The sequence below is a fragment of the Podarcis gaigeae genome (assembly GCF_964106915.1).
Source record: "Podarcis gaigeae genome assembly, chromosome: 14".
NCBI classification, from domain to species: domain Eukaryota; kingdom Metazoa; phylum Chordata; class Lepidosauria; order Squamata; family Lacertidae; genus Podarcis; species Podarcis gaigeae.
The window spans coordinates 3409665-3698022 of NC_139690.1; the positions used below are offsets into that span (position 1 = coordinate 3409665).

The 288358-nt window shown below is 43.4% G+C and overlaps 4 protein-coding genes and 1 long non-coding RNA gene across 10 annotated transcripts; 2 read left to right on the top strand and 3 right to left on the bottom strand.

Annotated features, from left to right (window-relative positions):
- Nucleotides 1-17647: 17647 nt before the first annotated feature.
- On the bottom strand, nucleotides 17648-25765 carry LOC310831575. Its single transcript, XR_014557910.1, has 2 exons — nucleotides 20390-25765; nucleotides 17648-19805 (listed from the first exon to the last, which is right to left on the bottom strand). It is a non-coding gene; the product is annotated as an uncharacterized lncRNA (long non-coding RNA).
- A 355-nt stretch (nucleotides 25766-26120) lies between these two features.
- OTUD7A (OTU deubiquitinase 7A) lies at nucleotides 26121-146548 on the bottom strand. 4 transcript variants are annotated; one of them, XM_083712175.1, is made up of 16 exons: nucleotides 146452-146548; nucleotides 127525-127643; nucleotides 109028-109159; nucleotides 95293-95366; nucleotides 93440-93608; nucleotides 85263-85417; nucleotides 76391-76576; nucleotides 73840-74058; nucleotides 70041-70142; nucleotides 67034-67161; nucleotides 66072-66184; nucleotides 55408-55535; nucleotides 53113-53262; nucleotides 33411-33525; nucleotides 32897-32981; nucleotides 26121-30573 (listed from the first exon to the last, which is right to left on the bottom strand). In XM_083712175.1, the coding sequence occupies exons 6-16, from the start codon at nucleotides 85411-85413 to the stop codon at nucleotides 29149-29151; spliced, it is 2802 nt and encodes a 933-aa protein (XP_083568301.1). In that variant the 5' UTR covers nucleotides 85414-85417; nucleotides 93440-93608; nucleotides 95293-95366; nucleotides 109028-109159; nucleotides 127525-127643; nucleotides 146452-146548; the 3' UTR covers nucleotides 26121-29148. The 4 variants fall into 4 exon arrangements, with proteins under 4 accessions (XP_083568301.1, XP_083568302.1, XP_083568304.1 ...); XM_083712176.1 differs by lacking the exon at nucleotides 109028-109159; XM_083712178.1 differs by lacking the exons at nucleotides 109028-109159; nucleotides 127525-127643; nucleotides 146452-146548 and adding an exon at nucleotides 96015-96073.
- Nucleotides 146549-182187: 35639 nt separating this feature from the next.
- GCNT3 (glucosaminyl (N-acetyl) transferase 3, mucin type) lies at nucleotides 182188-184179 on the top strand. Its single transcript, XM_083710782.1, has one exon. The coding sequence runs from the start codon at nucleotides 182368-182370 to the stop codon at nucleotides 183682-183684; it is 1317 nt and encodes a 438-aa protein (XP_083566908.1). The 5' UTR covers nucleotides 182188-182367; the 3' UTR covers nucleotides 183685-184179.
- Nucleotides 184180-192731: 8552 nt separating this feature from the next.
- Nucleotides 192732-201769, bottom strand: GTF2A2 (general transcription factor IIA subunit 2). Its single transcript, XM_083712266.1, has 5 exons — nucleotides 201655-201769; nucleotides 199048-199221; nucleotides 197611-197715; nucleotides 196732-196858; nucleotides 192732-193063 (listed from the first exon to the last, which is right to left on the bottom strand). Exons 2-5 carry the CDS (start codon nucleotides 199117-199119, stop codon nucleotides 193038-193040), a joined length of 330 nt encoding a protein of 109 aa, XP_083568392.1. The 5' UTR covers nucleotides 199120-199221; nucleotides 201655-201769; the 3' UTR covers nucleotides 192732-193037.
- Nucleotides 201770-205370: 3601 nt separating this feature from the next.
- BNIP2 (BCL2 interacting protein 2) lies at nucleotides 205371-218881 on the top strand. Of its 3 annotated transcripts, XM_083712248.1 has the most exons (10): nucleotides 205371-205498; nucleotides 207337-207401; nucleotides 208395-208559; nucleotides 210144-210320; nucleotides 210415-210517; nucleotides 211047-211178; nucleotides 212154-212240; nucleotides 212332-212430; nucleotides 214653-214688; nucleotides 217296-218881. In XM_083712248.1, the coding sequence occupies exons 1-10, from the start codon at nucleotides 205449-205451 to the stop codon at nucleotides 217342-217344; spliced, it is 963 nt and encodes a 320-aa protein (XP_083568374.1). In that variant the 5' UTR covers nucleotides 205371-205448; the 3' UTR covers nucleotides 217345-218881. The 3 variants fall into 3 exon arrangements, 2 of the variants coding, with proteins under 2 accessions (XP_083568374.1, XP_083568375.1); XM_083712249.1 differs by lacking the exon at nucleotides 214653-214688; XR_014557904.1 differs by lacking the exons at nucleotides 214653-214688; nucleotides 217296-218881 and having other exon boundaries at nucleotides 211813-212240; nucleotides 212332-212428.
- Nucleotides 218882-288358: the final 69477 nt, after the last annotated feature.

Sequence of the window (288358 nt, forward strand, 5' to 3'; positions counted from 1 at the left end):
TTATTTGGTTTCCCCCGTGAATGAGTAACCAAGCAAGGCAAAAGAGATTCAATTTTTACTATCTGTCCATTATTCTCCAACACGATTCCACACACCTTTTTAAAAAACTAGATTTGTAGTTACTCATTTTTATGGGCAACGGGAATCAAAGCTGGAGCTTGCTCATCTTTCTATAAGATCAGATGTTGGAGGCAGAGTAGGGGGGGAAGGCATGAATGTGGAAGGGAGAGCAGGCTGGGGCGCAGTGACTCCATGGCTGGGTTGGAGGTTTGGTGGGCAGTGGCAGGGGGAGGGAGGGAGGGAAGGATCTTTGCAGCAGGGTACATTGCCCTCTCTTCCCTCTAAACTCTGCTAATTTTCTCACTCTGCCTTCAATTGGAACCTCTTTGCAGGCAGAAGCCTTTTTGTGGTGGCCGTTTCTCCTGGGGTTCACAGCCTGTCACCAAACGTGTGACTAAGTTTGGTTTCGCAATGTTTTTTTTTTTTTTTTGCTTCTGTTGCAGCTGCTCTGAAAATAATTATTTTATCATCATTGTCACCTGCTTGGAGAAAAGAAAAACTGTGAGTGGAAGCCACAGCCTTTCATGGAAGGGCTCACAGGGCTCAAGGGGGACAGGAGGCATGGTGGAGAAGCTGAAGGGGCAGTTCCGGCACCTTTTCTAGAAGAAATTGCTGCTCATGCACACATGCACCAAATAATTTTTTGGAAGGCTAGGCCACTGGTTTTTGCTCATCCTTTGAGACAGGACAGAATTCCTCTGTAGCCACCCCAGATCAAACAGCTTAGAGATCTTGAGTTTGTGTGTGAGCATGGAAATGGGACATGGTTGGCTTTCTCTGCATGCACCATCCATTCTTTCTGCATGGAAAGTATTGTTCTTGGGAACCTCTTGCCCCCTGCCGCATGGAATCAGGGTACCAAAAGCGCCAACCTAAGCTGAGTCACATAAGTGGCCCTACTTCACTGTAGAGGCAAGCGAATTAACAAACCATGCTGCAGGCTGTGCTAAGAGTCCTGCTAGGGATCGGTGACCAGCATCCACACAAAACTCTTGTGTATCACAAAAATACACAACCACCACTTATTTTTCTTTGTTTAGGGTTATTTTTTAAAATAGCAAGAAAAAGAAGAAATAAAGAAAGATGCCAGAGAGAGAGAGAAAGCAGAGACTGACACAGCATAACATTAAATGTGGATCCTGTGTTTCAGGTTGGGCTAAAGGTTAAAGATTCTTGCTCTCTGGAGTCTGATCTAACATGCCCCAAGAGAAAGCCACGTTTGCTCTTTGAAGAGGTGGAGCGCTGCCTTGGGTTTCTCTCTCCTTGCATAACACAGAAAACACAAAAGGGAAGCTAGCAGGACAGGAGGGAAAATCCTCTGCTGAACATACCCGTTTGAGCCTCTGCATTTAGCCAACCTCCTGCTAGAGGAAAAACTAGATTTGTGTTTGTTTTAAATGAAACACTTTGAGTTCAATCACAGTGAAGTTGGTAAACTATAGAATTTTCTTTCCTTCCTGAAGAAAACACATAATTACATGCCTCCCCCCCCCCCCAAGTGATTTATGTGCTTCTCAAACACAACTTTTCCATTTTGGCCCAGCAATCATAGTGATTTCGAAGAGGATGGAAGATATTTCTTCTGGAGGACAGAACATCCCCCATTCAAATTACATAAATGAAGTATCATAAAAGGGAAGACGCTGTGCACTGTAGGACTAAAGTTCCCTTCCATTTGAGGTCAGACCATCTTCCTCCTTGGGCCAAAATGCAGGACATAAATATCATTAAATAAAAATGTGAAGTTTAAAAAGAAATGTATAATCACCATCAGCAAAGATCTGTACCGTTTAGCAAAGGTATATTTGCTGGGGTTATACTTGGGACAAATAAATAATAATGGAGATAGAAACTGTAATATAAGCTGAAGAGGTTCGTGAAAAAATGGCAAAGATTGACAAACAAACAAAAAAGGACAAGGGAACAAGTCCTATCAAAGAAGAGAGTGCATGTAGTGCTATATGGAATCTGCCTGGATCCACAATTAGTCTGAGAAGTTACACAAGATTACTTATAGTCAAAATATAAAAGAAGTTTATGTATAGAGGCAGCAGCGCCACCTGCTGGGTCTGAACAAGAAGTCTATTTGCTCTACTTTGATGGTTAAAGATAGGGGTCAGCAAACTTTTTCAGCAGGGGGCTGGTCCACCGTACCTCAGACTTTGTGGGGGGCCGGACTATATTTTGGGGAAAAAATAATGAATGAATTCCTATGCCCCACAAATAACCCAGAGATGCATTTTAAATAAAGGGCACATTCTACTCATGTAAAAACACGCTGATTCCCAGACAGTCCGTGGGCCGGATTTAGAAGGTGATTGGGCCAGATCCGGCTCCCGGGCCTTTGTTTGCCTACCCATGGTTAAAGATGTCATCTGGGTGACATCCTAACCTATCTAAGCTATCCTTTAAATCTCTCTCAGCTTAAAGAATGGAACTCATTTGAAACTTACTGGTAGATGATACCTAACACCATGGAAGCTGATAATGATACTTCCATTAACTTCACCAAGGTACTGGAGAGGGCACATACCTACACATGTGGTGGGAATGCTCCCAAATCCAATCCTTTTGAATATTAGTCTTACAAGAAATCTGCAACTCCAGAACTGACCCTACTAAATATCTTCTAAGACAACAATGCACACACACAACACAAAGAACTCATAAGCCTCTTACTCTCAGCTGCTAGGAGTGTCATAACTAGACACTGGAAGGATCTGTTTGGAGTGAACATGGACCATGGGTACCAAGCTATATAGGAAACTGCCCTGCTAGAAAAGCTAACTAACAAATTGAAGTTAACATGAGGAAAAACACAAGAGGATGTCTTCACCCTGATGTGGCTCCCTTTTATTACATATGCAAACCAGCAAGACAATAAACACCTATCTCCCCTGAAAACATACAAATCTGTATGGTTAACCTGACCCAATAACACCCACCCCCCTTTCATACATAGACACACTGCAACCAACCACACCCTAGGCCCTATGGTCTCTCACACCACCTATAGGAATAAAATACCTTTCTACGTGATGCTGACACAAAAAGCTTTGCTCATATACTATATTAAGGAATAAAATTTTACAGTTTCTCCATTTCCTCCCCTCTTTCCCCTCTACCCCTATATTGCATATAACAGTACTGTCTCACTCTAAATATGACTTGAAAAGAGAGACTCTGTGTCTGTTAATGCTACTAAAGAAAACATTCTAATAAAAACATAGAAAAGGCAGTTTCACTTTTCAGGTGGCACAAGTAAGGATAGCTTATCATTTCCTCTAGGCACAAAAGGCCTTCAGAAAACAAGGAAATCATGAAATATTTCAAAGAAGAAGAAGAGGAGGAGGAGTTTGAACTTGATATCCCACCTTTCACTCCCCTCTCAAAGCGGCTAACAATCTCCTTTCCCTTCCTCCCCCACAACAAGCACTCTGTGAGGTGAGTGGGGCTGAGAGACTTCAAGGAAGTGTGACTGGCCCAAGGTCACCCAGCAGCTGCATGTGGAGGAGCGGGGAAGCAAACCTGGTTCAGCAGATTACGAGTCTACCGCTCTGAACCACTACACCACACTGGCTTGTGTAATGCTGCTCCCTGGATGCCAAGCAAAAGCCCAGAGACAAACTTCTGAACATGTCATCCTGCTCATCTGACACCAGACATTCAGCATCTGGAAACGCAAGAGCCAGAAGGGCAGCTGAAGCAGTTTCTAACTCACATACAGTTGCCAGCTATCAAGAGAAGGATGAGGATGTGCTCAGATCTGCAGGCAATCTAAAGGGCCCATCTTCTCCAACCTGCTACCTGGAATCTTGCCTCCAAAGCCAACAATCATGAGGGCAAGAAGGCAAGAGTCTTGCATTAGCGTCCCCCACTTCCTTAAACTGGTATTTGGTCTTTTGAAGGTGAGGGTTCCACTTAGCCTTCAGGGCTAATGTCTAGTAACTGGCCTAGCCATGGATTTGGCTATCTAAGGGCCCCTCCATGCCTCTTTCCTGGTGCATTCATGATTATCTGTGCTCACGATGGTCTCAGGGTGGTTATATACAATTCCTAGTTGCATTTACAAAAACTTTGGGGTGGACATACTACTTCATCTCCAATTGGTGAATATCCTATAACGTCCTGCAGAAATCCTGTAACTTTTCATTCCACAAACATCTCAGGGTTGGTTTGTCCTGCTTTTGTCCTGCTATAACACAAGTACCCCTCTGGATTGCAATAAGGCAGCAACTTTGGGAAAGCATCACAGAACAACTAATAAAAATGCAATGATATGTGGGCAACCAAGCATATTTCACTAATGCCCCTATTAGTACACTAGTAACATGTTGCAGAAAATACTCACAGAAAAGCACTAAGCTAGTGACAGCAGCTCTCCAAGATTTCAGGTCTTGCATATCACTTGGAACATGATGTTTTTTTTACTGGAAATACCATTGACACACCAAGTGCAGTCATGGTTTACCCACTCCAGAAGGGCAGGCTCATCTTGGACTTCCTCGAGTGGGAATGGACCTCCTCATTATTGAGAGTGATGTGGGCAAGTTCCTCCTGAACAGTGCTTGGGCAGGCTACCCAGAGTCAACATCCACCTTATCACTGATGGTTGGCCTGAAAGCCCCACCATCTCGCCCATGGCCCAAGGAGCCTTCGCTGGCCCAGCATCTGCCTGAGCTGACTTAGTTCAGTGAAACGAATAGAGTGAAAGATTATGAGTTATGTAGCTGTGTATGAACTTAAGAGTGCTTAGCTTATTTTTTAAATTGATATTTTGTTAATGTTGTTAATACTGTTTTATAGATTCAATGGTAACATGAAGGAGAAATGATTTTGAGGAGATATGGAATATATTTGTAGAATTTGTACTGTTAAAATGGAAAGGGGTCAAACCATCTCAAGAAGTGCTGAAATTTTGGGAGATTGGATAATTATGATGGGGGTGGGTGCACATTTTTATATTTATTTTTACTTGTATTACAGTGATACCTCGGGTTACATACGCTTCAGGTTACAGACTCTGCTAACCCAGAAATAGTACCTTGGGTTAAGATCTTTGCCCCAGGATGAGAACAGTAATCGTGCTCTGGTGGCACGGCAGCAGCAGGAGGCCCCATTAGCTGAAGTGGTGCTTCAGGTTAAGAACAGTTTCAGGTTAAGAACGGACCTCCGGAACGAATTAAGTACTTAACCCGAGGTACCACTGCATTATTACTTTAAAATAAAATTTAAATCTAAAAAGTCATAAAAAACACTAGCATTCATCATATGACTAACAATTAGCTGAACTGAAGTCAACTAGACATTTCTCATTTTTATAATAAAGAATCATGGAAAAATAAAAAAATGTTTTATAGATTTTAGAATTGATTTTAGTCATATAATTTTAGCCATATTGATTTTAGTCATATAATATTACTTTTGCAGTCATTGTGATGTTTAGCTCATTTTTAGTTGCTATTTTGTTAAAAGTGTTTTATAGATTGTCATTGTTTATTGATTATCTGTTAATTATTTTATATGATTTATGTTGTATCTGTGATGTCATTTTATGTATTATGTTGTTGTTATTCATTGTTTGAAAGCCACTTTGAGATTCATTTTAATGAAAAGCAGAATAGAAATACAATCACTCAAACTTGGGACTTTCTACAATGCAATACATTTGGGGGGGTGTTATTGGGTTGTTGTTTTTATTTTGATTATATATTTTGTGGTTTTATATTTTTATTTTGTTCTGTGAACCGCCCTGAGACTTCTGGTTATAGGGAGGTATATAAATTCAATAAATAAATAATAATAAATAATAATGTGCTCGGCCACTCAACTATGGTCTTTCTCCTGGGAAATAGCCTGCTTAATGGTTAGCATGCTAGTTTGAAGTTTAATGTTTCCAACCTGTAAAGTTTCCTTCTAGAAGACTTCCGGTCGGCGCCAGCGCTTAATGACGGTCCTCCCTTCGAGCTCCGGAGGAGGACTGCTTCACGAGTTCGGGTCTGACCGCTACGGCGAAGAGGGGACCCTCAAAAATCACAGGCGCAGAAGCCTGTGAGCAAGGAGACTCGGTGGGCACCATTTGCGCCCCCTTTACCGCAAAAGAGCCTTTTTAAAGGCTCCGGAGCGGCATCGGGTGTGCGCGCGGTGCTGAGAGTCGCTACCCAGCCCGTGGAGTGAAGCCGCGTCGCCATGAGCGGAGAGCGCCGATTCCTTCCTGAAATTGGGAACTGAATTTGAACACCCGTAAGTAGGATTGAGAGGCTTACTGGGACTTTTAAAACTTCGTTTAAAAATTTGGCCGAAAACGGGAAAGGTAATAATTAAGGAAGTCTGCCTTTCCCGGACTGCATGACAGCTAAAGCAACGAAACTACAAAGCTGCAATTGGATGAAAAATTGATTTGAAAATTGTTTAACCTGGACATTGAACTTGAACCTCCCACTAGCAAGCAGGAGCAAGGGGGAAGATAAGTGGATTTTGTTTAACCTGCATGGAAGAAGTAAAGGGGAAAAAAGTTTTCTGCTGTTTTAGATTCTTGGAATGGACTGCCTGAGTAGGGCACCGAGACGGTGAACTGTCATTTGAGATTTGCTACAAAGTTGGGACTTTATCTGTTACAAGTTTGAGACTTTTACTGAAACTATTAATTGACAGCTTTGATACATTGGAGGATTGTTGCTAAAAACTTTTTTTGGGGACTTTCTGTTTCTTTGTTCTCTTGTCTATTGGATACTTTGAATTACCCCCTCTAGAGGGCTGAGGGGTAACAGTTGCAAAACAGACTGTAAAAAACAAGTCAGTGGATTTTTCTATTTAAAAGCTGCTCCTGTGGGAATGACCTTGGGACATGAGTGGCCCAGCAGAAGAGATAACAACAAGAGCTAAATGTAAAATTGCACAAAAGAAAAGGGGCTCAATATCAAGCCTACTGCCAGCAGGTGCAGCCGGGAAGGAAAAAGTGACAAATATACCCATGGATCCAGTGACACAAGCATTACTTAAAATAAATGAATCTTTAGAAGTCTTGACAAAGCAGAGTACAGAAAATACAAAATAGCTGACAGAACTTTCAACAAAACTAGATCTGAACACTAAAAGTATTACATCTAATACAGAAACTATAAATAAATTGATTGAAGAAAACTCCATAACTCGGAAAATTGCTGAAGAAGCTAAAACTTCTGCTGAAACTACACAGGAGAAATTGGTACCAGTCTGTAAAAAGTTGGATGAACATGATGCGACCTTGTCTTTGTGGGACCTACAGAGGAAGGAGAGAAATCTGAGATTAAGATTAGTCCCTGAAAGTGAAAAAGATAACTTTGTGGACTTTCTCACAAAAGAGTTTTCGGAATTTTGGCAGGTAAACTTGGAGGAAGAAGAATTTAAGATAACAGCTGCCTTCAGACTGGGTAAGAGACAAAACAGAAAGAGTCCAAGGGACTGTCTGATAACTTTAAGATCCAAAGAGGAAAAAGATAAAATATTAAATCTACACTATCAAAAAACTTTAGAGATCGAAGACGCTTATGTGCAAATCTACAAGGACATCCCTAAATACATCTTGGAGGCGAGAACTCACTACAAAGACCTGGTTTACCTGCTGAAAAGGAACAATCTACCTTTCAGGTGGGAATTTCCACAAGGTTTGTCTTTCAACTACAAAGGAAAGAAAGTAAAAATAAGAACAGTGCAAGACAAAGAACAATTCCTGCAAAGAAACGAGGAGGACCTTCAGAAGGGAGTGGTGGAACTGACTTCAGAAGCAGATATTCTAAATTTAACATTTGGACTTAAACCACCGACAGAGGAAGAACAGAAGCAGGGAGCTGCTGGAGGAGGGACTAACTAAATAACAAGATGTCTCTGCAATTTCTAAGTTGGAATTGTAATGGATTGAACCTTCCCAGAAAAAGGCGTGAGGTTTTTCACATTTTGAAAAGAGAACAATTGGACTTGTTTTGCTTACAAGAAACCCACGTGACCAGGGCACACAGAAAATTGCTTATAAATAAAAGATTAGGACAGGAATTTATTTCATCAGACAAAGTTAAGAAAAGAGGAGTGGTGATCTATGCAAAGGAAAAGTTGGCCCCAAAGCTGATTTTTAAAGATGAACAAGGAAGATTTTTGGCAATTGAAATACAAGTCCAAGGAGAAATTTTTTTGACAGTCGGAATTTAGGCACCAAATGAAGGGAAGGCAGAATTTTTTAAGAAGGTGCACGAGACTTTAATGGATTATTTGGATTATAATGTAATCATGATGGGAGACATGAATGGTGTGGTCTCCACAAACATGGACAAAGCACAAAGACAGGCGGTCTCCAAGGACGGGAGATTACCAAAGACTTTCTTTGAAATGACTGAAAATATGGACTTGATTGATATTTGGAGAACAAGGAACCCTCTGGAGAGAGAGGGAACCTTTTTCTCTGAAGTCAAAATGACATGGACAAGAATCGACCAAATATGGGTTACTAGTGGGATGGCTCCAAAGATAAAAAAGTAGAAATCTGCCCAAAGACTTGCTCCGACCATAATGCCGTAAAGATGGAGATGAAATTAACAACAGCTGGCTCCTTCAGATGGAGAATGAATGACACCCTATTTAGAGATGAAGAGATTTACAAGAAGGCCCAAAAAACTTTGAAAGACTATTTTGAGATAAATCTGAGAACAGATGTCGAGAAAAGAGTAATTTGGGACGCAAGTAAAGCCGTGATGCGAGGTTTCCTAATACAACAGAATTCTTTAAAGAGGAAGAAACAAAATGAAAAGAAAGATAAGATCTTGGAAAAGATGAAAGAAGGAGAAAAGAAACTGAGGTCAAAACCAAAGTCTCATGAGATTTTGAGAGAAATTAAGTTCTACCAGATGCAGTATATGGAACTGATGAATCAAGAGATAGAATGGAAAATTAAGCAAATGAGACAAAGGACATTTGAATCAGCAGACAAATGTGGGAAACTTCTAGCATGGCAATTGAAGAAGAGACAAAAATTGAACACAGTTACAAGTTTGGAGGTGGAAGGAAAGAATATTTATAAACCAAATGAGATCAGTAACTGTTTTCAGAGTTACTTTAGAAGATTATATGCAAGAGGGCCGGAGAATGAAGGAGAAATAGATGATTTTCTTAAGAAATATGGTTTACAAAAGATTTCACAACAAAGTACAATGGTTTTGAATGAGAAAATAACAGAACAAGAAATAGAGGGTGCCATTCAAAATTTGCAATTGGGGAAATCTCCAGGACCAGATGGGTTGACCTCCAGATACTACAAAGCTTTGAAGGAATGGTTAGTACAACCGTTGAAGGAGGTCTGCAATGAAATTTTAGAGGGGAAAAAGGCACCTGAATCGTGGAAAGAAGCATTTATTACACTTATACCAAAAACTGAGACTGAAAAGAACCAGATAAAGAACTAGCGCCCTATATCATTACTTAATGTGGATTACAAAACATTTGCTGACATTTTGGCAAAAAGATTAAAGAAGGTGTTGGTGGAAGAGATTCATAAGGACCAGGCTGGCTTTCTCCCAGGGAGACATTTGTCAGATAATGTGAGAAATATAATTGACATTATGGAATTGCTAGAAGTTAACATTAATACGGCTGTAATAATATTTGTGGATGCAGAGAAAGCTTTTGATAATATTTCTTGGAGTTTTATGAAGAAGAATCTCCATGGGATGGGGGTAGGCCAAAGGTTTGAAAATGGTATAGGTGCAATATATTCTGAACAAAAAGCAAAATTAATTGTAAACAATGTGGTTACTGAAGAACTTCCTATAGAAAAAGGGGCACGACAGGGGTGCCCAATATCCCCACTACTTTTTATATCTGTCTTGGAGGTTTTGTTAAATATGATCAGGGGGGACCAGCTGGTTAAAGGAATTCAGGTCGGAGCTAAACAATACAAACTGAGGGCCTTTGCAGATGACTTAGTATTAACTTTACAACAGCCAGACACTAGTACGAAAAGAGTTTTAGAACTGATTCAAGTTTTTGGTCACGTAGCAGAATTTAAGTTGAACAAGCAAAAAACTAAAGTTCTGGAGAAAAACTTAACAAATGCTGAAAAAGAGGGATTTCAAAGTGAAACTGGATTAATGGTGGCAAAGAAAGTGAAATATTTGGGGATTAACATGACATCTAAGAATGTGAACCTATTTAAAGATAATTATGATAAATGCTGGACAGAGATAAAGAAAGATCTAGAAATATGGTCAAATTTGAGACTTTCCTTGTTAGGCCGAATTGCTGTAATTAAGATGAATGTATTGCCTAGAATGTTATTTTTGTTTCAAACATTACAGATTGTGGATAGAATGGACTGTTTCAAGAAGTGGCAGAAAGATATATCTAAATTTGTCTGGCAGGGCAAAAAGCCCAGAATAAAATTCAAGATATTAACTGATGCAAAAGACAGAGGGGGTTTGCCCTGCCGGACTTAAAACTGTACTATGAATCGGCAGCTTTCTGCTGGTTGAAAGACTGGCTACTTCTTGAGAACACAGACATTTTGGATTTGGAAGGGTTTGATAACAGATTCGGGTGGCATGCATATATATGGTATGACAAGGTAAAAACTCATAAAGGATTTAAAAACCATATTGTCACGAAAGCATTATATAATGTCTGGATTCGATATAAAGATTTGTTGGAAAATAAAACCCCTAGGTGGTTGTCACCAATGGAAGCTAAGGAGGTGAAAAAACTTAATATGGAATCCAAATGGCCAAAATATTGTGAAAAATCAAATTACAGAACTATGAGAAAATGAAGTCTAAAGTACGAGATTGGCTTCATTACCATCAAATAATGGAAGTGTTCAAACAAGACAGGAAAATTGGCTTCCAGGTGGAGAGATCAAAACTAGAAACAGAACTGTTAGAACCCAATACTAAGAATTTGTCAAGAATGTATAACCTGCTGTTGAAATGGAATACATTAGATGAGACAGTTAAATCAGCTATGATTAAGTGGCACAAGACATTGGTCATGATATTATGTTTGCTGACTGGGAACAGTTATGGACCACCGGTATAAAATTTACGGCATGTAATGCCTTAAGAGAAAATATTATGAAAATGATTTATAGGTGGTACATGACCCCAGTCAAGCTTGCAAAAATTTATCATTTGCCCAATAATAAATGTTGGAAATGTAATGAGACTGAAGGTACCTTCTACCACCTTTGGTGGACTTGCCCGAGGATTAAGGCCTTCTGGGAAATGATTTATAACGAAATTAAGAAGGTACTTAAATGTACATTTCATAAGAAACCAGAGGCATTTCTCCTGGGCATAGTCGGCCAAGTGGTGTCTAAGAAGGATAGGACGTTTTTTATGTATGCTACCACAGCAGCAAGGATTCTTTTAGCAAAGTATTGGAAGACGCAAGAACTACCCACGCTGGAAGAATGGCAGACGAAGGTGATTGACTATATGGGACTTGCGGAGATGACCGGCAGAATCCGTGACCAAGAAAAAGAGACAGTGGAAGAAGATTGGAATAAATTTAAAGCATATCTTAAGAACTGTTGTAAAATTAAAGAGTGCTAAAATGTCAAGGGAAAGGAAAATATAGAATTATAGCTGTAATTGATTAAGTATGAGAAGAAGCTAAAAAAGAAAATAAGTAATTAGACAATTGGTGTGAGGAGTTGTTGAAAAAATTTCAAAATAGGGATGCAGAAAAGGGGAGGTAAGGGGAAGTCTGGGAAGTAAGGTTTATGAAAAAGAGGTTTGAAATTATACATGTTTATATGTTTTGTTTGTCTAAGTATTGTGTGTGGTTTTGTTTTCAATCTGTGTTGGAAAACCAATAAAAATTTTATATATATATATATATATATATATATATATATATATATATATATGCAGGTTTTGGTGTCCTCGGGTGTCTTCCCGTGTAAAAGTTGGGGTGTCTAGGCGACGTTTCGACGAGGTCTCACTCGTCATCTTCAGGCTGGTGCTTTCGGCTTCTTGTTACTGGAACAGAGCGGGATCTCAATGTTTGAGTTCCTATAAATACTGTAGAGGGGGTGTGGTGTCTAGCCTCCAATGTTCTGGGCAGAGAGGAAGTTCCCAGGCTAGTGTGCCTTTTCTTCTTTTGTTCCTTAATTACTTGAGAGATACCTTGAGTGATTTCTTGAGTGATATCCTGAGTACCACTTAGGTGGGTCATTAGGTGTGGATTAGTTGCTAAAGTCTTTGTGTCTTGACCTCTTGAACTTTGTGAAGAGTTTTCCTGAGAAGATGGCTGTATTGCACTTAGTTGTGCTTTGGCTTGGCTTCGTGTATAGGGGCGAGCTGTGGTTTTGTGGCTTGTGTCAGCCAGATCTGTGTAGGGATTGCAGGGGGGTGCAGCATCCGGAGGTGCCACCATGGATTGGCTACTGGATGGTGTCAGTAATTCATCTGTGGAGAGGGTCTGGGTTTGGGTCTGGTGTGGTTGATTGGTGTTGGCGTTCTGTGTGCCTCTGGATCTGGTGTCAGTTTTTGTGGGGAGGGCTAATTTCCAGATGTCTGGCAAGCGGGATGTGTCGTCACGCTTGTTCATGTTGTGAGGGTGTTTCTCTATCTCGATGGCTTCCATGATTATTCTCTTGTGGTGATGTTCCGTGTTAAAGAGCAATTTGGAATCTGCAAAATTAATTTCGTGTCCTGTTTCTTTCATGTGTTGGAAAAGAGAGGAAGTTTTTTCTTCTTTTTTGACGGCATTCTTGTGTTCTGCGATACGTGCATTTATTCGTCTGTTTGTTTGTCCAATGTACGTGGCTGGGCAGACTTTGCAGGGTATTACTGACACCATCCAGTAGCCAATTACTGACACCATCCAGTAGCCAATCCATGGTGGCACCTCCGGATGCTGCACCCCCCTGCAATCCCTACACAGATCTGGCTGACACAAGCCACAAAACCACAGCTCGCCCCTATACACGAAGCCAAGCCAAAGCACAACTAAGTGCAATACAGCCATCTTCTCAGGAAAACTCTTCACAAAGTTCAAGAGGTCAAGACACAAAGACTTTAGCAACTAATCCACACCTAATGACCCACCTAAGTGGTACTCAGGATATCACTCAAGAAATCACTCAAGGTATCTCTCAAGTAATTAAGGAACAAAAGAAGAAAAGGCACACTAGCCTGGGAACTTCCTCTCTGCCCAGAACATTGGAGGCTAGACACCACACCCCCTCTACAGTATTTATAGGAACTCAAACATTGAGATCCCGCTCTGTTCCAGTAACAAGAAGCCGAAAGCACCAGCCTGAAGATGACGAGTGAGACCTCGTCGAAACGTCGCCTAGACACCCCAACTTTTACACGGGAAGACACCCGAGGACACCAAAACCTGCATTCCTGTACCCGTGAAAATCTACGAAAGCAAATATATATATATATATATATATATATATATATATATATATATATAAAGTTTCCTTCTACTTCCAGACAGCTTTATGTAAGACCAGGCTTCAGCATATGTTGTTGACAAGTCAAAAAAACGGCTGTCTGGAAGAACTTTCTCAACTGCACAGGAAGATTAAGAAACTTCACTGACTCATCTGTTTTGAGACAAACGGAAAACACCCACTTTCTGCATCATAAACAAGATCTGCAAATGGAATTGAAAAAGAGTGGGCAGAAAACCTTCTTGTTTCATTAGACGAGCAATAAGGGAAATCAAGCAGGGCAACTGATGGGTTGGGTGAGGCAAGGGCAGGAAGGAATGAAATGGGGCACTTCTGATCCCATTGTGCTGGAGGATTCCTCTGCCGGGAGGCATGTGGGGAGAAGAATTCCATCACAGAAGAGGAACTTGCTGCACTTTAAAAGCTGGCTTACAAGTGGGACAGAGTGCCATAGCAAACATGGACTGTACCACTTCAGACAGCAGGTGGAAAAGACACACACACAAGCCAACCAGCACATCAGGCTCTGGGCTAGGTTTTTTAAGGGGCATATTCAAAACCCCTCGCTCGAAGTCTGAAATGGTCCCATCTACTTTACTGCTCACCAACACAACCCCTGTGGGCACCGCCCCACTGCCCTTCCCTGGAACCCATGAAGCCCCCTCCTCCATTTGCCTTGAAAGGAATCTTCCATTGCAGCCAACAGAAAGGATTTCCCAAGCCTAGTTGCAGCATGGGGGGTGGGGGGTGGGGTTTGAGAGATTTCAGGAGAGTGACGCCAGTCCGCTGCCCACCTCAATGTAAGCTTCAAGAAAGGCTTCTCCTTGGTTACAATAGCAAGCTTCTTTGGAGACTAATTACAACGGAGGAGGGGTTTCTTGCAGGGAGGCACATAAAGCGAACAATTCTTCCTTTCTTCCCTCCCCAGCTATGACCCCCTTTGCTACAGTTAGGCTTCAAATAAACCTCCTGTGTAGACAATAATTACAATGGAGGGCGGAGTTAGTGGGGGAGATAGAGATTGCCCCTTCCAGCCAGAGTCCTTCTTCATTGCTGGAAACGCCCCCTTACCACAATTTGGCTTGAAGAAACCTTCTTCCAGTTCTAATAAAAGGTTTTCATCCAAGCCTAATTGACGTGTATCAGAGATGCTTTTTCAGTGGAGATTATTGCTGGGGAGAGAAGATTAATACCTGTACTCTCCAGGAAGATCCCCCACCCACTTCGGTTTGAGCAAAAGCAGGCACATGTTCCCCAGGACTAACCGCTGGAGTCAGGGTGGTATGGGGTTTTTAGTGTCTGTGTGACTGCCATACATGTATGGGGTTGTGATGTGTGTATTGTGGGGTATGTGCAATTCCCACTTTTTAGTCTGCAAATGTGCTTGCAGACCCCCAAAAGTTGGTGACCGCTATCGCCTTAGGGCTCTTACCTTCTTACTCTTAATTCATTCTGCTGCGTGTGTAGACCAGGTCTAAGATTCTCTTTCAGTCCTCTGGTTCTGGAACAAAGCATTGCTGTTACATTCATAAAGCTTACAATATATAATGCATAACTGGAGCACCGCCAAACACTATGCTGGAACTATCTGAGTTCAGCCACTGAAATCCAAGATCAAAATATTCACACAATTCAAGTGTAACCAAAAGTTGGATTCACAACCCTGTTAAATAAACCCATCACTTCCCAGGATCTAGGAGCCACCTATTTGAAGCAGCTGCTCCCATCTTTTGCCTCACTGCATGTGGCAAATGAGGCAATGACATGCTCACCCTGAATAGAGATGTTTTTACATGCAGGTTCAGACTGCATGGGGACGCAGGTGGCGCTGTGGGTTAAAGCCTCAGCGCCTAGGACTTGCCGATCGAAAGGTCGGCGGTTCGAATCCCTGCGGCGGGGTGCGCTCCCGCTGCTCGGTCCCAGCGCCTGCCAACCTAGCAGTTCGAAAGCACCTCCGGGTGCAAGTAGATAAATAGGGACCACTTACCGTCGGGAAGGTAAACGGCGTTTCCGTGTGCGGCTCTGGCTCGCCAGAGCAGCGATGTCACGCTGGCCACGTGACCCGGAAGTGTCTCCGGACAGCGCTGGCCCCTGGCCTCTTAAGTGAGATGGGCGCACAACCCCAGAGTCTGTCAAGACTGGCCCGTACGGGCAGGGGTACCTTTACCTTTATCAGACTGCATACATGTTCAGACAGTTTATGGTGGCAAGCCCCTGGCCAGGTGACTCAGTCAGAGGGGAACTTAGAAAACGGTCACCAACAGGAACAAATGCAGCCATCCCATATGCTGCCTCTTATGTCTTAGTTGCACATTACCTGTAGGAGATTTGTGATTTCAAGATGTAGCTTTCTTTTTAAAAAACCAACTTGGCGCTGCATGGAATTTGGGTCAGGGCAGGGGGATAGAACCCTCCACTCCCCTACTTGGCAGCCTTGATCCAAATGGTTCCCCTCCTGGAGTTGCCATTAGCTACAGAGGAAAAAACGCACAAGCACACCACAGCTGTTCCCAGTCTAGTTAGGCTATTAGGACAAATTTTTGCTGCTGCCTAATGATTAATGTTCTTAACTGCTCCACTGCCCCTGCCCTGTGAGAAATACAGCATAAAGAGAGGAGGCCATTTAAGACCCATGAGGGCGGGTGAGCTTTCAATACCTCTGCTTTTAAAAGGGGCTTTTAACATGGAACATATTATCAGTTCTTTGCCTTCATCGTGTTCTTTCATCTTTTCATCAGAGTTCTGAGCAAATATTTCCAGTTCAAAACATCAATTTCATCTGCCACAGGCTTAACTCTGATCTGGCGGGGAGTAACCCAGCCTCACAAATTTATTTGGAGTGTCACCAGTTTATAGCACCTGGGGGGGGGGGGAGGCAGATCAGTGTGTGCTTGTCCCACATTAGACAAACCCAGAACAGTTCAAAAGAGAAATATTTGCCTCGCCTCTCTTCAGCTTCCCACTTACAAATATATAATCTTTAAACCCACCCCACTCCAAGAGAACTCTTTGTGGAGAAAGGCAGGTTTTCCTTGCAGTCAGCAGTCTGAGCAGGTCAGCTGATCCTAGGCTTGATGCTAATTCCTAGTGCCTATGCCTATCCTCAGTGAATTAGAAAGTCTCCTGGCACCGCTTTAATAACAGCCTTGCACAGACCTCAAGGGGATATTCCATGCATCAAACAGATCCCTCCCCATAAAGCCTTACAGCCAGTTAACTCATTCAAGGGCTGACCACTCTTTCACACAGGCATCCTTCTCTCCTCGATTCATGGGCAATGCAGTTCTTCCTCCCAGGACTGCTCAGAGCAAGCTGTTGCCTAGACACCAAATCACAGTGTGACTGTACAGGGGTAGAGAGTTTTTCAGTACAGTCCCTTTTTCAGCAGCTGCTTTATGATTATGATTATGATTATGATTATTATTATTAACAACAACATTTTTACATCTCCTGCTTCATCATTTCAGGGCAGAAATTAGCTGGGAGTTTCTAAAGATTGAGACAAACATCCAACCAGAGATGGATTGACTATTCTTTTCAGTAGTGAGCACAAATATAAGGAAACACAAGATTTTAACCCAGAGAGAGAGCATTTCAAGCACCCTACATATTAACTATTTAACTATTGATATAATACGCAGTGCAAATGTTCTATTGCTGCATCTGCGTCCTTCTCTGAGCTGGTCTCCGAGGTGGAAGGCCTGAGTAGTGGGCGAACCAATACATTAAAGGCATGTTGTTTCCCTTCCTAAACCTGAGATGCAGTTTTGTGAATGGGAGTGATGCAGTTCCGTTGCATCGCTCACTTTACTGCAAGTCCTGCTTTAGAATAAACTTCACAGAGCCAGACCCTTAGTGCATCTAGTCCACTACTGTCTAGGGTCAGCTCCCTCAGCAGAAGTCTCTCCTAGTCCAGCTGAGATCCTTTTAGCTAGTGATATTGAATAATAAATTTGGATCTTATGCCTGCAAAGCATGGGTTCCGTCACTGTCAATTATCTCACATATCCTTCAAAATCTCAAAAAGCTATGGTGATGCTTCTGAAAAATGAAATTTCAGTTTAATGAATGGATTAATTATTTACAAGGCATTTGATTATCAAAAAACAGTGGAGCAAGAAGAAATATGGCAAAGTTTTACACAAAAATTCAGACAAACTGTTATTTTACAAATAAGTTTATTTTATTGAATAGCTATCAGAGCTACCCTCTGTTCCAAACAATGGAGGAGCCAATCACATAGATTACAGAGCTATCAGTAACTTGTAGAATTCTTTCATAAAAGAAATTGATTACAGTTCTAGAAAAAGAGTGACAGTCATAACTGGAAGTCATAACAGAAGCCATATTTAATAGCAACTATTGCAAAAAATTGGTTTAATGCTTTCATACTTTACAAAATAACAACCCAACTGCTAAAAATGGCCCTTACACATCTTCTTAGTCAAAGAATGGAGCATATAAAAATAACATTTAATTTTAACTGGAAGGAAGATTGCACGTAGAAAAAATTTCAAGGACGTACATATCCAATAAGAAGAGAAACATTTGTTACCTGTTCAAGTTACTTACTGGTCCTGTTTCTTGTAACAATCACTTTAAATATTATATGGCGGGTAAATTAAAAAACTAAAACTCTGGACAGGATACAAAGAGCTGCACAGGAGCAGATCCACAAATCCAAGGAAGTCTTGGACTTTTGTTACGTAAACATCAGCTCCCCATGCTGCATGATATTCCACTTTAGAAACTGAGGAAAGTTTCAAAAGCAGCTTGTGATATTGTGTGAAGGCGTCTGTCATTCAAAGGGGGAAAGTCAAAAATTCCATGAGCCATGCCTAAGTCCATGGTTTGCCTAAAGTAGTTCTTTGGATTCCACCTTTTGCTATAAACATGAACTGCAACCATTTGACGGGTTTAATCCAATGACATGTAGCAGAAAATAAATGCCTAATTAGGGGCCTCCTTAGAGTATAGCTTAGGCATTCACAGGGATTCATTGATGCTGTACTGACATTTTTTAAAGCAGTAAACAAATTAATAAAAAAACAACAATAATGATAAATGTTTAGGATAAGGGCTCAAGAGTAAAAGGAAAACCAACCAAACTCCTTTGCATGGATTAATATCTATGCACAAGTTGTTTTTCTAGTCATTTTAATGTATTTTGTTGCAATACAATGCTGAAAGTATAAAATTTTACAGAATAGCAAAATAGGCTAATATTCTGAAGATATGGTCAAATATTGCTCTAAAAGAACCAAGGGACATTTATTTATTTTTTTGCATTCTGCATTTCGTTTATACATTTGCAAAGACCATTGGTCACTGTAAAAAAACACTCCTCTTGCATAAAGTGACAAAAAAACTTTGGTGATAAGTGTACATGGACTCTCAGACCAATATGACTAGGAATCTGCCATGAAGAACAGTTGGGGGGGGGGTGGGAAGTACAAAGAGAATAGGGTTGATGCCCCCTCAACATTTGTAGGTGGATGCCTCCTCTGCCCACTCAATGGGGGGGCTCAGCCCCCTGCCTACAAATATTGAGGGGGCATCGGCCCTATAGCACCTATGAAAGGTGGGATATATTATTTGTTAACAAGGTAGCAAATAAACAGAAAAAACTAATCTTTCAACAGTTTAAATTGAACTGAAGGCATATTTTCAAGGGAGCTTTTCACAGCATCACATTGCTGCCATGGCAAACGTGGTATATGAAAAAGGAATTCTATTGATCAAGTTTACATTTTTTCCTATGAATTCTGATACCCACAGTGGATATTGTAGTCAGACAGGTTACTTCTCAGTCTGACTCCACCATCCAGATAACCCCAGGATTAGCAAAGGTGGGCCTAAGTCTGGTTAGCATGTATTTCTCAAGGGCCTGAGACTGAATCTGACCCTCCTTCACAGTTCACTGAATAATGTTACGTTTCTACTCAAGACATAAGTGAAACTCCTATGGAGCACTTTTCACATTACCTTTTCAAAGTTCAATAACAAAGTTATTGAAAGAGTTGTGGAAGTGTGATAAGCCAACTACAATGCACACATCTGTCTTGGTGGTGGCAAGATGTAAGGCAAATATCCACTTGTAGCACTAGAAGTTAGACACCTGTCTCCCAGCAAATAGAGGCACATGAATGATAAATTTAGACATGAATTTTGGATGCAAATGCGTTCTCCTATGGAAGCAGTGTCCTGTCTTGAGGGAAAAGTCTCTAAATCTCTCTTGCTACGCTGTCCCAACATCCCCAACGACAGTGGCCAACCTTAAGCCTCTATTTTGAATCAAAATAGCTTTTAAAAGGAAAGCCTTTGCTCAAAATTAATTCCACTTCAAAAATAATGAATAAGAGTAAGATATACGAATGGCAGGTTGTCATCCTTCCCTCTCGATGGCTTTCCATGTCCCAAACTCCATACACTTCAGATTTTCTTTAGGTCTTACCTCCTTTCTTTTGACACCTTTGAGCTAGGGAATGTGCAAAATATTCCAGAGAAAGTTTTGTTAGTCATCTTTTCTTCCTTTTTTAACTCCTGTTTCCCCCTGAAATTCCGCAGATATTTTGCTTGAAGAAGCACCACATTTGTTTCAGATCTTTCACTGAGTGGGAAAGACCAAAGACTGGCTGGTTCTTTCTCTCTCTCTTTCACTGACATACTAATCTGCTTGCATTCGCAGGGCACCTCTGCCTGCCTTTGCTTGAGGTGCTCTGGTGCCAGAGGGGGCTGCCAGCCCACAGCCAAGGAGTTAAAGAGGGCTCAGGGAAGCCGAGAATCTGAACAACATGGTCCATGATCAGGCTATGTCAGGGACCACATCTTTACGAGAAGAAATTGCAGTCACCTAGATGGTGGACTTTCAAAGAGCTAAAATAATAATACATAAATTATGACAAATTGACACACTTTTCATGCTGGAAAAGTGCAAACACTCTCAAGTCTTTCTTCAATGACTTCTGGAGAAGCAGCTTCATTAAAGTGAATGGCATCCGGAAATCAGGCTCTCTTTGTTGTAGATGGCAATTAATTTTTTTTAAAAAATGAAACTACTGGGCTGCTGTTCTTGACCTTTTACTGTATGTTTCTCTCACGTCTTTCAGACTAATACTCCACACGAAGCCAATTTTTTCTCCAAAATGTTTGAATAAAACTGCAAAATACAATCCACCTCCACACTTTAAAATAGGTTTTTGCAAAGAAGAAATTTCCCCACAGCTAAACAGAATAACAGCTAAAATCATCATGAATCTGGTCAAGAGCACAAGAGATGATGGCCTTTCATATTGAGAAGTCTGCCTCCACTAATACTCCTTGTTGCTATAGATACAGAACGATCTACCTAATTATTAGGAATCTCTTCCATTTATTCATTTTCACTGAGGGTTCCAGCCATTCTGGCAGACATCAAAGAGTCATAGGTTTCAAAACAAATTATCTTCAAACAACACACAATTAAGGAAACTGAATAGCAATATATAATTAACCAGACTATGAGCAGTCTGCAGAAATTTATATGAAAGCAATGCAGCAAGTCCACACTGAAGGTGGGTGGGAACACACAACTATGCAGAGGAAGAAGCTGCAGCAGCTCCCATTGAGAGCCCCACACCTTCTGGCTACCAGAGGCACTTCTCTGCACCTTGCCTAGACAGCGCTCCATCTGAAAGTCTCTATGATAAATATGACGATTGTCTTGTATTTGCATGAAACTTATTGTAAGCTGCCTTGGGAGGTTTTTGCTCTGAAAGGCAACATATAAGTACTTGGAATAAATAATACACTCAAGAAGATTGATCCAGACCTAAATGACCCCCACCCCATTTTGGAATCCATCTGCTGTGTTGCACGTTTCCAGGTTGAAAGCTGTGGGAGATTAAGTGTTCAAGCAGATTATTGGTCCAAGTTAAACAAAATACCAACACTGTCGCTTATGATTAGCAATTTGTAAAAGAAAAGGTGGCAACAGTGCTGTTCATTGGATCCTAAAAGCAGAAAAACCAGAACTGAAATGAAACTGGACCACAACATTCAAATGTGGAAACAAAACTGTTGTTTCATGGAATCTTTATATAATCTTTTTGGTTTTTCCCTAGTCTATGGTTTCAGTCATATATTAAATTGATTGCAATGTCTGTTAATTCAAATTTGTGGCCATTTTTGTTTATTTCTGTTTTATGCTGTATTATGATTTTATTGGCAACATTTGGATTTCTGCATAAGAAGATAATGCAGCATTACTACTGAGGAATCTAATTCTTTCATATGTCACATATATGGACCTAGATTGCCTTATATTTGTGATAAAGAGTGAAAGATGGAGATTATTCTATTAACTGGAGGGAGTTGGGAGATGCTTTTGTGGTGAGATCTGCTTGTTTTGATAGGTTCATCAAGTCCTCCGGTGACCCATGTGAGATCCCATTCAGGAGATCATCTTCCACACAGAGCGCTATCATAAGAATGAAGATGAAGTGAGCTTTTGAATCTTTGCTAAAACTGAAGAGATCTTCTATTTGAAAATTTTATAATAAACTTCTTAATTGTGGTGAGCACTTTTTTAAAAATCCTAGTCTAAACAAGATGAGAAGAATATCAGGTTTTAGTAGTGCTTCAAAAATCTACAGAAATTGCTCCCAAGAGATGACAACGGGCCAGAATAACTGCATATTCTATAAGTGATTATAGTTCTATTCAGAAAAAAATATTCACATTCAATCTTAGTTTGCTTCAAAAACATCAGGTCACTTTTGTCACGAAATTTGCAGGGGGAGAATCTCAAGTTTGATTTTCTTGATGATGTTTTGTTTATTATTATTTTGCTGAGTCTTGTTAAAAATCTCCTCAATGTTTTATGTCCTATAAAAGAGGATTCCATAAAGAAATAAAACAGGGAACATGTATTTTTACCAAAATATATAAACCACAATATAAAGCTTTTCAGTAAAAATCATTCTGTATTCCAGCCTTCAACAGACACTGGCAGACACTGGCGATGAGCATTCAAAATGTATCATTAACATTTACAAAGCTTTCTTCACAAGGTTAGTACTACATTTCCCAGATGAACCTACTAAAACGACAACAACTCTCTATAATAAAGGTGCAAAATATTGCTTTGTAGCATATTTTGAAAGTAATATAAAAATAATCTCTATATTATAATTTAAACTTGGCTTGGAAAATTGCAACATAATACAGTCATTTATGTATACAAACAGAATGCACTTACAAACATCTTTCTTTATGGGTGTGGGTGTATATCAGGCATCCCCAACCTTTGGCCCTCCAGATGTTTTAGACTACAATTCCCATCATCCCTGACTACTGGTTCTGTTATCTAGGGATCATGGGAGTTGTAGGCCAAAACATCTGGAGGGCCAAAGGTTGGGGATGCCTGGTGTGTGTGTGTACTATTGTTTTCTTTGTTTAAAAAGCAAGCATGTCCATAAAAAGCAAATGTGCCAACAAGTTACTAAAGTCAGTTAAACTCTACACCATGTTTTATTGGGCAGTAATTCTACAAAGTTTGCCATACTCTCAAATATAAAGTCCTTATTTTGCAGAGTACACTACAAAAAAACTGAATGTGTTCTGAGCTGAAAAGCCACTTGCAATCAAGGTCAGCTAATATTTTTCCATTGTAGTTTTGCCATCACAATAATGTCTGCTTTTCCATACAAGGGAAAGGAAGTAATCCCTGGCTCCCCACTATAATCAATTATTTCATGATACAATTTACAACATTTCAATACATCACATTCTCAGTTTCTAGAACTAGAAATGTATTAATTCGTTTGGATTGGGAAGGGAATGTAATCAACACCTATTGACAAAATGCAAGGCTCCCATCTTGTTCCCATGAGTGAATAACTTTGTTCCTGGGACAAATTGTACCATTAAAGGGTCTTCCATTCTTAACATGAGCTCTTCCCCATTTACTACATGTGCAACAGCTTGTCATTATTCCAGTCCAATGGTCAACATAATGGGGCAATGCCATTACAAGTGTGATAAAGAAGTTAAAAACACTGGTCTGCTTACCATAAAAGGAGAGGGAAAGCAGCCAAGGCAATCATTAAAAACAAAAGATACAGCCTTCTAGTGCCACTGTTATGATGATTCTTACCTGTCAATATAAATTTGCTTAACTTTATATGTATGTTCACTCTAAAGAGGACTGTATGTACTCTGTGCTGAAATTCTGCCTTCATGCAATTTCAGTTCTGCATCCAGAAAATCCGAATTCTCCTTCTATAAATTATGAAAATTTAACAAATTTGTGTAATTTCTTTCGATTTTGATTTTTTAAAATTATTTTGCATAAATATTTCTGGTTTTGCTAGTCACAGAAAGGAGTTTACAGTTACAGAGTTCCTTCTTTGGCTTCTGAGATTTCAGCAGGACTAGCCAACAGTTTCAAGCATATTGTTTCAGCAGCCATAAAAAGGAGGTGGGGAGAGAGATAGGAAGGTGCTGAGATTCTCAGGAAGCTGAACGCTGTGTTCTGCACAGCACTTGCTGCTTTTTCTGCACAAAATTGCAGGAACAGCATTGCCAGCAAAATCACTATGATGCCCTTCACCTGCTTGGTGATAAAACTCCTATTGATCATTCATGCCTGTTTTTTTCCATAAGGAGAGAGGCTGATTTAAATGGTCACCCACATTAAGTTAAGTGCACGAAATACACAGGGTGGTGAGGAAAAGAAAGGGGAAACTAAACACAGCTACTGATCAATTTTTCTACCTCTGACTTTTATGAAACATATGGCTGTGCTTACCAAATATATTGCAATGTAGGAATGACAAAATGTGTCGTTTTTTCAAGAGAAGCTGAGTGCAGAACAGGAACTGTTGTTTCCTGCAATCCTAAACACATCTAATCCGAAGTCTCACAGAGCTCAGTGGAGCTTATTCCCAGGTAAGTGTGTATAGGATTGCAGCCTAAGACACACATTATCTGTAATATATTACACCAGTCCTTCCCCCAAGAACTCCATTTCAGCTGACAAGGGGTGCTTTATTACACATTTTAACTCATGCTGAATTCGATTTGTCTGTTATCTGGATTCCAGGAGCGCAATAATACAACTTTGTTTTGCTTTGAAAGAACAGCAATGAGTAACTGATTGGACTTGGGGCAGTGCAGTGGCAGAGAGAGGCTTCTGCTACCAAGTCCAAATGTTTGCTTGCTGTGGCTTATGACCACCCACAAAACTTTCCACAGACCTGCTTAGAACCACCTACAACACACAACACAACTTATATGTAAACACAAAGTGTATCATGTTTTATTCATTCATTAGCCCTTTTCTATACTACTTTTTCATGTATTATTACAAAGTATGAGAATGCTTAAATACCATTTTGAAATAACCCTTAGACCCTTTGTTCCATAGACAAAAGAAAATTCAAACATTTTGCATATTTTCTTTGACAAGTTTTGGATTAGTGGCTTGAACAATTTATACAGCCTTTTACTTTTTCCCCAACACACATTTTTTTCTGATGCCTATTAGCAGAGTAATTATAATTTATTTGAAACCATAAAGCATTTTTTCTTTCATTTATAAAAACATCACTTTACCCCAGAACAGTTAGCAACACTTATTACATTCAACCACTGTTCCATGTTTTGTACTTCTCAAATACCAAACAAAGGGCACAGCCCATTGGCAGTCCCCTTATGCGCAAGCCCAAGGAAATGAAAAGTTCCAGTGAAAGAGAACTGTTCAATTCAACAATGCTTGTGCAGGAGAACTTCCCAGAGAACTGTGTCATATTTCACAAAAGAAGCTCTGACACAAGCCTCAAATTCCCATCTCAACAATCAAATTTTGTCTTTGCACAGCCCAGCCTTCCTGACTTGGAATTAACTGCCCACAAACCCTTAGCCCTTTATATACTGAATTGTCTACAATATCCACTTGTTACCCACCAAGTGACCAACCCACAACCCAAGAAAATGCTGAGCTGGATGAAACAGCAGTCATGTTTATATATAGATATATTGAGAGAGAGAAAGAGAGAGAACAAGAGACAGGGAGTTCACGCAAAAGATGTTTTGGCCTTAAAAAAAAAAAATCTCTGGAACAAGAAGTTTCATAAACATTTAATTTCCAGATTCAGGTAGGTAGCTATGTTGGTCTGACGCAGTCGAAATATATAAGAAAATTTTAAAAATTGTCTAGTAGCACCTTAGAGATGAAAGCACACAAAAGCTTATACCAAGAACCAACTTAGTTGGTCTCTAAGGTGCTACTGGACAATTTTTTTAGCCAAACTGATTTCCAGAACTCTAGAGGCTCCTCATTCCAGGTCTAATTGGCACTGGTCTCACCCCTAACTTCTGCAGATAAAATTTTAGGGGTGGAAACTGGCACTCAGAGCTAAGATTTTTCTGAGATGCTCTGCTATATAATTAGATTCTTACACAGAGTAAGGTGCTACCCTAAGTAAATAATGTTTAGTGAATTATTTCTAAGAGTAGGGTGTAAACAAGGATCAGATTAGAGCATGGGTGCCAGAAAACAGTTCTTGGAGGTGGGATATGGATTTGAGCAACTCATGAGAGCATTTCTATCATCTGGGCAAAACTTATTTTCATTCAGTTCTGTGTATTTAAAAAATATATATAGTACCATGTGAATATATTAAATTATTGTGTCCACTAAAATGTATTCTCCTGATGATGACTATTTAAAAAAAAATATTATAATACTTTGTGAAGTTTTTTTTTAAAGTTTTTTTGTTCAGATAGTATACTTGAATCAAAATGGAAAAGCATAAACTGCTAGCAGCAAGTGGCTCATGCCTACCTCCACCTAGAGAAGCATTGATAGGCATTCCAAAGGCTAGTTATACAGTAATGCATTAGTAATTACTAATATTTTCTTTCTTAAACCTTTAAAATATCATCCCTGCTCTTCTCTCCCTCTCTCTCTCTCTCTCTCTCTCTCAAATACAATCAAAGATAAGTCCATCTGGTACCACAGATTTCTTTGGCCAAAGAAACAGGAGGATTTTTCACAATTAACTAAAAACATAAAAAGGCATAGAGTATTGGACAAAATTGGAACATCTGAGATTCTTATGAGTGAACCACACCAAAGGTTACTTGTGTTCTAATCCACACAGCAGCCATCAAACCACATCTGTTTTGCACCTTAATTCTAAGTTGGAAGCACAGAACAGGCAAGGGAAGAAGCGGCCCTTAGGAAGGCGCCATTTCCCCCTGCTTTGAAATAAATGGCAAAGCTGGACAAGAACACTGCAGAGTCAGCTGGCACTAATGACACAGCTGATCCTCTTTCTTGAGTAGACTTCCCATAAAAGAATGGGGACCAGCTTGGCAGCACCATCACTGTAACATCTTGCAGTGTGAGTGCACCCTTAAGTGTGGTGACACATCTTCCTCTGGGGGAAAAAGGAGATACCAATTCAGATACACTATACATTCTTAGAGATACATGAACTGCAAGGCTGGATTCATTAAGAGCTGTTCTTAAGTAATATTGGTGTGCCTCCCCACCCCACCAAACTTAAAATTTATTATTAATTAATACTAAGTATCACTTCTTACTTCATTTTGTACTGAATTATAGGATCAATTACTGATTGCTACAACAAAGTACTTCACAAACAGGCGTTTTAATGTGTGTGCAAGTGGTGAACAGACAGGAGTCTCAAGTACTTTCTATTCGAGGATGCAGAAACCAAGTTCACTATGTAAACTGAGATGTGGCTATGAGTGAATATTGTCTTAGCTTACCTAAAAATATTAGCGCTAAAGAGAAGAACCAAAAATATAGGCCATTCCTAGTGATGAGCTTTCCTAATAAAAGAGGGTCACTTCGAGGGCTTAGAGCGGTGCCATTAGGTTAATGACACTGATGTATTTCTTCTTCCCTTTTCATTAGATGTGATAGGAGCCTCAGTAATGGGATGGATGAGCAAACTGAAATTTAATTCAGATCATACAAAGGCAACAATACTGACTGGGGGAGCCAGCCAACATTGGGATTGCTCTATAGTCGGGGTATATTGGTTCTTAATGGCACCATATTCTACTCTCACAGCTTAAATGTGCTCTTGAATCTTGCAGACTTGAGAGCAGACTTTCATGCAGAGTATACACTGGAGGGCTGAGGGCTGTAATAAATTATGAAGTATGCTATTTGGTGGTTTGCTAGAAACAAAATAGATAGAAGGCAAACATGTTTATATCAATGTCAACTGAAGCCCTACTGTAGACAACAGTGTTACATTCAGCTCTTATCTAAAAAGTCTGAAGGGCACCAGGCATAGAGGTTATCTAAATTATTCTGTCTAGTTTTGAACTCTATTACAATCTTTGCTTCATTTTTGTCTTTGCAATGGTGTTTAGATTTCATCTTCTGCACTGTCTGGTACTCATCTCAGAGGGCCAAATTTGAGAGCAGACTTTAAACACAAATCCATGAGCTGTCCTTTTAAGTGTTTAAGACCATTTTGCCCATTTCCAATTGAGGCACGACTGCCAATGTTTCGTTTTTCAGCTGATGTGCGCAATGACCCGAAATACAACTCCTGCGCAAACAGGGAGTTGCTTGCAACACATGTGCAAATTAAGAGTAACAATTTTTGTCTTCTCTGCAAAGAGGTAGGAAATCTACATTGTGCTATATGAAATAATAAAAATATGAAGTCTTGCATATGCCAATATTTTAATTCTTTAATTCTTGGGAATTAATAGCTAAATAATGTGGTTCCAATAAGCAGCGTTGATAAACTGGTCAAAACAACCAAGGAAAGGATATGATCAGTGAGATACGGGGCACTTGGTATGTGGTTGCACTGAATGAGGTGTAAGACAGGACTGCAAAGCTATTGAGGCAGTTGTTTGGTCATCCAGTTGCCCAACTGTTGAATTGTAAAATACTTATTTTCAAACATGAGGGCTTGAGCCCTGTCTAAAAATAAAATAGATATGTCATCTGGAGGATAAGCATTTCATTCTTGGACATTTTGTGCAGTACAAAACTGGAGTTTGCTTACATCAATAAAACCAAGAATTTGCGTTTTGTAAGAGAAGCTTGCTAATGAATCCAGGCTTTCATTTGTGTATCTGTGGAGAAAACAGGACTACTAAAATAATACAAGCAAGGATGTTAGCATGTTAGTATGAACTATATGCAAATTACTATTCTTCCCCCAATTTTTAAAGGAAGAGGAAAGAGCTATGAAAAAGTTATATTTCTTCAGATGAGATGGCTCTAAAGAATGAAACAGACACATCTTATTACAATATCACATTTCCAGTTATTATGACTTTTTCCCTATCTTCCTACTACCTGAGTGATGTCAGTGTAAATTCAGGCACCATTAGTAAATTTTGACCAAACGTATACACAGCACTGACAAAGGAGTAAAGAACCTTTCAGCTTACCAGTGTATGTAAAAAAGACACTGACAAAATGGAAAATAATAAACTCTTTATGATAAATTAATTCTTAGTTTTTCATTGCTGCAGGGGAAAAACAAATAAGCTGGACCTTTCTCCCCACAGATCCCTCTGCAGGATTCTCTTTTCCTTCCTCCTGTAATCCATTGCCACATACCTTACAAGTAAGAAAATGGAGGAAATAAATATTCATGGGAAGAGCTCCATCACCTTCAATGTCGGTGCCCCTTACTTTCTTGCTCCCTGCGTTTCAGCTCCTCCTTATAGCAGTAGGAACAATAGTTTTCAGTCTCGGGGCGACCATAAAAAGAGCAGTTCTCCTTCTTGCAGCGGTTCTGCTGGATTGAATATATCGGGCTAACTGTGCTCCTGCCTCGATTTTTGTCATTGTTCAACCAGGTCTGCGGTGCATCCTCATCGGCATATTCCAAGCAGTCTCTGATGTCACTGGTATTAAACCCATTGGTATATGTTTGTGACTTGTGGTCCGTAGGCATAACATAGGTCAGTGACTCCACTGTGTTGACAGTACGGATGCCTGCTATTCGGGCTGGGCTATAGCTCTGTGAAGACAATGACCGGTTCTGTTGGGGATATGTGGCACATGTTTTTAAGGTGCCAACCACCGGTTTGTAGGTATCATCCTGGAAGCTTGATGGCTTGGAGTTGACATCGTGCAAGTGGATGACACTTTGCCTCTGAACAGGGGGTGTATGGCTATAGTGGGCAGACAATGGAATGGGTCCACTTTTCTTGGCACCATTGCTAGGTGACGAAAATGACCCTGGCGTGGGACTAGTACGGTCTTTAAACTTTAAAACCAGTTGAGTCGTATGGCTTTGAGGCAAGACTGGTGATGCCCTTCCCTGAGGAGATGCTTCCAACTTCTCTTTTGAGTACATTTCTTGCTCCAGTTTCCTGCATGACGATCCATTGAGAGTAGCCTTCTTCTCTGCCTCTTTCCTCTTCTGTTCCTGTTCGGCACTAAAGCGCTCCTGGGCACTGGTCAAGTAATAGCCAATCATCTCCTCATGGAACTGATGTCTATGGCTGGTCAAGAGGAGGCCGGCAAAGATGAACTTCCGTTCCCCTTGCATGGCGGCTCTCAAGATGTTGAGGCTCAGCTTCACATCAGTACTGTACTTCCATGGGTCTGACTGTTTATCTGAAGGGGATTTAGAATTCATTTTTTCAACAGGCGAAATGCTTGTCTTTTCAGTGGGAGAGGGGGTTGTCTTTTCAGATGGAGAAGTGCTTGCAGACTGGCCAGATTCTTCTTTGCTTCCTTTGCGTGACTTGGACTTCTTCTCTTTGACTTTCTCAATGATCTCCCCATTTTTCCCATTTCCTGAATTTGCTCTGCTCATTTTGCCATGCACTAGACCCCCAAGCCCACCCATATTCTTCTTTAGCTTGATGCCTAGAGTTTTACTGAGACTCCCAAGTTTGTTTGCAACTGAATCAGCCCTGTTTTTTTCTTTATCCTTCCTTTGCTTTTCTTTCTCTTTCCCATTTTTCCCATTATTGCCATTAGAATTGCTGCAGATGGAATCTCTGTCGGAGTCCATGGAATCAGCGAGAGACTGAACATCCTCTCCTGCTGACGCTGTGGGAGATTCTGGCTGAGCCAGAGGAGCCTATTAAGAGAAGTAAGTTAACAATTAGAAATTACACAATGATTTCCTGCAGTAAGATCCTCTCTACATTTGAATGCAGTTTTTCAGGATATTTAGCATTTGAAAAATGCAAATCTTCAAAAGAATGGTTCTGCATATAAGGTCATTACATTTAGGGGTCACAATTACATTAACAGATGGTTAATCTTTGGAAGAAACTTCCTAGATCCAGGTTTATAACAGCCTGTCAGATCTCTCTGACTGTCCTTTTGGGAAGTCATTCTCTTGAAACTTCAGATGTTTGCTGTGAATTCCACAGCATATTCAAGATGGTAAAAGCCAAATCTGAAAACAGTGCATCGTTTTGTATGCTTTTCTATATCTGAAACATCAGGAACCATTGCAATATGATGTTAGATAGAACTACAAGTTTTCTGATTATTAAGTTAATGGATGATGGGTTAGGAGAGAATTTCTCTCTTCAAATAGATCAGCTAGTATTCCTGGAATTTTTTATGCAGCATGCTTGGTTCTCTTGCTCAACATATCTGAAATAATCTGTTGTTTCTTGCTTACTCCTGCTCAGTGTTCATGGGACACTGTTTTGGATTATATGGAGGATAGCAATAGTAAAGTTCAGTCCTGATGACCATTCTGTGTGGAAAGGCTATGTTGTGGGATAGATTCCAGTACAAATGGCACCAGAGATGCAAAATGAAAGATAACACAAATACAGAAGCCAATCTCTGGGTATTTAGTAAGGAATTTTTTAAAAAAATGATTAGGATGGCAATAATTGATCTGGGATTAAAAAGCAAATTGTGCAATAATTCAATTATCAATGCCGTTCACATTATACCTGAAAATATAAGATGTAGTGCAAGTAATTTTCAGTGTAACTATAGAAGTACATTTCAAAACATTCATTTCCAAGACTCCTAAACAGATATCCTCCTATCTCAAAGAAATTGAGATTGTTTTTACTTGCCTAATTCTGCTCACCTACTCTTCTGGGGCAAGAAAATTAGTTAATGCTAGGCAAAAAAAGTATCAACATTTTTTCAGATTACCATCCCTATATAAGAAAAAGGGCAGTTGAGTAAAAGATTGTGCTTGCCATGATGTATTTTAAGAAAATACGAAGTGGAAGCAACTTGCAGATCATCTTGACCTAATGAACAACTAGGCAACCCTATGAAATTAATCTTGCAAATTATTCACAACGGGCAATGATTGAAAACCAGTTCACCTGACCATATTTCTCATTGGATGATGTGTGCGATTTCTTGACAATTTCATTAGTCTGAAAAGGCTAATATAGAAATGGCAAGAGAGCCTTCCTATCATGTAAAATAAAAAGTACTACTAATCACCAGGAGCTAAACTGAGACATGATAACCTTTATGGAAATTGGTCCTGGACATTGAATTAACACATAAATTTTCAAGCACATACCATCTGATGATTGGCTGGAGCATGACTGAACAATAATAACTTCCTTCTTTATGAAAAAACTAGTGTTGGAGCAGTTTCTGAGAGGCATGATTAACAAGTATGATAAGGTAAGTGGGATATTTCAGAGAACATATTCAGTTCCCCAAAGCTCCCTATTGTGCACATGGAAATTTGGCTGAACTCTTAATTTGCTTACCCCTGACTGACAACCTTGGGTATCAACTTTGCAGTCTCACACTTGATAGTCCCTATACTTTTGTCAAACCACTAGAATATTCTGATATTTGGACCTGAGAATCCACACACTCAAATGTGGAACTGCACAAATGCAAGGAGCAGAACAAAGTCTGCTTTTCAGCCTTTTCCCCAGACAATGGATAGACAGGCTGGTCAATTACTCTTTGGTTTTGACCATCTCATATGCCGTGACAGAAGGCAGAATTTCCAACCAAAAGCAGCAGGAAGGACAGCTGCTTGCATCTTTTTTTCCTTTCTAATCTATGCACAGTACAGTCTATTACTACTACTACTACTACTACTACTACTACTACTACTACTACTGCAATTTATATACCACCCTTTATCAAAAGATCTTAGGGTGGTGTACAACATTAGAAATACATTACAAAACATCAGTGATAAATCCATTGCTGCTACAGTTACAGTAGTGAATGCTGCATTAATTCTAGGGAGGCAGGGACCTGGACCTTGCCTCTCCCTGCCCCTGCCTCCCAAAGGAGCTTCCCTGAACCGCTAGCCCAACACAGCAAGGATGCAATGGATTCTGCTGCGCTAGTGATGGGAGCCTAACCCAGGACCATCTGTTTCATGAGATCACACAGTTGGGGCCTGTTTCTCTCAAGCTACTTATGGAGAATAAAAGGGTTACCCGTGTTTCCGATGGTATGCGTATCCAGGTTACATTCATGTAACTGTGCAGAAGATTAAGCTTTGCCTCCAGAGACAGAATCAAACTAAGAAAGGAAAAAGAGGAAAGACCACATACCATATAATCACTGAAAATTTACAGCCATATACTCACACTTAATCAACAGAAACAGAAAAAACCATCAGGTTTAACAAAGTACTTTCAGTTACAGATCCCCATGCTCTCTTAAGGAAATAAGCTAGGGGGAAAAGAAAAGTCCGACACTGGGCTTGCTATGGGAAATTTGCAGCCTCACATTGTTCTTGCCAGACTGGGGCAACCAACTGGCATTTTGTAGATGGCAAAATTCCACACCCAGCTAGTGAGCTATGCAAGAGATGTATGTGGCTCAAAAACAGTTACTTGTTCTAAAAACCAATTTTAAAAGGGCAGGCTAATCAAAGGTTACCAAGCATTTTAGGCACACAGATGTCCACAAGGTGTTGAAGTGTTAATTATTTAAAAGAGATCTTACTTGGCCAGCTTGGAGTTATCATTGTCATCCTTTCCCCACTCCCAATCTTTCCCAGGATCAACCGCAAAGTGCAAAGGTAGTAACTTGTGTTCAGAATCAGTCAGAGGGATCACCGCTGAAGGAAAGAGGAAAAGACCAGAAGTGAAGAAATTAGGTGGGAAAAGGATGAGAAAGAACAGTTGGCTAAAGAAAAGGGGGAAAGAATTTTAGAAGCATTTGTTCAAGACACTGTGTTAAATATATAGCATCTTGGCATTTTTCATAAGAAATTGCTTATTTTGCAAACAGTGACACCTTTGTATATCATGTGATCTTTTTCATGGTGAAGAAAAATAGTCATCAGCTCTCCGAGATGGCAATTAGGATATTTCTCTGGGTGTGTGTTCTTCAGTTTAATAATAGGAGATAACCATAGCCTCTTTCATAGATCTCAGACTGACCACATCTCTAGCCAAAGCATTTGACAAAATGAACACAAACCTTTTCTTTTCGTTTGGTTTGGTGGACAGGGTTAAAGCAAATGTTTTGAAAGAATTGTACGCTTCTGCTTTCACTGTCATTTACAATATACTGTCATTCACCTGCAACCTCCAAGGAAAGTGGAATATAACCCCAAATTATTAGTAGGCTATTGACTCCAGATTTTACTGAGTTATAAAACCAGTCTCTGAACACTAAATCTTAGTTGCTGTGACCATCCTGATCATTTCAACGAAAAAGGAAATAAAAGTGTTCTATGCAACCTGTGCAGAATATGCATGGGTACACTGTCAAAATAAAGCGATAATCAAGTTATACATCTATACCTTGAAGTGCAGACCTCCACAAATCAATTTCTAATATTACATTGCCGATCAGACTTTACAGTCCACCACATTGTCTTCAATGAATGTTCTTCTCAGTTTTCAGGCTGCAACCACAAATCTAGCAAAATTATCCCACGTTGATGGCCTCTCAGCTGATTCCCTTGTGGCCCACTGGAATGCGGAGTTAACCAGGGCTATTGACTGTCTGGCTCCGAAGCGCCCTCTCCAATTGCACGGAGCCTGGACAGCCCCATGGTTTTCCCTAGAGCTAAGGGCAATGAAACAATCGCTGAGACGACTAGAGCACTGGTGGTGGAAAACTCATTCTGAATCTGACGGGACAAGGGTTAGAGCTCAACGTCAAGCCTACCAAGTGGCGAAAGCGATGGCGAAGAGGGCCTTCTTCACCACCTCTATTGCATCAGCAGAAAACAGCAGCAGGTGGTTCACAATTTAACGGAACCACTTGTGTCATCAGGGCTCGGTAAGCGCCCCAAGATCTCCTGCAATGATTTTGTAAAGTTTTTTACAGATAAAGTCGCTCAGATTCGGAAAGAGGTAGATACCACCATGGGAGTAGGACCAGGGCAGGAGAGTGCCAGAGTCCTATCTAGTCAAGTTGCAGGGGAGCAATTCAAATCTGTTACCTCTGAGGATGTGGACAGGCTGCTTGGACAAGTGAAACTGTCCACCTGTCTCCTCGATCCTTGCCCATCCTGGCTAATAAAAGTGAGTTGGGAAGGGCTGGGCAATGGGCTCTGCAGGGTGGTGAATGTTTCTCTCTGTGAGGGAGCCTTCCCAGACCCACTGAAAGAGGTGGTTATTAAACTGCTTCTTAAAAAAAACATCTTTAGACCCGGCCAGTATGGCCAACTATCGCAGTCTCAAATCTTCCATTCTTGGGCAAGGTGACTGAGCGAGTGGTTGCTGAACAACTCCAGGCATGCTTGGAGGATGTGAACCATTTGGATCCATTCCAATAAGGATTCAGGCCTCATCATGGGACTGAAACTGCCTTGGTCACACTGGTCGATGATCTCCGGCGGGCTAGGAACAAAGGTGAAAGCTGTTTCCTAGTTCTGCTGGATCCCTCTGTGGCCTCCAATACCACCGACCATGACATTCTTCTGGACCATCTAGACTGGCTGGGAGCTGGGGGCGCTGTTATACAGTGGTTCTGCTCCTTCCTCCTGGGCCATGTCCAGAAAGTGGTGTTGGGAGATGAGTGTTCAGATCCCTGGGCTCTCTTGTGGGGTGGCTTAGGGTTCTGTCCTCTTCCCCATGCTTTTCAACATCTACTTGAAGCCACTGGGAGAGATCATCAGGAGGTTTGGGCTGGGTGTTCATCAGTATGCGGATGATACCCAGCTCTACCTCTCTTTTAAATCAGAACCAGTGAAGGCGGTGAAGGTCCTTTGTGCATGTCTGGAGGCAGTCAGAGGATGGATGGCGGGCTAACAGATTGAGCTTGAATCCTGACAAGACAGAAGTACTGTTTTGGGGGGACAGGGGGCGGGCAGGTGTAGAGGACTCCCTGGTCCTGAATGGGGTAACTGTGCCCCTGAAGGACCAGGTGCACAGCCTGTGAGTCATTTTGGACTCACAGCTGTCCATGGAGGCGCAGGTCAATTCTGTGTCCAGGGCGGCTGTCTACCAGCTCCACCTGGTACACAGGCTGAGACCCTCCCTGCCTGTGGACTGTCTTGCCAGAGTAGTGCATGCTTTGATTATCTCCCGCTTGGACCACTGCAATGCGCTCTTTGTGGGGCTACCTTTGAAGGTGACCCGGAAACTACAACTAATTCAGAATCTGGCAGCTAGACTGATGACTGGGAGTGGCCGCCAAGACCACGTAACACCGGTCTTGAAAGACCTACGTTGGCTCCCAGTACGTTTCCAAGCACAACTCAAAGTGTTGGTGCTGAGCTTTAAAGTCCTAAACAGCCTCAGCCCAGTATACCTCAAGGAGAGTCTCCACCCCCATCATTCTGCCCGGACACTGAGGTCCAGCTCCAAGGGCCTTCTGGCAGTTCCCTCACTGCAAGAAGCGAAGTTACACTGAACCACGCAGAAGGCCTTCTCAGTAGTGGTGCCTGCCCTGTGGAACACCCTTCCAACAGATGTCAAAGAAATAAACAACTATCAGACTTTTAGAAGACATCTGAAGGCAGCCCTGTTTAGGGAAGCTTTCAATATTTGATGAATTGTATTTTAATATTCTGCTGGAAGCCGCCCAGAGTGCACAAAAAACATTTAGTTTTTCCTTTATATAGTATGGATCTGCTCTAAAGAACAGTTCTTAAATAGTATGGCTCCACCCAAATAAATGATATCACCAGCAATGTCGCAGTGTACTGGTCTGACGTTAGAGGAAGAATCTCAAAATGTTTCTAAATCTGGATCTGAGAGAAGACAATGCCGACCTTACACCTGAAAGAACGGTCAAACTCCTGCTTGAGAGAAAGGCAATTAGGCCAGATTCTGGATGGCAGAGCATTCTCAAAACATCCTTATGTATCATCCATGCAAACGCCGCCACTTAGCAAGAGGGCAGTGCAGGTTCATCTTTGGTCCTTGCTCACCCCAGAGTGTTGGTAGCAGGGCTGACAGATCATACAGAAATTGATTACAAACTTCCCTGTTTATTGCAACTGTGGGCTGAAGAAGGAGAATGTTAAACTATAAACTGGCACCGCCACATACTTACTGGCAAAACAGAATGATTGCCAAAACATTATTGCAAAAAAGCAGATGTAATTGTAATAGCAATTTGTTCAGTGGAGAAGAAAAACACTGAAAGTGTATTCTTCCTTGTGCAAATTAACATTCAATAAAAACAAGCATTTTGAGACCAGAAATACCACAATTCTTCAAGCCTCAAGTGTTGAAAAATAATATAATGCCCTCTAGCAATTTGTACCACAATGAAAATGTTATATAAATGTGCAAAGAATGTGTTTAATTCAAATTATTTATCCTCATTTTACCTCCCATTTATTTCTGGGAACTGGTATCCCCCTCCCCATTTTTTTAGAATGCATTTTGGGGAAGGAGGCAAACTGACATTTCCATAACACTGGTGACAGCTATCAACAATATTGAGGCACTTTGCAGAAACTACCACATACATTTTAGAGGTTTTTTGTACAACTGCTTTTAAAAAAAGAATGAAAGACTCAGCTTTCTTATGTATTCTGTTGCTGCTGTGCTACATTAAAAGTCACTATAGGTGCTCTTGCTGTGCAAACACTCGGCCATGCATATTTCCAGAATCTTTGGATTTGCAAAATCACAGGCAATGCAGGTCAAAGTAATTCATCAAGGCTATATTTGGGGGGACCCCACCCCTATGAACAGTTTTGGTGACAAACTTGGAGGCAAAGACTAAAGTATCTGAATAGCTGTAAATTAGGTATCCTGCTTACTGTAAGACAGCTACAATGAGAGAACACACTAAAGGTCAGGGGAAATAATAATGTTTAACACGCGCATACTGCTTTCAAATGTTCAAAGCATGTCACATTCATTTTCTGGCTGCAATTCTTACAAGGGAAGTATCCCACATTACAGATGGGGAAACAGGCTGAAAAACAGTGGCTTGCCTAGGACCCCTCAAGAAGTTCACAGGAGAGTTGAGATTTGACCTAGGAACTTCCTGATTTGCAGCTCAGTCTGTTAGTCACTGTGCAAAATAAACTATTTCAAAAGGTTACACAATTTTTGGATGTACATATTTGAATGTCAGGGCTACATTTATATAGAAATTGGTTACAAGAATCTTAAAAAATAGCAAACTATAAGAGTTTACTGAAAGGCCTCTTGCAACAGAAAGTATTTTTCCAGGATTGGTGAAGATAGCAGTCACAGGTAAAAATGTAGCAGATTGTAACATTAGTAAAGTTTCACCAGGTGGCACCAGATCACAGCAACCCACTCTGATTCAGAGAGCATGTAGCACAAATCCTTTAACAGCCGTCGTTGCCATCTGCGTTCAGAACCAGTTCACATGCACAAAAGCAATGTTGTCATAGAATCTTAGGAGTTGGAAGGGACCCCACGGGTTGTCTAGTCCAACCCCCTGCCATGCAGGAATCTCAGCTAAAGCATCCATGACAGACTGCCGTCCAACCTCTGTTTAAAAACCTCCAAGGAAGAAGAGTCCACCACTTTCCCAAGGAGTCTGTTCCACTGTCAAACAGCTCTTGCTGTCAGAAAGCTTTTCCTGAGGTTTAGTCGGAAACTTTCTTGCAACTTGAAGCCATTGGTTCAAGTCCTACCCATCAGAGCAAGGGAAAACAAGGTGACAGATATTTGAAGATGGCTTTCATATCTCTTCTCAGTCTCCTCTTTTCCAGGCTAAACATACCCAGCTCCTTCAAGTACTCCTCGTAAGGCTTGGTTTCCAGATCCTTGATCATCTTGGTTGCCTTCTTCTGCACACATTCCAGCTTGCCAACATCCTTCTTAAACTGAGATACTCAGAACTGGATACAATATTCCAGGTGTGGTCTGACCAAGGCGGAATAGAGTGGTACTATGACTTCCCCTGATGTGGACACTATACTTTTGTTGATGCAGCCTAGAATAGCATTCACTTTTTTTTGCTGCTGCATCACACTGTTGACTCATGTTAAGTTTGTGGTCCACCAAGGTCCCTAGATCCTTTTCACATGTACTGCTAGTAAGCCAGGTGTCCCCCATCTTATATTTGTGCATCTGGTTCTTCCTCCCCAAGTGCAGAGCGTTACATTTGTCCCTACTGAAATTCATTTGTTAGCTTGTGCCTAGTTCTCCAATCTGTCAAGGTCATTTTGAATTCTGATTCTGTCTGATTCTACCCCTCCCAGTTTGCTGTCATCTACAAATTTGATGAGCATCCCCTCAATTCCTTCATTCAAGTTGTTTATAAAGACATTCAAAAACAATGGACCCAGGTCAGAATCCTGCGGCACCCCACTGGTTACCTTTTCCCAGGATGAAGAGGAACCATTAATGAGTACTCTTTAGGTTCATTCCACCAACCTGCTACCAATCCACGTAACAGTTACCTCATTCAACCCATATTTTACCAGCTTCCTCAAAGAATATCATGGGGAACTCTTGTCAAAAGCCTCACTCAAATAAAGATGCACTATGTCCACAGCATTTCCCTGATCCACCAAGCTTGCTACTCTGTCAGAAAAAGAAATGAGAGTGGTCTGGCATGACTTACTTTTGAGAAACCCATGCTGGGTCTTAGTTATCATAGTGCTCACAAACCGACTGTTGAATTATCTGTTCTAGGACCTTTCCTAGTTCCTAGAACAGATAATAAAGGTTTATAAACAAAAACAGATTTCTCCATCTCAAGACAACCAAAACAAAAGAAACTGAAGCAACCTATTTTCTTTTAGTGGCTACAGCTAATATATTTTCAGGTTATTTCTCTCTCCCAAGGAAAACATAAGTGATTGCATTCTTCATTAGAGGCTGTATTCTGCATGATTGTACCAACAAAGTCAATAGCTAGAAGTTAAAGTTGCAAAGAACTCTGCCTGTTTTTATTTGCAAAAAAAGCTCAGAAGCATAGTAGGGAATATGCTTTGGAAAGGCAAACCCTGTCAAAAATGGCATTCACTATTTATTGAGCTTGGACAGTTAGATCCAGTTACAAAGTTAACTGCGTCAAAAGCCAGAAGTTTGCAGAAGCTCACCTGTGTTTGCACACAGCAGCTCTTGAAGGGGTGATGTATGGATTATTCTACAAACCTCTCATGTGTCTCATGCTAAAAGAAGTACAAGCTGGGCTATGAGAACATGCAAGGGGACAGCTGCTTTCAAGCTGTTCAGGAATAAAACACAGAAACGTATTCAGCCTCTCTTCTCATTAAAGGGATGGTTTGCTGTGTAACTTTCTCTCAAGATATTCACATCACTGTTTGCTTCATCCTAATATAAGAAGAGTTATGAAAATATTATCAGCCACTGGTGCAGAGAGCTAGCATTTTTCAATGGCTTATTTTAAATAGAACCTTTGTTTCATATTCATTTGCAAGCACTTGAAAATAAACATGTGGGCTGTGTGTCTTCACATTTATTTTTTAATTACTCCACTGGAAAGATGCCTAAAAATAAAATCCTAAATATCTAAAATGTGATATGGCAGACACTGCTCCAACAGCCTGCTGTTAACAATTCATAAGTGGGTGCACGGGTTGCCAGATATAATGTGTGGTTTTTATGCTGGCTTTCCCAAACAGCAGCTCTCTATTAACCCTACCCCAGCCTGCAAGTTGTTGTTTTTTAAACCTAGAGGTGTTTTGGGAGTCTTATACAATGCTGAGAAAGGGCACTGTGGATGCCCCGATGTCCTGGGGAGCAGTGGGGAGATTGGGCTCCCTTGTGACGCTCAGCTAGAGGTCAGGAATGCTCCTACCCGGTAAATCTCAGTACCTTTTTTAGTTCATTATGAATCATTTCCCAGAAGGCCTTCACTTTCGGGCAGGTCCACCAGAGGTGAAAGAATGTCCCTTCCGCCTCTTTACATTTCCAGCATTTATTATCAGACAGGTGATATATCTTAGCAAGCTTGACTGGGGTCATGTACCACCGGTATATCATTTTCATAATGTTTTCCTTCAAGGCACTACATGCCGTAAATTTCATTCCGGTGTTCCATAACCTTTCCCAGTCTTCAAACATAATGTTATGCCCCAAATCCTGCGCCCACTTTATCATGGCGGATTTGACTGTCTCATCCTGAGTGTTCCATTTAAGCAGCAGGTTATACATTCTCGAAAGTAGTTTACTTTTTGGTTCTAACAATTCTGTCTCTAGTTTCGATTTTTCCACCTGGAATCCAACCTTCTTATCTACTTTGAAGACCTCTTGAATTTGTGCATAATGCAACCAATCTCGCACCTTGTTTTTTAATTTTTCCAAGCTCTGCAACCTCCAATTGTCTCCAATCTTTTCAATAATTTCCCCATATTTAGGCCAATTGGCTTCCATATTAGGTCTCTTACGTGCCTTGGCCTCCACCGGTGAGAGCCACCTCGGAGTCTTACTCTCCAATAAGTCTTTATATTTTGTCCAGACCATTAAAATTGCTCTCCTGACAATGTGGTTTTTAAACAATTTGTGCACTTTAACCTTGTCATACCACAAATATGCATGCCACCCAAAAGCACTGTCAAACCCTTCCAGATCTAGGACATCAGTGTTTTCCAATAAAATCCAATCTTTCAACCAGCAGAAGGCTGCAGCTTCGTAATATAACCTCAAGTCTGGCAGGGCAAATCCCCCTCTTTCTTTCGCATCAGTTAGTATCTTAAACTTTATTCGGGGCTTTTTGCCCTGCCAAACAAACTTAGAAATATCCCTCTGCCACTTTCCAAAGCATTCCACCTTGTCCACGACCTGTAGGGTCTGAAACAAAAATAGCATTTTTGGCAATACATTCATCTTTATAGCTGCTATTCGGCCCAACAAGGAAAGTTTCAATCTTGACCATGTTTCCAAGTCTCTTTTGATTTCTAACCAACATTTCTCGTAGTTGTCCTTAAACAAATTCAAATTTTTGGAGGTCAGATACACCCCTAGGTATTTTACTTTTTTAACCACATTTAATTCTGTTTCTTTCACAAACTCATCTGTTTCTGTACTTGTCAAATTTTTTGCTATAACCTTAGTTTTTTGCTTGTTCAGCTTAAATCCCGCCACCCGACCAAAGTCCGAAATTAATTCTAACACTCTTTTAGTACTAGAGACAGGCTCCTGCAATGTTAATACCAGGTCATCTGCAAATGCTTTCAATTTATATTGTTTCACTCCGACCTCAATTCCCTGTACCAACCGGTCCTTTCTAATCATGTTCAATAGCACCTCCAGAACTGAAATAAACAATAGGGGGGATAGGGGGCACCCCTGCCGTGTCCCTTTTTCAATTTTAAACTCCTCTGTCACCACATTGTTTACTATCAATTTCGCTTTTTGTTCTGAATATATTGCTTCTATTCCATTTTCAAACCCCCGCCCCACTCCCATCCCTTCCAAGTTTTTCTTCATAAACATCCAGGAAATATTGTCAAAGGCTTTCTCCGCATCAATAAAAATTAACACCGCTCTAGTGTTTAGTTTTGTTTGTAGAAGTTCCAAAATGTCAATGATGTTTCTTGTGTTGCCAAACAAATGCCTACCAGGGAGAAAGCCAGCCTGGTCTTTATGGATCACTTCATTAAGCACTTTTTTAAACCTACTTGCCAAAATGTCTGCAAAAATTTTGTAATCCACATTTAGGAGTGAGATGGGGCGGTAGTTCTTCAGCTGGGTCTTTTCAGTTTCTAGTTTGGGTATCAATGTGATGAAGGCTTCTTTCCACGTTTCCGGTGCCTTCCTCCCCTCCATAATCTGGTTACAAACCTCCAACAAAGGCTGTATCAAATAGTCTTTCAAAACCTTATAGTATTTGGAGGTAAGTCCGTCGGGGCCTGGAGATTTGCCTAATTGTAGGTTCTGAATGGCACTTTCAATTTCTTGCTGTGTAATATTACTATTCAGGGTTGTTCTCATTTCCTGAGGTATTTTCTGTAATCCATTGGTTTTAAGAAATTGGTCCACCTCCGAATCTTTCTGTGGCCCTTGTGAATAAAGTTCTTTGAAATATCTCTGGAAACACTTTCTAATTTCCTTGGGTTTCTGAACCATTCTCCCATCAATTTCTAGATTTGTAACAATATTAAGTTTTTGTCTCTTTTTCAACTGCCATGCTAGCAGTTTCCCACACTTATTTGCTGATTCAAAAGATCTTTGTTTCATTTGTTTAATTTTCCATTCCACCTCTTGATTTATCAATTTCAAATATTGTGCTTGGAAGAATTTCACTTCTCTCAGCACCTCCTTCGACTTTGGCCTAGATCTTAATTTTTTCTCTCCATCTCTTATCTTTTCCAATATCTTCTCCTTCTTTTCATTCCAGAATTTTTTCTTGATCGTATTTTGTTGTATTAGAAACCCTCTCATGACTGCTTTACTTGCGTCCCAGATTATTTTTTTTTCCACAGTAGTGTTTAAATTTATTTCAAAATAGTCCTTCAAAGTTTTTTGGGCCTTCTTAACAATTTTCTCATCCCTTAATAAGGTGTCATTCATTTTCCATCTGAAGGATCCGGTTGTATTTAGTCTCAATTCCATTTTCAAAGCATTATGGTCGGAGCAGGTTTTTGGACAGATTTCCACCTTTCTAGTCTTGGGTGCCAGTCCTCTAGTTATCCATATTTGGTCGATTCGTGTCCATGTCAGATGAGCTTCAGAAAAGAAAGTCCCTTCTTTTCCTAGGGGGTTCTTAACCCTCCATATGTCAATCAAATCCACATTGTCAGTCATTTCAAAAAAAAGTTTTAGGTAGTCTGCCATCTTTCGTTATGTTAGCGCTTTGCGACTTATCCATATTTACAGACACAACCCCATTCATGTCACCCATCATGATGATGTTGTTATAGTCTAAATAGTCCAGCATAATCTCATGCAGCTTCCTGAAAAATTCCGATTTTCCTTCATTTGGGGCGTATATTCCTAATATCAGAAATTTTTCTCCTTGTGTCTGAATTTCAATCGCCAAAATTCTGCCGTGTTCATCTTTAAATAAGAATTTCGGTGACAGGCTCTCCTTTGCATATATCACCACACCTCTTTTCTTCACTTTATCCGAAGATATAAATTCTTGGCCTAGTCTTTTATTAATTAACACTTTTCTGTGGAGCCTTGTCACATGCGTTTCTTGCAGGCAAATAATGTCCAAATGTTCTTTTTTCAATATATGAAATACTTTTCTTCTTTTTTCCGGAGAATTTCCGCCATTTATATTCCAACTAAGAAGCTGCAGCGACATCCTGGTCTAATTGGTGGGTCTACAATGGGGTGTCTAGGCTTCCCCCCGATCCCGGAGGTGGTAGTGTTGGTCCAGATCCAGACGGTGTAGGCTTTGGAGATGGTCCCGGTGGTGGTGGAGGCCAAGAAGCTGCGGTTCCTTTCTGGAGGTCCTCCTCGTGGTCGTGTAGGAACTTCTGTTGATCCTCCGGTGTTTTAATTCTTACTTTCCTTCCTTTGTAAGTAAATGATAGTCCTTGCGGAAACTCCCACCTATAAGGGATTGTGTTATATCTCAACAGTTTGGTCAAATCTATATAAGTAGTCCTAAGGTCCAAAAGGTGTTTAGGTATATCTCTGTAAATTTCAGCCTTTTTTCCTTCTATCTCCAAGGATTTTTTAAAATGTAGGCCTAGTATCTTATCTCTTTCCTCTCTCGATCTCAAAATAACCAAACAGTCTCTGGACTTGTCCTTCTTTATCAATTTTCCCAGTCTAAAGGCAGTCACAATTTTAAAATCCTTTTCTTCCTCTATCCCCCAGAATTTGGAGAACAAAAGTGTCAAAAATCCCTGTAGGTTTCCCTCCTCCAATTCTGGGATAGCCCTTAATCTGAGATTATTTTCCTTACTTTTCAATTCAACCAATGACAGGTAGGCTTGTTGTTCCCCTACCTGTCTTTTCAGAGGCCTTACTTCCCCCCTAATCTCATCTACCTTTTTGTTCGCCTGTTCTGCTTTTTGACAAGCTTCCACCGCAAGCTTATAATTTTCAGTAGTTGCCCCTTGTAATTTTTCAATTGCCTGGGTATGATGGGAAACTTGCTCAGATAATTTGGTGATAGAGGATGTAGCTTGGTCAATTTTTGATGATTGATTGTCCACTTTTTGATTTAAAATTCCAAGTTGTTCCAAGATTTGCTTCAGGACTATTTCAGATCCTCCAGTTGCCATATCTTCTGCAGCAGGCTCTGCAGCAGGCTCTTCAAATTCCACCTCCTGTGCTGTTAGCACAGTTGGAACGGATGATCTTCGTTGATGAGATAGGGTTGTTTGAACAAGTTGCCCTGGTTTCTTTTCTTTCTCTTTAGCTTTAGCTGCTCTTGTTCTCCCTGTACCACTCATTCCACACCTGCCTCTGTTCAAGGTCAAATTTTCTTTTGTTTCATAAGTTAGACAAAGTCCAGAGTGTAAACAATTTAACCACAGAGAGTCACAATAAAGTACAGTTCCCAGGCCTCTATATCTCCACAATCCTCTAGGTGGGGGTATTTCAAAGTTTCAAGGAAGGAGAGAACTCTTATCCGCCATTGAAGTTCTTATATTCCCTATGTTAAGTCTTTGATAGTTCCAGAGCACAAAAGGAAGTTTCCACAGGCTTTCTTTGTCTTAAAGAGAAGCCACAAGGTGTCAAGAAAGGTCCCAGCAACAATGTTTAAACGTTAATGTCTCAGTCTATGTATCAGTTAAGCTCCAATAACAGTATCAGCAGTTTGACAGCTCTCCTTTGCACACTGACAGCCCGATCGCTGGGTTGTCTCTTTTAACTCCACTTAGCTCAAAATTAGGAAGAAGGTCCCAAAGATAAAATCCACAACTTTTACAGAAATTTCCTGCTTGTCTTTTCACTACAAAGTCTGTCAAATACACCCTCAAAACGAAGAGGAAATTCTAAAACAGATAATGGTTAACGAACAAAAACTATCACAAAAACCAAATTGTCAAAAAGCGAAGGAAAGAATTAAAATTCTACAAGCCCAGTTTGCTATAATAATAAATAGAGAGGTGGAGTGGAACATTAAAAAACTAAGGCAAAAAAATTTTGAATTTGCGAATAAATCAGGCAAATGGCTTGCCTGGCAAATCAAAAAAAGGAAGGAGCAAGGTGTAATTAATAAAATAACAGTGGAGGGAGTAGAAAGAACCGACCCCAAAGGAATTAAGAGCGAATTCCTCAGCTATTACAGGAATTTGTATAAAGATCAAGAGAAAGTTGGTTTAAGGAGGATAGAGAGATTCTTGAAGGATAAAAGGGTGCAAAAAATCTCAATAGAGGAAAAGCAACGTTTGAATACACCAATTGGAAATGAGGAAATAGAGGAGGCAATTAAAGATTTAAAGAGGGGTAAGGCACCAGGCCCTGACGGATTCACAGCCGGCTACTACAAGGAAATGAAATCTATTTTGGTGGGACCTCTAAAAACGATTATGAACAATATCTTAAAGAAAGGAGAAACCCCAGAGACCTGGAAAGAGGCATATATTACGTTTATCCCCAAACAGGATGCAGATCCAACCCAGGTTAAAAATTACAGACCAATTTCACTCCTAAACACAGATTATAAGATATTTGCAGGAATTCTGGCAAGAAGGCTGAAGATTTTGCTATCAGAAATTATTCACAGGGACCAGGCGGGATTCCTGCCAGGTCGGCAGATGAGAGACAACACAAGAAATATAATTAATATGCTAGAATACCTGTCTGTTAGGATGGACAAACAAGCTATAATGGTGTTTGTAGATGCCGAGAAGGCATTCGATAACGTGATATGGAACTTTATGTTGAAGAACTTAGAACACATGGATGTGGGTAACGATTTCTTTAATGGGGTAAAAGCAATATACACAGAACAGAGGGCCAAATTGATCATAAACAATATGGTGACGGAGGAGATAAGGATACAGAAGGGAACAAGACAAGGATGTCCGCTTTCTCCGTTACTATTTATAACTGTGTTAGAAGTCCTTATGAACTCAATAAGACAAAACGAGAATATAAAAGGAGTATCAGTAGGACAGAATGTTTATAAGACCAAAGCCTTCACCGACGACTTAGTAATAATGACAGAAGAACCAGCAACGGCAATAGGGGAAATATTAAAGGAAATAGAACAATTTGGAGAAGTGGCAGGCTTTAAATTAAACAAGACAAAAACGAAAATGATAGGAAAAAACGTGGACCCAAAGATAATTGAAACAATCCAACAACAATCGCAGATAGAGATGGTCAAAAAAGTCAAATATCTCGGCATCTGGTTAACACCTAAAAACATAGACTTATTCAAAAATAATTATGAGCCGATGTGGAAGGAAATAAAGAAAGATTTAGAGAAATGGGGAGGGCTAAAATTGTCACTCTGGGGAAGGATTAATGTAATCAAGATGAATGTCTTATCAAGGTTGATGTTTCTATTCCAGACCATCCCTATAATCAAAGGGAGTCGAATCTTTAAGGAATGGCAAAGGATAGTCTCAAGATTCATATGGCAGGGCAAAAAACCCAGAATTCAGTTTAAATTACTGACAGATGTAAAGGAAAGAGGGGGCTTTGCCCTGCCGGATCTGAAACTGTACTATGAGGCATCATGCCTATGTTGGATAAAAGAATGGGTAAAATTGGTGAATACGGAGCTGCTCGACTTAGAGGGCTTCGATAATAGATTCGGCTGGCACGCGTACCTATGGAAGAACAAAAGGAAAGTACACAAGGGGTTTGCAAATCACATTTTTAGAGGGCCGCTAATCTAAGTTTGGGAAAGATATCAAAATCTGTTAGAGCCGAAAACACCACATTGGCTTTCACCTCTCGAAGTAATGAGTTCAAAAACCATTAATATGAGAAGCAATTGGGCAACTTATGATCAGCTACTAAGGTTGAAGGGAAATGGAAGCTAAAACCGTATGAGCAAACAAAGGAACATGTTTACGATTGGCTACATCACCATCAGGTGAATCAGATGTTTAGTAAAGATATCAAAGAAAGAGGTTATGCAGATAAAGACTCAAAATTCCAGACAGAAATAATAAATAATAAAGTGAAAATTATATCTAAGATATATAGGATGTTGTTGGACTGGAATTTAGGCGATGAGGAAGTCAAATCGGTGATGATCCATTGGTCAAGGGATATAGGTCATAGTATACAGTTTGAGGATTGGGAGAAACTTTGGAAGGAGGGGGTAAACTTTACGGCGTGTACTTTGATAAGGGAAAACGTCATGAAGATGTTTTATAGGTGGTACTTGACACCCATGAAATTATCAAAAATGTATAAGGTGGATAATAAGTGCTGGAGATGTAAAGACATAGAGGGCTCCTTCTACCATATGTGGTGGGAGTGCAGAAGGGTGAAACAATTTTGGGAGAAAGTACACACTGAATTGAAGAAGATATTAAAGTACACGTTCGTAAAGAAACCAGAAATCTTTCTTCTAGGGATATTAGGACAAGAGATAAAAAAAGGAAGATCGCAGATTGGTATACTATGCGGTTACGGCAGCAAGGGTAGTATTAGCCCAGAAGTGGAAACTACGGGAAACCCCAACGGTGGAGGAGTGGAGATCTAAGTTGTCGGATTACGCAGAGTTGGATAGATTAACAGGAAAAGTCAGATACATAAGAGACCAAGTGTTCACCAAAGATTGGGAAAAGTATGTAGATTATCTGGAATGTATTAGTGAAGGGCAAATAACGCTAAAGGGATTTAGAGACGCACTGTGAAAGACTAAGAGTTATTGTGCAAAGCAAACAGGAATTAGGAATCGGTATAATGACAATATAAGTAATGAAACGTGTAATTTTATTTATTGCTTCGAATGATTTACGGACAGGCTGAAGGAAGCCCCGTAAGAGACAACTATGTTATATGGATGATATGGAAATGATAATTGCTGTTTATTATTTTTAATTTTTCTTTTCTGTGTATTTTCTTCGTATTTGTGTGTTACCTTGTGTTCTTTTTGGAAATAACTAATAAAAAAGAATGAGAAAAAAAAGAAAGCCTTCTGTTTCTCCCCATACCCCAATCATAACCGTACCCCAGACATTACTAGAACACTGTGGGAGGTGATCTTCACATTCATAACATTTAAAAGACCAGGTGACATGGGTGTTTGCAGACCGTTAAAGGACAACACTAGCAGCATGGAATGAAACCATGGGAAAGTGCTTGGCATGGCATAATTGTAAAATTTATGCCTGTCTCCATCTCTGTTACCTTAAAAAGCCTCCAAAATCACATTGCCTTACTTGCTCTTGACACCAGCAAGTAAATGGCATCCCATGAGGCAGTTCTGAAATGGGAAAGGCATTAAGATTCATTTAGTTCAATCTGCTCTGTAACAAGATTTAGTGGCAAAATATGAATTTTAAAAAATAGTCTTTAGTGCAGAGTTTGAAGCTCATTGTCTCTAGATATTCATAGGATTTGATCCCTCCCACTCTTTCAGAAGCACTTCATGAAATATATAATTTTCTACTCCTCCCCTAATTAATTGAGATGTTTTAATTTGCTTTTTCTTTCATCCTCTATTGTTCTTACTTGTCTCTTTGTGCTTTTCCTTTCCCCTGTGTATCTAGTTTTATTGCTGTTCTGAAGACTCTTCAGTAGTTAACTCAGTTCACCTAGTTATGAAGGCAGTGTCAATGTAGCTAAGGTGGAGCTGCTGAGGAACAAAAGGGAAGTATCAGAATGCTTGAAGAAATCACAAGATATGCAGAACTAGAGGGGAACCCATAAAGCGATAATCCTCACCCAAAAAAGCAGTGTAATGAGGACCAAGCATGTGCAATGAGAAAAGAATACTGAGTTTCTGTTGGGAGATTAAAAACCAGAGAGAATGAAAGGGCAGGAATGAAAATCTGACCTCTTATTGAGTTGTTCTCAATGAACCACACTGTACATTCAGTGTGCTGTGACATGAAGTAGTAAAAAAATAAAGAAAAAGAAAAAAAGCTTCACCAGTAAATTTCTGTGCATGAGGCAGCTGCTAAAATGTGCATGAGAACAGCCAGTAAAAGAAGTGGCAACTTCACATCTGTGAGTCTGATTGAAAATTGGTAAGAACCGTTGAGAAGCAGTGGAAATTCAATGGCAGCAACCCTTGTATCTTATACATATTCAGTAGAGCCTTCACAGAGGTAATTACACTAATCAGTAAGATGCAGCTGGCTAGAGGGTTTTTCATCTCTGAGAATTAGCCAAAAGTCAGAATAGCTTCAAAGCTATAGAGAGCAATGCTGCATAACTAAACGATATTAGGTAGGAGATAAATTTTGGAAGGGCTACACATCTTCTAGCAAAAAAGCAGCAGCAAAAATATTGTCAGCTTAATCTACAGCACTTGAAGGAAGATTATAGCTTGAAATTTTTACTTGAAAGCTGTATTCAAACATGGAAAGGACTGGCATCCTTTTAATAATAAGAGATGCACCTTTGCAATCACCAGCGGACTCGGCCCACATTCCTATGTGGAAAGGGGGTTGCAAATGGTCCCAGATCAAATAAAAATATCGAATGAATTTTTCTTCTGTCTTTGTTCTTTTGCTGCAATTTCCCACAACCTGCCAGGGAATATCATCTAATCTTTTAAAATGTATTTGGAAATGTCTACTGAGTAGGCACCCACAGCATTTCTTTCCTTCATAGTGTCTCCTTGTACTGTTGAAATCAAAGCATGCTTTGAGCAACACTGGAATAAAGCCATCACACTTATCCATTTATGGGAAACCAGTCCTTTGACAGAAAGAGTTACTTGTGCCTTTGAACCGACAAATTCATGAATAAAGGCAGCTAAAAACTCATGATTTAAAAAATATCAGCACAACAGCTGCTTACTTTATACCGCAAGATCTAGAAATCAAGAGGCCTGCTTCTAGCTGTTCTGCTCTGCACAGAAAAAGGATCTTGAAATAAAAAAGATCTGTTAGAAGGTATAAAATGTCTTCATGTGGGAATTCAGCATCTTCAGATATATAAAAGCAGAAGCCTGGAGTATACAAAACAAACAAATTGTTGCATTCTGGACATTACTTTGCAATATCCCTGTGTTCCATCATATGCCTGCATGAAGCCCGAGGGAGGATACAGTATCCTCTCTTAGTTAGCAATGCCAAACTCCTCCCACTTTCTTCTCTTTACTTGCTTAACAATTTTGCCTGACACTATTGGGAGGCACTTATCCAAAGTCTGTGCTTGGCTTTTTCCGTGACCTCCAGTACATCTGTGGCTAAAAGAACAAAGGCCAAACTAGACCTGCTGCAGGGTATCCTGACTGCATGCATTTTTTAAAAGTGAAATAGCAGCCATGGTGGTGATGATGGGGATTCAGACCAGAAAACAACACCAGAGGGAACCATTTATTCATGTGCTGGCTAAAGGTATTGTGCTTCTGTTATTCATACTTCTTAAAACCCTGGAAGATAATGTTTGTCTCATATCTTTGCCCACTACATTTCTATCACATTAGTGTTTGGGGGAAATAATTTTAATCTTTAATCAACTTTGCTCATAGTTTTTTTGTCATGCTTCTGGATTCCTTTAAAGGCCCAGAATAAATTGGGGAATGACAGTCCCCATATGAACTTGAATTGTTAAGTTATGGGAAGGAGTCCCTGCTACAGGTGCTCCTCCCCCGTGAGGCTTTACTGGTGGAGTTATGAGGCGTGTCTCTTAGCCTGTACAGTGGTACCTCAGGTTACAGATGCTTCAGGTTACAGACTCCGCTAGCCCAGAAATAGTACCTCGGGTTAAGAACTTTGCTTCAGGATGAGAACAGAAATCATGCTCTGGCAGCGCAGCGGCAGCAGGAGGCCCCATTAGCTAAAGTGGTGCTTCAGGTTAAGAACAGTTTCAAATTAAGAAGGGACCTCTGGAATGAATTAAGTCCTTAACCCGAGGTACCACTGTATTGACTAATCTGTGGAAAATACTTTTGCCAAGGTTTTTTGTTTATTTTACATATCCTAAGATGCTGCGATTCTTTGAGGATCTTCCATAGTTTGAATCTTTTACTAGTGTGTTTAAATTTTTTTTTATAGAGTTAGTACACTGTTTTTAGTATTTTTAATAGCAAAGAGATATAGACATTTTTATATAGAAATGAATGTTGGGAAGAAGCTACTTCTCTTCTTGCACCAAGAGAAGCTGGTCCAATTAAAAATGTCATCTTAACTATTTTACATTCCTTCATTTGCGCAGTGAGTTGCAGTTATTGGAACGGCACGCTGCCTTGACATACAGTTGTGAGAGCCGTTCCACTGAACATCAAAACACTAAGGAAAAAACAATGTGCTCAAGACAAATGAAATTTCCCACATTTCCATCATCTCAGTGATACATTTTCCAGTGCCACATGATGAATACAGATGATGTGCCATAGATTACACAAAAGCTTCAACTCTACATTAACAGCAAGCCTAAGCCCAGTCTGTTGACAAGGCGTGTGCAAAATAACCGAGTTGCCTTTACCAAAGGTGCTAGTATTTTAACACAGTGCTCTGCATAATATGGTCCTGTGCCTCGGAACACCAATGACTTACCTGGTATACCTTTCACTTTTTAGAAAGGCAGAACACAGAAAACAGATCAGAGAAAAAAGCAAGGGAGATGGAGGAACCAAACGCTGCCCAATCACACCCCCAACAATGGATGAGTACAATGTTAACTTGGAATTGCCACTTCTACAAGCTATGTTGGCAATGATTCAAGATACTACAGTGTGACCCATAAAATACACCTTCCAGAGATTCATATGAACAGATTTACATTTCAAAATATTCATTTAAATAACCTTAAATCAATGACTTCCCTTCTTCTCTTTCCGTGGTTCATTTCGCACACCAAACTTCCCTGCATATTTTGCATGAACTAAACCATTCAGAAAACCATTGTTGCGTCCATCGAAACTTATTTACACTGTTAAATTTATTTTAATGCTACCAGCATTTGTAAATGAACACAATTTTCATACGTATATTCAGTAAACAGTTTCCAGTCTTCTTTAAACGTATATAGTATTCTTTTTGTTCTCTTATTCTATATGTTAAATCTGCAAGTTGCGCGTATTCCATCAGTTTAAGAAGCCATTCTTCTTTGGTTGGGACCTTGCTTGCATCCCATTTTTGGGCTAACAAAACACAGGCCGCTGGCTGCTATCCTTTCTATCTCAGCACAGTGTTTATGATAGGCACATACAGATAGAATGCACATAGACAGTAGCTCTGCATTCCTTTCCACTAAAAGAAAACCATTTTATTTCCTACTTGACATACCTTGTTCCCTTTGTTGATCTTTTTGCTCCATAGACACAAGAGCGGAGAAATGCGCTTGATCATAGGCAAGGACCAGAGGTGAGCAATGACATCGGTTGGGCAGGACTTCCAAAGGCAAGTAAATTCCACCAAATGGAATTGGTGCAAATGCTGTGAAGAGAAACCAAGATTTTACAAACATGTTGTGAAACTAGGAATAGGCAGCCTCAGCAGCCTCAATGTATTTTAATATTGATGTACTACTTCATTCAGGACATGGGTGGCACTGTGGGTTAAACCACAGAGCCTAGGACTTGCCAATCAGAAGGTCAGTGGTTCGAATCCCCACAATGGGGTGAGCTCCCATTGCTCGGCCCCTGCTCCTGCCAACCTAGCAGTTCGAAAGCACATCAAAGTGCAAGCAGCGGGAAGGTAAACGGCGTTTCCGTGCGCTGCTCTGGTTCGCCAGAAGCGGCTTAGTCATGCTGGCCACACGACCCAGAAGCTGTCTGCGGACAAACGCTGGCTCCCTCGGCCAATAAAGCGAGATGAGCACTGCAACCCCAGAGTCGGCCACGACTGGGCCTAATGGTCAGGGGTCCCTTTACCTTTACCTTACTACTTCATTCATTTCCCATCACATCACAATCATGCAACGTGGCCTATTGGGCATGCTGCTGTTTGATTATAACCGCAAGAGAGCTTGCTTAGCAGCTGACAGGCCAAAATGAATTGCTGCTGGACTATGCTCATCTTGGAGGGTTGCAAATTGTGCAGGCCTTCCCTAAACCAGGATGATCTGTGTATAATTGCTCTCTTTACTGTATTCATAAGACACACAAAGTATAGTGAACAATGTCTGATATCAAAATATTTTCTTTTCTTTTTTAAATTTCTTTTTATTGAGTTTCACTTAAATAACCAAAAGAAAAAACAAATCAACAATTTCAAAAGAAATATCCATACATAGCACAAAAATAACATCAGTTTCCGTTACAGTTCTTTGTCTTCTTCATTGAATCTTTATGATATCAAAATATTTTCAGCAATTTTAAAAATTATTATTGGCTTCAAATGTGCACTGCTGAATCTTACATTATTTTGGCTTATTCAGTTTATCACACAGAGTTTCCATGATTACTCCAAAGAAGATGCACTTAGAACTTATTTAGCATCTCTCATTCAGCCCAAGGCACAAACACACTTTGTGGTGAAATGTGTAAATTTCTACACATCATAAATGACTGATTCTTAGATAAGAATTTTCTAATATCCAGAAGAGCAGGAGAAATTCATTGTTCAGGCTTTTGCAAAGCAAGTGACATAAGCAGCTTGCACCTTTCCTGCTTATGACTGCTAACCAGTCATAATCTCAATGAGACAAAATTTCTTAATGAGACAAAAGGTGGAATAAAGTACTACAGTTGCCACCTCTCACTCTCACTCGCCCTCCCCTTTCCCTAACTGTTGATGAAGGAGAGGGCTGAAAGTGGAGTACTGAGGCACGGCTGCCTGTAGCTCCTTTGAGGACTGGCAGCCATTACAGGCGTTGAAATGGTTCTTTTCATTAGGAGATAAAAGTAATAACCACTAGGGGGGAAAATGCATTGTCAGACACACTCTGGACAGGAAAAACACCAGCAGTGGAATTCTACCACCATTACTAAAACTCCTGTTCACTTATATGAAGCCTTTAAGTTGTGCTTTTTGCCATTCTAGACAAATATTTCATTTCTAAAAGAGTAGATATCACACCTACCAGGTACCATGGTTTAACACAGTTTCCACTGTAATGAGTTTGTTTACTTAATATCCCTTAATATCCAGTAGCTGCTAATATGCTACTGAGCCTGATTTAAGGCTTTTGTAGATATATAAAACAACTTAGGACCAGGATACTTGAAGGCACTCCTCTCCCTTACCAACTGGCTTGGCCACTGAGGTCAGCTAAGGAAGCTATCTTGGTTGTGGCCCATTATGACATGGCTCTCTGTCTCTCTCTGTCTCTCTCTCTCTCTCTCTCTCTCTCTCTCTCTCTCTCTCTGTCTCTCTCTGTGTGTGTGTGTGTGTGTAATATGAACTGAGTCAGGCACCCGCCATTTAGATGATTGCTGAAGACAAGCGTCTTTTCTCCAGGACTTCTCTGGCTTTAAGCGCCAAATGGTTTTAATTAACCCCAGGATGGATATTTTACTGTTTCTACATATGTATGTTTATTGTTGTATTTTTAATACTAACTCTATATAGCAACCTAAGATTTTATAAAAGGTGGTATAAAAACATTTTAAATAAATAATGGCCAGCAAAACGACTCACCTTCTCCTCCCGAGTCTCGTAACATTGTGTCTGCAACAACCACAATCGGTCGCCTTAATATATGTGCCAGGACAAAAACATGGAACTCCTCTAGGCTCTCATACACAGGATCTTCAGAGTTGTCAACTCTAGAAAACCAAGTGCAATGGCACACAATTCAGAACTAAAGACGTTTTCACTCCTTTCCTTACAGTTACGTGTTCTCATGCAAAACTGCATATATGCATTTCCAACTCAACTCAAATATAATGAAAAACACAGAAGCCATTTTTATTCCTAACAGCTAATGTAAATAAAAACAAGTGCTTACATAGTTTTCAGAAGACACTCAGGATAGCTAAATTTTGAACTTGAGGTATATATAACAGAGTACAAAATGCACCTAGTTCATCAGTTAAGGAAGGCATCAACAAACAAAGAATGGAATCCCTACCCCAAAGCAGGTACTAGGAAGGGGTGAAGCTCCAACTGCATTTTAAAGAGAGATTTGGCTGCTCACTGCTGGAGATAACCTGGACGGCATCATTAACTGCCAGCAGACTGACCCCACTTATCAGACAAGATTATTTCCTAAAGCAGTTTACAAATACCTTACAAAAATCTCAATAACGAATAACAAATCTTGGCTGACAAGTGGGGTATGAATATACTAAAGAACGAGAACACTGCTTGTGTGCAGGGCTTTTTTTTTCAGCTGGAGCTCACTGGGCTGCAGCTCCGGCACCTTTCAGATTGCTGCCATTGCGGGCCAGTGCCCCCCCCCCCATCCAACGGGAAAGCCAACAGGAGAGCATCCTGCCCTGAAAAACTGATCTGCCTGCTTGGCCAATTGTGAGTGGGCAAGGGGGTGGGGTTGTAGATTTTTTGTTTGTGGATTTCCCTCCTTTCCTCCCCTCAAAGCCTCCGGAGCCACTTTCCTAAAATTGCTCCTGCATTCCTCTCAGGAAAAAGATCAGTGAGGGCAGAAAGGCTTTGGGGAGTGTCCACACGGGGGTTTCCTTAATTTTTCACTTTTAACACCGGCAGCTGAGTGAAACTGCCCCTGTGCCGCCACTGTGCAAGTCAAGATGGCGCTGCAGGAGGCACGAGATTCAAAGTGCCGCCTTGCCTGATTCACAAGTAAAATGGCTGCCGCTGAGTGGGAAGGCGTGTGCAAGCACACTTGGGGCTGGGAGGGGGCTCTTAAATCTGGCCACTATTCTTTGCCAAGGAGACACAGAAGTAGAGGAAGGGTGAGGAAGTGGATCAGGATGTGGGGATGGTGGGGTTTGGAGACACGTGAAGGGATTGTGTCAAGCCTTGCCTTGCTGTGTGCGTGCGCAAGGGGGGGGGTGTGTGTTTGAGATACATGTGGAATAACTCCCTGGAAGGGAGATGGTGGCATTCTAGACACAGGCACCTGCTCTATGGGGCTGAGGACACCTCAGATGTGGGGACAAAGTATGTGGGGACAGGGCCAAGCCCCCCCATCTCTTTTTAAAATTAATTTTATTAAGGTTTATAGAGAAATATACAAAATTTGATATAGTTTCCCTTTTGTAACCAAACGAAGACTTTTATATAGACACCATAAAAACACAAAAAGGCGGCAGGAAAGGGGAGAGAAATAGAGATGGATAAATAAATAAATAAATAAAAAGAATAGAGAAGAGGTTAAAAATAAGATTCAGAAAGTTAAGAACTTCTGATTCTTTATCTGTCCACTATATAACAATATTCACTTTGTCCAATCCAATATAACACCCCACAAAGCCACTTTCTATAAACAAACATTATGTTCGATCATAAAATTCGATGTCATTATTTCTTTTTCTTTTTCACACAAAAAGTCTACGAGAGGTTTCCAATCTTTAACCAAGACCACACACACCCCACCGCCCCAATGTTGGGCCTCGCTGGGCCTCTCTGCAGTGGCAATGGATCTTGGCGCCTCCTCCCAACATGCATGATGTTGCAGATGTGACATCACATGCATGCAATGAGCTCCCTCAATGGTGGGCAGAACTTAGCACCTCTGGTTCCAGGAGTCGGCTTGGGGAGGAGAAAGGAAACGTGTAAATGGACAGGCATGATGGATGTTGGGAGTCATATTGAGGTGGGAAGCCAGTAAGAGTTCATCTAAATGTCTTCTGGGAGAAGCAAAAGTTAGGAGTGGACTTCAGGATGATGTGGCATGTGAAAGCTGTGTGTCCCTGGAGGGAGAAGGCGGCGTGGGCTGTGTTTGGCAGTAACATCCCAGTGTTAGGATGGTTGGTAAGTCCAAGAAGTTGGAGAAATATCAGATAGCGTACAGAGAAGGGGATGAAACTTCCTTGAGCTTGTGCTCTCCAGAACTTTTTCTTTTTTTCATTCAAACCCAACATGTTTTGGTTAGATTTTATTTGCCTTGTTTAATGTACTTATAATGTATGATATGCTTTTAATTTGAAATATACTAGCCGGTTAGTTTATGATGGTTCAAGTAGTGCATTTCAAAGCGTTATCTACCTCAGACTCTCAGTGATAGTTAAAATCTAAACAATTTTTGTAGTGGTGCCTGTAATATGTGTTAGTTGTTTGCCATAATCTAATAGGAAGGAAAGGGGGTTTACGGAGAATCCAGAAATCTTCTGGAGAGATCTTCAGCCACTTTCTGAAGATGGGAGAAGGGACCACATAAGAATATTAGGGGGGCAGGCAGGGGAAGCATGGCTTTGTTTTTTGCAGTCTCGGATGAGGACTAGACCATATGAAAATAAACATTTTAGCTGCAGTTCAGTCATTTCAGCTTTGCAATTTTGTGTCCATAGCCTACTTTTCAGGTGCCATGTGGTGCCCAGATTGTCATGGTGAGTTCTGGCACCTCTATTTAAAAACAAAACAAAACAGAAAAGCAGCACCGCATGTGTGCCCCCCTGCATTGCTGCACTCTGTATATATTGCAATCCAGTTATCTACATCCAAATATATAACCTAGTCTGAAAAGTTGCTCTCAGGTTAAACTGAGTGGTTAGGATTGTGGCACACCTGCTGCCAAAGCAACAGTTCCACGTGGAGCAGACTTCATGCCACAGCCATAACATTTCATGTGGTTCCTGCTTTGCATCAGTCTTTGTTTTTGCAACAAACATTTTTTCAAAGTCAAGTTACATGTCAAATTCCCTTTGGAACAAGAATAGCACCTTAAGAATTTCAGCTTTCATATCTCTTAAAGGTAAAGGTAAAGGGACCCCTGACCATTAGGTCCAGTCGTGGCCGACTCTGGGGTTGCGGCGCTCATCTTGCTTTATTGGCCGAGGGAGCTGGCGTAAAGCTTCTGGGTCATGTGGCCAGCATGACTAAGCCACTTCTGGCGAACCAGAGCAGCGCATGGAAACACCATTTACCTTCCCGCCAGAGCGGTGCTTATTTATCTACTTGCACTTTGACGTGCTTTCGAACTGCTAGGTTGGCAGGAGCAGGGACCGAGCAACGGGAGCTCACCCCGTCGCGGGGATTCAAACCGCCAATCTTCTGATCGGCAAGCCCTAAGCTCTGTGGTTTAACGCACAGCGCCATCCGCATCCCTCATATCTTTTAGGATGTGCTTAGTCATGAAACCTTAGCGCACACTTACTGCTGACACTCTCAAGTCACACCAAGAATGGCATTTCTGTGTTAAGAGGCAGGGCTGGTTCACACTGGGCTGTACATCTCTTGGTTATTCATCACTTGCTAGCTGACAACTGAATGTGTGAACTCACTCTGCTGAGAAACATTATGTTTGAGGTGATGTGAAAGTTCTAGCTGTAGTGTTTGATCAGCGATGGCTCATTCAGACACCACCACCCAACAAGTGAACATAGAGGCAGGATTTATGCAGGATTTCTGACTGTCAGATACTGTGAGAAACAACAGGGGGTCATCACCACACCTTCTCTGGCATCTAACTGGTTAGCAATGAAATGACTGGATGAGATGCCTTATGCTACCTGTAAATAAACCTTGCTAGTGGCACTTTGGGAACTTCCCACCAGGAAACTTTGCTGACAGTTTTGTGTCATTGTATATTTCCTGATTTAATTCTTCAGAACTCTGAAAGTTGACAATGTTTGTATTTTTCTTTTCAAAAGAGAACATGTTTGCTTGCAAAATAATAAATAAATAAATAAACAACCTAAGATGCAACCAGCAGCAGCCCAGTCTAGCTCACAACCCATTATTTCCTCTTTTTAAAACAGTTTGCTTTGAAGCTGACACAACTTTGAATGCTTCAAGTTTGTTCTGGCAACAAAGAAAACAGGCTCATCTATAATTCAAAGGGCATCATGCAAATTGGCCTTGGCAACAGCACAGTGAAATAACTGGGAGGTTCTGGGCTCAGAAGGGTTCTTGGAATGTTCTTTTCCCAAAAAGAGACAGAGGGCTCCCATTTCTATCCCCACGCCACAGATTTCCACCTTGGATCCCGGCAAGGAAGGGGCTGCAGAATCAATTCCAGATGTAGGCCCCCCCAAGCAACACAAACATGGACAGCTTTAGGGGTAGCTAATAGAGAAAAGCACAACCCAGTGTAGACCAGTGTTTTTCAACCACTGTTCCACGGCACACTAGTGTGCCGCGAGATGTTGCCTGGTGTGCCATGGGAAAAATTGAAAAATTCGAAAGATTTTTAAAAAAGAGTCAAATTTTCGCCCACTAGGCGGGCGCCGGACTGTGTCCACCCTATTTCCCATCCGTCCTGGGTGGGGATCAGATCGGATGGGATCGGATGAGAGCGGACAGGCGGTCCGCTCTCATCCGATTCCCCGTAGAGAGCAGCGGGGCTCTGACATCTCCCTCTCTGCACACAGTGCGGAGACGGAGCTGTCATCCGCCAGCTCAGTGGGGATCAGCGGATCGATCCCTGCTGAGCAGAGAACGGTCTGCAATGTTTTTGTTTGCCATTAAAGAAAAAAATATTAAACATTTTCTAATGGTGGTGTGCCTTGTGATTTTTTTCGTGAAACAAGTGTGCCTTTGCCCAAAAAAGGTTGAAAAACACTGGTGTAGACTAATTTAGTTTCCATTGTTGAGCAAGTATATAAAAAAATGTATGAGGAGCCCTGCAATTCAGATCAAAACTTTGATCTGCGAATAGAATTAGTGCACTTACACTGTTGGAAAGCAAGTACCCTTATGCCCCCCCCCCCCGGGGCAAACAGCAGCTTTGGGTGGCAATTTTGAGAGATATGCTGCAGAGGACAATGGAAGAGGAACCCTTGGCCCATGCCACAGCACCAATGCTGTCCCACAGTAGCCCTGATCTTACAGAAAAGGTAAGAGATCCTGTTCATTGATTTCTCAAATCATACCTACGTTTGCCCTTTTATTAGCCAAGCAAGGCAGAGGTAGAGGTGAAAGGGAGAGGTCAAGCACTGACACATGAGCAGCAAGTAAGATTTTAGAGGAGAATCATAGGCGGTGGGTGTGCACGTTAGTTGTGGCTGGTATGATACCGAAAAGGCTTTTCTGAAGGAACAGTCAGATTTAAAAGAGAAAACCTGTTATACTTACCATGAAATGTATTTCTGGATCCTATAAAAGCTACTGCCAGATTGGGATTTAGGTTTGGTGAAGCCCAACAGGCAACAGGCAACAAAGCAAGATTGCAAAAAATAAAATAAAGAATTCAAACAGGAAGCTGTTGTCTTAGCTTCTTCCCTTTTCAGTTCTTAAGCAACAAGCCAGAAAGCAAGGTGATTCCGTACTAGTATGGCATGGAGATGGCTTTCAACAGAAAGGATGCTTTAAAAATTCACTGAGACTCTCTGGTAGGAAAGGTAGAGAAGTATAATGGAGGAACTATTAGAAAAAGTAGACAAGTGATGAGGCGCATCAGAATAAACAGCTGCTGACAGCCCAGGTGGACTCTGGTGGCAGCTGTTCAAGCATCCAGAAGTACATTCCTTTTGTGGGGATCTGATGAGACTGGAGACATTAGGAATTTGTGTGGAGTTCAGGTTAATTCCACGTGGAGACCACTGTGGAAAATGTCCAGCAACCATAGGGCTGCCATGGTCTGCTGCCAAATGTGGGAGGATCATGCCCATATTGCTGAGAGGGGGTTTGTTCTGTTGGGCATTGCAGGAGCAAGACTGTTGCTTTCCTTTGAATCCTCCACACTGCCTGTTCCAGTGGGATGGGAGGACCAAAAATCCCCAACTCTGGTGGACCTTGACAGGAGTACTTTGGCTTGTAGGGATGGAAATGATGTTGTGAGAAAGACTTGTCACCAGGGCTGAGGGATGTTAGCTTTACAACATCACGATGGATCACCAGCCCAACATCACAGTGTTGAAAGTGAGGAACAAGCTGCCTCGGCTTTGGCCCTGCGAGGCATTGGGGTGAAACCGCCTCAGCTCACACCTGATCTGGTTCTGAGATGCTCTGCATAGAACTCCCTTGGTGAGTGGGCAGGAGAGGTAGCAAACTGGGAAGATCTGCCATAGCTGTAAGTGGTGGGTGCTGCCCTTTAACGGAGCTGGGGAGGGCTGTAGCCAAATCTTGAGTGGAAGCAGAGCTAGCTGTAAAAATGTCTATTGCCTTTACACACTGTAATTTTGCTGCTGCTATCTGCTCCTGGTGGGAGAGCGTGGATTTCATTTGCGCCTTTCCATTTAAATGCAGGCAAAGTAGCTGTTTTGTTTACTGATTGTTAGCAGAAAAAACTTGGGTAACTGACTGATGAGTAGTGGTTTGAAAAACCTTAGCTGTACTGAGCAAAAGGCTGGGGCTGGGCGGGGAGGAGGGGATACTATGACTAAGTCAGCAAAGCAAAGGACAAGACAGAGTCTCAAGAGGTTGCAGATAAAGAAACCAACAACGGAACAGGCCTCAAAAAATGTCCAGGAAAACATCCGAGCGGGAGGAGTTCTGATGGGGCTAAACACACAGAGAAGTTCAGCAAAAGGCAGAAGAAGCAAGGAAATAACCAGCCTGAAAGGAGAACACCAGGAGTCTCAGGAAGAAATGACTGCTTTCTGTGATGCAAATTTTAAAAACTGAAGAAGCAGAGAGGAGCTTAGATGACAGCTTCCTGTTTTAATTCATCATCATCATCATTATTATTCAAGCCTGCAATGTTGCCTATTGACCATTGGGTGGTGCCAAACCAAAATGCCAATCTGGCCACAGACTTTACCTGGTTTCTAGAAAGAAGGAAGCTGGCTTGACAGAGGGAAAGGGACATTGTTCTAGGAAGCTTCCCCATCTTGCCTCACCATAAGTAAACAGAGAGATAGCACACGGTTTCCAATGTGGTCACTGAGTTTAAAAAGTTTATTTGTCCCTGCTTTAAGCAAAACCAGAGTGTTGCCACGGGGAGAGAAGAGGTTTAAAGTAAATTATGCATGTGGTTACCATCTTCCAGGGACAGCATATTTGTAACTTAAAGTTCAATTTTGTCACAGAAAAAGCTCCAGTGAAAAAAATTACATCCAAATGCAAATTTGTGAATTTTGCACAAAGTAGGAAATCTTCTAATTTGCTGATCAATGATATTTCAAACAAAATCCTTACTTGAAGTGCTGCTCAGCTCTCTCTAGGTTTTCAGTAGAAATATGTGAAATGGCAGAGCTCATCATTTGTTGACACTCCGTCAATGTTAAGCCTTGGAAATTTGAGGACTTCCCCTGGAATCACATGAACTGGGCAGTTCCTTAGGCCTTGAGTTTCAATTCTACCAGAAGGTCTCCTCTGAATAAAGCTTCTTTTATAAAGCTACTCCTTATTATTGGTGCCTTTTGTTGGACCCAGAAATGGTTTCCAGTTGGGTTGCCACTGTCAAGTCCTCATCAGCTGTTAACTCTGGGGAGAAATCTCAACCCTATTATAATCTCAGGCTCCCTTGCACCTTCCTCCAGCCCAGAGCCCACCACATGAATTGGCCGCACCAAATTTTATTTGACCTTGGGCTCTCCTTGGGTGCCCTGCAATCCTTTCAATCTAGGGATGCACCCCAGGGTCAGAACGTTCCTAAACTCAAATGAACAAGGTACAGAATGGTTCACTATTTCCATTCTCCACACCATATGGAAGAAGCATAAGTGCAGGGGTCCCCAAACTAAGGCCTGCGGGCCGGATAAGGCCTGAGGGACTCATTTATCTGGCTCATTTATCCGACCTCTGCCGCCCACTGCCACTGCCCGCTCTTACTGGTCGGAGGAGCACCAGAAATAGCTTGTGTGCATGTGTTATTTGCGCATGTGCAAGACTTATTTCTGGTGCACATCCAGGTCAGAGGAGGCCCGTGCACATGCTATTTCCGGTGCTCCTCTGACCCAGAAGTGCACTGGAAATAGCATGTATGTGCACGTATGGGCACACACTCCCCCGCCCTCCGGCCCGCTGTGCGATTGGCGCTGGAGACACCGGCCTGAGGCGCAGTAAGTTTGCTGACCCCTGCATAAGGGGGTGGAGATGTAAGTCCATGAGACTCTCACCAGTTGAGGTTTATTCCCAGAGAATAATGTGTGGTCAGGACTCCCCCCTCCCCCCCAATTGCTCTAAGCCACTGGGCTGCTTTTAGAATGGTCTTTTAATTCCATGCTATATTTACTAAAGTCATTGTCTTTCACATTTGTGTAAGAGATACTCCCTGCAGATCATGATTTAGAAAGGTCTGGCAGTGGGTGGGCGGTGGGGGGAGCCAACATCCCACCCTGCTGACTGGCAGCTCCACGTAAGGAGGATTGATTTGCACACTGAAAACTGTGGTATTGGACATCTAAAATATTTATTAGTTGGATGGGTACTTTTGTTTTGATTTCCAGAGAAGCAAAGCTGTCAAAAGTGACTTCTTCAAGGACTGAGCTCTTTTATTTTGGCAAATACATCTCAGCACATCTCTAATTGGAGTACACTGAGCTGTGCAAAAACATGAGGCATAAACCGCCTGAGAAGGACAGAATGAGGTTGCAAGAACTACTAATAAGGACCTGAATACAAAAGTAGTGCAGATTAAGACACTTTAAAAAAAGCAATTTTGAAGAAATTTAAGTAACTGCAAAAACAGCACAGTATTATTATTTTTTAACACACACAACCCCACAGAGAGAGAACTAAAATTATTTACATCTGTGGTCACCAGCTCTGTGGTCATGGGCACCATGCCCTTCACTCTGACACCCCTGCAGGGCCTTCAGACTCTGAGTTTTCATGATGTTTAGAAAATATGTCTCTAGGCCTCAAAGAAAGAAAGTTATGAAGCATAATTTAGAGGTACCCTTCTTAGAATTTTATGTGAAATGAGCCAGCTGAGCTGTTTCTTTCTGTCAGTATTGGTTAAAATGAGTGATGCCACAGCTGCCACTGATGAGTGACTTTTTTGGACACCAGGAAATAGGAATCCCTGGTGTCTTAACCAGCTGCTCTTTCCACCTTCTCTTTGGGGTGCTTTTCCTGCTTCCATTGTATTTCCCAGTCTTCAAAATCTCTGTAGTTTCCCCTTCCTTTTCTCCTAGCAAATAGAATCCATCTTTCCTGTGGTGAGTTCATCTGAGATCAGGTTGTCCCTAAAATTTATTTTCTGCAAATACTGCTACAAAGTAAGTACAGGTGGGTGTTAAAGAATCCCTCTTCCCCAAAATGGACAAATGAAAAAATCTTTGGGACAAGGTTTGGGCATGTCTCTGGCTCTGCAGGGGCTAAAGACCAGGTGCCCATTAGTAATTCACTGTCTCATGCCACAAAGAATATTCCAGAGTGCTTCAGCAGCCAGTGCCTCTTCCCAAGGAACTGTGGCAACTGGAGCTCTGCGAGGAGAACAGAAGCCTCCTACCAACTCTCAGCACTCTTAATAAACAACAGTTCCCACAATTATTTGGGGGTGCAGTGCAGGTGGGGACCTATAGTACAGTGGTATGCATGTCTTCTCCTAAGTATATTAAATGGGACTAAATCCCTGGTAAGTGGTTATAGCATGGCAACCTATGCTTTGGTTTAGGGTTGGCATTAGGGGGAAACAGGATTCTTTGACAGCTGTATGGCAGGCAGAAATTCAACAGGTGAAGCATTCTCTCATGTGGAAATACAATAATGTGAATATTCACAGAATTCACCTGTTAGTTGCCTGTCAGCCATGTGGAGCATCTCACAGGCAGTTTCTTGAGAGGCTTTTTAAAAACAGGCGTGTTGGAATAGTGGAAGAAGCACAGGAACTGCCTGCTGCCCATTTTTCTGCCTGTCAGCAGGCTTGTGGAACTTTTTAAAAAGGTGGGGACAGGCAAAGAAATATGGAAATCCTCCAGTTAGTGCTGTGTTTGTTTTGCTGCCTGTTGGGATGTGGAGCAAGCAGCTGATTGAAGGGGCCTCTGTTGTACATTATGCAAGTTTTATTATGATATTTTTCTACCTATTTTCTTCATGCTATTCATAATTTTATGAATCCCTAAGTCATCTTGTTTTCTTAACACTGCCCTCATCTTAGGCAAGGTGCTTCAACTCTTACAAGAAACGGCTACAATATTTAGGTGTTTTCAGTTTACTGGACATTTATCAACTTCAACATATCACTTCCAGCAATAGAAACACATCCTGTAACTCCTGATACGTTTCTGGAAGCAGGATTTGATGATACAAAACTTTCCTTTCCTACCTATTATATCACAAATTATGTCATGGTAGGTTAGTAAATCAGAAAAGGAACAGGGCAACCCCCCACTTACCCGCCTCCAGTGCCTCCATTTTTGCTGAAGTGAGTTCGTGGTTCACTTGAAGCCAGTTTGAGCAGCTCATTCCATTCCCGCTCCCATTCTTCTTCTGTGTAAACTAACCCTGACTAGGAGAGAGAGGAGAAGGCAGTTCAAGAAACAAGGAGACAACTGTAACTTATACGTTGTGCCTTGATTTGTATCTTTATTCCTTGAGTTAAGAGATCTCTGAACTCACGGGTGCACAATTCTCTGGAACCTGAGAGTACAATTGCTAAGGCTCATTTGCAGTACCCCCCCCCAAATATACATTAATTCAGCTGCTTTTAATGACCAAAGTAAGCCACCCCACTTTGAATTATCATAGAAACAATCTTATTTGGTTTCTCTTATAAATATTCTTCTGGAAGGAGGGCAGAATAAAAAAGGTTAAATTGTGTGTGCATGTGTGGAAGCTGCTATCCTATGCTCCACTACTGGGAGTAAGTCCTGCTACATATAGTGATACTGATATCCTAGGCAACATGCATAGAATTGTGTTGTCAGTGTCTCAGACTTCCAATGGTTGTCAAACCAGACTTTGCTGTGCAAAAATGCCTATTTGCACCCAGTGTTTAACAAAATGTTCCTCCCAAAATGTTTGTTTAAACAGCACAATGACATCATACAAAATAATTTAGAACAGAGCAGAGAGGGAACATTTCTGATACTGAAAGCTGAGTGGTATAAATTAAGTGTCTCAATATTAAGTGAAAGATGCAAGGTAATGGGCTGTCCTGCAAATAATTCCCCCCCCCCATGGATTATGAGGACTAACTGAAGTTATCCAGTGGATGGGGAAAGCCCTCTGTCCATGCTCAGAGTCATTCTTCAGCATTCTGTCACAAGCATCAGGCACTAATAAGGGACTCTATGAGGAAGCCATTGTGAGTATGGCTTCAAAATTAAGATTGATAAATTCTTGATATTGTACAAACCTCTTTATTCTGCTGTGTCTGCTGCCACCTCCATCTTCTCTTCAAGGCTTCCCTTTCAGCACCACTTCGCATCATTGTGTAAAGTGCTTTCCGTAATACAAGGTCCCGGTCATGAAACCCCCACATTCCTAAATGCAAAAAAGTAGTGTGACAGGAGCAAGTATGAAAACAGGAATAGCACAAAACACACATGAAGAGGAATTAAGGCTTAGGTGTAGTCATTTGCATGGTTCTCCTAACTGGAGTTTAATTCCCTTTGATTATGTTTAAGCATTTCAATAATAGGTGCAAACATTAAATAAGTTAATATAGGGCAATACTGAATTCAAAGCGAGTTTTAAGAAATGTTCTTTAGAAACAATGAAAGAATTGAGTTGCCTGATGCACAACTTTGCCGGAAGGAAACAAATGTTCTTGATTTTAGCCTCAGAAATTTGGAGTACTATTGGTGGGCCTTGAATGACTAATGATCACTGGGGGCTCTTTTGACTGTTTCAGAAATAACGACCCAAAAACCTAAGGGCTGGCTGTCTTGCACAAGAGAGGGATGAATAGCCCCTGGAATCCAAGTTCATTATAAAAGAACTTGAATTTGCTATATTTGAATCCTAAAAACACTACCAGCCACAGGCTTGCAAGCTTAAAAATCAGCAAATTATTTGTGTTTAATGCACTGAAATTATCTTAATTCAAATATAAATAATATTCTGATTGCTGCTTTACCAAAGAATGTATTTCTTTAAGCTCGGGTCAATTTGTGTCTGGCATTGTTGTGTGTCCTGGCCCTTCACCATGGCTGCTTGGGTTAAAGTCTTGAACGCTTGTCTCAGGGGGGGCTGTGGGTACTGTCTTGTTATGTACTGACTTGAATAGGTTCCAAACTGAGGCAGTCTGATTGGTCCTAGAACAATAGGATCCAAAAGGCAGCAGTCTGATTGGTCCTAGAACAATAGGATTCAAAAGGCAGCAGTCTGATTGGTCCTAGAACAATAGGATTCAGAATGCAGCAGTCTGATTGGTCCTAGAACAATGCAGCAGTATGATTGGTTGGCAGGAACCACCCAATCATGCTCCAGATAGAAGTGAATCCACAACCTGATTGGCTTACAGTAGAATTCCAGAATTAGCCAATCATGTGCAGCCCATTGTGTAAATAATGTATATAAAGCAGATACTTTGAGGGGACTTGCATTCATTCCTCCTCACCACTATGAGCTGAATAAAGAGCATGAAATCACTTTGCGACTCTGAGTATATTTCATCTCTTGCTCAGGGCTTCATGCCATGTGCCTTCCCCTTCCTCCCCTGTGCATGTTGTGTGCTCCAAAACAATGGATGGAAGGAGCATAAGGGGGACCGAACTGCCTGTGCCTCAGGCCTGCACCATGCCTCAGGCCTGGCGGTGGGGCAGTCTTTGAGGTACTGTGGTGTCATCCTACATGTTGTGATGCAGGGGGGGGGGTATGTGCTGGGAGCTCCCTCCATGTCACCAGCATTTCTGGCAGTAGAAGTTTCCAGAGGCACTGGGGGCAGGGGGAGAGGACATGACAAACAGCATCTTCATTAAGACAAACGTGTTTCTTCTGCAACTTGAAATCTACTTTTTAAATATATATATATTGATGCTTTTCCTTTTTTCTGTTGTTAATAATCATAGGGCTACATTTTACACTAATAGAAAACAAGCAATGAGAGAAAACAGACATGAAGTCCATTTGAATTATAAGTTGAATATAAGGTGGATACTGAGAAGCAGAAACAGGTGCAGAAGAGGGTGACCAAGATGATAAAGGGTCTGGGAACCATGCCTTAGGAGCAGCCTGGAGAAGAAAAGACTGAGAGGTGATGTGACAGCCATCTTCAAATATCTGAAGGGCTGACACATGGAAGACAGAGCAAGCTTGTTTTCTTCTGCTCCAGAGGATAGGACCCAAAGTAATGGATTCAAAATACAGTGGCACCTCGGTTTAATAACAGCCCTGTTTATGAACAATTTGGTTTATGAACTCCGCAAAACTGGAAATAGTGTCCTGGTGTCCACCTCGGTCTAAGAATGGAATCCGAACGGTGGAAGGTCACCGGCGGTGGGAGGCCTCATTAGGGAAAGCACACCTCGGTTTTGGTTTAAGAACGGACAAGAAATGTGATTCCTACTAAACATTTGGAAGAACTTTCTGACTGTAGCACCTGTTTAAGAGTGGAACAGACTCCACTCTCCTTTGTTGGGTGTTTCAATGAGGGTTGGATGGTCATCTGTCGGGGATTCTTTAGCTTTGATTCTTGTAATGCAAGAGGATGGACTAGATGACCACTGGTGTCCCTTCAAACTTTGAAATTCTATGATAAACATTTTAGAAGATTCAGGCCTCTGCCTGCAATTCTGTTCTTGACACAATCTTATTAAAATAAATGGAATATTTGTCTGCATCAGGTAACTACTTTATGAATATCAAATGCTGGTCCCACAGGTTAAAAAATTAATTTGCTACTGTACCTTCATCAGTGCCAGCAAAGTGGTGTAGCATCTGTCTTCCATAAAATTGTACTGACCAGTGACATATCCAATGTAACTCGTGTGTGTGTGTGTGTGTGTGTGTGTGTGTAGAACACCTTTTTATTTCAACGTAGCCCAGTTCTATCTTGAAATTTAAAGAAAACGAATGTGTCCTTATCTCACTGATCCTTACAACTGCTCTGTGAAACAGAAAACTGAAGCTGAGAGGTCCCGTGTTGCTTTCAGCAAGTCTATGGACGACCAGAGATGAGTACTCAGACCTCACAGAACCTAGTCCAAATAGTCACTTACTATATATCACAGTATCATTTGCTAACATGGATAAGAGGAGACCCCCCCCCCAACATTGTGTTTGTACACCATGGGGTCCACATCTTGCTCAAGTGAGGTTCTTTCAATCCTTCTGAAGGAGAAAGATTGAATCTAAGCATTGTAAGCAAGACAGAGAGTTGTCCTATTCTTTCAGAATGCATTATTTACCAGAAGACCTACCCAGGGAAGCTGCATGCAAGAGGCAGTTGCCATCCCCTGTGGTTGCCAGGGGGAGAAGGCGTTTACAGCTTGTACACACTGTGGACCACCAGTTAAGACGACCTGAAAAATGAAAATTAATTTAAAATGTAAGGACACTGCCAACATTAAGCACTTTGGAATCCTGTTGATATTAAAAACAAATAGCTTAATCTTTTCAACTGAAATCAATGGCTGTGGTTGTAATAAACTGAAATTAGGCTAAAACAACCTATAACATGAAAATGTGTGGCTATACTTAAACCCAGGAGAATTTCAGATCCTACTGGAAGTCTATTTTCCCTATATCCAAAAAACATATAAATTGTAGCTATATTAATAGGCTGGGTTATTGAAAACACTTGGTAATCGCCACATGTATTCAAGAAGCAGCAGCTGGCACACACTTCACATGCCTAAACATTCTTATGAAATCTAAATCAAGAGTGCACAAGGGAAGCATAATTCAAAGTGGGTTGGGCTGCCTTTGGGAGTGATAAAATTGGAAGTAACATATCCTCATTTTTAGCAACTCCTTTTTTGCAGGCATGGTGAAATAACAGACTATCACCTGCACCATGCAGAAGATTTTGACAATAATGTAGGCGTGGTAAGAAAAATCAAGGGTGCTGCATAAAGGAGACATATATAATCCATACAAAATCTGTACATTTCTTGATATGAGTTTTATAGCGAAGAAAGTAATAGCTAAGAAAACAAATCTAAGGTGGGCTGCCTGTTACATTTCAGAGTCGATATAAAGCACAATTCTCTTGTGTTAAGAAATAGTTTTCCAAAGAGGTCATACCAGCAATGTCCATTCCTTCTATGACTTAGCAAAAATGGTTTCAAAGTTGTAAATGGTGGCACTTACATTATAGCAAATCTTCCCAATTTTAAAAGCATGACAACATGACATAAACATGACAACAGCTGGACATATAAAGTAACGGGGTCCTTTATATGTCCAGCTGTTCTTTGTCAACAACAAATTGTCACTGTTTTTTGTGTTTAATATATGCTACAGTATATGGTCATTTATGGACCTAATAGGTATCTAAAGCGATTTGCACATAACAAAATGTGTATTTTATCAAAATAATTGTTGAACTGAAATACAATTGGAAATGTACTTGGGGTTCCCAAGAGAGTGGGGCCCTAAGCTATAGCTTGTTTAGCTTATACGTAAATCCGGCACTGATGACGACAAATACTCAACGAAGCTCTTGCTCTTTGGAATCTTGGGGATGTCCAGTGTACAACCTGATTATCTCTTGGCTCAGGCTGACTGGACAGAAAAAGGAGTGGAGGCGGCTTACTACCCTTGAGGGTGAGTTTGGCCCTAGGGTTCAGAATAACACCTGAATTCAACAGGAAAAATGCTGACCTGGGTTTGGATTCAGGTTGAATCCTTTACAACCCCCACTTGCCCCAGATGATTCTTCAGGATAGTAGAGAGTGGCCTTGATGGACCTACATATGCACAATAACATTCAGAGTTGTGTTGTTCATGCAAACTACATATCCCATTATGCCATGCAAAATACATAGGCAGAAACATCAAGAATCTCTGTGCAGGCTGTGGTTTACATGACGCATTGTTTCACATTCACAATGGGAGTTAAAATGCCATCAATTCTGAGAACTGGCAGAAGCAGATCTTCAATAAGTTAGCACTTTTCATATAAACCCTAAATTATGAAGGAGACCTCACAGTTGTAGGTCATCTTCTAAGCAAAGACCAACATATACCATTGACATTATTCAAAGGTGACTGGGATCTATCCAGATAATAATGATGGAAATTGAGGAACCCATCAGCTGTGCAGGAATCCATCCTGTCTCCATCTTCTTCATCTGTGGAAAGTTGCCCTAGGCTGGACTTTCAATAAACAGTCCCTATGTATTCAAGAATTGTTCCGGGGATGGAGAGTGCAGAGGTGTTGCCAATGCCTGCTGCTATGGCATGCTGAGACTTTGCTGAGACAGCAGAACAACATAGATATATATAGATCATATAAAAGCCTTTTAATCTATTATTCTGTCTAATTAAATTATTTAGATATTCTTCTACAATGAAGTTGCAGGAGCATAAGAATTTTCTTACTCCAATAGCGGCCACAGAACCTCTAAAGCAGGCATTCCCAAAAGGTGGTATGTGGGCCACCAAATGTTCACAATCTTCATTCAGGTCGTCCACTGCATGTCCACATTATATATTCACATCGATTTTTACATTGTATTTCTATTGTTTTTAATTCCTTAAATTGCATTGTATTGCAGCTTGAATTCTATAGACTGCAAATTGCATTACACTAAAATGCAATGTAAGAAACAAAAGAAGCAATAGAAATACAATTAAAAACCATAAAGCATCAAGCACAGCCCACTGCAGTGGCTACAACAGGCAGAAAAATCATTAAGCAGTCTGTCGAGACCACTGGCAATGTTTAATTGGTTGGGGGGGTGCTTTGGGGACAAATAGGGTGTGAAGGCAATGGCCACCCACTGGAGTGGCCCATCCAGTACTCCAAGGTACGCTGTTCCACTGAAAATGAAGTTTCTATTCACAGTTATCATGACTAACAACAACTGAACAATATATGTATCATTAGTCATTCTGAATTGAGGCAATTTGTGATGGCCCTGACTGAACTAGCCAACCTGCATGCTATTGCAGTTATTTCAGAGATTTCTTATTTCTGCTGTCATATAAAACACATTTGTTTAATCTTTTTTAAGCCATCTGAATTGTTGGGTTACACCACATACAATATTAAGAAATTCTATATGTAGCCACACAGCACTCAAAATCAGCTTACAAAGAATTCCCAAGATGCCATGCAACCTAAATGCAGCACCCATCAACTGCTATTACACAGACTGTGGTTTGCAAGGCAGACTTTGTGCTGTGTTCCTGAGTGACATCTTAATATTATGACAGGGGAGGGAAGGGGGAAATCAAGCAACACTGATCCTTTTCTGCCAATCCACAGAATGTTAAAGGCAAAGGTACCCCTGACCGTTAGGTCCAGTCGCAGACGACTCTGGGGTTGCAACACTCATCTCGCTCTATAGGCTGAGGGTGCCAGCATTTGTCTGCAGGCAGCTTCTGGGTCATGTGGCCAGAATGACAAAGCCGCTTTTGGCGAACCAGAGAAGTGCACACAAAAACGCCATTTACCTTCCCGCCGGAGGGGTACCTATTTATCTACTTGCACTTTGACGTGCTTTTGAACTGCAAGGTGGGCAGGAGCTGGGACCGAACAGCAGGAGCTCACCCCATTGCCGGGATTCGAACCGCCGACCTTCTGATTGGCAAGCCCTAGGCTCAGTGGTTTAGACCACAGCGCCACCCGCCACAGAACATTAGGAATGTGCTAATTATTGTGTGAAGAAACACCTCCCCTTGTCTGTCCTAACTGTCAATCTGATTCACTGTGCAACTTTTAAATTATGAGAGAGGGGGCAAGGAAGAGAAAGAAACTCTATCTCCCCACTGTCTTCATACATTCACATTCCTTTCTCACACTCCTTGTCTGTATTACTCTCTTGTCAAAATAAAAAAACCCAATCTCTATACCCTTTACATGTAGCAAAGGTGATCTAGCCCCTTCACCATTTTAGTTGTCTTTGTTTTCTACTTTCACCAACTCTACAGTATTGCGTATGTATCTAAGATGTAAGCAATCAGCTCCAACAATAATATGGGCTTAAAAGAGTGGTACACAAACAAGAAGGCCAAACAAGCCAGAATCTCTTGTCTTAAGTATCTACTCACCAGCTTGTTCCAGAGCGGCCATGGTTGCTTGCTCAATCAAGTCCCGCTCAATGAAGCTTCTAAAGTCTTCACTGTAAACACTAAGGTCGGGGAGCTGGAATGTGTAGATGGGCATCTCCAAAGGGAAATGTTCATTGTTGCATTCACTGGCCACATGGGACCGCGCAAGGGAGACTATGGCTGAGCTGGCATGAGAAATTCCTCTAGACAGCCTCTTTTCTGTGCAGGAACAAAAGAAGGGGGGGGGGAATGAGACAACCAAAGCAATTCTAAATGTTTTTACTCAGAAGTAAATGAGCGTGATGGGGCTTACTCCCTAGCAAGTGCCTTTAAGATTGTACTCCCAAAGTACTTTTACCCTGATGGAGACAATGATCTCTTCTCTCATCTGTGCTATATTCTTGCTCTCAAGGCAAGATGAAATAGAACCCCATGACCTTTGATTGTAGTTTATTAAAAGGACTGTTTTATTAAAAGGACTATACAATGTTAGAGTATACAATGCATACCCTAACATGTAGGCATGTATACAATACCTACAACCAAAATAAAACAGCATAAAATACACTAAAACTTCACAGTGACCAGTAGGATATCACAAAATACATCATCAACAGCTATAGGTTTGTGTGAAATGGAAAGAAACTGGAATATCAGTGAATGCCTTATTTCAAGGGGTAGAGCATTCTACATTGCAGACCATGCTCTGGGTGGCCACAATACAAATTTCAAAGGCTTGCAGCAGCACTAAGAAGACCTCCTCAGATTACACCAGCAACCAAGCAGGTCTGAACAGGAGAATGCAGTCTCTCCTGTAACCTAGTCCCAAGTTTATGATGAATCATCACTTTCTTTGTGTTCCCTGAGAGTATATTGCATATGTCACAGCTCCAGTCTGGAATAAATTGCAGTGGAAAATCAGTACACAAGTACAGAAGTCCCCCACCTCCCAGTAAGCCAAACTGGAAATCCCGAGAAGCTGCTCCCTTAATCCCTATCTTGAAATGTCACTAGTTAGTTAGGATCCTGTTTTTATATAAGATAGTGAAAGAAGTCTGCTTCTGCAAAATCTGGCTTCAGAGTTATGATTTTCTGGAAGAAATAGGTACTAGCTGATCATGAAATGTATTAAATAATTATTCAGTAATTCACTTTCAATTTTCCTAACAGATCAAATAAAATTCATCACAAAGTCACTCTCTGGCACGCCAGCACAACATCAAATAGACCAAAGCTGGCTTTAATCTGCAAATAGTTGAGTAGAAGTAACAATTGTGCTCAAATTTGAAGGCAGCTTCTGTTTTTTTGCCTGGTGCTGTGGACTCGGATGACATCTGCACATACATGACTATCAGAAAATACTGTACATCGCATCTTATCCACAGCAAGTGTTGTCTGACCTTTTCTAGTGAAAAGCTCTGAGCCTGCTCAACTGATTTTTATTCACAAGGATCTGAAAGCCCATGGCATAAACACCGTCTAGTGCCATTTTATTTAGTGCAAAGTTGCCTGTGGGTCTAGGAATTCTCAGTTGCCTCTGACTTCATAGCTGCATGGTCTAAGGCAAGGATGGGAAACCTACACCCCCTCCAGCTGTTGTCGGGCTCCATCTCCCAATATGAGCAGAGCCAGTAATAGAGGATGATGGGAGCCAGAGTCCAACATCTGGAGAGTCAAAGGTCCCCCATCCCTGCTCTAAAGCTCCTCTCTAACATCCCAGCAGCTGAACTAATGGCATCCAGAGCATTGGTTATGTTCACTCAGACCTTGCCTGCTGTTTGGGAATCCTAGCAGTGTATATCAAGGTAGTGAATTAACTCTTTGCTATGGTGGGCTTCTTACTGTGACACTCGGTTTCCACTTCTCAATTTTTTATCTTTACAAAAGCATGTGAATTCTTCACTTCAGCTTTTAAAGAATCCCTCTTTCTTTTCTTCCCCAATTAAAAAAAAGTGGCTTTGAGCAGATTTTACACATACCTGCCGAGTTGAATTTCACTATTTTTTATAAAATACCTTGAACACCAACAGGTATTTAATAATATAACTATATAAATAATTATTACGAGTACTATTGGTAAAGACCACTGATGCTGCTTTTTTGTTGATAGAAAAAACCCCTCAGGATTCTACTTATATAAACCAATTAGGCTCATATAAATAAAAATTGTTCCTATTAATACCCAAGTAAATGGCATCAGAAGCTAGTAAATGTCTTTTGTAATCGCTAGCTTACATAATAGTTTGTTCTGAGTTTTTATGCCCACCCTCTCTTTGGCAGAAATCTGAAACTCTTTGGTAATGGAGAAAAAGAGAGTCCTATCTTACAACATGTGTCCAACAATATGAAAACCTAACATCCATAGTTTTGACAAACTTGTATGTTGCCAACGCTGAATCTATGAAGGTATATCAAGGGCAGGATAGTTTTGGAGTGGGCCTACCAATTTTATTTTTTGGCATCTCAGTAGTAAACCTTTTACCTGTGTTAGGTTAACAGGAAACCTACAACAGCATCTTGCCAATCAAAGTCTGAGCTAGAAGCACTTTACCTTGAGCAATGTCATCCTGTCTTTGAAGTGATGGTCGTTCACTCTTGTTCACCTGTTGGGAAGGATCCGTTTCCTGCTGCGGCTTAGGATACTTCCCTTCGTTGAACGCTTGTGGCAGATTAGCTGTATGAACCTGCCTAAGCTGCTCATAGTCACTCAGGGCGGCAGTCAAATCCCAATTTTTGCCTAAGAATGAGACATCACAAGAGCATTGTTAACAACTTCAACATGCATGGAAGAGTGATTGGTGTTTGAAAGTATCGAAGCAGTGGCAACTGTTTTGTATTAATTAATCTGGAGTAAAAAGGTGCCATGTTCTGCCTGCACACCAAAAACAGTGTCTGCTTGTGGAGTTTCATCTTTTATCATCCTACTGAAAACCTCTCTTTTGAATTGGAGTATCAAGTGAATATGAAAGCCCTGCCTTTAAAGATGTCATCTCCAGAAAATCTAAATTTAGTGAGACCAGAATTAACATAGCTGTTACCAATGCTGTTTTTCTTGAAAAAAAGGGGTTGGAACTCACAATGAACGCCTCCCTTATTGTCTTATAATGGCAATGGAGACCACCTAAGAGGTGCAGGAACTGAGCTTTGGTGACACCAGTAACAAGTTATTTAAAGAAAGAAGAGTATGAGAGAAATCAAAGCACTTTATCTCTCCTAAATGTTTTAAAATGATACATTTGGGAAGGAGGGGTAGGGGAGCGAGAGAAGGAAAGCTGACAAACTATAGCATCTCTACCATTACCAGCTTTGTGGTTCTGGATCTGGCTGTATCTTCTCAGGCTTTGGAGAATTCTTGTCAGAAGTCTAAGCTTTTTATAAGACTTCTCTAAAAAATACTTAGAAGACTCAGCACATTCCAAATTATGATGAGCATGTTTTGCACACCATTAAGCATATTTCAGCTTTTCAAGTAGCTATGATTTTTCAAGTTATTTCTGGTTACTTCTGTAGTCATGAAAATAATGTTATGTTTTAATAATAATAGTGTTTCAATATGGCAAAGAGCAAAGTGCCATGCTTATGGTGTACACCCATGGTTTTCAAACATTTTACCTTCCGAGAACCCCTTCCCCATCATCTTGTCAAGGTCACTCCCGGGTGTCTTATAAGAGGATTCTAGGGCAATTTCTAAGGTGAACACATAATTTGCAACAGCCCCAGATGAGTATGATGGGCCTTGCTATTGTTCTGGTTAAGCTGATAATGTGACCCAGAAAAGACTCAACACTTTTCTATAGTTGCACACCACAGGGGGGAAATGGTAGCAATGGGTAATATGCTTTTTTCTGAGAAGGTTGCCCATCATTCACCTAGAAGTCCTAGAACACATTTTGATAAGAATCACTGCTACATAGTGAATGCCCTAAGGAGAAAACATTTACAAGAGGTACAGTAAGTAGTATTTACAATAAATACTTAGTGCAGTACTAGCAAATTATCTGTCACTTAAATTAATCGTTGGACATAAAAGGCAAAGGTAAAGGGACCCCTGACTGTTAGCTCCAGTTGCGAACGACTCTGGGGTTGCGACGCTCATCTTGCTTTACTGGCCAAGGGAGCCTGCATACAGCTTCCGGGTCATGTGGCCAGCATGACTAGCAAACCAGCAAACCACAGCAGCACATGGAAACGACGTCTACCTTCTCACCAGAGCGGAACCTATTTATCTACTTGCACTGCGTGCATTCAAACTGCTAGGTTGGCAGGAGCAGGGACCGAGCAACAGGAGCTCACCCCCATCACGAAGTGAGCTCCCAGCACCATCCACGAATCCCCATCACGGGGATTCGCGGATGGCGCTGTGGTCTAATTGCTGGCCATACTTAGTTGCAAATAAGCACAAAGAAGTTAACTGAAACTGAAGCAGGGGGTGTGTTTAAAAAAGATGGTGGTTATTAATACATGCAATAAGGAAAGAGCAACCAAAACTTCATTAAATTCCCTTTATTGTTGCAGATCATTTCTTTAAAAACAAATAAATGCTATCTTAATATCTACCTTGACAAACTGGTTCGAAGAACAACAATGGACTTTCATGGAAACTAATTTGGAGGGCACTTCAAACAACATTCCTTTTATTAAGGTGGAGTTTGCTATTTTGCAGAGGCTGTGCAGTTCTCAGTATTGTACAAGACTGCCTCACTTCAATGGGATCTGTACTAAATATCGTTTCACTGGATGTATATTTTGTACATATAATTTTTAACAGCACGTGGCAGGGTTGTTAGCTTGAACAATCACCCATGAGAATTGTGGCAGTTTCTGATGAGCCATGATCATTAACGCCTTGCACATCCATGTTCTTTTGTGCTGCAAAATAATCTAATTTTGGATTTCTGTGACATAGCTAAAAACAAGCACAGCAGCCTGTGACATAAATTCCCTGAAGGAAACTGTTTATATCTGATCGCAAAGGCGGGGGAAACCCTCTTTGTCTCCATGGCAGCATTTTAGAAGGTGAAAAACTCACCATCACACTTTTTCTCCTGGAATAAGGAAGAATTCTCAGACTAACTATAATGAAGGAGGGGGACCTTCTAAACCTTTTTATTCCTAGCAATCAGAACTCTCTGTGTGGCAGTGGGGGGTTATGGCTTAACCACTCCCATATTTGTGATTCTCTTATCATGGAGGTAGGAGACAGAAAACATTTGACGTTTTTCATGCTCATTTTAATACATCTGTTAGTGTGTTACCCCACTTCCTACCACATTTCCTGTTGAAACATTCAAGAGTTTGCTTTTGCTGTGTATCAGCAGTCACATACAAATATCAGAAGCCAACCACAGGTAGGAGTGCCTTTAAGGCTGCACACCGTTAAAGCAAGTTTATATCTCTGAAAGCATTTCTAGAGTACAGATTGTTAGGGAATGGCACTACAAAACTGCTTAACAGAAAATGTGTGACTTTTCGAAAGGTTATTTAAAAATCATCAATTCCTTTAATAATGAGAATGGAACTTTGCAAAAATGCAAGGGGGAATGCAAGGAAAAAAATATTCTTTAAAGGGAGCGCTGAGCAGAGCCTGTATGCATCCCAGGCTCTGCTCAGCGCTCCCTTTCATGAGCCGTATGGAGCATGTGTGTGGCGCTTGCAGGCTTTTCCCTGAGGAGGGAGAATGGCAGCCCCAAGGGAAAAGCCCCCAAGAGCCACACACACACTCTGTGTGGCTCTTTAAAGGGAGCGCAGCTCTTGGGGGCTTTTCCGGGAGGTGGGGGAAGGGACTGAGGGGCTAAGCCAGAAGCTACAGTACTCCCTCTCGCTGTTCTAGCTTCTGGGATAGCCGCGCAGCCTGCATTCGCTCCATAATTTCCCCACACATTTTCCTATACTTTTTTGGAGGGAAAAAGTGCGTCTTATAGAGCAAAAAATATGGTAGGTTTAAAAATACACTGGAGCCTAAGCCAACTACCTTGAGAGGCTTTTTTTGGTGTAGGGAAAAATGGCATTTATATAATTATTTAACATGTAACGATAACAACACTTTATTTTTTATCACAGCAAAAGCTTTGTTATTTCTAAGGAAAGAACTCAAGTAGCATTGTTATTTAGTTGAACAGGACGCTGATGCAAAGAGTTGCATGGGATAAGCTACCTCTGCCAAAAAAGCAGTCAGAGTAAAGGACATATGAGTAATCCTTGGCTCTCAAACCATACAATGATTATTCGTTTTCATCAAAGCATAATGCTTCTCATTTTCCTCTATTGAATTAGGGCATCATTTACACCAGAAGGATGAAAGCACTTAACCATCTTCCAAAGCACAGTCAGAAATCACCAGACTCCCTCAAGGCAGCCTCTTGAGAAGACCATCTTCAAAAACAGGCTGACAATGAGACAATCCTTAACACTAGTTTAGATGCTGACATTAATTTTAAATGGCAATTTTAAAAAGCTGGCTGATGTCAGGTTTCGCCCCCCCCCCAAGTCACTATTATTTAAATGTTACTTTCATTTCATTCTAGAATTATCTTAACGCTATATATTAATAGCCACTCCAGATTTTTATTTTTGAAGAAAAACCTCAGGGAAAGCACATACACTACAGACTGCATAGGACTTCTCTTGGCACCAGCAAGAGAATATTCTATGTGTAAGACTTTTAAGAGTGAAATGCGACACTGACGGGCCTTGTAATAATAAGTCACCTCTGCATTTTATGATGAAAAGAGGAACCATCTTTCTTTTATTATTTCAATCTGGCTCTGTTGGGTTAGAATTTAACATTATTTGATATTGTAAAACCTGTTCAGTTATGGCAGAAGTCAGTCCTACTATTCAGTATGTATTAGCTGAGGGTTTAATTTTTTTTAATGGCACATTTATTCCCAAATTACTTTGCAGGGTGTTTAAATGGAATGAACATGCAGTTTCAAATACAACATATGTTATTGTTGACAGTCAAAAGGAATAAGAGGGGGAAAATAGAAGTATAACGTTCTGTACCACCTATTCTAGCTCACTTTTTTAAAAAATGACTCAGAAACGTTTGCCTAAAATGTTAACTGGCTTAATTTAAAAAAATAAATAAAGAGATGAGAACAGTAAATGCAGAACATATTTGTGTATAACACGGCCTGAGCTCTGGGTTTTATAATGAACATTTTCATCTTAAAAAGCAAAAAATAAAATTAGAAATGTTTTGCACATATCTGATAATTTTGAAGCACACTTTTACATACATGTTTTGATTAATCACTTAATATATTTAGATTCATTTCAATAATTTAAATTTATTTTGATCCCAAATTAGACAAATACAACAGAAATTCTATTCCCAAATTCTTCAGATGGCGGGTTACGAAAATAACCAGGAGGGCTGCATTTTCAATTTATCTTGACCAGAAAAAGAACATGAAATATTACTCTGTTGGAAAGGTGACACACTTTTTAGTTCTCATTGATATTGACTGGCAGATAGCCAGTGTTGTGTTGACAATACGGGATAAGAAAAGAGCATTAGTTAATGGCTTGTAAATGAGGTAGAAATTTTGACATATATGTCAAACCAGTGGCGTAGCGTGGGGGGTGCAGGGGGGCCCGGCCGCACCGGCCACAACATGTGGGGGGGCGCACGCGCACTCACAGCTCTCTGCCCCTACCTGGCTCACTCACTCTCTCTCAGTTAGGGGGCGCAAATTACTTGCCTTGCCCCGGGTGCTGACAACCCACGCTACACCACTGTGTCAAACTACAGGTTTCCTGACAATTCAAAAAGGAACATTTCACATTAAGATGTTAGAAATGTGTACATTCTGATTAGCAAATATTTCATTCTTCAAATTTCTTTAAAATGTTCAAATTCTAGCCAAGTTTTAACATTCATTTCTTAAGAAGAAGATTTCCCTATCACCTGAATAGCTAGCAGAATAATGTTGGGCATGATTTACCATATTTTTCCGTGTATAAGACACCCCCTATTTTTTGGGATTCAGCATTGAGAAAATGGGGGAGATTGCCACCGTGTATAAGACTACCCCCCCCCCTTTTAACATTTTTTTTAGTAAAAAAAAACTCCTAGTTTTATACACAAAAAAGTATGGTAATATGCACCATTACCTGTAGGTGGAAAACTGTGCCTGGGCCTATCAAGTGTGTGCTCATTGGGGGTATACAAAGATGGATTACCTAGGTATTAACTAATGCTGTGTCAGTTCACCAGACTGTGGTCATTCAGGCTCCCTTGTGGCAAATTGTACCTACCTCAATTAAGCAATATATTAAGCTGGAGGTGGGTGATAATTATTCCAAGTAGCAGGTGGTGATATAATTCTGATACAGATGGCTTAGCGCAAAAAAGAACAAATGTATCATTCGCTGATTTAGACAAATGTGCTCTTTTTGCCATTTAAAATGAATGTGTGTTTTTTTTTAAAAAAATGCTGCAATATCACAGTGATTTCTTCACTAAGTTTGTTAGAACGTGACTTTCCTCACAAAACCCAAGAAATTATAACCAGACTCAAAGTGCCAATACCACAATTACTCTGCCAAGGATATATGAGTTACAGGTCAATATACAAATGCAGGGAAGAGAATTTGTAAACTCTTAAATCAGTGGCAAATACCAAGAGTGCTGATTGCAGGCAATTCTCCATTTGTGCATAATCTACTTCCTTGCAAACCACGCACACTTGCAGTGCCAGGAACTTGGAAGTGGAACCCAGAAGTGGGGAGCACCCAGAAGAGCCCTCCTGGCTTGTGAGACCTTCCCCAGAGCCGGAAGAGGACGTCCTCTTTGGGATCTGGGAAGGGTTTCCATGCCAGCTGGAGCCGCAGCGGGGCATTGTTTGGCTACTCAGCTGACGCACGGGGCAGTGACTGCTGCCGCTGTGCTATGTGGGGAGGCTGAGCAGCCTCCACAAAGCCCTCTGTGTCAGGGACTGGCTGGATGATGAGGAGTGGTGGGAGGAACCAGCTGGAGAACCGCCAAGGGAAAACCCAGAGGAGAAAGGCTCAGAGCTCAAGGATTGGTGGTGGGACACCGAGGAAAGGTCAGAGGGAGAAGAGTGGGAGGAGTTGTTAGATACTGAGGGAGCAACAGGATTTAGTGAGCAGGGGGAGCCTGTGACAAGGAGCAGTTCTGACTCGGAGGCCGAAGCAAAGGAGATGGGGTAAGAGGCTGCAGAAGAATACAGGGAGCCTGCCTCTCCTACTGTGACAAGCTCCTCTCCTCCCTTGTCTCCAAGGTCCCACAGAGTGATGTGTAGAGTGGAGCAGAGATTAGAGATGCGCAGGCACAGTTTAAGACTGCTTCGGAAATATCCAGCAGAAGAAGAGCCTTAGAGGGGGTTGAAAGCAGGGACCATCAGTCCTAGCAATTGCTCTACAGGGGCAAGAGTTACTGGGAAGTGTTGCAGAGTTGTATGCCATTTATTTGAATAAAGAGTTAACTTCTCTGACAAAGTCTGCTCCTTGCTTGCTGACCTGCATCTGACTCCAGCCCTGACACGCTGCATCCTCTATTGCCTCTAGGGAGGGTCTCCTCACAAGTCACTAAGATACTCCAGGGTGCTCCCCACTCACGTGCATTTCACTGATGTACATGGAGGCCCAGAACGTAACTCCCGCGTAAGTGGGGAGTCGCCTATACATAACTAACAGTAGTAATATAGAAAACAAATAAGTCAGACACACTGGTATGCCAAGGATAGTTACTTCTAGGTTAAGTCTGTCCTGGGAGGTTGAAATGTTCCCCCCACTGGGAATTTGAATTTAGGACAGAAATCTGACACCAGAAATGGCAATATTCAGTTTGCATTTCCTTTCATTTTTATTTCAACCTCCCATCACATTCTGTAAAGGTAAAGATAAAGGTACCCCTGCCCGTACGGGCCAGTCGTGTCCGACTCTAGGGTTGTGCGCTCATCTCGCTTTAGAGGCCGGGAGCCAGCGCTGTCCGGAGACACTTCCGGGTCACGTGGCCAGCGTGACGAAGCTGCTCTGGCGAGCCAGCACCAGCGCAGCACACGGAAACACCGTTTACCTTCCCGCTAGAAAGCGGTACCTATTTATCTACTTGCACTTAGGGGTGCTTTCGAACTGCTAGGTGGGCAGGAGCTGGGACCAAAAGACGGGAGCTCACCCCGCCGCGGGGATTCGAACCGCCGACCTTTCAATCGGCAGGTCCTAGGCACTGAGGTTTTACCCAGTGGCGTAGCGTGGGTTGTCAGCACCCGGGGCAAGGCAAGTAATTTGAACCCCCTAACCCGTGGATTTGCGCCCCCTAACCCTAACCCCCAGATGTTGCGCCCGGTGTGGCCGCCCCCCCCGCACCCCCACGCTACGCCACTGGTTTTACCCACAGCGCCACCCGCGTCCCTAATCACATTCTGTAGGTGACCATAAAGTGGCCTCCCACTGAGTTCAATGGGGCTTACTCTCAGGCAAGAAGGCACTAGACTGAAGCCTGAATAATTAAACTTGAAGTCATTAAAGGGCCACATTCAATTCCTAAAACACAGCAAAGTTCAGATGAAGTTTTCAAAATTAGCAATTTTATTCACATTTGATAACATAATCTGGTTTTATACTGAAATAATTATCTACCAGAGTCTGTGATAAAATCAATAGTTACATTAAACATGTGCACCACAAATATCCCAGAAGGGCAGCCAAAATAGTCCACTGTACTAACACAGCAGAGAGTATTGGGCCTCTTTGATGGTTGAGAGCCCACTTTGCCATAAACATCAACTGGTTGCCTCAATTGCTATGGACAGTTTCTGTAGTAGTCTATACTTATTCAGAAGTGGACTGCCAATATTGAGTCCAATCTAAGATGTTCTCTGTGGGGATCCAGTGTTGTCTACACACTACCGCCACTTCTCACCAAACGAGGACAGAGCTTACTTAAAGTTCTTCTATACAAGTCCCAACACAGTGAATGGGAACAGCCATTCAGCCCTTGCAGAGCAGCAAAACCCATCAATGCTAAAACTTGCACATAATTTTTTAAAATCAGGGAACATATTCACATTCCGTAGCACTCCACATTGTTCTCAAAGAAAGTGAAAAAAGAAACCAAGAAACTTCCTGAGATCTCTGAAATAACAGAATCAAAACCAAAAAGCTATCCTTCATAAAAGTCCAACTTCCATCTTGGCCTGATGAAGGAAAGTCCTACATCATGGGATCAGGAGTGTATAAAATAAGAATCTTTCCACAGAATGGAGAGAAGGAAACCTATTGATTTGTTTGTGTCTGCTACAATCAATTTTAGTCTCTATACTGTGCTTGTAAGTTGCAATGGGTCACTTTTGTAAGGAAAGCTAATATTTATGAATTATTATTTATTAAAGTCACTAATAAATGATGGCGATGATGAAGAATCATTTCCTGAGATCCATTAGTCTTGAGCTTACCTTCTAGCAAGTCTCTTGCCAAACCCGGTTCTGCCCCTGTGGACCGAACAAAGTCTGACAGGACCGCATCCATATCAAGAGTCATGGGATCATGTAGAAGTACTGCTGGATGTGCAGCAGTGGCAGGATTTGGCAACAGGCTACAAGACATCCATCTAGAAAGAGAAAAATAAAGTCATTATATAGAAAAGGTTATTAAAAGGTGCCAAGTTTGGAATGCTGACAATCATTATACATTTTTAAGCAATCTTGCTGCAGTCGCTGTCATTGTTCCATTTCTAGCCAATGTTATCATACCCAAACCCATCATGCACACATTCTCACATCTTCCACCCCACAAGATTGTTATTGGTTGATTAAAATAAACTGCAAAAATAAATTCTGCTCTGAAATACACACTCTTTTTACAGGTCTCAGTTAAAGGCAGCAGTGCAGAGAAAGATTGCTCTAGACATGTACTTAAGCAGCATAAGCATAAATCAATTCAGAAAGAGTTATAGTTCCATATACAATCTTAGATAATTCTTGTAGGGATTACTGAAATATTAAAACAGGCAAAACTACTACTACTACAGGCCTTGCCCATAGGCTCACAATCTTATCATTTCATTTATCAGTCCATGCCTGGATGTTTTCCTTGCATTGGATTCCAAGTTTCCTTCCATCTCTGCTGAAGTGTGATGACCACTATCATTTTTCTCTTCCAATGCAGAGCTACTAATTCTTTCATCGCAAGGCCTTTCGGTCTCGCTAGAGTTTTCCTCAGAAGCAACTGGTGACGTCTGTTTTGTCAGAGAGGGAAGATTCACCAGACTTTTGTACAACCATGTTAGGGAATCTCTTCTGAGTATAACAATGATAGCAATCATCAGGAGAATGGTGAATACTATTCCCAGGGCAATTCCCAGATTGCTGCTTCTCATATTAAAAGTGTGAGGTGGCTTTGTAATTGAGATGGCAAGCTTGAGAGCCCAATGCTGTATACAGTGATATTTATCTCATGGTAGCACTCCTTGTTTCATTGTTGCACTCCCCTTGTTGCATCACAATCAAGTTTAGGAGCAATATGATGATATGTCGTGTCAGTACATGAAAGATACTATGCTTTGCTTCTCCACCAAGCCATGGCCCAACCACCCAGTGATGACCATGGGAAGTGAAACCAACTACGTACAAGATTAAACTAGCCATTGTCACACTCTAGTATTTAGAGTGAAACTGTAGACTCATTTAGGGGAAAGGTTTTGTTTTTATTAAAAAAACCAAACCAAAACAAAACAGCAACAGCCAAGCATTGTAGGGCTCTTTACTGTCAAATTATGTAGTCCAGTTCATATTAACAGTAATGTATTTTATTGCTTTGTTATTAAGCACAAAGAATGAAGTTCTGGCCCTTTAAATGTGTAGTTATATAAAATATCACCAACCAACTTTAAAAATATGCAGAGCCTTGAGTTACACAGACACCACAGATGGTGTAGCTCAGTGGCTTTGAGAATGAACTGTGAACCAAGAACCTTCTGATCTGAAGTCTTGGATCTAACTCTCACGCTCAAAGATAAACTTGGTAGATGGCTTTAGGCATATTTACAACTGAAGAGCACACCCTTCATTTGAAGATCACAGGGAGGTTTACAAAATAAAAACACAAAAATACATATCATAGTAACAAACAAAAAAGTAATTTCACACATACAGTTTAGAAGGCCATCAATTGTTTAATAAGCCAAAGGCCTAGAAGAGGAATGTTTTTGCCTGGCGCCTAGACATGAAATGAAGGTGCCTGGCGAGCCTCCCCAGGGAGAACATTCCATAAGCAGGGAGCCACCACAGAAAAAGCCGACAAAGAAGAGCCTCAGGTGATGATTGCAGGGTCCGGACTGGTTCATATGGGGAGAGGTGGTCCTTGAGGAGCCATCTCAGGCTTTATAGGACAAAACCAGCACTTCGAATTGGGCCCAGAAACTAATCGGCGGGCAGTGCAGTCAGGCCAGGATTGGCATTATATGCTCAAACTGTCTTGTCCAGTGAGCAACCTGGGTTCTGAATTCTGTACCAGCTGAAGTTTCTGACCGTATTCAGAAACATTACATATAATGTGTTGCAGTAATCTAACCTAGAGGTTACCAGAGCACAGACAACAGAAGTTAGGCTATCCCTGTCCAGATAAGGTCACAGCTGGGCCACCAGCCAAAGCAGATGGAAGGCATTCCGTGCCACTGAGGCCACCTGAGCCTCAAGCAACAACAGATCCAGAAATGCCCCCAAGCTACATAGCCACTCCTTCAGAGGGAGTGTGACCCCATCAAGAGCAGGCAAGCTTCCTTTTTTTTATAATATTTTTTATTAGTTTTATGAATACAGAAAAAAGAATAAAGAACATATTATAAAAGTAGAAAAAGAAAGTTACAAATTTTCTTGTTCTTTTTTCCAAATCTACTGGACTTCCCCGCGTCCTCCCAACCCTGCATTCTCTGTGATACATAACATCTGCAATTTGTTAACTTGTTTCAATACTTATTGTATCTTCCTTTTTATCATGTTACCCAATTTCAAATATATTATGACCCAAATCATGTACGTTTTCATTTTAACACAATAAAGTTGTTTCATTATTCTATCTCTGACTTCTTGTACCTTGATTTCCATTTCTTTAATTTAACCTTACTGAAGCTAGAATTTCCTAAAAGGTGCGTTTTTTAACATTCATACAACTTATAATATTTTTCCAAATAGTCTTTAAATTTTTTCCAGTCCTCCTCAATTGTTTCTTCTCCCAAGTCTCGGATTCTGCCAGTCATTTCGGCCAGTTCCATATAGCCCATCAACTGCGTGTGCCATTCCTCCAGTGTGGGTAAATCTTGTGTCTTCCAGTGTTTTGCAATCAGGATCCTTGCTGCTGTAGTAGCGTACATAAAAAAAGTTCTGTCCTTCTTAAGCACTCTCTGGTCCACCATGCCCAGGAGGAAGGCCTCTGGTTTCTTAGGTAAGGTAAATCTAAGTACCTTTTTTAGTTCATTATGAATCATTTCCCAAAAGGCCTTCACTTTCGGGCAGGTCCACCAGAGGTGAAAGAATGTCCCTTCCGCCTCTTTACAAGGAGCAGGCAAGCTTCCATCCATCTGGTCTAGGGACTACTAACAGTGCCTCAGTTTTATTTGGAATAAGCTTCACTTTGTTGGCTCTCATCCTGTCCATTACCAAGGCAAGACACTGGTTCAGCACTTCAACGGCCTCACTTGCAGATGTAAAGGAGAAATAGAGCTGAGTGTCATCAGCATACTGCTGACAACGTACTCCGAACCTCCAGATAACCCCACCAAGCGGTTTCATGTAGATGTTAAACAACATGGGGGATAGGAATGAGCTCTGAGGAACTCCACATTGAAGGCTCCATGGGGCTGAAAAGCATTCCCTAAGTAACACCCTCTGGGAACGTCCATCCAAGTAGGACTGGAACCACCACAAAGCCGTGCCAGCCACCCCTAAATTGGACAGTCACTCCAGAAGGATACTGTGGTCAATGGTACTGAAAGCTGCTCAGGAGTTGAGGAGTATTAGCAAAGACCCATTTCCCTGTTTCTCTCCTGACAGAGGTCACTATGCAGGGCAACCAAAGCAGCTTCTGTGCTACAATCGGGCCTAAACTCTGATTGAAACAGATCTAGAAAATCAGTTTCCTCCAAGAGCACCTGGATCTGGGATATTAGGCAATAATTATTCAAATCAGATGGATAAAAATGTTTTTTTGCAATAAAGGCCATATCATTGCCTTCTCAGTGAAATCCCCATGGCAACACACAAGTGTTTATTTTAATGCTTATTTTGTTACATATGGAGTAATTTATTGTTTATATATTTTGCTTTTCTTCACCACAACCAAGGGTGATCCCTTAATATTCCCTTAATATAAAATATGTAAGCTATAAATATCTTCATAATTTAGAAACATTATAAAAATACAAATAAAACACAATGAAGGCTAAACCAAATAATTAATTCTTTCTCTTTCTCAAACACACATAAACACACAACTGTTCAAAATCTGATAACAGATAGCATGTGTTTTTCAATTAAGAGAATTTATAGGCAAATAAAACTGGTGGTCATATTGCCACTATGCACAGAAATAATATCTATAGCAATTTCTACTTCTAGAGCAAATTGGTAGGAACCTAAGAGCGGCTCTTCTGGATCAGACCGATGGTTTACGTAGTCCAGCATCCTGGGGTGGTGCTACACTCTCCTCCTCCCCAAAGGATCCCAGAGAGGTATACAAAACTCCAGTAAAACATACCATGTAACAGCATAAATTTTAAAACTATAAAACTGAAATTATCACAAAATTACCACTGCAGTAGACCAGACAGCTTTTTAGCTCACCTACCCCGAAAAGCCCCAAAGAGAAACCAAGATGTCTTCACTTGATCTTAAACTGTCAACAAGGGAAACGACTGCACTTCCAGCAGCAGGGAGTTCCACAACTGGACACCCCAACAGAAAAGGCTGTATCCACAACGGGCCATAATTGCCAACAGGAACACAGTGGCCAACTATACTTCTTCCAAAATCCCACATGTATAACTCTGAACTTACATGAATTATATCAAATAGAACAGAAAACTTTAAGTAAGCATAAAACCTCAGTAATAACCTAAAATAAATGGAACACCTTATAAGAAGAGTGCAGACTGTGCACATATCAAGTTAATGACATAATAAATTCTGTGCACAGAGTTCTTTCTGAAGAGGTAGGAAGTCCTGTTTCCTGTGCACAATGATCTAGTTGTTCTCAACTTAAGTGATGCAATGTGTGTTCAACAACTACCGCCAGCTGTCTGTACCATCCAGTTGCTGAGAAAAGCAGCAATCGCACCAGTATGTGAGGGTGACTCATTGGAATAGGGGCTAGTGTGTAGGTAGCTAATGGAACTAATAGTCACAGCTGAGGAAATGCAAGCACAATCTTTTTCCATTAAGATATTGCTGTAAAGCAAGAGCTACCTGCTTCTCTACCCCACCCCCACCCCATCTGTACAACACACACACACAACTTATTATTATTATTATTATTATTATTATTATTATTATTATTATTAACATTACCGTATTTTTCACTCTATAAGACGCACCTTTTCCCTCCTAAAAAGTAAGGGGAAATGCGTCTTATGGAGCGAATGCAGGCTGCGCAGCTATCCCAGAAGCCAGAATAGCAAGAGGGATCGCTGCTTTCGCTGCGCAGCGATCCCTCTTGCCGTCCTGACTTTCCTTCGCTGGAGAGGCGCTTCGCAGCTTTCCCTCTCTGCACAGCGCCTTTTCAGCGAAGTGGGAGGAGAAACGGAGCCCCTTGCATTTCTCCTCCCACTTAGCTGGAGAGGCGCTGCACAGAGAGGGAGAGAGTATTATTTTTCTTGTTCTCCTCCTCTAAAACTAGGTGCGTCTTATGGCCGGGTGTGTCTTATAGAGTGAAAAATATGGTGGTTTTTATTAAATATTTTCTTGGGTTACAAAAGTACGTACATCGTCTCTATTTTCAGATCATAAAGTCTTTTCTACAGATCCATGTGAGACTTTAATGCTGTATACAGTATAAGGTGGGGGAGAGAAGAACGGGGGGCGGGGAGAAGAGGGGTCGTAAACTTTCATTCTTAGTGTACTGTCAGTGTCACATGAGTGCGGTGCTCTTTCTATTCATTTATCGGGGGGGGGGGCAGGGCCTGGTTGCTTGCCTTCAGTTGACTGCAGGGAGTTTTGTTTGCGTGTGTGAGGGGGAGGGGTGGTTGGGTCAAGTTAGCCATATCAATTCATATGCTGTGGGTGGGTTCTTGTTGTTGTTTTGTTCGGTTGTGTAATAAAAAGGAGTCACACTGGAGTGGAGGCATCCCCTTTTGTTTGTCCCATGCTAGATTCAATTTGATGGTTAGCTTTTCTAGTAAGGCTATTTCCCATACAGTTTCGTACCACCGGTCTGCCTCCACTCCTGACAGGTCCCTCCATTGTCTAGATATGATGCTCCTGGCTGCTGAGAGTAGGTGGCTTATGAGTTCTTTGCAGTATGAGTGTGTTACTGTATTGGAAAATATTCAGTAGGGTTAGTTCTGGGGTGGCTTCTAATACCTGTCTACTTATTTTGCATTTTTCCTATAGGACTGCTATCCAAAAGGTTTGGATTTTGGGGCAATCTCACCACATGTGAAGATATGTGCCTGTAGAGGTGCAACCTCTCCAACATTTTGGTGATGTTCCTGGATGTATCAGTGCCCAATTCTGTGGTGTTAGGTAACGTCTATAGATAAGTTTCAAGGTGAGTTCCCTTCTTTTGGCTGACATGGATTTCAAGGGAGGTTTAGACCAGTTTAGTCCACTGGTAGGGTTTATTTCGTAGCCTATGTCATGCTTCCATTGTTTTTTGATTGAGATGAGAGGGGTTATGGGATTCTGGAGTAGTATTTTGTATATTGTGGATAGAATCCACTTCCCATGTCCTTTTGGTGTCAGGAAAAGGTTTTCAAAGGTGGTCAAGGGCCTAGTGGCTGCAGTTCCTACTGCTGGGTTGTTTAAGAAGGCGTACAGTTGGTAGCGTGTTATCCAGGGTATTTGGGTGTCCCCTAATTTGTCTTGTATTTCTTGTAAAGACTGTTCTCCAACTGGAGTGCTCGCAGGCCAGTGTTTCCCAGTTGTCAGTATTTATACTACATTTTTTAAAAGATTTGCCTTGAGACAGTCTTTAAACCTCTTTTGTTGACCACCAGCATTATGCTTTCCATTTTTAAGTTCAGAATAGAGTAGTTGCTTTGGAAGACGATCATCAGGCATCCGCACAACATGACCAGTCCAACAAAGTTGATGTTGAAGAATCATTGCTTCAGCACTGGTGATCTTTGCTTCTTCCAGTACACTGATATTCGCCTGTCTTCCCAAGTGATTTGTAAAATATTTCGGAGACACTGTTGATGGAATCTTCTGAGAAGTTGGAGATGGCGTTTATAAGTGGTCCATGTTTCACAAGCATACAGGAAGGATGGTAGTACAATAGCTTTGTAAACAAGCATTTAGGTTTCCCTGCGAATGTCCGGTCCTCAAACACTCTGCACTTCAGTCGGGAGAAAGCCGCACTCACAGAGCTCAGGCGATGCTGGATTTTGGCATCAGTTTTGGCCCCTATGGAAAGATAGCTGCCCAGGTAGGAGAAGTGATCAACATTTTCCAACGTTACACCATTGAGTTGGATTTGTGGTGCTGCAGAGGGGTTATTTTGTACTTGTTGGTGCAACACTTTGGTTTTTTGCATGTTGAGTCATAGGCCAAGTATTTTGTAAGCTTCTGCAAAGATATTTAGGATGCTTTGGAGGTCATCCTCTGAGTGTGCACACACTACGTTGTCATCAACATACTGAAGCTCTATGATGGAAGTTACGGTAACCTTACTCTTTGCTTTCAGCCTGCTCAGATTGAAGAGCTTTCCATCTGTTTGATATATGATTTCTACTCCGGTGGGGAGTTTCCCCTCGACAAAGTGTAGAATCATAGCAATGAAAATAATGAATAGAGTTGGGGCAATAACACAACCCTGTTTAACTTCTGATTCCACTGTGAATGGTTCATTTTGAGAGCCATTGTTAGCTGCGATTGTTGCTGTCATATTCTCATGGAGGAGCTATAATGAAGCTATAAATGTAGCTTAATCCTAGTGGTGAACTCAGTAAGACAAAGCCTGTAGAAACCTAGTTTTCAGCTCCAGCAAAACAGAGAGATCCTGAGCAGCAACATTATACACCAGGAACTTAGATTAAATCCCAATTTTGGAAAAGGGATAAACACAAAAGAATAGTCAGCCTATGCTAATGTAGTTCCACAATATATAGGCCTGGTTAGTGGGAGAGTCAGTTTGGAATAAAAAAGAAGCTTAGTGTTTAGATTTAAGTCACTGTAAAATCGGACTGGTGTATGTTTCAGCTTTTAGTTCAGCATAAAATCAGCTAAAAGCCAGTTTGGTCTGCCCGCCCCCCGCCCTCCCCAAAACTAGAGTATAAGTTACAAAAAAAAAAAAAAAAATACAGGTTGGCTTGCACTTTTAAAAGCATCAGTTCAAGCTCAATGAAAGCCTGGTTTAACATTATCAAATGCAGCATATAAGCTAAAGTGAAAGAAAGTATGTGCTCCACCAGTTAGATCACCTTTCTACTGTCCTTCCATCTGCAGGTGAATACTTTTTACAGGAAAAAAATGCTCAAAGACTTCTTCTGGTTTTCAATATGGTGGTGGCATCGTCAGACAGCAGTGGCAGCTTAGTCTCAGAGCTCCTCATTCTGCTACATAAAACGCAGCCATAGTACCATCTTAAACCTGAAAGAGAGAAATAAAAATCTAAATGTCTTAGTTAGGACACAGAGCAATCTTATTTTGAAGTTTAGAGAGCTGTGGCAAGTCTTGAGCCCTGAGACCTCCAGGTAAAGGGTGGCATATAAATTCAATTAATAATAATAATAATAATAATAATAATAATAATAATAATAATAGAATACAGGTGAGCAACACGACTTCTTTTTGTGTGGCCAATGCTTCCAGAAGTTGCCTTGTTCACCCATCCCAACATAGTTCCTTCCTTCACATTTATTTGCTCCACCTTGTTCCAGATTTTCTTATATAGTTTCAGATCAAATGGAGGTGGCGTAATTTTTTTTAAAAAAAATAAAATAGCTCAATTATTTTACTTTCCCCCAATTATATGGCTTGACTGCGAACTGTTTATAGAAGTCTGACAGCAGATTAGGAGGCTCCTGCCAGATGTGTGCAGCAGTCGTGGTCAATGTGGTTCTGCCCTCTTGACAGCTGCACTGCTGCTGCTGCTGACCTGGATGTGGAGGCCATGACACTGAGACACTAGAGACGCCATTTCAGTTGGAGGGTCTGGAAAATCACATGTGCCACTTAAATCTTGGGGCACATGCAGTAACAGTTTTGGAGAAAGGGCAAAACATGATTAAATTCTTGACCCAATAGTTCTCCAATCTCTTACCCAATCTCAAATTTATGACACATGATTTTGAAAGAACTCAGGGCAATCTATCTCCTAAACTACAGGATGCATCTAAATCAGGCTTCTTCAACCACGGCCCTCCAGATGTTTTTGGCCTACAACTCCCATGATCCCTAGCTAGCAGGACCAGTTGTCAGGGATGACGGAATTGTAGTCTCAAAACCTCTGGAGGGCCGCGGTTGAGGAAGCCTGATCTAAAACCTAGGACGGGGTAGGCAACCTAAGGCCCATGGGCCAGATGCAGCCCAATCACCTTCTCAATCCGGCCCGCGGATGGTCCAGGAATCAGCTTGTTTTTAGATGAATAGAATGTGTGCTTTTATTTAAAATGCATCTCTGGGTTTTTTCCAAAATATAGTCCGGCCCACCACATAATCTGAGGGATGGTGGACCGGCCCATGGCTGAAAAATGTTGCTGACCCCTGTCCTAGGATATCATCATGTATTTAGCATGATTTCCTGTCAGTGAAACCCTCAATTCAATCACTGAGGATGGGAAGCCCAGTGCAGAAAAGCTTTGTATGGTGAATGGCCCGTACAAATGACCATTTGACCTTAGTCATGTTTATAATTTCAATGGGTCTATTAAGAGTAAAACTTGAATGCCATTCAATATTTAATTACACCAGGGGTGGCATAACTTTTCCATATTCCCTCTCATTCATTATCTCTCCCTCCCCCATGCAACAATTAGGATTAGAGCAAAAAGGGGGGAAAGGGAGAAATCTGTTTGTGGGGAAATGAGAAGGAAAGGCACCGTGGGCTTCATACATGGTGGCTCCCCCTCCCCAATCAGAATGTTAAATTCTTACAACCAAGTTTGCAACTCTTTGTCATACTGTATGTTTGGCAAGTTTTCATTCTCTCCCATTCCCATATTGGTTCTTTCTTACAGAGTCCATTATAGTGGACAAGCAACCATGCTGGTTTGTTAGGTGAACACCACTGAGTGATTCCAGGCATGTGGGTATAGGATTGCAGCTTTAATACCTGCTTACTGGACAATTGTCTTCTTTTTTTTCTTTCAAGTGTCCCTCCTTTCTGCTTTCCTCCAGCCACAAAATCTAAGAATCACACAAAATAAAATGCCCATGACTGACAGGTTAAAGCAAGGCAAGACAATTGCTAGATGAACTAGAGCATTTTATTTTCAAGGTAAATATGAAATACCTGCATTTGGAAAGTACAAGTTAAATATTCATATTTAAGAAATGATCAAATTGGTTTTAACATGCTTAAGTCAAGATTACCTAATTATCTCGCTATTATTTAAAAATGGGGGGGGGGACATTTTAAAAACAATTAAAAACAATTTTATCCAGCCTGTAAGAAAGTGCATGATGAAAGAGAGAGAAGGCATTGCATATTAGTTAAAATAAAACCCTACACACCCATGTCATTTCATTCCGATTACATCTTTTCTTCTAACTCCAGTTCACCCTCACTGCACTCTTATTTAGTGGCCACTCTCACACACCACAAGCAACAATGTGGAAGCAGCTTCCCAAAGTATGAACCACCCTGAGACCTGCAGGCAGAGGGCGGCATACAAATTGAATCAATAATAAACACTAATCATGTCTGTGAGCGAAGCATCTTTGTGGGCAGAGCCAGTCACCAGGAACCTTCCCACTCATCCTTTCCTCCCCTGGGCGGCTGGGAATGATACATGCAACTATCCTTGCCCATATGGTTACTTAATTCATACAGACAGTGATGGGACTGCAGCACTTTGTCGAAGCTGATTCCACTTCAGAGAGAGAAGCAATAGGCATGTGTGAGGAAGGGGCACCTTCAGTAGACTGTCACTTGTCAAATCCTTGACTGGTGCAAATTGAGTTTGCTCAAGCTAAAGATAATGTTTCTAAAGTGTGGGACCATATTTAGCAGAAAAGGCTATATTTGTAGGAACTGACCAAAGGGTCACTTCACCAGTGGGGCATTTCAATAATGGGTGAAGTGGCAGAAGGCATCTGTTTTGGAACTGAGTGGGTATACCAAAGGAGGTTTCTAGGGTGCTATGCAGGAGTGGGAATGCGGAGGAAGTTTTCAAGTACAGGGTCAGGTTTAAGGTAACCTTTAAAGCCCTTCATGGCCTAGGACCCTCGTACCTACGGGACCGCCTCTCCCAGTCTGCCCCACGGAGAGCCTCAAGGTCCATAAATAGCAACACCCTAGTGGTCCTGGGCCCTAAGGAAGTTAGAACGCTCTCCTCATGAGACCAGGGCCCTGCAGGATCTGATTTCTTTCCGCAGAGCCTTTGGCTTGGAATCAACTTGATCCTCTCCCCCTCTTTCCTTCTGGGATGGAACCCCTATTTGGGGACTTTTTTCTGCCCCACGTAGGACCAGTCTGGATAGTTGGCCTTGGTGAAGATTTGACATTTTCTCCCCCCAAACAGTTTTTGATCTGGGCTTCCACTGAAATGAAGCTGCATTTTACCGTAAGTTGTATTTTAACCCTGTTTTTAAGTTTTAATCAATTGTTTTTATACCTGATGTTAGCCACCCTGAGCCCGGTCTTGGCTGGGGAGGACAGGGTATAAATAAAATTTATTATTATTATTAAGAAGGCACTATGCATTACAAATGCTATTGTGGTAGCACACTAAGGGGTTGTGTCACTTTGCTAGTAAAGGTGATAAGAGGAAGAATTTAAGCTAAGAAAGAAACACAGAAAAATAAGTTAAATGAGAAACTCTGCATTCAGTCTGTTCAAAATGGATGAACAGATCACCTCCTACACTATCCAGTGACTATACCACTTTACCACCAATTCCTAATTATTATTTCTCTTGGTGCACAATGTCATCAAAGGCTCTTACTTTACTGTATCTAACATGTCTCTTAAAACTAAAGTAGTAGATAAGAGCATAAATAACAACTGGATGGTTGGAAATAACCAGTGTTTTTTTTTCTGGGGGGACGCATACCCCTAAACATTTTGTGAATCTAAGTTTGGCCTCATTGAGGGGCAGTTTTCCAATACGAGTAGGAAAATGAGAGTACCCCTAAACCTATTTTTTTAAGAAAAAAAGCACTGGAAATAACCAAGTGGCTGATTCTAATAGGACATAATCTGGTTCTATATATCAGAAATCCCTGCTTATTCCTAAACTGGGTCAATTTGGTGATGCTGTGATGTACCCATAGAAAGAACGTAAATAAATATATTGCCAGGCAAAACAAAAAGATGAAAACTTCAATCATTATATCAGCTAGAGATGAATAATGATTCTGAGAGATTCTTCTTTTTCTTTTGGATTCCTTTTTTGAAAAGTACTACTTGGGGAGCTCTAACATGGCACTCTGTGGACTCACTAAAAACATGAAAAATGATATATGCCTAAACCAGAAAAGAATGTTTGTGCCTATGGCACATGTTCACATACATGGCTTCTAGATACCTGTCTTGGAATTTTGAATGAAGTGTGGAATATCAATATTTTCAATTGTATTGAAACAAATAAATGCCCCCCCCCCCCCGCTATTCTCACTCTGTTTTTCAGGGCCTGTTTAGAAGGCAGGAAACAGAACTACAAAAATGTTATAATTCAACATTTTTGCAACTCTGCCCCCTGCTTTCTGGACTGACCCTCCTCATAGTATAATGAGGCATTAAAGACAGGAAGTCCATTTGCGTGTCGAGGTCTCCAGGTCCACCCCAATAACTCACACATCACACAGAAATTTTTGTTTAAGATTTTTGGCATAATTTTGGCCACAACTTTATAAAAATATAAATTTGTGAGTGGTTGCGTAGGCATTGGTTGCGACTATCTGCCCCCACCATGGGGGACAGACTGACATTCCGCACGATGCGAAAGTCAGAATGGGGGAATACACTTGGGGCTAGCGACGGAGCAGGGAACCTGCCCTCACCCCAAATGCAACCAGGAGCTCATTGCTATGGCCCGAGCCCCCTTGACAGAGTGGACAAGCAATAGTTAGCCCCCAATTCCTTTAACGGAATCCCTTGCAGCAGCAGCATTAGAGGGGCAGGCACAGCCAATCCATGCCCCTCAACCAACCAAACCATAAACCAATGCCTAACCGCAAACCTTACAAGTTGTGACGATTTGCTACGCAGTAGGCAAAAACCAAATGGCCCCAGCCAATCAGCCAGATGGACAAAATTCCTACCAGGCCCCCGCTCCAAAGCAGACGACCCCATGACAAGCATAGCAAGGTCAAAGCGAACAACCCTATTCTAGGGAGGGAGGGACGGGCAATCCACTGCACGGGCGAAAAGAGGAAGCCCTAGCCTCGTGCAAGGAGTTTTACTATTTCTGGCTGTCAATCAATAAATGGCAACATTAACTTCTTCCCAACAACAAGGGAAGCCCCAATCGCATCAGTGGCCAACAATCAATTAGCCCGCCCTCCAACTTTGGAGTGTCCTGGCAGCCCCCACCGCAACACGTGCTCTCCATGAAGGAGAACATGCTTTACTAACACAGCTGAAGAATTACCGTACTGTCCCAAGCTCATTCACAGCAATGTCATAAAAAAATAACAAATATAAACCTAATATTGTATGAAGTTATTTCTTGGCTATTAGACACAACACAGAAGGGAATTGGATGCTACATCTCAGAAATAGGTTTTCCTGCTTTTTATTTGAAAAGGACAATGGAACCTGCAGCCAGTGGGAACATTGGTGTGCTTAACGCTTTGGACATATCAATTCTTCATTAAAAAAATGTTGAAGTCCTTGAGGCCTGATTAATGCTCATGGGGTCTAAACAGAAAGTATTCTGTTTCTCACAGGAGAGCAATCTCTCTTTGTCTAAATGTATGTGCTTCTGTGATTTGTAGCCAAATATAGTAGAAAGATGTCCAGCTGCTCACAGCACCACATGCAGAGAATTTTTTACAGAGACATATCACAACTGACAGAAACATAATTTTATGCCACTCAGAACCAAGACGATAAAATTAAAAACTTCTCTGTAAAAAAGCAATTTATGATGTCCCATGCAGTATCCATTTTTATATTAAAAATAAAAATTATGCAAGTCTTCTCAAGAGACAGATCCAATAGTGTTTAGTTACATAAACATTGCAACTGAATGTTTTAATTCTCATATTGTAGTATTGCTTGAATCTAACCATTTCTAACCTCAGTATCTTTTGCTACAATTAGGCCTGTTTTATAGTTTGCTGCATTACAGAGCAGCACATCCAGGCTTGCAACTACAGTGTAAACACAGCAATGAAATGCATATACAGCAGAGCACCACAGCTAATTCTAGTTCCAGGAAAATAGGGATGTTTGTCAAATTTCTGGTCTGTCACATTCACTTTACATTTTCAGGTGCACACTTAATTTCAAGTGTATAACTATAGTATATAATATGTGAAGAGGGCCTTAGATGGGGGGGGGGAGTGAGCATTCATTTTATATCAGAAACATTCACCTGTAAACAAAACATTAAGAATTGCCAAGGTACCTCAGCAGTAATTGATTCATTGTGGCAAACACTTTAATAGGCAACAGTTCCCCTCATCATATACAGTAAGTGACTAGAGTTATCAAAGGGAGAACCCACAATATTGGAAATGCAAGATGGCGTAGGACCAGTTTGCAGGCATCCCAAAGTCAAATCATGGCTTAGTGTGAATGAGGAAAGGTGTGGGCTCCCAGAAAGGAGAATGGTGGTTTTGCTCCTCTCTTTGGAAGTTATGATGCAGCACTAAACTAAGCCAAGCCATGGTTTGATATTGTCTGAACCCAAGCTAGTAGTTTAGCTCTTCTAAACAAATCACAAGCTGTAGACCGTAAGCCAAACCTTGGTTACAACTTGTAGTTTATTGGGACAGAGCTATACCCAAAACCTGTGTTTGAATGACATGGAAATTCAAGCCATGGCTTAGCTCAATGCAGCAGAGCAACAAAACAACCAAAAATAAGCGAAGTAGCCATATTATTCTCTCCAGGAGTCTGCTTAGTTGCACTGCATTTGCCTTAGCAGCACATGTGAAAAAGGACACTGATAGCTGAAAAGCTCTGAACATATAAACCAAATGTATGCCAGCTAGAACACCAAATCCAGAAATACTAAATGGCTGCTTCAGTACTATACAAGAATATATGTTGTGGGCCCCAGCCAACCGAATGGCTGGAATAGGTTCCACGGGCGGGATGCACTGGGACACCCAATCTCAGTGATCACAGGTAGGAGGAGGAGTTATGCTAAGACTAGACCATGTCATTACTGAGGAAGCAGGTTTAGTCGCTGGTTGAAGACTATTCCTGCCTCCGGATCTGGCCTTGACCGAAAGGATACTGGAATCAACAAGGGAAACCCAAATGACCTTAAGGTGCTGCTGTGCAATGCCGGGTCAATGATTCACAATACGGCTGTCATCCACGACTTGATCATGGATGGAGGACTTGACCTGGCATGTGTAACAGACACTTGGTTGGATGAAGCAGATGGGCCTGTTCAGGGGTGCCAACTTATAAAAAATATTGGGAGGGCGGGGGCCCATACCGACTTATAAAAAATATTGGGGGGGCCCAAGACCTCCAAACCGCTGCTGCTGGGGGAACGAAAGGGGCGAGCCCCGGGCTGCCCCGACCTTAAGTGAAACTGTGAGGGCTCGCCCTTTGCGGCAGCCGATTGGCTGCTGCCGTGGGCGGTGAATATTAATGAGCTAGGGGGAATCCCCGCTTCTCGCGGGGCTGACGCCAGCCCGGCGAGATTGTTGATGGGTCGAGAGCCCGCAACCCCACCCCCTCTCTAGATCGGGAGTGGCTTTGTTTTAACTCATTACTGAATGTATTTTAAAAGGTGACTATCGTCAAACAAGGAAAATAAAAAATACCAACATAATTTTGTGATTTTACAAAGCACAATATAACTAATAATTTTCTTAAATTATTGGGTGGGCGGAGCCCCCCCAAACGAATTTTTGAGGGGGCTCGGGCCCCCTCAGGCCCCATGGAGTCGACGCCTATGGGCCTGTTCTTGCTGCTGCTTGTCCACCAGGTTTCTCTTATGCACAACAACCAAGGTCATGTGGGTGGGAAGGGGAGGTTGCAGTGGTTATTAGGAAGTAATTAGCTTCCACCAGGCATTCCATTGGGTAGACCCAGTTTTCTGAGTGCGTGTTTTGGAAGTTGGGTAAGAGGGGCAGTACAGTGGTACCTCGGGTTACATATGCTTCAGGTTACATATGCTTCAGGTTACAGACTCCGCTAACCCCAGAAATATCGGGTTAAGAACTTTGCTTCAGGATGAGAACAGAAATCATGCTCTGGCGGTGCGGCGGCAGCAGGAGGCCCCATTAGCTAAAGTGGTGCTTCAGGTTAATAACAGTTTCAGGTTAAGAACGGACCTCCGGAATGAATTAAGTACTTAACCCGAGGTACCACTGAATGAATATAGAAAAAGTCAGAATTTGAAGATTGGAGCCCTGCTTGGACTGGAGAAGGAAGGTTGGATAGACTTTTTCATGCAGGGATTTACTGACCTTTGGGTCCTGAATCTGGGTCAGGAGGTGATTGGTGTTGTGGGGGCCTTTGGATCTGGGGGAGCCTTGAAACATGATTTGAGATATTGTATGGACCTTGGTTCTAGCTGTGGAGAGTTGGCTGGCTTGTCGAGAGGGAATGGGGGCGTGGTTGGGTCGGGGCCCCCCGAGACTTGCTCTTCAGCATCTTCAGCATCATAGAATATGAAGAAGAATTGCAGAAGGGACTTAGATTTAAGATTTAAGAGCCTTGGACAGAAGATCTCCAGGTTGATGAACTATATGGAATGGACGGAAATGACTGGCAGAATCCAAGACCAGGGAGAAGAGATGGTGGTAGAAGATTGGGAAAGTTTAAAGTTTGTATATAGAAATATTGTAAAATTAATGAGTGTTTGAAAATTGTTGGAATGAAACTTTATGGCTTTAGCAGAAATGTTATAAGGAGTTAAGTATAAATAAGTACTTTAGTATTAATGGAAAATAAGGTTAAAAATATGTTAAGATATTCATAATGATAAAAATAGAGAAAGATGGAAAGGAATTGCTGAAACAAGTAACAGAAGTGGAATACAAAAAGGGAGGTGAGAGGAGGTCGATGAAATAAGGGAATGAAAGATAGAGTAATGAAATGGCATGCTATATGTTTTTAAATTGTTGTTGTTTTGTTTTGTTCAGTTTGGCGTTAAGGTTGTGTTTTGTATTGTTTATTGTATTGTTTTTTCTTTTGTTCTTTTTTTTGCTATCTGCTCTATTTTGTCTTTTTCTCCTGCTTTTTCTTTACTTTTTTCTTTTCTTGTAAGTTTGAAAAGTAATAAAGATTTTTTTTAAAAAAAAAAAGGTTAATAACAGTTTCAGGTTAAGAACAGGCCTCCAGAACGTACCACTGTACAGGATTCCTTTTGGTGTACCGACCTCCCCGCTGCACCAAAGATTCCCTGCCTGAGCTGCTTCAGGACATGGCGGATGTTCTCCTGGAGACACCTAGTTTGGTTGTCCTAGGGGATTTTAACATCCATGCCAACACGACCTTACAAGGGGCCACCTGGGACCATTTGACTCCCTTCCAGTCAGGATTCAGGCCCCATCATGGGACTGAAACCACCTTGGTCGCACTGGTCAATGATCTCTGGCGGGCTAGGGACAAAGGTGAAAGCTGTTTCCTAGTTCTGCTGGATCTCTCAGCAGCCTTTGATGCCATCGACCATGCCATCCTTCTGGACAGTCTAGAGGGGCTGGGAGCTGGGGGCACTGTTATACTGTTCCGCTCCTTCCTCTTGGTCCATGTCCAGAAAGTGGTGATGGGGGATGAGTGTTCAGACCCCATGGCTCTCACTTGCGAGGTGCCTCAAGGTTCCGTCCTCCCCCCCCCCCTGCTTTTAACATCTATATGAAGCTGCTGGGAGAGATCACCATATAACACTGATCCTTTGGCTCCCAGTACATTTCCCAGACATTGGCTCCCAGTACGTTTCCAAGCATAATTCAAAGTGTTGGTGCTGACCTTTAAAGCCCTAAATGGCCTCGGCCCAGTATACCTGAAGGAGCGTCTCCACCCCCATCGTTCAGTCCGGACACTGAGGTGCCTTCTGGCGGTTCCCTCACTGCGAGAAGTGAGGTTACAGTGAACCAGGCAGAGAGCCTTCTCGGTAGTGATGCCCGCCCTGTGGAACGCCCTCCCATCAGATGTCACGGAATAAACTATCTGAAGGCAGTCCTGTTTAGTGAAGTTGTTAATGTTTAATGTTTTATCATGTTCTAATATTCTGTTGGAAGCAGCCTAGAGTGGCTGGGGTATTATTATTATTATTATTATTATTATTATTATTATTATTAATTGTTATTATTAATAAAATCTGAATATGAGACAACTACTTTTTGCACTGTGAGAGTGCTACTAAGGTAATATGGCAGGTTGTATCCATTTCACTTGAAGTGTCATGGTAAAACCTGCTAGAGATAAAATACTGCGGCGCTGGAAGTTTTGCACTAAAATTACATGCTTTTCTGTGGCCCTGCAGAGAGAGGCTTGGCAGGAATAGGGATCCAGCTTCAGTAAAGCGTGAGAAACTCAGGGCAAACTAAATGTGGCATTAATTGTACTGATGTAATTTGGGGATTCTTAACCATGAATGGGATTCAGTGGGTCTGTGAAGGAAATCAATTTCTAATGCAATTTTGTATGTGTTTATGTCCATTTTTCTGGAGAGGGGGTCCATGGCTTTATTTCCCCAAAAACAAGAACCATTAAGGTACTTACAGTGGTGCCCCGCAAGACGAACGCCTCGCAAGACGGAAAACCCGCTAGACGAAAGGGTTTTCCGTTTTGGAGGCACTTCGCAAAACGAATTTCCCTATGGGGTTGCTTCGCAAGACGAAAAAATCTTGCGTCCCCCCTGCGGGGTTTTTTCGTTTTTTTCACCCTTTTCTTAAACCGCTAAGCCACTTATCAGCTGTTCCGCTAATAAGCCGCTTAACAGCTGATCGCTGGAAGCCGCTTGACAGCTGTAGCGCTAATCCGCTAAGCTGTCAATAGGCTTGCTTCGCAAAAAACCGCTAGACGAAGAGAATCGCGGAACGAATTCTTTTCGTCTAGCGAGGCACCACTGTAATGTGCATTTTTTATGTAAACAATGTCCACAAAGAAGCCTGAGCCGTCTTGGGACCATAGGTGAGGTAGGGGAATTTGATACTTTTTCCCTGCCATGGACTTGGGTAAAAAAACACCTCTTGACAACAACTGAGGTTTCCTATAAAGTGATGCAGTTTCTGAGTTGTCCATCCTCTTTCCTCTTCTTTCTCTTTTTTAATATCATTTTTATTATCCAACGATATTTCAAAGCATTTATCATCATATACATTTTTTTTAACATACAAAGTTTCTTCTTGACTTCCCACCCCCTCCCTTCCTGATGTTTGCTTTTTAGTCCTTCTTATTAGCTGTTTTGTAAGAATTCCTTTCTCTTTTCTCCATTCCAATCTCACATCTATTAGATTGTGGACCTGTGGGCAGGGACTAACTCTGCTTAGAATATAAGTACAGCACTTTGTATGTTTACTGCTTAGCGTTTTTTAGAAGCCTCCCCTGCTGCCCTTTTGAAGCACGAGACGCTAATGTAATAAATAATACTAACAAGTGATGTTAGTATTATTTAGTACATCAATTACTTCTTATTACTGCTACTACTAATAGCAATATTATAGCCCCATTCAAATATGTTGCAGGTAGAGACCCACATTTTCCAACTCACCCTCGCAGAAATGCAAAGATAGTTTGCGTATTAATTTTCACATTACACACAGAACTGCAGAAGTCAAACGGACTAGCAATTGCTGAAGCCAGTTTGCTGACAATGCAAATCTTTTCAATCTTCTATGGAATTTCTATGGAAATGTGAATAATGTGACATGAGTGACAAGTCTCATCACTGTCTTTAAGTCCAGGGTTGAAAAAATGTCAGGTATGGTTTCTGGTTCTTCCTACGCCAAAACACTACTCTGTCTGTTACCCATCACCCTAGACCTACCATATGAAAATAGTTAAGCATGTAGTTAACTACGTGAACTTTGAATAAAACCACCAAAACCATTATTTCTGAGTGTAAAGAAATTATATCCATAACTCAAGATAAACTGCACAGCCTTAAAAACCTGAGCTCACCCTAAGTACTCTCATTGATCAATAAATACCCTATTTTATAGTGTCTCCTCTCCCACAAATATTATGTCCCAACCTTCTATTTCAAATAATTATACCCTGCCATTCCTCAATGAACCTAAGACAGTTGACATCAAATAATAATGAATTTATGAACTTACTCTGACTTCTGAGCCATCCCTAACCCAGTGCTACTAACCTTATGTGTAGTGAGTGAACATGCTCCTCACACAAGCAGTCCAGTGCTGCACAGAAAGATTTACAGATAAGAAAGGTATTCCGATTTTGAGCAGGAATGCTCCCCGTTGCCAAGCAACAGTTCATTCACTCATTTGCTGACGTGCTGAGGACCATTTAGTGACTCCACTAATGGGTCTCCTACCTCGCATTCCAACCTCTTTAACATGTCCTTCACTTACAAGGCCATGCCATGGGAGAAATGTGAATGAAGGCATACGAATCACTCCCCAGGACAGGAGCAGGAACCACTTTTGGCAAAAGGGGCTACAGAAAGATCACTCCTAGCACTCAAGCCTCCCCACAGGTATCTCATGCCCTTCATGGCAAGATTGAAGTAGGAGGTGAATTGTGTGCACTCACAAACCACAGCAAGTATTAGCAGACATAGGAGGAGCAGCAGCCAGGTGTTCCTGTTTTTCAGGAGGAGGGAAAAGGACACAATTTGTCGTTTCTTACTCTCCCCAAACCTCTACTTCCCCACTCAATGTTTATTCGTTTTATTATTTATTCATTATTTTAGGCCACCTTTGCATCCCAAAATGTCTAAGCAGCAAAGAGCTTAGGCTCAAGGCTGGTAGCCAGGCCCAACTTTCCTATGAAAAAAGGGAGCAAGGTTTAATGTCTCAAACCAACACTGCTAAAGGAAAGTCCAAGGTAACAAGACCCAAACCTGAGCACTTTAGAATTCACCCAACATTTGGCAGGAGGGGAGGAGTAGATTTTGTTATGGGGTATTAATCCTTGCACTCTAAGACACAAAAATCATTTGGGTTTCAGATTAGAAATCAGCCCATAAGCCTTCAAAAATTACATGGTTTGCAGGATATGCTAAACTAGCAAGTCCCAAACTGGAGAGCTACATTGCTATCTCTAGCATTGCCATTAACACTACAGTGTAGTGTTTCCCAAAGTGAGTGATTCTCTCCTCTAGGGGCTGCTGGAATAATCCAGGGGACGGTAGCAGCCTTGGTTGCAATTTGGGGGCATTGAATAAAAATAAGGGGGCGTTGGAAGCATAAAGAAGAGAAGAGAATTAAAAAAACCTGTTTGTACATGCTTCACCTGTTCTGTAATGATGCCTACTGCCAGGTCAGGCACCGTTGTGGGACGGCGACAATGCCTCCTGTGGATCCAGCGGTCATGCTGGAGGCAAGGAGTTTTCCCGTGAACCCTTTTTGGCTTACCCCAGGCCCACGAAGTGGATCACAGCTTCTCTACCTATTTAGCCAGTGGTAGGCGGGCTGCAGCACTAGCCCTGGCCTTGGGGCAGATTGGACTGAGCAGGCAGGCTTCCCTCCAGTCCACCCCATGGGTTTTAGATACATAAAAGAACACACATTTGTCACTGCATCTTTCTGTTTGTTCGCTTAAAGAAGGTAGATTTCCAGGGGGGGGGCGGGCAATGAGTAATCCCCCCCCCCGAGAATAGGGCAGTAGGGCAAATAAGTTTGAGAAATCTGCTAGAGTGCTTAGTTAAGAGCTGGTGGAGTAACAAGCCCTGAATAGGAGCAATGTAGAGCTACAACCTTCATGCTGTTTCATCCTAACATACATTAAACTCAGTATCAATGAACAGCATTTTTCCCTTTTAAATGTCTAGGAGCTAAAAAAAATTCCTCCTAGCTCTCAAGTAAATTATTTTCTCTTCAAATTATTCATCTGAAGAGGTATTTAATCCATTTTCAAAAACAGGCACACTATAAATTGCTGGAGAGTCGCTTTAAAAAGCCATATTCCAAAATTAGTTACTTTCCCTGATGAGAGCAAATTGCTCTTCAGATTACGTGCTGATCACTTCTTTGTTTTTAAAGAGAGGACTTTTTTTATTTATTTTAACCTTTTGCTTATTTTATTGTGCTTCATTATCAGTAGAGTTCATTTGTTTCAGAGGGATAATTAATATGAGATTCAAAGCATCAGCTAAAGGCAATAACCTGCTATTTTGCTTTACAATGCATCAAACTACTATTCTGAAACATAAAATATACACATTTGACTACTGATTTATATGACACACCATGTGAGCTTAATTTTCTTCACTTTCTTGATCTCTCTGTCCAAATAAAGAAGTACCAACATCCCACCCATTCTGAACACAATCCTATCTCCTTCCCTGAGAAACTGCAGTGCAAAAAGCCCCGATGTTTATGTAGCCCACTGATAGTCTGAGCTTGCACAGATAAACCGTTCAAATTCATACTCCTAGGAGATGGCTACATCCATTTAAAGCGCAAGCCCTCCCCCAAAGAATCCTGACAACTGTAATTTATTACTGGTGCTGGGAATTATAGTTCTGTGGTGGATAAACTGCAGTTCTCAGGATTCTTTGGGGAAGTTTTGACTGTTAAAGTGCTATAGATGTGCTTTAAATGTATGTTGTGGGTGTAACTCTTGTGTCTGGAAAGAATATAACATGAATTGGTTGTAAATGAACATCAAATAAAGTTTGCCACCAAAATTTTCCCTCCAAGGAAGCATTTCTTAATGCACCTCTTTTTCTCTGCTATATTTTACTCTGTGGGATACAATGCAATATATTCTTCTTATTAAGAGTAAAGGTAAAGGGACCTCTGACCGTTAGGTCCAGTCACGGACGACTCTGGGGTTGCGGCGCTCATCTCGCTTTAATGGCAGAGGGAACCTGCATACAGCTTCTGGGTCATGTGGCCAGCATGACTAAGCTGCTTCTGGCGAACCAGAGCAGTGCACGGAAACGCCGTTTTCCTTCCCGCCGGAGCGGTACCTATTTATCTGCTTGCACTTTGTGCTTTCGAACTGCTAGGTTGGCAGGAGCAGGGACCGAGCAACGGGAGCTCACCCCGTCGTGGAGATTTGAAGACCACAGCGCCACCCACATCCCCTTATTAAGAGTGTCATATGCACACATGTGAACATTTTCATTCTGTAAGAAAGGACATAACTTTGAGAGATAAAAACAAAAAACCGTATACATCATTTTTGTTTAGTTTTTGAGGATTCTCAAACTGTTGCAAGTTGTGTTAAATCATTGAGATGAGATTGGATGATACAGAAATAAATAATCAGTCTAATGCACTGAGCATATTAGAATCCCAGAAAGAAAAGCAGCGGATAAAAACTAAAATAAAACAGTTAACACAGAGACACCACCACTGGTTTACAGTCACATGGTTTGGGACAATGCTTGTCACAAGGGGCAAATGTTCATTTCTTTCTCTGGGATCTATTTCTTCAATATGTTTTATTTAAGAATAAACAGCAGCTGTCTTAACCTGCTAAAATTAGTCCACTTGTTTAGGCTGTCTCCTCTTCATCCCAAAATAGCTAGAGAGATTATTAAAGCTATTGGTAAGTGGTCCATTTGACTTACTTTCAGTCGACTTTAAGTAACAGTTTTGGGCAGCATGTGTTAGATGGACCTTATACCACTTCTTTTCAATGAAGACAACAGTTCATTTTTATCACAGTAGAGTGTGTGAATAAGTTGTGTCCCCTGAGAAATCTGTAACGAAACAGAGTACCTGTTAGTATGAAATTCATCACTCTACCATATTCAGCTTAATGAATGTACTGTATTAATGACAAGCAGCATCTGGGATTCAGCTGCATATATGAATAATCAATTCTCTGCCATGCCTTTGCTTCTCTGGCTGTCCAGTTCAGTAAGTCAGAGATGCTTGATTCCTGCTTTGCAGCTGCAGCATACAAACAATAAATGAGACAACTGTCTAGAACAGTAAATAGATAGACAAGAAAGCATAAAAAACCAAGAGGTGAATGACTCAAATGCTTGCTGTGGGATCTTGCATCAAGTACAGGTGATTTCATGTGCATTCATGAGGGATTTGCCTGGAACCAAATGGCTAGGAAACATTTTCCTAGCTGTTCCAGTATTTCTGGCTCAAAACTGTAGTCTAGCTGGCTACTAAAATCTATTAGTAGGTGACAGGTGGTGTACATGAAGTTGTATGGATTGGGCTCAGGAAGAGATCTGTATTTATTTTCCTGTATCATCTCCATAACCAGAAATAAGGGAGCTAACAAATCCGCTTGTGTTGTGTGATGACGGTGCAGCAGGTGCTAAAAGTAATGATAAGATAATGTCAGGGCAAAAATGAAGAGAGCTTTGAATGCTCTCTGGATTCAGATCACACTCAATAGCTAGATAACTAAAAGCATTTATTCCCTATTAAATACGGCAGAAAAATATACGCACAATAATATGTACATCAAAATAATGTCTGAAAATCCTTCACTGGTATTGCTCCCATGTGACAGCTTTCTCTGTCCAATGCTAATTTGATTATTATGTTCACTTTGCAAAGCTAATTAAAAACAGCAATAGGATTAGACCTTCAGTTTTAAAACACTCAGTACTTGATTTCTCTAACAAAGAATGGAGGAGAGAAAATGAATACAAAAGCCCTAAGTGGTAGACTCCTACCTGAGCATGGGCAAATTCACAAATTCTAGACCTGATCTTGGTATGAAAAAAATATATTGTGGATAAATGTTGCACCAATTTGAATCCAGTGTAATTTCAAAGTATTTTTTTAGAGCAAGTATGGATACAACAGCTAAGAATGTACAAATACTAGATTCCAGAAGAGTTTCTATCAAACCTGTGGCAATTTGAGACTAAAACTCAAGTTGATTAATTGCATTGATTTAATCCACTAGAGGTGGTATAGGGTAATGGCTAAAAGTGAGTCGGGAAGCTCCTGGTTCCAATGTCACATCAGCCACAAATTTAAGTAATTCTCATCGCAATCTAAACACTTCACTTCTTATTTACTGATAGCCTTAACCTATCGTGGTTATCAATTAAAGATATGCCAATGAAGTCACATTACTCATTGACCACATTGAAAACAACTTTGTCAAGGCAGACCAAGCTGAGTATCTATATTAAATATTGCATCCTTGCTTTAAACACCACAATTGTCAGGAAGTAGCTCACAATTTTAAATTGCTTTCCAGTAAACAGATGTATCCCAACTAAAATGATCTTATTATGAAACTTATTTCACAAACTAGCTGAAGAAAAAGAGCTTTGTCTTTCACAGACTATCTGTCATGATAAAAAATGAGACAATAGCATGGATGGGGGCACTGCAGTCACATTTTACCCTAGTGGAAAACACTGATGCAATTTCTGCTAATGCTTGTTTACACATAGGCCTAAAGTTCAACAGAACCAGTGGCGTAGCGTGGTTGTCAGCACCCGGGACAAGGCAAATAATTTGCGCCCCCTAACCCGTGGATTTGCGCCCCCTAACCCTAACCCCCAGATGTTGCGCCCGGTGCGGCCGCCCCCCCTGCACCCCCCACACTACGCCACTGAACAGAACTACATGAACAACATGCAAGTACAGATAGCACGGCTTGGACGGTTAATCCAGATCTGAGGTAAAGCTCAAGGACTGCCTCTCCCCATACGAACTGACCTAGATCCTGCAATCATCATCTGAGCCTCTTTTTCATGTGTCTCCACAAGAGGTCCAGAGGGTGGCAAGATGAGACAGGGCCTTTTCTGTGGTGGCCCCCATTTGCCGAATGCTCCCGCCAAGGAGGCTTGCCTGGCCCCTCATTACATATCTGTAGGTGCCAGGTGAAAATGTTTCTCTATAACCAGGTGTTTGGCTGATTAAACATTCTATGGCCTTTTAAATGTGTTTATGGGAGAGAGGGCTACTGGATTGGTTGGTTGGTTGGTTGGTTGGTTTGGTATTTTGTGCTCTCATTTTGTATTTTTATGCTGTGAACCACACTGTAATCTTCCAATTAAGGTCAGTATAAAAAATTAATAAATAATAATAGTAATAAATAACTGTCTTATCCTAATGCCCGACTCTGTATATGCCGCAGTTCTACAGGAGAAAGCAGGGAGAAGGCAAAATGTGTTATTAGGTCAAGGAGAATTAAAGATCTGCATGTGACACAGTCGGAAGAGGCAAGATGTTAAGCAGAAGGTCTTGCAGCAAGGATGGACGAGGCAGCCTTTTGAGTCGCTTTCAGCTCCCTGATGACATGGCCTTCATTCTGGGACCTCATTCATTCATTCAGTACCAAGAAGCTGACCAATAGATAGTGTAAAATGGGAATGTCTGATAGCCAGAAATAGAATAAAATTGCTATTGATTTGAAAAATAAGCCTTGGGGAAGAGAATATATGTTCACATGCATGTACACACACACACAAACACACACACAAGCAATTGCGACAGGAGAGCTTTGGCTAAAGAAAAAAAAATCATTTACACGTTACAGGTTATGTCAAATGTTGGAGTGCGGTGTCTCTAAATTGGAAGGAAAACAAATGTGATTCTAAAGCACACACACAATCCTCAGGAGACCTAAAGGAACATGCCAGGAGATATAGAGAGTATTTTAGTCCTTATTCAGTAGTGCCAATGGAAGCCTAATCTGCAGTTTTAAAAAAGCCTCCCCCCCCCAAAAAAAAGTCCATACACAACGTATAGGAATACAAATAGGAGTATTCCTACTATTCTCATCTAGGCTTTCTTTGTGCGATTAAGTATTTTTTAAAATAATAATAGGCCAGGTAAGAATTGCTGACAGAGTAGATGAAATATTATAAATAGATTTGGGAACACATTTTAGTCAGTCTTAAAAATGGCAAGGATCTGATGATATCAGATATCATCAGTAACATGTTATGTTGAAATTAGATAGAAAAAATGTTTTTTCAGACCAAAGTTCACAATTCAAAAAAGAACTCTTGCAAAACAAAGATAAACTTTTGTCTAAAATGTATAACCTGTTATTAGAATGGGAAACAAAACACAAGCTAGTTAAAGCCTCAATGACACACTGGGCAATAGATAGAGGACACAAAATAGATTTTAACCTCTGGGAGAAACTTTGGAAAAGCGACTTGAATTTTACAGCATGTTATTCTTTGAAAGAGAACTATGTGAAAATGATTCATAAATGGTATCTAACTCTGAGTAGGCTTGCTAAGATTTACAAGACAGAATCAGGTAAGTGCTGGAAGTGTAAAGAGGTGGAGCGAACGTTCTTTCACATGTGGTGGACATGTAAGAGAGTATTGGGAAATGATTTATAATAAACTGATTTAAAAAAAATAAAATACTTTACCCCTAAAACAGAGTCCTTTCTGCTGGGGATAACTCAGACTGAAATCCCCAAGTGTCAGAAAAGGTTATTTATGTATGCAACAACTGTGGCCCGTGTTTTGTTAGCCCAAAAATGGAAAGTGAGCGAGGTCCCAACTAAAAAAGATTGGCAACTTAATTTGACAGAATATGCACAACTTGCAGATTTAACATATAGAATAAGAGAGCAAGAAGAACATACATTTAAAGAAGATTGGAAAACGTTTATTGAGTATATGGGAAATAACTGTGTACAGCTGAAAACACTTGTAACAATAATATAAATTCAACGGAGTAAATATTTTTTTACGGATGTAATAGTGGAAAACCGATTGGAATAATGTAAAATATGCAGGGATGTAAGATATGCAAAATGAATCATGGAAAGAGAAGAAGGGAAGTCATCAGATATGATAAAGTTTAACCTCTCCTGCACCTCTACTTCCTCTGCAGAAAACAGTACCAGGAGACTCTTTCAGGTAGTCTGGAATCTAACAGAACCACCTTCGCCATCAGCATCTGGTGCAGACTCCAAGATCTCCTATAATGACTTTGCAAAGTTTTTCACAGATAAAATTGCTGAGATTCTGAAGGAGGCAGACACCACAGAGGGGCGGGGGGAGGCAAGGGTGGGAGAGTGCCAGAGCTCTGTCTAGTTATGTTGTATGGAATCAATTCCAACCCGTTGTCTCTGAGGATATGGATGGGCTTCTTAGTGAAACCAGCCACCTGTCTCCTTGATCCTTGCCTATGCTGGCTCATAAAAGTGATCCAGGCAGGACTGGGCAATGGGTTTTGTGGGGTGGTGAACGCTTCCCTCTGTGAGAGAGTCTTCCTGGATCCCCTTAAAGAAGCAATTACTAAACCGCTTCTTAAAAAATATCTTTGGACCCAGCCAATATGGTCAATTATCACCCAGTCTCAAATCTTCCATTCTTGGGCAAGGTGATTGAGCAGCACACCTGGAGGATGTGGACCATTTGGATCCCTTCCAGTTGGCATTCAGGCCCCATCATGTGACTGAAACTGCCTTGGTCTCTGGCAGGCTAGGGACAGAGGTGAAAGCTGTTTCTTAGATCTGTTGGACCTTTCTGGGGGTGGGAGCTGGGGGCACTGTTATGCAGTAGTTCCATTCCTTTTTTCTGGGCCGTGACAAGAAAGTGGAGTTGGGGGTGAGTGTTCGGACCCCTGGGTGCTCACTTGTGGGGTGTCTCAGGGCTCTGTCCTCTTCCCCATGTTTTTTAACATCTATATGAAGCCGCTGGGAGAAATAATAAGGGGGTTGGGCTGGGTGTTCACCAGTTTGCAGATGATACCCAGCTCCACCTCTCCTTTAAATTGGAACAAGTGAAGGTGGTGAATGTCCTGTGTGAGTGTCTGGAGACTGTTGGATTAATGAACGAATTGAGGTTGCATGCTGACAAGACATAAGTACTGTTTCTGGGAGACAGGGGGTGGGCAGGTGTGGGGGACTCCCTGGTCCTGAATGGGGTACCTGTGTCCCTGAAGGACCAGGTGCACAGACTGGGAGTCATTTTGGACTCACAGATGTCCATTAAGGTGCATGTTAATTCTGTGTCCTGGGTGGCTGTCTACCAGCTTCATTTTGTATGCTGGCTGAGACCCTTCCTGCCCGCAGACTGTCTCGCCAGAGTGGTGCATGCTCTGGTTCTCTCCCACTTGGACTACTGCAATGTGCTCTACACGGGGCTACCTTTGAAGATGACTCAGAAACTACAACTAATCCAGAATGTGGCAGTTAGACTGGTGACTGGGAACGGCAGCCAGGATCATAGAACACTGGTCCTGAAAGACCTATATTGGCTCCCAATACATTTCCAAGCACAATTCAAAGTGTTGGTGCTGACCTTTAAAGCCCCAAACAGCCTTGGCCCTGTATATCTGAAGGAGCATCTCCACCCCATCATTCAGAGCGGACACTCCGGCAGTTCCCTCACTGCAGGAAGTGAGGTTACAGGAAACCAGGAAGAGTGTCTTCTTGGTAGTGGCGCCCAGCCTGTGGAACACCCTCCCATTGGATGTCAAGGAGATAAGTAACTATGCAACCTTTAGAAAACATCTGAAGGCAGCCTTGTATAGGGAAGTTTTTAATGTTTTATATTCTGGAAGCTGCCCAGAGTGGCTGGGGCAACCCAGTGAGATGGGGTGTGTGTGTAAGGTAAAGGTAAAGGTAAAGGTACCCCTGCCCGTACGGGCCAGTCTTGACAGACTCTGGGGTTGTGCGCCCATCTCACTCAAGAGGCCAGGGGCCAGCGCTGTCCGGAGACACTTCCGGGTCACGTGGCCAGCGTGACAAAGCTGCATCTGGCGAGCCAGAGCTGCACACGGAAACGCCATTTACCTTCCCGCTGGTAAGCGGTCCCTATTTATCTACTTGCACCCGGAGGTGCTTTCGAACTGCTAGGTTGGCAGGCGCTGGGACCGAGCAGCGGGAGCGCACCCCGCCGCAGGGATTCGAACCGCCGACCTTTCGATCGGCAACCCTAGGCACTGAGGCTTTAACCCACAGCGCCACCTGCGTCCCCTGGGGGGGGGTGTACAAATAAAATAATAATTATTATTAATTATTATTAATCATATGAAAGCACAAGTAGGGAAAATTGTTTATGTGCATGTTCTCTTTCCCAAAATTACAGACCAGTCAGAATGTTGGATATCTCTTCTAAAATTTATGACTACAACAGCAGATATCCTCCAATTATATTTTGTGTGAACAGCAAGCTGGATTTAGTAATTTCTATTCCACTACTGATCACTGCTATACTTTGCCCCATCTTGTTGAGAAAACTGTTGAAAACAATGAAATTCTCTTTACAGTGTTTGTTGGCCTATCATAAGCTTTTGATTCAATAGACAGAAATTATCTGTGGGCCAAATTGCATGCCATTGATATAGACCCTAGACTGCTGATGCTTCTTCAAATTACTATTGTTAAAATCAGGAATAGACAGGAATGGTCTTTTAGCTAATCCAATCCCAACTATGAAGAGAGTTTAACAGGAATGTGTTTGAGCATCCCTCCTTTTCAGTCTTTATTTTAATAATCAGGATAAATTGCTTGGTAAGTGAAGGCATGCCCACCTGCCATAGGAAATAGAAAGGTCAGTATACTCCTATATGCAGATGATATGGTTACATTATCTCTGAGCAGGTGTGGTTTGAAAAAGCAGATGGACTTGCTGACTAACTTCTGGGAGAAGAACAAATTAGCATTAATTTTACCAAAACAAAAGAGGTTGTATTTAGTAAGAAACCTCCCACATTTAAATAGTTAATTCTAATTATTCAATTGACTAAATCGTTTTGTTTTTAGGGGTCCTTTTCACAAGTTATTTCCTCCTGGAAGGCTGATCAGGATGCTTATCTCAGGAATGCAAGATATCTTGTAGGAGCTGTTCTGAAGTTCTTCTTATACAAAGGGAAGGCAAGTAGTTATGCCAGACCTTAAAAAATCATTAAGGTTATTCTTTCCATGTTATATGGTGTAAAGCTTTGGGGTCTCAGTCAATCATTAGTCCAGGAATTGAAGGATGTTCAACATTTATGTCTAAAGATAGTATTGGTCCTCTTTGTTGGCATTCCTTCTGTGGGTTGGCTTTCTGTCCAGACTAGAATGCAAGTTTGACTCTTAAAACTTTTGTAGCAGAATGCTAACTCTGTCGTCTTCATGTCTAGTTTCCCTAGGTTATGGCATACCCATAAATTCTCAAAAGCAAGTTACTACTTTACATACAGTTGTCAGTGAACTTAATAGTGAGCTGATTATGATCTAATCAATGTTTAAATTTCAGGTATAAATGTTTGGATATGAGAGAGCTTCTATGACTGATATGTTAACTATTCATTCCTTGAGTTTTTCCAGGCTGTATCCATGTATTAAGACAATCAAAAAGCTAATTATCTGTAGTTAATTACTTTGGCTCCACATAAAATTGCTTCTACAGAATTAAGAAAAGTTATGGCCTCTGCCCTTCTAGATGGCTGTTTTAAGAAATTTCCTTTGAAGCAGGGTTTCTGTATGTTTTGTAAAGCATTCTGAGTTTAGCTGCAGGGGAAAAAAGTTACATGAAGTAAGCTTGTGTGCTTATTGCTGTCAGATAGGAAAAATTATATTACATTGCATGCTTCTCTAACTGCATTGGCTACCAGCTGTTAGGATTCTTGCTCTGTGCTTGCAGTCATGCGATTGTTTTGTCACATAGTGGGAAGTGACAGATACAGGATGTTTGGATTACTGTGTTTCCGTGATGTAGGACTATTGCCCTTTGTTCTTTCTCTTTGCTGTCTGATGAGAAACAGGAAGGGCTAAGTCAGAATGCTCCGAGTGTATTATACTGTATGTAAATAAAGTCGATTAGCCAAAATGCTGTGCTGCTGCATTTGTTATGCGAACCGCTAATACTCTGCAGGTTCCGTAAGTGTGCTGATGCCTCTTGGTATCAGTCACTGTGATGTTTGGGATAGAGAAAGCTTTTGAAGCTCCCGAACGATCGACCAGGAGGGAGATAATATGCCAGTAGGGCATGTGTCTCTGCCAGGGTCCTACACATGAGTAGGACGATCCTAACACCAGCTAATTAAGAGCCAAATATGGGGCTCAACTCTGAATGTCTTTTCTCTTTGTTATAGCTTATAGCTAAGCAAAAAAAAAAAATTGTTACTACTACTATTAAATATTTGCATGTTTCCCTATGAAAGCAATCCTTTGAACTTTCAAAAGCAATATGTCATACATATGTCATACACCTCGGGTTAAGTACTTAATTCGTTTTGGAGGTCTGTTCTTAACCTGAAACTGTTCTTAACCTGAAGCACCACTTTAGCTAATGGGGCCTCCTGCTGCCGTCGCGCTGCCAGAGCATGATTTCTGTTCTCATCCTGTACTTCTGTTCTCATTCTGTAACCTGAAGCGTATGTAACCTGAGGTACCACTGCATAGTTATACAGTTTTGGTATTCATCCACAATCTGCCATTAAGCTTAGACAAGCTGCTGCCTTACATGGCAATGGGGTTGTAATTAAGAATCAGAAGGTATTTTATACTGTATACTTAAAGCACTATAGAAATTATAATAACAGCAACAACAACTTTAAATGGTTCTATCACATTGCAGAATGGCTATCATTGTAGTAATTGTCACACATAGAGGAGGTAAAAACAACAAATAGAATGCTTTTAACCTCTTATTAAACAAACTGTAAATGATTTCCTCAGACTCCTGAGAAAAAAACATTTCTCCAACTACAAGATTATAATGAGCTAAAGGAAGAGGCAATAGAGGACGGACACTGACAGTATCATATGAAATTGGTAAGAGGTGTTTTTTCCTATACAGTGGTACCTTGAGTTACAAATGCCTCAGGTTACAAACGCTTCAGGTTATAAACTTTGCTAACCTGGAAGAGTTACGTCGAGTTGAGAACTTTGCCCCAGGATGAGAACAGAAATGGTGTGCTGGTGGTGCAGCGGCAGGAAGAGGCCCCATTAGCAGAAGCACGCTTCTAGTTAAGAACAGTTTCAGGTTAAGAACAGACCTCTGGAATGAATTAAGTTCATAACTAGAGGTACCACTGTACAGTGGAACCTCAGGTTGCGGACGTAATCCATGATGGAGGCACGTCCTCAACCCACAGTGTTCGCATCCTGAAGCGCTGCGTCTGTGCAGGCGCGAATTGGCGCTCATGTGCAAAGCGCGATGTAGCGCTTCTGCGCATGCCCGAGCAGCAAAACCCGGAAGTAACCCGTTCCAGTACTTCTGGGTTTCCTGTGGTCCACAACCTGAAAACACGTAACCTGAAGCATCCGTAACATGAGGTATGACTGTATATCCTTAGTATACTGTACAATATAATTGGCAAAGCAGGACTATTGAAGGTAGACACCAAGACAGACTGCAGTTCAGCATCAGAACTAGTGCAGCAAAGCATGTTCTCCTTCATGGAGAGCACGTGTTGCGGTGGGGGCTGCCAGGACACTCCAAAGTTGGGGGCGGGCTAACTGATCGTTGGCCACTGATGCGATTGGGGCTTCCCTTGTTGTTGGGAAGAAGTTAATGTTGCCATTTATTGATTGACAGCCAGAAATACTAAAACTCCTTGCACGAGGCTAGGGCTTGTGGTGCACAAGGCTGGGGTAGGCTGGGCACTCTATCCCCTGTGGTAAGGAAGCCTATAACTTTTGATTTGCTGACCAGCATGCACTCAAAGTTGAGGAGCATTTCCTGGTTCAAATATGTAGCACGGCTTTTTTCAGCCGCCTTTTCTTTAGCCTTTTTGGCGCCCTGAGGGTAGGTGAGGTGGTATTGGAGTTCACCCGCGGCAGAGAGTCAAGGGGACTGCTTTTGCAGGACGTAACTTTATCCCCTTCGGAGGTGGTCCTGTTTATCCGGAATTTGAAGACAGACCAGTTAGGCAGGGGTGCCACTCTTAGGCTGCCTGCCACTGGGAATAAGGGTCCTTGCCCGGTTGAGGATACCTCCAGGTATTTGGATCTCAGGCCACGGGGGAGGGTCCATTCCTTATTCATGAGGATGGCGCCCCATTGGCTAGGCATCAATTTGCTAAGATGATGCGGAAAGCGATTGCAGCTTGTGGTTTGAAAGCAGCAGGTTATGCCCCTCATTCTTTCCGCAATGGTGCTGCCACTACAGCAGCTCATTGGGGACTGTCTGTAGAAAGAATTAAGAACATGGGCCTTTGGAAGTCCAATGCATTTTGTGGATATGTGCATAGACATCGTTGATCACCCATACTTAATTTTGCTTGTCTTCTCTTAGGTGTGGCTGCTGTTCGCATTGTGGGCCACAGCATTGACTACTGGGCCGGTATCAGAGCAAGGGAGTCTAGACTTGGACTCAGTCTTGGCCTTCCTCAACACGCGCAAGTGTCTTGGCTGTCCAGGCGTGGAATGCTGTGGGCCGAATTGCTTCCCCTTGTTCGGAAGCATGTGAGGTTGGAGGGGCCCCCTACAGCTATCGTGCTGCAGTTAGGGGGAAACGATCTGCCTGCCACGGACTGTTGTTCTTTACGTTTTACAGTTCAAAAGGACCTGGCTGAATTGGCAGAGTTTTTACTGGGTGTGAAAGTTTTTTGGTCCCAGTTGCTGCAGAGGCGCACCTGGCGTGGCAGTCGCTGTCCAGCTGCCACTGAAGGAGCCAGAAAGCGCGTTAATAAGGTGGCAATGAAAACAGTCATTGCTCATGGTGGTTCCGTGATTGCGCACCCCAATATCACCTTCAAGGAGGCCGTCCTTTTCAGGGACGATGGTGTGCATCTTTCCCCGTTGGGAAATGACACAAGGTTAAATTCTGTTGTGTTGGGTTTGAAGGTGGGATTGCAGCTGTGAGTGGTTGGCGGCGAGCTTGAGTGCTCTGTGGTGGTTAGGCATTGGTTTATGGTTTGGTTGGTTGAGGGGCATGGATTGGCTGTGCCTGCCCCTCTAATGCTGTTGCTGCAAGGGATTCCGTTAAAGGAATTGGGGGCTAACTATTGCTTGTCCACTCCCACTCTGTCAAGGGGGCTCGGGCCATAGCAATGTGAGCTCCTGGTTGCATTTGGGGTGAGGGCAGGTTCCCTGGTCTGCGTAACCCCCAAGTGTATTCCCCCATTCTGACTTTCGCATTGTGCGGAATGTCAGTCTGTCCCCCATGGTGGGGGCAGATAGTCACAACCAATGCCTAAGCAACCACTCACAAAATTTGTATTTTAATAAAGTTGTGGCCAAAATTATGCCAAAAATCTTAAAACAAAAAATTCTGTGTGATGTGTGAGTTATTGGCGTGGCCCTGGGGACCTCGACACACAACTAAATGTAGTAGTGATATGGAAATGGTTAAGCTTATTTCACTTCTAGATTTCAAGAACCAATTCAACTGACAATTTTTTATTCATCATTCATAAGCTTTGTTACCGTGGGCAATAGATGTGCCATTATCTTGGTAATATTTTTTGCTGGCTTTGGTACACTTAATTTCCAACCAAAAGATAAACAGATTTTTTTCTCTCTGTGAGCACAAGTCCAACACTTATAACCCAGGGGGCAGGGGATGGTGAGGACACCTGAAATAAAAGATAGTATTGGGGAAGAAAATGCTGCGTTACTAATACACATGAGGTCAGTATTTCAGTTTCCTAATGTAGTTATTTTATTTATCTTGGCATACATAAAAAACAGGATATTGAGTTCAGGCCTGAAATTGCTTGTGGTTTTGAATCTGTTGAATACTAGGAGCTGGGAATGGTGGATGGTGGAGAGTACTCATCTGAAAAAAATGTTTAGCTGTCACTGAATGCTGGACACTGGCTACAAGCTTGTATCCTTAGTTCATTTGTTCTCCACTGTGCCCACTATTATTGTAGGTCACTTCTTGGCACTATTCCAGAAGAAGAAACCAAACCCATTTCATCAGCAATGAAGCTTTTACTTACAGTACGCTCGACTCACTGAGATACTGCTGAGGTCGTAAAACCTTTTCCTAAGGAAATGTATTTATCACATATCAGAGTCATAGTTCAACTCAGCTTCACTCCCTTTTTAAAAGAAAAAATCTTACCAGAAATGAACACATCTTTTCTAAAAGTAAGTTTTTGTTAGATGAACATCAAGCTAGATACTGAAGGAAGAAGTTAGCACAGAGTTATAAGAGTTAATGTGACATTTTCTACAATCACTACCAAGATTTGTATGGCATATGACAGCTTTTCAAAGACACAGCCATGCCTCTGGTAATCTCTTCTTGAGAAACTTAAGCCTACAAAGCTTAAAATCTAATTCTGATGTATGCTGGTTGTCCTTCAGTTTGAAGGTTATATATATATATATATATATGTGTGTGTGTGTGTGTGTGTGTGTGTATTCCCCTCTGTTCACCATGTAACTTAACAATAATTTTAAGTGGGATAAGCATTTTTTGACTTTATACAGAAAAACAAGGTCTTACACAATTAGTCCCATGAGATTTGCGTGAATTGACATGATAGCATATATGGCATTAAAGAAACAAACCATTATTGCCAACCTTTTCAATACAAAACATTTTTGCTAATAACTCTTGACATTCCATATCTTTCTGCTCCTTCCTTTTGCTTCGCAAGCCACTGCCTCTCTCAATTCCTCTTCTAAAAAAACTATAGCACAATGAAGATTTTTTTAAAAAAATATCAGATATACATTTGGACACAAATGACCAGTATAATGGTTACTTGATGTTGAAAACAAAATGCTGTAAATGCATTTTTTACAAGTAAGGGATAAAAAAAAAGCAAGCTAATCACCCAAATACCATAGTAATGCAATTTATTTTTCAGTCTTATGCATATCTAAAATATGTCACTGATTCCTACAATTTGATGTTGCTGCCCTGTAAATATTTTTCCAGACTTGCAACCTTGGGCGATCAAGTAAACAGTCATGAGATTTAAGTATAAGACCAAACTGGAAGGCAATGGGTAGCCTCAGATGTGGTTTCATTAGTGAATGAAAAAAAAATCCCAGTTAATATGCCAAGAAAACGAAGAAAAGTGGCATTATATAAACAGACAAAGGAAAGGATGCAGCTGCAATGTGTGTTATCAAGAAAAAGCCTCCTGGGTGCGGAAGATAAAAACTGGGTTAGGGAGCTTGATTTGCTGGGACCGTCCACTCTATAAGCAATTGTCTCAGTTGTCTGGAGCAGGAGTCTGCAACCTTTTCAGAACTGGGAACCACTTTTCATTCCACCAGGCAACATGGGACCTATTTTCACCCTTTTCTGGCCTTGAATTACTCTCTCTTTCAGAAACAAGAAGACCCTTGATGGATTAACAGCAGAGATTTATCTAGACCAGCATCCTGCTTCCCACAGGGACCAATGTCTGAGTAGCCAAAAAAACACACACCAGAGATTGGAGGCAAAGATCCTTTCCTTCTCCCCAGCAAGTAGCACTGTGTGGCTTACAGTTTCTGAAGGTGGAGGTTCTACATAGTCATCATGCCTATGCTGATTATTTTGCTGTTTGCTTCTACTGCAAGTGTGGGGAGGGTAATTCCAGTTCCTTCACAGCTATCCACTGTGGAAGCCGGTACTGGAACCACCTGATAGATCTGGAAAGCTTCAAAATAAAAGTGTGTGTAGGGACAACTCTGATTTGTGCAGGGGTTGCTCTCTGGGTCATCAAGCATGTTAGTGGAGCACACAGAAGCCCGTCCCAGGAGGCCCCCATTATGCCCTCTTCCAGATCCAAAAACAGCCTGCACATGCACAGCTCACATGTTCTCTGAACACACACAAAATGGGGGTTGTCTGTATGAGGAAGGCCCCAACCTCCAAGCAGGACTTCATGTACAGAATAAATGATGAAGCCCTGGCCTTTTGAGCTTGTAAAACAAACTTGTTGAGGACTGAATGCCACCCACTGATCTTTTTGTGGGGTGGGGCTGGAATATTAAATTGAAAAAGGTAAGGCAGATTCCTCCAGATTTCTCAGAGTTGGAGTCCTGAGCTTTATCCCCAAGGTCATGCTGAAAAACAATTGGGCCTGGGGTCTGATGTTCCAAAAGAGTAATTTAGATTTATCGTACTGTAATTAATTTGAAGGCCAGATATTTCTGCATGACCTTGAGGAGACTCACTACAGCAGCAATAATGAAGACAGCAATGTTGTCTGCGAAGATACTTAAGGGGTGGGGGTTACAATAAAAATAATAATTTATTATTTATACCCCGCCCATCTGGCTGGGTTTCCCTGGCCACTCCGGGCGGCTCCCAACAGAGTATTAAAAACACAATAAAACACAATAAAACATCAAGCATTAAAAACTTCCATAAACAGGGCTGCCTTCAGATGTCTTATAAAAGTCAGATAGTTGTTTATTTCCTTGACATCTGGTGGGAGGGCGTTCCACAGGGCGGGTGCCACCACCGAGAAGGCCCTCTGCCTGGTTCCCTGTAACGTTGCTTCTCGCAGTGAGGGAACCACCAGAAGGCCCGTGGAGCTGGACCTCCACGTCCGTGTCAGTGGTACCTCGGGTTAAGTACTTAATTCGTTCCGGAGGTCCGTTCTTAACCTGAAACTGTTCTTAACCTGAAGCAATACTTCAGCTAATCGGGCCTCCTGCTGCACTGCCAGAGCACGATTACTGTTCTCATCCTGAAGCAAAGTTCTTAACCTGAGGTACTATTTCTGGGTTAGTGGAGTCTGTAACCTGAAGCGTCTGTAACCCAAGGTACCACTGTACTGGGCTGAAGCCATTTAGGGCTTTAAAGGTCAGCACCAACACCTGAAACCGGTTTAAATTTAAAATGGTGAGAGTGAATTTAGAATTTCCGATCAGGCAATGTTTTGAGAATTCCTGGCATGCCACAATGCCGGCCCAGCAGCCTGCAATGGCGGCTTGCACCTCCCAAGCCTAAATGTTCAGGTGAGTAGTGAAGGGAGGCACAAACACCGCATTTCCATGTGGCTGCCCAAGACAAATGGAAACAGCAGCAGCCTGAGGAATCTCCAGAGCGGAGGGCAGCTAGTGGCACGTCCACAGGCTGAACAGTGACTCCTGGTAGCTGCTTCCGTGGCAGCCAAGAGATCATTAAGGCAAGCCACAGCTGGCAGTTCTGGAGAGGCCAGCAGCTCTCCAGTGCCCAGCCATGTGGCACCTTGGCTGATGCACTCCGCCCGGAGCAGCGCCGCCCATCCGGCATCAACAGGAAGAGGCAGAACCTGCACATGGTGACACTAATCATCTCCATAGCCAGTAACTGCCTTCTTCCTCCCCGCCTCCTTTCCGACATTGTCATATACCACCCTATCATGAACCTAGACAGCATCTTAAAAAGCAGGGACATCACCTTGCCAACAAAGGTCCGTATAGTTAAAGCTATGGTCTTCCCAGTAATGATGTATAGAAGTGAGAGCTGGACCATAAAGAAGGCTAAATAATTGATGCTTTTGAATTCTGGTGCTGGAGGAGACTCTTGAGAGTCCCATGGACTGCAAGAAGAGCAAACCTCTCCATTCTTCAGGAATGGAAGGACAGGAATGGAAGGACAGATCCTGAGGCTGAGGCTCCAATACTTTGGCCACCTCATGAGAAGAGAAGACTCCCTGGAAAGGACCCTGATGTTGGGAAAGATTGAGGGCACAAGGAGAACGGGACGACAGAGGACGAGATGGTGGGACAGTGTTATCAAAGCGACCAACATGAGTCTGACCAAACTGCAGGAGGCAGTGGAAGACAGGAGTGCCTGGCATGCTCTGGTCCATGGGGTCACGAAGAGTCGGACACAACTAAACGACTAAACAACAAAACAAAAGAAATTCCTTCCAGTAGCACCTTAAAGACCAACTAAGTTAGTTCTTGGTATGAGCTTTCGTGTGCATGCACACTTCTTCAGATACACAGATACACTAAACAACAACAACATCATGAAATTTAGCTGGTAGTACAGTGGTACCTCGGGTTAATAACTTAATTTGTTCTGGAGGTCCGTTCTTAACCTGAAACTGTTCTTAACCTGAAGACCACTCTAGCTAATCGGGCCTCCCGCTGCCGCCGCGCCGCCACTGCACAATTTCTGTTCTCATCCTGAAGCAAAGTTCTTAACCTGAAGCACTATTTCTGGGTTAGCGGAGTCTGTAACCCAAAGTGTATGTAACCTGAGGTACCACTGTATAAGATGATGCTTATATGTGGGTCCATTATGTAGTTGCACACAAGTGTTTGGAAAGCTAGTATACTGTGTGGAGTGGTCCAAGATCACTTTGCATTGTGGCTAAAATTCTTGCAGTCCTGTTGTTCAAGTGTCTCCTCTTCATGAGTTCAGAGGATAAAGCTGTTTTCATATTTCAGATACAGGAGAGGCTTTTGAGGACAGGAGACAAGAAAGCATTGTTCTAAGTCAACCATGAAGGCATTGGCATAGTGTGGAGTCAGGCCTGTGCCTGTAGGAGTGTCACTGACTTGAAGATACAAGTTCTCCCAGAACTGAAGTAATTGTGGATAAGTATGAAGTGACAGAGTTTGATGGCAAGATGTACTATAGCCCCATCAGGGATTATATTTCTGATGGCTTGCAGCCAATTTTAAAGAGATATACATTGACAGGGCAGATCAGCATCACGCCAGCCAATCTCTTCAGTTCATTTAATTTCATTCTGGCCAATAATAGCAAGACTATTTCAGATTAATCTTATGGAGTTTTAAAAACGAAAATGATATGCAAGGGAAATTATATTCATCATAAGGAGATAAACTGCGGCCTTATACCAAGTTGGACAATTGAACTAACTCAGGATTGTCTATTCTGACCAGCAGCTCTCTGGAGGTGTTGAGGCTTGAACTTGAGACATTGGGCATGCATAGATGAGCCAAGGCCTTCTCTTCCCTTTAGCCAAGCATATGCAGAAAGGATCGGAATTACAAGTACAGATCTAGGAGCAGGAAGGTGGAGGTAGTTTTAAAAAGTAAAATACAACAGTCCCTGAGCAAATTGAACCTAAAGACAAACTGTGGAGCCATTTGTAGAATTACATTGTCTCCTGGAGCACAGCAGTTTCTGGAATACTGCATCAATAGTAATTTGCTTTAGTACATGAGGGGAAAAGCAGTCTTGGACAATCAATCAAACAGCACACACTTACAGGAATGGCAAAAAAACAACAACCAGAAGCGAACACCACATGCTTAGTCATCAAAAGAAAATCAATGTATACAAAGGAACATTTAAGGGCCATTCTCTAGAATCTGTCCTACCCCAGAAAATTATGGCGTTCAACTGCACAGTGTAAATTCTAGGAGCTCAATACAACTACAAGCCAGAGAGAAAGAAAGGCGGGGGAAATATTAACAAAATCTCATCTTCTAAATTGCCACATTTTCAAGTTCAGTGAAGAGTCTACAATTCACAGGAACCCAACAGAGAACATAATCCTGCAATACTCTGAACAGTACAATTCATTCCTGCTTTTATTATACGCTGCTCATAGCTTTAAGTCAAAGGGGAATCTCTGGTGAACAACTGCTGAACCAGCATCAAGCCTTTCCTGGATATTAGTGTTCAGTTTCTCCATCTTGGCCTTGATAGAGCTGGCCTTTGTAGAGTGAGGTGGTTGTGAAAGTGCAAGGTGGGGCACTGTAGGGAAGCCTGAAGAGTTGTTAGTGGTAGTAGATTCCTGCTAAACTATCACTTTCAAAACCTGTTTATAAATACAATTATAGAGAGCAGGCAGTAAACAGAGGCACACTTATTTGATACATATGTCAATGGAAGTTTTGCAAACCACAGGTGAAAGTGATCTTCATTACATATATCCCCTACTGATACAGGTTGTTAGGAATGAAGTATCAGAAGCCTATCTCTAAAGGCACGAATTGCTGTTATCACTACTGCTAGTTTCTTTCAGTGGTTGGCTAATGGCCAACCAGTTAGTGCTCCCAAATAGCTCTGTGCATACTACTGGCAATCTGCAAATATTAAATTTTGGACTCAGCTACATTAGTAAAGAAAAAACGTTTTATTTGCATTACCACCCTGTGACACCAGGTAGCGCTGTGGAGTTCCATCTTTCACCTACACTTGAAGCTTTACAGTGCGTTTTCCTGAAACAATTTTTTGATGTGTCTAGATCCAGCTTTTGTTTGATTTTATTATTTGCATTTAAAATGTCAGTTACACTAATATACTAGCAATGGTACACAATGAGTAAAGTTATAATAATTGAGTTCATCACTTACGGAAATGGATTGTGGAGGAAAAGTCACTGAATAACTACAGCTATCCATCTGAGATCTGCACAAGAACAAGCCTGCTTTCACACGCTGCTCACAGAATCTGAAGATGTCAAAGCCCTTTCCTGTAAGAGAAGCATTTAAGAGAAGTACTTACTTTTTATGCAGTCTTCAGTAATATAGAAGAATAGTTATCTTTCCCAGCACAGTAAGAACGCTCAGACAATTCTGTTTTTAAGTCCTACTAAGGCTATGTTGTTGGTATGAAAAACAATGTTTAACACAAATCCTAATACCCTATTTCAACCAGTGTGTTCTCTCTACATACTGAGCTGAACTCAACCCCACAACATTCTCTTATAGCTTAATACAGGCATTCCCAACCTTCGGTCCTCCAGATGCTTTGGACTACAATTCCCATAATCCCTGACCACTGGTCCTGTTAGCTAGGGATCATGGGAGTTGTAGGCCAAAACATCTGGAGGGCCGCAGGTTGGGATGCCTGGCTTAATAAGACAAAAAGCAGTCCTAACAACAGAATTTAAAAATCAGTTTTCTGCTAGTTATACACAAAAAAAGGGGAACACCATGCATAAGAAACACAATCAACCCCTCTTCCTTTCCATCTGGCAATTTGCATCACATTCCCACTTAGTCTCTATTAATGTATTAATGTATTTATTTCTAAAAAGTATATCCTATCTCTCCAGCACACTGGTCATCTATGCAACTGTTAATCAATGAAAATGCACAACAATAGTGTTGTTCAATAGCTTATAGTATTAAAATTCCAGTATTAAGAATAGGGCTGGCTGATACCTGTTTTCCAACATCATAATAGACCACCAGCTAAACTTCGCGATATGGCTGTATATTAAGATGTCGGAAAGGAAGCGGGGAGGAAGAAGGCAGTTGCCGGCCAAAGAAACCATTAGCATCACCGTGCGCAGCTTCTGCCTATTCCTGTCAAGGCCAGGCAGGCAAATCCGCAGCCTGCTCCAGCGCCCAGCGCACAGAAGGAGCCCGGCCCCGCAAGGCACAGGGCAAAGACTCCGACTCCTCCTCCAGCGTCTGCCTGTCCGGGCTAAGGGACTGAAGCAGGTGACACAGGTGGCCGGTTTCTTTAAACTGCTCTGCTGAAGGGTGTGGGCAGCCGCACGCCCCTCAGCGGAGCAGTTTAACAAAGCCCCCACTTTACCTCACATGAGCCAGTGGCGGGGGGGGGGGGGCTTGATTGACTGAGAAGCAGGTGGTTCAAGGAAGCCCACTTCTCAGCTGATCAAGCCCCCTGCCTCCAGCTCATCGGAAAAGTCGGAGTGGGGCCTTCGCTAAAGTCGCATGCCCCTCAGTGGAAAAGTTTAAAGAAGGGAGGAACAAGCTGCATGGGCTCCAGTGCCTCCCCATGTCAGTGTGCTCCTCCCTCTGCGGTATGAGGGCCAGAGCGCTGTGGCGACTTCACCCTCCGGTGGCAGAGGGACTCAGGAGAGGGGGCTGCTTCAGCCACAATATAGCGCTGGGTGAAGCAGCGCCCAGGCTCCGGCCCTCATACCGGTCCAGGGCGATGTATCGATACATCACCCAAGAATAAAACAAGTACTGTAGCAGAAATTCATAAAACTGCTGCAATTCCTTCAAAACCCCCAAAGGCCTTTTAAATAAGGTTGTTTTGAAATCAAGAATGAGCAAGTGATCTCCAAGTAACACACTACAGAAAAGACCTCAGACATAAATAATATCCAACGTCTGAAAACAGGCATAAAGAGCAAAATTTCATCTGAAGAGCTAATGGCATGAGAGGGGCATGTGAGAGGTTTTGGGTATCGCGCCCACTTCCAAGAGTCACACTAACAAGGTACAGTAGCCTAGAGCAGAAGGCTCTATCACAAAGGGAGGGAAAAGTTGAAAAGCAGCCTAGAAAGTTCAGTGGACATGACTCCCATGTATCCTAAACTCCAGTTCTCTCCAAGTGATTCTGTCGCTCTTGCTCTTGTTTGTTGTAGCTTTTTTTAGTAATAAATCTCCAAAATCTGTTTTATTGCCAAATTCTCAACTTACTTTTTTTTTTGGCCAAAATTCATGCTCTTTCATATTTTGCTCATATGACTTCCTAATTTTAAAGGAAGCCCTCTTATCTTTTACAGCTTCCTTCATTCTGTTCGTTAACCAAACTGGCATCCTCTTATAATTGTTCAAACTTTTCCCAGCAATTCATTTAAGCTTTTATTACAGTGTTTTTAAAATGCTTTCAAGGATCCTAAAAGAATTGATGCTCATCACTCTCAGTTTTCATGTTCCCTCACTTTTAAAATCATTTCCTCTGGCATAAAGGGCAACAATCCCACAAAAAGGACCTCATACTTTTAACATATTTTATATCAAATAATAACTTTAACCACCCCACCCCAGTTAAATTATGGAATTTCCTACCACAAAATGTGATGGCAATAAGTAGCTTATATTAAAAGGGAACTACATTAACCCATGGGGGAAAAGGCTATCAATGGCTGCTATGCAGGTTGGCTAGATGTTATTTTCAGGATCAGAAGCAGCATACTCGTCGTTGGGGAGCAGGGACAGAGGGAACAGAATGATGGGCTAGACTGGTCTTATCCAGCAAAACTCCTTTTCTGTTCTTAAGGTATCTGAAGAAGTGTGCATGCACACAAAAGCTCATACCAAGAACTGACTTAGTTGGTCTTTAAGGTGCTACTGGAAGGAATTTTTTTTGTTCTTAAGGTGACATTATGTCAACATACATGCAGTGTTAATATATCATTTGTTTTGAAAATAGTTTTATTTTTGAAGTTTTCCATAAAAAGTGGCACAGATTGGGATATAAGACAATTGCTAGCTGGGCTAATCAATTTCACCAATCCACTGACATTAATGAGACTGAATGGCTGTGGCAAGAACAGAAATGGCTGCAGATCTACATCTGTGATTGTCCAGTTCATATATAACATTTCACTTCCCATGCATCTGTGTGCATGCCCAAGGTCAGCTGGCACTGTACACAAGCACAAAATTATGTGAACCAGCCATTCATCACTGTGAGAAATGCTCAGAAGAAACCTGCCCTCTTTGATCAAGGGAAAGGGAAGGAAGGAAGGAGGGGAAGGGGGGGGAGGGCAAAGTCCTGAATACAGATCAGGGTGAAGTCTAATGTTTTTATAAGATATTTTAACTACATTTGAAGGCTCTCTGGTGCTTCTATTTGTATTTAGAAAGCAATATATTCAATGACCTAATTTAACAAAGCAAAGATTGAGAGGAGACCAAAGCTGTTAAATCTGGATGCGCCATATCATTGCATCCCTAATTCACAGCACTAATAGAAAGAGATCACAGTTGTATTTTATCACCACACTCTCAAAATCAAAAATTATGATGGATGTGAAAGTGTGAATCTCAAGAACTTCCAGACTCACCACCAGTGTGAAAACCTACCCACTACTATTAAAGGGCATTTGTAGTGAAAACGGTTTTTCTCCCAGACATACTACATTCACCCAGAAGAAGCAACTTTTTGACTAACTCCCATAGCCCTCATTTACAAAAGATATTCAATGTCCAACATGCACATGGTTCACAACTTCCTTTGCACTCACAACAATATAGACTCAATAAGACTCTGGACAACATAGCCATGAACTGTAAGGGAGACACAGAGATCTAAATAGAGACCATTATTTGTGGCACGATACCCCTTTCGCTTGTATTTATTATTGTTCAGATTTGTATGGCTAGTATTTTAAAGTATTTAAAACTAAAGTTATTTTAACTGGTTTGGATTTCCACACCAGAAAGGCAAACTGAATACATTTGATTTAGTAAAAGTACTTCATGGTGTTTGTACACTCCCTTGACCTTCTTAACCATAACTATTTGCTATATAGGGAATTAATACCTGCCCTAGCCTCAAAGGGCCAACACACATCATTAGTTGAGATTGCCAATTGATTTGTTTACCATTTATGTGCAGAAGCAGCTCTCATGTGATTGTTGCAGTTCTCACAACTACAACAGTTTAGGTGTCCGATCAAAAAATCAACAGCTGCACGAAACTGTGACAAATACTAATTATTCTTAAAAACTTGTATCTGAAAGTCTTCAATGCCTGTTTTTCTTTATCCTCCTTACACGATTCATTAAAATTTTGGTTAAAAAATTATTGTAATTATATTTATTTGCGGAAATTAAGACTAAAGTAATAGCTTCCTTGATCTTCAAAAATACTGTTTGATATTCAAAGCGTTACTTAGTTTTACTTGAATTTTTAAAAAACCTAGGAAAGACTTTTGTGTTCAATTATTTAAAAATGAACAAATCTGAGTAAATCATGAACACTTGTATTTTTTTAAATCAGTGGTATAACAACTTTATGTTCAACAACAACAAAGTTGCTAGAGCTGTTGTTGCTCAACAAGGGGTATATGGGGTGTTGGGGGAGGGGTAGCACCTCTGGTGGGCTCCTTCTGGGGTCGTTTGCCCAGCTTTGATCCCCACCCTGCACTGCCAGCCTGCAACAGTGGCCACAATCCCAGGAATGGCTTTGATTGGCCAGTTAAACCAGGTGTGGGCAGCTGATGGGACTCAAACCCTCTGTGAGTTAGGAACTTCCCTTGCATGTGAAGACAGGCTCCACTGGAAGGACTGGATGAGCCCAAGAGTAGGTCAAGAAGGCAGTTTCTGCACATTAGGGCTGGGCGTTGTATCAATACATCGTCCAAATCTGTTTGAAATCCAAACCGTGGTAACAGTTTCATAATATTCAACATGGCGATACATCCTGAGTCACTATGTACGTGTGTGCTACACAAAAAATCATGATCTGGTGGAAAATGCGGATCCGGTCATCACTTCTCCCATGATTCCTGCCACCCCTGTTGCTCTGTACTATAAAATACAGTGGTATCTCTAGTTATGAACTTAATTCATTCCGGAGGTCCGTTCTTAACCTGAAACTAGAGGCGTGCTTTCACTAATGGGGCCTCTTCCTGCCGCTGCACCGCCAGCACACCATTTCTGTTCTCATCCTGGGGCAAAGTTCTCAACTCGAGGTAACTCTTCCAGGTTAGCAGAGTTTGTAACCTGAAGCGTTTGTAACCTGCGGCGTTTGTAACTCGAGGTACCACTGTAATAGTTGCAGCAGCATGTTAAAGGTAAGAAAAAATGTTTTGGTTTTAGACCCCTAAATAGCCAGGATATTACCCTGTTTACCTCTACATATTTCTATCATGATACACTGGTATATTGCAATGCTTAATTCGGGCATAGGCAAACTCAGCCCTCCAGGTGGTCCTGTTAGCTAGGGATGATGGGCATTGTAGTCCCTAAACATCTGGGGGGCCGAGTTTGCCTATGCCTGGTTTAACTGGTGATATATCACAATGTTGAAAGCCAGACATTGCTCAGCCCTGCTGCATGTGCTATAGAGCAAAGTGAGGGCAGATGCGGCTCGTCGCCCTGGGAAAGTAGCCCATCTAGGAAAAGAAAAACTATTATCCAAAACACCCACTGCTTTGTGGGATATCTTTGGGAGAAAAAATAGCTCAACACAAATCCAATCCCTAAGGGGGTTGGGTGGCGCCCTGCATGCCGCCTTCCGGGCACTCCTGCACAGCTAGTGCCAAACATCTAGCTCTGCTTTCCTACGGACCACAGCAGGGAGGACCCTTGTCCTCTGGGCAGCCCAGCACCGCCATACACACCACCCAGGCCTGGATGCTGGGGAGGTCACTTGGGGGTTGCTAACGCAGCAATTTGACTTCACCCCCAGAGGTGGACTCCGCTGTTTCTCGACCTAAGCCTGCGTGTATAACAAAAAGACTGCTTTTAAAAAATAAACAAGTAAAGCCTCACCACAAAAATTATTATTATTAATTTAATTTATATACTACCCTTCATCAAAAGAATAAAATAGTACAGTGTATCCCCAATACTGCAGTGCATCCTTATCAGGATAGGCTTCTATACCCTAGATTCCTCTCTTGTTTTCTATGTGCAGCTCTCACTTCTACCACATGGAAGGAAAAAATTGGGTCTAAATAAACTAGAAGTTGGTAAGGGAGTGTGTGCCTAAGAAAGACTAAGGGCAGCTAAGCCATGGGATTTCTAAAGCATCAACTGTATGATGAAAAGGAGGAAGAAAGGATGAACCAACCTCCTTGACCCCCTAGCACCTTGAAGGTAGCCTGGTGATTAGCATTAAGGTCTGGGGTTCATAACATGAGATTTAAAAACTCCACCCTGGATTGGCTGTTATAGGCTGGGGATACACTTGCAACATTTTATTGTAGGTCTGCATCTTTGTGTCTTGCAGTCAGCATTCAAAATTAACCAGTCGCCAAAATGAACCAGTTAGAATCATAGAATCATAGAGTTGGAAGAGACCACAAGGGCCATCGAGTCCAACCCCCTGCCAAGCAGGAAACCCCATCAGAGCACTCCTGACATATGGTTGTCAAGCCTCTGCTTAAAGACCTCCAAAGAAGGAGACTCCACCACACTCCTTGGCAGTAAATTCCACTGTCAAACAGCTCTTACTGTCAGGAAGTTCTTCCTAATGTTTAGGTGGAATCTTCTTTCTTGTAGTTTGGATCCATTGCTCCGTGTCCGCTTCTCTGGAGCAGCAGAAAACAACCTTTCTCCCTCCTCTATGTGACATCCTTTTATATATTTGAACATGGCTATCATATAACCCCTTAACCTCCTCTTCTCCAGGCTAAACATGCCCAGCTCCCTTCGCCGTTCCTCATAAGGCATCGTTTCCAGGCCTTTGACCATTTTGGTTGCCCTCCTCTGGACACGTTCCAGTTTGTCAGTGTCCTTCTTGAACTATGGTGCCCAGAACTGGACACAGTACTCCAGGTGAGGTCTGACCAGAGCAGAGTACAGTGGCACTATTACTTCCCTTGATCTAGATGCTATACTCCTATTGATGCAGCCCAGAATTGCATTGGCTTTTTTAGCTGCCGCGTCACACTGTTGGCTCATGTCAAGTTTGTGGTCAACCAAGACTCCTAGATCCTTTTCACATGTACTGCTCTCAAGCCAGGTGTCCCCCATCTTGTATTTGTGCCTCTCATTTTTTTTCTCTGCCAGTCATGACTCAGTTGCCAGTCATGACTCAGAACCGCCCTCTTGAGACCAAATTGAGATTTCCAGTCACATGGTTTGCAATAGAGATCTCCTCTGGCTGGGCAGGAGAGCCAAAGGCTCCCTTTCCACAGGCTCTCTCCTGTTGATTTGCTGAAGAGGGAACTTTTCCGCTGTTGTACAATTTGCAAACAAATGGTTTGCAAACTGGGAAGAGCTAAATGGATTGCTTCTCTCTTGCAGGAGGGGAGGGGGCAGGGAGCACCCTGCTTTTCAGCTCTCCACTTAAAGAGCAATCTGTGCAGGTAGTTTGCAAGGGAATGGATTGCTTCTGTCTTGTGGGGTGGGGGGAGCAGGAGGGGAGATCAGGCTGTTCAAAGAGAAAATTATAGTTTTGCAGTGTGGGAAACAAGATCTAAACTGGCGCACATGCTATAAAATTGAATCTTTGAGAAACAGAAGAAAGGGGGATATAATTGTATGATCTTTTAAGTGCATGGGATGCCAGGATGATCTATCAACGTTTTATAATTCATATTACAAGTGGTCAGTATTACTTGCATTTCTTTACTGGAAGTGAAAAATGAAATAAAGAAGTGCCTCTTCTTAAGGAAACTCCATTTTTTTTATGTCAGAAGAAATCATATGTTAGGGTTTGTATCAACCACCTATGAGGGTTTTCATGCTAAATCCTAGTTATCAATATAAAAGGGTCGCTTTAAAAAAACAACAACAACGTGCAAATATTTCCCAAAGATTTCCTCCCATCCACACTTATGGAGTTAACACACTACAGCTGCAATGGTAATTTGGGGTGGGGGCAAACCTTCAAAGAAACCAAGGATTTTGAAATGGTGGAGCATTACCCTTCTTTTAAAAAGATTTGCAGGAGTGCTCCTGTACCATTTACAGCAGTGGTGGCCTAACTCGGCCCTCCAGATGTTTTGAGACTACAACTCCCATCATCCCTAGCTAACAGAACCAGTGGTCAGGGATGATGGGAATTGTAGTCCCAAAACATCTGGAGGGCTGAGTTTGGCCACCACTGATTTACAGGGAAGGGCCTTGCTTTACAGAAACAAAAACATTCGCATTTTGCAAATAATCATGTGGACATGAGTGGACACAGTGAGACAGTGTCCCTCACTGACAGCTCCACCTATCAGAGAAGCTGCAACTCTACAAAATGTAGAAGAAAAAAGGTTCACCTCAGTGAGAGCCAGTGTGGTGTAGTGGTTAGAGTGTTTGTAGGTCTATGACCTGGGAGACCTGGGTTCAAATCCTCACTCAGCCATGGAGTTCACTGGGTGTTACTGCCCTATACATGCCTAAATTTAAGTTCCACTGTATAACCTGTTTTGGTATGGCTGGTTTCAACCCTCCAAATACCACAAATTGCAAAAAAAAAACCCCAACCCAACCCAAACAAATTCTCTATGCAAAGTTGTTCACAAATTTATAAAAATACAGGTTTTTGAAAACATCCTGCTCTAATTAAGTAAAAGAGGCTTGGTTTTTACTTTTGCTAGAATGAAACTGCAGTCACATCTCTTCTGGACTGCTTTTCCACTTGATTGCTTCTTTGTTCTAAAATAACTTGTCTTTTGTGCACAGCGTTTATTCCATCTTCAGCTAAATCCCACACCTTTTCTTCATTTGCTTTTCTAATTGAGTAAAAAATATATATGCCTAGCCATATCATTGTGGCAACTGAAACCTAGGTTTAAGATGCCATTTGGCACCTAGCTTTTATATCTCAGTTTCTAACATTACTTGCAGTGCAATCCTATTCCAGGTAAAAGTGTATAGGATTGCAGCCTTCAACTAGTTAGTTTGGCCCTTAACATTTAAGTGGAAGGTTCAGAGAAGTCTCCCTTAAGAATTAAAACTGAAACACATAAAACAGAAGATGTGATTTTTAAATCTGCTTAAATTCTCAGGGTTTTGCAATATTATTCACCTTCTGAAATAAATCAAAGTTCCTAAGGAACACTTATAACCTATCCCAGGTAAACTAACATTAACAGGTACAGATAGGTAGCCGTGTTGGTCTGCCATAGTCAAAACAAAAAAAAAATCCTTCCAGTAGCACCTTAAAGACCAACTAAGTCAGTTCTTGGTATGAGCTTTCGTGTGCATGCACACTTCTTCAGATACACTGAAACAGAAGTTTCCAGACCCTTCTATATAGTGAGAAGGTGGGGAGGGGTATTACTCAGAAGGGTGGTGGGAATGGGTGATTGGCAGATAGCTGTGATGAGCCTGTTGACGACTCTTAACGACTGCAATAGGTCTTACAGGAACATTAACATTAACAGGGCCTTTTCATTTTTCAGGGAAGTTGAATTACTAAGCTATAATTTTGAAAAACATGGCCATCTGACCCATGTGTTCTTGATCAGGATGGGGATTATCTAGAGCTGAAGATAAACAATAACAAAAAATAGGTTTTTTAAAAAAAACACTCTTATTTTTCAATCATATTTTTATTCTGCATTTCCATTCAGAGAAGAATGTTGAAATGCATTGCATTCTAAAAGCACGCACATATACACTAAAAACCAAATACAGTACCATTGTGTCTTGTGCAGGGGTTACAACTCGGGGATGGTCCGTATACGCAAAAACATGTATACTGAAACCTTGGAATCATCCTTACCTTTCTGGAGCCGTGTGCTGAGCGGACCTTGCTCCCTAAGGAAGGCAGATCTCACAGTGCCATCCATGTCCCTAAGAGATCTCGCCAAACCCGCCAAGATCCTCAGAAGCAAACCTGAGAACTTAAAAGCTCTTTCTGTGTTAAAAGAACCCTGAGCAAAAGGAGCTTTTAAGCTTTCTGTGCATTTAATTTGTGTGATTTCAACCGGACAGATTTCATCCATATAAAGTTGAAATCACATGTGCGTAAATTGCAATTGTACTGTAAATCCAATACGCAAATTCATCTCATCGGGGACAGATAAAGTCTCAATGTAAATCATCACAATTATTTTCATCACATGGGTGGGGCATATTCATTAAAACAAACAACTATGAGATAATTAGAAAATTCTCAACTTGTGACATGCTTTCTCCACTGGCAATGATCATATAGACTCACCCTAGGATTGGGTGAAAAGGAGCAGGTGTTGGACAAGCTGTTTCTGCTACTACTTCTCCTCTGTACCTGGAGTTTTCCTTTTGTCTGCTTTGACCAGTTATGTTACAATCACTCTTTATTTCCTTCCAGTTGTAATATCAACTATTTAATTAACAACACACACACACATCCCGCGGTGACTGCATTTTCTAACTCCAATATTCTGATGGCCCCTGGAGACAGATACTGCAGGAAAGGAAATGAGTAGAGTTCCCCAAACACTAACAAATGGGAACGTATTTTTCAAAATTCCATCCTATAGACAATTTTCATCACAGAACAGAGCAATGAAAGGCATTCACTACAACTGAAAGTTAAAATGAACACAAAACACTTTAAGCAGGAAGAATTGCGGACCTCAGTAAGTACAGTCATTTCCCAAAGGCCTCCCTTATGAAGGAAGGAACTATGAGGTACTACAGTTAAATGAGATGCACATTAGTTAGGCAGACTCCCTGTAGCAAAATGTGCCCTCTCTCTTTCCCTTGAATGAAGCAACAGAATAGCTTTCCCAAGGTGTCTAGAGAGAGCTCCATGAGGCAATGCTGCTTTCTTTAAGAACTTTGGTACAATCCATTCCAAATCACTTTCAACTAACACCATTTCCTTTCAGCAACTTGCCCTACACTATTTTGTACGCTACATTTTAAAAAAAGATTAAATGACACTTTTACTGTTTAAACAGCATAACCAGGTAAATGGTGCTTTATAAAGTTGCATAAACAAAAAAAGAAAAAGACAAGATCCCTGCCCCAAAAGGTTTGCTAATACAGCACAAGAGGCTTCTAAATAAAAAGACATTTCTTGAGATCTTAGCAATCTAAGGGTTCTAGGGTTTGCCAACTAACATCTGCACGACCACAGGTTCCTCATCCCTGCTCTGCTAAAATTTATTTACTTAAATCTATTTTTAAACTAAGGGACATGGGGGGTGCTGTGGTCTAAACCACTGTGCGGCTTGGACTTGCCGATCGGAAGGTCGGCGGTTCGAATCCCCGCAATGACGGGGTAAGGTCCCGTTGCTCAGTCTCTGCTCCTGCCAACCTAGCAGTTCGAAAGCACTTCAAAGTGCAAGTAGATAAATAGGTATCTCTCTGGAGGGAAGGTAAACGGCGTTTCCGTGCGCTGCTCTGATTCGCCAGAAGCGACTTAGGCATGCTGGCCACATGACCCGGGAAAAATGTCTGTGGACAAACGCTGGCTCCGTTTGCAACAGGACTTAACTGTCAGGGATCCTTTACCTTTACCCTTTTATTTTTAAGCTACTGATTTAAACATTTCCAAGCAGTGTTCAAACAATACAAATCAACATAAACACAGTAAAATATCATAAAAACAGAATTCTAGTGATAATCCTAGGAATCAGGGAAACTGCACAAAAAGATACAGTATTACAAGACCTCTGAAGCAAACAACTGATAATATTTCACATATGGCAGAGGGAAAGGCATTCTAAAGTGCAAAGATAAAAGCAGAAAATGCTGATAATTGGTAAGATGCTCTGTTTGAGTGGAGCAGCACTCCCCCTGGAGTTTGTGGGCACTGATCAAGAGTCGTCATCGGAGGTCTAGGTGGCAGGTAGAGCCTTTCACTAGGTAGGCCCATTCCTGGACTGGGAGATCCTGCTAGCTGAAATCCATACTTCAGTGACCTCATGTTTGGATTATTGCAATGTGCTCCACATGGAGCTACACTTGAAAATGGTCCAGAACCAGCAACTATGACAGAATGTGGCTGCCAAGTTATGAACTGGTTCAATGAGGTAGGCTCACCTTACAAAGTTCTGCAATGGCTGCCTGTATGCTACTAGGCTTGATATAAGTGTCAACGGTGGTTTGCAAAATGATATACAGCTTGGTGCCCCAATATCTGCAGGAGCACCTCCTCCACTACCAACCAATTCAAAACCTAAGGGGGTGGGGGCACTGCTTGCATTCCCCACCAAGTCTGGGGTTGAAGGGATGTATAGAAAAGCTTTATCTGTTTTAGGGTCCCAACTCTGGAAGGATCCACATTTAGAAGTGTATCTGTCCCACACATAGTTAAGTTTCATACACCAACTGAAAACATTGTTATTTGCTCAGGCTGCCACAATCTGATAAATAAGTGGATGGCTCTTCATCAGCAACTTACAAATATTTGTTTTAAATGATCAATTAAAATTCTTAAAGGTGCTGTTTTGTTTTGTTTTATATAATTTTAGTTTACTGTATTGTATAAAACATTTTGTATATTTTTGTATATGATTGATGTTCATTGTCCTTGACTCATTTTAAGGACAGCAAACAAATAAAATAAAGTAAAAGTGCACTTTGCTCCTCGCCCACTCTTTTCATCAGTGTGCCAGGAGCTACAGCAGCATGCAAACCAACATTCCTTACTTGCTTGTCTTCCAACAATCCTTGAATTAACACTGTGGTTTGTTAGCAGACAAACCATGAATGCTGCTTCACACTCAGCAAGCCAGTCTCTGATTTCCTTCTCGGTGGGCTGAAATGGAAGCAAAGCATGGTCTTGTTCAAATTGAAACAGAGTTTAATTAAGCTGTGGTTCAATATGACATGACCAATATCTCAATCTAAAAAGTCTTTTAAAAATTGAAAAGAAGAAGGGAAGCCGCAGCCTTAAATTATGAAAGATTCACTGACCAAGTTCCAATCTTCCTCCTTAATAAAATACAGATTGCTGCTTTCGCTGCTTTCTACCAGCTCTTTTGAAGAATGAATTTTAAAACCACTGATTTTTCGTTTTAAAGCATTAATTCATTTTACTTAAGGCAACACAGTAAAGCAAATTCTTATTAAAGTGGGGAATTCAGTAAGATTGAAAAATTAAAAATTCCCCCATCCAGCACCATTCAGATGCAGATTGAACCGCAGGCCTAAAAGTACAATAAGGTTATTACACACAATATAACGTATTTTTAAAAATTCTTATACTATATACTTGCAACTCCATCACTAAACATTTGCACTGGATAAACCATCTACAACTACACATATTTTGTGATGTGCTACCATAACTGTGAGTGAGAACCTAGGAAGAGCCCTGACCAACCAGATACCTATTGGAAGCTTATGAGTAGGATGCCGTGGCATTCTGCCCGCTTGTGAGTCCTACTTGAGTATACAACTGGTATACAGAGGCATACGACCTCCAATAGTGGAGAGAGAACATATTCAGCATAGCTAGTAGAATCATAGAACGGTAGAGTTGCAAGGGACCCCAGTGCAGGAATCTCAGCTAAAGCCTCCATGACACAGGGCCATCCAAACTTTACTTTAAAACCTCCAAGGAGAGCGCACAAACTCCCAAGGGGGTCCATTCCACTGTCGAACAGCTCTTACTGTCAGAAAGTTCTTTCTGATGTTTGGTCAGAATCTCCTGTCTTATAACTTGAAGCAGAAGACAAGCTTGTTCCCTCTTCCATGTGGCAGCCCTTCAGATAAGGATGGCTATTGTATCTCCTCTCAGTCTCCTTTTTTCCAGGCTAAACATACCCCGTTCCTTCAAGTGCTCCTCAGAAGGCTTGGTTTCCAGACCCTTGATCCTCTTGGTCACCCTCCTCTGCACACGTTCCAACTTGTCTATATTCTTCTTGTCCATATTCTTCTTAAACTGTGGTCTGACCAAGGAGGAATGGAGCAGTACTAATACTTCCCTTGATTGTAGTTCTTGATAGCCGTATTTATTATTTGATTATTTATTCTATGTATTAAATTTATATCCCACTCTTCCCCCCAAAAGGATTCCAAAGTAGCAAACACACAAGCAGCAAAACAAAACATCTTAAATAAACTAAAAACAATTCCAATACAGATGCATACTGGAAAAGATCTCCCATTACAGTGGTACCTCGGGTTACATATACTTCAGGTTACATACGCTTCAGATTACAGACTCCACTAACCCAGAAATATTACCTCGGGTTAAGAACTTTGCTTCAGGATGAGAACAGAAATCACACGGCGGCGGCAGCAGGAGGCCCCATTAGCTAAAGTGGTGCTTCAGGTTAAGAACGGACCTCCGGAAGGAATTAAGTACGTAACCAGAGGTACCACTGTATAAGGCTTGTTGAAAGAGGAAGGCCTTCAGCAGGTGCTGAAGAGACAACGAAGGCAGCACCTATCTAATATTTAACAGGAGGGAACTCCAAAGGGGAGGTTATAGAGCACCAAAGACTTGATTCCTATATTGTGCACAAGGGACCTCCTGAGAAGATGGCATTTGCAAGAGACCTTGATCATTAATTTGCCTAAAGCCATCCAAGTTGGTGACCATCACTAAATCACATGGCAGCAAATTACACAAACTATGTACTGTGTGAAGAAGTACTTTATTTTCTTCTTCTTTGGATGGCCCTGTGTTCTAGTGTGATGAGAGAAAGAGAAAAACTTCTCTATATCCATTTCTCCACACCAGAAATAATCTTATGCCCCTCCTTTATGTCTCCTTTTACTTCCCTGTTCTCTAAACCAAATGTTATCGCATATCCCCATAGGAGAGTTGCTCCCAGCCCATGATAATTCTTGTTACCCTCTTCAGAAACTTTTCCAGCTCTACAATATCCTTTATGAGGTGAGGTAACCAGAACTATGTTCTGTATTTGAAATGTGGCTGTATAACAGGATTGTGATAAGAAAAGGAATATACTGCTTTCCTAATTATGCCTAAGAGGGAATTCAGAGCTGGGTCAACTTCATGATTGAGCTATCCATTATGACCTCAAGCTCCTGTTCCTCTTCATTCGCCATGGGCATCCCAATGTGCATCACTTTACATTTGCTTACACTGAATTTCATTTGCCATTTTACTGCTGGGCCTCTACACAATCCCTTTTTGCATTAAACACTCTGAACAATCTTGTAGCAGTAGCAAGCTTGGTTATCTTGCTGCTTACCCTAACTCTAGGTCATTTATGCACAGGTTAAAAACCATAGGGCCCAATATCAATCTTTGAAGGATTCCATTTTCAACATTTCTCCATTGGGAGAACTTTCCATTGAGTTCTACACTCTGCTTCTCCGTTTATCCCATGACTGCTAAGCTTACACAGGAGTCTGGTGAGGTACTTCAGTCTTAGGATCAGCCTCCAAATAGAAAAAAGCCTGTGAGGTCATTATTGCTCCAATTTCACCATTCAGAAAAGCACTAGGGATGGAATATTTATGGCTGGAGTGGAAAGTAAGCCCAGCTTTCTTATACTATAATTTATCCACTCAGGTCTGGCTGAAGAGGGACTGGAAGAGCGATCTTTCCATTACTACATAATGAAAGGGCATACCGTATTTTTCGCTCTATAAGACGCACCAGTCCACAAGACGCACCTAGTTTTTGGAGGAGGAAAACAAGAAAAAAAAAATTCTGAATCTCAGAAGCCAGAACAGCAAGCGGGATCACTGTGCAATGAAAGCAGCAATCCCTCTTGTTGTTCTGGCTTCTGGGATAGCTGCACAGCCTGCATTCGCTCCATAAGACGCACACACATTTCCCCTTACTTTTTAGAAGGGAAAAAGTGAGTCTTATAGAGCAAAAAATACGGTATGTAAAGGAATGCTCTCACCTATTCAAACCTCCCAAGGATGTGTTGGAGAGTGCCAGCCAGTGTTCACAATTAGCTGGGCACGTTTTGCAACTGCTGTGGGTCCAACTGCAACCTGGAGATACCTGGATGCCAGGTTGGCAATGGACATCTCCACCTGGCTGGCCCCTCTTCTTTCTTAAGCAGGTAAGCAGAAGAGCTTATTTATATCCCACCTTTTCCTCCAAGGAATACATGGTTCTCTTCCCTCCTCAGTTAATCTCTACAACGACCCTGTGAGGTAGGTTAAGAAGTTGTGACTGGCCCAGTGAGCTTCATGACTGAGTGGAGATTTGAACCCTCATCTCCCAGGTCCTAGTCCAACACTCTAACCACACTGGCTTCTGCTATGGGACAGCTCTATAAATTAAGTAGATAAATAAATATGGGGAAAGCTAAATGTCACTTAGAGAAGCATCTGAAATATTTTCCTTGAAGCTTGAATTTGTTTTATTTGGGATTGTTTTATTTGATTTTTAATGTGTTGATATAGAAATGAAATGAAAAATAATAATTATAACAATAAGGCTCATTGTGGGGGGAAATGGCACCTTCTTCTGTGGCAACTGTAACCTAGGTTTATGGTGCCATTTGGCAGTTACCTTATATATTTGAGTTTCTAACACTGGCCACAGCTCCAGACTCCTTCCTTCCATATGAAAGCTTAAATGTTATAAACAGAGACACAAAGAGCTAAGAGGGGGTGTTATGAGACTATACTTTCTATGAAATACAACTGTAATTTCTAATGGACTCTGCTTGCTTCATAACAATCATCACTGCAGACCATTAAAGCCATATCAATAACTGAAAATGTGTCATTTAAAACAAAAACAAAATTATTAATGTAATATCTGAGAAAATGTTTATCTCTACCACAGTTTGAAAGTTTATTTCATACCACCAGACTGAAAAATGAAGATACAACTTCCTTCTGTCTGACACCCAAACATGCTGGTGAGAATCAGTCCTATTGATCTAACGAAAACAAATACAAATGATAAAATACAGATTTCCCCTCAACTTATTTTCTTAGGCTGCAATCTGACAATCTACCTCAGAGTAAGCACCACCGAATTCAATGGGATGTACATGCTCCTTAAAACAAATACCTGTAACATATAAAAGCCTTCTGACAGACTGAATTAAATGCCTCCATTGCAACTCAGTGTATCTCCTTCTTGGCCCAAATATCCTAGCTATAGGACAGATACATGAATATTGTCCGACATAAACAGACAGCAGAAGTACAATCATAAAGCACTCCTACACCTTTACTCAGAAGCAAGTCTCAATGAGTTTAATGGAGCTTACTCTGAAGTAAGCAGGTACAGGATTATAGGCATGATGTGCATGACATGAATAGACAGCACTGCAAATGAAGAACAAGACAAAACAGAAAGACACATATTACACTTAGAGATACATACAGTGGTACCTCAGGTTACATACGCTTCAGGTTACATACGCTTCAGGTTACAGCCTCCGCTAACCCAGAAATAGTACCTCGGGTTAAGAACTTTGCTTCAGAAATCGTGCTCCGGCAGCATGGCGGCAGCAGGAGGCCCCATGAGCTAAAGTGGTGCTTCAGGTTAAGAACAGTTTCAGGTTAAGAACGGACCTTCGGAACGAATCAAGTACTTAACCCAAGGTACCACTGTACTTCCATTACAGTGCAAAATACTTATGCACGTGGAGGTCAAATTCTGATCTCATTACTAAAAAAATATTAAGGAACAATATGATCAATTTGCACTGAAAATAATTTTAAAAATCAAAAGAGCAAGTAACATTTTTTCTCGTCTGCTATATTTTTAGACTCAAGAATAATAAGATTTCTTGTTCCTCTTCCTAATACCCCTGTTTTAACAGAGTGGGGAATGAGCCTGAGAGGCACCTTGACACCCAGTAATGAGCCAGGACCCAATTCATATCCTCCAGGAAAAAAGCCAAACAACTATATTCACTGGCCTACCAGAAGCATCTCACAAGGGTCAAGAGGGAGAAAAAGAATTGAGTTCTCATATAGAACGGACCTACTTTTTTCATATTGCTTGGGTGAAAGAATGCTAGCCTCCGTCAACAGCTAGCTGGTTAAAACCAATCATGTCTTCAGTTGTTTCATGCAGGACTACCCAGACCATTCCAAATATCCATTCCATAATTTAAGCATTCTGAAATACCTTTTTAAAGAGATATATTAATTTTGTTCTAATTTATTGGCTATTTGCATTTAATTGTATGCCACAGGCCCAGGTTAAGTGTTGCTAATTACTGCACTGTTGTGGGGGAGGGGGAGAAAGAAGAGGCTGATGAAGACACAAGAGTTTGTTACCAGATGACATCATCGGCCCTGGCCAAATCTGAAGGGTCAAGTGACAACATCTTTTCCCACACTCTGTTGCCAGAGTACCACTGAAGACCAAAGAGCCCAGTACCATTTCTGCAGCAAATAGAACCATATTCCTTTTCCGTGAAGGCACATATCCTCTTGTGGCGTTACTATGGCATGTGGTGGGAAGCTACGGCACAGGCTGCCCCCCCAACCTTCGGCTTCAGGAGGGTCTCCATAGAAACATCTACAGGTGTGACATTTCTGCAGTGATCCAGTGGCACTTTCAAAGAAATCCTAATCATGCCAAAGCACACATGCACACAAAACCAAAAACCCAGTTTCCCTCTTAGCTGCTGTTGCAGATGCATCACGTTCGACAGGCACACGATAGCTCATTGCACTCTGCTCCCCTGTTCATAACTGTCAGATGCTTATTCACTCTGATCCTTGCCAGGTCGTCTTTTGCAGGCAGCAGAGGGAGGCAGAGGAAGAGAACAGTATACAACCCAGGTGCATATGTGGATGGGGACCCACAAACAAGTGCAACGGTTGTGCGGGCAACTAGCAGCAGGACGGCCTAGCAGCCTTTCTTTGCCAGTCCCCCCCCCCCCCGTCACCTCCACTATACGGAGGGTGTTCTCAAATGCTGGGGAGCCATGATCAGTCCAGCAACCTACGAGATAACCCCCCCCCCCAAACACACACCTTGCTACATCAGCCATTTATTTGCTTGCTGAAAAACCAAGCAGGGTCCAGCAGAGTCTGGCTCTTTTCCCTTACCTGCTCCTCCTCGAGCCAAGCTCCAGCATCCCGGCTCAGGAAGGCATTTCCGAGCAGCTGCGAGAGGCGGGCGGCGGGGGGGGGGGGGAGAAGAGAGAGAGAGAGAGAGAGAGAGAGAGAGAGAGAGAGAGAGAGAGAGACGGAGCTTCTGCAATGCAGACACTGCCTTCTTCCCCTCGCAAACCCGCCCGGCTTCTCTCTCCGCTGCCCTGACTCTCTCTCTCTCTCCAATAAAGGCGAGGCGAGCGAGGAGGAGGAGGAGAGGAAGGGAGCGGCGGCCGCGAAGGAGACCCCCCCCCCCGCCCTCCGCCCTCCGCTCGGGGCCCCGCGCTCGCCTCCCCCGCCGGGCGGCTGCAGCTGCCGCCTCCTCCTGCTGCTGCTGCTGCTGCTGCTGCTGGGCTCGGCCGCGAAGGCAGGCAGGCAGGCAGGCCGGCGGGGGCGACCCGGGAGGCTGCGCCCGAGGGGAGGAGACGCGCCGCCGCCGCCCAGTCACCTGCCTCCAGCCCCAGGGAGGGCAGAAGCCGAGCAGGCGCCCCTCCTCACCTGCCGCCGCTGGCCGGCCGGCCGGGCTCGACCCGTCACGACCAGGCTGCCGCCGCCGCCGCCGCCTCCGCCCAGCTCGCGACGCCGCCGCCTCCGCCAGCCGCCTCCGCCGTCCCCATGAAGTCGCCGCCGCCCGCCCGCCGCCGCGGCGCACCAGCCAGGCCCGGCCCACCCGCCGCCGCCGCCGCCGCCGAGGTGATGGGGCGGCGGGCTCCTCCTTCGCCGGCGCAAGGACGGGCGAGGCGCCCGAGGCGGCGGACACAAACTGCAAGGCTGAGGCGGCCTCCACACACAAAATAGGGAAAAGTCCATGAAAAGGGCAGCCACGTGATGTCATGTAAAGTGTCCACAGATAAAAAAGGGGGAAAGCTTTAAAAAAAGAAAATGGAAAAGGCAACCATTAAAATGTAATTATAGTAAGGTTACCAGATTTTTTTCAATGAATCCAGGGTCACTTTAATTATCAAATAAATAAATACTACACGTTTGGGACGTTGATGCTGCAGCTGTGGCGGTGGCAGAGGGGCGCCCCCCCCCTTGACCTCAACCACCACATTTCCCCTTCCTCCGAGGCTCCTTTCTCCCTGAGCCTGGGCAGCCCCTGAGTTGTTGGTTCTTCAGTGGTGGTGGGAGAAGCGGTGAGTGGTGGGTCAGGCATGGAAGGCGCAGGAGGAGGGCCGAGAGCGGCGGCAGTGGTGAGGTTTGGGCAGTGCGATGCCTCCCTTCCCAATCAGAGCAGCCCCAATCCCATTCCTCCTTGCGTGCAAGCAGGAGGGGGCAGGGATCCCTCAGCTGGGAAGGGAGGCTTCCCGTTGCCTAACTGAGAGATCCCTGCCCCCTTCTGCTTGCACGCAAGCTCTGATAGGCAGCCTGAAGGGATACCTGCCATGATGGCTCTGCTCTGCCTACACAGTCAGAGGCAGCAATGTTTCTGAATATCAGTTGCTGGAAACCACAGGAGGGGAGAAGGTTCTTGTGCATGAATCCTGCTTGATGGTTTCCCACAGGTTATCTGGTTGGCCATTGGGAGAACTGGATGCATGCTTCCTGGCGGTGTCAGAAACCCAGGGTTTATGGCACAAAACAAGGGGGGGGGGGACCATTTGGCAGAGGTTTGGAGGAGATACAACAATGCTGACTACAAACTCTGAGTATGGGTGGCAGTTTGCACCATACTGCATTGGTGGCATTGGCAGTTGTGCACTGTCTGAGCAGGAATTTGAACTTTGATCTTTCAGATTCCATTGTGGAGTGTCACTCCTGAAAGGTAGGAATGTTGGAGAGTGAACATTTGAAAGAAGAGAAAGGGGTTTGATGGTTCACTGTACTCTTAAGCTGCCTCCCATTCACTTTAGCAAGGTTTGGACAGGAGAACATCCAGGGGATTGTGCCCCATGAGTGTAAATTGTTTGTTTCCAAGTTGGTCCCCATAAATGGTGCCACAAATCCACCCCCTGAGTCCAACTCACACTATCTCATGATAGGGCTATTGCTGGCAGCACACAAATTTTCTGCACACTGCCCCAGTTCTAACAGTTTTCAATGCCATGGTAAAAATTGTCCACGTGCATTTACTCATCTGGCAGACAGAGCATCTTCCAGTGCTCTTCAAATTGTATGTGCATTTGTGTAATCTGAATAGATGCAGAGGAAGTCCTAAAAGTGGCTGTGTGAATAAGCAAAATGGGAAAGAAAGAAACAGAACAAGGGGTGCCATTTAGGAAGAGTAGGGGGAACCCCCCTCAAAAATGTTTTAGACCAGCTGTGATTGTTTCTCAGGAGCATCTATATCTCTGCTCACGTCAATCATACTCCCTAACTGTTATAAACATTGGAGGGGCTTGTGAACTACCTACAGTACGTATGAATGCCAAAGGCATGAATCCTTTTATTTAAAAACAAACAAGCAGAGAGGAGGGGGAGGCTGCTGTGTGACCTGTGTTGATAATGAGATATTAAAATGCAAATGCAACAAATGCTCTTAAAAATACACGTGCTTATGTTGCAGTTGCATCTTGAATGGATCCCTGAGTAGGTTTCTGTTAATCTTTTCTTCATACCCTTTTACTTAAACCTGGAATGGTGCTCCTGGGGATCATTCTCATGAGCTGAGAAGCAAGTCCTGACAGTAAAACCAATCTGGAAATGGCTTAAATCTGTAGTGCTGTTGTGCCAGTAGTTATGAAAGCCAGCAGTTTCTGGCTGCATTTTAGGGGAAATTTCACAGGGAAGTCAGATTGTTTTCAATATTATCATCATTATTTAAAGTCTAAGGAAGACTGTGGCCTGCTTTTCCTATACTATATGTTCATATCTGAACACCCTGGCCTACTTCAGATGCCGTGCTGGGTTTTAGCCTGTTCTTAAAGTGTTGTGTCAGGTTTGTATTATTTTAAACTTGTTTTTAATATTTGCATTAAGGTTATATTTAGGTAAAGGCTGATTTTACTGAATATTATTATTTATGGATGGGATTTAAGCTATACTAAGCTACTTTATGAAGTCTTTTGCCTTGAAAAGTGGGAAAATGACTTTATTCTCCTAGCTATTGGCTAGGATTTGAATCAAAAATAAATACAAGCAAAAGGAGTGTCGCACCAGAAATAATGGTCTCTATTTAGATCTCTGTCTCTCCCTTACAGTTCACTGCTATATTAAGTGGGATATAAGCACTTGAATGAATAAATAACTGATAGCCAGAGAAAAGAAACCATGGTGTCATAGAGCAAGATGGACCTAGTAAACTGGCAATAAAAGCTGAAGGCATCTTATTCCAGCACCATGAACAGCTCCCTAGCATTACAGGAGCCTTTTCTGTCACCAGTTGATCTTACCTGGCTTGAGGCTGGGAAGGCACTTCTTCTTAAGATATACATAGTTACTTCAACTATGAAATAACATATGGGTTGCCAGGATTTATAGTGGGTGGGCTGATGAAGTAGTAAACAACAGAAGAAATAAAAAATGTAGGTGGCAGAGTTGTGGAAGTGTGGTTGAGCAGGTCCTCACCAACAAGGAGGAACTGATTGACAAAGTAGAAGCACTCAGAAACTTGGATTTCATGATACACAGGCAAGGAAAAGCTGAATGTAGTCAGACATGCACTCTTGGACTTTAAGAAGGTTTCAAAATTTCAAAAAATAACAAAAACAAAACCTGAAGGAGCTACTGGTCAGGAATACTCAAAGGGAAGGGAGTCCATGGAGAAATATTGAAGGCCCAAATGCAAACAATATCAACAAGAAAGAAAAGTGGGAGGCATCTAAGGAAACCAATGTGGCTGCATAAGGAGCTTACAAATGAGCTAAGAAGGGTATGTATAAGAAATGGAAGAAAGGGGAAATCACAAAGGAGGAGTATACACAAGTAGTCAACAGTTGCAGGGGGAAAGCCAGGCTGGCTAAAGCTCAGAATGAGCTCAGACTTGCAAGAGAGAGTTAGGGATAAAACAATAATACTGTAAAGGTTTTTTTGGCTATGTCTGAAGTGAGAGGAAGAACAAGCATGTGGTAGGTCCTTTGCATGGGGAACACAGAGAAATGCTATTGGGTGACAGAGAGAAGGCAGAACTACTCAACACCTACTTTGCCTCTGTCTTCACCTGAAAGAAAAGTGATGCCCAACCTGGTGATAACAGAATAAATGATATTAGGAAGGAGCTGCAGCCCAAGGGTACTAAAGGAGCTTGCGATTGTAATCTCAGAGCCTTTCTCTATAATCTTTGAGAATTGTTAGAGAACAGGTAAGGTTCTGCAGACTGGAGGTGGGAAAATGTCCCCATCTTTAAAAGGGGGGAGGGGAGAAGACCCAGGTAACTACTGACCAGTGAGCTTGATATTGATTCTAAGAAAGGTACTAGAACAGATAATTCAACAGACGGCCTGTGATCACTTAGAAAAAAAGGATGCTGTGATTATCAAGAAACAGCATGGGTTTCTCAAAAACAAGTCATGCCAGACTAATTTCATTTCTTTTTTTCTTTTTTGATGAAGTTACAAGCTTGGTGGATCAGTGGAATGTTGTGGATGTAGTGTATCTTCAGTAGGGCTTTGACAAAGTCCCCCATGATATTCTTGTGAGGAAGCTGGTAAAATGTGGGTTGAATAAGGTAACTGTTAGGTGGTTTGGTAGCAGGTTGACTGACCAAACACAATAAGTACTCATTAAGGGTCCTTCATCATCCTGGGGGAAAAGGGTTCTGTCCTGGGCCCGTTGTTGTTTAATGTCTTTATAAACAACTTGGATGAAGTTGTTGATAACTGCATATTGGATGAGCATCATGATGCTCATCCAATATGCAGATGACACCAAACTGGGAGGGGGAGCTAATGCTGCAGAGGACAGAATCATAATTCAAAATGACCTTAACATATTGGAGAGCTGGGCCCCAACAAACAAAATGAATTTCAATAGGGACAAATGTAAGATTCTGCACTTGGAGAGGAAGAACCAGCTGCACAAATATAGGATGGGGAACACCTGTCTTACTAGCAGTACATGTGAAAAGCATCTAGTGGTCTTGGTGGACCACAAGCTGAACATGAGTCCACAGTGTGTTGCAGCCCTGAAAGATAGGAGTTGGGGGTGGGAATCTCCTTGCCTGCACAGATGTCAAATTGCTGCCACTCTAAGGGATCCAAAAAAATGGATCAAATATCAAGGAAAGAATAGTGCTGCTGTAAAAGTGTATTTTTTGTACTCTCGCCCCAAGTGAGGCAAGATTCAAGTCCACAGGCAGCATTTTGAGATTACTATTCATTCCATGAGGTAAGCAGCGGAAAGGGGTGTCCACAGAAAGATAGTGGAAGGGATCCTCAAATGGACCCCCAGGAAAAAGCTGCAGAGCTGTTGAATAAATACATCCTTGCATAGCAAATTGAGCTCTCTCATCCCAGAAGCTTTGATGTAGAGAGAGAGAAATAGTAAGTAGTTGTGCAAAATAAAAAAATAAAAATGTATGCTTTTTGGTGCAAAGAGGGCAGGTAGAGTGTGGATTCTCCATGCTGTTCTGAGGAGATAAGGATGAACAAAGCCAAAAGAATCCAGTTCAATCAAGTGGACGGTGCATCCTCTCAGTAGGCTGACTAATGCTTTCCCTTAAAAAGCAGTTGGGGTCTCTAAACACTAATTTTGCAGTTTCATCATTACAACTACAATCATTCCACCAGCCTGGAATGTTAGCAGGGCACAATCCACCAGAAAGTTCTTCTGCGGAAACCCTATTCATGGTTAACAGCTAGGGACGATGAGAACTGTAGCCCAGCAACAGTGCTAACCAATGGAGCCTACTAGACTATTAGGGCAAGTGGGGCACTGCCCACCAAGCTCATTGTGCTTTCAACCAGCCCCACCTGCCTGCCTTCTTTCTTATAGCCAAGCCAGTGGGCAGGACTGATGATCCATTTCCTCCTCCTTAGTGTCAGGTGTTGTCACTTGCAGAACTCAGCAAGGGTGGGAGGAGGATGGGTGCAAAACTAGAATTGGTTGGCTCTGCTTATCATTGTCTCTGGCTCCACCTAATGTTGGCCTCTATCCTTGCCTTCTGCCTTCTGCCCTCCGCCCCCTACCCCTGCACCAATGGGCACCAGTCACCCATGGTGTCAGCCCTGCCCTACCATGGAAAAGAATGGCCTCTAAACTAAGTAGAAAGAAGAGGTTTTCTGGCAATTAGTACTGCCTGTACAGTTAAACGGCAAATGACACACAGTGTTAAATTTCTAGCATAAATTTCGGGAAAGCCATTACTCTTAATTCCAAACAACTTACTGGTTGCAGCAGTCCCCTTCTTTTTATTGCTTTATCCTTTTTTTTGCTGGGCTTCTTTGGGAGAAGAGCTGGCTATATATTTAATAAATGAAGAAGGAAAAGTGGTCTGTAAATGTCGAGGCCAGAGGGAAGGTGAATAAAATAAAACTCCAGAGAGTTTTCATTCTGCCCCTTGTGCCCACCTGCCAGACCTCATCAGACAGGCGAGCCCAGTGCAGAACCTCAGGTGCCGAGTGGAGTGCAGAGAGGCCACACAGAGATAGAATGCAATTATATGAATGAACAGGCCATTTTCCCATCATTGCACTGGAACCATGTAAACATACTCTGTGACAATTCTCTGCATATAAAGTAGCAGAACTAGTCCATGCAAGGGAGGGAGGAAGTGTTTTTTGTCTTTTCTTTTTAAGCCTCGCTGTTTTAGAATTCATACCTGGCAGAGATGAAGGCCAAACTAATCCCTAAATACTGAAGTATCTTTCATTCAAAGCAGAGCCTCAAGGACTCTCTCTCTCTCTCTCTCTCTCTCTCTCTCTCTCCCTCTCTCTCTCTCTCTCACACACACATACCACACATCCCACGGTTTGCATCTCCAGTGCAATTAAAAAAAAAAAAAGCAGGCTGCTATCACATATTTTAAGGGAACATAGAAAGTGCATAGAGATCCATTTGAATTAGTCACATAATACAAAAGCAGCATTTGCCAGTATTATTCTCAATTCTCATTAGGGCTGTGCACATACATTCCCCCCTCCCTCAAGCCACCCTGTGGCATACCCTCCCACATTCCTCAGATGAAAATAGGGACATTTCTCGCTCCCCCACAACTCACCCTCCTTGGCCACATTTTTCTCCTCATCTCAACCCCCAGAGCATTTCTCCCACCCCTACACCCACGGGGCAGAACACAGCACACAGACCCACCCTTGTCCTGAGAAAACCCCTTAATCCAGATCAGAATTTGTTTTACTCTTTGTAGATTTACAAAAAGAGAACCACACATCAATCAATACATTTTAGAAAGGGACAGGATGCTCCCTTGCACCTTTCACCTTTGGTGGACATGCCCAAGGATTAAGACATTCTGGGAGATGATTTATAATGAAATGAAAAAGGTATTTAAATATACCTTCCTGAAGAAACCAGAGGCCTTTCTCCTGGGCATGGTCGGCCAATTGGTGCCAAAGAAGGACAGAACTTTTTTATGTATGCAACAACAGCAGCAAGAATACTCATCGCAAAGTATTGGAAGACACAAGATTTACCCACCCGGGAAGAATGGCAGATGAAGTTGATGGACTATATGGAACTGGCGGAAATGACTGGCAGAATCCGAGACCAGGGAGAAGAGTCGGTGGAAGAAGACTGGAAAAAATTTAAAGATTATTTACAGAAATACTGTAAAATTAATGAATGTTAGAAAAATGTTGGAATGAAGTTATATGGCTTTAGCAGAAATGTTATAAGGAATTAAGTACAAATAGATTTTTAATGTATTAAAGGGAAAAAATAAGGTTAGAATAAGTTAAGATAAATTACAGGACAGAAAACAGAGGAAGATGGAAAGGAATTGCTGAAACAGTTAATTGAAGTGGAATACAAAAAGGGAGGTGTGAGGAGGTCGTGGAAACAAGTGAATGAAAGATAAGATACTGAAATTATTGGATGTGTTTTAAATTATGTTTGTTTTGTTTTGTTAATTAAATGTTTTAGTGTTAGTGTTACCTAGTGTTTTTTTTGTATTGTATTGTATTGTTTTGTTGAATTCTTTTTCTTTCTTTTATAGTATTTAAACTGTTAATAAATATTATTTTTTTAAAAAAGGATGCTCCCTTGCAGACTCAAGACACGGATGCACAAAACAAATCAAGACTCCTTGGGCTCCACTCTGCTCCCCCTTTCTTCCTGCCCAGGGCAGCCCTTCCCTTTGCCTGTCCCTCAGAGCTGGGCCTTTCTGGTGGCAGCCTCCCCATTTCCTCGCCTGCTCTCCAGCAGCCACTATGAGCTGCCCAAGGGAGGAGGCCTGGCAACCTAAAGCAACACAACAGGCTCCAAGTGTCCCTATTTCCCAGGCACAGTCCTGGAATTACATATATATGCAAGGTAACACCAACTAATGCGACTTCAGAGAATTCCCCAAAGTAGGGGACATTTTCAATGGTGTATCAAACAGAGAATGGTTCAAGCTCGAGGCAACATGCCTTCCAAAGTAAATATAAAGTCCCAACCACAGCACAGATGCGGCTGGTTATATTCACGACTTATTCATATATTTAGCAGTGAACACGCTGAAAGAAGTGGGAGCTCCAGAGTCAGCAGCAGGACAGCACTTCCTGGATAACCGACTGTTTCAAACTTTCTTCCTCAGCAAAGAAGAGGTCCTACTTTGGGAAATTCTCTGAAGTCACATGAGTTGGTGTTGCCTTGTGTATATTGTATGCCACTTGACTCTGAATGAAGAGACAATTTTGTAGCTATATAAAGTGTTGTAATCAAATGATTATCCTGTTGTGTTGCTTTTAGGTTGCTAGATTTTTCTGTTCACAACACAGGGGATCTTTGCTGCCAAGGGAGGAGGCCGGCAGCAGCGGCAGCCATGAAGAAGCCATGGAGAGGCAACAGGATGCTCCCTTGCAGACTCAGGACAAACGCTGGCTCATCCTGCTCCCCAAGCTCAGCAGCACTGGCGAGGAAAAGAGGGACATTCCGGGATCAAATCATAAGCTGAGATGGCTTTTGTAATTCCAGCACTGTGCCTAGAAAATAGGGACACTTGGAGGGTATGCACTGACCTGTGGCCCTGTTTCCTTAATCTTTTGGGGGGAGGAATAATTGAGCTCATCTATCCCCCTTCCTCAGTCACTATATCCCCTCCTCTGGCTCCTTCTCAGAGCACTACCTGCCGCAGTAAGAAGACAGCGGGAAAGGTGTCTGGGCCCAGAGGCCCTGGACAAGTTCAGCTCTTGCCAGGCCAGTATGACAAAGAGCTTGTGCTGGGGCAAAGCAGCTGATGGAGAGCAGAGGGAGGAGAGCCTTGGTGATCCTGTCCTTCAGAATGTCTGGCTACTGCTATGTAGGCAGGGTTCTGTGTCTGGAGTAGGATCCTGAGCCCTGTGTTTGATTCAGTAAAGCAGTGGTGTCCAAACTTTTCTCAAAGAGGGCCAGATTTGATGAAGTGAAGGGCCGTGAGGGCCGACCAAAGTTGTTAACCCTTTTTTAGGATTGAAGTTTTTGAGCTTTTTAAAGGATTGAATTAAACTGCCACAGGGGCCGGTTTAAACCAACCAGTGGGCCAGATTAGGCCCCCAAAATGGACTTTGGACATGCCTGCAATAAAGGATAAAGGATATCCGATCACGTAGTATTGTCAGGGTTTAGGCTACTGGCATAGGCTTTTAAGCTCTGGGTTATGATTCGCTCCTTGGGGTGTTTGACAGCCAGTCACGTTGAGGGTGGGAGTGGCCCAGGCCTTCAGAAATACATAAAAGCAGCTGCATTGCCCCTGTTTGGCAGTGCAGTTCAGTTCTGTTAGCCATCAACACAATACAGTCTCTTGCTGTAATCGCTACATCTGATCTCGTAGAAACCCACATACATTTCAGCTACCATAGTCATAATTCAGCAGACTTGTGCAGAAATGTCTATTAATAAAAACTTCCCAACTCCATATTTTTATTCCCCTTCTTGAAGGAGTTGTTTTCTAAAATGTTGGCAGCTCCACAAAGTGGTTGTGAATTTCATTGTCAGGCCCATGATGTATGCATAGGGCCTGCATCTCGAGTCAAGAGCGCTCCTTGCATGCCTAATTGCTCCCTAAAACACACTATGATCATACCGAGATCCAGGCAGGGGCCCTGCAAGAGCCCCGTGAGCTGCAGGTAGTTCTCCGTGGGGAGGAGACACCATTCTTTCACCGTTTCTGTGGAGCAAACTTTCTTGTTTTGAGCAAAGTTCTTGTTGAGCTTTTTTGGCTGGGGCAAGCCTCCCCAGATGTGTAGGATGTTGATACATGTTTTAATCTGCTTTCAGTTTATTGTTGAATAACTTCTTTTTACTGATATGATTTTATTGTTTTCTTCTTTTTGTAAATGGCTCTGAGGTTGTTGTTTTGCAATCAAGCAGTACAATATATAAATCTTATTAAATAAAATAAATAAATAATCTGTTAGCATAGAGCTTGGGGGAGGCTGGATGACAGCAGCTACATATTCATTCTTATTGGTTTGGGAGGTTACATGATATTGCCTCAAAAAATTGTTATCCCATGCTTTGTTGTGCATTTTCTTCACATTTTCCTTATGACAGAAAGTTTAAGCTGGGGGAGCAGGTTTGCTACACAAGAGCACCAAATCAACTTTAATTATGCAGTTTAAAATTGCCAGTATGTGTTTGAATCTGCCCACCACCCATCAAATGACAACAGTCTGGAAGCACCCTTGGACTTAGTACCAGAATTGAACTCATAGTTCTTTCATCGAGTTCCACTTACTTCAAGGAAAGTGTTATAGGGTTTCCACCATACTGTGCAGCCCTGTTCATGAATACTGAGAAGTAAGTCCCATCAACTTTGGTAGAAGTTGTTTATTTATTTTTTTAAATGATATTTTTTTAAATTTCACAAAAATTAACAACAATAAAAACAACCCAAATCACAAAAAACCAACAAACGCATACAACAAAAAATACCAACAAAAGACAAAAAAAAACAACAATAAAAAACATAACAAAGAAAATTCAAGATTAAAAACAAACTCTATTTCGAATTAATAACCTTCCAGATCTTATTTTCCTTGCTTCCACCCGCTTTCCTTTCATGTATTCCAATTTAAAATTAGTTCAGCAATTATCATATTATTCAAATTCATTTTTTATCTTTACCTTTATACTCTTATTTATCTTAATCACTGGAACCCCTTCATTTCATTTACAATGCCCTTAACATTCATAAAAACTTTGGTAGAAGTTGTTTAGTATAAGACTGCATCCTTAGCCACTTAATTGATTATCAATGAAATTTTTGTATGGTTAAAAACAATAGTTCCAAAGCAAGAAACATACTTTATTTTTAGATGCTAAACATGCATGTCTTAGAATGAGGTTGTGCCTCTTTTAAGTATTTGCAGTTTTTATAAGCACTTGCATTCCATCATTTTTTTAAAAAAAAATCTGCCTGGAAACAGGTCACCATTTCAGCCAATTAAGCTTTTTAAAGACCATTAATCTAACTAATGACCAAATCAATTAAATGTATGTTCCCAGCCTATTTATCATTCATTTGAACTGTCTGATGGTAAGAAGAGCTGTTTGAGAGTGGAACAGACTTCCTCAGAAGACAGTGGACTCCCCTTTATTGGATGATTTTACACAGAGGTTGCATGGCCATCTGTCAGGGATTATTTAGCTGTGATTCCTACATTGCAAGGACTTGGACTAGATGACCCTTGGGGTCTCCCAACTCTACATTTCTATGAGTCTATGGTATTATCATTTTTTTAAAAACAAGGGCATTGCCAAGCCTGGCAGCCAACTAAGTCATGGGACAGGCCTCCCCAGGACTCTGGCTGCCTGGGGCTGCGCACGCTGCTGGTGCTTGTGCATCTGATGTCAGCACACCTGCCAGAGTGTGTGCCTGATGGGCATGCGGGTGTCAGGTGCACATGCCCCCACAGTGTGCACAGCCCCAGCAAAAAACTGTGGGTGCCTAGCCCCTTCATGGGGAAGCTGGTGGGGGCTGGAGCACCCAGGGCCCCCGAAATCAGCACCGGGGAAATCTTGAAAATTGAACCATCTCTGGAGATGAGAGTAAGCTAAAATCAGCCCCCTGATAGCACACATACCTGACTTTAGAGATGCTGGTGGATTTTGTCTACAATGAAACTGAAGATGCCCTATACAACTCTTATACCATCGACCATAACATCCTTCTGGACCGTCTTGAGGGGCTGGGGGCACTGTCATACAGTGGTTCCGCTCCTTCCTCCTGGGCCGTGTTCAGAAAGTGGTGGTGGGGGATGAGTGTTCAGACCCCTGGGCTCTCACTTGTGGGGTGCCTCAGGGTTCTGTCCTCTCCCCCATGCATTTCAACATTTACATGCAGCCGCTGGGAGAGATCATCAGGATGTTTGGGCTGGGTGTTCATCAGTATGCGGATGATACCCAGCTCTACCTCTCTTTTAAATCAGAACCAGTGAAGGCGGTGAAGGTCCTGTGTGAGTGTCTGGAGGCGGTTGGAGGATGGATGGCGGCTAACAGATTGAGGTTGAATCCTGACAAGACAGAAGTACTGTTTTGGGGGGACAGGAGGCGGGCAGGTGTGGAGGATTCCCTGGTCCTGAATGGGGTAACTGTGCCCCTGAAGGACCAGGTGCGCAGCCTGGGAGTCATTTTGGACTCACAGCTGTCCTTGGAGGCACAGGTCAAATCTGTGTCCAGGGCTGAGACCCTATCTGCCTGCGGACTGTCTCGCCAGAGTGGTGCATGCTCTGGTTATCCCCGCTTGGACTACTGCAATGCGCTCTACGTGGGGCTACCTTTGAAGGTGACTCAGAAACTACAACTAATCCAGAATGCGGCAGCTAGACTGGTGACTGGGGGCGACCTACATTGGCTCCCAGTACGTTTCCGAGCACAATTTAAAGTGTTGGTGCTGACCTTGAAAGCCCTAAACAGCCTCGGTCCAGTATACCTGAAGGAGTGTCTCCACCCCCATCGTTCTGCCCGGACGCTGAGGTCCAGCGCCGAGGGCCTTCTGGTGGTTCCCTCATTGCGAGAAGCAAAGCTACAGGGAACCAGGCAGAGGGCCTTCTCAGTAGTGGCGCCCGCCCTGTGGAACGCCCTTCCAGCAGATGTCAAAGCGATAAACAACTACCTGACATTCAGAAGACATCTTAAGGCAGCCCTGTTCAGGGAAGTTTTTAACGTGTGATATTTTAGTGTATTTTTGGTTTCTATGGAAGCCGCCCAGAGTGGCTGGGGAGGCCCAGCCAGATGGGCGGGATATAAATAAATTATTATTATTATTATTATTATTATTATTATTATTATTATTATTATACCACTTAATGACCTTTTTAATGGCGGTGAGCATTCTGTACCTCCCTACCTAAAACCCACAGAAAACCTTTGATAGGTGCACTGTGGGATGTCATAGATGCTGTAGCTGAGATTTCTTTATTGCAGGGGGTTGGACTTGGTGACCTTTCAGGTCCCTTCCAATTCTATAATTCTATTACTCTAAGTTTGGTTATCTGGCCTTGATGTGCTTCCTGCAAAACTATTGCCAGACTTTGGCACAGGTTTGGAGAGAACCAGACAATGCTGAATTTTTGAGTGTTAACTACGAACCCCAGGTTTGATGTATCAATGACTGCAAAACACAAGACTTTTCACTGCAAATTTCTGCAAAACAACTGCAAAACCTTGGCACAGGTTTGGAAGGGAACCACAGTTTTGGGGTTTGTAATTAATTATCCTTGCTTATGCCTTTGAGGCAACAGTGTTCATAATGTCTTCATCTAAATTTGGGAGTGTGTAGGTGGGGTGGGAAGCTTTAATATGCAAACCTCACTGATAAGTTTTAAGCAGGAAAACAAAATCCACAAACCATAAATATCCTTCTCCCACATCCCATGAGAATAGTCTTAGGTTCTGTATTTCCAAATTTATCTTGCACGGCAGTTATCAGAAAATCAATTACCGCAACACAATATTTAATTACCAAAATGTTTGTCTTCCTAACAGCTTGCACAGACTGAGAGTTTCTGCACATTATCGGTCCCACTTAGCTAAAATAAAGTATTCTAATCAATTCATTTAATGGGCTCAGTGCTTACTTTTCCCAACAGAATCTTGCTGTGACTCTATCATGCTACATTTCATTTGTGCCATAAAAACAGGGAAACATTCGCATCACAGCCCCTGAACAGCATCAACCCCATCTACAACAGAAACCATATCCTCCAAGCTATGTTATGAGTTGGGAGGAGGGAATGTCAGTCTGGATGATACCTGCAGGAGCCTCCCAAACCTGTGATCTTGTGTATGTGAGGTTAGACTCTATTAGAGGAAACCAACCAAATCAGTTCCTTCATGAAGGTAATGGCTTGGTCGGCCAGCTAGGTACTGCCATTTACCATTCACTATAGAGACAAATGGGGAGGCGGGTGGTGCTGTGGTCTAAACCACTGAGCCTCTTGGGCTTGCCAATCAGGAGGTCGGCGGTTCGAATCCCCGTGACGGGGTGAGCTCCCATTGCTCGGTACCTGCTCCTGCCAACCTAGCAGTTCGAAAGCACATCAAAGTGCAAGTAGATAAATAGGTACCGCTCCGGCGGAAAGGTAAACAGCATTTCCGTGTGCTGCTCTGGTTTCACCAGAAGCGGCTTAATCATGCTGGCCACATGACCTGGAAGCTGTACGCTGGCTCCCTCGGCCAATAAAGCGAGATGAGCGCCGCAACCCCAGAGTCATTCACGGCTGGACTTAACTCTCAGGGGTCCTTTACCTTTACCTTTATAGAGACAAATGGGGGGGGGGGCTTTTTCACCTCACCTGGCTGGGTGTTGTGTCATCCTAGGTTGAAGAACAATAGGCCAAGAATGGGGCTGGGGGGGAGTTTTGCTGATGTTAGAAGTTTGGGAGACAGAGACATATCTTGCTGTGCACTGGACTCCAACACTGTGGCTTGGGGGCTTCCCTGAAACTGAATATGAAAGCAATATCTATTGGGGTGTTTATGATGTGAGCCCCTCCATCCAATGCTCAGGTTGTATACATGTGCAAATAAAACCATGTATCCTATGCACCTCAGTCTCCACTGACTATTCCGAATATAGAACTGTACTACATCACCAGCCATACATTCTAGAAGACAAGATGGAACTTGGAGATAGACACAACTGAAAACACCCCTGTCACAGCGCACCCATTCCTCTAAAACAAACTAAGGAAAATCCTCACAGTGCTAAACAGGTTCACACAGTCCATGCTTAAAGCATGGAAAGAAAAGGTAGGTAAACTGTCCCCAGCCCCACTAACCCCCCTGGCCCACCATCCACTATTCCAAAACTTCCAAATAAAACCTTGGCAAGCCAAAGGCTTATACTGTACTGGCTATCAGACTTCTACAAAAATAATAAACTCATACCAACACAAGAAATACAAGACAAACTAGGGGACACCCAAATACCCTGGCTAACACACTACCAACTGTACGCCTTCTTAAACAACCCAGCAGTAGGAACAGCAGCCACTAGGCCCTTGACCATCTTTGAAAACCTTCTCCTAACACCAAAAGGACATGGCAAGTTGATGGTATCCACAATATACAAAATACTGCTCCAGAATCCCATAACCCCTCTCATCTCAATCAAAAAACAATGGAAGCATGACATAGGCTACGAAATAAACCCTACCCAGTGGACTAAACTGGTCTAAACCTCCCTTGAAATCCATGTCAGCCAAAAGAAGGGAACTCACCTTGAAACTTATCTATAGACGTTACCTAACACCACAGAATTGGGCACTGATACACCCAGGAACATCATCAAAATGTTGGAGAGGTTGCACCTCTACAGGCACATACCTCCACATGTGGTGAGATTGCCCCCAAATCCAAACCTTTTGGATAGCAGCAAACAGGCCCTGGGGGCCCCACCTTCTAATAAATGAATAGAAAGAGCACCGCACTCATGTGAAACTGACAGTACACTAAGAATGAAAATAATGAATGTTCACGACCCCTCTCCTCTCTCTTCCCTTCACTCTGCCCACCTCTCTTCTTCCCCAACCTTATCTTGCCTAAAACATTAGTGTCTCACATTGACTATAACTGACTTGTAGAAAGGACTCTAGGAACTGAAAGCAGAGATGCTATATGTACTTATGTAACCCAAGAAATTCTTTAATAAAAACCATTTTAAAAAAATATATGAAGGCCTTGTATACGTCCCTTAACATATTCCACAGGTGGGCTTTGAGTAGCAAAAAAAAGTTAAAAGAAATTTATTTAATATTCATGTTTCACATTTCCTCTAAGGCAGGGGTCAGCAAACTTTTTTCAGCAGGGAGCTGGTCCACTGTCCCTCAAACTTTGTGGGGGGGCGGACTATTTTTGCAGGGGGGGAAATGAACGAATTCCTATGCCCTACAAATAACCCAGAGATGCATTTTAAATAAAAGCACACATTCTACTCATGTAAAAACACGCTGATTCCTGGACTGTCTGTGGGCCGGATTGAGAAGGTGATTGGGCCAGATCCGGCCCCCGGCCCTTAGTTTGCCAACCCATGCTCTAAGGAGTTCAAAGTGGTGTACACAGTCCTTCTCCTTCCTACTTTACCCTCATAACAACCCTGCAAGGTAGGTTCAAGCTGAGAGGGGGTGACTGGCTCAAGGTCACCCAGTGAGCTTTATTTTGCTTTTGCTTTTGCTTTAGCCAATTTTACATTGAATGTCAATTTTCTGCAAGCATTTTGTGCAGAACATGCCTTTTCTGCAGTGGCTCCCCAACTGTAGAATGCTCTCCCCAGAGAAGCTCACGTGGCGCCATCATTACATATGTTTAGGCACCGGGTGAAAACATATTTTTATCCTGGCCTTCCTCTGCGATGGTCATCTTATTGTACACCATCGTCTCCCCACCTTTTCCCAGGCTAATCTCCACAACAGAGGGTGTGTTGTCATGCAAACTTGAATAAAATAAATAATCAATGGCCCATTAAATGTGGGAGGGATACTGTTATTGTGATTATTTTATTATTATGCTGTGTATTACGCTGCATAAATTATATGCTTAACTGCCCTAGGATCTTTGGATAAAGGGTGGCATATAAATTAAATAAATTATAATATACAAAAGTCTGTGGAAAGTTGACTGTCAGCTTTGAGGTTTTTTCAGTGATTAGTCGAGCAGTCAGTAACATGAAGGATATTCATGTTTTATGTACCAATTCCTCATTGGTACATAATGAGTTTGATGCTCATGCTGAGCATTTCTAAGAGCTGATCCTTTGCCTTTAACATATGCCAGGGATAAGGAGCCTGGTTCCCTCCAGATGTTGCCGCACCACAACTCCCATAATCTCTTGATACCATCAACCAGGCTGGCTGAATCTGATGGGAGGGCACCAGCTTCCCCTGCCTGATCTAGCCCAACTTTCTGTATCAAGCGATGGCTAGACCGATGCTTCTAGGATGCTCACACGCAGTGGATGAAAGTGGCAGCAGTCACTGCTTGTTGCCGGTTCCTGAGAGATGCTGCCTCCATACATGGCTAATCACTAAGCAGGCCGACCCTTCCACAACCTGCATCTCTCTAGCTATTGCAGGACTTCAGTTTCCATCCTCCTTTGCCACTGGCTCTGCTTCCTGGAGCTGATGGGAGTTGTAGTCCAACATCTGGAGGGCCACAGGTTTCCCCTCCTCTTTTTTGTTTTTGTTTTTACTGTTTTGTTGTTTATGTTGTAAGCCACTGGCATAAATGCTGACGGAAAAGTTGGGCAGGTTGTTTCCAAAATAAATATTAAATGTAAATATTAAATATTGTTATTACACTCAGATTTTAATAACTTAGCTGATCTTGGGTGCCATTTGCCACCCTGCTTCAGGCAGAAAAATATGTTGAGCCAGCCTTATATTTTTTGGTTAGTGTTGTAGAAATGAATGAATATAGACGTCAACACAAATGAGTTTCTAAGCAGGTGTGTTGTCTTCTGCAAAAAGTTTCCTTTTCATCTAGTCTTCTGCAAGCCAACTTTTCTGACATCCCCATCAGTGATAGCTAAAAATAACAGTTTCCCAATAACTCAAAAACAAAAAGTGTTAAGCCTGACTGTTAAATTCCACAGTGCTTCATGCTTCACTGATGAGTCACCTCTCAATGTTATTTCATTTCCATCTCTTTCTTAGAACTGAAAACCAGAAGTTTTGTAGTTTTGTCAGCAGGAGTTCCTTTCTTTCCTTTTTCTTAGACGCTCAGGGCTAAAAAGGGAGAGAGGGACCACACAGCGTTTCACCTGCAGCCTTTGTGAGTTCCTGATGATCATAGGCTTTAACATTGCAGTGTTTCTCTGGAGATTAAGTAGAGAAAAAGAAAAAAAAACAACACTCACACACAGCCAATGCCAAGTGATTTCTTGTCCCTGCCGTGGAAAATAAAGTTTTTTGAAGTGGTGTTGAGGCTTCACTTTTTCCTGAGTTTCTTTGTGACTGACTTGAAATTCTCTCTTATCACCTAGACATTACTTTCATCCCAGTATAAATCACGCCATAGGCATCCATGTTCTTGGTCTTGCCTATGTGCTTCATGTGTCGAAATATTCCTGGATCAGTGTGGGAAGAGACCTATGGAAGCAGCTCCCAGGCTATTTCTGGTATCATAAGGGTTCCTGGTTCACCTTTAGGAGGCTGATAAGGCAGTGACTGTGCAGGCACTTAAACTGCAAGTGGAGGAAGAGTGCCCCTTCAGGCAGGTGATCCTGTGCTAATGAGGTGCTGCCAGATCATCACATTCTGTATGGTGCAGAACCTGCATATCCAGTGGCACAAGGGATGCAGTCTTATGGTGCTTTCACATTGGCAAGCCATTTATCTGGAGTCCCAACAGTGTATCAACTGCTTTCAATGGCAGTACAGATTCCACAATAAGCACCTGCCTAGGAGCACCCCAACTCTTCTGAAAGTTTAGTTTTGATCACAGTCTGAGGAAGAAAGGGCTGGAGCGGTAGGATTTCCTGGGAGCCCCAAAGGCCAGCCTTTGCCAGCCTTCTGTCCTCCAGAGTTTGGGGCTAAAACTCCCATCAACTCCAGCATTGTATGGCTATTGTAGTCCAAAAGTTGTGGAGGACAGAAGTTGGGGAAGGCTGTGATGGATCACAACTCCTTTCCTAACAAAACATAGGAAATATGAGGCTATGCAGAAGACCAGGCATAGGCAAACTCGGCCCTGGTCCTGTAAGCTAGGGATAATGGGAATTGTAGTCCCAAAACATCTGGAGGGCTGAGTCTGCCTATGCCTGCAGAAGAGGCACCCCGGAGCCAGGCCAGGCCCTCTGCCATTGGTTGCCTCTTTCTATTTTCCACTCCCTCTTTTGGGTTGTCAAAAATTGTTGCAGACAGAACACGGGAGGTCGGAAGCCCTCCTGTTAATTTTCACTCACAGGCATTGCCTCCATGAAAGCAACAATCATCTCACCTGCTTAGTGTCTGTCCTTTCTGACACTCAGGAGAAGTGGGAACAGTCTCAGCTGGGAGCAAAAGAACCTGATATTTACCACAGTCATGGAGGTGCAGGGAAATAAGGAATGAGAAGTCAAGTCCTTTCCAGCACAGAAGGCAATCAAAGGAGGTGCCAGCAAAGGGGAGTCATTAAATATATTCCAGACCTTTTAAAATTCATATATATTTATCTCCCTGGCAATGAACAACTTCGGAACATAAAAATGTCAGGTGACTATCAAGCTATATTTAAACCACTACATTCTGCTTAAAGGAAAACATCACAGGAGAACATGGGCAGGGTTGCCATGGGATTCCCGTCGCTAATACAAGCTGCAGTGCAAAGGTTTTATCTCTGAAAATGAGATTGTAGGTATGCACACAAACTATCTTACACACACACACACACACACACACACTCATTCAAGCCTCATGAATGGCAACCATTTACTTATAAGGGTGGAATAGACTCCTTATAGTTATCAAATGCTCAGTAAGAGAGCAATCCAACCCTTCAGGAAACAGACACCACTATATGCAGAGCTCTGCCAGCTCATAGCGGCCGTCACAAGGTTGAGGGAGCAATGTTTTCCTCTGCCCCTTCCTGTGCCCAAAAGTGATTCCAGCTGGCATAGTTTTGTGCATGTGTGACTGTGTCCTTTTGTGCATGTGTGACTGTGTCCAGGGAACAAGGGGGCTTGGGATCCTGTGACCGCACTGCAGGGGGCTGGACTAGATGACCCTTGGGGGTCCCTTCCAACTCTATGATTCTGTGACTTTGCTCAAGGGAGCATACATGTTTTTCCCTTTCCCCATTTTATCCTCACAGCAACCCTGCAAGGTAGGTTAGACTGAGAGGCAACGACTGGCTCACAGTCATGGCTGAGCAGGGAATAGACCCCTGGACTTTATTTTGTTCAAGTATAACTTTTAGAACTATTAGAAATCTTTTTTTGGGGGGGGCTCACTAGTTCTGGCATAAAGGGTTTATAATGTATGTCAGAGGTCAAATCTCTGACAGATGCCCTCTGCACAGGCCTCAGCAGTGGCAGTGATCAGCTGCAACCCCCTTTTGGCTCAGCCAGTGGGACTTTGCCAGTGGGATGCCAGGACAAGCTGAACCCATCATTTTGCTAATGTCAAAGGAAAGTGCTCACATCTTCCTATCTTCCTGCTCTGATTATTATTGCATGGGGGAAAGTGGAGAAGAAAGACTACTGGCTCCCTTTGAACATTCCCTCTCAACCTCGAGCATCGCCACATCAGTCATAGATGTGGAAAGAGCAAAACCTAGTAAGAAGCTCTCAGCGCAGCAGCTGGAACAGCAAAAACCCATTAGCAAGGCCTCATCGTGCTTTAATGATGAACTAATGACTAGGCAGACCTTAGGCAAGCTGGAGCAGATCTTGGGAAATGCACCAATAAAGATATGCTGGATGGATGCCAAGAGTGCATCTGCAAATTTCTGCAAATTAAGATGCTCAAGGGGGCATGCCCCGACCAGGAGGGCGTTTGCACATCCCCTTGGCAGGTTGTGTTTTAAGCCTGTGTCAGGGGCATGTTAAGTTAGTGCAGGATATGCTGCTGTGTTTCGTTCCATTCATCCTGGAATGCATGTCAGCAACTTTTGGGTTTCAAAATGCTAGGAGCTGGGATGGGAAGGAGATCAGACAAGGCTGAATTAACATGGCTGGGATCCCTGGTGGAGTTCCCAAAGTAGCATCCCCCCATGCAAAAGGAACACTTGAAATAAGCTACCAGTTTAAAGATAAGGAACAACAAGAATGGAATGCAGTGTGGAGGCCATGAACAGGCCCATCAATGGGTAGCAGCACCTGGACAGCAGACTGAGCAGGCGCACAGCAGGTCACCTGGTCCCAGGCTCTCTCTCTCCACTCCAAGGTGAGATAACACTCTTTAAAGTGTTAATGCTGTCTATGATTGGATGGTTTAGTGAGGTCCTCAGATCGGCCCCACAGGGGTCGGCCTTGGTCCTAGTGAAGTGCTGCTAAGATGGTCAAACTTAACTATCTAGAGGAAGTAAAAGCCGTAACAAGCTTTCTGTAGGTGGAAGAATCATGTTCTGGTCTCTTTTTACAGCTTTTTAGCCCAGAGGCTCTCAAAGTGGTGGACAGCAAAATTTTATTAATGACTTCTAAATTGGCATCTGGACATGTCCATTTCCACACATAAATTTTATGTAAACCTGTATCCTGTTTTTGTCTCTTGTCCTGTCATTTGTCTCTTTTGTCTCTTGTCCTGTCATTATTTATTAAATTTATATCTTGCTCTTTCTTCCCAAAACAAGCTTCTGAAAACAGTTGCAAACCTCTTTCTTAAAAACAACAACCAACCCTTCCTATGTGATCTCATGGTAGCATCCAACATTTCACCAGTGAAAATAAGATGTTTTTGTAACTTCTTTTTATTTGCAGGTGTATAGTCTGAGTAAAGGGGAGTGGGCAAGGATGTGGTGGGTCAGGGGTGGTCTGCCAAGTGGTGTCAGCCCTTCGAAAAGACAGCATCCCCTCCCCACTCCTTTCTACCAGGCTGCTGTACCCATTCAGATTTCTGCCTCCTTCACTGGCTCCCCTTTTCAAGTGCTAAAACATTTCTTTGCAGCTGGGCAAGCCCCATATCCAAGCAGGTCACTGTGATCTTTCCTTGAGAATGTCTTCTGCATGGGGTTGCCATTTGAAAAATGCTTGGAAATTGCAGCTCCCTCAGAGCCAAACTCCATGCGGCATTCATGATGTGGTCTGGCATAAGTTGGGGCTGCTGAGTTCCATAAATGCGAAGTCTGGTAACATTTCAGCCACACCTTTAATTTTAAACGGGGATGGATAACTTGGTGGATCGCTAGGATGCTGTTGGACTACAAATCCACCCTCCCTGACCATTTGCCATGCTGACTGGGGCTGATGGGTATTGAAGTCCAACAACTTCTGGAGGGGTCCTGTTTCTCCAGGGCTGATTTAAAGGGTGGGATATAAACGTGACATAGCTTAGAGTACCTGCTTTGAGAGCAGGAGGCCTTAGGTTCAATCTCTGGCACTTTTTTGGGAGGGAAAACTCATCTTAATTTTATTTCAGCAGATTTATTATACCACTTGATTGTGAAACCTCAAAGTGGTTTACAATGATAAAAAACAACAAATTCATCAGTAGAAGCAGCCTTCTATAGATCTGTATCGGCTTGTCTAGTGCCAAAAAGAGTCCAGTGAAGGCATCTGCTTACTGTCAATAGGCAGGAAGTTCCAAAGTGCTGGTGCTGCCACACTAAAAGATTGATTCTGTAGAAGCACCAATCCTGCTGTTATGTTGTTGCCTTTCTAAGATTTTATTGTATTATATAAGGACTGTTGTAGTTTTATTGAGATATGTTTATGGTTTGTTATTTGTTTTATACGGGACGCGGGTGGTGTCACTATAGAGACAAATGGGCATGCGGGTGGTGCTGTGGTCTAAACCACTGAGCCTCTTGGGCTTGCCAATCAGAAGGTTAGCGGTTTGAATCCCTGTGACGGGGTGAGCTCCCGTTGCTCGGTCGCGGCTCCTGCCAACATAGCAGTTAGAAAGCACGCCCCCAAAGTGCAAGTAGATAAATAGGTACCACTCCAGCGGAAAGGTAAACGCCGTTTCCATGCGCTGCTCTGGTTTTGGTGTTATGTTGCACCAGAAGCAGCTTAGTCATGCTGGCCACATGACCTGGGAAAACTGTTTGTGGACAAACGCCGGCTCCCTCGGACTGTAAAGCAAGATGAGTGCCGCAACCCCAGAGTCGTCTGCGACTGGACTTAACTGTCAGGGATCCTTTGCCTTTTTTTTCTTTTTATTTGATTTATATTTTCTTTATCATTTTTGTAAACTATTTAGAGGCTGTTTTGTATTAAGCAGTATATAAACATAGGGGTCTCAGTTGACCACAAGCTTAATGCAACTCAAAGGTGTGATGATAATGCCACTCTATTCTGCCTTGGCCAGACCACACCTGCAGTCCTGTGTCCACTTCTGGGCACCAGAATAAGGACATTAACCAGCTCAAACATGTGCAGAGGAGGGTCACCAAGATGATCAAGGGTCTGGAAACCAAGCCTGATGAGGAATGGTTGAGGGAGCTGGGCATGTTCAGCCTGGAAAAGAGGAGACTGAGAGGAGATATGATAGCCATCTGCAAATATCTCAAGGGCTGTCACATGGAAGATGGAAAGGAGAGTCTGACTACACATTAGGAATAACTTTCTGCTGGTAGGGCTGTTTGACAGAGGATGGTAGACTCTCCTTCACTGGAGGTTTTTAAGCAGAGATCAGAAATTCCTTAGCAGTGATTCTTGCATTTCAGGGATTGGACTAGATGACTCTTGGGGTCCCTTCCAACTGTGTATGCCTATGATCTATGATTCTATGAAATAGTTTTAACTGGATTTTGAATAAATGTGCAATTAATTAATCGTTACTGTTTTGGATTTTATTATGTTATTATCTTCTGTAGCGGGCCTTGCAAAGTGCTATTCTGATACTCTCCACAGGACCAGCCCAAGCCCTTTTAGGGCCTGGGGCACAAATAGGGCCTGTCTCAAAGTCAAGTTGAGCAGTACAAAGCTTGCCAAATCAACACACAATAATAAATAGATTAATTAATCTTTCGCTTGCTTCTCATGACACACAAAATTAGCTGCCTGAGAAGGCAAAGATAGGTTGCCCATCCTAGGTTGCCATGGTCAAGGGATCATGGAACATATGAAGCTTCCCTATTCCAAGTCAGGCCAAGACAATTTTAACTTTGCATCTATGATTACTTCGGAAAGAAACAAAGAAATCCAGGCAACGTAGTTTGCTTTTGAATACACCAACTTCTTATTCATTCCATGCTGCCTCAACTGGAAAGTAACCCTTGCCACATCCATATCTTTTAAAAAACATTCTCCTAGACCAAAAAAAGGTGACCTTGTGCCAAATATATCAGTCCTAAAATACCTCAGTCAATAGGCTCTTAATCTCAAGGTTGTGGGCTTGAGCCCCATGTTAGGCAAAAGACCCTTGCGCTGCAGAGGTTTGGACCCTTGTGGCCCCTTGCAACTCTGCAGTTCTAAAATTCTATGATTTTATCAATTTTTGCATCTCTGACTGCAACATGAAAATGTTTCTTCCACCACCAGATGGTGCAATTCCACAGAAAATGTTTTACGCAGAAAACTAAAAAGGGGAGCAGGGAAGGACGTCATAATACTGCTACAACTACAAGTACCTATCATTGATGTGAGGAATGGCTGTAGGCCAGTGGTAGAATATCTGCTTTGCATGCAGCAATCCAAGGTGTAAATCCTGACATCTCCAGGGAAGGCTGGAAAAGACCCTCAAGTTGGCAATGCTGAGCTAGATGGACCAAAGATCCAACTCATTAGAAAGCAGTTTCCTCTGTTCTTATGTCCCTATGCAGAGCACTCAATGAACAGAGGAGCGGGCAGGGAGTCTGCTTAACCATCCTCCAATCCCAACTGTTCCTCTGACGCGTTCCTAGGAGGTGGGCCCTCAAAACACATCCTAAGCAGGCATAGGCAACCTAAGGCCCATGGGCCGGAAGCAGCCCATGGGGGTTGTTTAACCAGCCCATGGACCCCTGCCGCCCGCTCAGTCGGCTCCCAGCGTGGAGCAGAGTGAGGACTGCCTTCCGGGATGCTGGGTGGCTTCCCATTGGCTGCAAGAAGCTCCTCCAGCCAATGGGAAGCTGTGCATGCCTCCTCCATGCTGGAAGGAGTGCTGGAAATGGTGTTTGTGCGTGCGTGCGTGCGTGTGTGCGTGTGTGCATGCATGCGCGCACACACTCTGGCCCACTGTGGCATCTGCAGAATCGCAAACCGGCCCATGCCCCAAAATGTTGCTGACCCCTGATCTTAACACCCCTGATACACCAGGCAGGATGGTGTATGGGTGCAGGTGGTAGCATAAACAACCTGCATTTTAAAAATTTATTAATTATATTCATAGCATTTTTATCCTACCTTTTTCTCCAAGGAGCTCAAGGTGGTGTACATGGTTGTCCTCTTCCTCATTTAATCCCCACAACAACCCTGTGAGGTAGGTCAGGCTAAGAGGCAGTGACTGGCCCAAGATGGCACCCAGGGAGCTGCAAGGCTGAGCAGGGATTCAAACGCGGGTCTCCCATGTGGCACTCACCTCCTTCTGGGATGGGGCTGCCTGAAAGTTGCTCATGGAGGTGCCCCACTCTAGGGCTAAGCCCTTCTCTTGAGGTTTGTGTGCCACGTGGATGTCACTATGACCCCTTAAATCTACGCATCTGTACAAACTCCTCCTCCTTTAAAAACAGAAAGAAAGCATACCTTTTTCAGACATGTTCTGACCAGATGCTAGGTTTTCCATTAACACTTCCTTTTGGAGTGGACACAATTCAAAAGAGTGGCATTTGTTTCTTTATTTAATATAATTTATGCACTGCTTGATTGTCAACAAACCTCAAAGCAGATTACAAAAAAGATAAAACAATAAAATGATCGGTAATAAAATTAAAATTAAAATAAAATTAACAATAATTTAAGCCATACCAAAAGTTAAAATAACAATAGCCTAAAACCTGATGAAGGGACGCGGGTGGCACTGTGGGTTAAAGCCTCAGCGCCTAGGACTTGCCAATCGAAAGGTCGGCGGTTCGAACCCCCGCAGTGGGGTGCGCTCCCGTCGTTCGGTCCCAGCGCCTGCCAACCTAGCAGTTCGAAAGCACCTCCGGGTGCAAGTAGATAAATAGGGACCGCTTACCAGCGGGAAGGTAAACGGCGTTCCGTGTGCTGCGCTGGCTCGCCAGATGCAGCTTGTCACGCTGGCCACGTGACCCGGAAGTGTCTGCGGACAGCGCTGGCTCCCGGCCTCTAGAGTGAGATGAGCGCACAACCCTAGAGTCTGTCAAGACTGGCCCGTACGGGCAGGGGTACCTTTACCTTTACCTTAAAACCTGATGAGAACTTGCATCAAGAACTTGCATCAAGTTTCCATGCATCTGGATAGACTTGCCTAAACAAAAATGTTTTCAGCCGGAGCGGAAAAGAGCACAGTGAAGGCACCTGCTTAGTACCATTAGGCAGGGAGTACCAAAGTGTTGGTGCTGCCACACTAAAAGGTCAAATTCTTACATGTGCAGAATGTGGCGTCTGTAATACTGCCAATTTCACCAGTCTAGAGGCTTGAGTAGGCCCATACAGGGTAAAATGAACTGTCAGATAATCTGGTCCCAAATTGTTCAGGGCTTCATATGCTAATAGTAACACCTTCAACTTGGCCCAGCAGCAAATCAGCAACCATTGCAGATCTCTAAGCACAGGTGTCATATGCTGACAAGGTCTTCCTCCTGCCAGCAATTGTGCTGCAGCATTCTGAACTATGGTAACTGCAGCTAATGGATGCCCAATTCACCACCTCCCTTCCCATCCCCTTGTTATTAATCCCATAGTTGCACCAGGCTAGCTTCTGAGAAAGAATGGTGGGGCGGGGGGGTAGCGAGCCATTACCTGCTGAGGTTCCAGGAACTGCCTAGCAGACACAGATCTCTGTGGGAAGCTGGCACACCTTTTTGCACCACCAAACATGCACATACAGCCAGGATTAATAGGAGTATTTGTTATTTAGGACCATGATGACAATGAACAATGAGGATCCATGTTTGGAAAGCCACCCAAGGGTGCCAGGGAGCCAGAGACGTGTGGCTGGCTGGTAGGAGTGAAAGCTGTGGACTGTGAGAAGTTGCAATCCACAGCTAAAGCCAAGCCAAGGTGGGGCTGCTTTTCAGTCCACTTTGAAGCTGCTTCCTCCAAATGAACTTTATTGGACCACTTGATCAGCTTTATTGATGGTCACAGCAGCCTCCTTTGAACTTTGACAGGTGTCGATCACTTTTCAAGGGATTGAGAAGTGAGTAGCCACACTCACCAGTAAAAGCTGATCTGGCTCACTGGCCCAAGGAGCCATGGATAAAAATGGACTGCGAATGCACTGGTCTTCAGCTGGTGGGCAGGAGCACAGCCGCCATGCAAATATCTGGCAAGATATGAATAAATTGTTCCCCAAACGCATGTTTGTGCTGAAAAGTGGGTCCTGGGCTTGGAAAGGTTGAAGACACCTGCGTTAATGGAACTCTTCAATGATCTAGAGAACAAGTTAAAAAGCTGGATAAATTGATCTTTTTACCATGAGTGTGGCTGTTTCTTAGAATTGTTTTAGTCTTGTTTTAAATTCATCTGTTTGTTTGTTTTATTTATAACAGTTTTTAATATTATGTGTCAGTCTCATTGAGGAGCTTGTTTGGAAGGTGATGAATAAATCAATGATGATTAAAAAAAAAAAGAAACAAAAAGCTGTGAACCTTTGAAGTGTGAATATTCACCATGTATTTGGGATCACAGCACTCTTATACCAAAGGGCTTTTGTGTTTCGTTAAATGGGGATTCTTATTTCTAAAGCAAGAACATGCAGGAAGTAGAAAATAGCAGTGAGGAGGTTACAGGGAGGCTTATCAGGTTGGATCATAATGTACTCGTTAAGATAGGGTATCTAAGAAGTCCAGTAAGTGAAGAAATACTCTCCTCCGCACCCCATGTGCCAATAATGAATCACTTATTCCTTGCTTATATAGCATGAGTCACACAGCTGCGTATCCAAATTCTTCTAGTAAACGGCACATTGGTGGAAACAGGATGCCCTTCCTTCGTATGAAGACTGTGTGCACACCTGCAGCACGCAAAGGGAATCCTGATGTGGTAACAGAATGAAAGTTAGAAGAACCTTACCAAGCCCAGCCTAGCATCCAAGCTGCACATATTTAGTACAGTGGCATCTTATGCAAGAGTTCAGTTCCACGAAGACACCATATATATTCAAACCCTTGGAACCACCCACACAGGAACATCCTTCGGATTCTGGAGCCAGTGCACTGAGCAGGCTTTGCCCAGTAAGCAAGGTGGAGAGCTTTGAAGGCCCACTCAGCACACAGACTCTGGGATGTTCTCATAAGATCTTGTGAGAGCTTGCAGGGCCATCTGGGTTCCATGAGATCTTGCATAACCATCTCCCAGGATTCCTGCTGGAATGTATGCAGTGGTGGACGACCAAGATGCCAAAAGGTTTGGAAAGCAAGCCTCATGAGGAGCAGTTGAGGGAGTCGGGTAGAAGAGAAGACTGAGAGGTGATAGGATAGCCATCCTCAAATATCTTAAGGGCTGCCACATGCTCCATCTGGTAGAACCCCAATCAATGGATTCAAATGTCAAGAAAGGAGATTCAGACTAAACATGAGGAAGAACATTAGGAGCTGTTCAACAGTGGCATGGACTACATGAAAAGGTGGTGGACTCTTTCATTTGATGTTTTTAAACAGAGGCTGGATGGCCATCTGTCAATGATTCTTTAGCTGTGATTCCTGCATTGCAAGGGGTTGAACTAGATGATCACTGGAGTCCTTTCCTATTCTAGGAAAAGGTAAAGGTACCCCTGCCCATACGGGCCAGTCTTGACAGACTCTGGGGTTGTGCGCCCATCTCACTTAAGAGGCCAGGGGCCAGCGCTGTCCGGAGACACTTCCGGGTCATGTGGCCAGCGTGGCATCGCTGCTCTGGCGAGCCAGAGCTGCACACGGAAATGCCGTTTACCTTCCCGCTAGTAAGCGGTCCCTATTTATCTACTTGCACCCGGGGGTGCTTTCGAACTGCTAGGTTGGCAGGCGCTGGGACCGAGCAACGGGAGCGCACCCCGCTGCGGGGATTCGAACCACCGACCTTTCGATCGGCAAGCCCTAGGCGCTGAGGCTTTTACCCACAGCGCCACCCGCGTCCCACCCGCGTTCCTATTCTACAGTTGTATAATTCTTTGAGTAGCAGGGTCTTCTGGCAACCTTTGGTTGTTCTTTGGTCTTGACTCCTGGCTTGCCCCATGGTTCTGATTTACTCTTAAGTTCTGTGTCTCCCAGCTCACCCCAGAGTGCTGCTCACCGCCCTGCCTCCAGTCATTTACTGGTATGGGTGGATATTTCTTTGTCAGTTTCTGCTGTATAATCCTCAAGGTTACTGTACCACAACCATAAAAGCACAGTAACATCATGAAGCATAAACACATATATAAAAACATCAGAGCAAATAACCCACAGTTATAGTTTGCAATAAATACCAGTCGAAGTCCAGTTGGACAGAGACAAAAACCTGCCACGTCTTTACTTGCTGTTGGAAATGAATAGAGGGAGGTAGGAACATGGTTTTTATATATTTATTTGGTGGTTTATAAGCCATACTTCAGTACACTACACCTAGAGTGTGATGCAGTTTGTAACAAATGCAATAAAACTCTACAATGAAAATAAAAGAAGTTAACAACAGATGGGACCAGCAACAAACTGTTGCAGTTTGGAGTGTTTCTGTTCAGGCTGTTTGCCAGCCAGTCATGCTGTCATCCAGGACACTCCATTCCATCCAATCAGGATTCCTTGCCCATTGATCCATACTCAACCCTCATTAGGCTGCTTTTGAGTCCACACAACCCCAATTTCTAAAGACATTTCCCCCCTGAAGCATAGTAGTGACCAGGACACCAAGCCAGAAACTACAGTCTCAACCAGCAAAAAAAAGGGGGGCAGACTTGGTTCCTGGCTCAATGGCAGTGATTGGGGACCACTAGCTAGCTGGAGCTGGCTGAATTAGATCGAAGAGTGCCAAGGCCCATGGAACCAGAGCCAGGATAATCATGGGTGCCTGCCCCTGGGTTGAGGTATGGAGTGTCTCACCAGTGCAATGGTGCAGGGAGCGCTCCAGGTGGAAGTCCATGGAAAAAAGAAATTTACATTCCCCTCAGTCTAGAGGATCAAGTCTTTTAAGACACTCTAGTTTGCAAAGGAGGGCAGAGCCTAGGAGGAAGGCAAACTGGATGCAGAGGTTCAGAAGGCCTGGTTCATTTCTGACCTGCATCAGAGCAAGTGGCTCATTAGGAGCTCTCCTTGGTGCTAAGACAACTGGCCTGGCTTGCCCTGTGGGTTCCTTCATGGCACCAGAGCAAGGCATTGTAGTAATTTTGCTAACTGAGCTTTGTGCACATGGAAACTACCATTTTGGTTACATAATCAATGGCACTCCCAACCTGAGCACCAAAAGGAAAAAATGAACCATAACGCTGACACAAAAATCACAGAAGCAGCATCCATAAAATAGGTTGGCAAAATCCAGCAGAAGGCAACCCTAAAAATAGAACTAAGGCTGAGCTAAAGAAAAAAGGCCTTTGCCTGATGCTGAAAAGACATCAAGACCTGCTGGATAAGGGGCTCTGAGAACATAAGAAGAACCTGCAGGATCAGGCCGATGGCCTATCTCATCCAGCAACCTGTTCTCGCAGTGGCCAGCTAGAAAAAGCACGTGGAGCTGAAAGCGGGAAAGAGCTCCTTCCCACTTCCTCTTTCAGCTCTATGTCCTTTTCAAGGAAGAAAATGGTAACCTCCTTTACTACCTTGCAACCAGGGGAAGGGAGGGACTCGGACGATTTGTGGATGCCAGGGGAAGGCACAGAGGGTGCCATTGTGCTTGTGGTTTCCATGCTAGCAACCCCAGATTTAACTCCTCCTGAAAGGAGTGGATATCAACAAAAGCCTCCCCGAGCTGAATAGGCAGGAATGTGCTGAAGAAGACACTCCTTGAAGTACGCGGAAGCAGTTAAAAAAAGAGCAATGCCTTTAGATTTGCTAAACCAACTTCTTTTCTATGTTCTTGGAGCGCCCTTGTTGTCAAGTATCATAAACCTTTTATTTATTACCTTTGTTAGTCATTTCATCTTGCCCAAGGCAACCCAAAGTGACAGGCAGACAGACAGGCAGACAGACAATAAAACCCACATAGATACAGTCAAACCAAGAGGAAAGAAAAATACATTTAAAAAAATTCCCAGCCACTTCTAAAAGGCCACAGATGGTTAAAGGCCAAAGGCTTGGATATAAAGGAAAGTTTTTGCCTGATGCCTAAAGATATGTAGTGAAGGTGCCAGGCGAAGCTCCCTGGGGAGAGCATTCCACAAATGAGGAGCCACCGCAGAAAAGGCTGGGTTCTCCTTTGCCACCTCCAGACCTCTCATGGAGGAGGCGCATGAAGAAGGGCCTCAGATGATGATCGCAAGATCTGAGTCAGTTCATATGGGGAGAGGAGGTCCTTCTTAGTACTAATCTAGAAGTACTTAATTGTACTTTGGTGCTGTTAACTTATTCTGTTAATGCTCAATAGGGCTTTTATAAATCTACCCCAAATCAATTTTTTGTGTTTAATCAATGCTAGATGTTCCCTGCTGGAACTTAATGTTGTAAAGGATGCATTTTAAAAGAAACAATGTACATGAGGAAAGAAACTGATTTTGATCACTTGTACATATTTGGTAATTCATTAACAGAAGAAGCAAGCCGCCTCATTAAACACGGCTTCTCATGTTCCCCTGTGTGGAATTTTACTTGGAGTTCAGCTGTTGGCCCAGAGTAGGTGAGCAACTACAGCAGCAGAGCAGAGCTGGTGGGGTGGGGCAAAGCTACAGAGCCAGTGCCTGGCGCTGGGACAGGGCAGGGCTGCGTGGATGCCTAGGGGGAAAGGCCAGGTCTGCTGGTGCACCACAGGTATAGCTTTAAATCTGCAAGAGGATGGCTCTGAGGTGCTACCCTTCTTTGGAGGTTTTTAAACAGAACTTAGATGGTCGTCTGTCATGGACTCTTTAGCTGTGATCCCTGCCCTGCAGGGGGGGGGGGGGCTGGACTAGATGACCCTTAGGTTCCCTTCCAACTCTACGATTCTATGATTCTACCCTCACCACACTGGCCCCATCTGTGGCTGCATACTTGTATGCATCTTCCAAAAGCAACTTGCGTGGCTTTAAAACTGGATTAGGCAATTTCATGGAAGAAAGGGTTATCGCAACTGGACTTAACTGTCAGGGGTCCTTTAGCCTTTGTGGCTCTGCTCTGCCTGCACAGCCAGAGGCTTTAATGCTTCTGAATGCCATTTCTGGAAACTACGGAAGCAGAGAGAGCTCTTGTACTGAGTCCTGCTTCCCACAGGTATCTGGTCGGCCACTGTGAGAATAGGATGCAGGGCTAGATGGGCATTGGCTTGATCCTGCAGGTTCTTCCGCTGTTCTTAAGGTTGGCCATATGGACAATCGTAACCCAACAGGAAGGTGAGAGCAGGCAAAGCCTGTTGCCAGCAATATTTCCTGAAGAGCAAATCTGAAAAGACTGCTGAAAGAAGGAGCAGGATGACTTTCAACAGTGATGAAAGTGATGCAAAACTACTCTCTCCTTTTGACTCTATTTTAATTATGGTGACTTTTCACACTGCTCCTTAATTTTCTATGGAATCATCATCATCTAACAGACGGAAGTAATGTGGTCCTTTGTTCTCAAGATCAACATAGATCACCCAATCAAGGTCTTCATTTTCTCAAACTCTACTTCATTAATCTCAAACTCACTTAAATTACTGCTTCCATTCAAGCTCTGTTTCTTTCTTTTCCAGTTAAAATTCTTTTCTGGTGTTTCCTTTCTTCTCACAGCAAATTTGGGGTTTTATTAAAGTTAATAATGTTTTTTAGATTGTAGAATCAGTTTCTGTTCAGTTAAAGCAGCATATGTTCCACTGTGATTCCTACTGGCCTTTTGCCTCAAAAGTGTATCATTATTATCTTCTAATACAGTGGTATCCAAAGTGGGTGATTCTGCCCCCTGGGGGTGCTGAAATGATCCAGGGGGGCAGTAGTAGCCTCTGGTGCAATTGGGGGGGTGTTGAATAAAAATAAGGGGGTGGTGGAAGCATAAAGAAGAGAAGAGAAGAGAAGAGAAGAGAAGAGAATTTTGAAAAATTGGTCATGTTTCATCTGTTATGTAATGACATTTTAAAGGTAAAGGACCCCTGGACAATGAAGTCCAGTCAAAGGCAACTATGTGGTTGTGGCGCTCATCTCGCTTTCAGGCCAAGGGAGCCAGTGTTTGTCCACAGACAAACACTGTGATGGAACCTAGAGCACATGGAAACGCCCTTTACCTTCCTGCCGTAGCAGTCCCTATTTATCTACTTGCACAGGTGTGCTTTTGAACCGCTAGGTTGGCAGGAACTGGGACAAAGCAATGGGAGCTCACCCCGTTGCACAGATTTGAACCACTGACCTTCCGATCGGCAAGCCCAGGAGGCTCAGTGGTTTAGACCACAGCACCACCCACGTCCCTAAATGACACTTACCACCAGGTTAGGTGCCAATGCGGGACAGTGACAACACCTCTCCTGGATCCAGCAGTCTTGCTGGAGGCAAGGGGTTTTCCTGGGCTTGGGTGAACTCTTTTCAGCTTCACCCAGGCCCGGAAAGTGGATCGCAGCTTGTCTGCCTATTTGGCCAATGGCAGGCAGGCTACGGTGCCAATCCCACCCCTTCACTTATTTATTTTTATTGATTGATTGATGATATACTGCTGTATACCTGGAGGCTTAAAGGAGGTAGGTTTCCAGGGGACAGCAAGTAATTTTTTTCCTGAAAAGGGGGCAGTCGGCCAAATAAGTTTGGGAGACTCTGCTCAAATATATAGTTTGGGTAGGGATCAAACCCTTATGATAGCTAAGATCTGTCAACAATGTTTAGTCAGATAATTTACTATCCTTTTGACTGCACTACCATGGACTAAAGAGGAAGCAAATACGCTGGAAAAAAAGTCACAGTAAGGGAGAGTTGAATTGCATTGGGGGGGGGGGTGAATGGATCACAGGGTTGTCAAGAAAATGAAAGACTTCCTAGTTAATCAGTAAACCACCTCCCCTCCTCTCTCCAGGTTTTGCCAAAATAAAGCAAAAGAACAAAATGCTGTCTCTTTTGTTACACATTGACACTTGGCAGCTGTGGACATGGCCTGGCTTTTAATTCATCCATCCATCCATCCATCCATTCAAAGCATTTGTAACCCACTAGTATCATAGAACTATAGAGCTGGAAGGGACTTCAACGGTCATCTAGTCCAACCCCCTGCAATGCAGGAATCTCAACGAGATCATGCATAACAAAACAGAACAAGTTGGTAGTGTCTGGCATTTCTTGGGAATACTAAGTAACAAACAACAAAAAAGCAGTGCAGTTTTGAAATCAGGTTAAACTCAACCCAGTTTTGAAAGGTTCAGTCCACTATTTTAATTCAAAATGGCACCCAGTTGTATCCAAACTTAGATGAAACCTTGCTCTTAGGAAACCACCGTGCAAAATTTGGTTATGATATCTTAAGAGGGGTCCAAATGCATTGAGAAAAGGCAAGGAAAAATATACTAACTATACAAATACACTATATTATACAAATATTTTTATAATCAAAGTATGCTGTAGACTTTTCAGTCAGAAAGACTTTTGGAGCAGTTTACCCTCAAGGGAAAAGGGCAGCTGTGGGAGAGGAAGAGGAAAACAAGCAAAAGTCAGGCCTTTGAATCCTCCTTTTGGAACTCTCCTCCGGCCAAGCCCACTCCCCAAATGGCAGTTATCTCCCCAATCCACACCCATCACCAGCCCTCCTCAAGTGTGTTTGCCTGGCTGGAACATGTCCTTGAACCACAACCACACCTGTCCTTTGCCTGGATGGAGAATGGAGTTGTGTCTTTGTGTGCATTCCCTTTGGTAGGAATGTAGCCTATGTTACACAGGTAAGACAATGTCTCAGTTGCCCCACCCACTTTTGCCTCTGCCCCCCCCCCCCAGCAAGTGGCCCCTGGAAGACTGTCCATGAGGCAATGCGGCCCTTGGGCTGGGAAATGTTTCCCACCCCATCTTGGAAATAACTGAAACTAAAAAGTCTGGGGAGATTTTTGAAAATGTAATGATTCACCTGATATGGAAAAGACACAGTGCAGATGCCAGATGAGTCTTTCGGCGAAGGCAGTTCCACAATTGGAACCACACCTTTCCCCCACTAGATCCCGATAATCACAAATGCCACCTTTCGCATTATATTCTTCTTGGTACAGACAATATTTAGAATCCCAGATCTACCAGAAAATCAAGTAACTTATTAAAGTTCACTGATGCTCTAATGGAAAGTTAAGCCTCTTTTAAACCTCCCATACATCCTGTTTTTCATTTTGCACTGGATTGCAACATCTCCAGGGTGAAAAGACGTTGCTGTGAAACAAGCCTCTTCCCTCCCTCCCTGGGTGACGCCTGACAGCTCATCTGAGCTCTCAGGTTACGTTTGGCAGCAGCACAGATATGAGGCAGGCTGGACTGAGGAAGCACTGCTTAGAGCACCTGTGGCTGCCAAGGTGATGGCAAGAAACCTTTGAGTAGGCTCAGGAGTTTACTGGCCTGGAAGAAGGATTTTGGGCTTCACTATCAGGGTCCTTCTCAGCCCCCCAAAATGTATTGGTTGGAAAGAAAGTTCCTGGGTCGATTCTCACGCCTGCTGGTGTTTGGTAGCCTGATGCTGTTTGCCACTGGCCTTCTGAAATACTCCACTTGGCAGTGTGACTTCAGCCACTTGGGGAAAGACATCGCAGACCCTGGTATTCAGTTCTGCAAAGACAGGCTCTACCAGTCTGTGAGACTCCCTCCCAAGGGAAATATCAGCTGCTCACGGATCAGCAGAGGGGACGCCAAAGAGATCGAGAAGGCTATTCTGAGCAGGCTGCAACTCAAAAACAGAAGGGCTCTCCTGGGAGAGAAAGAGTACCTCAACATGACTGAGGACTGTGGACTCTTCAAAGAAAGCCGGAGGTTTATCGAGTTCCCATTGAGCAAAGAGGAGGAGGATTTCCCCATCGCTTACTCCATGGTGGTCCATGATCAGATTGAAATGTTTGAGAGACTGTTGAGGTCCATCTATGCCCCCCAGAATGTGTACTGCGTCCACGTTGACAAGAAGGCCCCAGAACCTTTCCAAGAGGCAGTGCGAGCCATCGCCTCCTGCTTTGGGAATGTCTTTGTGGCATCTAAGCTGGAGCGTGTTGTGTATGCTTCGTGGTCCAGGGTCCAAGCTGATTTGAACTGCATGGAAGACCTCCTTCAGAGCAAAGTACATTGGAAATACCTCCTGAACACCTGTGGGACAGACTTCCCCATCAAAACCAACGCAGAGATTGTCCATGCTCTAAAGCTTTTGAATGGGAAAAACAACATGGAGTCAGAGAAACCGTCAGAGAGCAAAAAGGGCCGGTGGAAGTACCGGCACGAAGTGACGAATTCTGTGGTGAGAACCTCCACTGCAAAGAACCCCCCTCCACAAAGCTCCCCCATGTTCACTGGGAACGCATACATCGTGGTCACCAGAGAGTTTGTTCAACATCTTTTTGAAGATCCAATGGCAAAAGCACTGATAGAGTGGTCCAAAGATACTTATAGCCCAGACGAACATTTGTGGGCCACTCTGCACCGGATGCCAGGAGTCCCAGGGTCAGTCCCCTTTAGTGCTAAATTTGACCTGACGGACATGAACGCCATTCCAAGGTTGGTGAAATGGTCCTACAGTGAAGGAGACATCAGTAAGGGGGCCCCTTATCCTCCTTGCTCAGGCTCTTACCGGCGAGCAGTGTGTGTCTATGGGGCAGGCGACCTACACTGGATGATCACCCAGCACCACCTGTTTGCCAACAAGTTTGACCCCAGAGTTGATGACTATGCCTTACAGTGCTTAGAAGAGTACCTGCGCTACAAATTAATCTATGGAAAGCAGCTCTGAGTGAATGCCTATAAGGTTCCTCACCAAGAAGACAATTTAGAAACTTACGTTTTGAGGTCCTGGCACATGGATCTATCTAGTATGATGGTCAACCCATTCCTAAAGTACTTAGCTAGCAGCCAGTAATCTCTTCACTGAGATCTCAGAGACATACATTTGAGTGTTGCATAGGTCAAGGAAAGAAGGTGCCGGGAGGAGGAAGGTGACTTATGGGGAAGCAGCACTGGGGGCGGGGGGGGGGGAGATTTGTTAGTCACTCTCCTGCCTTGTGCTGCTCCATTGCCTGAAGGAAAATCTGATGCACAGCTTGGTTACATTTACTTTTTTTCTTTAATGAGTGTATGTGAAGGAAGAAGTGAACAAATTGTTATTTAATCAAGTCTCTATTTACTGTGTTCCTTTTCCTGTATGTAAAATGTGTGGGGATTATAGTGACTGCACTGATGATGGGAAGGCTCTGATAGGCATAATATAGCAGGACTGGGTTAAAAATCATCTCATGGCTCAATCTGCTTTGAATGTTTTTGCAAGTTGCACCTGAACTTTCTCCCTCAGCAAACCAGGAGATTATTTTTTCTCAACTTGAGTGGTAGAGTTTCAACAGCAGGTTTTTTCCCCCACACTACCTGTTTCCTGGTGAGATGAGAGCCCTTGAGATTTAGAATGGTTTTCTAATATGTTTCCGTAGAAATATACAAAATTTCACAGGCATTTCTAGATTGTGATGTAGCACCCGTTTCTTGGAGCTGCAACAACTCAGATGTCTGTCTCCTGCACTACTTGCAGCTCAGCTTTTAAACTTTCTTTGTTTGTTTTTCAGTTCATGTGCAAGTAAAGTATGTTTGGTAGTTAGTAGCCACTAGCCATCAAAAGCCATCAACACATTTAAGGAAGCAGCAGTGTGGTTGGATATTTAGCTATTAACTAAGAAAAGACCTAAGAAAAAAACAAGTCTCCCGTATCTAAAAAGGATGATGACAATGATAGATAGATAGAAGATAGATAGATAGATAGATAGATAGATAGATAGATAGATAGATAGATGATAAATGATACCTCTTTAAACAGCTGTGGTTTCCCCCAAAGAATCCTGGGAACTGTAGTTTGCTGAGAGTTGCTAGGAGGCCCCATTTTCTTCTCACAAAGCTACTATACCCAGAGCTCCCCATGAAGAGGAGTTTATTATTAAACCACTCTGGGAACTGTAGTTCTGGGAGGGGAACAGGGGTCTCATAGCAACTGAACACCCTTAAAAAATTACAGCTCCCTGAATTCTTTGAGGGAAGCTATGACTGTTTAAGATGACATCATATTGCTTTAAGTGCATAGTCTGCATGTGGCCTTATTAAAATTCATCTATAAATTGAGACTTCCCATGCTGGAAGGTTGGGTAACAATATTTTCTGATGTAGACAGAGGTTGGATCAGTGAAGGGACTGGAGGTCTGCAGAAAGATGTAGCAGCAGAAAGTACTCAAAACCAGCTCAGTTGGTAGAGCATGAGACTCTCAATCTCAGGGTTGTGGGTTCAAAATCCATGTTGCGTGAAAGATATTATTATTATTATTATTATTATTATTATTATTATTATTATTATTATTATTAATTTGCTGAATAATAACTCCCATCTTCCATGACCATTGGCCATGCTGGCTGGAGGTTGATAGGAGGTGGAATCCAATGACATTTGGAGGGCCACAAATCGCATACCATTGATCAGAAGGTTGGCAGTTCAAATCCCCATGACGGGGTGAGCTCCCATTGCTCTGTCCCAGCCTCTGCCAACCTAGCAGTTCAAAAGCATGCCAGTGCAAGTAGATAAATAGGTACCACTGCAGCAGGAAGGTAAATGGTGTTTCCATGCACTCTGGCACTTGTCACGGTCCTCCGTGCACCAGTAGCCGTTTAGTCATGTTGGCCACATGACCCGGAAAGGTGTCTGTGGACAAATGCCGGCTCTCTCAGTCTGAAAGTGAGATGAGCGCCACACCCCATAGTCGCCTTTGACTGGACTTAACCATCCAGGGGTCATTTACCCTTTACCTTTTTTACCATTGATCTAGTAAGATCAGTTGACCTTTGTTGACTGCTTCTATATTATCATGCCTTGTACATTCCATGATGATTTTACACAATGAAAGATCAGGAAATTTTGTGTTTTCTACCTTCCTTGTACATATTTGCACCTATGTAAATAGACAGTTCTTTCGAGTTATGTGATATTGGCTTGTGCTTTATGTATCAACCTTGTGTGTACATGTGTAAATCACAAGGTGGCCCAACTCACAAATGATTCAGAGTAAAGTGAAGCAGCCGCTGTTTACCCACTTACGTTTGCCTTCTGCTCTTTGCTTTGTAGGCCTGCTTTCTACTGCCATAAAGATAAGGTAGATTACCTGCAGTCAGTTAGCTATTGTGAGAACCCTGATAGGGAATATAAAATCTAAACAAGTGGGGCAAAGGGGACACCTGACAGAGCTGTAAGTGCAGAAAGCTGGATAGGGAGGTTTACCAGGGCGGAAGTGTTCACATTTTCTGTGTTCGGGGAAGCTTTTCTGTCAAGGAACTGGTGTCCTTTTTGTGGAAGTGGGATGGGAGCGAAATGGGTTTCAAAGTGTGGCCTGGATGTGGTTAAACATCCTGCAATTCTGCAGCCACATAGGAAAGTTTTGTTCTGAAAAGAAGACGACCCTTTGGTGGCTCACGGTTCTAAGCCATGGTGTCAAATCTGCATTCCAAGCAAATGCGTCAGTGCAAATATTTAGGATTTGGTTTGAGGCCAGAAATTCTGTCGGCTTTTTACGTCATAAGGCCAAATGCACACAAGACATTGCTTGTTTTGTGTTCCTTCCCTTTTCATCACTCTCATTCACTTGCTTTCCCCCTTTGCCTTAAAAGCTTACAGAAAGCTAAACTAACTGCTCTCTAACTGCTCTCTGGAACCAGGCAGGAAAGGCAGAGGTTACTTAATGTGTTTGATTTTTCTCTGTTGGTTAAAGATTGTAAATATTTGCAATCTACAAATGTGTTGGTAGACTGCAGATCTCAAGAGGTGCAATTGAGATAAGTAGCAAAAGAATCTGGTTTGTTTCCCAATTTCTCTCCCCCTCCCCCCCAACTGTTTATCTTGTTTCTGCCACTTGGAAGGTTAGCACTATGGAGTTCTCTACCAGATATGCATTTATGTTGATTTTGTAAAATAAATTAAGATTGGACAAAATCCATCTGGATAACATTTGCTGGATGTGCTCTTGCTATGGAGGAAAATACAGAGGTGTTCCTGAGATGCTGGAGTCAAAATCAGGCCACATGTGTGAAGACTGATTAGAATATAGGGGAGTTGCTTTATACCAAGTCAGGCCACTGGTCCACTTACCTTCTTGCTGTTGACACTAACTGGCAGCACCTCTCCAGGACTGCAACCTGGGAGTTTCCCCCAGCCATACCTGGAGTTGTTGGGAACTGAACTCGGGGCCTCCTGTATGCAAAACATGTCATGGGAAACCTGAATCCTCGTAATAAGATGTATGTATGGCAGAGAACTTCATCATCAGGCATGGCTAGCTAGGAGTGGGTCACATCCATGGACAACTATCTATTGTATGACATTGAATTGATGTTGCAAGATCAATGAACCACATCAAGAGAGACATCTAGCTATGCCCAGAAGTGGCTGAGACCATGTTCCACAGATTCCAGTTTGCTTCTTTGAAACCTTTCTGACTGAGGTAGGTGAAGAATAGGAACAGAAAGCCCTCACTCTGTGTTTCTTTCATTTCAGTCATATTTAGAGGAATGTTTCCCCTATGGTTTCGAACTGATGTTCACCCCCTTTCTTGCAGGGTGATTTAATGTTTCCTGGTGCGGGAAGAGACAACTCCCTTTGCAGAAACTAATAATAACAACTCACACCGGGTTCTTGCAAACCCCTCCCTTCCCATCAACAGATGGCTCCAGGCACCAAAACAGTTGTTAATAATGCTAAATACAAGTAAAGGAGTGTGATGATGTGAACACTGATTATACAGGCTTAGTATTTGGCATTGGTTCACTTGGATTCCCTGTCTAGAAGTAAGCACAGCAGTCACATCTCTGTGTCGATGATGAAGTGAAATTGCATAGCCTAAGTGCATCAGCATAAGCTCATGCAGTGTAAAACTGCCATTCATCGCAGCAGCTCTTAAGATTTCCCTGTCAGGCATATTGCAATGCAAGCACAGTCAGCCAAGCAGGAAGAACGCATTGGTGAATGGGATGTCAGAACAACCAGTTAATCTCAAAAGTCAATGTTTATTTTGCAAGATAAAAAGACAGGAAGTTCAGTACAAACTCCCACTGATGGGAATTCCCAGGATAGCCATCAAAGAAAGTAATCTTATGGAACAATAGTATCAAAAAGTATGCTCTTAAAAACACAGAGCTAGAGAAAACACAGCGAAATAGACTGCAATCTAACTCGGGGTTAGGCACGCTTAACACTTGTACTTTTGTGTTCCTTTTTGTCCTCTTCAGTTAGACAAGACGTCAATGTATTGAAAGAAGCGTTCTTGTCTCCAAGAGCTTCTCTACTCTGCTCATTAACCATGTTGACCATGTTGGATTTTCTTGGTAGCTGGCCATTTACATGCATTTAGTTTAATAGCATTATGGTCAGTGCTTCCAATTGGCTCAACAACACTTACTGTATTTTTCTGTGTATAAGACGCCTCCATGTATAAGATGCCCCGTATTTTTTTGAACCCAAAATTATGAAATCAGTATTTTAAACAACAAACAGAACAACTTTGAGCTTGGGGGGGGGGGGAGGTCACCCAAAGTTGTTGAGCTTTTTGACTAAATTTCAACTAAAAATGTGACCAAAAAACATTGTCTTAGACACAGAAAAATACGGTATATCTTACACCAGATCCATGATGCCACTTAACATTAGGTCCTGAGTTGCTGCCCCTCTGGTCAGTTTCATGACATCAGGCTACCAGGGTCTTTGTCCGGGTGACCCCGCATTCTATCACACCATGAGTAATTTTGTACAGCTTTATCACATACTACCTTACTCACCACCTAAAATAAAAAGCCCCCAAGGTTGTAATGGTACCTCATAGGGGATTTGCTCCAACCTTTTGACCATTTTGGCTGCCCCTTTCCACCATAGATTTGTACAAAGTCATTATGATACTGACAATTTAATTTCAGTCCCTTTCATAATGATCCCTGAAATTGACTTTGCCTTTTCCACAGCTGTTGCACATTGGGCCAACTACAGTTGTTACCTTGATGTTGGCACTGTGATGGAGGCACTGTCTTAGTTGTGGCTCCTATCTTGCTAATGGACTGGGCTCCCTCATGAGGTTACTCCCAATTTATATCCCCAGCTAGTTTCTCCCCTCCCCACCCAGATGCTAATGCTTGGAATTCAATCAAGAAGTCCTTGTTAGATTCACACAAGGAAGTGTTGCCCAACTAATGAGCTCACGTCAATTCCAGCGAGTAGGAGTTTAAAAATAGGGTGGATTTAGTTCAGCATTGGAAATGGGGATTTTTGTCAGGGGAGAGGACAAGGTAGCTGATTAAACTCTGTTGAAGTTTTCTTTTAAAACTGAAACTAGCTTTTAACTGGTTTTCTACCAAGCTGAATTAGCCAAGTCACAGACCACTGTATTCACAGCAGCTTTGATTGTAGCACAAGCATACATCACACAGCTTAATAGTAAGATGGGGCAGAATAAAAGTCATTTTGAAACAAAAGTGTTAAAAATGCAATCCACATGTACACACACACATGGAATGCAGTTTGCTCACTTTGCTACATTCTACAGAACAAGAGCCAAATGACAACAATAGAACTGGCACTCAGTGGTGTCAGGTTAATGTAGGCTACGGCACCAGCAGTATGTTTGATGCTATTGTGGCATTAAACTATGGTGACAGAAGACTTAAAAGATATCAGTTCTCAGGAAGCTTCCCATTTCATGAAGCTAAACTATCTACCAGCAAACAGTTCTACAGCTACTGCTCTTGTGCTGCTTGCTGGTTTGCCAAGGGAATCCGGTTGGCCACTATGAGAACAGGAATGCTGGACAAGAGAGAGAATTGGGAATGTCTCTTTTAGGATGTTGCTTGCCATTCACAATTTTTATAAATGCTTGAATAAGCATTTTTTTAAAAATGTGCTCCCCGGTAAATCAGGGCTAAGGTAAAGGTACCCCTGCCTGTACGGGCCAGTTGTGTCCGACTCTAGGGTTGTGCGCCCATCTCACTTAAGAGGCCGGGAGCCAGCGCTGTCCGGAGACACTTCCGGGTCACGTGGCCAGCATGACAAAGCTGCTCTGGCGAGCCAGCACCAGCGCAGCACACAGAAGCGCCGTTTACCTTCCCGCTATAAATCGGTACCTATTTATCTACTTGCACTTAAGGGTGCTTTTGAACTGCTAGGTGGGCAGGAGCTGGGACCGAAAGATGGGAGCTCACCCCGCCGCGGGGATTCGAACCGCCGACCATGCGATTGGCAAGTCCTAGGCACTGAGGTTTTACCCACAGCGCCACCCGCGTCCCTGGGCTACTTTCAACCTAAACTTTTAAAAACCAGTACAGTGGTACCTCAGGTTACATACACTTCAGGTTACATACGCTTCAGGTTAGATTCCGCTAACCCAGAAATAGTACCTCTGGTTAAAAACTTTGCTTCAGGATAAGAACAGAAATCATGCTCTGGCTGCGCAGCGGCCCCATTAGCTAAAGTGGTGCTTCAGGTTAAGAACAGTTTCAGGTTAAGAACGGACCTTCGGAATGAATTAAGTACTTAACCCAAGGTATCACTGTAATCTACATAAAAGGAGTAAGAATTTGCTCCATGGCAGCGCGTTGTGGCAGATCTCCATGCTCTAGAAGTAAAATGAAGCCCTGGTTTTAAGCCTCTATCCTGTGAAGTGTGTGCTCACATTTCTCCAACAGCACAATTAGGAGGAAGGCTGCTCATAAAGGCAGGAGACCAGAAAAAGGTCAGTGAATCTGAAATATTTGTTGGCTTCAGGGCATTAGGTTCACTCCCACTAAAAAGAGCATACCAAACCATTTCTGCAAACTTTTGTACAAGTTATGCCACCACAATTATAGCTTTGGGTGTGTGAATGATGTAGTGTACATGGAATGCAGTACAGGTAGATCATCACTTATCACCGCCATAGGGAGAAGCAAACCTGAAAAATATGGTACCTTAGGGAATACACCTTGACCTGTTAGGGAAAAGTTAGCAACTTTCTTAGTAACAGAGCAGGACCACAGACTTGTTCTGTACATCTGGGATGAGGAACAAGAGGCTCCAGCCAGCTTGGCCAACAGTAAGACATGATGGCAGCAGCAGTCCAGCAACACCTGAAGCACCACAACCCAAAAAAACTTTGGTAAGCGGAGAGTTCTGTAGCACATGCATACCTATGAGACTGCTTTGCACAACCTGACGCCCTGCAGAGGTTGTGGGATTCCAACTCCCATCAGCTCCAGCCAGCATAGCCAATGGTCAGGAGATTATGAGAGTTGTAGTCCAGCAACATCTGGAAGGCCACAGGAAAGTGAGTTATGGAAGGGTAGGCCTGCTAAGTGATTAGCCATGATGGCTAAGAGGATCCTCCATGTATGGAGGCAGTGTATCTCTGGGAACAAGCAACAGGTAATGATTGTCATCTTCATCTGCTGTGAGCTTCCTAGAGGCATCAGGCTGCCCACTGCTGGATCCTGAAGGTTGGGCTAGATCAGGCAAAAGAACTTGGTGCCCTCCCATCATCTCCAGCCAGCATGGCCAACAGTGTCAGAGATTGTTGTAGTGGTCCAACAACATCTAAAGGACCACAGGTTCCTCATCCTGGTGTTAACTGGAGACGCCATTGAAGACTGAACCCGGGTCCCTTTGCATGCAAAGCGGATGCACGGAGCTCCTTGACTTTTGTGGAATGTCATTTGGCAGTACAATTGTCTGCTGTTACTGTTTGAGTAGATTTGCTACAAATTTGTTTTTAGCTTATACATGCTTTTTGCACTGTCTAGGTTTAAAGTACATCACAATTGGCTCTTTCTAAAGGGTTGTAAGGGACGTGGGTGGCGCTCTGGGTTATACCACAGAGCCTAGGAATTGCCGATCAGAAGGTCGGCGGTTCGAATCCCCATGATGGGGTGAGCTCCCGTTGCTTGGTCCCTGCTCCTGCCAACCTAGCAGTTCAAAAGCATGTCAAAGTGCAAGTAGATAAATAGGTACCACTCTGGCGGGAAGGTAAACGACATTTCCATGCACTGCTCTGGTTCGCCATAAGCAGCTTGGTCATGCTGGCCACATGACCCGGAAGCTGTCTGCGGACAAACGCTGGCTCCCTCAGCCAATAAAGCGAGATGAGTGCCGCAACCCCAGAGTTGATCACGACTGGACCTAATGGTCAGGGGTCCCTTTACCTTTAAAGGGTTGTAAATACTGGTAAATTCTAGGGTGCCTTCCATATACTGTGCATAGTTCCCAGGGTTTCCAAGGCTTGAAAACAATGGGCATTATTATTCCATACTTTCCTTATATTAGTGCTGCCTTTTCACACTTTTCTTCTGTGAGGGGAGGGGGTGGTTACCCTTTTATACTAGCAAAGCCTGTTTGCACCATATGTTCTGGTAAAATACAGAACTAGAAAACCGTAGATTCCGGCGTATTAGGCGACTGGGCATATTAGATGACCCCCCCCCAATTGGCAGCTGCAGTTTGGGGTTCGTCTTATAAGCCCAGTCGCCTAATACGCTGGGCAGCTCCACACTGGGAGAAAGCCACCCAGCATGGAGCAGAGCCCGCCGCCAGCTGCTGCTGCTTTGGAGCCGGCGTATAAGATGACCCCCGACTTTTTAATCTCTTTTTCGGGGTTCTCAATTTGTGTAGATTCCCAGGTAATTACAATTTGGGGCATCCTTAGACATTATGTACATTGTTGATTGTATATACACAAGATAGAAGATTCCTTTAACCCATCCAGGGATTCCTATTCACAGAAGAAAAGGACACAGGCCTACTTACCACTCATCTAAAAGTTTTAAATAAAATGTTTATTGGAGAAGTTACCTTGATGAACCAAAAAGCAACAACATTTAATCCTTAGTTTTTTGTTTTTCTCTCTTTTAAAAAAAGCAATATTCTTTGCCTTCATGTCTTAGGTGAACTCAAAAGATGCTCTACAGAGCTTCTGCCAAGACAGTTCCACAAGGCATTCCAGCATGGATTACTCATATCTGCATCATTAAAATAGTCATCCACACACTCTCTGGCCACCCTCCTCTCTCAGAATTGCAGCCTCTTAAAGACATTGCTGGCACAGGGACCCATCTTCCTCTTCACTCTGCAGCATTGGATCCAGTATCTGGAAGTGAGAATAAGACAATTTAAAACAGGACACTGCTGTTAAAGACAACTCCAAGTCCAAAATGAGTTCTCACAAATTTTATGAGCAGCTCTCCAACTTTTGTTAGCTCCACACGGCTTCCGTGAACCCTGAATGAAACTAAGAGATTTGTGCCTATTTTTTACATTACTGAATTCTTTTCACTGATTTCATTCTAAACCCTACCCTAAGAGTTGGGCCATTGATCCATATATCTAAGAATTGTTGCATGTGCTTGGCACCTTTCCAGGTGTCTTGCCAGTTGCAAAAAATTTCAGGGAGTCAGGCTGAGATGCCAAGAACTGAACCTGGGACATTCCTTATGCAAAGCATACACTTTACCACTGACCTAGAAACCCTTCCTGCTGAAGTTCTGGTGTAAGTTGTATGGGGAGCTGTATACAAACTTCATAGACCAGGTTTTTCATATGGATTGAGCCAGTTTTGAACAGAAGGCAGTTAGGGAGGAAACACTGCAATCAGTAACAGTGGCTCACTCTCATTATCTCTAGGGCTGTTGACTGCACCCTTCTGAAACTCTTCAGTATCTAACACTGCACCAGCAAGTTACAAAAATTGCATTTATGTGCCGAAGGAAGACTGATTTTATATATATATATATATATATATATATATATTTGCTTTCGTAGATTTTCACGAAAGAAAAGGCACACTAGCCTGGGAACTTCCTCTCTGCCCAGAACATTGGAGGCTAGACACCACACCCCCTCTACAGTATTTATAGGAACTCAAACATTGAGATCCCGCTCTGTTCCAGTAACAAGAAGCCGAAAGCACCAGCCTGAAGATGACGAGTGAGACCTCGTCGAAACGTCGCCTAGACACCCCAACTTTTACACGGGAAGACACCCGAGAACACCAAAACCTGCATATATATATATATATATATATATATATTTGCTTTCGTAGATTTTCACGGGTACAGGAATGCAGGTTTTGGTGTCCTCGGGTGTCTTCCCGTGTAAAAGTTGGGGTGTCTAGGCGACGTTTCGACGAGGTCTCACTCGTCATCTTCAGGCTGGTGCTTTCGGCTTCTTGTTACTGGAACAGAGCGGGATCTCAATGTTTGAGTTCCTATAAATACTGTAGAGGGGGTGTGGTGTCTAGCCTCCAATGTTCTGGGCAGAGAGGAAGTTCCCAGGCTAGTGTGCCTTTTCTTCTTTTGTTCCTTAATTACTTGAGAGATACCTTGAGTGATTTCTTGAGTGATATCCTGAGTACCACTTAGGTGGGTCATTAGGTGTGGATTAGTTGCTAAAGTCTTTGTGTCTTGACCTCTTGAACTTTGTGAAGAGTTTTCCTGAGAAGATGGCTGTATTGCACTGAAGATGACGAGTGAGACCTCGTCGAAACGTCGCCTAGACACCCCAACTTTTACACGGGAAGACACCCGAGGACACCAAAACCTGCATATATATATATATATATATATATATATATATATATATATATATATATATAAAGGCACATAAGTTTGTAAGTAAGAAGATCCTTCAAGAGGCAATGCTGTTAAGATACAAGGGTGCCAACTTTTTTGTCAGCTCCTGCTTCACTGTCTTTAACGCAGGGGAAGGGAAGCTTTCTGGGGTGGGGTGGGCAGCACATACCAGTAATGGGTGGGGCCTGAAACACATGTAGGTGGAACAATGCATGGAAGCTTCTCCTCTGTACAATATGTCACATTCCATCCATGCAGAAGTGGAGATATTTCTGCACCCATACACCCATTTCTCCATCCAGGCAAGTAAGAGGCATTGTCACACTTCAATGACATGTTCCAGGCAGGCAAAAGTACCCAAGAAGGGCTTGGAGAATGGCTGCTGAGAGGTGTGGCTTGGGGAGAGTCCCAAGAGCTATATAGGGCCTGAGGTTTCCCACTCCTGCTTTAAAAAGAACATGGCAGACAGGGGTTTTCTCTCTCCCACATCTGGAGATACTGGGACTGAACCTGGGACCTTCTGCATACAAAGCATATGCCCTAGTCCAGGCACAGGCAATGTGCTGCCCTCCAGATATTTGGGCCTATGGGTCCCATAATCCCTGACTATGGCCATGCTGGCTGGGGCTGGTGAGGGTTGGAGTCCAACAACACTTAGCAGGAACCATGTCGTCTACCCCTATTCTACTCTAGGGTCCTTCCTCTAAAAAATAAAGAGATTCTAACTCTTGAGGTACTGAATAAAGGGTTGATTTAAACAGAAAGCTACCTTATACCAATTCAGACCATTGGTCCACCAAGCTGAGCATTGTCTATAGCAGGGATGGGGAGCCTATGGTTGTTGGACTCCACCTTCCATCAGCCCCAAACAGCATGGCCACGAGGAGGGCCACAGGTTCCTGGTCTACCCTGTATAGCAGCAGAATAGTTCTAAAGTTTCAGATGGAATATCCCCAGGCCTAACTGGAGGTGCTGTGGATTAGGATGCTGTGTGCTTAGGATCTTTTGCATTCAAAGCAGATGTTCTACTGCTAAGCTATGGCCTTTCCCCATAGAGACTCTAGAAATCCATTGCCCCAAGCCAGTTGGCTTTTAGGCCTTCATAGGCAGGCAACACATCCTTTATTTGCTGCAGTGCAGTGTAAACACTTAAAATTCTGCTTCCAAACAGCGTTAGACACACACAGCAATTACACAACAAATACCCATTGTGGCTAAAGGGCATTTCCCTAATGAAATGTTGAGGTGTTGTCTGTAGCCTGGCATTTTGACCATCAGCCAACCCCCTGCCCCACCTGCAGATACTTTTGCCACCTTCCTCTGGAGGGAAAAATCTAGAGCTGGATGGACTATTACACCAGCTGCCAGAGACCAAAAGAAAGAGCTACACACACATCTCTAATGTTTAGTACCCCTTGTGATGGCTTTTAATTGTATGCCAATTTGGCTGAGAAGTTATAGCTAGTACACTGCTTTGAGGTTTCCTACAGTCAAGCGGTACATAACTTGTACGAAATAAAAACTAGTGGGATATAAACACAATAGCAACCAAGATGCATTTGCCACTTTTTATCAGGTTAAAACCCAAACACATCCTTTCTTCATAAAATCCTGCCCTGGTAGAAAATCCCATTTTAATTGAGACTTGCAGGGCAGGTGACAGAGGAACTCTCTCATTTGAAAAGCTCAATTCAAGAACCAGAATAGCCAGGTCTTATTTTATCTTGCATTCTAATGTAACACTTATACTCAAAAATGACCCCAAAAGCGGCTTACATCAAAATAAAACTATCAAAGAGAGTCAAAATACAATAAAAAACCAACAGTAAAACAAAAACATGTGTGAAATAAGAAGTTTAGAGGTTGAAATAACTGAAATTAAACCAAACATAGTCTCTGAATGGTTAGGAGAGTCAGTAAATTTTCACCATGTACTGTGCTACCAAGGAAAGGAAGTTTCATGACTGGGGTGGCACCACCACCAAACAATGGGTCAAATGTATTTTAGGATACTTTAAGGGGAGGGAGAAGAAGCCTTTCATATGCTTTGTGCAAAATTTTCTCATCAAAGACTCATGGGTTTACCGACAGCTGTAATTCTTGTGCAATATATATATATATAAATAATCTATTGCTACTCTGCCACTTGATCTCAGCATCTTCACAAACATCACATTCCAGAACTTACTTTTTCCATCACAGGCTACTATTTTCACTTTATCCACTTTCACAAGCTCAGTGACCTCTCTGAATTCAACATCATTCAGTACAAATGTCCAAACGTTGTCACAAAATCTGTATGTGTTCAGGGAGCCCTTCAGGAGCGAACAGGGGAGGGAAGAAAGAGAGAAAAGAACATCTAAGTAACTTCAAGAAAAACTTCTTTGGAATTATTTCACTCATTTTTGTGCCACAGAGTAATTCTGAAGGGTGTGCTTCTTGTGCCACCTTGTGGTAGGATTAAAGGGGAAAAAAAAGCACCCACACAGAATAAAGGAGAGAATTAGAACAGCCAAATGCCGGACTGAGAAGTACAATTAGACCTCCCCCCACCCAATGCACAGTCCAGCCCTTGGGCATATAGCAAAGCTCACCCAATTATTTGAAATTTTGTATTACTATTGCATGTCCTGCCACCAACATTTTATAACTAATTTGTTATAATGATTTATATCCACCTTTCAGGACACGAAGTCCATATGCTGGTTTCTTTCCATATCATATATTTCACCTTTTATAAATCCTTCCAAGATGGCTCACATAAAACACTAAACCACATTTTTAAAAAATCAGGAAAAAATAATGTCAACATATAGAAAAAATAACCAAGGTGCCTCCTCCAGTTTTGCACTGCATTGGAACATCAAAGTATATATTCTTCTGAGTCCACATTTTTGCTGATTCCTAACATTTATTTTTTAAAAAAGTTGGAAGATTTTCCATACCAACTTGCTTCAGAGGAAGACGCTGCAAGTTGGAGTCAAAAGAAGTCTGCACCCATTTTAAGTCAGTTACTGTAAATGGTAGAAGCCATTAGCTACTCTTCATTAGCATTTAGCTTTCTTACCCTGAAATTGACTCTGTTTCTGACCCGTTGTGCCAATGCAGAATTGATAGCTTTGTCAAATTGAAGTAGCACTTGAAGGGCAAGCTGGGGGGTGATCTGCTGAGACTAAAATGGAGAAGAAAAATAAAAACATTCAGCTTTGAGGATAAATTACATTTAATATTGAATACAAGCTCATCTCTCCAAAATTTTATGTTACAACAGTTCTGATTACATGGAAACATTGTAATCACCACTATAAAATTCCTTTATTAATTTATTATTTCCCTCCACCAAATCAATGATCCTAGGGTAGGACACAATGGACAACATAGCAACAATAAAATCATACACACTTTAAACAAAAATGTTAAACCACTATCTAAACAACACATCAGCAGGCTGACAATTAAATTAAATTTGTGGCTGTTCTCAGTTACACCAATCCAATTAAAAAGGCCTGAACAAAAAAATATGCTTTCACAATTCTAACAAAAGATAGAAAATTCCCTTGTTAAATTCTAACCAGTACAGTCCCAATGATTTTCCATATTTACCTGAACACCAATACAAAAATTAGCTACCCTCTTAACATATTTCAGTCAGGTCTGTGTGTGTCTTAGCATGGGTATTCTGCCCTTTTTCAGTTTTTCCAGTCTAGCAAATAAGCATTTGATTTCTGGCACGGAGTTTGCTAGACTGCAAGTCTTATGCTTTCAGTTTAAAAAGTTTAAACTTTAAATGTTGGGGTTGCACTGAAAAGTTAGAAGGACCATCTTCCTTTATGGATTTCCTCTTACCATTACACTAATGTGTTTCATCTTTACTTATAAATCCACACAAGATGCAAGGCTTGGGAGGGAGGGGGGAAAGAGCAAATAAACACTATGTTACATTTTATTCAGTCATATTTTGAATATCTGTTGTGGCTTGTACAAGCATCCCACCATTTACGTGTGTTCAAGTCATGTACAGTGGTACCTCGGGTTACATACATTTCCGGTTACAGACTCCGCTAACCCAGAAATATTACCTCAGGTTAAGAACTTTGCTTCAGGATGAGAACTGAAATTGTGTTCCAGCGGCGCAGCAGCAGCAAGAGCCCCATTAGCTAAAGCGGTGCTTCAGGTTAAGAACAGGTTCAGGTTAAGAATGGACCTCCGGAACGAATTAAGTACTTAACCCGAGATATCACTGTACAGTGCCAGAAACCTGGAAGTATGGGAGAGACCTGAAGAGCCTCAACAAAGCACTGCTACACCTCTGGCTCATGAGGAGAGCATTCCAGGATCCTGAAGAGGATGCTCCCTTTGGGCTCTGAGGAAAGTCTCCTTGTGAGCTGGAGGTGCAGCAGGGTGCTCCCCACTTATGTTCATTCAGGGGGCCAGAACATAACCCTGGTGTAAATTCAGCACTGGGCTCTTCAGGCTTACAAGGGCATCAAAGTCTACAGTCTACCTGTATGAGCTCATCTAGGCTCTCCTGAAGACTATTCCCCAGCGTGGTATTTCTATAGAGCTGGTAGGCCATGGCTCATGAGAAGGGCAGAAAACCGTTGTTGACCATCCACAGATCTGAAACTGCTGCAACTTTCACCAAAAGCCTAGGAAATCCAGCATAACAATTAATGACCTAGACAGGGAGCAAAAATAGTGTTAGGGATGTTAAAGACAGTGGAGTTGAATTGGAAATTCCACAAGGTAGTACTGTGGCTTTTCTAATTTAAAAGCACACGAAGTAAGCAATTATATTTCTTTTGCATACCTTTAGCACTTCAGTCACAGAGTTTCTTCTGCACTAATTTAAGGCCTCAAAGAACCCACTTGCTGCTGTTTGCTTTTAGCTGCATTCAGCTGCTTTGTTATTATGCAGTGTAAAAACTGTATTACATAACTCTTTTTATGCTCTGTGCCCTACCCCAAGAGGCAGATAAAGGAGAAGGAATAAATATTTTAATGTATAATTTTATTTTATTTATAATTTTATTTGTGGAACACCTTCTTGGGCATAGCTTTCTCAAGGAAACTCACACACTGTAAAAACCCAGTGGAGTTTCAAATGACAAAGGTGGGAGTTTTATCATTTTTAACCTAAAATTCTTTGGATTTGGAAAATTAGGTGGAGGCTGCACAAACCTTTAGCCAACCCTCTACGGTACTGGTCTTCAACTGATCCAAGGTGGGTTGCAACAGGAGCAATTTCTGCTCGCCCCCTCCCAAGAGGTGGGCAGGGTTTGTGACACTGCACGGGCTTACCTGGCCAGGTGCCACCCACCTTCCTATAGGGTGGCCATCATCTCGGCAGGACAATGGGCTACCAGCTGGGGGTGCGGTGAGGGGCAGGAAAAAAGGCCGATGCCCTTTGGCCTAGAGTGGACTCACTTGGTTTCCTTCCAGATTCACCCACCCAACCCTCCCTAAAAAGATAACATGGTCTTCTTTTGCAGGCTAACCTCTTGCTTTCTAGGTCAGCGGGTGCTGCTATGGTCGGAAGATTGCTGCGGTATTCAGAACTGGGAAGGAATTTCCCTGCATTGGCAGGTTTCGCCTTCCCAGTAGCAATTCGTCACAACTTTGGTGGTTTTTAGGCCTTGGTCGGTATCCTAGTCTATCTTTGAGATGGGGGGTGACATCCTCATGCACCCCCACTGGCAGCGTTGCAGTGCTCCTTAAAGTGTGGATTACTGGAGTCACTGGCCCTAGAGCAGCGGCAAGTAGGTCAAACTCCCGGCTTTGGTGAGGGCACGCTCTGTAGGTTTATGCTTTACAGTCCCCTCCCACTGCACCTGACTGCCCTGCGCATCCTCAGCCCGTTGGGTTGAGAGGGATACCTTCCAAGGCCTAAGCCAAGGTTCCTACACCTAAAATTCAATAAAGTTGTGGCCTAATTTAAACCCATACATTATTGTCATGTCTCATTTCGGGGGGGGGGGGGTAGGCTTCGGGGACAGGGTTTAGGACGTGGGCTTGCAAATGGATGATTTAGCTGAGATTCTTGAATGGCAGGTGGGGGACTAGATGACCGTCAGGGTCCCTTCTATGATTAAAAAATGGATCCCCAGATGCATACTTGGGTTAAAAGGTTGAAGGTACCTGTCCCAGGGGTTGCATGAGTGGAAGGATTCCTGCACACACAAACATGTGTACAGAACACCCACACCCCAAACCAGCCACCACCCACTTCAACTGATGCCTGCAGATTGCATGGTATGTGTGGGTGTGTGCCATTGCCCACACCAGACACAATTGATCAGATCACCAGAGTTGGATGAGCAGGCAATATCCATCTCCCCACAGAGCCCAGCAACATCTGTCCTTTACCATGTTTTTCTTTTCATAGTGGTGCTTTAAGAAAACTGCTAGCATGTAGGGTCCATCCGGTATTGCTTTCAAGTTGGATTGGGAACTGTGTGTTGAGATTCCTGCATTGAAGGGTCTGGGCTAGATGACCCTCTATGATTGTATGAGAGATTTCCACCTCTGCCAAAGCAAGTGGAGACTGGGGCAGGACGAGGAAGATTAGGGTGGGGAACCATGCCCCAATATTTGGGGGTTAACCACCCCTGTTTTAAAACCACAGAGCATCTAAATAATAATAATAATAATAATAATAATAATACTGTACAGCAAAACAGCATTGTTATAGATTTTTAAAAATATTGTTTTGGGGTTCAGTAACTTTTTAAGTGTTGCTTTTCACAGGTGTTTTGCTTTCTGTACAGTATTATGTCTGTGCTGCTTCGACTTGGGTAAGGCGCCTGAGTCCCGGCCTGGGGAAAAGGCGGCATATTAACAAACAGAAGAAGAAGAAGAACATTTCCATGCCAGAACTACAAAGTTTAAAGAGCGCGACTGTTCCCCACACGAAAGCCCGGGCAGAGCAGGAGCATTTTCAACCACCCCACTTCAACAACCAAGACTTATTGTTGGTGCCGCCGCCGCCGCGGTTCTTGTTCTTCTCAGCGACGGCGAAGGAGCAGCAGCGCTGCCTCCCGGGGCGGCGGAGGCCTCCCTTTCCCGGGCGCCGCCCCGACAGGGTCGCCCCTTTCCCGGCAGAAGGCGGTACCTGCAGGAGGAGGAGGAGGAGGAGGAGGAGGCCGCGGCGCCTCCCGCCTCTCAGGGCCACCGACGCGGATCAGCGCACGACTCTTCTCCCTCCGCTCCCTCAGGCTGCTCGGTCCGGAAGCGGAAGCTCCCGCTCCGGAAATCGAAAGAGGACGTCGCTCGACCACCATAGAGATTCCGCCTAGCTGGGCTTGGGCGTGTTCCGCGCATGCGTCTGCCGGGGCGGGGCGAGTGGGCGGAGTCGAAGAACCCCCGTTTTCTTTTCGCCTCGTCCGCTTTTTGGTGGCGCCGCCGCTTCCTGTCCGGTGGCGTTTGCTTCCGGGGCAGGGTCGTCCCTTGAGGAACATCTGTGGGGGAAGGGGCGAGGAAAGGCGGGCCGGAAAGGAGGGGGACTGGTGAGTATTGGCGCGGGAGGCTGGGGGGATATTATGGGATGGGGCGCCTGGAGGGGTTTTTTGGGGGGGGGGTTAAGGGAACTTGACGCGCACAGAAGCTTCGGAGCAGGAAATGAGGGGGGGGCTCCCTCTGTCGCTTCACATTCACCCCCCCCCCAATAATCTGGATAGTTGTTGTCATTGCTTACGTATATCTGTTTATTCGTTGAAATACTTATAAAACTGGGAAGCGCGCAGAGTTACCACCTTTGTTCTGGCAAAATACAGGACAGGGTGGGGCGGCTGGGGGCGGCCCCCCCCCATCTGTTACTGAAGTGACTTCAGTCTGTTGCAGCCTCACAGGATGCCCCTCTGGACTTCGTCAGGCAGGCACGCGCACACACGAAATGGTAAATCTGTCTGTGCTTGGCTACCCAGAGCTTAAATACATGACCTCTCCCACAACCTTTCCAAGACGTGTACTTGGAGAGAGAGAAGACCTGAAGTACAGGGCAAAACTGTAACAATACAGGATGTAGCATTTCCCATTGGAATAGGTGACATACCTGTATTATACAGGACAGGTGACAACCCTAGCAAGCAGATGTAACAGGAATCGAGGGGGGCAGCAAAAAACCCTCCCCATGTTCTAACCAAGAGCACTGAGAAAATAAGTAGTAGATTATCAGACTAGGACCTGGGACACCAGGATTCCAATCCCCTCTCAGTCATGAAACTCACTGGGTGACCTTCGGGGACAGACGCACACTTGCAAACTCACCTCACCAGGGTTTGGGGGGGCACTATGTAAGCTGCCTTGAGTTCCTTGGAGGGAAGTTGGGATAAAATTGTAACAACCTCCACTAATAATTATGGTTCGTATATTGGCTTGATTAGCTTTCACTGAAGTCCTAAGTGCATTTTATTTATTTATTTATTTTTCTATACTGCCCTTCAGCTGAGGATCATAGAGCAGTTTACAATATAAAAACACAAAAATATGTGGCATAGGTAAAGGGACAAAAACAATATACCCACCCACAGTTTGGAAAGCCATAGATTATACTCTTATGTGTTCACATAGCCTGATCCTGTGCAAGCTTGCTTACCTGGAAGTAAGACCTGCTGAGCTGAATAGGGCCTGCTATTAAGCTTGTGTAAAATGAGCTCCTTGGGAGTTTAAGTGTGAACATGGGGCAGGACAGGGGTTGTATGCAATTTTGCTGCATAAACAACAGATTTTGTGATCTTAAAGATGAGAAATGGGGGGGGGGGTGACGACCCTGCAGGTTAAGAAGGAAGGAACGAAAACCTGGCTTTTAATGGAAATAATGTAGAAATAAAGGTAAAATTGAGATCTCATGACTATGCCGTAAACTAGGTTTAGCAATGGTGGGAATTGTGAGATTAGTGATGTGTATTTTTCAGCATAGTTAATTGCCTTTTGAGCTTGTCCAGTGTCACAAGAAAGGATATATGTTGTTTAGTTATTGAGCCAAAGTGACTTGTTCTGCATATCTTGGCTTCTTAGGATGAGTTTCAATATGAGTTTTGAAATTCTGCAATATTAAGAATGGCATTTTATGTAATATTGTACAGAAACTCAAGCTATAATAATTTAGCAGTGTTAAATGTGACTGAATTTGATAGCCTTGTATGTGATAGCCTATGCAGTTAGCTCAGTTCAGAGTGTCAAAATCCTATGGCTTATTAGGAATAACCACCACTGCTATTGTGACCTTTTCGTGAAGAATTAAATGTGATCCTCAAAGGAAAACAATTCGCACATCATATATTCAAAGTACATGAATAACTTGCTATTTCATATATTCAAAGTACATGAATAACTTGCTATTTGCTATAGCTATGTGTTTTTTGTTCCTGGAGGCGGTTAAGTGAGTGTTTTATTAAGCAACAAGTTGTTGGGTTATGTTGTAAGGCACACAGCCAAAACACTATCTGTCAACTGCAAGCAACATTGCTTGTAATGTGCTGGGTGGAGTTGAGCAATTACGAAATCTTCAGCTTGGCTTCCTAGTTGGCAGCTTTAACTGTTCTCCTAAGGGTGCATACAATGGAAGACAGGAGTGCCTGGTGTGCTCTGGTCCATGGGGTTACAAAGAGTCAGACATGACTAAACAACAAAAGGGTGCATAACTTGCTAGAATTTTTTTCCTTCAAGGTTTTCAAAGCCAGGCAATGGACTTTATTGGGGATTCTCCTTGGGAGGTGGGTTGTCTTTTGTTTGCCTAGCCTACTGGTCAAGCCAACCTACCTTCCTCAGACTTATCCTGGCAACCTCTGCCCCCAAGGAGTGTGTCAGCTTCATTGCCATTGCCGGTGCTTGAAGCTGCCCAATCGCCTTATCATAACAGTATCCAAGGCAATTCCTCTGGAAAGGCTGGTGGGGAGGTAGGAGGCTGGTTGGCTGCTCTGAGACACTCAAATCACTCTGTGGCAGCAGAATCCAAATCTCTGGCAATGATTTGTGTGTGCATGTGGGGTGGGTTGGCTGACTTTGCCCAGGTGACCAAGGCTCTCTAGGTGCCATGGGAGGTGGTGGGATGGTAATCCTTCACACTTGCAGGGAAGTCTGGTCTTTTGTAAAAAGATGACACTGTATTGACCACAGCAGGTAGAACTGTTGAAGCTGCTCTTTCTACTGAAAGAGCATTTGGGATGTTGCTAGTGTAATGTGGGAGGTATATGTTGCCAAATCCTAATTATGTAAACCACAGACTTTACTAAATACCTCCATACTTCAGGACTGGTATTACTTAGTGACTTTCTTCCTTCATATGTAGTATGTCCTGGATAGTGGAGCTTACCATGAAAAGTGGAGAAAGTTTCAAAAAGTTACATAAAGCCACTCTTAGGGAACTTTCACATAAAATATCGTATTTTTTGCTCTATAAGACTCACTTTTCCCCTCATAAAAAGTAAGGGGAAATGTGTGTGCGTCTTATGGAGCGAATGCAGGCTGCGCAGCTATCCCAGAATCCAGAACAGCAAGAGGGATTGCTGCTTTCATTGCACAGCGATCCCGCTTGCTGTTCTGGCTTCTGAGATTCAGATTTTTTTTTCTTGTTTTCCTCCTCCAAAAACTAGGTGCATCTTGTGGTCTGGTGCGTCTTATAGAGCGAAAAATACTATATGTAGTAGGTTATGGGATTGTTCAGATAAACCCATGCCTCTTTGCTTTGCCCTCAGATTTGTGTCCTCGTATTGCTGTTTCTCATTTATGTTACTCATCTGCTTATAGCTGTGATTCTTAGGAAGATAGATCAGCTCATGAGTACTGGAATTTCAATTGCTGAGCAAACACTTTCAAAATACTTTGCAGTTCTTGCCTAAGATCTAACACGAAGTAGGAATTCTGGATCACGTAGAATCTGCATCAGCCATTGAGGCGACACTGAGGATGGAAGGAGTTGAACTTAAAGAAGAGTGGCAAGATGAAGACTTTCCAAGGTAAGGAGTAGCTGTGGCAGGGGTTGATTTGCTCTGGAACATATTCTTCAGAAAGTGGAGTAAAAAGTGTTTGTCAGTTGTAGCCAAGGGAGTTACTGCTTCCTGTGTGTTCATATGGCTCTGTAAGCCTCATCTTTTGCCCTCTTTTTATGTTGGGGATATTTCACATATTCAGGAATGAATTTAAATTATATTATTTCAAAAGCAGGCTCAGGAAAAATGCGCAGTTTATCTTTGCACATACACACTTGCCACATGATTTGAACCTGACTGCAGAGGTTCAGCATAGAGGTAATAACATTTTGTTTCATTTTGTTCATATGAGGTCCTTCCCTCCCTGCTCTTTTTTCTGCCCTGCCCTGCAACTCTCCTCAACTGATATAATGGGCAGGACATGCTTTCTTATTGCAGGGTGGTCTGGCACTGCCAAGGCTGATGCAAGCTGCTCACCAGCTGTTGCAGCTCTTTAGCCCTTAGAGTTGGAATGCCAGTGTGCAGACATTCAGCCACCTTGATGGGCCATCTAGGTACAGGTTATGATTTTTTTAAAAATAGGAATCCTTCTGTGACTCATCAGGCTGAATTTTCTGCAGCACACAATTTGGTGTGTGCTTAGCTTGCTCACTGACTCCCACAAGGGTTGGTTAAATCCCAGTTGCTAACTCTTTGGGGCTTGCGTCACATTTTGTAGAATTGTAGAGTGAGAAGGGAACCCAAGGGTCTTAGCTAAAGCATTCATGACAGATGGTGCTCCAACCTCTGCTAAAAAACCTCCAAGGAAGGAGAGTCTACCACCTCTTGTGGGAGTCTGTTCCACTGCAGAACAGCTTTTACCACCAGAAAATTCTTTATGATGCTTAGTTGGAATCTCCTTTCTTATAACTTGAAGCCAATGGTTCTGGTTGTACCCTCCAGAGGAGGAGAAAACAAGCCAGCTCCAACTTTCATGTGATAGCTCTTCAGATATTTGACAATGGCTATCATATCTCCCTCGGTCTCCTCTTCCGGGCTAAACATCCCCAGCTCCTTCAACAGTTCCTCATAAGACTTGGTTCCCAGAGCCTTGATCATCTTGGTTTGCCCTCCTCTGCACACGTTCCAGATTGTCAATATCCTCCTTAAATTGTGGTGCCCAGAATTGAACGCAGTATTCCAGATGTGGTCTGACCAAGGCAGAATAGAGTGGTACTATTACTTCCCTTGATCTGGGCACTACTCTTGATGCAGCCTAGACTAGCATTAGCATTTTTTGCTGCCCATCCTATTGACTCATATTCAGCTTGTGGTCCACTAAGACCCCCTAGATGCTTTTCACATGTACTCCTAGTAAGCCAGGTGTTCCCCATCCTATATTTGTGCATCTGGTTCTTCCTGCCTAAATGCAGAGCCTTACATTTGTCCCTATTGAAATTAATTTTGCTAGCTTGCACCCAGTTCTCCAGTCTGTTAGGGTTATTTTGAATTCTGATTCTGCCTTCTGCAGCATTAGCAACCCTCCCGGTTTGGTGTCATCTGCAAATTTGATGAGCATCCCCTTAATTCCTTCATCCAAGTTGTTTTTTAAGATGTTGAACAACAACAGGCCCAGGACAGAACCACTTGTCACTTTTTTCCAGGATGATGAGGAACCATTAAGAGTACTCTTTGGGTTCAGTCAGTCAATCAGCTACAGATCCACCCAAAGCTGGTGTCTGGATGCTGTGTAAGAAGTGATTGGGCACTGATAGAGATGTGAAAGATAGAGGGGGGTGAGGAAATATTTTTCTACTGGGTTCCCCCCCCCAATCTCTACTGAGCACTATTCCTCATTGTTTCCTCGTTGTTTTTTACTGTCCCAGACCTCTACCAGAAGATGACCATATTGATGATATGTCAGATCATGCTGAAAGAGGGGACCAACCTGGTAAGTTTAGTATAAAGGTGGAGTCCATTAGCATCTAGGGGACCACGGGTTTCTCATTCCTACTCTTACCCAGGGGTCACCCATGTGGGACCTGCAGGTTCCACTGTGCCCATAACTTGGTAAAGCTGTAGGTAAATATCCCCTTAAAAATCAATAATGCCTGAGAAACTATTTGCTGTTCCTGCCCAGTTCCTGTTTGCACTGCCTCAGCCTCCTCTACATCAGTCACTCCCCCACTCCTGAAAACAGGATTGGGCATCTATCATCCCATTCAATCAGTACAGAGGAGATGTTCAAATGGCTTTTCTCTGGGAGCAAGTGCATTGGTGGTTGAGGCAATTGCCTTTTCTCCACAGATGGGTGGCTGACAGGGGGTTATACTTGCACCATTTTGTGGTCCTGCATTCCCCGTGGCTCCCCTCTGTTTTGTTGGCCACTTCTGATGCTGGGTAAATCAGACAGAAAATGAAACTGGAAAATAAACTGCCCTGGATTAAATATTCAAGGATGGAAGATTCTATTTATTTGCTCAGATCTTTAAGGGACAATCTTCAGTCATTTATTTTATTTTATTTATTTTTTACGTAGGAAGGTTTTGACTGTTTAACTGTAACAGAAGGCCACTACTCACTCTTCTGAGTGACTCCTGTTTGTCAAATAGTAGGAGCATAGAGAGCTGTCTTATACTAAATCAGACCGTTGCTCCATCTAGTTCAGCACTGCATTAGTATATAATGAACTGTTTGCAGAACTATACACAGTATGTTAGCTACACCTCTTCAAAAAGGGCGATTGAAACTGTAGCATAATGCTTATGCTGTTTGTTTAAAAAAGTTTTCACTTACTAATGTTTGAGTTTGGTTTACATAGTCTTGGAGTATGCTTTCATCATTCTGTTTCTTTTAATAACTTAATCTGTATTTGGTGGGGGTGTATGGCCGTCACTGGCTTTAACATTTCTTATAGAATAAACTTCCCTTTTCAATTTATTAGAAGTGAATGGCAACAAAGTTAAGAAGAAACTATTGGCTCCAAATATAAACTTAACTCTGGATTGCAGTGAAGAATCAGTTTTGTCTGACTTGGATGAGAGCGGGGATATTGATCTGGACGATATGGACACACCGTCTGAAAATAGCAATGAGTTTGAATGGGAAGGTAAGACTTGACTCTATCTAAGCCTTGTGCATATGTATTTCTTCTGTTTCTTTTGTCAGCATTGTTGATCAGTGGAGCTGTTCTGTGTGGTGGGTGGCCCGCTGGGTTTCTGGTCACTGCTGCTGGTTTCTGTAGCCTGCTGTGGCCTGTTTGCAAGGATGATAAAAGTCCTCCATATAAAATTGTGTACAGCTGGCATGGGCAGAACTTTGGATCGTGTGATCTGCTTTTTTAAAAAGCTAGAATCTAAGGGCCCAGCAACCAGAGCCTGCTCACATCTGTCAGGTTGGGGTACGACACTGTGGGCATTGCTGTGCCGGCTGTATAGGGTGGAAGTTCTAAAAGCAGGTGATAGTTAGTTGTTTTGCAATTGTATGCTTGTTTTTTTCAAACTAACATAGCTACTGCTTCGCTTCAAGGCTGCTAGTGGTGTCTTTAGTTTAATTTATAAACAAATGCTTCTGATATGAAGGGGAACAGAAGTTATTTTTGCTCAGCACAGGATTTTCCAGCTGGTACAAAACTGACACTGATGATAGCTCTTGAATCAATTGTGTACCAATGGTTCAGTAGAGATTTCAGAAAGGGGCCTCTTTACTTCAAAGTTATTCAGCTGCTCAAAGCAAGAGACTAGACTTCAGCTTTGGTGCATCCAGCAGCCGATGACTGTGGTGGCATATTGCTTATTTGTATGAGCTTTTCAAATGTGGGGTGAGAAGTTCGCAGCTCTAGGTACTTAGACTTTGCAGTTCGCTGGGCTGAAGAGAGGCTGGAGTTGTTCGTTGTTGGAATAAGGTTTCTGTCTTTTCTCTTCTCTTTAATGCGGCTGTCTGCGTTTTCCTGGAAGGATAGTTTCCATTAACAACTCTGTCTTGGAAACAAACTACTAACATGCTGCAGTAGTTTTTTCACACCTCTGTGGTAAGGTTTGTGTTACTGAAATTAATTTGACAAAGCCGTGAGGATGATGTATTCTTCAGGACACTTCCCAAGTCCTGCTTAGTTTGGATTGAAATCTCTATTTTGCATGTCTGCCACTAATCATTGTGTTGAGATGATTCACTAAAATCAATGGGGAAATAATAGGTGAAGGGTAGATATCTAGGGCTGTCAACTGATCAAAGGGTTTGGGCATTATCCTAATCCACAAACTGATTTGGAATATCAAAATAAGTGTTGTATTGAACCTATGCATATATGTAATCATTGCCTGATTAAAGGTATATCCACCTCAAGACTGTGGTCTGTTTTACAGGCGACAGCTCTGATTTACCAAAATAGATTCTTATCTGATCAGAGGACTAGTTGTTTAAGCTTCAATATATATTTACGGGTTTGGAAAGGAATCACAGCTATGTTCTTTCCATTTAAAAGCAACTCAGCACAATCACTGCTTAACTGCTTAGTCAAAATGCAACCCAAACAATTTGTAGATACGTTTCTTGACACTTCCTTCAATATAATGGGCACAGAACTTTTGAAGATTTCGGGCATACAGGGAAGCAACGAACCTACTTTGTCTGATCTGTGATTCACTATAACAGTATTGTAATTCCTTTTTTAAAAACAAAAATCTCTGGGCAGATGATCTTCCAAAGCCGAAAACTACAGATGTGATTCAAAAAGGATCGTTACAAGAATATGCAGCATCAGACGAAAAAGAGGAGGAACGGCGATGGCGGATGTTCCGGATTGGAGAACAAGATCACAGGGTGGATATGAAGGCAATTGAGCCATATAAGAAAGTTATCAGTCATGGAGGTGAGAATAGTGACAGTCTCCCACTCCCCCAAAAAAGAATTGCAGGATGCCTGAAGAAAAAGCATAACAATTAGATTTTTCTTCTTCTTTCTAGGTTATTATGGTGATGGGTTAAATGCAATCGTTGTATTTGCAGTTTGCTTCATGCCGGAAAGCGGGCAGCCAAACTACAGATACTTAATGGATAATCTCTTTAAGTGAGTTGTACTTGATGAATGCATGAACCTGCCTTATTCCAAGTCAGACCTCTGATCCCTGCGTTTCCTCCCATGTCAGAGGCACAATGCTTGCAAGTGGTGGAGGTGGAAGCAGACAGCAGGAGAGGGCCATTGTGGCCTTTTCTTGCAGGGACATTGGCTGGCCAGAGTGCTGGGCTAGATAGGCCATTGGTCTGATTGAGCAGGCCTCTTCTCATGATGATCTTTCCTTAACCCAACCTGAAGAAGCTTCTGCCTTAGCTCTTCCAAAGTCCTCCTACCCTTTTCAGTGGGAGATGCCAGGGAATGCCTAGAGACCTTTTTCATGCCAAGCGCATGAGTGATGACCTCTGAGACTACAAATACAATTTTGCCTTTCATTCCTGACTCAGTTTTACATGTTCTTTAAAAGGAACTGCTGCCTGATTAACAGAGCGCAGGAGAGGGATGCAGTGGCCATAAGGAAAGTATGTAGGGGAAGATAGCACAAGAAACCTCACTGTCTGTCTCTCCTCCCACCCCCAAACAGGTATGTTATTGGCACACTAGAATTGTTAGTAGCAGAGAACTACATGATCGTTTACCTAAATGGTGCAACAACACGGAGGAAGATGCCTAGTCTAGGCTGGCTCAGGAAGTGTTACCAACAGATTGATAGGAGGTAAGAAGAATTTGAGATGCAGCCAACTGCATAACACATGACAATTCTTTAAAAGTGTTATTTACTTCTGTCAAGTGATGTAAGAAAGCTCTGTTGTCACATCCTTTGTGACTTGGCTTTCATACTCCCAGGGCAGAAGTAGTGCTGGTGCTTAAGGTGGCGTGTTCTCATGAAGAGAAAAAACCTTCTATGGAAATGTAGTAGAGCCCATTTTTACACAGTGTTGAGCATAGTTCTGAAGAAACTTTCAGAAGAGTGGACTATAGAACCTAGAAAGCTAGCTATACTGAGCCAGGATGTTGTTCCGTATAGTCTACACCGACTGCCAGCAGTTCTCCAGAGTTTAAGGCAGGAACCTCCCAGCCCTCCAAGGGGATGCAAGGGACCGTCTCCACGTAAAGCAGATACTTTTCCACTGAGCTACTATATAGAATTGTTTCTGTTCTCTATCCTAGAAGGAAAAGTCATATTGGATACTACATGTCATTAGCGTCCATCTTGCATGTCTTGCTAGGCAGGTGTCTCACATTCCTTCAGCAGCTTGGATAACAGGGTGACTAAGCTCCAGTTTGGAGGCCTGAAACAGCCCCCCAAAACAAATGTCCCTGACACCCCCCTTTGTTCTGGCAACTAGGTTGAGGACGCAGGTGTATGGGTTCACCTCTGCCCTTGTCCCAGAATGGCTCTCCATTCCATTCCTATCTCCTGCCCAGGAAACATGGCAAGAGCCTGTCTCTGCAGGTATGGGGACACACTCCCCTTCATTGTCTCTTCAGATCACCTGAGCATAACTGTGACTTTGCTATTTTAGTCTAATTCTAATGCTGATCCCAGACTCACTAGGAGTTTCTTTCTGGCTTACACCTAGAGTAGAGCACTAGCAACGTTCAAGTGTCTGCTAGTATCTAGGCTTTGTTATTTTCCTCTTGCTTCTCCTGTTGATTGCATCTTTTTAATATTTTGATTGAACTTTAGGTTAAGGAAAAACCTGAAATCATTAATAATAGTTCATCCTTCCTGGTTCATTAGAACACTTCTGGCAATCACAAAACCTTTTATTAGGTAACACCCATAATACTTATTTCATTTTTTCCAGAACTGGTATGTTTAGCATTTCAACAGTAACAGTGTCTTTTCTGTTCTTTTTTTCTAGCTCAAAATTCAGCCAAAAAATCAGATATGTCTTTACTTTGGCAGAGCTGGCTGAACTTGTCCCCATGGAATACGTTGGCATACCTGAATGCATAAAACAGTAGGTTGCTGGTTCCATGTTCATAATCCCAAAAATGAAGCATAAATGCTCAGTAGCAGAGCAATCCAAACTTTTAGGAAACAGACACCGCTATATGAAGAGCCCTGCCAGCTCACAGTGGCTATTATGAGGTTGAAGGAGCAGTGTTTTCCCCTGTGCCCAAAAGTGATTCCAGCTGGCATAGTTGAGGGTCTTTTGTGCACGTGTGATTGTGTCCAGGGACAAGGGGGCTTGGGATCCTGTGACTGCATTGCAGGGGGTTGGACTAGATGACTCTTGGAGGTCCCTTCCAACTCTGTGACTTTGCTGCCACCTCTGACATGTCCACAACACACCCCATATTCAGCCTTACCACTGTCGGAGTGCCACCATTGTGCCAACAGCAGTGGGGGTGTTGTGAGCCACTACAGTGAGAAGCAGTAGATCTTTTCCTCTTCCAGTGGAGAATGAGGTCTGCAGCTTCCCTCCCCACGTCTCCAGTCCTATACTTGGTTGGCACAAGCTCCATTGAACTCTATGGGATTTACTTCTGGGTAGACATGTATATAACTGCACTCTGAGTTTTTGAAAAAGTTAAAATGCTTGCCTCAGCCAATATTTCCTCCCAGTGCAGCTGGTAGTCAAAGTGAAGGTACAGTATAAGTTGGGTTATGTGCAAGGAGGCATAATTATGTCCCACAGCAATTGGTAGTACTGCCAGAGCTGGTGTGGGGAAGCTGTACACCTCCTAGAGAGCTGTTAGACTAACTCCTAGCAGCCTCAGTCAGGATGGCTGGTAGTCAGACATGACAAGGGTTGTTGTTCAGCCACATCTGAAGGGTAACAGGTTTCTCCAGAGGGAGCAGAAGGACTTGGGGGCTGCCTCTGGCTTGCCCCCTGGACTTTGGCCTCTATCTCAGTTCAGCAGTAAAATGCTGTGCTGCTTAGGTATATGATTTAGGGTTGGTAAGCTACGTAAAGCCCAAGGCTTTAAAAGCCCTCCACCCACTGTGACATCTGCTCAAGAAACTAACAGAATTATTACTCATTAATAACCCAGTGATATTGCCTTATGAGCTTCCCTGAAGCTAAAAGACATCTGGGGACTTAGAAAACACTGGTCCTTTGGCCTTGTGTGCAAAGGTAGCTTAGTGTGACCAAGAAACACAACTGGGACAGGGTGATAGGGGTGGGCATGGTAGGGATGGGGGTGCCCTGGGTCAGAAAGCCCAAGTCTCAGAGAAGATAGAACAATCTGTTTATTACCTCTGTTTGTTCAGAGGTTGACAACTTATTTATTGATGGTCTGTACTTACTTTTGACTCACACGACACGTACACATGCCAAAACTCTTAGGATTGTTTTAATGGTTTTAAAGTGACCAACAGGGAAGCTGATTAAACAGTGCTGGGGAGCACATGATCTGGTACGGGAACTGAAATTTGGAAGATCCTACAAATGAGACTTGCTTGTGCCAGTTTCCTAGTGACTCCCCACCCCCACCCCGTCTTCCAAGGCTGTTAAAAGAGCATATGTCTGAGAGATTCCTGCTGTGTAACTAACCACTGCACCACAATGGCTCTCTTGGTTGCCAGACTGGGCTAGCCCAGTTTCAAACCCTTACTCAGCCATGAAGCTCATTGGATGACCTTGGGCAAAGCACTCTCTTTCTGCCTAATCTACCTCACAAGGGGAGTGGGTGCCCAGGTACTTTTTGGAGAAAGAGCAGGATACAAATGTGATAAGGATTTTATAATAGTAGTGTTTCCTATCACTTTCTATGTGCTTCACATACATTAAAAAACACAAGGCTGCCAATTTAGTAGACATGACACAAAAGGAAAACTGAATAGGGAGGGAAGAGGAAAGTTTTTGAGTAGCTCATCCTCTGCTGGCCAAATGAATGGGACCAGGTTGGTCTCCTCCTTGCCATGATGACCTTCTTAGGACACGGGGTTCAGCCTCCCAGTGGCAGAGGGCAGAGTGTGCCTCCCCTCATCTCTTCACTCCAACTGGCAGCTGGAGCAGAGTGTTCTTTTCATGCAGGGAGGGAGGCACACAGAGCGATCTTGCAGCAGGCATAGTACTTTTACTACAGAGAAACTAAATGCTTTTACTTTTGTTCACCTTAGCATTATTGCGTAAAGCCCTTGCCCAAGACAGGTGCTGTTAGCTTCAAAACTGGATTTTGCTGGTATACGGAACTGCATCTTATTTACTAAAAAAACATTTTCCCCACTAAGGTATGAAGAAGAAAAATTTAAAAAGAAACCCAAAAGGTATATGCACATCTTGATCAGGGCTGTATCTAATCTAGCCAACTTTGCACTGTGCTGAATGTTGGGATATATTTGGCTTGCTGGGCTGCCTGCTGCTTGTATGAATGAACGTGCACCCATTGTGCCATCGCGTGTGTGGGTGTCTCTGGCTAGCTTATGCTGTGCTGTTCACATAATGTTGTGCAAATGGCTCGTTGCTTCAGAAGGAAGCCGAGTGGCCAAAAGGCTAAAGCATTTGCTGTCTAATTATAGCGCTAATTGTCAAACCTAGAACTACAACAATTTTCCGCTTTAGGAAGTTGGAGAGCAATTGCTGCAAAATACATTCTTAATTCTAGGTGGAGAGTGACTCAGCAGTCACTGAAGTTCAAAATTGCTTTGATTTGCATTGTCACAGTCTAAACTGGCTGAACACCATAAAGGGGAGGAGGGCTTTGTGCTGCCTGCATTTGTTATGTCTTTTTCTTTTTTTCTTTTGTCTTATCAATGCATGCTGGGGTTCTCTGGTGCTCAAGAAGTGCATGGCCTGCTAATAAACGTATCTCAGCAACTTCTTCACTTCACAAAATATTGTCCAATCCAGAGCACCAACTGCTACTCTTGCCACTAACAATTTCACTTGATCCAGAATGTGCCCATGCTGTATAATGATTCCAAATGCCTATTTGTGAAGGTGATTTTTTTGAGGGGGGAGGGGTTGTTCCCTTGCAAAGAAGGGAGCAAACTGCTACTTAGCAAGACAGACCTACTCTCTCTTCAGAGCCATATCACAAAACAAAAGGATAAACCTGGGAAGGGAGTATGTGTACATCAGGATTCTGAAAAAGATTGCAAAAATGCTTTCCCACATTTAATTCAACCCTTAGTAGCATTAGAAGGAATTTGCGCAGCCAGTCTGTATGGGTTGCACACAAGGTTTTTGCATCAGGCACAGCATTGCTTTGAGGCAAAGCTCAGCTTTTAGTGTCCGAACTGCCCAGCAGTGCTGCCCTTTGCCCTTAAAATGAAACTTGGACTACATTTAAAATGAGCTCACTGAAATCCACTGCTCATTTGCTGTGTTGGTCTTCGCCTCCACAACTGCCATTCATTGACCCGGTTTGCATGTAATGTCACGCCGTGGCTGAGAGTGGGGGTACTCAAGGGAAGGTCACAGCTGCTTTGCTTCTCTGCTGGTCCTGCTGCTGTGGCGGAACCCTGAGCTAAGCCATGGTTTTTCATAACACTTGCATTCATACCTGTGCTTATAGTTTGTCTTTCTCCTGATGAACCATGAGCTGCAGTTAAGGTTTGATTTTTGGGAAGGTGCAGAGCAGCCACAGTTTCTAATGGGAGTATCTGCATGCTTATGCATTCACGCTTAGCCATGGTTTGACTTAATGCTGCATGCAAACTGGGCCTTTGGCTTAACACACAGAGCCCCAATAAACTTCCCACTGTTGTGAAGGAGGAGGTTCTTCACCACGGCTTAAACCAGGAGAGGTGGAATAAGAGATTTGATACCATTTTCTTGGAGCAGTGAAGGGTTTCAAACATTGATATTTGGAAGACCTCTGATTTGCTGCTCCTGCCTTTCCTCTAAAAATCTGACATAACTTAAATATTAAACTTCACCACCAACTGTGGAAAGGAGAGGGAAATACATGTGAGGAAGAGAACAGGCTTCACACCAAATCAAATCATTAGCTCATCTCGGTCAGTATTGCCTACAGTGGCTGGCAGTAGCTCTTTAAGACTTGCCCAGCCCTATCTGGAGATGCTTGTGATTCTGCACGCAAAGCAGGTGCTCTGTCACTGAGCTGCAGCCCTGTCCCAGCAAGACGGGTTAGAAACTTGGTATGGATGCAACAGTTCCAAAACTTGGCATGCCTCATTGGCTGCCTGTCAGTAAATTAAGCAATTAGAGGTTTTTTCAAGGAAAAAAAATACCATTTATAAAGCTGACTTTCTTGGAGCCCTAGACATCTAGATATACTAACTGTAAGGAACGTTTCACACCACTATATGCTGGCCAACCTGAGTTTGCCACAAGAGTCAAACTCAGTGACCCCAAGTACATGTTGAGTTAACAGGTAGAGATGTCATTATACACAAACTACTAGGGATTTCATTCAGTAGGGTCACGTGCAATGATTCAGTTCTGTGTGGTTGTAGGTCTTGGTCTGAATAAATTGAGGATAAATGAAGGAAGTGGTATCTTTACTGCTTTTTTCCTGGGGGGACACGGGGGGCGCATACCCCACACATTTTGTGAATCTGAGTTTGGCCTCATTGAGGGGCAGTATTTCAATATGAGTAGGAAAATGAGAGTACACCAAAACATTTTTTAAAGAAAAAAAGCACTGGGTATCTTACTGTATTGTGGTCTATTTTTTCATTTTCCTGTTAATTGTCATTTTTAAAAAGTCACATTGTATTCTCCTTATAAGTTCTAATTCATTATTCTGGGGGGAAGCCTGCTGCTCTACTTGTGCCTAACAGTTTTGCTGCAATTGCAAAGTAGTAAGCATTGCTCTCCCCCCACCAAAGAATTTTAAATTTCTACACCCTGGTTGAAATTAGAGTTTAACATTTCACTCCCCCCCCCCCCTTCTGTCTGATGAGCAGAATTGACCAAGAGCTTAATGGGAAACAGGAGCAGAAGACCGAACAGTAAAGTATTTTATTTTATTTCTGGTGTGTTTTGGAGTCCAACCAAGACTGAAGAAAGTGCTGATGGAATGACGTCTTGCATGTTCAAAACCTGTTCGGAGGAGGAGGAGGAGGAGGAGAACTGCCTGCCTCTGGACTTTTACCTAATGGACTACTCGCTGCTGAATGACTTTTCAAGTCCAGGCTAGACGTTGACACTTAATAGCTGCCTGTTCTATACTGCAGTATCGCAAAGCATCATAGGAAGCCCCCATGGTTTTTTTTTTTATCCTAAATGATGCTTAGTAAATATTTATATGCTTAAATGTTAAGGAAAGAGATAATATATATTTTTATGACTTCTCAAAACAATTATAATGTTTATCTGCAAAACCCTCACGGGTAAGCCATGCTATAAATGACTGTTTCATTTATTTGATAATAAAATTGCATGGCAATTTCCTATAAATGGTCAAACACTTCTTGCCAGACCGAAAGAAAAGCAAATCAACATGACCTCATTGATTAGCTGAGCTAGCAAGAGCCCCTCGATTTCCATGCATAAGCACGGAGGTTCTTTTGTTTCCCATGTTGGGTGTGTCCTTGGCACAAAAAAGACACTGCCTGAGTCGTCTTAGTTTCTTTGGCCAGAGGGCTTTTTATATTTGGTCTGGAGAGTGGCTGCGCTTCTGAAACAGATGGATATTCTGAAACAAGGAACTAAGGATGCTTAGATGGGCATGTGTTAGAGCCCTAATTTCCAGATTGAGTACAAAGAACCGTATTGGTATAGGTGAGCCACCCTTGGAACAAAAGGTGCCTTCCAGTCAAGCTGGAGACCAAGGTTGGAATTGCATTTTGTAAGGAACCCCCAAGTGGTGTGCCCCCTCCTGCAATGTTGAAGTCCCCCCTCCCCCCATGACATGCAGTACACCTTTTCTCATATCCTGATGTCACTCTGGCTTTCTTGCTCACCAGTAATGTAGGTTGGAGAAACTCGCAGCATGTTGGCATCAGGATATGGTTGGTGTGGTGTATTGCCTGCTGTGGAGAAGGAAAGCTTGGCACAAGTGTGTACTTGGTGACAGCCCTCTGCTGCTTGTGGGGCCCCTCTGGGTGCTTTGGCTTACAGCTCCCATCAGCCCCAGCCAGCAGGCTTTGTGGCCAGAAAAGGCTCCCATGCACCTTTCACAAGCACTAAATTCACTTTATGTACTTTTTTTAAAAAAAGGAGTCTCTATATGTATATAAATTCTGCATGTTCTGAAGCCTTTTCACGTGTGTGCAGAAATTGGCTGCGCTTGTGCGGCGGGATCTATAAACTGCAGACCTAAGCATATGCACTAATTCCTATAGGTTAATCCTCAAAGCAGTTGCCTTGTAGCAGAGATCTTAACACACACTTTGCTGACCATGGAAGACATGGTTTTTTAAAAAAGTTTTTGCTTATTCACAACACCGTTGAAAACACCCTTTTGTCTCCAAACTGTTTACTTGGAAATGCCGCCCTTGTGTCAGTGTATGAACTTAGTCAATAAATAGTGTTTTTACAAAAAGGACAATGCGTTTTAATTGGGTGTTTTTCTTACAAAGAGTTCTGGCACTCTTCAGAGTATGTGTTCACAGTTAAGGTGGTGGTAGGTGTGAGTTACTGTCAAGATCCATTGACTTATCAGAGGCTCTTGTGCATCCTGGATCTTAATGTAATGCCACCTTGTTGGAAATGAATGCTGCTTCTCCCTTTATCCTGGAGTGGGGAAGAGTTACCTAAAGGAATTGCAGGACACTTTTCCTGTGTTGACACTTACGATGCCTGCTATTTCAGGTGGCAGAAGAGCCACTTTGCAGAATGGAAAACCTATGTCTAGATGGACGTTATACACTGACTGTTGCGCTTGCTGTTTGGAAATCTGAAAAACTCGTGGTATGGTATTGTTTATTTATATACCACTTTTTAACTCAAGGCTTCTAAAAGCAGTGAACAACAATATACCGTATATTAATGCAAATAATATATATGATAAATGCACAGAATAGCATCAGAATTCAGCCGCAAATACAGATCATGTAATGGGACTTGATTCTCACGAGGTGCAGTGCCCTGGAGATTGCAGAAATATTCCATTCTACTTTGGTTCTTTGCGAGAGCAAATAAGTCACCAGAATACCCTTGCTGGCATTTCTTTTTATTCACCATGATAGTCAGAGCCTCTCAAGCTTGGCTATAGAATGGGGCACCTGTGGTCTTCCAGATGTTAGCTGTGTTGGCTGAGGGTGAAGGGCACTGGGATTCCAGCAACACTCCTGCTCTGTTGCTTAACTTGATGGGGATTTTAGCAGGTAGCCTTAGAGCAGGGGTCAACAAACTTTTTCAGCAGGGGGTCAGTCCACTGTCCCTCAGACCTTGTGGAGGGCCGGACTATATATATATATTTTTTAAAAAGAACAAATTCCTATGCCCCACAAATACAGTGGTGCCCCGCAAGACGAACGCCTCGCAAGACGAAAAACCCGCTAGACGAAAGGGTTTTCCATTTTGGAGGCGTTTCGCAAAACGAATTTCCCTATGGGCTTGCTTCACAAGAAGAAAGCCCATAGGGAAATCTCCGGGGACCTCTTTTAAATGCTAGCGATGGGGAGCAAAGCCTTCCCCCCCCCTCCGGCCTTCAGAAGAGGTCCAGGAAGGCCGGCGGGGGCCGAAAGGCTTTGCTCCCCACCACCAGCATTTTAAAAGCAGTCCGGGATAGCAGGGAAGCGCTTCCGGCTATCCCGGACGGCTTTTGAAGGCAGGCGGGGGGGGAGAGCAAAGACTTTTGCCCCCCGCCGGCCTTCAGAAGAGGTCCTGGACCTCTTCTGAAGGCCGGCGGGGGGCAAAAGTCTTTGCTCCCCCCTGCCTGCCTTCCCGGGAGAGCGGAGAAACGCAGCGCTGCGTTTCTCCGCTCTCCCGGGAAGGCAGGCGGGGGGGACAAAGACTTTCGCCCCCCGCCGGCCTTCAGAAGAGGTCGGGGGACAGACTGTCCCCGGACCTGGTCTGAAGGCGGTTTCCATAGGAACGCATTAATTGATTTTTAATGCATTCCTATGGGAAACCGTGCTTCGCAAGACGAAAAACTCGCAAGACGAAAAGACTTGTGGAACGAATTAATTTCGTCTTGCGAGGCACCACTGTAACCCAGAGATACATTTTAAATAAAAGGACACATTCTACTCATGTAAAAGCACGCTGATTCCCAGACCACGTGCATGCCGGATTTAGAAGGCGATTGGGCCATATCCGGGCCCCGGGCCATAGTTTGCCTACCCATGCCTTAGAGTGAAGGTGGTTTGATTATCCAGGTCCTGCATCCCTACCAGTAGCCCATTGAAAACCTCCTGAACACCCTCTGGAGTGGCGTTCAAGTGTAGTGTGAGGGGGGACAATAAAAAGGAAAGCCAGAACAGTTTGCCTTTGGAAAAGGTTGAAACAAATAAAATAAAATAAAATAAAAAATTCCTTCCAGTAGCAGCTTAGATGCACACGAAAGCTCATACCACTAACTAACTAAGTTGGTCTCTAAGCTGCTACTGGAAGAATTATTTTTTTTTATTTTGTTTCGACTATGGCAAACCAACACGGCTCATCAATGGTTCCTCTTCATCCTGGAGAAGAGTGACTAGTGGGGTGCCACAGGGTTCTGTCTTGGGCCCAGTCTTATTCAACATCTTTATCAACGACTTGGATGATGGACTCAAGGGCATCCTGAACAAATTTGCAGATGACACCAAACTGGGAGGGGTGGCTAACACCCCAGAGGACAGGATCACACTTCAAAACGACCTTGACAGATTAGAGAACTGGGCCAAAACAAACAAGATGAATTTTAACAGGGAGAAATGTAAAGTATTGCACTTGGGCAAAAAAAATGAGAGGCACAAATACAAGATGGGTGACACCTGGCTTGAGAGCAGTACATGTGAGAAGGATCTAGGAGTCTTGGTTGACCACAAACTTGACATGAGCCAACAGTGTGACGCGGCAGCTAAAAAAGCCAATGCAATTCTGGGCTGCATCAATAGGAGTATTGCATCTAGATCAAGGGAAGTAATAGTGCCGCTGTATTCTGCTCTGGTCAGACCTCACCTGGAGTATTGTGTCCAGTTCTGGGCACCACAGTTCAAGAAGGACACCGACAAACTGGAACGTGTCCGGAGGAGGGCAACCAAAATGGTCAAAGGCCTGGAAACGATGCCTTATGAGGAATGGCTAAGGGAGCTGGGCATGTTTAGCCTGGAGAAGAGGAGGTTAAGGGGTGATATGATAGCCATGTTCAAATATATAAAAGGATGTCACATAGAGGAGGGAGAAAGGTTGTTTTCTGCTGCTCCAGAGAAGCGGACACGGAGCAATGGATCCAAACTACAAGAAAGAAGATTCCACCTAAACATTAGGAAGAACTTCCTGACAGTAAGAGCTGTTTGACAGTGGAATTTGCTGCCAAGGAGTGTGGTGGAGTCTCCTTCTTTGGAGGTCTTTAAGCAGAGGCTTGACAACCATATGTCAGGAGTGCTCTGATGGTGTTTCCTGCTTGGCAGGGGGTTGGACTCGATGGCCCTTGTGGTCTCTTCCAACTCTAGGATTCTATGATACCTACCTGTAATTTGGAAAACGTTGACACTTTTCTCCTATGCAATATGCTTGCACAAAGTAAAACCAGTGTCTTGGGTAATATGCACTGAATGGCAGTTGCTGCAATTCAGAAGCAGAGAGAGAGTTGTTTCATGGCCTGTTTGTCGGCTTCCCAGGGGCACATGGCTGGCGGCTGGAGATTAGGACGTCTGCCTGGATGGGTCTTTGGCACGAAGCAGCAGGGCTCTTCCGTACTTCTGACTTTATGTGGCCGCTGCATAAGTAAATGAGACCTGCATCACCAGTTTTCCTTACTCTAAAATGGGGGCAAGTAACTTCAAAGCCCCAGTTCACATGCAGGCCTTGGCGAGCTTCAGCCTCTTGTAGGAATCTTGTTGGCACTGAAATCTTTTAACAAGCCCAGCCAGTTGTAAACTAGAGATACTCAAAAAACCAAAAGCTTTGACGAGGCATCCCTGCTTTTAAATAATCTGTAGAAGGGATGTGTGGGTGGTTAAAAAAAAAGTGCTAGTTTTCACTAACTTACTTAATTGTTTTATATTCAAGAGAATCTTAAGGTGATATACGGAATATGCATAAAATACATGGTAAAATATTAATATAAATAATCAAATAATAGCCTATTAAAATAATATACAAGCCATTCAGTAATACCCACAGTTTCCCACAGTACAAAATCCCAACCAGTTACCGTATTTTGTATAACGAGGAGGACTGGCCAGATGACAACTCCTACAGCCTCAGAATTCAAATAAAAGCAATATCTGGCCTGGCCTGGGGCAGCACATTCCCATCCTCCCTGCCTCACACCTGGGAACATAGGTAGCTCTGTGCCAATAAGGCTCAGTGAGAATTTGTCTGTCTAGATTGGAAGGAGGCCTTAGAGAAAATGATTGTGCAGTAACCACACTGCTCTTAAAAGAGAACTTTGGGGATTTCACAACTGGCATTGCAGCATCACCCTGTGGGCTAACAGAGTGAAAGGTTTGTGCATTGCCATGGAGATGTTAATTAACTCCTACAAAGACATAAGTGGCAGGAGGTTTAAAGTTTTAAAAACTAATTGTTTTGTACACTTCTCAGTTTTATTTCAGCTACAGTTTTGCTTTGTTTTTGATTTAGGTCTTAGGGAATATTATTGGATTTTGTTGTGTTGCTGTGTAACACCAGGAAGGTGTTGTTCTCTGGGGATGCCCGATATGGCTGTTTTCTGTTTCCAGAGAACCTTACACAGCAGGCAAAGCTGACCATGGGATGGGGCAAAGAGAACCTCCTGAGGGCAGCACAAGCTTCTTTTAAAACCACAGACCAGTCAAAAAGTATCTCTTCCTTTATTTTTGACCAGAATATTCAGTTGCTGCTGTCAAGCCTACGAGACAGATGGAGATGAAGGAATGTTTTAAACAAGAAGGTTAATATGAAGTACTTCTAAAGTACTGCAAACGATTGCTGTTGAGTGGATTTATTTACTTGAATATAAATAGTGGGTTTTTAAAATGTTGGTATTCTGTATATTTGCGGTTGGGATATGATGAAAGAAATCTGTATGGTGGGGTACTGGAGTTATGAAAACAGTTTGTGGTAGAAAAAAACGGAAGTTTTAAGAAAACCTATTACTATGTGTAATACAGTGGTACCTCGGGTTACATATGCTTCAGGTTACAGACTCCGCTAACCCAGAAATATTACCTGGAGTTAAGAACTTTGCTTTAGGATGAGAACAGAAATCGTGCTCCGGTGGCGCAGTGGCAGCAGGAGGCCCCATCAGCTAAAGTGGTGCTTCAGGTTAAGAACAATTTCAGGTTAAGAACGGACCTCCGGAACAAATTAAGTACTTAACCCGAGGTACCACTGTATAGGTAACCTCTGCAGAAAATGGTAGTCTCTTTTTCTGAGCTATGCTGTGGCATACAGTATGCTCACAACTTAGTGGGAGTTATGTTCTGGGGATCTCACCTAAAGCGAATTATACACAACTGTGTATAGTCAAAACCCATTGGGTTCAATGGTGGGTGCGATTGCCAAAGTCCTTTTTTTGGAACCCCACCCCCTTACACCCCCCCATTTCATTTCCTTTTTTCCCTTTTTTGTCACAAATATAAAGCTGAATGTGCTCAAGTAAGTTAAATGTGTGCAAGTTGCAGGCATCCTGTACTTAAAGCCAAGGTGATTGTAAACCATCCTGCCATTTTAGGTCTTAAACCTGACCGAAATGGGCAGAAGGGGGATGCTTCTTTGGTGCTGCTATGAATACAGTCCATGCAAACATATTCTAAAAGCAGGAGACATCCTTTTAGAACTGTGTCTTGTTTTGTTAGTGTCCATATAAACATTTAGCAGGTCAGATGATAGACTGTCTAAAACTCATATGATTCGTGTAAAATACTTCCTTAGATGAGAAGCAAAAATTACCTGCTGTGGTTTCCTTCTTCCTCTTCCCAATGGGAGACAATTCTCTGTAGAGCCATTGTTTGGAGCTGACAGCAGTCAGGAGACCTCTCTTAATAAATGGCTGTTTGAGGAAACAAAATCATGATGATTATTTTTGAACATAACTCCTCAAATGGACCATTGTGGAAGCTTTTGTTTTGATTAGAATGTTAGAAGAAATACTTCCATTTACTGGCAAGAGTACATTTCCATTTCAACTGTGCAAGAGTACAAGGCAGCCATGCCCAAGATCCTTTCAGTGAAAGTTACCTGTCACTTCTTACTCACTGCTTTCCATTTAAGACCCTGAACTGACTTAAGAATAACACGTATTAAAAGCATTTTCAAATTCAATATTGATACAGACTCAAAAGTATTGTTGGGAAAGGGAGGTCTTAAATAGATATCGAAAAGACAGTAAGGACAACACCCATCTGATAACATTGTATATATACATGCTGTTTGTTCATCAGTGAAATGTCAGACAGGTGATGCCATTCATTGCTGCCCTGGGATAGCTGTGGGAGAATGTTGGCGAAAGAATGAGTACCAGTTGGGTGTGCTGACCTTAGAATTGGCAGACCCAGCCTAGGGTCTGCATCCAATGTTCTTTATTCACTAGTGCAAGGTTGGGTTTTAATGGTGCACAAACATCACAGTGCAAAAAGTTTCACCCACAGAACAATTATACTGCTAGGTGACTTTAACTCAGTGCTACATCGTCCAGCCCAGACCCTGAAGTCCAGCTCCCTCACTGTGAGACGTGAAGCTACAGTATACCAGGCAGAGGGCCTTCTTGGTCGTGGCACTCACCCTATGGAATGCCCTCCCACCAGATGTCAAAGAGATAAACAATAAGATGTCTTTTAGAAGACATCTGAAGGCAACCCTGTTCAGGGAAGTTTTTAATGGGGGGGGGGGCAAACCTGGATACCTCAGGTCAAACCTTGAAGTCTGGCAGCTGTACTATGGTATTTGCAAAGGCCTATGCAAAGTGCTGTGCACCTGGCTTCACAAAAACTTATTTGGGCCACTCCTAAAATTTCTTTTGATGGATCTGCTAGGAAGACTGACCTGCAAAGGGTCAGAGGACTGAACCCATAGAGGAGGAGAGGATGTTTGTGTGTCTTTATTGTGGAATGTTGATTTCCCTTTCCCAACTAAAGAACAAATTGCCACAATTCTGCTTAAGTGGCTGGGGGGTGGGCAGGGGTGAGGGGAGACACCTGCCATTTCTGCAGGCCCCGCAGAGTTTTCCTTCTGCCACAGGGTGGCAGCCAATCTCTGAAAATTGGGAAATCACAAAGCTGGATTCAGTTGTAACCTGGAAAACAAGCAGCAGAATCTGTCAAGTGCGTCACCGGTACAAATGTGGAATAGTTCTGCTTTGGCTACATTGGAAAAATGTTGCCAAAATTTCGTGCTTTATGAGCCTAAGCCTATTTACCCAGAAGTATGGCCTGCTATAAAACTCATAACCCACCTGCTCTCAGCAACCAGAAACATCATAACCAGACACTGGAGAGACCTGTCAGGAGTAAGCATGGACCAATGGTACCAAATAGTATGGGAAACAGCCCTACTAGAAAAATTAACTAATAAACTGAAACTGACACGGGGACAAACAGAAGACGACGCCTTCACCCCGGTATGGCTCCCCTTTATCACATACACAGCCCAACAGGACAATGACAATAATCCACCAACAGCATACAAATCAATATGGCTAACCTGATCCAAAACACCCACCCACCTCACTCACACACGAAAACAAAGATCGCCACAGCCAATCACAAGCAAACAATCACACCCTAAGCCAACCCCAACCTCTCTCACCACCAAAGGAACACAAGTGAACAACACAAGCAACGCTGACACCAAACTCTACATACATTAAACATAATAGAAACACCGCCACCCGACCCCACCCCCATCCATCCTCCCTCTCCCCACCCCCCCTTTCTTTTTTCTTTCTGTTTTCTTCTCCCCCTAATGCCTCAACAAATGAAACGGATTTGTAAAAACGTTACATGGAAGAAGAAGAAAAAAAAATACGAGGCACTACACTTCTGTAAAACAAGAAAATCCTTAATAAAAAATATTAAAAAAAAAAGTATGGCCTGCTATCAGATATATGTGGGGATTGCAGTTGTCAAGCTTAAAGGTGTCAAGATTAAATCAAAATACATATTGGACAGCGATTCTGTGCACAACTGGAAGTAAGTGCCAGTGAACTCAGTAGGACTCAGGACTAATCCAGCCAAGATGGATTAAGAATAAAACTTAACTTGCAGAATTACCATATATACTTGGGTATAAGCCAACTTTTCCAGCACATTTTTTTATGCTGAAAAAGCCCCCCATGGCTTATACTCTTTCTTGCTGCCAGTCCCGCCGCCGCCTGCCTCTCGCAAGGGCAGGCACAGGAGCCGCGGTTGGGAGAGGTGCTGCGCTGCGCTGTGGCTCCTATGCCTGCTCTTGTGAGTAGCAGAGGTGGCAGAGGAGGGACGAGTGGCCCGAAAGGAGCCCTTTGCTGCTGCTTGTCCTTCCTCCGCCGCTGCCGCCACCACCACCACCAGGTTTGTGGTGTGGTGAACTGGCTTATACTCGAGTCAATAAGTTTTCCCAGTTTTTTGTGCTAAAACTAGGTGCCTCGGCTTATATTCCGGTCAGCTTATACTTGAGTATATACAGTAATTTGATGCTCCTTCAGAGAGGAACCTTCCTTTTGTGGTACTTCACTGCACAATACATAATTGGCTCCCACAGGGTGTGGTGATGGCTGTTAACCTGGATGGCTATAAAAGGGGATTAGACAAAAGGGGATTATGGTAGATATAAAAGGAGAAGGGAAGTCTGTCAGTGCTATTAACCGTGATACCTTGGTGGAGCCTCCAGCTTCAGAGACAGTGCATCTCGGAATATCAGTTGCTGTGGAGTGCTGTTACTTCCTTGCCCTGCTTATAGACTTGCAAAGGCATCTGATCAGCCACAGTAGTATGTCAGATGCTGGACTAAATGGTGGCATCTGCAAATTGGATGGGCATCCCCTCAATTCCTTCCTCCAAGTCATCTATAAAGACAACAACGGACCCAGGACAGAATCCCACAGCCCCCCACATGCCACTTTTTTCCAGGATGATGAGGAACTTTTTGAGTTCAGGATTCAGGTAGGTAGCCGTGTTGGTCTGACATAGTTAAAATAAATTAAAAAACTAAAAAAATGTCCAGTAGCATCTTTGAGACCAAGTAAATTTGTTCTGGGTTTAAGCTTTCATGTGCATGCACAGCTTATACGAAGAACAAACTTAGTTGGTCTCTTAAGGTGCTACTGGACAATTTTTTTTCTTTGAGTCAGTCAACCACCTAGCTGTTCAAAAGCATACCGGTGCAAGTAGATAAATAGGTACCATTGCGGCAGGAAGGTAAACAGAGTTTTGGTGTGCTCTGGCTTCCATCACAGTGTTCCGTTGCACCAGAAGCAGTTTAGTCATGCTGGCCACATGATATGGAAAGCTGTCTGTGGACAAACATTGGCTCCCTTGGCCTGAAGCAAGATGAGCAACATAGCCACCTTTGACTGGACTTAACCATCCAGGGGTCCTTTATCTTTACCTTTACCAACCAGCTACAAATCCACCTAACAGTTACCTCGTTCAACTCACATTTCACCATCTTTCTTGCAGGAATATAATGGGCGACTTTCAAAAGCCTTTTTGAAATCAAGATACACTATTTCCACAGCACTCCCCTGATCCATGAATTTTGTAACTACCAAAATGAGAAATGAAAATCATCAAGCATGACTGATAGCTGCCACTTAATTATCTAATTCCTGTGTATTATAATTTTTTTTTTAGAAAGCACTAAAATTTCCTAAACGCTGTATATGTGTATTTTATTATTACAAGATAGCCTGTGCCTGCAGGCTCACAAGCTAAGAGGCATGACACAAAAGGAATTGAGTGGGCAGAGGAAAGCAAATATTGGGTTGCCTCCTCGCAGCCTTTGGTATCCTGGTCAACAGAAAAGGATAGTGTGTGCCTCGACTTCGGCAGCTCTACGGCAGCTGGCAGTTGGAATTGGAGTGATCTTTTTTGCAGGCAGGGAGGAAGCAAATTTCCTGCATTTCCTCTGGCTGATGGATGGAAGGGGGTGGAATCCCTGCCTCTTTGCACATGACTAACATGTCAGGGATAAAGCTCCTTTTGCCTCTCCTGCTGGTTTTCTAGGTGTGGGGATTTTTGTGTGCCTATGGAGGAGTTTTTCATCTTGGAACTCCCCACTGTGATACAGAAGTGCTCCAGTCCAGGGACAGGGCTTCCCATGAACTAGGGCGACCAAGTGGGCCAAAGTGAGGCGTTACTATGCAACAAACTGCCTGTTATTCTCTTTCCCTGGTTTTATTTTCCCAAGAATAAACTGCCACAATCCCCTCCTTGTTAGTCTAGTGTCACTTCCACCTATTCAGTCATTGATGTGATGTTTGTTTGTCTCTCTTGTGTTTCTGAATGTTTGCATTAATTTAAAAGTGGCCTCATGCTCTCTGTAGCTATCAGAGACTTCCTTTCCTGAATATTACAGTGGGGACTGGTAATTGGTCCACCATTGTGCCCATCTGGGCTTCCCCAATGCTCCTTTTGTATGCAAAGTTAATGTAATTAGCAATGTGTTAAGCTTGTAAAGGACTCTGGTGTTGCAACAAACACATGGCTAATTATGAAATGATAGCCAAGCTTTAGGCTCGTTCTGGGGACAGAGTCTGTGGCTGCAGAGTCTTTCACCCTAAACTCAGTGGCTCTTTATCCCCCTCTTTGCCAATTCCCAGGCAGCAATGAGTAATTCCTCATTAACCTTGACATAAAAAGGGAAACCCATTTCTACTCAGTCAGCTGGGTGCTGTTTTGCTTGTGTCTATCAACGGGGAGGGTCATATTGTCTCTACTAATTATGCTTCAAAACCCCACATCCTACCAATAAGAACAAATTTAAAGAACGATTGAAAGGACAAATTTGAAGCGGGATTATAGGAGCATACAAAGTTGTTCTTATCCTTAATTGGACTACTTGTCCATCTAGACTAGTTTTATCAGTTGTCCCTAGCAGAGGCCCTCCAGGTTCACCAGCCATAGGTGTTAGCATCACACCTCAGGACCACGGTTGTATCTCTGCAAGGTGCTGGAGGGGTGGCCACCCCTGGGTTTGGTGTAGAGGCTGAAGCAGGCACAGAACACTGTGACTCAGTTGCTTGTGGGGGGGGGGGGCAAACCACTCCCAGCATAAAACAACTTGCTTGTGGGATTTGCACTGGCTGTAAATCCATTCTTGAGCCAAGTCTAAGGTTCTGGAACTAACATAAAGGCTCAGGACCAGGTTATTTGAGAGACTCCCTTATCCTTTATACATCAAGTAGATCACTGTGGTCTGTGGGAGTGTCTCTCCTGCAAGTTCCGAAGATGTCAGGAGCTTGGTCTGCAATTACTTTGAGCAGGGAGGGCTTTTAGTGTGGCTGCCCATGTCCTGTTGATGCTTTTCAGGCTGCCCTGCAAACAAATCAGAACAACCTGCTACTCAAGACATGCATTCATACAATTGCTGATCGCTTTCACTTCCAGTTTTGCCCAGAGATTTCACTTATTGAGGATTGTGTGTGTGTGTGTGTGTATAGGGTGCTGACCCCTCAGCATCTTTCTGCCCCCTAACACCCCTCTTTTCTTTCTTTCTTTCTTTCTTTCTTTCTTTCTTTCTTTCTTTCTTTCTTTCTTTCTTTCTTTCTGCCTGTCTCCTACACACAAACCCACAGCTGTGGTTTATCTAGGACAGAAAACTAAGGACAATTCATAGTTAATTGGGACTGTTGAAGCATATATAAAACATCTGAAGGTGCTGAAGGCAAGGTGTAGACTTAAGTCTCGCTTTCCACACAGAGAGAGTTCAGATAAATGCAGTAGAACAGAGCCTTGAGTCTGATGGGGCCTTGCTTAACCTAATGCTTTATCTAGCTTGGTTTTTTGAAAAGCATATGTAAAGGAGCTTGCACTGAATGACTCATCAAAAATAAAATAACAATAATTTAGACCCAGCTCTAGTCAAGTCACTATTTAATGTTACTTTCTCTATTTGCTGTGATAAGCATTAAAATTTGCTTGCTGGTTGATTAATCATTGTTTAGCAATGTGCAGTGGAGTCCAGTAAACGGTTTGAAATTGCCACAGTATAATAAATGGTTATTTGATAATGAATGAAATTGTTTGAAAATACTGTTAAAATGTCAGCTTTTAACACACAGATCATTTGTCAAAAAGTGAATGCAAACATGGAAACCACCCAGTGACACCATAAATATACTGCAACAAATGCAGGGCAAATAGCAGGGAAACTGGAATAAATTGATATATGAAGTTAATTTCAATCTGTAAAAGTAATTGCATTGGTTTAACTTATTTAACTCTTCTTACAGTAATATTTATGGTGGAGGGTGAAAGTAAAGAAATAAATGATGATAAATAGATAAAAGACATAGGAAATGGGAATTGTTTTCCAATTTAATTACACTGTCACATAAAATTATCACTCAGATACACAATGCCGACAGCAGGAATACATTAAAACTCTATTATGCTCTGTAGAATGGCATAGTATCTGTTATTGTTTATGCCATAAATATTTTTGTTCTTTCAAATTATCTTCCATCTTTCCAGATTGCTAAATACTAACAGGCCTGAGCTGGTTTGCTCAGAGGGAACATCCATGGGACTTATCTCCAAGCAGGGGCACTTTGAGTCCTAATCCCATGTGGAAAAGGGATCCCCATCCTGCCAAAAGTTATTAGGAATTGCTTGCATCCTTTTGCTAATGTTTTTGTCCTAAAATAGATGAAACGTGAATTCTTTTAAACTTTCCTCCTTATGTATGGCTAGCAGCAGGCTGGCCATTACACTATACACGGTAGGTTCTCTGTGTGTATTGCATTATGTCGTCTTCCACTGGACACCATTAAGGGGGTTCTTTGAGGTCAGAGTCAGCAGAGTGTGAGGCTCAAACAAACAAACAAACAAACAATATTTATTACGGCCATAGGCCCATACAGGTAAAAACAACACATAAATAACAGCTTGTGCACGTGGAAAAAAAAAAACAGCCGCTAAAACACCACAATAACAGTAAGATACTATAAAATAGAGTGGCATACTACGCCTTAGTTAGCTTGTAGTGCTCCTTGGCATCGCTTTTGGGTAAGGACAGCGACCAGGAACCTAGCCACATTCAGGGTCGTATGAGTATCCTTATCCTGCAAGATTTGAGCAAGGTGGAATTTTGGTGGGGTACCCTCTAGTTTCTGTATGATTGATCCCAACAAATTTGCCCGTGGCACATTGAACAGGGGGCAAGTGAACATGATGTGCTGGAGCGACTCCGGCGTCTCCTTATCACATTCGCACGTGGCGGGGGCTTGGCCCTTTGAGAATCTATGTCTCAGGACGTTGGAGGGAAAAGAGTGTGAGGCTCCAATCCAAGACTTAGTGGCAGAGGACATATTTTCCATGCCGAAGGCATTCCTTTCCTGGCACATTTATTCCCCAGCATTTCTAGCCTGGGTTGGGAAAAGCCTTTGTCAGAAATCCTGGAAAGCCACTGCCAGTCAGTGTAGAGGAGAGGTAGTCAACATGGGGCCCTCCAGAGGTTGCTGGACTACACTCCTGTCAGCCCCAAACCAGCATTGCCAGTGGTCATGGATGATGGGAGTTGCAGTCCTGGAACATCTGCAGGGCACTTCACGCTTTGTTACATGCCCTTTTTACCTACCTGTCTAGCTATAAATGTAATAAAAATGTAAGAATGTTGTCGCACTGAATTTGTTTAGTCACGGACAGGTACTGCTGTGAACTACAGCATGATGACAAATGGGGCTGTCAGAGCTTCTGGGCCATCACAGCACCATCAAAGGGTGAGGCAGAAGGAACTGCAGAGGGAGACAGGCAGGTGAGTTTGTGGGAAAGTGGCCAAGTAGGTAGGTGGCAGTGAGCAGGTGGGCGGGGTTTGGCAAGGTCTAACAGGGTGGGGTAGTTTGGGCAAGCTGTATGGGGTCTTGGTGGCCTTGGCAAGGTGGAAAGGGGTGGGCTGAGTGGTTTTGACAAGGAGTAAATGGTGGAGGTGGGTGGCTTTGGGGAGGGAGGTTGTGGGAGTAGGTGGGGTTAGCAAGCAAAGGGAGCAGGAATGCAGCCCCTAATACATATAATAAAGATGCAGGTGTGCTGTCAAACTGCAGTTTGCTTGGCCACAGGCAGGTGGTGCTGCAAACTACAGCATGATTAGAGGTTCTGGATGGCTGACAAGCCATGGAGGGACAGTCAGAACAGGTGGGGGCAGCACCTCTCAGCTCCACTGGCTCCCTGGTTCCCCTGCCTCTGGGATCATGATCCCCAGGCTGGCTGACATTGCCACTAGGCACAATCCCATCTTCCCAGCCACTTTGGCGACCCACTGCTTCTGCCACTGCCATTCAGCCAATTAGGATGAAGAGTTGATCTGAAAGGAGGAGCACAGGAAGGAGGCCAGAAGAAGTGGTCCCCTGGCCTGTAATCCAGGGCTGCAGCTGCCTCTGATCCTCATCTGAGCATGAGATGAAAAAGGTTCTAAGCATTTGGTGACCCTCCTTCCACTTCTCCTTTGCACATCAACCATTGTGGTTGGGGGTAGGTGAAGTTGGGGAGTAGAGGCAAGAGCACAGCCCTTAGGAAGAAATACTTCAGCTAACAGGTGGGGTGAAGGCAGCTATTGGTCCTACTTTGGCATTTAAGAGAGTGACTGAGCTGTGGCTTTAACAACATTAGACAAATTATTGGAGGATAACCCTATCCATGGCTACCAGCCATGATGTTCCTCCACTGCCGAAGTAGTATGCCTCTGAATGCCATTGGCCGGGAATCACAAATGAGAAGAGTGTTACTGCATTGATGTCCTGCTTGCAGGTTTCCCACAATGGGCTTTTGGTTGGCCTCTTTGAGATCAGAACATTGGACTAGATGGGCCTTCAGTCTAATCCAACAAGGCTTTGCTCCTGTTCTTAACATCTGTGCTGCCTGAGGATTTTCCAAGGTCCTGCAGACCCTAGCTTGAGAAAGCAGACCTAGCCTCGGTCATGTGTGCAATACTTACATCCAGCCAAGACTACTGTTGAGGCAGATTTAGGGGAGTGCAACCAATTCACCTGCACTGGGTGGCAAACCAAGAGGGTGCTGCAAGGGGGTGTTGCAACAATGATGAACAAATGGCAGATGGCATTTCCCTGTGCTGGAGCAATGGCAGCAAGTGCTCAGGGATTGAACCCAGGACCTTCTGTATGCGAAGCATACACCCGACCACTGAGCTATTGTCTATACCAAGTTTCAACCTGCCTGACTTGTGCTTTAATTATGTTTATTGCTGCCTGTCACCCGATGGCACTTGTCCACCCTTGGACTTGAGCTGCTGGCATCCAGCTCCCTTCCAACTCCACATTCATTGATAGAAAAACAGTGCAAACCATGCAATTTGAACATGACCCCAAATAAATGGGAACCTCTGAAAGAAGCTCCAAACCTACGAGATGCTTGAAAAACAGGGCAAACAATCAAGAATGAATTGATGAAGGAAAAACCTTCTACAATATTCCTAGAATGGTCCATCAGGCATCTATAAATTAAATGAATGGACTTGCTCCAGAACTTTATTCTAGGTCTTAAAAATGATATGTGTATATGCTGTAAGGATGGTTTCTTTTCTCGCCTATTGCTGTAAGACAGGCTATAACTAAAATGAAATACCATTAGAATTTGGAAGTGATCACAGACTGTAATCCAAAATGATCTATTATTTACAGTTCTTATTAAAAATATTGAACATGGAAGACTTTCAACTTCCTGCAGCTTGGCATTCTGTTTGAGTCCGACTTCAATTTCAAAGCTAGTAAAGTCATATATCCAAATTAATGATTGATTTACGGCCTTTATACTCCATATGTTTCCCCTCAAATACGCAATATTTAAAAACACTGGCTGAGTCCCCCCCCCTTTTTTCTTTAATCAGGATATTTCTATAGCCAGTTTTGTGCATTTGTTATGATCCTAAACTCATTTTCATTATCTCTTGCTTTAAATGTTAACATAAAACCCATAATGACAAAAAGAACATCTTTTTATGTGATCATTTCTGCTGTTGTAAAGCCTCAGCGCCTAGGACTTGCCGATCGAAAGGTTGGTGGTTCGAATCCCTGCAGCGGGGTGCGCTCCCGCTGCTCGGTCCCAGCGCCTGCCAACCTAGCAGTTCGAAAGCACCTCCGGGTGCAAGTAGATAAATAGGGACCGCTTACCAGCGGGAAGGTAAACAGCATTTCCGTGTGCGGCTCTGGCTCGCCAGAGCAGCGATGTCACGCTGGCCACGTGACCCGGAAGTGTCTCCGGACAGCGCTGGCCCCTGGCCTCTTGAGTGAGATGGGCGCACAACCCCAGAGTCTGTCAAGACTGGCCCGTACGGGCAGGGGTACCTTTACCTTTAACAATTTGCAAGATTAATGGAAACACCAAATTAGTTATCAAGTGGAGGAGTTCTGTGGAATACCATGTTGTGAACGCTCCTGCTTCAGTCAAAGCCAACATCCCCTTTCTGAGGGGATCTGGGCTCTCCTTCTGGCAACCACAAAGTAGATGTGTGTGGCTATTCTCCATTTCCATGTCAGCTGAATCCCATTGCAGGTTGCCAGGCCATTTACATCTGGAGCAGAGCAAAATCAGGTGAGACTTTTTCATAGATTCATAGAATCCAACTCTAGAATTCGAGTTGAAAGGGATCCTAAGGGTCATCTAGTCCAATCCCCTGTGATGCAGGAATCACAGCTGAAGAATCCTTGACAGATGACCACCAAACTCCATTAAAAAATCTCCAATTGAAGGAGAGTCTGCCACCTTCTAAGGGAGCTCTTTCCACTGTCAAGTTGTTCCTTAATGTTTAGTTGAAAACTCCTTTCTGGTCATTTGAATCCATTGATGCAAGTCCTTCCCTCTGGAGGAGCAGAAAACAAGCTTGCTCCTTCTTCTAAGTGACAGTCCTTCAGCTATTTGAAGATGGCTATCATATCACCACTCCAGGTTAAACATACCCAGTTCCCTCAACTGTTCCTCATAAGGCTTGCTTTTCAGACCCTCATCATCTTGGTTGTCTTCTGCACACATTCCAGCTTGTCAATATCCTTCCTTCCTTTGCTTGCCAGTCCCAACAACTATGGAGACCCCAACAGCCCCCCTGCACAAGACTACCACATCAGCCAGGAAGGTACCCTCCTCAGGGAACCTGCAAATTTGGAGACATCTCCAGCCTCTCACCCCAAATCCTGCCCTCTAAAATAATATAGGTTTTAGGTTATGCTATGCTTCTAATAGGTTATGTTATATTCTGGATTATGTTATGTTTTAATAGATTATGTCTGAATAGGATGAGAGTGTTGGAGATACGTGCAAATGTGTATGTGAATCCGGTCTTGGGTGTTTGATTTTCGTTGTTGTGTATACTGTGTATATACGGACAATGACAATAAATTTATCTATCTATCTATCTATCTATCTATCTATCTATCTATCTATATCCAGGATCCCAGTATCAGAAGAGGAGAGGACTCCAGGTCAGGATATTTCCTGCTTTGCTATGTGAGCCTGTTATCCCCGAACCTTCCCTGGGAGGAGGATGCCCAAATGAAAGCATGCTCTGGATCAGGGCTCTGCTGATGCTCCAAATGGTGTTGGCCAGCTATAGAGCTGCTCCTTCAATGCCTAGAAGTTCCCGATTCAACACCTCATCCTTCTCAGCTGTGTGACTTCCTTAGCTAGACAGCTTTCTTAGCAACCTTGATCACTGACCTGCTAGTCAGTTCCCCAGGCTCACTAATAGGACGGGATCCTGAGCTAAACAACAGCAATAATAGAAATAGGACTCTCATAGATATGGGAGTGCAGCTCTTCCTGGGGGTTGTGGTGGGGGAAAGCGGGCCCTTCTGGGAGTGCCACATCTTGGGATCTTGCTGGAAATTTGCTGGAGCTCAGGTGGCTAAGGGACAGTGGCTCCCTAGACCCAGCAGCATGATGATGTGCATCCTCTTTCACTGGATAGGTCAGCAAAGAATTAGGTAGCTACCTTTGTTTCCTTCTTGCTTACCATTCTTGTCCTTTTAAAATGGTTTGGAGGTCTCAACAAGGTCATTCCCCATTTATTTGTAGTCCAGTTATGGAGCAGCTCTGTTGGGAAAATGTCAATGAACCCATCTTAACAAGGTGCCTCACCCAATTGGGTTCACATCTTGTACCAAACCAAGGAGTCCCTGGGTGGTCTTGACTATTCTTTGATTCCGGGTCTCTATTTCCTCCATCTTTAAAATGGGCACAACTATGGACCACTTTAGAGGGCCATTCTGTGCCTGTAGGAGACAAAGCCTGCCAGCTACCATGAACATGGAAAATACTACTGTGATTAAGAATGATGAGGAATTAGCAATTAGTGTATGTAAATCTGCTGAACTAGAAGAATCTCAGTTCTTGCTCTGAATAGGGGAAGAGTTAATTTCTTAGAATGCATGTCCCAGCCTTTTTTTCTGATCAGAGAAAGTCACGTAGCTGAAAATCTGGACATCTACAATATTTGTTGTGCGGTTTATAATTATTCTTAATGCCCTTGCAAACACATGTAATAAAATGCTAACAAACCATCATCCATTACCTAATTATATTTATCTAGACAGACAATGCTGAGGGTGGGGAAAGCCTACAGTAAAAAATATTGTTTTTCATTTGGCAAATAAAGCCTACATTTACAACTTAATTATCCCCTTGTAGTGCTGTAGAGAGTGATTTCAGTTAATCATTCTTGGGTTCTAAGATTCCCCCCCCCCCCACTCAGAAAACATGAGGTTTAAAATGTATGTTGACTCCCAATTAAGTCTACTTCCCCTCTGGTAGGGGAGTTGTTAATGGGATTTAAATGTTTTTTGCCGGTTTCAGTGGGATCCACAGCAGGAGATTTTCCCTCCCCCTGTCTTTGATGAAATACCTTTCCCGGTAAAAGATGAACAGGGAAGATTGTTAACTATTTTGCAAAACATGCTTTTGCAAAATATCCTAATTAACGCATATACTTCCAGGCTCCTGTTCCTGATCATCAAGAAAGTAGGGCGAGTCCCAAAGACTCTCATTAGTGAGTATACATCCAATGGAGACAATGCTGTCAGTCTGATGGTGACCCCTTCAGCAAGCTTTTGGTTCAGCTGGGCCAGTTCATATAGTTTGTGAGCTTTCCATGTTCTCCCTGAGATATGTGGAAATGTGACAGCACATAAAAGGACCAACACAGGTGTGCAAAGTATGGCATTTTGGCAGCAAGGCCCACATGGAAGGCTTGATATCTCCACACAGTCCTTGCCTTGCCACAAGTCATCCATCAGTCCCATGTTCTGGGGAGGTGATAAAAGGTAAAGGTAAAGGTACCCCTGCCCGTACGGGCCAGTCTTGACAGACTCTGGGGTTGTGCGCCCATCTCACTCAAGAGGCCAGGGGCCAGCGCTGTCCGGAGACACTTCCGGGTCACGTGGCCAGCGTGACAAAGCTGCATCTGGCGAGCCAGAGCTGCACACGGAAACGCCGTTTACCTTCCCGCTGGTAAGCGGTCCCCATTTATCTACTTGCACCCGGAGGTGCTTTCGAACTGCTAGGTTGGCAGGCGCTGGGACCGAGCAGCGGGAGCGCACCCCGCCGCAGGGATTCGAACCGCCGACCTTTCGATCGGCAAGTCCTAGGCGCTGAGGCTTTAACCCACAGCGCCACCTGCGTCCCGGGGAGGTGATAACATGGCTGCTATAAGATGCCCTTGAATAGTATTTGGAAATGTCACCTGGTTATTGGGAGCCCATAACTTCTTTTTTATAGCAGTTGCAGTGGCTGCCAATTTGTTTTCGAACCCAGTTCAATATTGGGTTGGGGCCAATGAATGTTGGAAGATTCAGGACAGATAAAAGACAAAAGTTCTGCATGCAGTGCATAGTTGAACTATGGAACTCATTCCCACAGGAGGCAGTGATGGACTGCTTTAAAAGACAATTGGACACATTCATGGATATCAAGGCTATCAGTGGTTTCTAGCCATGATGGCTATGCTCTACCTGCATAGTTGGAGGCAGTAAATGCTTCTCAATGCCAGCTGCTGTAAACCGCAGGAGGGAAGAGCACTCTTGCATTTGGGCGGCCACTGTGAAAACAGGATGCTGGACTAGATGGGCCACTGACTTGATCCAGTCGGCTCTTTCTCTGTTCTTATGCTGGTTATGGACTTCCATGCTCTATACAGTTTAGGACCAGGTTACCTGAAGCACTGTGTCCTCAGACATGGGCTTGCCTGTATATTGAAATCTGCAGAAGATGCCATTAGCCTTTGTTTTGCCCATAATATTTTAGTCTGAGGTTTGTAGTGTGTCCTCTGCTAATATGTACCTTTTGTATCAAATATGTATCAAATCAAATATGTACCTTTTGTATCAAAGGTGTGTCCTCTGCTAATATGTTTCTTTTGTATCAAAGTTTGAATTGGTTTTAGAACGTGCACACTCATCTGTGACTATCTGGTGATGGGTACAGTGTGGTATAGTGGTTAGAGTGTTGGACCAGGACCTGGGAGACCAGGGTTAAAATCCCCACTCAACCATGAAGCTCACTGGATGGCCTTGGCTCAGTCACTACCTCTCAGCCTATCCTACCTTACAGGGCTGTTGTGAGGATAAAATGGGGAGGCTGAGCTCCTTGAAGAAAAAGGTGGAAAATCAACAAATACCTGAAGAGACGCAGTAAAAACAAACTTCATGTTCTCAGACAAAATACCCATGATTAAAATGATAATCCTTCTGAAGCTAACATACCAAACCCTTGCAATCTGGTTTCCTTCAACCCAACTCCATAAGTGGCAGAAAAAAACTACATTCATTTATCTTCAAAAAGCCACGAGTTTCTGCATGAAATGTCAGGGCTGGTTCTCCATCTTGCAAAGACATTTCAGGGGAACAGGAGTTCTGCTTGAAGAAGCATTTAGTCAGGTCCCAATAATTGATGCATCTTCCTATCAAGTCAGGCCCACAAGCTTAGTCCCCGGGGTGTTTAATAGGTAAGATATATTGTCACTCTGGGGTTCATTTCTCCAGTAATTGTGGAAAACTTAATGAGACCACTGATTGCAGGTGGAGTTATAGTAGCTCAGCTGCATGATGCAAGTTTGACTACATTAGTATGCATAGCATCTCAGCCTGCATTTAGGAAGGGAAACGGAGACAACCCACAAAATATTTTCTCTTTTTTCTTCCAAGGAAATGGTTACTGGCGCCAATTTGTGCAGTACCTTACTAGTGCAGGAAAAGAAATCTTGTTAGGCTCTCTGTTCTTTGCATGCATGGCACCAGAGCTCAGATTACATATACAGCAGCCTGCGGGTGGTGGACCAGGAATCCTTGGATGCAAAGTTCTGTTAGCCCAAGGAAGAGATGGAGCCACTCCCAGCTCCTGCACAATGTGGCCTGAACACCAAAGAACAGACTCTGCCACGGGATTCCAATGAATGCATCAGCCTTCTCAGAGGATCAGGAAAGTCCCAAGACACTTTCCTCAAAGTAACCCCTGTGGCTTGAAACCCCACTGTCTAGAACAGTGGTTCCCAGCCTTTATTTGGTCATGCCCCACCTAAGCAACTCGAAAATCCTGATGCCCACCCTGTGAATATAACTCTTATTACCAGTATTCAAAAAGTGAACTCCTATTCATGTGGAGGAATCCTAAAAGGCCATCAACTTGGTCTAAACAAGCTTCCAAAGACATGCAATCCGTGAAAGAGAAAAATAAAAGAATGAAAGGACAGTTGAAGTACTGAGGAAGAAATCATTAAGAAATTGTTAAAATTATTGTTGTTGTTGTTGTTAAGTGATATGAAAAAATAGCAAATAAAGTTTCAAAGCATATAATAGAGAACCAAAAAATGGTGACCGCTCCAGCTGTGTAGCTATGGAGTGGTCGCATTCAGGGGGAAATTCCACGAATGTTGACTGAGCACTCCTGGAGCGCCACCTCCCTGAATGCGCCCAGAGATTTTCTGTTTAGATAACCTCTCCATTGTCACCAGCTGACCACCATGTACATTCTGATTTTATTTTTAAAATGTTTTTCTCTTTCTCTTTCTCTTTCTCTTTCTCTTTCTCTTTCTCTTTCTATGAGGCCTCTAGAATCATAAGAAATGCAAAAAACCCACTGTTAATAACTCATTCTCAAATTGCCCCTCTTAAAAATCTAATTGCCCCCCCTGTGGGGTGTGTGGCCCACGTTGGGAAACATGGGTCTAGAAGAAGCCAATGACTGAAAAAAAGGCACTAATCCTACTTTAATCACCTCAAGGCAATTTACACATAAGATATTTAAAACCAGTTTAAAAACACAAAAACAACAAAAAGTGCTAACAAGTGAACACTCGTGGCAAAGACATGTGTATCCAGTGCTTTTCCTCCGGCAGGTACTCAAGGGTACACAGTACCAGCATGTCTTTTTGTTGTTGTTAAAAAGTGTGGCACTTGCATGGTGAGTACCAGCACCTAGTTTTCTATAAAAAAAGCACTGCATGTGTCCATCTGGGAAAGCCTTTTAGAACAAAATTGCCTACACCTGTTTCTGGAAAGTGCAGCTAGTGAGCGCCTGTCCTACCTTGACAGGGATGCTATTCCACAGAACAAGGGCAGCCACACTAAAAGCCCTGCTCTCAATTAACTGTGATAGCTGAGATATTTGGAACTCCTGGGGAAAATTCTCCCCCAGACCACAGAGATCTACTAGGTGTGTGTCTTATTGTCAGTCTGGGAGCAGGGACTTGCATGTGTGTGATTTCTAAGCTGCTCTGGGAGTCTTTTTTTTTTTTTTTAAAGCACCCATATTTGTTAGCAATGCAAAACTGAGTTTGGAAGGTTGTGCTTGTAGACAAATTGGGGGAGTCTGTCCTCAAGAGGTTCACAGAAAACGTGATGGGGTAGCCAGGAGTGGTTGGGTGGCGAGAACATCCCATCACAAGCAATGCAATGAATATTCTATCAAAACTGCCTGCCCTATCTTTGGGATTGAGATTAACTCTACCTACTGAACGTTGCAAAATTTATTTCAATGGCCTCTGACCGCCATACATCAGCAGCCAGCCCCTATCTATATAAAACAATAAGCAGAATCTTAAGGCTCTCTTAGAGGCTGTCGGCAAGATGTATATTTGCTGACATCTAACCTGACTAAAGCCAAACACCATTACCCCTGTGACTGATTGGAGAGCAGCCATCAGTTAACAGTTTTATTTCCCTCCTGCAGCTGAGTTCCTTGACCAAGTTATCTAAGCTGAAATAGCTTTCCAGGGCTGTTACCAGCTCAATGGTTCTCTTGTAAAGTGGGGGGGGGGGGGTTGGGGAAGGAGAGAGGGTGGGGGACACCTCTTCATTTAACCTCTCTGTCTCGGTTATTACTGATGGGCTATCAATAATTTCAACTTGGTTGAGCAGTTGGCTGAAGGTTAAATAAATCCTCCTGGTTGTTTGCATGATTGTATCCGAGCGGAAGAGTTCCAATTGGACGGCGATTTCTTAATGGCCGATTCCCCAGGAAAGGACTTGTAGAGTCAAATATAGGTTAACAGGGGGTGGGGGGCTGGGACAGGAGAAAACTGTGTGCTTATACAGAGGGAGGAAGCTGGGCAGTCTGAAACTGAAGCATGAAGTGGATGGCTGCCTTTAAAGGATAAATAAATAAAAGATTTTTTATGTATTAATGCAACATTTTTATATGTAACTGTAATATTTTTGTTTAAGTTGTCTGTTGTTGCTTAGAGATATTTATATTTAAATTGCTTAGAGATATTTATAATATATTAAGCAATGCAGAAATTTGTTTGGTGTCTTGGGAGACAATGGAAGAGTGTGCCTTTGGGGTAAGTCAAACCATTGCAATTACACCCACAACTCTAAATCTGTTGGAAACACCATTCTCATCCTCATCACCATCTGTTTACTTGTATGCCTCTTTCCCACAAAATTGTGCCCAAAGTGGTTCACAACATGTCAAGTTACCAAGTATAACTCTCTCTCCCCCCCGAAACAATTAGAAATAATATGAACCATAAATAAATACAGGAAAAAATCATACAAGTTTGTATAAAACAATACAGATAAACCAAGCTATTATAACCACTTAAAACTAATCTGGAGAGAAGATAATGCGTTCTTTCACCTCTGGTGGACATGCCCCAGGGTTAAGGCTTTCTGGGAAATGATATACAATGAGCTGAAAAAGGTATTTAAGTATACCTTCCCTAAGAAACCAGAGGCCTTTCTTTTGGGCATTGTTGGCCAGAGGGTGTTAAAGAAGGACCGAACATTTTTTATGTATGCAACAACAGCAGCAAGGATACTTGTCGCCAAATACTGGAAAACCCAAGATTTGCCCACGCTGGAAGAATGGCAGATGCAACTGATGGACTATATGGAACTAGCAGAAATGACCGGCAGAATCCGAGACCTGGGAGAGGAAGCAGTGGAAGAGGATTGGAAGAAATTTAAGGACTATTTACAAAAACATTGCAAATTGTTTGAGTGCTAAGATGGATGCGAGACTGAAAATAACACGGCACCATTAAGTTAGTTGAAAAGAATATGAGAATGAGTGAACTTTAAGAGAAAGATAAACTTTGAATAAATAACATGCCCAAATCAGGGACTTAAGACTTAGACAAAAGCATTCAAAGTTAGGGACATAATATTGGAAATTTATAGAATAGGAATTGAAACAAGGTGATAAATTGCTGGTTAAAGTTGTATAAGTTTGGAACGCAGGAGCGAGAGATGTGAGGAAGTCTAAAAAGTGAAGAAAATATGGTTACTAAAAGATGTTAATTTTATATTTTCTTTTCTTGTTTTGTTTTCTGTTTGTTCTGTTATACTTTCTATTGTATTAATAAAATCTTTAATATTTTTTTTAAAAATAAAATAAAATTGTGAGCAGGTTGGAGCAGATTTCTCCACATAAAAAAAAAGATAATGCCTAACATGGAAATTAAAAAGCAATGTAATAAACACCCACAAGCTCCAGATAGTGCTTCTGTTTCCAACCGTCAAACATCCAGGGACCCCACCCCGTCTCTCTCCTGGGAACCTGCAGACACCTGCACTCCGGCTTTCACCCAGAGGGGTCTGGTGGCCACTGTTATCATGGTTCTTACTCTGCACAGAGGCCAATAACTTTAATTGCACATCCCCAGAAGACAGGAAATGATGGACTTCTGGTCTGACCCAGCAAACTCACCTCCCACATTCTTTTCCCCTTGCAAGGCCAGGCAAGAGGCTGATGCTTGCATTGCCAGGTTCTTATTGTTAAACTTGGCCCCGTGATCCTTTTGCTGTCCAGAGAGATTATTGCTCATTCCATTTCAGTCCTGTCAATTTGGTCACATGCCAGAGTCATTACAATACTTGTCAATGCTGAAGAAATATTTCCCCAGCAAAAAGGGCAAGTGATGGTTGGCTTCCCATTAATAGCTGTTAATTGTGCACACAGCAAATTATTGCTGGGCCAAGTTCTGAATTGCTTACCAATGCACACGTTATTAGCTAGGGGCAGGATCAAAGACCTACAATGTCTTGCAGTGATCTGTGACTGTTTTGCAACCTGCATCCTAAAGGAAGTGAGAAAATTAGGAGATATTTAAGAATTGTCTCTTGGATTAAGTATGAGTTCATATTAAAGGAGTCAGTGTGGTGCAGCTGTTAGAGCAGGGACCGGGTAGCTGTGGCCTTCCAGACATTGCTGGACACCTTGGCAATGGCTGGGGCTATTGAGGTTTGCAGCGTAACATGGGGGGGGGCACAGTTTGCCCATCGATGAGTGATGAGACCCAAGTTGAAATCCTGCTCAGCCATGGAGCTCATTGGATTTCTTTCTCAGTCATGGCCTTGTATTTAGATTGTCAGTTTATTGGGATGTGACCCTGCTGTGAGCACTGCTCTAGAGCAGCCTTCTTCAACCTGGTGCCCTCCAGATGTTCAGGGTTACAATTCCCGTCAGCCCCAGCCAGCGCATGCCTTATATCAGAAATGAAAATAGTAAAATAGTAACCTGGTCAACTGCTTATTTTTCTTTTGCTGTGCTGTTGTTATGCTGCCCATTTTATCACGACACAAATCTTACTTAGCATCTGGCTCCCTGAGTGAAGCAATTGTTTTTATTTGTGTTCATGAATGTAATATGAGGTGAACCCTGCTGGATTGGAAAAGGTCCATCTAATACAGCACCCTCTTTCCAAAAGTGGCCAACAAGAGACTCCTGGGAAGTCCAGCAGCAGCCCTTTGCTATTTTGTACCACCCTCCACTGTTCCACTGGTATTCAGAGAGACACTGTCTCTGACCATCTAGCTATCATAACTAGTAGCCAGTGACAAACCTTTTTCAGGAAGCTAGTGGACATCTTCATCTTGTGGCAATAACTTCTATAAATGATACATGGTGTTGAGAAGTCTACCCTCCTCACCACTGTTTGGTCTGTCTTGGGCCCGGTCTTATTCAACATCTTTATCAACGACTTGGATGATGGACTCAAGGGCATCCTGATCAAATTTGCAGATGACACCAAACTGGGAGGGGTGGCTAACACCCCAGAGGACAGGATCACACTTCAAAACGACCTTGACAGATTAGAGAACTGGGCCAAAACAAACAAGATGAATTTTAACAGGGAGAAATGTAAAGTATTGCACTTGGGCAAAAAAAATGAGAGGCACAAATACAAGATGGGTGACACCTGGCTTGAGAGCAGTACATGTGAAAAGGATCTAGGAGTCTTGGTTGACCACAAACTTGACATGAGCCAACAGTGTGACGCGGCAGCTAAAAAAGCCAATGCAATTCTGGGCTGCATCAATAGGAGTATAGCATCTAGATCAAGGGAAGTAATAGTGCCGCTGTATTCTGCTCTGGTCAGACCCCACCTGGAGTACTGTGTCCAGTTCTGGGCACCACAGTTCAAGAAGGACACTGACAAACTGGAACGTGTCCAGAGGAGGGCAACCAAAATGGTCAAAGGCCTGGAAACGATGCCTTATGAAGAACGGCTAAGGGAGCTGGGCATGTTTAGCCTGGAGAAGAGGAGGTTAAGGGGTGATATGATAGCCATGTTCAAATATATAAAAGGATGTCACATAGAGGAGGGAGAAAGGTTGTTTTCTGCTGCTCCAGAGAAGCGGACACGGAGCAATGGTTCCAAACTACAAGAAAGAAGATTCCACCTAAACATTAGGAAGAACTTCCTGACAGTAAGCGCTGTTCGACAGTGGAATTTGCTGCCAAGGAGTGTGGTGGAGTCTCCTTCTTTGGAGGTCTTTAAGCAGAGGCTTGACAACCATATGTCAGGAGTGCTCTGATGGTGTTTCCTGCTTGGCAGGGGGTTGGACTCGATGGCCCTTGTGGTCTCTTCCAACTCTATGATTCTATGATTCTATGGTCTGTTTTGAATCTATGTCCTATCAGTTTCATTGGGTGGCAAGTATGAAAAAATGGTATGATAGATTACTTGGATTACTTAAACCTGGGCAGAGGGTTATTTTTTTGGTCTATGCATCCTCAGCAGCATGAGCCACCAATGTGGCACCCATGGGTGCACATGTACCCACAGAAGCTTTCCCGACTGCCTGCAGGATCCCACCCCTCTGCCCCCTTTCCACTGAAGGACACCTTCTTCAGCCAATAGAAGGCTTTATTCAAGTCTAATTGCAGCAAGGGGGTGATTTCAAGGCAGTTACAGCTAGGGAGGAGAGAGTTTCAGTGCCTGTGTGGTCACAATTTCCCCACTTTGCAAATGTGCTCATTGAACCCAAAAGGCTGGCGACTCCTGCTCTTCAGTCTTACATCCATGCAGAGACAGGTCTGTTGAAATTGGTGGGTTGAATTTTGAAGCATTTGGGGGATAAGAATGCAAAAGCAGGATCCAGTGTACAGAGCCACATTTTCTTTAAAAAATTCAATCACTTTCTCCAGTAATTGATCTAGTTGGAATTTCAAGGGGAGTTATTTATTCTAGGCCTTTATAATATTGTATTATATATGATAGGTAGTGAACAACCCTGACTTTGCCTAATAACAAAGCACAATCATTATGTAAACAGGGAACCAATCTCATCCAAAATCTGTCACATAAATGTCATACTATCCAAAAAGAAATGTGTATGATTATACACACACTGTAATTGAAAACGTATAATACATTAGTGAAGCTGCCCATTTATCTAACTCTAATCAGTTCCAATAAAATCTCATTTAGAAAAGTTGAGCGTAGTTCAGGCTGGTTGGTGATGAGAGTATCAGTCATGTGAAGAGGCAACCGAACAGTCCTGGAAAGTACTTTAGAAGTATTAAAAAAAACTATATGAAAAATGATTACTGGTCATTAAGCAGCAGCTAAAAAAAGAGTGTTTCAAGCTCTTTCATACTAGTACAATGCCAGAACAGGAGCCCAGATAACTCCACTTCTATGAGGCTTCTATTCCTTTGGCAAACATTACCTCACAAAACAATTTTGTCAACACATAATAAGCATATGCACATACCCACCAACTGCTACAAAAAAGTTGGGAGCATCACAAAAAACCTTAAGCCATCATGGTTTCTTACCCCATCACGCAATTTCCTGAATTACTGGTGCTGAACCAAGGGGAGCACCTTCTCAAAGTCCAGAAACTGAGGCACCGTAAGCACTGGCAGAGGAAGAGGAGTGCGGGGTGTGTGTGGCGTGCACTGCTCCCAGCAGCGCAATCCCAGACCCCCTGCACGCGCTGCGCGCCATGCCCCCAGAACGCACATCATGCCTCTGCCGGCAGTACGCCACGGCCCCAGGATGCACGCCAACCCTGCCCCTGCCTGCTCTCCGCCCCCCCCCCCCTTGGTGCCAGAGCATGTAGCTCTGTCACTGACCGCAAGGTTTGGGGAAGGGGGCATGAGACTCTGACAGGGACCTAGAGTCTTCCTGCCTCTTTCCCAAAGCCTAGTTAGCACTTGCCCAGCTTTGGGAAGGAGAATGGGGGGCTCTAGGATGCTACCATAGCCTCAAACCTCCTTCCCAAAGCCTGTGCCAGCCAGGGAGTGGGGTAGAATCAAGCTAGAATAGCAGGCACCCTTCGGTCTTCATTCTCAGTTGCTAAAGCTGGTTCTAGTTCCTATCTCCACTGTAAGCTTGCATTCTTCTTTTAATTAGCCTAATTGGCAGGGCAGATACAGAGCGTGAAAACACTTATTTTCCAGATGGTTGTATTGCAGGCAGATGCCGTGCATGCTTACTCAAGAGCAAGTCTCTGTAAGTTTGGTGGCATTTGCCATCCATATTGAGTATATGCCACATAGCAGCTACTATACAGTTTTCTGTTGATCAGGCTGTGGTAAACAGGAAGAATTATTCAGAGGTTTGTTCAATGTTGAGTCTTCTTGAAATCTGAAATTACAAGGAATTATAAAGAAGTTATGAGTAATTGCTTAGGTGTTATGCTGCTCTGTACTTGGGTTCATAAACCTCGTGTTGCCTGCAAGGTTTTTGTGTCTCCACTCTCATTGCATAATGCATCAAAGCTCAGTCCTGCAATCTGTTTTTATTGCAGGACTGAGCTTAGACACACTGATTAAACAAGGGTGCCCCGATCATGTGCAGAATTCTGCTTCCTTATCACTGAATAACCACAGGCAGTCCCCTCTTCACAGCCTTGGGATCACCGAATGATAGAATTGTAGAGTTGAAAGGGATCCAAAAGGTCACTTAGTCCAACCCACTGCAACACAGGAGTCCATATTCCAAAGCAGAGGAACTGCAGCACCTGCCTCTTTCATGAAGCAAGCCCTGACCTCAAGAAACCTTAAAGCCCAGCCTTTGGTTGGCCACAGTAAAAAGAACCCTAATTTATGAATTACCTTCTAAATCACTATCTTGAGATGGTTTGCACATAAGACAATCAAAAACAGTGAAAAACACAACAAATGCATTTAAAATATGATCGGACCCCTAACAAGTGGGCACTCGTGGGAAATTAATGCATCAGGGGAAGCCTGTCAGAACGGAATTTCTTCCACTATTTCCGGGAAGTGCAGCTAGTAGGTTCGTGTTGTACCTCAGCAGGAATGCTATTCCACAGAATAGAAGCAGCCATACTAAAAGTCCTTCTCCAAGTTAGTGCAGAATAGGTTTCTGAGATCTTTGGCACCTGCTGGAGAAACTCTCCCACAGACTGCAAGATACGTAAGAGAGAAGGCAGTCTCTCAAGTAGCGTGGTCCTGAGCTGTAGAGGGCCATATATGTGGAACCAACACCTTGAACTAGGCCCAAGAACAAAAGAGCAGTAAGTGCAAATCCCACAAGCAAAGTATTGTATGCTAGGCATAGTTTGACCCCCACAAGCAACCTGCCCACCGTGTTCTGACACCTTGTTTATTTGTTTGTTTTATATTATCCATATTGTTTATTGCATTTCTGTCTCACTTTTGTCTCCAAGGAACTCAAGATAGCGCACATGGTTCTCCCCCTCCTCATTTAGTCCCCACAATGACCCTGTGAGGCAGGTGCATCTGAGAGGCAGTGACTGCCCCCCCCCCCCAGTCACCTGGTGAGCTCCCAGGTCCAGGACTCTAACCACTATGCCACACTGGCTAACAATCACACCCTGCTTACTGACAGAGAATATTGCCTTCGGAACCAAATTATGCTTCTGTTTGCATATGTGGGGCATGAACATGGAGAGAGAGAAATAGAAACATCGTACATTCAGGGTTTCCACTTGTGGAACGGCCTCGGTCCAGTATACCTGAAGGAGCGTCTCCTCCCCCATCGTTCTGCCCGGACACTGAGGTCCAGCGCCGAGGGCCTTCTGGCGGTTCCCTCACTGCGAGAGGCCAAGTTACAGGGAACCAGGCAGAGGGCCTTCTCGGTAGTGGCGCCCGCCCTTTGGAACACCCTCCCATCAGATGTCAAAGCGATAAACATCTACCTGACATTCAGAAGACATCTGAAGGCAGCCCTGTTCACGGAAGTTTTTAATATGTGACATTTTAGTGTATCTTTCATCTTTGTTGGAAGCCGCCCAGAGTGGCTGGGGAAACCCAGCCAGATGGGCGGGGTACAAATAATAAATTATTATTATTATTATTATTATTATTATTATTATTATTATTATTATGGCAGGCTGTGCTGGATCAAAGACTTTTCCATCAGCAGCAAGACATACCCCACAGCCCATACTCTCTGACTTTTTCTGCCCCCAGTCCAGGACAAAGAGCACCCCCTTACCATGCCACTGCTGCCCCTCCCACCACCAGCTACCTGCTGCCTTACCTTCGCTGACTTTCTCTCTGCCTCTTCCTCTGAGGCTGCCAAGAGGTCTCACTGGCGAGTGCTGAGGGGCCTCTGACACCTGCAAGGCCATTGCCGCTCCTGCCACTGCCTCCTGGTGCCATTGCGAGGCCTAGCAAGCTGCCAACACAACAGCTGTACTTCCAGAAGCCGTCTGCGTACTTCTGGAAGCTCACTTCCAGTGTCAGCTTTTGGAAGTATGTCAGCATCAGTGGCCTAGCAGCCTGGCAGTGGCAGCCTGGCAGGCCTTGAAGCAGTCCGGGAGGCCTTGCGGTGGCAGTCCCCTGGCAGTGCCCTGGCAGTCCTTGCAGTATCCTGGGAGGCCTTGCAGTGGTGGCACCAGCGGCCTTGTGCCCGCGGCAGCAGAGGCAGCAGATGCCGGCAGAAGCAGGACACCCCACATTTCTAACAGAAGCCAGGGTGTCCCGCTCAAATTGAGACAGTTGGGTGGTCTGAATATATGGATACAAACACACATTTATATGCAATAGGAAACAAGCCAGCGGGCTCTATTGGTTGGGCTACGGCCTGCAATTGTCCATCTGGCAACACTGAGGAAGAAGAGCCATTTCTGTGGTGGCCCCCACACTTTGGAATGGCCCCAGAAAAAAGGTGTGCACTGACTGGATCAATTTTGGCAGGTGCTAAACACTTCCTTGTTCGCCATGGCTTTTGCCAGCTGTTGATGCTTAAATGATTTCTTAAATGACTTCTTAAATGACTGCTTGATTGGACTTAGCATAGAATACAAACATACAGTTAAAATTATGATGCTGCTGTATACTGTGTATGAGGTGGTACATAAATATTGTTTCATGCATCCCAATCTCCAAGCAGCGGGAGACTCCAAGGGTGCCTGCACTTACCCAGGACTTCATTTCCTTGGAATGAAGGTCAATGGAGACTGTGATGTGTTTAGGATATATGGTTTTATGTACCCATATGTACAGCCCGAGTAAAGGACTCACAGCAGGTTAAACCCCACTTGGTCATGACCATCACTGGGTGACCTGGGGCTACTCATCGTCTCAGAGCTCACATCCACACTATACATTTAAACCCACCCCACCCACCATGCTTCCCCCAAAGAATACCAAGATTCCCAGAGTGGTTTAACCATCAATCCCTTTCCACAGGGAGCTCTGGAAATTGTAGCTCTGAGAGGGGAATAGGGGGCTCTTCTAACCACTCTCAGTGCCCTTAACTAACAACACCTCCCCAAATTCTTTGGGGGAAGCCATGGCTGTTTGAAGTGGTAAAGGTAAAGATACCCCTGCCTGTACGGCCAGTCGTGTCCGACTCTAGGGTTGTGCGCCCCTCTCACTTAAGAGGCCGGGGGCCAGCGCTGTCTGGAGACACTTCTGGGTCACATGGCCAGCGTGACGAAGCTGCTCTGGCGAACCGGCACCAGCGCAGCACACGGAAACGCCGTTTACCTTCCTGCTATAAAGCGGTCCCTATTTATCTACGTGCACTTTAGGGGTGCTTTCAAACTGCTAGGTGGGCAGGAGCTGGGACCGAACGACGGGAGCTCACCCCGCTGCAGGGATTCGAACCGCCGACCATACGATCAGCAAGTCCTAGGCACTCAGGTTTTACCCACAGCGCCACCCGCGTCCCTTTTGAAGTGGTACCATAGCACTATAGCATGTATGGCGTTGAACGTGGCTGCTGCCTCACCAAGAACCGTTGTAGTGCATTTCCAGATTACTTCATGGTGCATTGTCTTGCCCCTGAACTGTTGTTTTACTACCACTTTGAAATCCCAAACTGTGAAAAGTTCAACAAAGGGATTAAAAACCTCCTCCAAGTTTAGTGGCAGCTGAGACCTACACAGACTCCATTAAAACGAGGCTGATGGCTGGTTTCCAAAGGCTGGCTGGGCTGTTGCCAGCTTTTTTAATGAATATCTGTAATTTAGTTCTTATTTTCCTACCTCTTTATTAAACACCTCCCAGCCCCATCTCGCCTAATATTTGAACCAGCAAGTTTAATGACCATCCCTTCATTAAACATTACAAGCTTTTTAAGACCTTGGCAGAGACACCTTTCTTTCAATAACTTAGTGCTGCTGCAAAGTCAACAGTGATGGCTAAACTAATCCCTTGTGTTCGCTAATTATTATAGCTCGTTCTTGGGCAAGATGGACGGAATTGCACGGAAAGTGCAGGGTTTACCCCCACCCCTTCCATGCCACAGATTCCACATGCCAGCGAAATCTCTCGTGCCTTGACACTAGATGTCAAGAAAGGGTAATCGTGGTCTCAGTTTTTTAGGCCAGCCCAGGTAGCTAAGAGCAAGCCCTGTTAGCATTTTTATAGCAAAGGTGAAGTATAGCTAGATGCAAACAGGAGACATATATTACAATAAAAAGGGTAAAGTTGTCTAGTGTTTTTAAAGTCAGTCATAAAAAGATGAATAATGGTGCAGTTTAAAGCTAAAAGACAGCTGCCACGCTCAATGGCCATGATGGATGTCTAAACACCCAGTGTGGAGAGAACCTGTTCCCCGGAGACCACCATCCAAAAAATTAATTACTACGATTCAGCATCTTTAAATGTGCCACTTAATATACTGCCACCATAATTAAATTTCCAGCCCTGTGACCTTGAGACCATTTCCTCAGATAATAAATGAGATCAAGGTTTAATCGATGCAGATAGACAGCGAAACTGTCCAAGGAAAGCACAAAACCATCATGGGAACACTCAAGGTCAGGTAAGGAAAACCACAGGAAGCTGTGGATTGGCACTAATTATATGTGTGTGTGTGTGTGTGTGTGTGTGTGTGTGTGTGTGTGTATACGCGTACACACACACACATACATGCTCTATGTGCAGAACAATAATTCTACTAGGAACAACTAGAGTATTTTATTGCTCCACAAAGTGATGAGAGCTGGACTTACATTACCTTGGAAGTAGCTTTGGGTCACTAGGGTCAATTTTTGTGAAAAAAGTGACAAAAAATGCAATTATTATTATCATTAATAGCAACAACAATATGTTGTACTTCAACAGCCCATTTTCTCTTTGGTGGAAAACCCTGCTATCCTGTGGATGTCTTCCACTATCCTATAATTCTATTAGAATATTGTTCCAAATCCGGGATTTTTGAACCCCAAAGTAAAAAGTAGGGAACACATGGAAGTGGATCCACCCCTCAAAGGGCTTTGTGTCTTTAATATCTCAGTAATGCAAACAGCACCTGTGTAAGGTAAATCAGCATTGTAGTAATCACTAGCAAAGTGCCTGCACTTGTGATGGGTGAAGTGGATGGACTACAGGAGGTGGACATGAACTGCAAGGATCCTGGAGCGCCTTGCTGAAGCTAAGCTGATCTGGATGTGATCAGAACCTGGACGGGAGACTGCCTGGGAGCCCCAGGTAGTCACACTGAGCTTCCCAGAGACGTCTGGTTGGCCGTTTTGAGAACAGAGTGCTGGACTAGAGGGGCCTTTTGCCTAACCCTAAAGTCATCTTATTTTCTTCTTGTGAGTGAAGTAGGAATCATGTAGCTGGTAGAGAATGTTGTGAATGAAGCTGGGAGTTATACACTTTTAAAGTCTATGATTCGTTTGTCTCAGTGAGTAGTGATTTTGAAATAATATTCTGTGGACCGTTAAAGATAATTTGTGGGTTGGCACCCATCTGTCTTGGGACACAATGTAGGCGTGCGCTTTTGGGGGTGAAGTCAAATGATTGGAGAGTTACAGCACCTGATGTGTCTGTGGAGACTGATATGGGAGAGACGTGTTTTGTTGCAGCTGGGGCTGATGAAGGCGCCTGGTTGTGCTGATGCAGGTGTGCCATGGCATTTCTTCCTTCTCACTCCTCCCGCCAGTCATTCCTCCTCTGGTTACTGTTGTGGATACACAATCTGACTGATTGTCTCCAGGCACTGCATCATCTGCAAGGGATTCCCACATGGCAGGGCTGGTGTTGTCAGCTTCCATGTCACATTTGCAGACATCTTTATAATGTACCGGTAATGCCTTTTAAACTGCATGATTCCAACACAGCGACAATAGAGCTATCAGCCTGGTATTGAAATCATCGCTCTTGATATCAGATTGACAATTGTCACTTACGAGTGCCCTCAAGGAATACTTGGTTTGAATGGCATTGAATTTTACTTGAACCATGAGCTTCACCAAGCCTCAGAGACATGTTTGAAAGACATAAACTCAAATAACCCTGAGCTCAGGAATTTGTTTTGAGTACCAGCACTGAACAGAGCTCACAATCCTCCCCCTGCCCCCAACACCTGTTGGTGCATTCATTTCAACAATATAATTGGGGGGGGGGTATTCATTTTGTTGCTGTACTTTGTTGTTAAGCAAGTCAGACATCTTTGCTGATCTATTTCAAATCACCCAGAGATCTACCAGTAGATGGGGATTCTGGAGCTTCTTTCTGCTGTCCCAGATTAACATTAACCTTTGTAGACTAGAACCCACTTAATGGAGTTCTCCCCCCACCCCAATGTCAAATATCAATCAATCCTCAATCAGTCAGAAGACTTACTGCCCACCTTTTTCTAAGGTGGTCAACAGCTAAAATCTCATTTCAGGTTCTACTAGGCAGACTCACTGGATGTCACTGGAGGGAAATGCTGCCGTGGAGTCTCTATATCTACCGTAGATGTTCAGATTGTAGAATGTTGGTTGGGTGATAGGCAAAGTACTCTGCTTCCAAAACAGTTTCCCCAAATTTAAAATGTTGTAATGGCAGATGCCAAGAAATGGTGGCTATAGAAGGAGTAAAAGCTTGATACTTTCCTCTTCCTTGACCACTAGAAGAAGAAGAGTTTGGATTTGATATCCCGCTTTATCACTACCCGAAGGAGTCTCAAAGTGGCTAACATTCTCCTTTCCCTTCCTCCCCCACAACAAACACTCTGTGAGGTGAGTGGGGCTGAGAGACTTCAAAGAAGTATGACTGGCCCAAGGTCACCCAGCAGCGAACCCGGTTCACCAGATTACGAGTCTACCGCTCCTAACCACTACACCACACTAGATGTTCATTGAGATTTTGTAAGATTCTGCTCAGTTGGTGGGGTGTACGAGATGTTAGAGGAGGGGTAGTAATTCAGGTGGGGGGGGGGTACATCATGCTCCTTTTGGGTTAGTTTATCCACCTTTGCTCCTCATGCTGCACTCCAGAATCCTCCAGAATCACAAGGTCTAGCAACATGAGCATTTTTTAAAGCAAAGATTTCCAGAAAGCCGAAGTTCTCTAATTACATATGAATTCTGAACTTGTTCTGCAAACCCCACATATACTTCCCTGGACAGTTGGTGTGTCCCAGGAATGATCTCAGCATAGACAATCCCAATATAGTTATCTCCCTATCCCCTGTTTCCATCAACTGCTCTAAAAAAATGTTTCCCATTGAAAAAATATGTCAGAACTGCTGAGACAAACAAAGGCATCCTTAAAATACAACAAAACAGAAAGCAAAATGCAATCTTTCACTCTGCAATGTTACCTTTTTATTTTCTGTGTCTTAATTTGGCTTTGATCACGGGGTGGGGTGGGTGGGGGGAGGTGGGGTGATAAACAAGATGTTTTACATATGCCTACTAGGAATAATTGATAGTTCATGCTTCTCTGTGTTATACTTGTTAAAATATTTGCATTTAAAAGCCAAGTTGGAGTTCTAGCTCAAGGCTATATGCATGTCTTTCCTAAGGAATATCAGATAAGGGAAAGGATTATAAATTATAATTGTTTGGGAAGACCCAAATTTAAAGAGACACAGTGCTTTTCACTTTGCTGCTCTTCAGGAAATTTCCAGAACCTGGTTTTGTTTGCAATAACTCACTCATGCAGATGTTTCATACCTGAGATTACCTGGCCCATACACAGCTGCCAGGACCAATAACGAAACAGGACATGTGGGGGTACCTGGGGATCCTACTCCACTAACCACTATTGCTTACTTCCACGGCTGGACCTCCCCTGAAAATCAGCTTTAAAATGTTTTAAACAAACCAGCAAACAAATGATAATAGGGACACACACCCCACTGAAAGCAATGCAGCATTCACATCCAGCTGGTATCCCTGGCAGTAATATGTGCACAACATCTGGGAGACAATATCTACAGTTTGTAAGGTGCTTCCTGATTTACTCATCATGGCCCAGTGCTGGTGTGACATGTCAGGGCTGCATGAGCCCCAAGGAAACAGGGATGCACTTCCCACCCCAAGTGACGAGGTGCAGAGGGCACCCTCGCTTCCACGGTGTACAGGCAAGCTCAGTCGCTAAAGCCTAGAAGACAATTGTATGGTGTGGGTGGGGAGCACATTTTCTAGGAAGGGAAACCCCTGGCTTGATAATTGCACAAGAATACTTGTGCATCAATTACTGGGCTTGTTTCTGCTGTCATAGGAAGGAGGGTATTATTCCGTCAAATTAGATGGGGAGCTCACTGGGGAATTAGATAGTGGAGGAGAAAATTGTGTGATGCTGTTATTTGGTCCAGCAAAGGCCTGTCATCTCATCTATCAGATACCATCTCCAACTGAGGGCCTTGCCTGCAGCACCGTCATTCCAACGGAAAGGGAACTTTAATTAGCCATGAAATGCCTACTTGTCCTTGGCAAACACTGGGCACAGAGAAGTTTTGCTGGAATGACGGACTTCTCTTTTTTATTATTAATAATTCCTGCTAAAGATAACAGCACTGGAGATACAAAACTGAGAAAACGCTTACAGTGAGGCAATGGGGAGTCTTATTACATGGATCTTTTACAGAGCAAGAGAGGCCTGAAGGACCAGCTGCTCCCTAAAGTGCCTGTTTCTCTGTTGTTTTGTTAAGATGGCTAGTGGAAGCCCTTGGAACTGTCAGAAGTGTAATGGGTGTGGTGACTGGCGAAAGGGTCTTTGCAGTGATGGTGCTCAAATTGCAGAATGCTCTTCCCAGGAAACCAGCTGGCACCAAGTTTGTTTTGCTGTTTTTTAGCTGTCAGGTGAAGATGGCTCTATTCTTCCAGCTTTTCATGGCTAATTAAATTTCTGCTATTCCTGATTTTATTACTTTGTTTCATTCTGCTTCTGCCACTGTTCTTCTCATTGCTATGTTTTAATTAAGTTTTCTTACTGCTTGTTTCATTGTGTGTGCTGCCATCAAAACATCAGTTGAAAGGTGGCCTAGAAACCTTTTAAAGGAAATAAAGTGGCCTGGAGGTCATAATTGCTACTCTGATACTCTTTAATTCTGGCCACTGCACTTCAAGAAGCAAATGGGAGAAACTGAGATGGGTTCAGAGGAGGGCAACAAATATGGCCGTGGTAGGGAAAATGTTGCAGCTGTTGTTACAGAGAGTATTTCTATCCCTAAACTTCCACTGTGGAAACAACATTTAGAGTGGGTTATAACATATTAAAAATAGCCATAAAGGCAGAATGATTGTTGCAATGGACATTCAGTGTACTTTGGTTTTACAGAACACATAACAGTGGCATCTAGCATATTGAATCAATCAGATGGCCGTATACAGCTAGTAATAAATACTGTTGTGTGCAACTGCAATCTCCAGGTGTCAAAAGACTCCAGCAGTTAGTTCCAACATACCCAGGCTTTAGTTCCCTTGGAATGAAGATCAGTACAGTGGTACCTTGGGTTACATACACTTCAGGTTACAGACTCCACTAACCCAGAAATAGTACCTCGGGTTAAGAACTTTGCTTCAGGATGAGAACAGTAATCGTGCTCTGGCGGCGCGGCGGCAGCAGGAGGCCCCATTAGCTAAAGTGGTGCTTCAGGTTAAGAACAGTTTCAGGTTAAGAATGGACCTCCAGAACAAATTAAGTACTTAACCCGAGGTACCACTGTAGAGACTGTGGGGTTTTTAGGATATACAGTCATACCTCAGGATAAATACGCTTCAGGTTGAGTGCTTTTGGGTTGCGCTCTGCGGCAACCTGGAAGTAACGGAGTGTGTTACTTCCAGGTTTTACCGCTCACACATACGTAGATGCTAAAAATGACGTCATGCGCATGCGGGAGTGGCAAAACGTGACCTGCACATGTGCAGACGCGCAGGCGTGTCTTACGTTCTGTTCAGGATGCAAACAGGGCTCCAGAACGGATCCCGTTCACATCCCAAGGTACCACTGTATGACTTTATTTACACATACAACCTGAGCACAGGATGGAGGGTCTCACAGCATGAACCCTCCAACAGATCTTGCTTTCCCATTCGGTTGCCAGGGCAGCCCCCAAATCCAGTATAGAGCAGGCATATCTCTGTGTCTCCAGCTTCTCTGTCTCTCTCTCTCACACACACAAACGCTGAAAGGACCAATTCTCTCCCCCCCCCCCCCCCACATACTGAAAGACTGCAGAGCTGGCGCCTGTCTCATATGGAACCAGAGGACTCTGCAAAGGGTGGTGCCACCACACTAAGGCCTGATTCCTATTTCATACTTTCTGGCCCTGGAATTTTTCTTCAGCTCTACAGGACAGCCTCCTGCATTGCACATGAGGTCATCAAGTTTGCTTAGCGGGCATAGGGTTCTCCCAAGACTCACCACTGCACCCCCATGGCCCCTTGCATCTGCTCCCTAAGGAACCCACCCCACTCTGCCCTACTCTTGGGACACGAGAGCTTCCTGATGCTACTTCCTTGGGCTCAGTGTTTGAGCTGCTGTCGGTGGCAGGGGCGGGAGGAGAGGCGGTGGCTGATGTTTGCACACTGAACGTTACAAAGAGTAACACGATATCAATATTAATCTAGCTCTTTGGAAAACTTAAGACCTTTCCATTTGAAGGAGGCAATATTGCACAACAATATCATCTGTGTATTCCAAATTAGCCACCAACCGTGTGAGGTTTTTTCCTCTTAATTATACGATTTCCCCCCTCTGCACCTCTAAATGTTACTGACCTAAAAAGATTTGATCAAAGGCTGTTGAAATCCTAACCCCTGCAGCAAGCATTAAATTGGTCCACTCTCTGGCCTGTACTGACAAATCATTATACTCCAGAGGTTTGCCGCTTGTGGTAGCGTCTCAATTAGAGATCAAGATGAAGCAACAGTTTTCAGCGCTTGTCTGCCTGGTTGCAACAAGAAGCAAAACAGATCCTTGTACATAAGGCAATTTTGTTTCAAGAACACAGCCAGACTGAGCAGCGCCTGATATGGTTAACTGGAATAAACTAATCAAGCAACAGCAAGATGAAACGGCCAGCTCAGAAACATTGGGATTTGCCCTAGCTCCAACCCAGACTATTATGACAGAGGCTCTTGCTTGAGAGGAAGTAAGAGATCTTTATCAAGGCAGAGAAGACCGACAGGCTGGACAACAGGCATCTGCCATGCCCAGGCTAGGGGACAGGAAAGGCGAGACTAGCTGGGCTGAAAGCAGTGGTCCAAATCTGTGCCATCCATGCGGGGCTGTGGGGGCCAAGGCTCCCCAAAATGTTCACTGAGGAGGCTGGGCCCTCTAAATATTCTGCAGCTAGGCGGGACCCCTTGGGTCCTTCCACAGCTGCAACTATGCTCTGTCGGGCCTTTGGGGGAGCGTGATAGTTGGGCCTCGTTCAGCAGTATGATGTGACACACGACACACGGGTGACATCGTGCGCATGTGCCAGGCCCCCAACGTGCCTGTCAAAGTCTACAGAGTCCAAGTTCAGAATGAGGACTTCAGAACTGCACAGAACACAGGGGTGCCAATTCAAATAAAAAATCGGAGAGCAGATAAGTCCCACCTGCATAATCACACTCAAATATTTTTGGGGGGGGGGGGCTGAAGGGACCTCAGCCCCTAGGAGCTGCCTCTTATGCATGAAAGTCACAAAATTGTCCCCATGGGTCGGTGCGCCCACTCACAGAGCTTTCAAAGACAGGGCCATGTACTCATGAGACATGTCAAGTTGCTGGAAAGCATGGGCAGTGGAAAGAGAGATGGTTCTTTTGCTTGAGTCCTGCTTGAGGTTTTCCCCGCAGACATCTGATCAGCCACTGTGAGAACAGGATCCTGGACTAGACTGGCCATTGGCTTGATGCAGCTGCAGGGCATTTCTCACATGCTTAAGGAAGGTGGGGGAGGCCTCAGTGGGGTCTAACAGCTTCCTTAGCCTTTTCTCCAGGCTGCTGAGATTCAACCCCCTGCGGGACATGTTTTCCCTCCCGCGGTTCTCAACCTGTGGGTCCCCAGATGTTGTTGGACTACAGCTTCCATCATCCCTGAGCTCTGGCCTTGCTAGCTAGGGGTGATGGGAGTTGTAGTCCAACAACATCTGGGGACCCACAGGTTGAGAAAGGCTGCGAGTCAGTCCCAAAGGAAGGCATTTGCCCAGGCCCGAGCCTTTTAGAGCTTTAAAAACAAACCACCATCACTTTGGATTTCGCTAGCAAATGAACCAGAAGGTGGTGCAGCTGTTGTACTGTAGATGCCACGTGGAATCATATTCTTGGAAACAAAAAGTAGGAAATAAAAATATATTTTAAATAAATACAATGAGTTGCTGACACAGGATCAGTCCTTTCCTCTGCTTTGCCCTCAGCCTTTTTGAGTACCTCATCAGTTTGAGCCATTTGCCATAAAATAAATATTCCTGTCAGAGCTACATCTTATTTTAAATTTAGGATCTTAATGTGAACCATGACTTATGTCACCTTTTGTACTGCTTTCTGTTTGACTATAATTTTATCTATTAATCATGTTAATCCAATAGAATCTGCCTTAATCAAATGTGAGTCAATTACCCAGTTCTTCAAATTATATCTGTTAATGAAAGACATTCGTTAAGATTGACTGCCAATTAGGGGCTCAAACCAATGTGTTCACAAATGTCCCTTCTGTGGGTCGGTGGCAGGTGGGGCCAGAAGCAAAATTGGGCAGAATGTAAATGTTATCTTTGTTCAAAAGGCCGACTTCCCCACAGAGCCCTTGGCATCTTCCATCCAGGGAAGCAAGAATGACCCAGAGAGTTCAAGGGCACAGGCAAAAGAGGTGTGGCTGAGGACAGTGTGTGGCCTGGGAGAAGTCCCAAGGGCCAGATGAAGAGGATTCCTCACCTCTGCTTTATCATTTATTTATTACTTAGATTTATATGCCACCTAGCCCTAACCCGAGCTCAAAGCGCTGTACATTTTTCTCCTCCCCCTTTTCTCCTCACAACAACCCTGTGAGGTGGTTTAGGCTGAGAGACAGTGACTGACCCGGGGTGACCCAGGGAGCTTCATGGCTGAGTGAGGATTCAAACTCTGGCCTCCCAGGTCTTAGTCTGACACTGTAACCACCACACAACCCTGGCTCATTGTAGATAAAACCAGGGGTCACCATTCTAAAAAGCAGAGTCAGGGAGGCAGATGGAGGCTACATTTAAAAGCTAAATGGCCATAACCTTTTGCGTTGCATGAAACCTGATGAGATAGTAGCCTCACAAGAGGAGATTAACCTCGCCCAATTTCAGTGAGGTGGATTAAGGGGTTTATGTGTTAATCAACTTTAACATTTATTTTTAATAAAATAAAAGTTAAGCAGTAGTCCACACCCTTTTCTCTGGAATATGTCTCTTCTCAGACCACATGATTTCTCCTGTTGAATGTAAAGATGGCCCTTGATATTGAGATTTCCACTTACAGGAAACTGCTGGATGGAGATGACTGTTCCTGCTTACCCCCAGCCTCATGGATGCTCCACCTCCATCACAGCCGCTGCAGCGATTGTCAGCATCCGGTGACCGACTCCTCCTCTTCCTCCTCGCCTGTCAGAATGTCTTTAAACACGTCATGACATTACATCATAGGGGCAACTCAGAAACAACTGAGCTAATTTCATCACCATCACAATGAATATGGAGTAATCATTTAAAAAAACCCAGCACCCACTATTTTATCTTTCATATAGCAGTTTCATATATTTATTTAAAGAATTTTTAGCCTCCCCCCCAGCTGATAAAAAAGGCTCTGTGAGTGGCTTCCCACATCAGGAATAAGATAGTCATTTACCTCAGAGTAACAGTCTAAATGACAAGACCCAAAAGGAAAAAGGGATTGGAAGGAAAATGGTGAAGCTGCAAAACCAGTTAGCTGTTTCAGAGCTCTGAATGGCTGGAATAAAAAAGGATTCAAGGAGAGGAGGAGTCAAAAGTGGCTGATCTCTCAGTTTTCAACCAACAGTTCTGTTAAAGGTAAAGGGCCAGTCGTGTCCGACTCTAGGGTTGTGCGCCCATCTCACTTAAGAGGCTGGGGGCCAGCGCTGTCTGAGGACACTTCCGGGTCATGTGGCCAGCATGACGAAGCTGCTCTGGCGAGCCAGCACCAGCGCAGCACACGGAAACGCCGTTTACCTTCCCGCTATAAAGCGGTACCTATTTATCTACTTGCACTTAAGGGTGCTTTTGAACTGCTAGGTGGGCAGGAGCTGGGACCAAAAGACGGGAGCTCACCCCGCCGCAAGGATTCGAACTGCCGACCATGCGACCGGCAAGCCCTAGCCGCTGAGGTTTTACCCACAGCGCCACCCACGTCCCCACAGTTCTGTTAAGACAGCAATAAATAGCAGATACCTTGAGAACTTTGCAAGAATTTGGACCAGCCAGTCTGCTTTACCTCCATTTGATGTATGTGGCCCCATACAAGAGGTGGGCAGGCCAGAGGCAAAAGTGGGCAGAGCAATGGATGCAACTCTTCCATTTGCACAATAAGCTGCATTCCAACCATATGAAAGTTAGAAGTTCCTACACACATGATCTTCAGACAAGGGAGAGGCATGAACATGGTTCCAGGTTGCATTCCATACCCTCCAAGGAGCTCTGGGACCTCTGTGGTCCTTCTATTGTATTGTCTCAACAGCCTTGTGAGGCCGATTAGGCTAAAAGAAAGTAGCTTCCCAGCGCCACCAATGGAACTCCATGGTCAAGACAGCTTTGAGCCTGGCTTTCTCTGGAATAACAGCACAATCCTGCAATGTCTCTTCAAAAGCAAGTCCTACTGAATTCATGGTGGGGCTTGCTTCTGGTATGCAGGGTTAGGATTGCTGTCTTAGACCAACTACACTGGGGTGTTTTTGGACATTTATTTATTTATCTATCTCCCACCCTTCACTGTAACGTCTCACTTGAGGTTACAACATTAAAACACTATGTTAATAATAGTTAAAACAACTCACAATCACAAAAATAGAGTGGTTCCTAAAACTAATACCTCCAATGTCAAAAGCATTACCAGAAGCTATACAGTGAAGGTGACAAGGGCACCTCTGTGGGGAAGGGGTTTCACAGCTTAGGGGCTGCCCCAGAGAAGGCCCTCCCCCAGGCTACCATCCCAAGCCTCTGAGGGAGCACCCCTGCTTATCTCAGCACCCAATAGGGTCTGTTGGGAAGGAGGCAGTCTTTGAGATGTTTGGGGCTGGAGTTGTTCAGTTAAACACTAATGTGAGCACCTTCAATTGGGCCCCCAAATGAACTGACAACCAGTTTTACAACAGAAGCTACATGAGATCTAAATGGAACCCAGTCAGTAATCTGGCTGCTGCATTTTGGACTAACTTATATTTCCAGGAGGGACTTGGGTGGCGCTGTGGTCTAAACCACGGAGCCTAGTGCTTGCCGATCAGAAGGTAAGTGGTTCGAATCCCTACGAGGGGGTGAGCTCCTGTTGCTCCGTCTCTGCTCCTGCCAACCCAGCAGTTCGAAAGCACCTCAAGGTGCAAGTAGATAAATAGGTACCACTCTGGTGGAAAGGTAAATGACGTTTCCATGCGCTGCTCTGGTTCGCCAGAAGTGGCTTAGTCATGCTGGCCACATGACCTGGAAGCTGTCTGTGGACAAACACTGACTCCCTCAGCCAGTAAAGCGAGATGAGCACCGCAACCCCAGAGTCGTCCACAACTGGACTTAACTGTCAGGGGTCCCTTTACTTTTTATATTTCCGGGTAATCTTCAAAAGCAGCCCCATGTAGAGTACATTGCAACAATCCAGTATTCTAAACACTACACAACTCTACTCAGAGTATTAAATCTATGCAGCCCCGGCTGATGTTTTGGCAGGAAAAATCACTCCAGTAGCACCTGTTTGCATAAATATAGCTCTAAGCTGAATCAGGTGGTTGCATTTGGGTTCTTTCGTCAGATATTGCTTCTTTGGGCTTCCATTTTTTATTATTATCATGACATAATTGTTTAGATAAATGAACAAAATAATGCATTATAGTCATTGTTTTCAGGGCATGTGGATTTAATTAAACCTTTGTAAGCCTGCCTAAGTTACTTGTATCATGCATACATCATTTTAGTTGTATGCTGCCTTTCTATAGTTCAAACGATGCTCAAGGCGGCTTACAGCTTGAAAATAATCACAGAATTACAGACATAACGTAGTCGTAAACAATAAACAAAACATCAAAATGTACACTACCAAATTAGATCTTATACATTGTAAGATCTAAGAAAGATACCAAAATAACAACACCCCAACAAAACTCCCTAAATAACACCCCAGACCAAGAGTCTACTCAGCAGCCTCAGTTTGTAGCTGGAGTCAGTCCAGGCCCTGCTCTCCCAGGCCAGGTGGGGAAAGACCTGCAAGGCAGGGAGCAGGTGTTTCAGGACTCCCAGCCAAGGGCTGTAGGCCAAAACATCTTGAGAGCACCAGGTTTGGGAAGGCAGAACATCTTCTTTGCAAGCAGAAGGCTGAGGCTTCAATCCCTTGCATTAAGAATTAAAACAGGTATTAGCAGGGGGTGGGAAATCCCTTCTGCCTGAGACCCTGGAATGCTGATTATCAGTCAGAGTAGACCAGGGATGAAGAGCCTGGTGTTTCCAGACACTTTTGGACTACAGCTCCCTTCATTTTGACCACTGGCCATGCTGGCGACGAGTTGAAGTATAACATCTGGAGGGCCAAAAGTTCCCAGTTCCTGGAACAGAGGAAAAAAGGATAGACAGACGTTCTAAAAGGGCCAGGCTTGGTCTTTTGATGTCTATCTCTTCAAAATTAGTTGATTAATGTGCTTATTTGTTTGATGCAGTGGAGGATTAATAACCCCACTTGTACTTTTTCGTCACAGAAAGATCTGCAGCCCCTCAACGGGCATCCAGCAGCTCCATTTGGGGCAGAGAACAGAAAGATTACTAAAGTGTATAATGAACTGCACGAACATTCCCTGGGGCTAGCTGTCAAATACATTAACAAAGAAACACACTTATGTTCCAATTAGCCATGTTACCGCTAATTGAGCCAGGCATCAGAATGGTAAAGGATAATCACGTATCAAATATACACAGAATTCACCACAGGCAGATTTTACTCTTCTAATAAATGGCACCTTTTTAATTTTATTTTTGCAGGGTGGGGGAGGGAATCATTCCAAGACTGACCTTTAGGAATGGAGCTGTTGTTGCAAGGGCAACACAAAAAAGACACATAAATGGTAAACCTTGTGGACAAAGGCCAGTTGCAGCAGTGAGTATAATTCCTTCCTGGCCCTATGAACCATTTTACACCCAAATCATGCCACTCCCACAGTGGGCAGCCTATGGGAAGCCCAGAAGCAGGCCCTGAGTTCCACAGCACTCTCCTCACCTGCAATTCCCAGCAACTAGTATTCAAAGGTGAGCGGCCTCTGACTGTGGAGGTAGACCGTAGCCATCCTCGCCAGCAGCCCTTCCCATCCAGGCTCAAAGTCTCTGCCCACCCCCCACCCCAAGCCAGCCCAGGTCACTGCTTGACTCTTGGGCTGAGCACTGTTCTCACACCCTCCAAGTCTTTCTATATTCCAGGGACAGTCTGAGAATTACGAAAGCTGTCCTGGCTTCTGGTTTGATTCTGGAATGCCTCTATTTCCCCCACCAGTGCTGCTGCCGAACTGGGGGAGGAGGTTGAGCTGGTGCTTGTCCTGAAAGGTGGCTGTGGCAGCTGTGAGGGAGCATCCTGTGGCCTCTCTATGGCTTCTCCATGGCCGCCACGGCCGCCTTCTCTTTGGGCAGCTCATAGAAGCTGCTGGAGAGCAGGCAAGGAGGAGGAAAGGCTGCTGCAACCACCAAGGCCACAGGACGCCCTGGCTCTGAGGGGCAGGTAGAGGGCAGGGCCACCCGGGCTGGGGAGAAAGGAGGAGCGGAGCACAGGGAGTCTTTGTTTTTTAAAAATATGTTTTGTGCGCCCACATCTAATCTTGCGTCTTTCTGAAATTGATTTATTGGTGTGTGTTTTTCTTTTTGTAAATCTACCAAAGAATCAAATCAGATCAAATTAGGCCTAACTCCCCTTTTTAAAAGACCTCAGAGTTTGTTATTGGTCAGAGATGAATGAACTGAGGGAAGAGCCAGTGAAAGTAAGGCAGGTTTATTATTCTGTTGCAACAGGTTCCCCCCTCATAGGAGGCAAGGACCCCAAAGAAGCTGTGTCACAACTTTTAAAGGTTAGCATTTTTGGCATGGACATCCCCTTTACAAACGTGAGTGTCACTGTGTCCCAGAAACTTCTAAAGGGAGCATGTGTTGTGTGATGCATCCTGAAGACGTGGGGTGGGAGACAGGGGGGCACAAAACACATGTATAAAGATAAGAAGGGGGGTGCAATGGGCATTTTCCTGATAACATGAGCCACAGGGGAAATGGTCCAAAGAGACCCAGTTGCATGATGATGGTGAACTGAGGATTCAAGACATTATAAATATGAAAAGAACAAAATAAATAAACCGATCAATATGCAGTAGGTCTGTGAATGATTTGGGGCTCCGGGCTCCAGTGCAACGGAGCAGCTCTGATCAGACCAAGGATGATCTAGGCCTAGCCCAACATGGATCCATGGGGCTCAGAACAGCCAGGAGGGTGTGGGTGGGAGACAGAAAAGGGCCTATCTTTTCCTCTCCCCCTTCCAACCAGATGTTTAACCATAGTTTTGACAGCTGCTTCTCCCCCTTGACTGCATGTTTAGGGTTTATAATTGGTAGAGAGAGGAGAAAAAGACCCCAAAATACTGTAAAAATGTTTTTTTAAAAGGTTTTGAGAAATACATTGAATTGGCATAGCTCACTTTCGCCATGTAGTGACACATCTGTATATTGCACTTTACAACACATTTAAAACTTTATTTTCAGCGGTAGAGCTGAGTCCCCTTTCTCCTCCCCTTTCCTTGTTGCCAGATTTCCCTCCTTTGCAGAGTCCTGGGTTGCCCCTGGGGGCACATTCTGACCCAGGGACAACCCAGAGCTGCCTCAAGCCAATCCAGCAGACTCCTGGGTCAATCCAAATCAGACTGTTTCAGCACAGGGCCCAGTTGGGTCTGGTGCATAATTCTAATTTTCCATTTGTAGTTTTGTAAAGACAATTTTCCTTAAAAACAGTGTTATGAGCTAGAACACATCAGGAATAAAATTGCCTCCTCGTATTATTTGGAAAGTCTTGGGAGGTGGGTTTTTTTTTGTCATTCCTGCTGCTTTGTTCATTCCTGCTGACCTACTTTTTTAGACTCCTGAACACACCTGACTGCTATGTAACTACAACTAAAACATGGATATCCATATTTTGTGTGTGTACATTTCTTGCTACATAGGCAATCTGCAGCCAGCCAAAGATAAATAATTATTAAAGGCTGTGTCACTTTTTTTAAATTCATCTTTTTGATCTGTAGGCTACCAGTAGAAGATATAATCTTTTATTTATATTATGTGAGGTAAAATTTTGAAACTGGATCTTCCCCCACTACTCCTCCTCCTCCCCCCCCCTCTCTTTAACATCTATCTCCCTGCTCACTCCATAATTAAGCCTGCAGGGCTTGGTGGTTTACTTGCAACACCACCCATGTCAATTTCTGTTATTGCTAATTTAAAGTTCACAGCTCCACATCTTGCAAAAAAATATTAGGGCAAAAACAATTTCTATTTAAAATATTTTGAGTTGCAGGCGTGCAAGGAGTGTTGCCAGTGCAGGCTCTTGATGCCAGCATCTTCCAAACTACAGAGGGGCAAGGCAGGAGGAGATGGAGGATTAAAAGACTTTACACCAAGTCTTTGACATCTTCCTGCCACTGACATGCTTTTCCTTGCCTTTGTTTGTGTATCCTTTTAGGGGGGAGGGAGGGAGAGAGAGAGAGAGAGAGAGAGAAATTCACCCCAAAGCATTCCTTCTTTCCTCCTCTCTCATCCCGACTATCATAGAAAGGGACTTGGCATTTTACCCAAAGTGTAACAAGGTCAGATGGGGAAGCTTTCATCTCTCTTCCCCACTTCCAGCCATCTGAACAATAGACAGCTGCCGTCCTCCTGGTGCATGCTGCTAATTTATCCAGCCGTAAGACAGGTAGCACTTCTGAGCTGCATTGCTCTTTGGATAGGTGCAGTAAATAAGCACCTTAATGGTGGGCTTCCTAGCAAGGGGGCCAACATATCACAGTGTGGCAGTTTTATCATCTTCCTGAGATGCCTGCAGCCAAGAGAGCACTGCAGCACACCTATTCCCTCACTTCAGCCAGGCCTCGCTGCACATGCAAGCATCAGATGGGGAGCCATCATGCCTCTCAGGCTACTTTTAACTGTTTTCTATCCAGCTCTGATCTCTGGCTTTGTTCAGCACCAGTCAGCACATCTGGCAAAGCTGCTCTTTTCCCTCTTTTTCTGAATCTCATTGCAGGGCCTTTGTAGGCATCCCATGCTTACTCACAAGAAGTACCTGTAACTGCAGGAGGGTATCAGGTGGGGAAGGCTGGTGTCAATCATCTTGAACTAGATGGCTCACAGGTCAGTAGTATAAGGCAGCTTTCTGCATTTTCAATAACATGGTAGCACTGGACCATCATAAACTAAAATTAGATGAAAATGGATTAGGTTGGTTGGTAAATGAAATTATATAGCTTTGGGAGAGCAGCACAACTGGATGGCTGCAGTGAAAACCCATCCAAGGAAGACTGGAAGCCATGAGATAGCTGACAAGCCATTGCAGGAGGAAGCCACTCCCTCTGTTGACATTTTACCTGGCATTATTAGCACGGCAGTATAGAAATCACATGGCACTGTAACATTCACATTGACAATACACAGAGGAGCAGAGTTCACACTGCTAATGGGAACTGCACAGAAACCACAAGAACATTCAGAGATTCCCCAGCATCGTTCAAATATAGCTGCTGTCATTAATAATTGAAAACCTGGGATATTACATTTAAACATCCCCTTCAGCATCAACTGGAAGTTTCAGGAGCTGAAAAACTTTTCAGCTAATGTTTGCCCATCATACAAGGATGCTGTAGGAACTGATCTTTTGATCTTGTTTTCAGCTGGGGTGGGGAGTTGGGTGGTGGAGGATCTTTGGCTAAATTATTCAGGAAATAGTAGATTTTTGCTTATTTGTGATTTTGATATACACCTGCTTAACTGCTATTTATAGAGTAATGTTCATTTCAGAACCTCGAACACAGAATCTGAATGGACCTTGACAGCCATCAATCCCAGACAGCCTGGCCAATGGTTAGGAATGATGGAGTCCAGCAACATCTAGAAGGTCACAGGTTTCCCACCCCTGGTGCAAATGCGGTGTGCCACTTGCTTTCCTGAAGGGGGTAACAAGATCATAGAATTGTAGAGTTGGAAGGGACACCAAGGGTCATTTAGTCCACCCCGCTGGAATGCAGGAACCACCACTAAAGAATCCCTGACAGATGGCAATCCATCCTCTGTTGAAAAACCTCCAATTGAAGGAGAGTCCACCACCTTTTGAGGGAGTTCTTTCCACTGTCAAATGACTCTTGCCAGCAGAAAGCATTCTTTAGTGATACTTGGGTCAGAAGTGGGGGGATTTGTACATCCGGCAGAACAATCTCTAGTGCTTGCCGAACAGAAGCTGCATGATTTACCAGACTTTTATTGTTTAAGCCTTCTGTTTCTGCAAAGCTCAGTGAGGCAAGCGACTTCTCACAGTTCCTGCCTCAGAGACCAGAATAGCTCCCTTCCATTTTGCAATGTATATAAGATTGATTTTCCAAAACAGTGCAAACAAAATGCCTTGGTACAATATCATTACTCCTTTCTCTAGCAACGAAGCTGCTCGTCTGAACAAACCACCAATGACTTTACAGTCTAACAAGTTTCAATATCCTAATGGAAATTCAAAGAGCTGGAAACAATCTACAAGAGTGTTGCTCTGGCTAATTTTATTATGCAGACACACTTAATCGGTCCTGTTAAAGTCACATTTATGGTGGTGGGGAAACAGTATTGGATTGCGACTATCACAGTAAATCGACACGGATTATCAGTCATTAAAGAGGAACAAAATGAGTGGCAAGTGGTGATATTTTATATTTATCAACTCTTCGCCAGTCAAGGTTCATTACGAAGCTGTACCATAAAGTACAAAGAGCCCTGGTGCATTCTCTAGAACATTTAATTCTCTATTGTATTTGTGTAGAATATAATTTCCCATCGCAATAAAGCCTCATAAAAGTTACGCCCCAATGAATAAAGTGTTAATAAATTGACCCAAGACATTTAAATGGCTAATTATATTTGAAATAAAAGAGGGCTATTTTGTGTTTACACACACAGTTTGAAGCGGCAACTCCAACCAGCCAACCAGTGACAAAATGTGTGTTTGGAGTTTTTTTAAATGCCCATTTCACTTTAGCACAGAACGGTAACATGTTTGGGGGTGTGGGGGTGTGGATTCTGTTTAATACATTCATAGTGCATCAGAAACAGGAGGCTTCTGATTCATTTTTATTATTGGTACCTATTATTGGTACCTGCTGGTACCTTTTTATTATTGTTAACATATCTGTGTGTGGCATAGATGAGGGTGAGGCCCATTAAGTAGAACCTACAGTCTTGACCTTATTATGTAATATTCAGACTCACGAAAGAATAGGCTTTATTTTATTTTGTATCCTGTTTTTGGCCTAAGCATCACTAAGTGGATGACAACAGCCGCTGACCACAAGTAAGTAAATCACAACACAGTTTTAAAACTGTATTAATTAGCTGCAAGCCAATTATTTAAACACACACAATAATGTTACTTAAACCCGCACAAGTTAAAAATAACTCCCAAGATAACTTGATCATATTGCACCCAGAGTTGTTAAACATATCATAGTTATTAAAAGGCACCATGAAATTATGGGTCTTTAAAGGTCTGTTTAAAAGAAATGAAAGAAGGTACAGTCATACCTTGGAAGTCAAACGGAATCCATTCCAGAAATCTTTTTTACTACCAAAACATTTGGAAATCCAAGTGCAGCTTCTGATTGGCTGCAGGAAGCTCCCGCAGCCAATCGGAAGCTGCAGAAGCTCTGTGGAATGTTCGGCTTCCAAAAATAGTTCACAAACCGGAACGGTCACTTCCAGGTTTGTGGCGTTCGGGAGCCAAAACGTTCGAGAACTGAGCTACTCAAAAACCAAGATAGGACTGTACTGTTATTTTTTAGGGAAGGGATGGGGACCTGTGGCCCTCCAGATGTGGCCCTCTGGGCCCCATTTACTTTGATGCAGGCCCCATTTGCTTTAGACAGGTTGCAAAGTGCAGGACTGGTGAGAAATATCTTGCCAACCACCTGCCATAACTTGCAGAGAGCTGAATCCACATGCAACTTACTGGACCCAAAAAATATTGTTAAGAATACGCTCTGACCACAAGAGTGAGTATATATTTTTTCCTTCTGAAAGTCAACCTAAATTTGCATTGCTACATATAAATTAGCATAGGCAGATTTTATGCAATTATGTGTCATGTTCCTGCTCCCCAAATCTTCCAAGTTCCTATCAATATGACCCTGTAAACCACTGTCAGTCAGCCTGGATAGGTTCAGCGATACCAGAGTTCAGCTAAGAAAACCCTGGTTGAGCATAATGTCTTGAATGCAGCCATTGTATCCTTTCCAGGGACCTGATTTAATGCCTGGGTGATTCCTGAGCTGGCGTGGTGTGATCAGCACCTCCTGATAGGTATCTCCACAGTTCTTCCCCTGCCACTGGACTCGAACAGGGAAAAAGGGGTGACTAATCAGAGACTAGGGACGCGGTGGCGCTGTGGATAAAACCTCAGTGCCTAGGGCTTGCCGATTGCATGGTCGGCGGTTCGAATCCCCGTGGTGGGGTGAGCTCCCGTCTTTTGGTCCCAGCTCCCGCCCACCTAGCAGTTCAAAAGCACCCCTAAGTGCAAGTAGATAAATAGGTACCGCTTTATAGCGGGAAGGTAAACGGCGTTTCTGTGTGCTGCGCTGGTGCTGGCTCGCCAGAGCAGCTTCGTCACGCTGGCCACGTGACCCATGAGGTGTCTCCGGACAGCGCTGGCCCCCGGCCTCTTAAGCGAGATGGGCGCACAACCCTAGAGTCGGACACGACTGGCCCGTACGGGCAGGGGTACCTTTACCTTTACAATCAGAGACTATATTTCTATTGTATTTTTAGTTCAGTTGTGGCCTTAGCTTACCCCAAATCCCTCCCCCACCCCCATAACGCCTTCCTTCCTACATGGGCAATGACTCTTTCCATTTTGCACTTCCAAAAGCAAAGGAACTGACATATGTTCTTCCAAAAACACACACATATACAAAATTCATAAATCAACCAAGAAGTGACATTAATGGTACAAATGGGACCATTTGCAGGAAGAAAATCCTTTTTTTTCATTGAAGAGCTGTCAACAAACATAACTTATTAACCTTCTCAGAGACTCTTGCCCAGATCACAAACCTCTCTTTGGTGACTGAAGTGAAAAGTACCATCTTGATATTTACCAACAGCAAACAACAACAGTACCCCCTGCGTACTTTTCACTTGCAAAGACATGAATCACACAGAGTGCAGCACTCTCCTTTGTATCTTACACATTGTTTTTCAAAAACATGTGTGTGTATATTGATGTTGTGGGCCTTACCAATACCATAGGAAAACTTGTGTGATTCAACCAAAAGACCACCAGCATCCTGGAGAGGGCTATTATGCGTAGGTCTTGCTTGTGGGCTTCTTAAACGTATCTGGCTGGCTACTGTGGAAATAAGATGCTGGACTAGAAGTGTCTTTGGTCTGATCCAGCAGGACTCGTATGATGGTTCCAGAAATACAATGTGGAAGGTTTGAAAGTAACTGATATTCAAAGGTATACTGCCACTGAACATGTAGGCTGCATTTAGCTACCATGGCTAAATGGACCTTGGGCTAACAGTCCATCTCAGCTTCCTGCCTCCCTGAGTGACCAATCAGTTGCTTTTGGGAAGCCCACAAGCAGGAGAAGAAAGGACGAGGAGGAGGAGGAGGAGGAGGAGGAGGAGGAGGAGGAGGAGGAGAAGAAGAAGAAGAAGAAGAAGAAGAAGAAGAAGAAGAAGAACAAGAAGAAGAAGAAGAAGAAGAAGAAGAAGAAGAAGAACAACAACAACAACAACAACAACAACAACAACAACACCCTACCCATCTGGCTGGGCTTCCACAGCCACTCTGGGCAGCTTCCAGCGCACAAAAACATAATAAAATGTCAAACATTAAAAACTTCCCAATACAGGGCTGCTGTCACATGGCTTTGAAAAGTTCCTGTCCTGTTCCTGTCAACTCTGAGCAGTTTAGCTCAATTCCCCACTGAACTTGTAAAGCTGGGGAGCTTCCTAGCCTCACAAGAGCCCCAGGAGAAAGTCCCCGTGAGGAGCGCTGAATCAGCAGAGAAAGTGTCCAGTGAAGGAATCCTGGAGGAGCTCAAAAGCTTGGATGAGAGGAGGAGACAATGTTGTACCAGCCACAGTCTGGCAGCAGACAAGCAGTTTTATAACTTCCTCTTCTGCTACCATTTGCTTCCTGGAGCATCACCACTTCCACTTATAGCAGGGCATTGATCCTGAGCACACATTCTTGATATAGCTACCCAAGTAGAACTCTGTGAAAGGCTTGTCAGGCACTGTCGGGAATGTGTTAGGCCTTCTGCTCTGGCCTGTCACACAGGTCTGTGCCGTCTGGACTGCTGAGGTGCTGAGAAGTGATGGCAAACGATCCAGAGCTGGAGTGTGGTCCCGTTAGTAGTTCCCTGATTCTGCAGCATCTTCTGCAGCTTTGGGGTGTTCCTCGTGGTGTGTTGGCTCCTCTTGGTCCCATTACGTGGTGGGGCTGGGAATAGAGGCCTCCTTTTCCTCAAAGTAGTTTCACTTACTTTTAGATCTGGGGATGGTCCTACCACAAGACTGATTGCAAGAGCACGGGCTACTGTTTTATCCTACACTGGTTAAAATTGTAAAGGGCCACCAGTGTCCAGCTCTAAAGGTTGATGGTGGGCCAAGACTTCTTTAGAATAATTCTACCACTGTTTTATAGATTTCTTTGGGAGTTTAACATGAGTTCTTCCAAGCAAGTAGATTACTGCTCATTCATTTCAGAAACACAAACACAGAATTAAGGTAGCATGTTAGTGAGATGTAAGCTATTTCTCAGAAGAACAAATACCCTCCGGCTCTGAGGATTTTCAATGCAGACATTCAGCAAGGAGGGGTGGGTGGGTAACTATCAAAGGGAAAAAAGTAAATATTAGTCTTGCATCTATTGACACTTGAAATTTCATTTGAAAACAACCGTTTCATCACAGTCCTATAAATTTCTCACTGGAACCTCTCGCTACTTAATGAGGAAAGAGGAAATTCAGCATGGACAGAATGATCCAACTTTAATGAAGGCAGATAGCACAGTGGACTTTCAGACCCTACATAAGTTGAACCTGCCCTTACAAAGGTCAATATTTTACTTTATACATTCCCAGCCCTACAAGGTGATGCTGGGATTGAACCTGAGCCCTTCTGCATGAAAGACGGATGCTCTGCCACTGAGCTGTCTGTCCAAATACCTGTCAACTGAAGGTGTGCTCCAAGCAGGGATTCATTTAGCTGAAGTTAACTTCTGCTGCTACATATAAACTCGACGTGCTTATATGTACAAACTGCTATGACCTCTGAAGCTGATTGCAGGTCACCCATCCTGAATGGGAACCCATTGCTTTTGTTCACTTTCTGGAGAGTGCCCACATTTTATGGGACTGAAGGAATGCATTAGGAAGAACTTTCTGACAATGAAAGCAGTTCAACAATGAAATTGACTACTTTGTGAGGTTGTGGACCCTTGATTGGTCCACGTGACCCTTGGCACAAGCCCCTTCCGACCCCACTGGTCTGTGGTTCTATGGTATCTGCCTCTTGTTGCCACTCCTTTCCCTCCGATTGCTCTTTCCCCCCAGTTCTTGAGCATTTCTCAGGAATTGTGGCTTTGGAGTCTTGTTGCTTTTTTCCTTCCAGTTCCCAAACTTTCTTTCCTAGCAAATGTATTGCATATCCATACTTAATGATGAACTAAGGCTGAATATTTATGATCCTTATTAATTATATAGATTCCCCCCTCTTACTCTTTCTCCCCCCTCTTTTTATTGAAATAATCGTTGGAGGGGTGGGTGGGGGAAAGAAAGCATCTTCAAAAGCAGAGGAGGAGGAACACTGGATGGAATATGCAAGGGTTGAGCACGCTACTCTGGAGGAAGTACCAGCCATCTGGAGCCTCAGCTTAAATCCCCAATTAAATTGGAATCAGACCTTTCCTAGAGTTTCTGAACAATCTTTAATTGCTGCTCTCTGGTTGTGGCTCCAGTTGTCTATTTCTAGTAGGAACCTATTTTCATTTGGTGTTTCTGACTAATCAAGGACAGCTCTTGTTTACCAGGAAATAATGGACTTGTTGCTATATATGGCAGTGATTGTTGTGCCCTCCAGATGTTTGCTGGACTACAACTCTCATAATCCCTCACTACTGGCAGAGGCGGAGCTAGTTGCTCCAGCCCTCAGAGTGGCACACATGCTGTGCACCCAGAGGCGGGGCTAGCTGCCTGCGGGGGCGGGGCTAGCATCCTGGGGAGTACCACATTGCTATCACTCCCCCTCAGGGATGATACCTGGGGCGGACCGCCCCCTTCCTCTGCCAGTGACTATTGGTCATGCTAGATGGGCTCATGGGACCCTTGTTTTATATCAGTCTATCAATCAATCAATCAATCAATCAATCAATCTTTATTTTATTTCAAAGGTCAGGGTAAAGAGCTATGTCTCCATATAGTAGAAAGCTACATGATGAAGTTAATAGATGCACCTCTCTCTCTGGGAATGGAGTTCCACAATTTAGTGCTCTTCCTGGCTGCCATTTCTCCCACTTCTGAAACTACTAAGAGGCATCCCTCTACTGAAAGGGTCTGTAGCAATGGAGATGGCCTTTCAGATATTTGGCGCTGGTGTCATTTATGGTTTCATACACTAATGAGAACAACATGAATTGGGCCTATGAGGATGTGATTCTAGATTAGATGGGCCGCTGGCCTGATCTAGGCTCCACTTTTGCTTTTAGAATAAATACTGGGCTAGAAGGAGAAACCCTGCTGCAGGCCTGTGTTAGGAGCCCTGCCATGGAGCTGTATACAGTGGTACCTTGGGTTAAGTACTTAATTCATTCCGGAGGTCCGTACTTAACCTGAAACTGTTCTTAACCTGAAGCACCACTTTAGCTAATGGGGCCTCCTGCTGCCACCACGCCGCCGGAGCACGATTTCTGTTCTCATCCTGAAGCAAAGTTCTTAACCTGAAGCACTATTTCTGGGTTAGCGGAGTCTGTAACCTAAAGCGTATGTAACCAGAAGTACCACTGTATAACCATGTGAATGGTTATCTAACGCTGACAGGCAGGGCAGGTCATTTTCAGGTCAGAGAAAGAGAGAGATGCAGTTATTTCTTACAAAAAGCAAAACAAAGAACACTTGGAGACTTCTAAAGGATGAAGCTGTCTAATAGAAAATGGTGTTTGGACTGGCTTGCGACCCTTCATTCCCTAGCCCTCTGCATCAGGCCCCTCCCTCTGTGATTGTTGCTACAGTGAGCTACAAGAGACTCCCATTGTGTCTGCCTGACTCACTGTTCCACAACATGCAACAACTGCCTTGTTCTAGGAGGGGCAGTGGCAGCAGGTTGTCAGTAGAGAAGCTGTCAGAGGGGTGTCTACCTCCTCTCTATCATCGCTCTTTGCACCTGCATCCAAACTGGAAACCTCGTCCCCCTGCCCTGTTCTGGGGCACCTGTCTTCTTCCATCTCTTTGCTATCCCTCAAGCTTCCTGCTTCTAGCACTTCCCAGCTTGTCCCCCTCCCCTGAGGTGTGACTGATGTTCCACCATCACCAGTTTCAAAATCCTCTTCCTCTATGTCCTTCCTGGGGGGCTCTTGGTTGGGCAGATTCCAGCACTCTTCTTCATCCAGCCAGTCCATGACACTATACAGGTTAAATACTGCCAACTCTCAGCTTTCCAGAGCTACAGCAAATACCGGTAGTTGTAATGCAATTACTTGAGATTTCACTTGGGCCCCTTGTTTGCCATGCCATGACTCAGCCCTGAAAGCTATTAAGTCAGAGAGAGCTTTCATTCACAAACCATGGATTCTAGCAGTAATGGTTGCCACATCACCTGGGACACCTGCATGTAAAGCAGGTGTTCTGCTACTGAGCTACAGTCCCTCTCCATAAGAATAGAAGCAGCAATAAGTATTTATACTACCTGTGTGCATCCAAAGCCCCTAACATACACTATATTGGTAATCCTTACAGCAGAGCTTTCCAAACTTCTCATTTGGTGACACACTTTTTAGACATGCATCATTTTGTGACAGTAATTCAGTTTTACTAGCAAACTGGAGGTTAAACTAACCCTTTTCCAGCCCCGAGAGGAGCATGGGGAGTATTTGTGCAACACACCTGCACACTACAGTCAACACAGTAATGTGTTGCAACACATACTTTGGAAAGCTCTGCCTTACAGCAACCCTGTCATCCCCATATGAACAGCTGAAATTGAGAGTTTGTGACTTATCAAGGTTACCTAGGCAGAGGTCAGATTTGGATCTGTCACTCCACATCTTCAGACACTTCAGAAACTACCTTATAGTGAGTCATAGAATCACAGAACTGAAGAGTTGGAGGGAGCCCAAAGAATAATCTAGTCTAAAACCTTGCAATGCAGGAATCACAGCTACCTGCACTGACGGGCAGCGGCTCTCCACGATTTCAGCCCTAACAAGGAATCGAATTAGGGACCTTCACTGCATGCAAAGGAGATGCTACTTTTACCCCCTAAAAGGTCACTTGAGCCTGTTAACAGATCCACAATAAGTTTTTATTGAAATTCCTTTGATTTCTTTGCAATGAGTCTGAAGCATTCTCAATATCCCATCCGTAGGTCTCTAAACGAAGTTGTTCAACCATCTCCTTCCTAATTAATCTTAAACCTCATTCAATACTTGTTGCTAATATCTTTCCCGTCCCCTCCTTCCCTGGTCCCCCCGCCCACTGCAGTGGTACCCCCTGATTGCAATTTTCGATGGATTTTTGGAAAGGCACCAAACTCTGAGGTGAATGTAGGGAGAGAAACAGCTGCCTGAATTCTCAAGGACACGTCACTCCCCCAAATTAAACAACATTCGCTCTCTGTCAAAGGCTCAGCCTTGCAAACTGCCAAAATGTGAGGAGAGAGAAGGTTTCTGCTTGGACCTTTCTGTGCATGACAGGATAAAACCTGAGAGTTTCCTGCCTGGAGGAAAGCGAGATAATGAAATAATCTTTAATCTTTGTCCCTTCCAGGCACTCTCAACACCTGTTATCCTTGGTATCATTGCGGACACAACAGGGTGTGAATTCATCTTAAGGCTGGTAATTATTCCAACTAATTATTCATTTGGATGGGGAAGGAAGGAGGGGGGAGTGATTAGTGATGCTCCTTCAGGTGCACTTTATAAAAAATTCTTGCTGAAGCTTCACAAATAGAGAAAATGGCTGCTCCTTTCCTTCTGCTACTAAAAGATCAAAGTTTCTGCACTCCCCCCCCCCTAGAAAGGGGGCTATAGATTTGGGATGCTGTTGGAGAGGGGGAGACAGGCTGAGCTGGGCCATGGGATGTCATCCATGCCAATGCCTCTCTCACCCACACTTATGTTTGTACCATGATTTCTAGGCATGTGGAAAACCTGACTGTCAGGACTGCCGCTAGGTCCCAGCTCACAGAGGACCAACGCCCAGTGGATATTATATACAAAAGTCTTTATTGAAGTTTAGTTTCCATTTCCAAGCTCTGGGCGCGCAGGCCCACGTCTTAACGCTAGACCGGCTAAGTCCCCTCTGACTCACTGCTCCACCCACACCAGTTTAAGATTCTAGCCTGGCTCCACCTCTTGCGCTGCTCTTTCCTGCGTTGGGTCCTTCTGCCCTCTGGGGTTCCCTCCTTCCTGGACTCCTCTGACGCGGAGCCTCCTGAGTCTTGCCCCTCCCTCCGGCGGGCTTTAGGACCTGGCTCCCTTCCCGGGCTCCCCGCTGTGCCGCGCTCCTGTACATTTGAACTTGGCGCGCGCGCCCAGCCGGTGACTTTCCTTCTGACCGTTTCCCCGCTTCCTGATGTGGGTGTTGCCAAACCTGACTCCTCTCCTCCCTCTGGTGGTGAGGACACTGGTCCCGACTCCTGGGACTCCCCCTCCCCACTGCGCTCTGGTGGAGACGCTGGCCCTGATCTCCAGCTGCTGTTCAGAGACTCCCCGCTGGCCCCTCCCTCTTGAGGTTTCTCCCTTGGAATCTCCCTTGCTCTGGCCACCGGCGCTCCCTTCTGTGAGTCCTCCGATTCGCTAGAGAGGCTTGTGGAATAACTCTGGCCACTGTCACTGCCTGCGCCCCCCTCGTACTCCTCCTCCTCACTCTCCATTTGCTCCCCCTCCTGTGTCTCTCCTTCTGAACCCCTGACATCCATCCCCCCCTCGAAGCCCCCCCTTCCCCCCTCCCCCTCTTCCGGTGCGGGTTCCGGGTGCTCCATTGTTGTAGGGGTGAGTCCAGGATACAGCTCGTCCCCTGAGGCTTGCAACCATCGAGATAAGTCCGGGAAGTCCCCCATGGGCTCGTCGACGACGACCTCCTCCGCTTCCATCTCCTGCGCGGTGTGCTCGAAATCTGCGCTCGACCCCAAATCACCCAAGAGCCCTCCTCCCCCTGTTGTTTGATGGGGGTCCACCTCCCAGGGCCCCTTCGGCATGTCTCTGCGCCAGCCCACCTCGGGTTGGTCCTCCCACCAATAAGATCCCCCCGTGCCAAAACCTGAAAGTGATCCCTCCGGAGAGCTGCCTCCCGGAGCCGAGTCCTCAGCTGACGAGAAACCCCGGAAAGTGCTGGCCGAGAGTGTGGGTGTGAACAAACAATCCTCGAAAAAGCCCGCCGGCATAGGCTTGTGCGGGAAAAGTGTGTGGAATTCTTCCTTGAGCAACTGCTCTTCCACTGCGTAATCCGGCACCCACCTGTTGGCGCTGGCCGGGGTGTCCTCCGTGGCGAGAAGATATTCAATCCCGTCCTCCCCCCACCTTGAGTCTAAAATCTCAGTGGCTTCATTAAGTGGCTCCCCTTTCGGCGACCCCCCTTTTTTGGGCGCTTCTCTGAGCGGGTCTGGCGCCTTCCCCGGTGCTTGAAACCTGTGGGGCTCTCTGTAGGGCGTGAGCACTGATCTATGAAAGACCGGGTGCATTCTGGAACCCTCCGGGAGTGTCAACCGGAAGGCCACTGGGTTGATCTGCGCCTCTACTTGGTAAGGCCCTAGCTGCTTGTGCCCTAGTTTCTTCTTGGCTAACGATCTGGCTGGAACTGCTTGTGCTGCCAACCAGACCCAGTCTCCCACCTGGATGTCCTCCCCAACCCTCCTGTGTCGATCTGCCTGCACTTTGTAAGCCTGTTTTGCCAACTCTAACTGCCTCCTGAGCTGCTCGTGGATCTCCTGCAACTCCGCTGCCACTTCCTCTGCTCCCTGTGGCTCCCCCTCCCGCACTGTGTCCAGACCCGGGAAGGTTCTGGGATGCCTCCCGTAGTTGGCAAAAAATGGGGTCACCCCCGTGGACCCGTGCTTCGTGTTGTTGTAGGCAAACTCGGCCAACGGTAGATAGTCCACCCAGGTCGATGGCTGCTGGTTCGCGTAGCATCTCAGGTACTGCTGCATGATGGCGTTGACCCTTTCCGCCTGCCCGTTAGTTTGCGGGTGTCTCGCCGACGCCAGGCTGACCTTGACGTTCAGGAATCCCATCAGCTTTTGCCAGAAGTTGGAGATGAACTGGCGCCCCCGGTCGGACAAAATAGACCGTGGTAGGCCGTGCACCTTGAACACGTGGTCTATGAACATCTTAGCGGTCTGCTCGGCCGTGGCCACCTTCGCGCACGGAATGAAGTGGGCCATCTTGGTGAACAGGTCCACTACCACGAGCACTGCCGTCTTGCCCCTTGAGCTGGGTAGATCTGTGACAAAGTCCAGGGCTACCCTCTCCCACGGTACGAACGGTGTCTGTAGCGGTTCCAACAGGCCCGCCGGCGGCTGGTGCACAGGCTTAGCCCTTTGGCAGGTGTCGCACCTATTGACATAGTCCGCGACATCCCCCCGCATCTTAGGCCACCAAAAGTCTCTGGCTACTAAGTCCACCGTCTTCTCCTTGCCGAAGTGCCCCGCGCTGGGCGCGTCGTGCAGCTGTTGCAGGACCTTCGCGCGGAGGCTGTCTCCTGGTACGTAGAGGACTCCCTTGCGTAGGAGCAGGCCGTCTCGCACTTGGAATTCGTCGCCCCTCGCCTTGCCACTGCACACCTCCTCCATCTTGGCTCGGGCGAACGAGTCTGTTCGCAGCGCGCGGCGCACCGCGTCCAGGTCCACCGTGGCTGACGCGCATGCCCACGCCTGTGGTGTGAAAATGTGCTTGGCCGCCGCCGGTGCCTCTGCCTCCAGATACTGCGGTTTTCTGGACAGCGCGTCCGCCAAGACGTTGCTGTTTCCTGGGATGTACTCAATTCTGAAGTCGAAATCTGCAAAGAACTCCGCCCAGCGGATGTGTCGCTGGTTCAGGAACCTCGCCGTGCGCCAGTACTCCAAGTTCTTATGGTCTGTGCGGACCTGCACCGTGTGCTTGGCTCCGACGAGGAAGTGCCGCCACGCCTTGAAGGCTGCATGTATGGCCAGCAACTCCCTGTCCCAAATGGTGTAGTTCTGCTCCGCTTTGCTGAGTTTTCTGGAGTAGAAAGCGCACGGCCTCCAGTCCCCCTGGTGGTCTTGCTGCAACAGAACGGCTCCCACGGCCCTGTCTGAGGCGTCCGTCTCCACTCTCATGGGCCTGCTGGGATTAACGTGCAGTAGGTTCTCTTCGGAAGCGAAGAGCTGCTTGAGCTTCTGAAAGGACTGCTCTGCCTGCTCCGTCCAGATGAACCTCTTCTTCTTGGAACTGAGGGTGTCGGTGATGGCCGCTGTCTGCATGGCGAAACCCTTGATGAACTTGCGATAAAAGTTGGCAAAACCGACAAACCTCTGTACTTCCTTCCTATTGCGTGGGCTCTTCCAATCCAGTACTGCACGTACCTTGGCACCGTCCATAGCCAGTCCCTTGTCGGACAGTTTGTAGCCCAAGAAATCCACCTCCGTCTTGTCGAACTGGCACTTCTCCAGCTTGGCGTACAGCCTGTGCTCCCGCAGCCTCTGCAGAACTTCCCTAACATCTCTCTCGTGAGCCTCCGGCGATTCCGAGAAGATTAGGATGTCATCCAGGAAGCAGACGCACTTCTTGTAGAGGAGACCCGCCAAGACATGATGCATGAAGGCTTGAAAGCAGTGGGAACCATTTTTTAATCCAAAAGGCATAACTCTGTATTCATAAGTGCCCAGCGGCGTAAACATGGTTGTTTTCCACTCGTCGCCTTCCCGTACGCGAATGAGATTGTACGCTCCGCGCAGATCCAACTTGGTAAAGATGCGACCCTTCCTCACCGTCGCCAGCAGGTCATCGATCTTGGGCATAGGGAATGCTGAGGGCTTGGTCTTGAGGTTCAAGAAGCGGAAATCAACGACCAGCCTCTTTTGGGGCGTGTCCCGCTTCTTTACAAAGAACACGGGACTGCCTCCTGCCGCCTTGGACTCCCGGATGAATCCCCGCTTCAGGTTGTGATCTATGAACTCCCTGAGCTCTTGCAATTCATCCTCAGACATGGAGTACAGTTTCCCCGTCGGGAGCGTCGCCCCGGGCAGGAGGTCGATCTTGCAGTCGTAGGGTCTGTGGGGTGGCAGCTTATCCGCCTCTTTCTCGCAGAAGACCTCCAAAAACTCCTTGTATTTGTTAGGCACCGCTTGCAACATGCCCAAGTTCAGCTGTGGTCCATCCTCGTGCCCCTCATCTTCCAAGTCCGCCAGGATGCAGTGTTCTGCGCAGTAAGAGGAGCCGAAGGTCAGTTGCCGCTGGTACCAAGCTAATGCCGGGCTGTGCCTATCCAGCCAACTCATTCCCAACACTATGGGCGTGTCTGACAGGCGGGTGACGTTGAAGCTGATGACCTCACGGTGGTTTCCAATGCGCATCACCATTGGCGGCGTCTGCTGTAGCACTTGCCCTCCCAGTAGCTCCCTGCCGTCCACTGTGACGACTTTCAGAGGTACCGCCGCTGGCAGAAGGGCTATGCCATGTTGCTGGAGGAACTGCATGTCTATAAAATCTGCATTGCTCCCCGAGTCTACGGTGATGGGAATTTCCACCAGTAGCCCATTGGGGAGCTGAAGGGATGCGGTGAGCTGCACTACTGGTTTGGGTGGGAGGGGGTCGGTGGGCTGTAAGATCCCTGGGGATTGCTTCACTGACTTGTCTGGCTGGTCCCCAGAGACGCCATCTCCAGCCAGACAGTGGAGTTTTCCTGCTGCGACTCCCTCTGCTGAATTGCGTCTGTTACTGTCGCTGCGGCTGCAGTATGCTTGTGAAACCGCTGGGGACACTCTTTTGCCATATGCTGAGCACTGTCGCAGATGTAGCACTTCCTGGTTCCTCTAGGAGGCTTCATCTTGACTGCTCCCGGAGTTAGGGCTCCGACTGTGGAGTGAGCCTTAGCACCACCTATCTCCATCGGCTCCTCTCCCCCTCCCAGCGGAGGCATGGATCGAGCGCGCGCCGCCTCCTTGGGGAAGGGAGGCAGTCCTTTCGCTGGCGTGCGTCCCAAATGCCCTTCCTCCCTGCCCCAAGGGCGTCCTTCCAACCGAACCCCAATGGAGAGTGCCCGTTCCACCACTTCCTTGGTGGTTTGGGGTCTTCCCCCCCTTGCGATCTCATCTTTCACAGCTCCGCTCAACCCCTCCCAGAACAGGTCTCTGACGGCAGGCGATTCTTTCTCCCAGGCTAGTACATTCACCAATCCGAAAAAACGTGCATGATATTGCCTCACAGTGGCTTTACCTTGTCTTAGTCCGTGAATCTCCCTCCTAGCGATATCCACATCAATCTCAGATAAAAAACACGCATCCATCACTTTAATGAAGGCAGCCGCATTTTGGAGGGCTGGATCCTTGTCTCTCCATAGATTGCGCAGCCACGATTTTGCCTCCCCCCGCAAATGCGAAATAATAAATCCCACTTTCTCTCCCTCATTTTTAAAGTCTTTGTCAAGCAGCTGCAATGTATAAATCACATCTGCTCTGAAGTCAGGATACTCCTGCAGGTCCCCATTGAAGTGAGATACCAGGCTCCCTCCTCTGTTTCCCAGCCCAATCCCTTCTGGTCTGGTGGCTGGTAGCCTCTGTGTACTTAGCACTTCTAACCTGGTTCGCAGATCCTGGCAGGCAGCAGCTGCTTCCTGTTCTTTCTTTCTGGAAGCCGCAATTTCTGCAGTCAACTGCGTCACTGCGTTTTGCAAACTCGCTATCCTCTCTTCGGTAGTCATTTCCCTGTTTTTCGTGAGCTCGCGAAGCACCAATCTTCACCCCTCGCTGCTTTCCCGCACTCCACGAGGTTGCAAAATTGGTGAAAATGGAGAGGGGACTTACTGTCAGGACTGCCGCTAGGTCCCAGCTCACAGAGGACCAACGCCCAGTGGATATTATATACAAAAGTCTTTATTGAAGTTTAGTTTCCATTTCCAAGCTCTGGGCGCGCAGGCCCACGTCTTAACGCTAGACCGGCTAAGTCCCCTCTGACTCACTGCTCCACCCACACCAGTTTAAGATTCTAGCCTGGCTCCACCTCTTGCGCTGCTCTTTCCTGCGTTGGGTCCTTCTGCCCTCTGGGGTTCCCTCCTTCCTGGACTCCTCTGACGCGGAGCCTCCTGAGTCTTGCCCCTCCCTCCGGCGGGCTTTAGGACCTGGCTCCCTTCCCGGGCTCCCCGCTGTGCCGCGCTCCTGTACATTTGAACTTGGCGCGCGCGCCCAGCCGGTGACTTTCCTTCTGACCGTTTCCCCGCTTCCTGATGTGGGTGTTGCCAAACCTGACTCCTCTCCTCCCTCTGGTGGTGAGGACACTGGTCCCGACTCCTGGGACTCCCCCTCCCCACTGCGCTCTGGTGGAGACGCTGGCCCTGATCTCCAGCTGCTGTTCAGAGACTCCCCGCTGGCCCCTCCCTCTTGAGGTTTCTCCCTTGGAATCTCCCTTGCTCTGGCCACCGGCGCTCCCTTCTGTGAGTCCTCCGATTCGCTAGAGAGGCTTGTGGAATAACTCTGGCCACTGTCACTGCCTGCGCCCCCCTCGTACTCCTCCTCCTCACTCTCCATTTGCTCCCCCTCCTGTGTCTCTCCTTCTGAACCCCTGACACTGACTGACGTTTGTTCTGATTCAGCGGTAAAGAGCGGGTTTTCCAAGGGAAACATTGAGACAAAAAAACCTCCTGCTTGACCCATGACTAAAATCATGGACCTGTGCCAAGAAATCATGACACAAATTATTGCAATAGATAAATAAAATGTGGTTTTGCATCTTAGGTTTCCTCATTGGTTTCTGCAAAATTTGCTTATTTTATATTAGTTTTGGGTCAAAACCCCCCCCCCCCCATTTCTTATGGTTTTCTTCATTTCGGGTTGGTTTACTTGTTTTGGAGATTCTGGTGGCTTTTACATTAGTTTGGTTTGGTTTTTGTGTTTGAAAGTTTTTCTTCATATAGGGTAGTTTTGTTTGGGGAATTCTGATGCTTTTAATTCTTTTACATTAGTTTTTCTTGGTTTTGCTTCTTTTACATTTTTTGGGGGTATTGATATTTTATTTAAGATGTTTTAATTATAAAGAAACAAAGTTATCATGTTGTCAATCAATTTATTAAAGGGGGTCATATGTTTATTCCAGTTCATCTATATCAGTCTCTTAGCTACCATTAGGGTGCATAGAATCCATTTTCATTGTCCTGTTCTTAACTACCATACAAGACCATACATACCATAGGGGACGTGGTGATGCTGTGGTCTAAACCAATGAGAGTCTTGGGCTTGCTGATTGTGATGTCGGCAGTTCGAATCTGCACAACAGGGTGAACTCCCCTTGCTCTGTCCCAGCTCCTGCCAACCTAGCAGTTCGAAAGCATGCCAGGGTAAGTCAGTAAATAGGTACTGCTGCAGCAAGAAGGTAAATGGCATTTCTTTGTGCTCTAGCTTCTGTCACGGTGTTCTGTTGCTCCAGAAGTGGTTTAGACCTGCTGGCCACATGACCCAGAAAAGCTTTCTGTGGACAAACGCCAGCTCCCTCGGCCTGAAAGCAGAAATGAGCACTGCTGGACTGGGCTTTGCCTGGACTTAACCACCCGGGGGTCCTTTACCTTGACCTTACCATGCAATAGGTATATAGTTCATAAGAATGCTCTGCGCTGAAAATTTTAGCTTTTTCTGGATGATCATAATTATACAATCCAGCAGTTTCTCCCAAAACATGTTTCAGGGAGGCATTGTCCTTGCCATATCTCCAGCATAAAGCCACCTTAGCAAATCTTTTTTTATACAAGTGTAAAGGAGTCCAATATATTCTGAATATTATTTTCTGTTATATAAGTATTAGTTTAAGGTCTGTTGATATCATAGGTATCCAAGCTAAAACACTTCCCCACTGTCTGGGTAATTCCAATTCTTTATTCCAATCATTTCTTAAGATCTGCATATCAAACTTATTAACTGTTAATAGATGTCTGTATAAAGTAATTGCTGGCTTTTTAGTTTCAAATGAACTGTTCAATTGCTCCAATAGCTCAGGTGTTTTGGAAGTTGAATGAGCTACTGGCCCAAACACACTTGTAAGGCGATGTTGTAACTGAAAATATTGCCTTAAAAGCAAAGAACTATAAAATTCATTTTCCTTACATATCAGTTGGTCCAAAGTCAATACACCTGCTTCCATCCAATTTTTCCACGTTGCCATCTTTTTGCAATTTTTTTTTTTTAATTACCCCACAAAGTAAGTTTGGCATGTGAAAATGGATTGAATTTAGTTTTATTTAACAATATATTCCATATCCTTTTAACTGACTTAGCTGCTTCCAGAGTCACCTGGGGTTTTGAATATTTTGATCCTAGTACAGTGGTACTTTGGAAGTCGAATGAAATCCATTCCGGAAGTCTGTTCAACTTCCAAAACATTTGGAAACCAAGGCGCAGCTTCCGATTGACTATAGGAATCTCCTGCAGCCAATCAGAAGCCGCGGAAGACATGTTGGATGTTCGAGTTCCAAAGAACGTTCGCAAACCAGAAAAGTCACTTCCGGGTTTGCGGTGTTCAGGAGCCAAAACATTTGACTCGCAAGGCGTTCGGGATCCAAGCTACAACTGTATTGTCCAACTAACCAAGGGGGCTGTATGTGCATATTCACCCACATCAGAACATTAAGACCAACCGTGTGTTTCCAATATTAAATACCTGACAGTAAAAAAGCATAAGGATATAGTTCCAAATTTGGAATTCCCAAACCATATTCTTTCATTTGTAACTGCATTCTCAGCAAGGAAATCATCGGTGTTGTTGAGCTCCAAAGGCATTTCCTAAACAGGGAGTTTGTGTGTTAGATTTGCAGGTAATGTAATAGCCATGGTTAATATATAAAAATAAAACAGCAGATAAGAATGCATATTAGGTAAGATATGCTTGCAAAAAATGTCTGTATTAGGAGACATTGAAATGCTGTCAGATTTTCATGAGGACTTTAAAAAAATGGATACTGGTGCAGAAATTAAGCTAACTGAACAACACTAGAAACATGAGAAATTGACAAATATGTTAACCCCTAACTGGTTGCAAAGGGTGGGGCAACAGAAACACCAGTGAAAAGGGGTTGGGGTCCTTTGGCAATCTTTCCCAAGCACCCACCCACCCCCTCAAAAAACCCCTGAAGGTCACCCTGAACTCCCCTCATCCACAAACAACTTGTTCTTTAGGAATCCCAATCAGAGATCAGAATGGAATAAGCTGGAAACTGTAAGGTTGTTTCCTGAACAGGAGGGTTCCTTGCCATTCCATGCACTTGGCTGCCTTGCCAGTGCCATGCCTGCTTTGGTTCTCCTGTTCAAACCGTGGGGATGCTGGGAAAGGGACAGCAAAAGAGTTGTCTCTACCCCGTCTAATTTGTTTTTAGTTTCCTAAAATGTAAAATTACATAAAAACACAAAACCATAAAACTGTCCTCGCACACAAGGCCTGTATCTTCCTTTTGTTTTTTAAGCAAGCACCACACAGAGAGTTGCTCCGGGTATTTAAATAATTGGGAAGATGGTTCCCTCCCTTTGGAATCTGCTGATCATTAGCAGATAATGATT

Coding starts and splice junctions, on each gene's coding strand:
- OTUD7A (XM_083712176.1), bottom strand. CDS start 85,413: ATGTCTTGTAGCCTGTTGCCAAATCCTGCCACTGCTGCACATCCAGCA. Junction 66,185..67,033: donor AGACACAGCAGAATAAAGAG/GTTTGTACAATA, acceptor TCTCTCTCCTAG/TCAGGGTTAGTTTACACAGA. Junction 30,574..32,896: donor GCATACCATCGGAAACACGG/GTAACCCTTTTA, acceptor TTCTCTTAATAG/GCTCCTCTGGCTCAGCCAGA.
- GCNT3 (XM_083710782.1), top strand. CDS start 182,368: ATGTATTGGTTGGAAAGAAAGTTCCTGGGTCGATTCTCACGCCTGCTG.
- GTF2A2 (XM_083712266.1), bottom strand. CDS start 199,119: ATGGCCTACCAGCTCTATAGAAATACCACGCTGGGGAATAGTCTTCAG. Junction 197,716..199,047: donor GCCTAGATGAGCTCATACAG/GTAGACTGTAGA, acceptor TCTCCATTTTAG/TCTCAGCAGATCACCCCCCA. Junction 196,859..197,610: donor GAAACAGAGTCAATTTCAGG/GTAAGAAAGCTA, acceptor TCGCTCCTGAAG/GGCTCCCTGAACACATACAG.
- BNIP2 (XM_083712248.1), top strand. CDS start 205,449: ATGGAAGGAGTTGAACTTAAAGAAGAGTGGCAAGATGAAGACTTTCCA. Junction 208,560..210,143: donor CAATGAGTTTGAATGGGAAG/GTAAGACTTGAC, acceptor ATCTCTGGGCAG/ATGATCTTCCAAAGCCGAAA. Junction 214,689..217,295: donor TTTAAAAAGAAACCCAAAAG/GTATATGCACAT, acceptor TCTGATGAGCAG/AATTGACCAAGAGCTTAATG.